The following is a 250,571-nucleotide window of genomic DNA, read 5'->3' as shown; positions in this document are numbered from 1 at the left end:
TCTGACACCTTCCCCTCGGACCAATATGGTTGTTCAACACCAACAAGAACAACAACATTTTGCTGACAGCCTACAGCGGCAACAAGTTCTAGACCTGAGTACACATAGCCATGATATCAGGCTAGTTGAGAATCAACAAGTACCACCTGTGCCAAATTTTCAACAAATAGACCAACAGGTTATCAACAGACCTCAACCAGTCAACAACAACCATCAACAAGATATATTAACTGTGACGACTGATGAAATGCCAAGTGACCATGTTCTCCACTTTCCACCAAGTGTTCAACATGACAACATCTACCGTCAACAAGATCAACAGGTAGGCAGCAACCTTCAACAGGCTTCACCTGCATATCTCACGTCGTCAACTAGTGAAAATCCTGTAAAACAACATAGGGATATATACCAACCTGACACGCCAACAGTTGAACGTGTTCAACCATTCCCACCGCCTATTCAACATGATGACTACCACCGTCAACCAGAATTCAACCAGCATGTACATCAGACATCTGGTATTCACAGCCCTCCACCAATATCCAACAAATTGGTGGAACATCAACAGCCAATTCACCATGTAGGTCAACAACACGACTTCAACAAGTATCAACCAGAAAGGTTTCCTTCTGATCATGTTCACTTCTCACCGAATGTTCAGCATACAGAATCAAGAATACAAGGTTACAACCGTCAAGAACAGGATATTACATCCCATCATTTTCAACCAAGTACACAGGGAAAATGTTCAACAGCCATACCTTCAACTAATCAATACCAACTTAGTATTAACAACATGCAAAGCGGTGTCAACAGGGTTCAACAACAAACGGTACAATCTCAGACTTATGTACCGAGTCATCAACAGGTACCCCAATATCAGGTTGGTTCCACCAACCAACAACCAAGTGTCAACAAGGTTCAACAACCAATGTTGCCAGCTCAAAAAAGGTGTGCAATTGCAACAACAGGTACAAGGCCTACACCAACTACTAGCCCAGCTTCAAATTGGGGTCAACAACTATGCACAACCTATACAACAACAAAATCCTACTGCAGCACCGGTTTCCTTACCTCAACAGCAGCCAAATCAACAAAAAACCGTTTATCAACAACCAGGGTACCAACCACCAAGTTTTGTACCAAGGACCCAACCACCTATAATGATTTGTCACCCAACTTCTATGTTTCAACCTCCTATGGGTGGACCACCAGCACAAGGACCAACACAGTCCTTTCACCAACAAAACATGTCTAGTGTAACGTACCCAGTCGTGGGCCAGTCTACCTTTTCAAGGCCTCCAGACACAAGTAACTATCAGCCACAGTCACACACATTACCTGTGCAACAGCAGCAACCTCATCATCAGGAGCACCACAGACACATTACAACCAACCTTCAGCCAGGCCGAAGGAATATCCTTATAATAGTGATTATTATGAGAGACAACGCAGAAGTGATCCAGGTCATAATTATACAGGTGATTCTGACACGTCAGATGCTTCACCATACCGCCAGACCAGGAATAAGAGAAGGTCAGAACCTGCTTACTATAGAACTCGTGATAATTCACGCCAAGACTTCTCGCCAGTAAGAAGTGCAAGGACCTCTCCAGCACATAGTAGACATAGTTCTAGGAGAAGCCTTACTGCTAGAGAGTCGCAATCAGAATCTGAGACAGACAGTCGACATTCGAGGAGTCAGTCAAAGAAAACCAAAAAGATTGAGAAGAGACAACTTCTGTCCTCAATTCCTAAAACGCTCCGTTATAGTGGGAAAGGCAACTGGAAAGCCTTTTATACTAAATTTTCTGGTTATGCTAAAATTGCCGAGTCGACTGATGAACAAAAAAGGGAACATCTCTGTTGGTGTCTAGATGATGCAGCCAGTGAGTATTACACCTTAATGCTGGAAAACAACAAAACAGCGAGTTTTACTGATATCATATCCAATATGAACAAGAGATTTGGTCATCAAGAACTGCGAGAAACCTCACAGGTCCAGTTCCAGACAAGTGCCCAAGGCGAAAAAGAAACATTGGAGGAGTAGGCGGAACGAGTATTATCTCTTGCCACTAGAGCCTACAGCAGATACAGTGAACAACTAATGACTGAACAGGCAATTATGAGATTTTGCCAGGGTTGCAATGATACCGTTGCAGGAACAGAAGCCTGTATCTCAAAACTTAAGTCTATGGATGCAGCCTTGGACATGATAAGATGGTGTCAGCACACTAGAAAGGCAGTCAGTGCCATTCAGAAAACTGGCAAGAAGGCAGTTGAATCTAGTTCAGAGAAGCCAGGTAACTCACCAGTAGTTCTTGGTGTAGGTAGCAACAAGTCCAGTATGGACAACCGTCTCTCCCGCATAGTGGAATATATAGAGAAAATGATGTCAACAGTAACCAGTTTGGTTCAAGAACAATCAGCCACACAGGGAACCAGTACCATCTCTAGGTCACCTAACCAAGACAACAGATCTTCCAATTATCGCCTAGACGTAATTATGGCCGAGGTCGTGGGCGGAGGAATAATTCGGGTGACAGGAGATATACCAGACGTGGTTATTATAATAATGAATGCTTTAATTGTCATAAGCAAGGTCATTATATCAAAGACTGTCCAGACCTATATGTACAAGACACAGACAGTCGTCAGTCAGTACAGAAAGAGCCAACATCCCAACAAGTATCTTTTAATGAGATTAACAAAGATGATTTTTATGATTCTGAAGGAGTAGTACCAGGAATCAGTACAGTGAGATCACTAGGAGTAGCCAAACTCTTCAGAGTTGAAGTAGATATTGCAGGAAAGAAAGTACTTGCTCTAGTTGACTCTGGTTCTGAAGTTACTATTCTAAAGGACACAATTTTTGACACTTTGGAGCCTAATCCCTATGTTATCAGGGAGACCACCATGTATGGTGCTGGTACCAACATGACAATGCCATGCAGGCTTACTAGTCCTATCAAGTTCAAAATTGGACATATGCAGTTCAATCAACAACTGTATGTAGCTCCAGTTTCATGTGATATGATACTGGGATGTGACTTTATCATACATAACAAAGTTGTCTTGAATATTGGAGAATTAATTATCACTGTACAGAACAGGAACATGCCTTTAATCCTAGGGAATGATAATACTGCTCATGAACCAATTGTCAACATAGTTCATGGTTCAGATTCATCATCTGATGAGAAACCCAGAACAGAAGGGTCAACACAAAGGTGCACAGCCACACAACTCAGCAGATAAAGTGCTGATTTTCATTATGAAACAGTCATTCCTCAAGTAGAGTCTAACCTAGGCATGATGGCCTCGACATCTACCCAGGAATCTGATGAGAGAGAAACACAAGAAAAGCCTTGTCAATGTAGAGACAGTAAGGATCAGTGCTGTACTATCAAGGTAGAATCAAGAGAAAACCTTTGGTTTTATACTTGTCCTAAAAGTGGGAAAAGGGAGAAGACTTGTGTTCAAAGTCTTACAGACCGTAAATGTCCTGTAAAGAACTGCCCAGTAGTGGTAGATAGAAGAGACGTAAAACGACATTGTTTTGAAGAACATCTTTCTGAAATCTTTCAGACCTATCATTCCAAAAGACTCCTGAACGACAGGGGATTTCACCAACATAGAGCTTATGTGCTTATGCTCATAGGAAAATGGTTAACCAGGCAGGAAACAATGACTGCCAAAGATTTGGTGAACTTCCTTAATGAGAAGTCTTTTATGCCTCGTTCTATACATGTTACAGGGATACATATGCAAATTCATCGTACAGTGTGTAAAGAGATGGGGTGGACAAATTATTTCAGGTATAGCTTGAGACCGATAGACAGCCCTGCTTGTTTACTCAACTGGAGAGTCCTAACTTCAGTTCTACACTTTTTAACCACTGAACAACAAGATATGGTAGCCGAAGGATTTAACTACAATCCTAGAAATCCTCCAGATCCTGAGGAACTTGCCAGTTTCTGGCCAATGTTTGTTAATAAAACTCAAGTTGAGTCAGCAATCCTTCAAAAAGAAGGGGAGGAAGACAATGTTCAGTCTGAACAAAAAGAACGTACCATAGTAATGGACAAAATAGAAGAAATTCACTATGAGAGTGAAAGTTCGAACACTGACACATCTAGCAAAAAGAGGAAATTGCAGTCCAATATTGCTGACAATGACACAGATGCACAACATACTCCGGAGAATGAAACCGCAATTCTCCTGGGACGCCAAGTTTCACAACTAGTTAAATCCCAGGTAGAGCCTTCTTCTTCGCAGCTCAAGCCAATCCAGAGCCCTCAAGTTCCAATACTTGTAGTTATACAGTATGAAGGTTTGCAGTGTATGTCAAGGGTTAGTTCTATGGCAGAACTGTACAATGTGGTTACAGAACGGTTCCCTGAAAGTGGGAATGTTTCACAGATCTGTGAAGGAACAGTCTTAGATGATAGTGAATGCTTTGACCTGTTAGGTCACCGTCCTCACATTGAGGTGAGGCGCCTTCAGTAGTAAAATTGTCAGAACAGAACAGTTTTCCCAGATTGGGATTTAACGCGTTTGAAATTGTGTTGAGTATGAACCATTATTGTATTTTATGTGATTTTTAATAATTTTTTGTTTCACACACTCACATGTAAAGTGTACAAATATGTTAAATAGTTGCAACCATTATTAAGAGCGGTGTCATGATCCTGATATTATGTAAATAGTATAAGTACTAACTATTACAGTAGTAAAATAGTTAAATGTATCCTTATATAGATGCACTATATAGGTGGGATTTTTGACAAGAGTCAAATTATTTATGGTCATGTACATCCTTCCCAGTCATGGGATTACAGACATATATTATTTTGTCGGTTGTAAATTAGGTATAAGGGTATACATATAAGTTATTTCATTTGGAAATTCAGGGCGGTATTAATGAACTTGTCGTTAGGACTTTAAGATTGTTTTATATTGTACATTTATATTGTGAAGTATCATGTTTCCGTCAGTTCAGGTCTGAACAGTTGATACATGTACATGCATGTGAACATAACACAGAGTCAGGGATTTTAGACGTGTTGAGCACGCAGATTATTGTCTTGTAGTGAGACCTGTGTCCAGGACTTGATATGTTGGAATAGCATATGGCTATGGTCAACATGGAGTTAGACTGTTATTTGTCCTGAAGAACCTGTTTAGGTTAGCACCCTGTGGCAACTCTGGTGTTTAAATTGTTGGGAGTTTGGATACTCTATAGCTAGATAGCTGTTCAGTCCTGAATTTTCAAGGGTAATATTTTTTTTTTCTTAGGGAAAGATTAAGTTTGTTCAATTTCCCCCTTATCTAGGATTTAGGGGGGTATTTTAGATACCTTGTGTCATGGTTGAGTTAGTAAAAAACGCTGCCAGTCTTCCCCTGGGGAGTTTTTGTAAGATTTTACAGTCGTTTTTGTCGGAACTGTAGTTCCTCCTTTTTAAGATGGAGGAGGGTGTAGTGTAATTGCCCTGTAGTTCTAGGGGGTTTCCCCAGCCTGTCACGAGGGTACTAGTACAGCACCGAGGGATCCGAAGGGACACATGACACAAGGGTAACAGTTGGGTACTTCCAGCCTCTACTTCGAGTGCATGTCTCTCTGGCCGCGGAACGAGAAAGGCAAGGCGCCTGATATCTGGGACCTGACGAGGTTAGCTGGGACTGACACCTAGTAGGACGGTAAGGGCACTCTAACACTTAGCATAGCTTGCATTAGCCCCTGGGGTAACCGTAGAGCTCAGCGAGACAGGCAAAATAACACTTTACCACTGTCAATGGCAATATTATTTAACACCACCGCCCAAAACCTAAGCACCGTAACCCACAACCTTAGCACCGTCACCGGTACCGACAACCGTATTTAGCACCGTCGCGGTCACCCACAACCGTATTTAGCACCGTCACCGGCACCCACAACCGTATTTAGCACCGTCACCGGCACCCAAAACCGTATTTAGCACCGTCACCGGCACCGACAATCTTAAATTAAAACAAAGTTAACTTTCAACGCCTGTCTGTATTTCTCAGACATATTCCAGCTTCTATTAAAGTTTGTCACTTCCCGTTCTTTGTCAAACCAACACTCTCCCGGTTCTGTTGTTGCTTTTGCTTTATACTGTCGACAAATGACAGAGCTTGTACCAATCGGCAACCATGGATCACATAAGGGAAATTCCCGTAATGTTGATATTGTTGGTAAACATGGATTGATCTTCAAATTGACTTTAAATTTATTAGTAGATCATTAGAAGAGTTTTATTTGAGTATATAGTCTAACAAGGTAATTACCGCGAAAATATGGAATCAGTACGTGAAATAAAACTTCCTAACATACACAAATCTGTCGTATCCTTGAAACAACAGCCAAAATAACAAATTATAGGTATTATATTATTTTCATCATTGGACATCTCACTAACATCTATCGTTTATCCTCAATAATTTCCAGAAACTATACAGACATAGATTTACTATAAAAAGGGGGGAAGGCCGGCGTTACAATATATTTATTAAGTTTCGAGTTATGTCCTTCACCGGAAAAGTTCGTCAATTATGCGCGCCTTTATGACGTCATTAACCAGGTTGAGGAGATCGCCTGTATCCCTGCACTATTAAATTTCATCAGGCGTTATCTTCACTTTGCAGAAATAACTAGAAATAATGCTTGTTCCGTAGGTACTTACATGTAATTATGCACAGTCCCCCAATGAAAGATGTGCTGATTATCAATAACAAGAATTTGATTTGCCGCATTATTCATGCAATATAGCATTATATTACATATGGTGTAGCATTCTACTATTTTCATTGGTTATTACGATCACATGTTTCAAAGGTTATTGTACGTAACCGTAGCCTTAATTGTTTCTATTTTTAGGTAAATTGACGCTATGTTTCTATTTATATGTATATTGGCGGTCAATATAAGAAAAATCTTGCCAAATTTAGATTTATGACGTCATGACGTCACACGTAACAACCATAGAGGAAGCGCCGCAGCAGACAAGAAGAAAATTTGCAAGTTTATCAGGATATTTCAAGAATTTTATGTTAAATGTAGACGCTAAGAATACAAGAAAGTTATAATGTAACAAACTATGAAGTTGTTAAAAATATTGATAGTTTCAATAACATGTTAAAATTCTTGCAAAATACAATTTGAAAATACACTGAAAGAACATTGAACGCCATTTTCCTAATACATTATTTACAACTTCGTCCTCGGTCAATATAATCTGAACAGGTCCATATATAACGTATTGACCTCGTCAAAAGTCCATAATTGATAAATATTTTTACAACCGCTCGATTAATTAACATGGCAAGGAAGTGACGATGCCCCGAACAAAGGTAATTAAGGACAGGATCCTGTTATGAGCCCCATATATTATCATCCCCCTTATTATCATAAATCTTAGATTTTTCAATATATATCACTTATTTGCACCATATATATACTAACATACCATATTTTTACTCTAAATATTCATGTTTACTATCAACGTGAATCTCGACTATAGAGCGAAGTAAACATAATAAAATATGGTATATTAGTATATATATATGGTACATATAAGTGATATATATTGAAATATCTAAGATTTATGATAATAAGGGGAGGGACTATGGGGGCTCATAACAGGATCCCTTCGGGGAGTTCCTCAAGCACCTATGGCCCCGAACCTGAACGCACGAATTATGTTCACTCAAACCAAAGTTATTAACGGAAATGTAACGAACTCGATAGTTGTCAGTTGCATTGTATACTTTACATACATTCACCTCATGGAAATCGGTCTTAACTAATGCAGTCAGACTATTTTATGGTAAATTGAGCGCATGCACTTATACAACTGATTAGGAATAAAAAAAAAAACAATGCTACGCACGTGGCATTTTCGTCAATCAAACAGCAGCAACCCAGCGGTAGAGTCTACCAAAAAATTTTAAAACATTTTTGTCATCATTTACAACATTTAAGACATTACCTTGCAGATATCTTTCTCACCAAGAAAGGCTTAAGTATTCGAGTCACTATATAACTTAAATAAAAACAATGATAAGAACATGAAATAGGAAATCTAATATCTAATTTTAGAATTTTAAATCTATTTTTAAAACACAAACTTTACATTGAATAAACATAGTTTTTGATGAAATTCGTTGCATTTTTGAAGTTAAATTTATGATTATTAAATCGAAAAGGACATTCTGTACAAAGTGAAACTAACGAAATTGAGTATCAATAAACAACATTGAAAGTGATGATCGAGTCCTTGCCTTTTTTGGCTTAATACAGTATGGGTTTTGCATGGTATAATTATAACCATGTATACGGTGACATATAGCTGCTTAAATCTACGTCGTTATTTGGTGTTTGGTGAATATTTGTCTTATTTGCAATCATACCACATCTTCTTAATATTATTTGATTTTTTTTAATGAGGAAAGGAAATGATTTTCATCCGCTAAAAAATTAATGGTTATATTCGATCGAATCGGGTTATTTACAAATGTTCAAGGGTTACAAAATTTTTTTTTTTCTAAAATAGTTACAACCCCAATCATTCGCTTATTCACAAATGATATTATACGAATTGTATCTATAAGTAACTATTTAGTCTTTTGGTCTTACGTCACCAACGTTCAGAATCACTCGGAATCCTAACAAGGGTACATTTTAACTACCAATGGATTCAATTTTACCGGTTGTGTTTTTTTAAGTAATGTTTTCTACTGTTTATGTATTTCATGTGTCAGTGATTTTTTTATTTCAGGATATCTAGAGTGAATTTTGCTAAAGAAAACAAAACGTTATATAAAAATGCTATTAAAAGGAGGTAATGCTATGTTGTTCTTAAATTTCAAAATAATAAAATGTGTGTTGTTTGTTGGGGTTAACTTGGTGATCCACACCTTTTTGTAAGATCCAGAATATTGAAAATGATAAAACATCTTAACATATATTTGAGGAAATACGGTAATCTAAAAAATCAAAATTTATTATAACTCATGTTACTTTGAAGAAACCATTTATCAGCATAATAACAAGTTTAATTTATCCTTCAAGACCAAAATGTAAGCAGCACAATTTGTACAACTACGTTCGAGCTGTGTGAAATGTATACACACTCTTTTCTCCAATCTTTACAACTATTTTGTATTTGCTCTGGCATATTACTGGTGGTCTAAAATTATTTAAAAAATAAAAATGACGTTTAAACTGTTAAAAACTGATTGTTAAAAGATAAACATGAGGATTGATCCATGGACATGAATAATTTTAGAGAGATAAGACTATGAGATATTAAGGGTTCAAACTTGGTAGAGCGATTAAGACAAAAATTATGGAGAGACAGGACCATGAGGTAGTAGGGTGGGTAGAGTGATTTTTAAGGTCTAAATGATAATTCTAGAGTGAATGGAATATATGGTTTTAAGATGGGTAGAGTGAATTATGGTCCTAAGGATAATTTCAGACAGATAAGACCATGAGGTATGCAGGGTTGGTAGAGACTTTCATAGTCTAAGGGACAGACCACGGTGTATTAGGGATGGGTACAGTGGTTCATGGTTTTAGATATAACACCAGTAAGATAAGGGGTGAGGTATTATGAATTGGAATAGCGATACATGGTCTTCAGGATAAATACAGTGTGATAAGAGGATGAGGTATTAAGAGTGATTTATGGTCGTAAGTATAATTCTTAAGATATAATTAATTCGTGAGGTATTAGGGGTGGGTGGGTGGTAGAGAGATTCATGATATAAATGATAATTTAAGAGAGATAAGAACATTCGGTATAAAGGGTTATTCATGATATTAAAGATGATTCCTTTAGAACTGACTAATGTTGATTTGTGAATCTGAAGTGTCAAATTTCAAATGAGCGATGTCAACAACGGTCTTTCATAGTATGCATCTATATCTTTTTGAAAGACGCATTTATGTAACGGTTTATTTCTTCCTCTGTGATATTTTATCCTGGGGATAATTTGTCACAGAAATTTTTTTCCAGACATGGTATTTCACAGGTAGATTTTATCCATAGGAGTGAAATTCTATCTGTCTTATGCGGATAGTATTTACCAGTATATATTTTCCGTTCCATATTTCACAGAACCTTGTGAAATAGAGTCCCACTGTCTACAATGTAAGGTACTCGCAATCAAAATATACCTGACCATAATTATAAATGTTTCACCAAGGTAGAACATATTTGCATAATTTATCAATCAAAGGGAGGCAATTATGAGCCATTTATATTTTACAGATATTATATTCCAGAGACCAGAATCTATTTCATATTGAAATTTTTCCTTTATTCTTAATTTTTTATATTAATTTATATAAAAAGATGACTTAACACATGATTAAAAAAAAACATATTTCTACCTTAATGCTTTACTTTTTTATTTGTACTGAGATCTGAAAACAACTCACTTTTACCTGTATTTCACTTACCTTATTTTATTTATTAAATTGATCATGATATTATTTCACAATTAAGATCTGTGAAATTACTTCTGGTTTTGTTTCATATGTTTCATGATATTTGTCTTTTAAAAGAATGATATTTACTTTAATATTTCAGGATATTATTTTCAATTATAATCTGTGAAATTATTTCCCATTATAATACATTTATTTGGTTTTTATTTACTAATTTAGCTTATATTCAATTACACTTTTATTAGTACATAGTATTTGCAAAGATTAAGTTTTTTTTATTAACTATTCAATATTTTAACTTCCCAGATAGAATTTCACGGCAATGGATAATATATCACAGTGAAATATTTTCCTCCGGATAAAAAAATAACAACAACTTCTGTAACATTTTTTCCCCCAGATGATATTTCATCCGGATAGAATTTTGCTTTACATTTGGACCTTTTCTTGTTTTTTTTTTGTTATATAGATATGAGAAGATGTGGTATAAGTGCCAATGAGACAACTCTCCATCCAAGTCACAATTTATAAATGTAAACCATTATACGTCAAAGTATACATTTATATATCGTTGAGTTGATATCAAATTGTTAAAATCATAAAATAATGTTATCTGAATTCGTAAGCTATCGTACAAGGAAGCAGGAAAACGTTTTTGGGCAGTCGACGTATTCGAAAATGATGAGATTAAAACCATCGGAAATTTTCTATTCACAGGACTCTATTTCAAACAGGTGGGATCTACGCACACCTTACAGTGATACATTGATAAGGGAAACATTGGATGAATTGTTAACCTGATCAGTTTCACTTGATGATATTGCAATTATTACCGCTGTAATTATAAATGGAAAGTTATACACAACTGATAATCGAAGACTGTGGGTCTTTCGAAAAGCCGAAGAATTTGGATATTTACATGAAAAATAGAAGTGTTTCAAGGTACACAACAAAATTTCAGAACTAAACGAGGGACCAAATTTACAACGAATAATGATGGAATTTCGATAAAGATTCGAAGAGACCTAGGAGGTAGACATTGGAGAACATGGAAACCAAACACATCCATTACATGTCAGGCGAGGAATGTTATTGAAGATTCTATCTGTAACAAAACAGTTATCGCGGCTTAATCCCAAGTATAAACAAATCATCATATAGAAATTACAATTGTTCAAAGCCTCGTTCTGTCTGTGAAAATAATGTTTCAAGGCCTTTTTTGAGGGAAGATAATTATTTTTCGAACAACCGTGAATCTCCATTATCCGAAACAGAAATTCAGTTGTCTAGTATTACCAGATCAAACACTGAAAAAGAGGCAACAATATGTTATAATTCATCTTTCGAGTCAACCTCTAGATATCGTTCTTTACGAGTTCATGAACCTTCTGTAAATCAAAGCAGGACACAAACTAGTCGATGTGATAATGCATTTTCGAGCAACTGTGAATCTACAGTTTCCGACAGAAAACTTCAATTTGTGAATCAAAGTAGGAGGAATGCTATTGAAGAATCCTTTGGTATCAAAACATTTACTGAGAATCAACATCAAAGTTCATACAAATCATCATATGATAAAGCCAAATATACAAGACCTAGTTATGTCTGTGATAATGCTTTTTTAAGTCCTAGTTTTCGAGAATATAATTATTTTTCGAGCAGCCGTGAATTTGCTGTTACCGACAAAGACATTCTGTTTACAACTTGTATAAGATCAGCAGCTAAAAAAGAGGCATCACTAAGAAGTAAATCTTCTTATGAGCCAACCTTAAGGAAAGGTTTGTTACATGTTTATGGCCATCCTGTGAATAAAATAAGGACGAATGCTATTCAAAATTCTTTCGGCAATAAAACAGTAATTGAGGCTCAACACCCAAATACATACAAAGCATCATATAGAAATCACAGCAGCTGTGAATCTACAGTATCAAATAAAGAAATTGAATTTCCAACTTTTGTAAGATCCAAAACTGAAAAAGAGCCAACACTAAGAAATAAATCTTCTTTCGAGCCAACCTCAAGAAAACACTCGTTTCGTGGCTATGAACCTCTTGTTAATCAAAGAAGGAATAATGCTATTCAAGATGCTTTCTGCAATAACACATTTACCGCAGATCAACATCAAAGTACATACAAATCATCATATGGTAATGCCACTTATTCAAGGCCTAGTTATGTCTGTAAGAATGCCTTTTTAAGTCATTATTTTCGGGGAGATAACTATTTTTCGAGCAACAAAGAATCTACACTTTTTGACAAAGAATTTCAATATACAACTTTAATAAGACCTAACGCTTAAAAAGAGGCAACACTAAGAAGTAAATCTTCTTTCGAACCAACTCTTAGAAAAACTTCGTTACGCATCTTTGAACCTCCTGTGAAACATAGAAGAACGAATGCTATTCAAGATGCTTTCTACAATAACACATTTACCGTGGATCAACACCAAAGTACATACAAATCATCATATGGTAATGCCAATTATTCAAGGTCTAGTTATGTCTGTGAGAATGCCTTTTCAATTCCTAGTTTTCGGGGAGATAATCATTTTTCGAGCAACACAGAATCTTCACTTTACGACAAAGAAATTCAATATACAAATTCAAAAGCTGAAAAAGAGGCAATACTGAGAAGTAAATCTTCTTTCGAGGCAACCTTTAGAAAAACTTCGTTTCGTGGCTATGAACCTCTTGTTAATCAAAGAAGGAATAATGCTATTCAAGATGCTTTCTGCAATAACACATTTACCGCAGATCAACATCAAAGTACATACAAATCATCATATGGTAATGCCACTTATTCAAGGCCTAGTTATGTCTGTAAGAATGCCTTTTCAAGTCATAGTTTTCGGGGAAATAACTATTTTTCGAGCAACAAAGAATCTAACTTTCTGACAAAGAATTTCAATATACAACTTTTATAAGACCAAACGCTTAAAAAGAGGCTACACTAAGAAGTAAATCTTCTTTCGAATCAACTCTTAGAAAAACTTCGTTACGCATCTTTGAACCTCCTGTAAAACATAGAAGAACGAATGCTATTCAAGATGCTTTCTGCAATAACACATTTACCGCAGATCAACATCAAAGTACATACAAATCATCATATGGTAATGCCAATTATTCAAGGCCTAGTTATGTCTGTGAGAATGCTTTTTCGATTCCTAGTTTTCGGGGAGATAATCATTTTTCGAGCAACACAGAATCTTCACTTTACGACAAAGAAATTCAATATACAACTTCAAAAGCTGAAAAAGAGGCAATACTGAGAAGTAAATCTTCTTTCGAGCCAACCTTTAGAAAAACTTCGTTACGTCTGTATGACCCTCCTGTGAAAGAAAGAAGAACGAATGCTATTCAATATTCTTTCGGTAATAAAACAGATACAGTGGTTCACCATAAAAAAACATATAAGGCAGCATATGGTAATGACAATTATTCAAGGTCTAGTTGTGTCGGTGAGAATGCTTTTTCAAGTCCTCGTTTTCGGGGAGATAATTATTTTTTGAACAACCGTACATCTCTAGTATCCGACAAAGAATTTCAGTTTTCAAGAATAAAAAGATTAAACGCTGTAGAAGAGAGAAAGCTTAGACGTAAATCGTCTTTCCAGTCAACTTTAAAAAGAAAATCTGCGATACCTGACCAAGATCCAGTTATGTGCCCTTGAGTATGGAGGTTTGAAAATTTTCAGAGCAGCAAAAAACGAGAGAAAATCTATATTATGAAGTATTTCTTGTCAAAGTATGAATGGATTGAATTGAACATTTATTATATGAGATATCTGTATGCTGAATTCAGTCATCAACAAACTGTGGAAGTGTGTATTTTGAAGAAATTGAATATCAATCAAAGTGAGTTGAATTAATAATGAGCAACATGGCCGACCTAGTAAACAAAGATAAACAATCTAAGTTAGATAATTTTATCAACACAACATCTAAGTCTAGTGCTAAACGTGATCAACCAGCTATTAGTCCAGACTTATCTTCTCCTTCTTCGCAACAGGTCGAAAAACAAGCTAAGCTAAAAGAATTTGAAACATCCCAAAGTCATGATAATAATGATAATGATAATGATAATCATATTCCACATGCTGAGCACATTCTTGCAAAATCCATTGAATATGGAACAGTATTCAGAAGTGGTATGTGCTACATTAAACGACCAAGCATTCATCAATACCATTATTCCTATGATAACAGAAAAGATCATGGATCAAGTGAAGCCCAAAATAATAGAAATGGTTGATGACCGAATCCAACCATATATTGACACGATTACTCAAAACAAAGATGCTCTGATATTGCAAGAGGCAGAATTGAAAAAAAAACAAAGCGACGAAATAAAATCCCTAAAATCCAAGCTAGGCAAGGTAGAATCTAGAATAGAGGAACAAGAGCAATATTCAAGGAGAACAAGTTTAAGGTTCCATAATGTTCCTGTGCCTACTGATGATAACGGTGCAATCATAACACCAATTGATACAGATGATCTAGTCTTACGCATTTGTAACAAAAAAACTCAAAGACAAATTGAGTATTTTCGACATAGGTCGATCCCATCCCATTGGTGAAATGAGAGACGGAAAATCTCCATTATCGTAAGATTCCTTTCTTATCGTCAGCGTAACATGGTCTTCAGCAATAAAAAGAAACTTAAAACAACCCCGACAAGATTTTTATAGCTGAGAACCTGACGAAACACAGATATGATCTGATAAACAGACTTAGTACTCTGCGTACCAAAGAAAAAATACATTCATTCTGGACACATGCGGCACAATACTTGTGAAAAAAACTGATGTATCCAGCCCGAAAAAGGTAAACTCCAGACAAGATATATATAAACTCTGTGGGGAAGTCCTTGAGGGTGATAACCAAGATGAGGATTAGACACCAAGTTTCATATTTTTGTACTAACAAATTCTGTATAAAATTGGGTTGTATTTAGTAAATTCAGACGATTGTGTCTATAAAGTTTTCTTGTGTTTTTGAACTGTATTATCCTGTGTTTTGTTATTGTTTATTATATGACATAGCACGTGGTTCTGTTTACAGACACTTGAGTTTGTAAATACTGTAATAAATGTATGAGTACAGATCTCAGTTTCAAAACTAAGATATAAATTCTTTTGTGTTGTTATTTCACATTCAGGTGTCATGGTTACTCTAGCGTGATGGATCGTAGTAAATAACGTATGACCTTAAAATCAAACAAAGTAGACTCCGCCTCTAATTCCTTTTATCGTTAATAGTAATTGAAAATACCATAATTTCTGTTTTTTTTGCATCTGATCATCAATAACTTTTATTTATCTCTTCCATAGAAATGCTATTTCTTAGATTATCATGAACTTCTCTCGTTTAATTTCGCGACCACCCCCTTTTTCAATGTGTTCAACTTTTACGTTGTTATACCTCAATTTGTACATCATTTTTACAGCATGTAATGCCGTTGAAAAACTCAATTGTGATCATTCGAAGTGTTATTGTTTGTATTCTTTAAATGTCATACAACGGTCCTATTTTTTAAATATTAGAATGCTTTGTTTTCGACAATGGGTAGTGATATTGTTGCACACAGAATATCAATAGGACTGTTTAATTGCAAAATTAGCTCTGGGTGTGTAAAAACAGTTATTAAACATACTGGTAGTTTTAATGATGTACTTTTTGAAATATGTGTAAATTTGGAGAAATATAAGTTATGGATACTAAATAAATACAAATCATACTCTGATATTGTATCATTTTATATATTGTTATATAGCTTATTGTTAATATGTGGTGATATAGAGTGCATTTCTTTCTAACACAAACGATGCAAACGGCTAAGCGCGCACATGTTTTGATCATTTCTTTCTAACATACGTTTGCAAAGTTTATATAAACTTTGACAAACTATGCACTCGCTAAATATGCGTCTACAGTTTGTCGTTCATCGTTTGTTAGTACAAACGCTACATTTGTTTCTAACTTCAACCTTGAATTTTAGAGTGCATTTCTTTCTAGCACAAACGACGCACATGTTTTGATCATTTGTTTCAAACATACGTTTATATAAACTTTGACAAACTATGCACTCGCCAAAAATGCGTATGCAGTTTGTCGTTTGTTAGTACAAACGCTACATTTGTTTCTAACTTCAACCTTTAATATATTAAAATCAATCGGGTCCAGGACCAATCCAGTATATCTTATTATAATCCTTCGTAATTCATCCATTTTCTATGTGCATACATTTTGAGTAATTTTAGAGCTGGTATAACTCTGTGAATGATACATATTGTTTCTTTCATAATTCATACTTGCATGCTTGTAGTATGAAACTTATGTGTGTATTTTAAGAATAGAAATTCATATCTGGTATGTGTTTTTATTACCAGTATTACAAAGAGGTGTTTCGGTTATGGTCATGTAGACCTAGGCCTATCCTCATCAAGTATCCCCTATATTTTACCTTTCTTGTAATATTTTAGAATGGTTCGAATTTGATTTCACTTATGGGGATACATCTGTTTATTACATTGGTTGCAATGAATTACATTGATTTCCCAGTGAAATAAAAACCGATAATTTCACATGTGAAATAAACGTGGTTATTTCACTCCTCTGACGTCATACAACAATAGGCGTTGTCAAGACGTCGATAACGTCGGATCAAAACAAATTGTGAATGCGTAGAAAAAGATATAGTTCCTTACATTTTCTACTTTAATTTCATAAAAAAAAAGCCATTTGCCAATGTAATAAAAAGAATAACTAATCAAAGAATTCAAATATCGAAAAATATTCAACTCGTGACCGAACAACACTGATAATTAACTCATGCGCTACGCGCATTCGTGAATTAATGTGTTGTTCGGTCACTCGGTCACTCTATTTGAATTCTTCGATTAGTTATTCTATAATTACCAACAACACGTGCATGCATTATTGAAAGTTCAAAACAGGGTCAGAAAGCACGGATTAAACGATGCATTTGTTTCTTCTTTTGTAGCGTTTAGCAAACGATAACAAACGCCACACAACGTTTACAAAATTTTGGTTAGAAAGAAATGCACTCTAAGTAAAATTATAAGAAAACATTGGAACAATCTGCAAAAAGACAAACAATGCAGTGAAATCTTCACCCTTAGTAGTGCCTATAATAGCGTATAAACGCAACAAAAATATAAAAGAATAACTTGCTAAATCAAGGCAATAGTTGGGAGACTTTTGAAAAGGGACCCATGATTTAACAGTATAAGCAAAAACTCCCGAAACACTGCATGTTAGTAATAATCTTAATTATAGGCAACAAACATTCATACATATGAAATAGAAAAATAACGGTGTAAAGTCTTGAGATTTATTAGGTATGTTGGTTGAAGGAACCGCATTTAATTATAACCGTGTAATAAGCATGATAAGTCTGTTTAGTATTTACCAACAACATGTGCATGCATTATTGAAAGTTCAAATAGGGTCAGAAAACAATAATTAAACGATGTATTTGTTTCTACTTTTGTAGCGTTTAGAAAACGACAACAAACGCCACACAACGTTTACAAAATTTAGGTTAGAAAGAAATGCACCCATAGAAAGTAATCCTGGTCCTAGAGGCACATCAGACACACCCGAAAAAACATTGTCAATTTTCCACGGTAATATTAGAAGCCTAAGAAACAAACTGAATTGACATAATTGAAGATTTTGATATTGTATTTTTTACCGAATCACATTAAGATATTAACGTTACTGATTTGGATATATCCTTATTGGGTTTTGAGACACCAGTTCGAAAAGACCGGAATGCCAACTGCGGTGGCATAATTATGTATTATAAAAGTTTTATTAATATTATTCGTCGGGTTGATTTAGAACTTGGTCAAGTTGAAAGTATGTGGTTCGAATTAAGGACGAAACTTCGGTCAATACTGATAAATATTAATTATAGATGAGAACGACAGTCTTCAGTTTATTTCTGGGAAAATTTTGATATGATGTTGAAAAGGGCTTTAGATGAAAATAGTAGTATAATTTGTTTCGGCGATCTGAACAAAAATGTCATGTCAGTTATACCGTCAAATATAAAAGATATTATTTTCATTAACGGCCTTATTAATATTATAGATAAGCCGACGCACTTTGATACACGTACAGGTAACACTTCGTTGCTTGATCCTATTTTAGTTAAGATTCAGTACCTGTTGTCGATAAAGACACAATACCTATTGATAGAGGGATCAGTGATCACGATGGAACATATGTCACAATTGATTGCGGATTTACAAGTAGTCGTACTTATAAGCGGAAGATTATAAAAATGGGGATTTTGACGTCATGAATCAAAAGGTGTTAGGGACCGATTTGGAGCATTTGATTTCTGACGCAGATAATATAAATGTTGCTTGCACTAATTTCACTAAATCACTCCTTGACATAGCATCATAATGTATACCTACATGAGAAGTTGTAGTACGATGTGATGACAAAATTTAGTATAATTCTAACTTGCGTCGTGAAATGCGCAAGCGCGACAGATTTCGTAAATTATTTCGACGTTTGAAATCAGCTTCGGCTGAACTTAAGTTTAAACAACAGCGAAAAAAAGTAAATAACTTGAAAAAGCAGGCTAAAAAACATATATACGCTAGTTTAAATGAAAGTTTAGATGAAATCAAACAAGCGAATCCGAAACAGTATTGGAAGATTATTAATATGTACATTAAAACGACATGACTGTTCATGACGTACCGCATTTGAAGGATCCTAATCAAAATTATAATTTGGCATACGAGAGTACTGAAAAGTCAGAAATTTTGAATAAATATTTTTGTTCTATAGCTAATTTAGAGAATCCAGATAAGGATTTACAAGTCTTTAACAATCGCTGTGTTGATTTCCTGTCATTGATTATAGTTAGTGAACAAAACGTGCACGATATAATTTCCACACTTGATGTTAATAAAGCGGTGGGGCCTGATATTATATGCAACAGAATGTTACTTGCTGTCAGAAATCAAATTACAAAACCATTTTGTTTATTATTCAATAGGTCATTACGGGATAAAATATTCCCAAACCAGTGGAAAATTGCACATGTTATTTCATTATTTAAAAGTGGTGATAAATCTTTGCCCTCAAATTATAGACCTGTCTCTTTATTGTCTTGTGTTAGCAAACTTCTTGAAAAAATAGTTTTCAAAAATATTTTTAATCATTTGCATTCACATAATCTATTGTACAAGTTTCAATCGGGATTTATTCTCGGATATTCTACTACCCACCAGTTGATCGAGTTGTATAATAATATTATAATGGCATTAAACGACAAGCAAGTTACTAGTATAAAATTTGTGGATATAAATAAAGCTTTTGATAGAGTTTGGATCAAAGGTCTTTTATATAAACTTGAAAAATATGGCATTAATAGCGATTTATTATGTTGGTTGAACAGTTACTTATCGGGACGGTCAGAAAGAGTGGTTATGACAGATTCACTGTCCACATTGGGCTGCTTAAGAGCTGGTGTGCCCAAGGGGTCGGTACTGGGTCCATTATTGTTCTTGGTTTATAAAAATGACATTGCAGATGATCTAAGAGGGTTCAGTAGACTTTTTGCTGATGACACATCTATTGGCCATACTGCACTTGATGTTACACGTCTGAAGACTTAGATAGATATTGATCTAGATAATTTGCAAAATTGGTCTGAAAAGTGGATGCTAAAATTTAATCCTAATAAAACAGATATCATGATTTTTAATACTAGGAATATGCAGAACGTCCTTACTTTTGATTTTGGTGGAGTCTCAATAGCTCCTGTAGATACACATAAGCATTTAGGTAATATTTTTAGTAGTGACTGTAAATGGAATAAGCATGTTGATAAACTGATAGAGAAGACGTCAAAACAAGTAAACGTACTGAGGAAACTAAAATTTAAACTAAAAAGGGAATATCTTGAAAAGATTTATATGATTTTTATTCGTCCTATTTTGGAATATTCATTTGAAGTTTGGGACAACTGTGGGCAAATTAATTCCGAACGGTTAGAAAAGATTCAGATTGAAGCAGCACATATAGTTACCGGTTTACCATGTTATGCTAGTATTAATTCTATTTATAGAGAGACGATATGGGAGAAATTAAGTGTAAGAAGGGAAGTTAAAAAAATGACCATGTATTATAAAACTGTAAATAACCAAACACCGGATTATTTACAAGCATTGGTTCCTCCGTATGTATCATATACTACTAATTATAACCTGCGAAATAGACATAACATTAATATACCATCAGAACCGTCTATCAGTTTATCACCAGTCTTATTTTCCATTATCTATTACATTGTGGCATAAATTAGATTTGCATATTCGTCAAATTCTTACTTTCTTTTCCTTCAAGTTGCAATTGCAACAATTGTATTTTCATAACGTAAAGCCTCCTAAGTACTATTTTTATGGAGATAGACTATTATCTATATTATATGCAAGGCTTCGCAATAAGTGCAGTGCACTTAGGGCGGATTTATACAAGGCCAATTTAGTACAGGATGCATATTGTGCATGTGGTTACATTAGTGAAAGTGTCCAACACTATTTATTATATTGTAATAACTTTGCACGGCAAAGAAATGTTATGCTTACTGAACTGACCCACTTAGACATTCCCGTTACAATTGATTTGTTATTGTTTGGTAATGATAACTTAGATACAAATGACAATCTTGTAATATTTTCTTCAGTACATAAATATATAAAAGAAACACAACGTTTCTCACTTTGATAACAACCTTGCTGGTTATTGTTTTCTTTACTACAGTACAGTATCGTTGCATTGTTCGAATGATCGATTTGCTGTTCATAACGGTTAAAGATTATGTACCCTTGTGTTGTTTCAATGCTAAACATATGGAAATTTTATAGAACATCCACAGCCTTTCCCCTTGTACTCTCATATTTGGCAATTCGGTACTTGATAGATTTATGATTATTGCATGCAGTGCTAGCAATGATTTCCTTGAAACAAGTTTATAAATTTAGATATTGGTTAAAATAAATAAAAATATGGACCAATTAAAGTACACCTTCTAGGGTGCGCTCGACTTTAGTGACTCAGCACGAGGTATTTTGAAATTTAAAGGTTGTTTAGGACTTTTTGTAAACAATAAACGCTAGCTGATCAAAGAAAAACAAGTGAGTAATCTATGTTTCAAATTTTATAACAAAAATCTCTGTATTAAAGTCTGTGGATTTTCTACAAAATTTTTGATTTCATTTTCACCAAATTCCCCTTTTCTATTAAATACAATGAAACTATACATAATTATGCTTTGAACGAAGTTTCCCCTCGGTATATGTAAAAATGATCGATCTTTATTATTCATTATATTTGCTGTTTTGACGCTATTGCAATTTGAAAAGTTCATAATTCACAGGCCACAGAAGGGGTCATAAACCTTAACATAATGTTTCGTCTCAATGGATTTCGATTATTAAGTTAATACAAAAAGGATACTTACATTAAATCTATGTTCTTGTCATCTCTTTATCCGTATTTTTAACGTCAGAATTTAATATCCGTATCACAATAATATATATTGCACGTTACTATTTACAAATTATTTAGGTAAATAGAAAGTCCTTGAAAAACACACGCATATCAGTAGGTGTTTTCTATTTGAACCGATCGTTTGGTATTTACCTCGGGTGTGTTTGATTATTCAAAATTAAAACGTTTGATATCCATTGAGCCGCTTCCATTATTTTCTTGTTTATAAATATTATAATAACAATTATTGTTATTGTTATTTATTTAATTATTTTTCGTGCCTTCATGCTTATTAGAAAATTACAAATTTATGTAATGTGCAATATAAATATAACGTATATTCATGTATATTATGGAGAAGACGGAACTAAGTTGAACAACTTGTGTCTAATCCATTTGTTTTGTACAATAAAATATAAGAACCTTTTGTTAATTAACCACAGTAGAACGAACGATAATCAAGATTCCTTCTAAAACAAAACCGTTACTGATCACGAGGCTCAACATCGAAGCATGTACAAATCATCATATAGTAATTTCTATTCGGCAACACCATAAATCACTGGTATTCCAAAAAGAAATTCAGTTTTTAAGAAAAGAAATTTCAAAGCGTAAGAAACGTTTACTTTATGTGAAACCTAGCTTGTTACATGTTCTTCCACCTCTTAAAAATAATAGGAGGACATATATTATTCAAGATTCTTTCTGTAACACAGCAGTTAGCCTAGCTGAACATTCAAGTACATTTGAATCATCATTTATTAATTATAATGCACGGAAGGCTAGTTGTCGGCGTTCAAGTGATATTGCTTTTTCGAGCAACTGTAAATCTCTAGTATAGGACAAAGAAAGTCAGTTTTCAACTATAATAAAATCAAAAGCTAAAGAAGAAACATTATTATGTAGTCAATATACTTTCGTATCAACCTTAATATAAATTTCGTTACGTGTCCTAAGACGTCATGCGCATAACAGTGGGACAGAGGTTATCAAAACTTTTCCTGTGACAAAAAAGTTCATCAGACTGGAAGAATGAAACCAACATTCGAGTAAAGACAAACTGCCAAATGGAAATTACTTTTATTAATGGTATAGTCTGTGATATTGCTTTATCGCGCACTTTGGAATCTCAATTACTCGAGAAAGTACTTCAATTTTTCAAAAAGAACATAGCAGCAATATAGAGTAAATCTACTTCCGATTCAACCTTAAAATGTCTTTGACTGTCAAAAGGCCTTCTAAAATGAAAACAATATACTAGTATGCAGGGTATTAAAAATTCTCTAATGAAAAAGACAGCTCGACAAAACTGTTCACCCAACAAAAAATAAAGAGAAATAAATTCATGAACGTTTGTTGTCTTCTCCGAAACACCACTTGTATGAACTAGGCGAAACAATTCTTCCGTGGCAAATTCACAAGAAAGAAAATATCAAATTCCGGCCGTACTATTAGGAGAGAAGTTTTTTCAATAGTTTTGAGAATGGAGAATAAACTGACATGATGGCGTTTGTCAAACAAGAATTTTAAAGCATTTGGCTAGGGCATTTTTATTGGTGTTTGCTGTACGGGAAACATTACTTTACACTCTGGAAATGTTGATTTTTACGAGAAAGATCTAACGTCATACAGAATGATCAAGATAATTCCATAGTTGAGTGCTTTCCCTTGCAAAAAATGACAGCTAATGACAGCTAGAAGTGCCACATGTGGCACCCGTCATGAGCAACACGACGGGTGCCACATGTGGAGCAGGATCTGCTTAACCTTCCGGAGCACATGAGATCAACCCCAGCTTTTTGTGGGATTCGTGTTGCTTAGTTTTTAGTTTTCTATGTTGTGTATTGTGGTCTGTTATTTGCCTGTTTGTCTTTTTCTTTTTTAGCCATGGCGTTTTCAGTTATTTTCGATCTATGAGTTTGACTGTCCCTCTGGTATCTTTCGCCCCTCTTTTTTAATATTTTCTACAGTGTTCAACATACAATGTAAAAGAGAGATAAGTGATATAACGATGACAGGGTACAGTTTTCATGTATTTTATGTTATATTAAACCAACAAACTAATTCTTATAGATATTTAAAACATCCTTTTGGTCTTTGCCTCATAGCTGTTTCATTTGAATCTTACCACATCGCATTAGTTATTTTATTTTAAACATAATTGGCTCTTCTAGAATACAATTCACAGGAGAACGAAGTTTAAGTGACCAACAGTCTACTATCATACGTGAACAGCTAATATAATACATGTTGTAGTCAATATAATTAGTATTAATAAAAACAGCTTATCATTACGTGTTTACAACAAATCTGTTGGAGGTATACTGATTACATTTTGTTCTGAATTTCCTGGTTAATTTTCTATTGAAAAGTATATTTTTTTATTATCTTTGAGGAACTGCAAGTACCCTTTAAACATGATTGATGTGTAAGTTGTAATTACAACTAGTATACAGTAATTGTGAGTACTCTTATATCCGTGCCTTGTGTCTGTTGATTATATGTTATTTGTTTTTTGACCATTAGGATAAACAATTTGTAACTGATTCTTACAGTCAGTTCGTATCATATGCTGTTGCATTTCTGTCCCGGGTTAGAGAGGATAGTGCGCTCACCATGTAAAAGCCCATCGCATTTTTATGCGCCTGTCCTAATTTAGGAACCATTACTGTAGTGGATGTTTTCGGTTCATGTCAGTCATACAAAAATGTTTTTCGTTAATTGTGCACATTGCTATGAATTATGATAATAGTTTTCTCGTTTACATTGATTCACATTTTTCATATCGGGACCATTTATATCTGACTATAGGGTATAGGTTTTTTTCCTTAGTTGCGGAATGGTAGAACGTGGAATCTTATATTAATTATAAAAATAAAAAAAATATTAGTATACGTCCAATGAAAATAATTGTCCCAAACGAATGACATTTGAATTAGAAACACGTATACACTGATGGAATTTTGTTAACTCAGGATGGACGATTTAGACGAAATGGTATCCTATGTCATGAGGAGAAGAGGTAAATGGAAAAGTAAAATTTCACAAATTAGGTTTTGCGAATGATTAAAGCTTGTAATTCTGTGTAGACATTCATCGTTTGTTGAAAGTGATCGTTGACCCCATTTTTTTTAAGGCATTAAAGGGCCAGCGGCTCAAGATTTTGTCATGCAACAATTAATGAATTTTTCTCCGTATGCTTTTAAAATTTTCATTTAATTTTATTGATTGCAAAACAGAGGTCAGGTACAATATTGACAATTTTTGCATTTTCCGTTCAGCAGTTATATGGTCCTTATTTAATGGCACTTTTTGTTGATCCATGAAAAAGCTTACAAACCGTTAAAATCGTGCCTCTCAAATCTCAATATATTGTTACTGATGGTAAACATTGATTTTATGTTGTTTATTGGCGACTTTTTGTTTTGGTTTTGTTGTTAAGAAGTTATGGAACTCGATTGATTATAATTAGATACTTTATGTTATTGTCTTGCTCTAACATGTCTAAGTTGAGAACCGTTTAATCAGCCAAATGCAAAATTTAGAAGGAAATATAGTTGCAGTTAATAAACGGTTAGGAGATGTTGAAAAAAGTTCAGTTTTTGTGAGCGGTAAACTTAACGATATTACGAAAGAAAACAAAAACAATATGGCAGTCTCAAAAAACCAAAATAAAATGTTGCACGAGAGAATAGCTTCAGTCGAAAAGAAAAACACTGTTTTTAAAGCGGAAATTTCGAAAATTGCAAATGAAAAAAAATCTAAATCTGACAATGTTAGTTTAGATTGCTTAAATGTTATAAAAGCAGAAAACGAGCGCTTGAGATAGTCTGTACTAGACCTGCAGTGTCAAAAGCTGAACGAAAACTTAGTTTTTAATGGTATTGACGAACAAACGGATGAAGTAACTGATGACTTAGTTAAAGCCTTTGTTAGAACTGAGCTCGAGATCGTTCATGAAATTCCTATTGTTAAATCTTACAGAATAGGAAAAAATTGTGATGGGAAAATGAGACCAATTGTTGTAAAATTTGAAAACAGGAATGATCGACAAGACATTCATTTTGCAGCCCCTAAACACCTAAAGAGGAAACCTTTCGGAGTAAATGAACATTTTCCTCATGAAGTTAGGAAAATCCGTAAAGAGCTACTACCAATACACAAAGAAGCACGCAAGCAAAACTCAAATCAGTACTTAAACGTGATAAATTGTATATTGATGGTGAACTTTTTGACAAAACCAAACACAGTCACTTAATAAAACAGCCCAAGGCTATGGATGAAGGGGGCGCTCAAGGTGGTGATAACGGGAACTAGGACAGACGTGAAGTTTTCTTACCAGATAGCAATATTAAATTTCTAGCATGGAATGTCAACGGTGGTTTGCAAAATAAACTGGATGACGAAGCTTTTGTTAGTTATTTACAAACTTATGATATTGTTATACTTTCGGAATGTTGGATAAGTAATGATTTTACTTTCGACATAGAAGGGTTTATGTGTAACGCAATTCCGAGAAATAAATCAAAATGTACGCAAGGGGGTGGATTATGTGTGATGATAAATACCATATACAGTCCATATATTTCCTTTATTGAATCTATTGCTGATACATTCGAGTGGTTAGAAAATTGACAAATTGCTATTTGATTTTGATCAGGATTTATATGTATGTGGTGCCTACATACCTCCAATTAATTCAAAGTACCATTCACTATATGAGTGTGATATTTTTCGATTAATGGAAGACAACATAATTTCATATTCATCTAAAGGAAAAATCAGTCTTGTTAGTGATTTGAATTGCAGAACGTCAAATGTCTCTGACTTCATTGAAGATGATACAGTCCATATAACATTACAAAATCAACTACCAAATCTATTCAATTATAGCAATGACTCTTCGTAATCTACACGCATAAATCCAGATACTATATTTAATTATTATGGTTCGAAACTAATAAAATTATGTAAATCGACAGGATTGAGGATATTAAATGGTCGTCATAAAGATGGATTATCAAATGACTACACATATTGCGGCCCAAAGTCATTTTCAGTTATTGATTATTTCTTAACAACTGTTGATTTATTCAGCATTATTGACACATTTATTGTATCAAGTTTTACGCAATTTTCTGATCACGCAAGTTTGCACCTTGAAATAAAAATTAGGAATGTGAATTTTACGGATAAATTAATTACTGATTGTGAACTTGATAATGGAGTTGAAAGGAAAACTTTTAAATGGAGGGATGAATACAAATCTCAATGTAAAGAAGCACTGTCTAATAATATTGACAATCTGAACTCTTTGTGTGAAAATTTAAATTTGGAATCACAGGATGGCATAGATAAAACCGTTTTCGACTTCAGTGAATTTTTAAATGGAATTATATCGCCATACTTTAAAGTTAAGCCACAAGGGAGTACGTCTCGGAAGAAACATGACAGAATTATTCCTACGATTGAAGACAAACCATGGTTTAACGATGAATGTAAACGTCTGTATAATCAATATAAAAAATGTCTTAATGTGTTTAATCATAGCAAGTGTAGTACACATCATCTGAACTTAGTAACAGCAAAACGAAATTATAAATTACTTGAAGCAAAACTGAAACGGAATTATAAAAAGCATGCGGAAATATGTTAGAAAGCTTAAAGCGACAAAATCCTAAATTATTCTATTTAAAATTTTCATCTAAGCGTAAAGTTAAACCTAAAGCTACAGGAAAGGAATTTTTTTATCATTTTAAAAGAAAAGCGTCCGAAATTAATTCAGAAATGGAAATTCAAGAAATGATAAAATACCGGTTTATGAGGAATAAGATTGTGTTATCACCAATACAGAAATTGTATGTGCTATATCTAGTTTAAAGAGAAGTAAGAGCCATGGTATTGATGGATTGTTGAATGAATATTTCATCGAATCCAAGGATATGTTGATACCAGTGTTCAATAAACTTTATAATGGTATATTAGTTTCTGAACTTTTTCTAGAATCATGGTCTATTGCAGTTATGGTACCAGTCTTCAAACGCGGCGACCAAAGTGAACCGAATAACTTTCGAGGCATAAGCCTAGTCAGTTGCTTAGCCAAACTTTTCACAAACATTATAAACAATAGACTAATTGCATGGGCAAACACGTATGATACAATAACTGATGCTCAATTCGGATTTAGAAAACGGACTTTCTACTGTTGATGCAATTTTTTTTCTAAAATGTATTATTTCAAAAACACTGTCAGAAAAGAAGAAACTTTATTGCTGTTTTGTTGATTATACAAAAGCTTTTGACACTATTGATCGAATGAATTTATGATTTAAATTGTCTAAAATTGGTATACAAGGAAAATGACTGTCAGTTATTAAGTCTATGTATTTAAATGTCAAATCATGTGTTACAATAAATGGGTTTTACACAGACTTTTTTCAAAAATAATGTTGGTTTAATACAAGGGAGGTATTGTCGCCTTTTGTTTGCTTTATATGTTAATGACTTTGAGATGGAGTTTATAAACAATAATTGTAAAGCTGTAGAGTTGAAAGAATCAAGTTTATTTTTATTAATGTATGCAGATGACATGATCATTTTTTCGGAAACCAAAGATGGTTTGCAAGAGATGTTCAATGCAATGTATATTTATACTAAGAAATGGAAATTAACGGTTAATATTGATAAAACCAAATTGTAATTTTTAGAAATGGTGGATTAGTAAAGGAAGAAGATAAATGGTTTTATGATGATGTACAAATAGATATTGTTAACAAATTTACTTATCTAAATTTTAATGGAAAATTTGCTGTTGCACAAAAAAAAGTTGCAGAACAAGGTAGAAAAGCTATGTTTTGTTTATTTAGTAATATTAGACAATTTCATTTAATTTTGCCACGTTATTGTCATTATTTGATACATATGTGAGTAGTATTCTATGTTATGGTTCTGAAATATGGGGCTTCCATAAAACTCAAGACATAGAAGAAATACATATTGATTTTTGTAAAAGAATTTTGAATGTTAAAACAAGTACACCGAATGTCATGGTTTATTATGAACTTGGCAGATTTCCAATGTAAGTAACCAGGAAATTGCGTATATTTAAATATTGGATTAAGGTATTGAATGATAACAATTGTATATTACTTGGTTGTTACAATTATTTATATGATATGTGTTTGAAGAATCCAAAGGACAAAAATAACTTGGTTTGTAATATACGAAAGGAATTGTTCCACCTTGGTTTAAATGATTTGTGGTATTCACAAAATTCTTTATGTAAAGATCATATCATGGTTATTAAACAGAGACTATGCGATATTGTCAAACAAGAGTTTGATGCTACTTTAGATAGTTCATCAACATGTTTTTTGTATAGATATATGATATCCAATTTTTCTTTGCAGTCATATTTATGTAAACCAATACCCGAAATTTACAAAAAGTGTATTGTTATATTTAGATTGTCATCACATAATCTAGCTATAGAGAAGGGAAGGTATTCTAATGTAAAAAGAAACCTTAGAACCTGTTCATTGTGTATTAATGATATTGAGGATGAAATGCATTTTATTTTATCATGTCCTTTATATTCAAATTTGCGTGAATGTTTGATAAAACCATATTATTGGCGTAAGCCATCTGTTCATAAACTTTTACAATTATTAAGCACTACTAATGTAAAAGACTTGTGCAACTTAGGAAAATATATATTTAGAGCACTGAAGCTCAGAAATGACTGTTTTCAGTAAGTTGATTTGTAATTCATTTGTTACATATATTTGCTTTTTGGAATTGTATTTATATGTATTTATGTTTTGTGTATTTAATACTTCTGTCTGTTTTGTCATGATCGTATATTTTTGTAATCTATATTTAGTATATATTGATTATACATGTACCTATATGTTGTAAAACATTTGGTTAATAAAGAATTGAATTGAATTGAATTGAATCAACTCTATTCAAATAACGACGGTTTACTGTATCTAGTAATTCATTTAAAATAGAAATTGAAATTGAGGGAGATCAAACGTTATAATGCATGGAAAATTGGTCCTGATTTTGTTTACAAACATATGTGTTGTTTAATCAAAGATAAGGTAAACCGCATTGTCTTATATTTAAAGGTATCTTATTCCATAGGTAATGATGATACACGGAAGACATATTTAGAATATATTCAAGTTCCTGTACTAAATTTTAAGATATCTGAACTTCGATTTGTATTTTTGTTATTTCTAATATATTTGTTTAAGAAGATAACCAGGTCGTAAATATTTAGTGTCGAGTATCAATCTATGTTACGATTCAAATATTACCTTAAGTAAGTTATATTTAGACCAATTTTCTGAAAACATTGCAATAATAATTTCATTGAGTAAGTTATCAATAGGTGAATTACTGGAAAACGATGAATAATGTTCACAAACAAGTCTTACTACAAGGATAAATAAAAAAAACACAAATTATCTTTGTACTATTTCATGACCCCTTCTTGAAAGACTTACAAAATCACTTCGTATCATCAACGTATCTATTATACATTGAAACGTTACGTTTATTGGGTGTATAACAGTACCCAGAGCAGATGAAGGAGAGTATCTGTTGGAATACTAGTAAAAAGTAAAATCACAAAAATACTGAACGCCGAGGAAAATACAAAAGGAAGTCCCTAATTAAATGGCAAAATCAAAAGCTCAAACACATCAAACGAATGGCTAACAATAGTAATATATATTGACCTTTCTATTATTGAATGCCACAAATTGACCTCTATTTGTTTTTTATCATCTTCTTTTTGTATCGTTGGGTTGATATTTAATGGACTTATTTATATTATATTCTATTATATTCTATTATATTTAATTTATATATAATATACTATGCTATGAAATCGAGATGTTATTTGATATGATAGATAAAATAATACTATCTGATTTTGAAATTCAAGGTATCAACGAGAATCTAATTCAATAGAAACATGTCATTCGCAGGGAAACTAAAAGTACCTCTTCGTTTACAAACAAATCACAAATGTAAGGGAAGCAATTCTTCACGTGAAGTCATATTGAAAGTAGAATATTTTCAGGATATAGTTTTAATCTCAATTATATGACAAGTTTTTATGATAACATTGGTAATTTGTATGGGATATTCGATATTTGATTATTCGAAAATTCAAATCTTTAAGTTTTCAGAAACGTTTTATTATAACTCAAAATATCCCTTGAATGTGCAACTAAATTTAGCTGTTGTGATAGGAAAATGAAAGGATTTTTGTGAAAGGATGTAAGAAGGATGTTTTATGAAGTCGTCGTATTCGGGAATAATGAAGTTAAGACCATCGGAAATATTCTTTTCACAGGACTCTATTTCAAACAAATGATGCGAACAATCATCCTGCAGATCAAAATTGATGGGGGAAACGTTAGATGAATTGCTAACTGAACATATTTTACTGAAGGACATTCCAAATATTACGGTTGTAATTAAAAATAAAAAGTTTTACACAGCTGACAATCGGCGACTTTTGATATTTCAAAAAGCCGAAGAATTGGGATTTGTACATACAATCGAAGTTAATCATGTTACACGATAAAATTTACAACGAATAATGGCGGAATTTTGATGAAGATTCGAGGATCTGGAGACCCCGGAGGTATAACATGGAAAACATGGAAACATGGAAACCAAACAAATCAGGATAAAAAAGAAAATACAGAAAAATTTGCATTACGTTCACATGTAATTCATGCTAATGAAAGTAGGACGAATGTTATTAAAAATTCTTTCTGTAACGGGGCTCACTATCCAAGTACATTTAAATCATCATATAACAATTACAATTCTGCAACGCCTGATGTCTGGTGTGATAATTCTTTTTCGGTCAACAGCGAAACTCCAGTATTGAGAAAAAATTCAGCTTCCAAGTATAAAAACAACAAAAGTTGATGAAAAGTCATCAAAACATACGAAATCTTCTTTCGATTCAAAATATATAGAATCTTTGTTACGTGTCCAAGGACCTACTGTATATCAAAATAAGACAAATGTTACTCAAGATTTCTACAGTCCAAATATACACACATCATCGAGCAGTAGGGATTCTCCAGTATCCGACCAAGTAATGTCGCATTCAAGTATAAAAAGATCAACAGCTAAAGAAGATCCAACAAGAGGAAGTACATCTTCTTTTGAGTCAAGAAATATATAAACTTCTTTACTGGTCCAAGGACCTTTTATTAATCAAAATAGACCGAATTTTAATCAAAATTCCTGCTGTAACAACACTTTTACCAAGGCTCAACTTACAAGTACATACAAATCTTCATATAGTGGTTGTATTTCTGCTATGCCTGATGTTCTATGTGAAAATGATTTTGGGCATCTGTAGAGCATCTTCTTCTTCTTTCTGTAACTTCCTCTTGTGGCTAAGAGCACATAAATTGCTTGATTTTTTCATTGGGCTGATATTACACCGACGAAAAAGTATAAAAAGATCATCATTTGAAGAGGAGCCATCAATAAGAAGTAAATCTTCTTTCGAGTCGAGCAAAAATAAACACTTTGTTACGTGTACAAGGTCCCATTATTAAACAAGATAGAACGAGTGTTAATCGATCTTCCTTCTGTAACAAACCAGTCACCGAGGCTCAACATCCAAGTACATACAAACTAGTATACAGTAAAAATAATTCTGACAAGCCTGACTTGTTGTGTGATAATGCTATTTGGAGCAACAGTGAATCTATAATACCCAACATAGAAATAAAATTCTACATTCAAGCCTAAAAAGATCAATAGATGAAGAGGAGTCATCACTAAGAAGTAAATCTTCTTTCGAGGCCAGCAATAAAAACACTTTGTTATGTCCAAGGACCTGTTATTAAACAAAAAACGTCGAAAGTTAATTATTATTCCGTCTGTAACAACACAGGTACCGTGTTTCAATATACAAGTACAAACAAATCATCATATAGTGATGAAATTTCTGCTAAGACTGATGTTCGATGTGACAATGATTGTTTGGACATCTGTGAATCTTCTTCTGCTTCTTTTTGTAACTTCCTTTTGTGGTTAGGAGCACGGCAATTTCTGGATTTTTTCAGTGGGCTTATATTACAGGGACAAAAATAGCTAAACTAACTATTGAATTATTACAGTTTAAGACGCACTTTCTAATAATATAATGGGCTTGTATTACATGGAAGATATCAAAAGAAATACACTATATTACTAAGTTGTACGCTTCTAAAAGTTTCTAAAGGTCTGAAATCTGAAAACATTACTAATAAACTTTATGGCGATAGTCAACCGTGGTATGACGCACCATATATGGAGGACTCTTTCAATTACGTACATCAGCTTAGTGCTGTCTATATATCAACTGCCTGTATAATAATTCAACTTCACTATACCAAAATACAACTATTTCTTTCGTGTACACATCTAACTGTATTTTATATGCACAACTTGTTTGTACTCTGAAAAGTATTGATTAACATTCAAATCCATATGCAATGAATGATAATATTTGTAATGTTCGAGCGTTTAGCTGAGTTAACCCCTGATGATATAATTTATAACAGCTCCTAGAAACCGATTGAAGAGTATTCAGGAAACTATCTTTTTTGGCAGTATAGAGCCAAGTAGTTTTCTGAATTTAACAATAAATTGGCCCAAGGAGTAACTATTCTGAAAATTTGTTTTCAATTGTTCAATTCCAATTTAATTAAATAAAGCCTGTATTAATAGGGAAAGGTCATTCAAACCCCTTCCAGAGTTGGGCATCTATTTCGAAAATGTTGGAGTTTTTCTTCCTCGAGTTTGCATAACGGGCGAAGTGGATCTGTACTGCCTATGTTAAATATATGTATTGCTTTATTTGCTTGTAAGAAGTATGTTCTGGTAAGTATCCTAGTTTTGTTATACTAGTAGATTTCATTATTTCCCCTTGATTTTCTGTTGCAGTTTTCCAAACTGGATATATTTCTCAATCACTGATATTGCCAATACATAGCTGATTTAGGGTTGATTTCTCTGTACTAAGTGACCTAAATGTATTGATCTAAAACTTATAGCAGATCTAACAATCTGTTTCCATTTTACTTTTGTTGGGAGACTAGACTATATTGACGAAGGATATTTCAGTTCTGTGGAGCAACGTTCCATTGCTTATTTGTATTTGGTACTGGCGCACTTATAGTTTGATTTTTTAAAGCACGAATTGAGTGTAGAAGGCGTTATTGTTTATCATGAAACTCTGCTACTACATGTATAGGGATGTCGCTAATTAGGGAGTATACTGCTATTGACGCTGTTCTTGTTGAAATAACTTAAATAGCATTGGGTCCTCAATGCTCTTTAATTTTGTACTTGTTTGTCTCTCTAACTATTTTGATCTGAGCGTCACCGATGAGTCTTATGTAGACGAAACGCGCGTTCTGGCATATTAAATTATTAGCCTCGTACCTTTGATAACTATTAAAACGGATAAGTGGAATTTACACAAAGCATTGATTAGGCCAGTTGTAAGAGGTAAAACCTCAAGGCTGAAAAGTAAGTGAGGTGAAATGTAGTTTCTATAGATATTATAAGAAAATGTTTGAATTCAAACATTCATTCCAATATGCTGTCGTCTTTGCTATTTTTAAAGACTGGTGTTTTTATACCAGACTTGAATTGTTCGCTGGTTTTTCTTTCTAAATACATTTGAACGATAAGTGATAATTTCAAATGTTCGGCTTATATCCCATATTCGTCTCCTGCTTTTCCCAAATTCAGATTTTGAATAGATTTAAAAAAAAAATTTCGTAGTAATTTCCCGACAGGTCGTTAGATATATCGCAACAAAGCTGGCACATGTGAATATTATCCTCATTACACTAATTTTGGTTTTTGGGGTTGGCTAGGTTTTTTTTAATGATCTGCAAGAACTCCTCTTTATTTGTCTGAACATGTGACGTCTCAATCTTCGTGATATAAACCAGAGTTACTAAATGTGTGTTACAGGCAAATTTTCATTTTATATGTTAAAACAAGTCTTTTTATGGAGGTTTCTGTTCGAGTTGATTGTCGAAATTTTCCTCTTTATGGTTTCTCTTTCGTTCCAAAATATATTAACCTTAAGTTGTTTGGAAGAGTTATCTGAACCTTTTTTGTCAAACTATGTCCCAAATCGTATGTGTTTGTTGCCTAATGCTTAGTAGATTTTTTCGGATTCCGCCGAAACATTGAGCTTGGCACTGTTCAGCGTAATTGTTCTGGTATAGCACAAATGTTTGCTTATTTTAGGACAATCCATTTAATTTCCAACCAGTTCAATAAACGTTAAATCTGATTAGTGTTTTTTTTAAGAAAAGCTTTTAATTTTGTTAAATATTCATTGTGTCAGTATGTAATCTATTCGAGATAATTATAGCTCGTTGTGGTGAGAGAAAGTGTCGTTTACCAAATGATTGTCTTTATTAATCTATTTATTTTGAGTTTGGAAGGTTATTGGGAGTATATCATAGGGTTTTACTATTCGGTTATATGTCCGTTTAACATGTTTAAGTCACCACAGAGAATATCAGTGTTATCAATATTTCTGTGTGACACTATGTCTATATCTATTTCTCTACAACTGTTTTGTGAATTTTGGCCACGTTGGCGTGTGGGTGTTTATGTAAAATACTGTATGGTTTTCTATTTTTACTTGTATAGTAATATTTTGTGAATTCCCATCTATAAGTTTGGCCATATGTTGGCCATACTTGCCTGACCTCGGTGTGCTTCACAATTTGGTACGGATGTGTTATTGTGATAAAGTGTAAAAAATATGTAATGGAAAATGTTTAAAAAGAATTTGTTTTGTATTCAAATAACCATTACTCTTGCAAGCATATAATAAAATTAGGGTCTGCCAATGTCTCTCAGATATTTGGAATTGATTTGTTCACCACCATATTTAATGGTATTTTCTTTAAATTTAGTCCTGGGTGCCTGTCAATGGTCCTGACTAATATTGGTGCTTATTTTTTTGGAGTTAGGTAAAACAATGATGTATATATGATTAGTTTTATGACATCGTTGTGGGTAGGGGTGGAGATCTTACTTTGGAACAGAAGACTTATGTGGTTTGTTGCACTGATCTATTGATTTTACTGGTATTTTGAGTTTTGTGGATGGTTCGATTCGATAGGTAAAGGTATCAGTTTGTTTTGCTTATTCTTCCTATGCTGACTTAACAGATTCCTGTCGATTCGTTTTATATATCTTTAAATCTCTAGTATAAAGAAATTCAGCGTTCAAGTATAAAAAAAAATCAATCGCTAAAGAAAAGTCAACACGAAGAAAAATCTTTTCTAGAATGATCCTTAAGAAGAACATCGTTACTTGTCCAAGGAAATCTTGCTAATCAAAGTAGGATGAATATTAATCAAGAATTCTATAGAAACAAATACGTTACATGTACCGAGGCTCAACATCAGGGTAAAACCATTGGACAACTTATGCATAGTGTTTACATTTCTGCAATGCCTGATACATTTGTATCCAATGTACTTTTTCGGGCAAAAAAGTAATATAACAAAATTACTGAACTCCAAGGAAAATTCAAATTGGAAAATCCATTATCAAATGGCAATATCAAAAGCTTAAACACATAAGCCGAATTAAAAACAACTGTCATATTCCTGACTTAGTACAAGCAACTGCAAATCTCCAGTATCCGACAAACAAATTCACCGTTCAAGTATAAAACGATCAGCTGCCGAATACGAGACAATACTAAGATATAAATCTTCTTCCGACTCAACCTTAAGAAAAAACTTCGTTACGTGTCCAAGGAACTTTGTTGATCAAAGTAAGACGATTATTTATCAAAATTCCTCTAAGTACATACATGTACATATGTACAAACCATCATATACTACTTGTGACTAAATGTTTACAAAGTTTGATCTTTTCTGTGAAAATCCTTATTCGAATAAATCTGAATCTTGAGTGCCCGAAATTCTGTAGTTAATATTATGCAATCAGTCTTTTTGCGTGTCATCACTTAGCTAAACCATGTTTTTTGTCAAAAAACCTTATGTTTATAAAAGTAGGACGGAGGTTATTCATGTTATTCAAGATTGGTCTAATAACAAAAAAATTACTGCGACTTAACTACCATGTAATGACAATTCGCCATATAGAAACAAATATTCTTCTAGACAAAGTAAAGTAGTTTTTAGAGGAACTTGAAATCTCAAGTACCTGTTAAAGGTACCTTGAAAATTCAGCTTTCAAGAAAAATCAAGTCTGACGTAAGAGCACTTATAAACAGTCAACTTTCTCTTGAGTCAACGTCAAGCAAAACTGCTGTATGTGTTCATGGACCTCAATCTAATAAAAGCAAGACAGAGAATATTCAAAATTCTACCTGTAATTAAACCATTACTGAGACGGAACGTCCAAGTATATACAAATCACCAAATAGAAATTACTTTTGTACAAGGACTAGTTTTGTTTTTGATACTGTAAATTCAGAAAGAAAAAAAAAACAAACATTGCGTGCATTTATTATTGAAGGATGGACCGAAATGCGAGTTTAAGCATTGCGATTTCAAAATACCCTCATACAGCTGTATATATATATTAGATATCAGAAAGCGAGCTCTGACTATTATTGTGATCGTCACTCAGTCGCAGTATTCACAATAATAAAAACCTTACAATAATTTCTATCCTTTTTATGGCAACGTACATATAGAATCGCAAATACCAGATGAAGATCAAAAGAGTCAACACTATTCAGTTAATATACTTTTGAGTCAACCGTAAGAAAAATTCCGTTTCGTTTCCAAAGACCTCCTGAAAAACTCAAGCCACACTTGTTTGAACCAAGATAAAACAATTTTCTCAATATTTGACCAAATTCAACAAGAAAAAAATACAAGTACATGTAGCCAACAGTAATGCAAGAACATACAAATCCTATGAAGATTTGTTAAGATATTTAATGACATGCTAATAATTGTAAAGTCGACGTGTAATGCAAACCAGAAAACAGTTTTTTTTTTAATTTTTCGCTGCTTTACACGACACTACACTCCACATATTCTGGAAAAAAATCAATCGAAGAAAAATCTCCACTCTTAAATTCTTTCTCTTGAGGAAATGGCAGCGTATATGCTCTAAAGTGTTTTCCAGTATACCTTTTGTAAGACTCAGTTCATTATTAGAAATGTATAAGTTAAGAAAGTTCTCCACAGTTCGAAAATTGTTAACAGTGAAAAGAAAGTCAAAGCAATATATAATCCGCAGTGAAATGAAGTTACAATAATATCAGTATGCTAAAATGCATGGAAAACTAATACATCGTGTAGTCAATATCATAAACAAAAACTTCCGTCTATTGTTAAATACTTGTGTAATAGAATATCCTTTCTTATAGACTTGAGCTTGTTGAGTGTCCAACATTTATACAAAAAGATAAAGATAAAACATCAACGAAAACAACTAATCTGATTCAGGTGTACTTTTAGTCTGAAAGACATGGTAAACATGTATTTTTTACGTGTAATTTTGTTTTGAATTAGCGTCCTGAAACTGCCGGTACACTTAGAATGGTCTATATGTGTTAGTTTTTGTTGTTTTGCTAACTTAAAGTACTAGCATGATGTTCAATGTCCTTTCTTATCGCAATTTACAGTTAATACCAGTATAGCCTAACCATGCCAGTCACCTTCAATCCAGTTTTTATTTTAAATTTTCGTTCATTGTTGTTTCATAAAAAAAGAAGATATTAAAGATACAATCCAAAATTATAGGTCGACGATCAACGTAATACGTTGTAGTTTACAAAAAATAGAAAAAAAAATGCAACACAAAACCCATTTAAACGAGTGTGATCTAAGACGATCTGGAAGGGTAAGCAAACACCATTCTTCATGTGTTGTTGATTAAAAGTGACACTCGTTGATAGCACCATCGAGATGAATAGGAAAACAAGTTGACGTCTTCAGATTTAAACAATAGATTAAATTTTACCGATGATTAAATCAAAAAGTAAGTAAGCGACAAAATACGGTTGCAAACAAAAACGGATAGAATCGAAAAAAAAAAAACGATACTAGGTGCGTTGACAGGCTCTTCTACCATCCTTGCATTAACCACAATGTGGTTTCACACTAGTTCAAAATGTCACAATTAGTAACTGGACACAATCGGTAAGATTATTGATCAGATGACTATAGTTGTATATAAGATATATATTGCTAGTGAGTTGAGACTTCGACATATTCATCTAAATTAATTGTTGTGTCAATTTCAGTAATTCTACATCATAACTCTAATGAAGCGTTTTTTTTGTGAGGAACACACCCCTGGAAATGAAATCCATATAGTTCGAACATGCACGAACAAAACGTGTCAACTATGTTATGTTAAAACAAAACGATAGCGCAGAGTGTATGTTACTGCTTGGAACTTGTAAAATTTACAATTGGAAAGTATGGATCATCGCATTTGTCACAGTTTCCAAGTTTAAAAATATATCACTTTTTGTCACACATGAGCCTTGTATTGCTTACTATACGGTGTACGTTTTGTTCATTCTTAGAGTAATTCGGTGACTAGTAATTGTTCATATCATTGTCTAGTAGGCATGCTTATAACTTGTAACCACACACTCCCAGGTTAGTGGAGGGTTGGCGCATTCAAACGCCGCCACATGTTGTTTTGGTCTGTCCCTAGTGAGGAGGCTGTAATGCAGTGGTTGTTGTTTGTTGCTGTGTAACACTGTTGTTTTTCGTTTATTATTTTGTACATGAATTTGGCCGTAAAACTGTAACGTTTGATGTTTTACTGTTTAAATTATAAAAATGTCTAATAAAATTGAAAATGAAAATTGGCAATATGTCAAAGAGACAACATCCGAACGTGGCCCTCAGCTAATGTTTATTATCAAATTTCACACTTGCGTGTATTTCATCGAAATATGCAAGTCATTTTCATTTTCACAGCAAATACGACCGTTTAACGCGTTATTTACTCGCATTCATGGTAAGTTCATACGTCTTCTGACAATTTTCAAATGATTTTTACTCATAATTCATTGATTTAACGGATTTTCAGGAATTATTTGAGAGGAAATCACAGCAAAAGATATGGGGCCTGTTTATCGAAGCAGTCCTAGGATTTGTCCTAAAATCTCTCTTAAGAATAAAATAGGATAATGTTAGAATCGACTTGCAACATGCATCAGAATGCACACCGAAGCTATTTTAAGACTGTCGTAGATAGGATGTCCTAACCACTGTTCTAAGTGTTAGCGTAAACAAATTGGAATTTTTAAATTTTAAGAATGCAAGGAATTCATCAGTAGTAAAACATTTAAAGTATTATAAGAATGATCATAAAGAAAATAAATGATATTCATCTAAATATAGTATATTCCAACTTTATGAAACAAAACCAAAAACATAAAAAATGTAACAACGCTTTACATGATAATTGAAAAACATTTGTAAACAGCAGTAACAGTGAAAACTAGTGAAAGACAATTGAAAACAATCATTTTTAATTTTAGTTTCCTGTGTATAATTTGGAGTTTAGTATGACGTCCATTATCACCGAACTAATATACATATTTGTTTAGGGGCCAGCTGAAGGACGCCTTCGGGTGCGGGAGTTTCTCGCTGCATTGAAGACCCATTGGTGGCCTTCGGCTGTTGTATGCTCTATGGTCGGGTTGTTGTCTCTTTGACACATTCCCCATTTCCATTCTCAATTTTATTATATTTTTTTTGAGTGAGTTTTATTCTATGTGTCACGGTTTTATACTTTATACAGTTCAAATACAAGTCTCGTGTATCCTACATAAAAATAAGGAATACATTAAGTATGTCTTAACGGATGATATGCGCTTGGATAATGGACCCATCTTTATCTGGACTTTTTTTCAAAGTAAACAGTTTTTATTAATTTAACCTATGTACTTTTATTTAATTGGCTTTATATATATATATATATACGATGCCCCTCTCTTATTATTTTACACGTAGAAAATATGAATAGAGTCGTCTCATACATATACAACTGTGTTATGTAATATCTTTTGAATAAGAACAGGAACACATTAAATGAATGAAAATAAAAAAATATTTAGAAATAGGGGATCCATATTAAGAAGGCAATCATATATATTTACAAATTAACCATCATAAAATATATACTAAAGTTAGGAGCATCCTAAGACTATCTTAATACACATATTTAAGTGTCCTAAAGTTAGAACGATTCCTACGACCTGTCCAAAGTTGCGACATGTTTGATAAACCAACTTAGGACTAAGATATGTCCTAAGATGATCTTTGGACATGTCCTACATGTAGTTCTAAGATTGTTTCGATAAACAGGCCCCAGTATTATAATTGCAATTCATCCAAAATAAAAAAAAAGGTGATACAAATATTTGCGTGCGTACAGAAAATGTATTATTATGCAATTTTCATTTGATGGTTTTGAATTGAAGTGACGAGAATGTTCTAATTTTTGTGGGACTATTAATCAAAAGAACCATGATGAGAACCAATAACAACAACATCTATCATGTTTATTAAGCACACTTTCTTTTAAAGCATCTTAAGAAAAGCATAATTTCTCGTCATTGTTCTGGGTTTATCAACTGTAACGGATTTGCAAAGGGAAGGTGTAAGTCATGATCAAGTAGATTCTTTAACCCAAATGCTCAATCTTACTTGAAATCGTTTATTATTGCAGATCGGAATATATATATTATCCTAATTCAGGTAAATTATAATTTGCACATATCAGGTGTGCATACTTAGATTACGAACATACAGAAGAAAAAACCTATGAATGTGTGTTATTTAATACCAGGAACATACGAATTTCTGTATAATATATTTTGTATATGTTTTATGTCCATTTAATATGGTTGTACTTTCCAAGTCAATAAATATCTTCGACAATTCAAAGTGGTAGAGGCTCATCTTTACCATTCAAGTAAAGATAATGCAGTTCACATGAGGTAGTGTAAAATTCAGAGGGAAATTGTTCTGAAAGTCTTGAAAAGAGGGTGGTAAAAATTGAAAATTTAGGATTTACGCATGACTACGACTTTAATTACTTCCATGCATTGGAAATTCAGTACAATGATCACCAAAAAAAAAACAAAATACATATAAACGAAAATGGAAACATTTGAGTACTCATGACCAATGTTGAACAATACCTTTAAAGTAAGAAACTGACTTTAGTTATACATTAAATTTGTTTTGTCAATTTCAAAATTGTAGAATAATCTTTGGAAGCGTGAGCGGATTTTTTTTTTCTAAACTCAAGGGGACTTTTAAAAATACCCAAAATCATTTATTTAATTTTATTGCAGGATTCCTTAGCTGCTATATACATAAATCGTGGGAGACGTCATTGCATTGGTAGCATTAAACTGGTTCACGTTTCTCGCTAGAATAGCCTACTGGGAGGGTAATAACAAATCATCCTGACACCCGTTATATTTCTAGTTCGAGGTTGCAGTCGGGAGAAACAATGGGAACTTTGAACTAACGGCTGTTAGTAACTGCGAGTACTCTCAGATCTGTACTTAGTGTTCTTTTTTGTTGGGCCGTACGTATACAAGTACTGGGCCAGGTCCACTCTATGTTTTTGTTAGATGTATTTCTATATGTATCCAACTCATGAGTTGAGCCTTTTTCAACTAGTTTTTATAGTTTGTTCTTATGGTGTAGTGTTACACCACTGTCCCATGTTAAGGGAAGGGTTCGGCTCCAATTAAAATGTTTAACCCCGCCACATTCTATATGTACCTGTCCCAAGTCAGGAGCTCGTAATTTAGTGGTTGTCGTTTGTTGTTGCGTTACTTATTTGTATTTAGTTCATATTTTGGTACATAAATTGGGCCGCTAGTTTTTTGGTTTCAATTGTTTTTTATATTTGTCATTTCGGGGCCTTTAATAGCTGACAGTGCGGTACGGGCTTTGCTCATTGGTGAAGACCGTACTGTGACCTATTGTTTTTAATTTCTGCGTCATGTGGTCTCTTGTAAAGAGTTGTCACATTGGCATTCATACCACATCTTCTTTTTTATATTGTATTGTTCCATTCGATTGCATTTCTTGGAAACTAGAGTCGTGTTTGTATATTTGTAAATGTTTTAATTTTCAACGACCTTCAACAAGTAAAGTGAACAAAATTTTAAAAGCATGGTTGTATAACGCACACTCTTAAAGTAGAACAACATAATTTCCCCTAAAATCTAAATATTTATTTAGCGTTTTTATATCAATCAATATCTAAAAATACCACATTTCCAATATTAAATCAACAAACCGATGCACAAATATTTACAGCGAAGCAGTCCACAGCTTTTTAAAAAGCTCAAACTAGTAATATTCTTAATTTTCAAAGTGTAAATCATTGATGCGTTTTGTTTTAATCTGTGTCAAAAAAGCGTTTACCAGAACGTAATAGGTGTTTGCACATAACGTAATAGGTGTTTGCACATAACATAATAGGTTTTTGCACATAACGTTATAGATGTTTGAACATAATGTAATAGGCATTTGCACATAACGTAATAGGTGTTTGCACATAATGAAATAGGTGTTGTACATAACGTAATAGGTGTTTGCACATAACGTTATAGTTGTTTGCACAACATATAATAGGCATTTGCACATAACGTAATAGGTGTTTGCACATAAAGTAAACGATGTTTGCACAAAACGTATAAGCTGTTTGCACATAAAGTAAACGATGTTTGCACAAAATGTATAAGCTGTTTGCACATAACGTAATAAGTGTTTCACATAATGTATTAGGTGTCTGAACATAATGTAAAAGGCATTGCACATAACGTAATGAATGCTTACAGAGAGTATCAATTGTTCGGCAAAACGCATATGAACTATACCATGATGTATTATGTTTTTCACTGGATATACATATGTAAAAACACCACATAAAGCCGTTAGACTATAATATCATGAGGTTTTCATAGAACAAAGATGTATCAAAACAAAACGTTTAGAACATTCAGCATGACAATCACATTTGAGACAGGACGCAATTATTAACTGACTTACGTAAAGGAAGAATAGACACAACAGAGAGAAAATATGAAAGAATGTATAGGTGGTTGATCATAAAGTTTGGAGGTATTCACAGAATATATAGAAGTTACAGCAAAATGAAATGCCTATTGCACACAACAAAGTTTAGCAATGACATATCATACAATTGTTTGACCAAACACATAATAAATTTGGCATAAAACAGAGATGCAGTGTCAGTAAATAAAGGCACCTGCACATAACATAAAGAAGAAATGACAGGACGTAAAGGCAAAGCGACAAAACACATTAAATATTTACACTATAAGACAGTTCCGGCGTTCCATAATCAAGATCCAGAAAAGGGCAGAGATCTTGTTAGTATTAGCTTTATTTAAAGTCAGATCGGCAGGATACATCTCTTCAGTAAACACACTGATTGAGAAAATAGCAAAAATAGAGTCCACAAAAAAAAACAATACGCGAGAATCAGCTGGAGTACAATAAATTCATTTACTTGTACATCCCGTGATTGTGTTATTGTGCTATGGTAAATTTCTGTCTTTTTGTTATATGATTATAACACAATGTTGACTGTTGTACATTTTTAATTATTATGTCTGTTTGTTTTGTTGTTGTCGTTGTCAACATTTTCAATTATTATGTCTGTTTGTTTTGTTGTTGTCGTTGTCAATATAATGTAAACTCTGCGACTGTCATACAAGTGAGAGGTTTAGCTAGCTATAAAACCAGGTTCAATCCACCGTTATCTACAAAACGAAATATCTGAACCAAGTCAGGAATATGACAATCCCCTTTCCTTTTCACGAATGTGACCTACCGAATAAGACTATTTTCCGGCTTTGTAATAAAATGAGCAACACGACGGGTGCCATATGTTAGCAGGATCTGCTTACCATTCCGGAGCACCTAAGATCTCCCCTAGATTTTGATGGGGTTCGTGTTGCTTTTTCTTTAGTTTTCTATGTTGCGTCTTGTGTAATATTATTTATCTGTTTGTTTTTTTCTTTTTTAGCCATGGCGTTGACAGTTTATTTTCGATCTGTGAGTGTGAGTTTGACTGTCCCTTTAGTATTTTTACCCCTCTTTTGTTATCCATTCATTTGCAGTGTTTGAGATTTTGATTTTGGCCTTTGATAAAGGACTTTCCATTTGGAATTTTCCTCGGAGTTAGGTATTTTTGTGATTTTATTTTTTTCATAACAACAAAGATACCATGATTTGTAATTGTAGCTAAAAATAATCTTAGGGCGAGTGAGATCAACACCAAAGGTCGGTTTTTATATCAGAAGACGGACGAGTATAAATCTTTTGCAAAATGAGATACCTAAAAGCAGCAACAAAAAAAAAAAAAAAACAATCTTACAACGAGCATCAGTCTAACTAAAATAAAGAACTCTTGATTTTGTTATACTCTTGAAGGAAATCAGAGTTCTATATTTTAATTAGAATGAACGATCATTATCAACCGAACTCATTAATTTGGAGATTATAGAGACAACCAAAAACATGACAAAAATAGCTGTGAAATATGTTTTGGCAGTGTTAAAATCAATTTGAATCTTTACCCAAGAAATGTTTTGATGAATCACAAAGTTAATATATTGGAGGATGACTTTAATAATATGTGTTTGTGTAATTGTCATTTGCTTCTGTCGTTGTATTTTTTATTTCATATGAAACAAAAAGGATTGTGCGAATTGAATGATTTTTTTCAGTTCTTGAACTATCTTGTAAAAGTCAACTATGCTACCTTCAGCTGTCCAACATTTGTAAGAAAGAGTAGGGTTACTTTTAGACAGTTAAAGCTAACATACTAGTGTCTTACAGGTAAATGATAGCCTATTAACTGAATTAAAAACGGGTGCAACAATAGAATGACGTGACACAAATGTTTTAGAGAAATTAGAACCACCATTTTGTTTACGAACAAATAACAAATACCAATGAAACAATTCATCACATGAATACGTTTTGAAAGAAGATATTTGATGACCTAGTATATAAAACCAAAATATATACAAAAAGCCGTCAATATGAAATTGATATTTTGTATAGGGTATTTAATAATCGATTTTCCGAATATTCAAATCAATTATGCGAAACGTTTTGAAATAACTTACAATATCCGTTCAAAAATATCGATATTGAATGTAAAATTATAATGAGCAGTTGTAAAAGGGAGTAGAAAGCATGAGTTGTGTAGTCGACGTTTCCGGAATGATGAAGTTAAGACCAACCGAAATATTCTTTTCACAGGATTCTATTGCAAACAATTGGGGTAAACACACAGCTTTCAATGCTAAATTTATAGGAGACACGTTAGATGAATTGTTGACTGAATCTATTTCACTGAAGGACATTCCAAATATTACCTCTGTACTAATAAATGGAAAGTTTTACACTGTTGACAATCGGAGACTGTGGGTTTTTCGAAAAGCAGAAGAATTGGGATTTTTAGATGACATTGAATTTGATCAAGTTACACAGCGACATGTCAATCTAACAAAATTTACAACGACTAATGGTGGAATTTCGATTAGGATTCGAGGATCTGGAGACCCCGGAGGGCAAATATGGAGAACGTGGAAACCAAACACATTTCGGAAAGTACATGAAAACACAGTGAGCAGTTCTGCCTATCGTTCCCGTAAGATTTATGCTATTGAAAATAGGACTAATGTAAATCAAGGTTTTTTCTGTACAAAAATAGTTTCCGAGTATCAAGATCCAAGTACATACAAATCATCACATTGTAAAAACTATTACTCCAGGCCTAGTTATCGGTCTGATGATTCTCATTCCAGCAACGTCGAATCTCCAGTAGCTGACAAAGAAATTCAGCTTTCCACCATAATAAGACCAAAAGCAGAAAAAGAAACAAGAAAATGCAGTCAATCGACTCTAGAATCAACCGTAGGGAACAATTTATTACATGTCCGAGGACCTCCCGTAAATCAAAGTAGGTCAAGTGTTAATCCAGATTCGTTCTCTAACAAATATGCAAGCGAGGCTAAACATCTAAGAACATTTAAATCATATAGTGATTACATTTCTGTAAAGCCTGATGTTCGGAGTTATAATGAGTTTTCGGGCAAGTGGGACTCTCCAGCATCGGACAACAAAATTCACAGTCCCATTATAAAACCATCACCGACTGAAGAAAAACAAACACGTAGTAAATCTTCTCTCGAGTCAATCTCAAGTGAAACTACGTTACGCGCCCAAGGCCATCAAAGTTGGACGAATGTTAATCTAGATTCATTCGGCAACAAAAAAGTTACTGAGGCTCAACATGCAAGTACATATAAATACTCGTATATTGATAAAATTTCTGCCAAGACTGATTGTCTTTATGATTATGATTTCTCAAGCAACAGCGAATCTAGAGTATCAACAAAAAAACCTTATCGTTCAAGTATACAAAAACCAACAGCTGAGGAAGAGCCTACACGAAGAACTAAATCTTTTTTCGAATTATCCGCAAGAAAATCTGCGTTAAGTGTCCACGGACCTCTTGTTAATCAAAGTAGGACGAATGTAAATCAAGATCCCCTCCGTTCCAAAACAGTTGCCGAGTCTCAACATCCAAGTACATACAAATCATCATACTGTTATAACTATTATTCCAGGCCTAGTTATCGGTCTAATGCTGCTCATTCAAGGAATCTTGAACCTCCAGTATTTGACAAAGAAATTCAGCTCTCAATTATAAAAAGATCACAAGCTGAAAAAGAAGCAACACAATGCAGTAAATCATATCTTGAGTCAAGCTTAAGGAAAACTTCTTTACATGTCCATGCACCTCATGAAAATCAAAGTAGGTCGAGTGATAATCAATGTTCCGTCTTTAAAAAACACGAGGTTCAACATCCAAGTACATTCCAATCATATAATGAATTAATTTTTGCAAAGCCTGATGTTAGGAGTTGTAAGGAGTTTTCGAGCAACTATGACTCTCCAGTATCAGACAAAGAAATTCACAGTTCGATTATAAAACCATCACCAGCTCTAGAAGAACCAACACGAAGAAGTAAATCTTCTCTCGATTCAATTTTGGACAAAACTTCGTTAAGTGTCGAAGGACATCCGAGTAGGACGAAAGTTGATCAACATTCCATCGGCAACAAAACAGTTACCGATGCTCAACATCCAAGTGCATACAAACCATCATATAATGATTACATTTCTGCAAAGCCTGATGTTCGATGGGATAATGATTTGGTACGCAACTGTGAATACCCAGAATCAGACAAAGTAATTTACCGTTCAAGTATAAAAAGATCAACAGCTGAAAAAGAGCCAACACTTAATAGTAAATCTTCTCTCGAGTCAACCATAAAAAAAACTTCGCCACCTGTACAAGAACCTCTGGTTAATCAAAGAAGAGCACCTATAAATCAAGAGTCCTTCGGCAACAACACAATTACCAAGTCTAAACATTCAAATACATATACATCATCATATAGTAAATACATTTCAGGAAAGCCTGATGTAAGTTCTGATAATGATTTTTTTGGCAACTGTGAATATCCAGTATCCGACAGAACATTTCATCTCTCGAGTATAAAAAAATCAACAGGTGAAAAAGAGCCAAAACGTAGTAAATCTCCTTTCACGTCAACCATTAGAACAACTTCTTTGCGTGTTCAAGGACCTATTGTTTATCAAACTAGCATGGATGAGAGTCAAGATTCCTTCTGTTACGAAACAATTACCGAGGCTCAACATCCAAGTACAAACAAATCATCATATACGGATAACATTACTGGAAAACCTCATGTTCGATATGCTAATGATTTTTTGGGTAACTGTAAATATCCATCATCCGACAACATAATTCAACGTGTAAGTATAAAAGGATCAACAGTTCAAAAAGATCCAAAACTTAAAAGTAAATCTTCTCTCAGGTCAACCGTAAGAAAAACTTCGCTACGAGTCAAAGAAACTGTTGTTAATCAAAGTAGCATGAATGTAAGTCAAGATTCCTTCTGTTACGAAACAGTTACCGGGGCTCAACATCCAAATACATACAAATCATCATATAAAGATAACATTACTGGAAAGCCTCATTTTTGGTGTGATAATGATGTTTTGGGTAACTGTAGATATTACGTATCCGACAAAAAAAATCATCGTTCAAATATGAAGAGATCAACAACTTAAAAGGAGTCAACACTTAATATTAAATCTTCTCTCAGGTCAACCGTAAGAAAAACTTCGTTACATGACCACAGACCTCATGCTTATCATAAAGTAGGACGGATGTTAGTCAAGACTCTTTCTGTAACGAAACAGTTACCGAAACTCAGAATTCAAGTACATATAATTTATCATATAGTTATTACCTTTCTAAAAAGTCTGCTGTTGGTTTGGATAATGTGTTTTGGCATTGTGAAACCTCAGTTTCCAAGGAAGAAATTCATCGTTTAAGTTAAAAATTTCAACAGCTGAAAAAAGAGCCAACACAAAGATTAAGATTTTTCTCTCGAGTCAATCTTAAGCAAAACATCGTTACCTGTCCAAGGACCTCTTGTTAATCAGAGTATTATGAATGTTAATCAGGATTCCTTTTGAACCACAAACAGTTATCGATGCTCACAATTGAAGTACATACCAATTATTACAGTTATTAATTATACAGTAATAAAAAAATAGAGTAGCAGAGAATGTCCAGCTGAAGTATTAGACAAAGAAATTCACTGTTCAAGTATAAAATGATCAACAGCTGATGAACAACCAACGCTATAGCTAGGATGTAAATCTTCTGTCGACTCCACAATAAGACACAACTACATAATTTGTCCATGGGAAAATGCTTTATTGAATACTTGTTAAAAAGATCCCGAAAATAAAAGTATAAAGATTCTCTTCAAAACAAAACAACCGTTTGTCTAATATGTAGAAATCATCATTTAAATATGACATTCGTCGCAGCCAAGTTTTTCGAACAATTCAAAATTCGCAATAGCCGGTAAAGAAATTCAGTTAAAAGTATGCTAATTTCAAAACGTGAGGAAGAATTAAAATATAAACCTGTTCATGCAGTTCTAGATATTTCAAGTAAAAAAGAAAAATTTAATGTTTGAGGTATACTTCCAAGTCACACTCATGGACCAAGCGGGAAACAATTCTGAAAAAGAATTTGAACAAATTGAACACGACAGAAAATAACAATAGACATAAGTTCTGTTAGGTGAGACAACAAACATCCTAATAAGATTGCTAGATATTTACAAGTACATGTATTGTGAATGATTGAAAAGTCGATGCGTAAGTCCAACATAAATTTGCCTAGACTTTTTTTAATTGATTGCTGCTTTACAAAAAAAAGAAAAAAACACTAAACACATCTGGAAATATTCCTTTCGATGAGAAAAAGCAAAGATCATACAGAAAGATCCAGAGGTATCCCATCGTTAATTTCTATCCCTTATCGAAATTTTGGATTTTATCTTCTACAGTGTTTTACATTACACGTGACATGATGTATAATCAACAGTGAAATGAAGTATACTCGATAGAAGATTTGGTGTGATTGCCAATGAGATACTAGTTACTCTTCACAAGTGCTCAAATGATACAGAAATTAACAATTATGGGTCACCGTACGGCCTTCAACAATGAATAAAACCCATACCGCATAGTCAGCTATAAAAGGCTCCAAAATCTCATATGTAAAAAATTATAACGAGTAAACTAAAGGTCTGATTTATGTGCTAAATGATAAACGCAAAACATAATGATATACAGCAACAAACCACAACTACTGAACTACAAGGTTTTGACTTTGGATAGGCACATATAGAATCTGGCGGGGTTAAACAAGTTTGAAAGCACAAACCATTCCCTAATATTGGACAGTGGTGTCACAGTCCAACATGAGAACCACTATACAATCAATGGTTTGATATATAATTGGGTGTTCAAACAATAGTGAGATAAAACATCGTGTTTGCTATATTAATTTGTAATTGCATAGTTCAAGTGGTTGCGACATCTAAATTACAAATTACTAATCTTCATAAATGAACAAAATGTGATGCAAGATAAACAAATGATTTGAATATTAAAGGTTTTGATTTGCCAATTTAAGTACTTACATTTGTAGATATCACTGATAATATACAAGACTTGACGAAATCGTAATTTTACTTTTCAATCAACCTTTGAACTTTGAAAGGCATATTTCTTAAAACGTATCTTTTGTAATGTTGTATACACTGTTTCAATATGTTATGATACCTGGCTTCCTGAAATTTTCTCTGGTACCTGTGGGTACTATAATCAATGCACTTTGGTGTTGAAACAAATTTATATCAAAAGTAAACAATGTCTTGTTCATGTACCTTGCCGTTCTAGTTGCAATATTGGTAATGGTCAGCTGTCTGTTCGTTTATTGTGTGTCAAAAACTCGTCGAACGTTGATATGTGATAGCTCTTACATTTAGTAAGATGTTTGGGTATGACATGCATAGTTAAATACTGTCTTTATCTGTGCTAAAATTTTAACTTACATGCATTTTCTCTCAAATTATTACCACTTATGGTTCTTGATTCTTTCAATACTTATAGATTGACTAAGCTTCTGAAATAAAAACATACTAAACCACTCATATTGTTAGGTACATGTTCCAAGCTAGGAACCTTCATCCAACATGTTCAATGTGTTTTGTTTTGTTTTTATTTGTTTATTGTAGCGTAAAACATAGATGAAAGACATCAAAGGGACAATAAAAAATCATATGTCTACAATAACGACAGTACTATGACAAAACAAAAACCCAACCTTAAACGTCGAAAAGGCAAACAACAGTCGTCAAACTACGACATACAAAAAAAAAAAAAAAAAGAAAACCGGGAATACAAACCACACCACAAAATAAGGGTTGATCTCAAGACAGACAAGGTGATCCCGCTCTAAATGTGTCCTCCGTCGTGTTGTTGATGGAAAGTGCAATTTGGTGATAAGTAATCAAATAATTTTGTTAATACCACAATCAAGGAAAAGAAGGAAAGTCATGATGGTGTCCATTAAATTCTTCCATTTTCTATATGAATTTGGTTTTAATGTCAGGGCATTTTATAGCTGATTATAGGGATTTTGCTTATTGATGAAGTGCATGCGGTGACTAGTAATTGTTCACATCGTTATGAAAAACAAGTCTACAATAACGACAGTACTATGACAAAACAAAAACCCAACATTAAACGTCGAAAAGGCAAACAACAGTCGTCAAACTACGACATACAAAAAAAAAACGGCAATACAAACCACACCACATAATTAGGGTTGATCTCAAGACAGGCAAGGTGATCCCGCTCTAAATGTGTCCTCCGTCGTGTTGTTGATGGAAAGTGCAATTTGGTGATAAGTAATCAAATAATTTTGTTAATATCGCAATCAAGGAAAAGAAGGAAAGTCATGATGGTGTCCATTAAATTCTTCCATTTTCTATATGAATTTGGTTTTTAATGTCAAGGCATTTTATAGCTGATTATAGGGATTTTACTTATTGATGAAGTGCATGCGGTGACTAGTAATTGTTCACATCTTTATGAAAAATAAGGGACAACTATCATTCAGAGCTAATACGACGTAGTTATTAGAAGATGTGTACCGGTATGAGTGCCAATGAGACAACTCTCCATTAATTTCACAATTTGTAAAGTAAACCATTATAAGTCACAGTACGGCCTTCAACACGGAGCCTTGGTTCATACCGAACAGCAAGCTATAAAGGACCCCAACAACAATAGTGTTAAACATTCAAACAGGAAAACTAGCGGTCTAATCTATATAAAACAAGACGACGAGATGAACCACATCAACAAACGACAACCACCCAACAACAGAATCCTTAAGACAGGTGCAAACAAATGCAGCGGGTATAAACGTATGTACATTAAAAACAAAAGATCGCAATTCAGCTTTCAACGATGAAAAAAACTCCATGACAAAAGTGAAACAAATCAAAGGAGAAAAGTTATGGTTTTTCCTATAACAACGCAATGTATAAAACACAAGCATGACAGCAGTTCACCATCGACTACCACTGAATTACAGGCTCTTGTCTTGTCATAGGCACATACACACATACACGCAGAGGGGTTAAACACTGAATATTTGTCTCAATGGCAATAATACCACAGCATCTTTTCTTGTATTGATTATGTTTCCTGTCATTGCCTTAGAAGTTACGATCTCTTTATTTATATATAAAAACAATATTTAAAGGAAACTTCGCAAAAAAAAAAAAAAAAATTGAAAATTGATATTTAAAGTTTAAAAAGCACAAATTCATATATAATTATTAAGGTTTTATTCTTCTAGATAAGATGTCACCATCGATTTTAAATAGAGAATATTTTACTCTTATACAACCATCTTGGTGGCTTTCCGAGAAATAACCACGTGATATCTATAAACCACAAAGTACAAAAAACAAGCAGGTACTAACATTGTCGTTATTCAGTGTCACAATCCCTTGTTAATCGTACACTTGTTTTATCGGAAAAGAAAATAACAAACGCATACACAGTTTTACGTCCCTTAAAAAATAATTAAACCAGCCATGGTTGTACTACCAATCGACAAACTATTTTTGATCACTAATAAATTGATACGGAACAATGATTAAAAAGGGTTAATGAGTCGAAAAAATTAATTGAACAACTATGGTCTGTCTTCTTAAAACTGTTTTCTACTTTATGAAACAAGTTAATAATTCAATGCTAAAGATTCAAGGTTCAACCCACCATTTGTCTTAAAATGTCATGTACCTAGTCAGCAATATTGCAGTTGTTATCCAATAGTTCGTTTCTATGTGTGTTGGCGTTTGTTTTTATTGCACGTCGGTGTTCCTGTTGTTCATTTGTTTCCCTCGGTTTTGGTTGGTTACCCGGATTTGTTTTCCCTCAATCGATTTATGACTTTCGAACACCGGTATACTTCTGTTGCCTTTAATATAATGGAATTAGTTAAGAGCAACTTCTGTTATGGATTCTTTTCTAATTTATAGATATTTGGTTCACATAATAATATGACCAAACGAAAATAAAATAAAAACATAAGGTAAATTGAATTTCTTCCCTTTTTTATTAACAAATAGTGATTTATATTTCATAACACAGAATGTGGGTAAAATACAAATTCTAATCATTTTAACAAAAGCATTGTGAATATGTTCAGCGTCTGGCTTTTCGGTAATGAATTTGAAATGTACAAGAAGATAACACAAGAATAAATACTTTCTTGTTAATCATGCTAATCCTGTTAATAAAGGCAACAGTAATATACCGCTGTTCGAAAGTCAAAAATTGATTGAGAGAAAACAAATCCGGGTTACAAACTAAAACCGAGGGAAACACATTAACTCAAAGAAGAAATCAACGAAACAACAGAAACACTGAAGTGCAACAAAAAACCAAACGACAATGTAACACACACAGAAACGAACTATAAGATAGTAACTACCATTTTCCTGACTTGGTACAGGACATTCTAAGAAAAAATGATGGGTTGAAACTGGCTTTGTGGCTAGCCAAACATCGCGCTTTTATGGATATATATTTTTATATGGATCTAATTTTAATGACATATACACACGATTAGATGTATAATTTAAACTGACTACTAAGCTTTAGCCTTTAAAGGGACATTAGCTGTCAATTTCATGGTAACCGATTTGACTCAAATTCTCATATCTGATTTATAACATACTAAAACGTATATCCAAATTATAAAAAAGTATACGGATGTACTGAAGTCGAATTATAAAATACACCATCGATGGTGCACGGACATGATCATATGTATCAACAATTCGTGAATATTCTAGTATAGACGCCATCTAATTTACCATTGATGTCTGTTTGAATTCATATTATAGGTTTAAAACATATGTTTATTATTTCTTTTTGACAAGAATCAATTTTTGTAGATCGAATCAGTCACTCAAAAGGTTAGTCCTTGTTTCACTTTTAATCTTGATATTCTTTTCGTTTTGATAGCGGTAACCGATCTCTAGCAACTAAGGTATTCTATTGAAGTCTACATGAATACGGATTTAATGAAGTCGAAATATTCACTTACAAGTGAATAATTCATTAGCAATGCATCTTTGATTATTTTGACAAAACTAAATCAAATTAAACTGGCTGTTAAAAACGAATGATTAGAGCACTTTCTCACTTTCATTAATGATTGAACAAAACAATCATGTTTTTTCTTTATCTCGTAGCTAATGCCCATTTAATGTGTATGTAGCTATATCAGGTATATCATCTATGTATCTTCCCATAATCTTACAGTTCGTCTAATTGTTCCTGTATTTACTTCATTGTAAAAGCAGATGACTCTCATATCTGCACCTCCTTTGATTGGGTACACTACGTGTGTCTACTGATTAGATACACTACGTCCTCTAATACTTAATACGCTAAGTATCCGACTACATTATAGATACTGCACAAGGACTCATTTCAGCAGTTTAAGTACTAATAAAATAACAAACCTGTTATATTGTCATATGTACGTAATGATCGTATATAAGGTATGCTTCCAACTTTTCAAGACAGAATTAGACTGTTTTTGTGGTATTTGATTTTGTAAATACTTTTATTGATCTTTGACAATTATGTATTCATATATCAGATCGGTGGGTTTGAAAGAATATATCCTTTTTATTTAAATACCCCTTCACATATGTCATGAATTGAAATAGTGTGTAAGGAAGTAGGAAAACGTTTTGCTTAGTTGTATATAAAATATTCTACAGCTAAAAACATACTCACAAGACACTATCTCAAACAGATTTGATGTACAACCACCTTGCAGTGAAAAACTAATAAAGAAATCAAAAGACGAATTGCATATTATATATCCAAATAATACTATTGTTATGACAAATGGAAAGTTTTACACAGCAGACAATCAACGATTGTGGGTATTTCTAAAAGCCGAAGAAGCTAGATTTATACATAACATATATGCTCATCAAGTAACTAATGTAAATTTTAAGAACTAAAACTGGCACTAAATTTACAACGTCTAATGATGGTACTTCAATACAGATAAGGGACCCTGGAGGTGTAATCTGGAGAACATTAACATTGGAACCAAACGTATGTCGCGGACATAATGAGAATGAATTAGGTAGCTTTTCCTTACGTGTCCAAGAATCTCCTATTATAAGAATGACAGAGGTGATGGAAGATGCAAACTCAGATTATGATGATCGCCTTCCAAGTACTAGTATATACAAATCATCATACAGCAATAGCATATCTCCACAGATGAAGTATAAGCGTGATGATAATTTCGTTTCGAGTAACATGGAACCGCTAGTATGCAGAATGTAAAAGAATGTGAAGAGGAATACGAAGAAAATAATAAAGCTCGCGATCGGCCAACAATAGCATACTGCAACAGGGATAGTTTATTGTTGGAAGAAAATCAACGATTCAAACTGCTACTATTTGCATTTCAACTACAAATAACGGAAGTAAGTCGCGTGTATATCAGATCAAACCAACAAAATATGCAAGATTTTATTCGGAAACTACTGACTAGTTTCGATAATATTCACGACTTAACAATATATCATAAAATGTGATTTGACGAAAGCTTAGATTGCAACAAAACAAGTTAATTCTGTTATTTATTTGTTAGAGGAATCCGATCAATACGGAATATTCTAAATAATAAAAACAATCGATCATATTTTCTGTTTATTTGTGTTAGCAATATGTTTCACAAAAAAATCGAAAAACACTTTTTTGCAATCAAAAATGTTCATTAATAAGCTTTTAAAGACAATGCAGTTTGATAGATGCTTAGATATTTAATAAAATAAGAAATACACACCAAATAGCAAGAGCAATCATATACTTAGATATAAACCGATGTAATTATGTGTCCTAAAGATGTGTATTTAAATGGCATTTGTATCCTATCTAGTATTAGGAGTAGATGTAAAAGATAAAAGGGAAACTGCATCAATCGGGTTTGGCGAATTAGACATTGACATACATTAAGTGTGTAGACACTTTTTCTTTTGTTAAAAAGTACCAGTTGACTCAAAGATATCTTTTGGGTGTTAGTGCCACTGCTTTTAGGGGTTAAACAGCCGGCGGCTCCAGCTTTTGTCATGCGATAACTATAATGAAGTTTCCTACGTATGCTTTTAAATTTTTCATTCAATTTTACTGATGACAAAATGGAGGTCCAGTTCATAATTGACAATTTCTTACATTTTCCGATCAGCAGATATAGTCGTTAATTGATGGCACTTCATGTAGTTTACAAACTGTTAAAACAAGGTTTTTAACTTTTCAGTATGTTGTTACTGATGAAAAAAAGTGAAGTTATATGTTTTATATTGACGAGTTTTTATTTTTGTCGTTAAAAAGGTATGGGAAATGATTGATTAGAATCTGACACCATATTGTTTCCGCGCAGTTATTTAAGAACCGTAAAATCAATACTTTTCAAATTACGACTGTTAACTTAATCTACTAATTTATGTACAAAATAAATGGAAATTGAATCCAATGGAATTCAATCGTTGTTGTGAATAGAAAGATTGTCCTACATAGTTTCCAACATACTAATATAAGGAATCCTTCTCCTTTTGTTTACATATATGTGTTCTGTTTGATTAAAGAGAGTGGAAACTCCATTGTCTCATATATAAATGTATCGTATTCCACAAGTTCAATGTGGCAGGGAATACATATTCAGAATATAATCACGTTCTTGTATTTTTAAGATATATCAACACTGTCTTGTATTGTGGTTTTTTCTAAAGCTATTTCCTACTAACATTTTCATATTTGTTCAAATCCAGGCCATAAATATTTGGTGATAATATCAATCTAGGATATTGTTCTAATATTCGACCTAGATTATATATAGATCAAGTTTTCTGAATACATTAAAACAATACTTTTATTGAGTAAGTTATAGATAGAAGGATTGTTCGAAAAAAAATAATGAGGTTTACAAACATATCACTACAAAGATAAAATTAAACATAAATTATCTTTGTACTTTAACAAAACATGTATATAAAAAACAATGGTTAAGTGTACATTTGAAAAAAAACTATTTCAATAATGCTATATGAAATAAAATTTATTTACCAATTTTACGCAATAGAACTTGTTCTAAATTCTAATTTTGTTGGGTCTTTGTTTCCAAGTGTTTTTTTTTTAGTTTTATGTGTTATATTTTGTAGACTGTTGTTTTTCTGCTCAGTTTTGTTGAATGGAACGAAGGGAGAAGGAAGCTTTGGGGGCGGGGGTGGTAGGCGTTAAATATGTTATTCGACTTTTTGGTTTTGATTGCACCCGTAATATTTTATAACCCCTTTCTGTAAACTATTATGGATTTTTCTCAAATCAATATTTCGTTTAATTAACATATATAATATGCATTGAATTAATACGTTTGTGGGTGTAGAAAGTGTTCAAAGCAGATATAGGATAGTATATGATGGAATTCTGGTAATGTAAATGACCTATACCTTATTGAATGTCGCATATTGATCTCTATTTTTCTTTTATTATTTTATATCGTTGGGTTGATGTGTATCTAAACCTGTATCTCGTATTATTTGTATATATATATTTTCTTTTTCAATAAACCTGTTCTTCATATTAAACTTTTAAATATAGATCTCCTTATGAGGTATGTTTGGCAGTTTTAAACATTAATTAAATGCCATGACTCGGTAATACAACAACAAAATATGTTAGAAAAACTTTAGAATATAGTGTATGCTATACAATCGTGATTTTTATAACACTTTGGCAGCAATTTAAATTGTATCTGTTGTTTAATTGTTAAATGAATCCAGTCCATTAGGAAAGTGATTATAGAGGACACTTGTTTTTATTTGTTCAAGCAAAATGCTTTACACAGCTTTCGTAAAACCCTTTTTGCGCAGTCCGTCATTTTAATCTAAAAGTTATCACAAGATTGGCAATGCAGTAGGATAGATGCCTACGAGACACATTGAATAAAATTAAAAAAAACCCACACCAAACAGAAAAACAATCACCAAAGTAGACTCGACATCTTATCAAACTCGATATGAAATTCTCACATACTGATGTCAAGTAATGTCCTATCGTACATAACATTTCAAAAATACCTTTAATTCATTTCTTGCAGCATTTAGATCAGGCTTTGGCTGTCAGTCTACTTCACTATAGTTATATAATTATCTCCAATTCTACGCATAGCAGAGCTAGGTAAAAGGATATGTGCGACCGTAAAATCATCAAGTTTTACGAAGGTCAAGCTTAAAATACATTACAGTCATCTCTATTCGAATGCCACATATCAAAATACATTCCATTAGAGTAAATAAGATGGCTTTAAAATTCCAGAAATGAAAAAGTCCTTATTTCGCAATAGGTTTTTTGTTTATGTGTAATAGTTTATAAACTGCTGTGTGTCTGCTTAATTTTGCTGGTTGTAATGATTGGGGTGTCGTGGGGTGGGTTAATTCTGTTTCGTCTTTTCCTGAGCAACTTTATTTTGATTGCACCTATACTATATGACCCCTTTTATGTTTTGGTTTTGTCAAATCATTCATTCACATAATTAACGTATCAAATACGCATTGAATTCTTTGAACCGTTTGTTCGGTGTATAAAACTACTCAGATAAGTTATGGGATAGTACCTGTTGAATATATAACAATGCATATTCACCTATCTCTTATATTGAATGTCGCATATTGACCTCAATTTGTTTTTTTTTTTATCATTTTGTATATTTGGGTTGTTATTTAACTAACCCAGTTTATAAACCTGTTCCTTTTATCAAATTTTCAATTATAAATCTTTTTCCTATCGAAGGTCGGTGATTTTCTCCGGGCACTCCGGCTTCCTCCACCAATAAAAACTGACCGCCACGAAATAGCCCAAAAGCGGTGCTTAAAAGTGGCGTTAAAACACAAAAATCAAATCAAAAATCAATTATAAATCTTGGTGTGAAGTTTGTTTGGCACTTTTTCAACTTTTATATTATTATTACGTTTTATGCTATGGCTATGTATTTCAACACCACATGATGATAGACAAACTCTAAAAACATATTATATGGTAAGGAATCGTGGATGTTAAATGATAAATAAAATAGCACTATCTGGTCTGGTTTGGAAATTCGATGTACCAACGAGAATAGGATGATGATTATTCCATAGAAACATGTCATGTGCAGAGAAATTGGAACATCCATTTTATTTGTGTCAAATTAGAATTGATATTTTGTATGGGGTATTTAGTAATCGATGTTTCGAATATGCAAATCGTTGGTTTTCCGAAACGTTTTGAAAAAACTCAAAATATCCCTTTTCTAAAAATATCGATATCGAAAGTACAACTAAAATTAGCAGTAGTGTAATAGATAACATGTGTTGTGTAGTCGACGTATTCGGGAATGATGAAGTTAAGACCATCAGAAATTTTCTATTGCAAACACTTGGGGTAAATACACACAATTCAATGATAAATTTATAGGGGACACTTTAGATGAATTGTTAACTAAATCAATTTCACCGAAGGACATTCCAAATATTTCCGTTGTAATAAAAAATGGGAGGTTTTACACAGCTGATAATTCGAAGTTGATGAAATTCCACAGCGACTTTTCAGACGGAAAAAATTTACTACGACCAATGACGGTATTTCGATAAAGATTCAAGGATCTAGAGACCCCGGAGGCCATACATGGAGAACATGGAAACCAAACACATTTCTGGAATTGAATGGAAATACCGTAAGTGAATCTGCTTTTCATGCCCATGAACGTGAGACGAATATCTTTAAAGATTCATTATATAACAAAACAGTTGCTGAGGTTTACCGTTCAAGCAAAAACAAATCATCTTATAGTATTAAATATTTTTTAAAACCCACTTTCCGCTTTGATAATAATTATGTAAGAAACAGTGACTCCCCAGTATCCGATAAAGAAATTCATTTATCAAGTACAACAACATCTAAATAAGAGGCAACACAATGTAGTAAATATTCTATAGAGCCAAACGTAAACAAAACTTTGTTAGGTGTACAAGAACCGCAGGCTAAACCCCTGAAGACAGATGATATTCCAGATACTTACTGTTACAACACAGTCACTCTGTCCGAACGTCATTTTATATACAAATCACCATACAGAGAATTCCATTATTCAAGGTCAAATATTGGCACTGGTAATACTTTTTCTAACAATAACTTGGACTATCATGTACCAGATCAAAACATTAAACTTTCAAGAGTTGGATCAATATCTAGAGAAAAAGCAAAGACATATAGTGAACCTTCTTTTGAGTCAGCATTAAGCCAAACATCATTACCTGGAAAGGTACCTCATGCTTATAAAAGTAGGACAGATATTAATCAAGATGATTTCAGAACAGTTTCGAATGTTGACCGAGCAAATATATTAAGATCACCACATGGAAAGGACCATTCTACAAGGCCTACCTTTGCAACTGATAAAACTTTTTACAAACAATTTGGGATATCAAGTACTCGATACAGGATTTCAGCTTTCAACTATAAAAACAAAGTTCAAAGGAGGGTCAACGATGTACAGTAAATCTTCTTTTGAGTCAACCTCAAACAAAACGTCGTCACCTGTACATCGACCTCATCCTGATACAAGTAGGACAGAAGTTAATAAAGATTCTTCTTGTAACAAAACATTAACTGAGGATAAACGTCAAAGTAAAGACAAATCATCATATAGAAAGTTTGTTTTTGATAATGCCTTAACGAGCAACTTGAAATCTGAAATTCCTGATCAAGACATTGAACGCTCAAGTATAAAAACAAAATCGAGGGAAGAGGAAACGACAAACAGTAATTACTCTAATGGATTACCTTAAGTAAATTTTCGTTACGTGTCCAAGAACCTCCTGCATATAACAGTAGGACAGGGGTTATCCAAAATTCTTACTATAATAGACCAGTTGCTGAGGAGGGTGAACGTCTGAGTATATTGAAATCACCACACGGAAATAAGTATTCTTCAGGGCATAGTTTTCTCACTGATAATGATTTTACGACCAACATAAAATCTCAAGAACCCGATGAAGAATTTCAGCTTTCCAGAACAAAATCAAAATCTGAAGAAGAGACAACAGTATGCAGTCAATCCTTTTGTGAGTCAACCGTAAGCAAAACATCGTTATCATTGCAACGAAGAACAGAGGATATTAAATATTCTTCTTGTAACAAACCATATATTGAGGCTGACGGACAAAGTAAATCACCATATAGAAAGTCAATTTCGGCAAGACCTTGTGTTGTCTCTGATAATACTTTTGTGAACAACTTGAAATCTCAAGAACCCGATCAAGAAATGAAATTTTCAAGCAATAGTAAGAAAAGAAAACCAAAAGAAGAGCCAACGACATTCATTTCATCATCCTTTGGGGTACACTTAGACAAAACGTCATTACCTGCTCAAAAAGCTCGTGGTTTGACAAGTAGCACAGATAAAAGTGACGATTCTACTTGTAACCAAACAATTACTGAGGCTGAACTTCAAAGTAAAGACAAATAATTATATAGAAAGTATTTTCCCGCAAGACCTAATTTTGTCTGTTAATACTTTTAAGAGCAACTTAGATTCACCAGTACCTGATCAACAAATTGTCATTTCAAATGAAACCAAAAAGTCAAACGAAGAGGCACCAAAAGCTATTATTCTCTTGAGTCAGCCAAAAGCAAAATTTCGTTACGTGTCCCAGGACCTAATGCTTATAAAAGTAGGATATCGGGTTTTCAAGATTCAAACTCTAACAGACCGTTTACCGCAGCTGAACGTCCAAGTATATTGAAATCATCACATAGAAAGACACTTTCTTCAACATGTTCAAGGCCTAGTTTTGTCACTGATAGTGCCTATACGACCAATTGGGATCCTCTAGTACACGATAAAGGAATACAGCGTTCAAAAATTAAATCTAAATACGAAGCGGAGGTAACAACATGCAGGGAAAATTTTATTGATTCAGCCTGAAGCAAAACGTCGTTACGTGACCAGAGACCTCATTCTAATACAAAAAGGATTGATGCTATTGAAGATTCTTTTAGGAACAAATCATTAACTGCGGCTAAATGTCAAAATAAAGACAAATCATCAAAGAGAGAGAATTTTTCTACAAGACCTAATCTTGTGTACGATAATACTTTTGCGAGAAACTTTTCTACAAGACCTAATCTTGTGTACGATAATACTATTGCGAGCAACTTGGATTCACAAGAAGAACCCAATCAACACAAATAGGACAGATGTTAATAAAGATTATTCTTGTAACAAAACATTTACTGAAGCTGAACGTAAAAGTAAAGACACAACATCATATAGAAAGTATTGTTCTGCAAAACCAATATCAAAAGAGATGGCAACGACATGGAGTGAATCTACCGTTGAGTCATCCTTAATAAAACCGTCGTTACCTGTACATAGGCCGTATGCTAATAATAGCAGGTTAAGGGTTGTTCAGGATCCTTACTGCAACAGTCCAGTTATTGAGGCAGAACGTCCGAGTACTTTAAAAGCGCCATATGGAAAGAACCATTCTTCATAGTCTAGTTTTATCAGTGTTGATGCTTTTATGACCAACTTTAAAATCTCAAGTACCTGATAAAGAATGTCGGCTTTCAAGAATAAAATCAAAATTTGAGGAGGAGGCAACGATATGTAGTGTAACTTCGTTTGAATCGAAAAAAAAAACAGCTTAGATCACACTTCTATGAACAAAGCGAGAAAAAAAATGCAAATAATTTGACTAAAATCAAAACGAAGAAAATAACAATAGCCGACAATACTGTTAGAAAAGATACCAAACATTTTACCAAGATATATGAATATAAAGAGAGTTGCAGTACTAGCATTGAACGGTCGACACGTAGTTCAATGGTTCAAACAAGAAAATATTTCACGTTGGGAGCTTAATTGACACAATTTGGATGTTAAAGTTTAATTGTTTTTATTTCTGTTTATTAACTACCAGTTATTTAAATCATAGTCCTCTGGTTATTTTCTGTTTGATACCTGAATTGGAATTTATACAACAAACCTTATTTTATAACATTATGTATAGTGTAGAAGGAAATAAATAATCTAGCCCTACTAGAAATGTGTAAGTTGAAAAAGTTCTTTTTCAAAGTTCGAATTATTTATAGTTAACAGTACTAGTGAAAGTGAAAGTGAAAGCTTAAAAATTCTCAGTAAAATGAATTTTACATAATCCATATTCTGATATTAAATTCGACGTTTCCACATCAGCGTTGTGAAATTAATTGATTGATTGATTAGTGTTCAACGAAACTTTCGGCATGTATGTGCAATTTTGTGGCGGGACAGTTGCTATTGGCGGAAGACGCCAGAGTGGCAGGAGAGAACCACCGACCTTCGGAAGGAAAACTGACAACCCTAGTTAATTAAGATTGGAGTCAAGCACACCTAGGATTCAAGCCGAAAACCTCAGTGTTGACAAAATTTGTGAAATGATCTAGCAAAACATTCACTCACTTTTAATGTGCACAATGTTTTGAATATTTTTAATATTTTAGAATGTGTTTTTATGTAATGAATGATCATTTTTAGCTCACCGTTCCGAAGGCCTTTAAAAAAATAAAAAAGAAGATGTGGTATGATTGCCAATGAGACAACTATACACAAGAGACCAAATGACACAGAAATTAACAACTATAGGTCACCGTACGGCCTTCAACAATGAGCAAAGGCCCATACCGCATAGTCAGCTACAAAAGGCCCCGAAATGACAAATATAAAACAATTCAAACGAGAAAACTAACAGCTTAATTAATGTACAAAAAAATGAACAAAAAACAAATATGTAACACATCAACAAACGACAACCACTGAATTACAGGCTCCTGACTTGGGACAGGCACATACATACAGAATGTGGCTGGGTTAAACACGTTAGCGGGATCCCAACCCTCTCCCCTAACCTGGGACAGTGGTGTAACAGTACAACATAAGAACGAACTATAAAAATCAGTTGAAAAAGGCTTAACTCATCAGATGGATACAAATTTTATAGAAATACATCTAACAACAAGAGGCTGTCATAGAGACAGCAAACCGGATTTTCCTGCAGAGGTCGAACCCTGAACAGTTGAGCAAGTATGGACACTACATTTAAACTTAAAACAGCTCTGAATTTGGATTGTGATTGAATATTTGACAAATCATAGGTTTGTGACACAAAATGAATGTAGTCAAAGAACTGATATATTTGAAATTGGACATTTAAATACCTATTATGGTCCAATATCCAAAATCTAAGTACATATTAGAATCAGCATATCAAAGAACCCCAAGAATTCAATTTTTGATGAAATCAGACAAAAGTTTAATCTAGGACCCTTTGGACCTCAATGTGGACCAATTTGATAAAGGAGCCCACAATACAAAATCTCTCAATACATGGTTAGATTCAGCATTTCAAAGAACCCCATAAATTCAATTTTTGTTGAATCAAACAAAGTTTAATTTTGGACCCTGATTTGGACCAACTTGAAAACTGGGCCTAAAAATCTAATATTTAAATAGAGTTTAGATTCAGCATTTGAAAGAACTTTATATATATATTTGATTTATGTTGAAATGAAACACAGGTTAATTTTATCCATAATATTTTCTGCGCAAGCAAATGGAAATAACTCAAACTGGATAAATAGTTCTCTAAAATAAGATATGATGCAATGTTTCAAATAATAATCAATAATATAATAACAACAACCAGTGATGACTAAGTTCTCTAAAATTAGATATGATTTAACACTCAAATAGTGTTAGAATCAGCATACCAAAGAACCAAAGAATTCAATTTTTGATGAAATTAAACAAAAGTTTAATTTAGGACCCTTTGGACCTAAATGTGGTATTATCTTATTAATAATGAAAAGCTCGACCGTTTATCAGTTCTTAAACAGGAGGGGGGTGGGGTGACCCAAGGGGACTCACCTTATATTTCATTTGATTTGTTTTATTGTCCCATACAAGAATATATATGGTTTCGGGTTGGGGATCTTGACCATTTACAAGTTTTCAAAAAGAAGGGGGGTGGGGGTTACCCCAGGGGACTTTCCCTCAATTTCATTTGATTTGTTTTATTGTCCCATTCAAGAATATATATGGTTTAGGGATGGGGATCTCGACCGTTTACAAGTTCTCAAACAGGAGGGGTGGGGTGACCCCAGGGGACTTGCCTTTTATTTCATTTGATTTCTTTTATTGTCCCATACAAGAATATATATGGTTTCGGGGTGGGGATCTTGACTGTTAACAAGTTTTCAAAACTAGAGGCTCTCAAGAGCCTGTGTTGCTCACCTGATTCTACTTTGGTTTTGGAAATCATGTAAAGATAGATTAAAATCATAACAGATACCCTAATAATGAGTGAGGCCAAATTTGGTTTAATATTGGTCCTGTAATTTAATAAAAAATCCTGGTGGCCATCTTGAACAGTAAATCAGCAACAAAGTAGCAACACTTAATCAGCACCTCATAAGAAACATTTATGCCATGTTTTGGTTTCATTCCATTCAGTGCACCTCTAGAAGAAGCATTTGTATGTATTTCCCATAGGGTCTTATGTTAAAGGAAGTCCCCCCATTGGCGGCCATCATGGATGAAGGATCAGCTTCAAAGTAACAAAAATTAGTCAGCACCTCATAAGGAACATTCATGCCATGTTTGGTTCAATCCATTCAGTATGTGGTTCTCTAAAAGAAGACATTTGTATGTATTGTCCATAGGGTCCTTTGTTAAACATTGTCCCCATCTGGCAGCCATCATAGATGAAGGATCAGCTTCAAAGTAACAACACTTGGTCAGCACCTCGAAAGGAACATGCATGCCATGTTTGGTTTCATTCCATTCAATGGTTCTCTAAAAGAAAACATTTGTACGTATTTCTCATAGGGTCCTATGTTAAACTAAGTCCTCCGCTGGCGGCCATCTTAGATTATGGATCGGCTTCATAGTAACAACACTTGGTCAGCACCTCATAAGGAACATTCATGTCATGTTTGGTTTCATTGCATTCAGTGGTTCTCTAAAAGAAAACATTTGTATGTATTTCCCATAGGATCCTATGTTAAACTAAGTCCCCCGCTGGCTGCCATCTTGGATGATGGATCGGCTTCAAAGTAACAACACTTGGTCAGCACCTCATAAGGAACCTTCTTGCCATGTTTGGTTTCATTCCATTCAGTGGTTCTCTAAAAGAAGACGTTTGTATGTATTTCCCATAGGGTCCTATGTTAAACTAAGTCCCCCGCTGGCGGCCATCTTGGATTATGGATCGGCTTCAAAGTAACAACACTCGGTCAGCACCTCATAAGGAACATTCATGCCATGTTTGGTTTCATTGCATTCAGTGGTTCTCTAAAAGAAAACATTTGTATATATTTCCCATAGGATCCTATGTTAAACTAAGTCCCCCGCTGGTTGCCATCTTGGATGATGGATCGGCTTCAAAGTAACAACACTTGGTCAGCACCTCATAAGGAACATTCTTGCCATGTTTGGTTTCATTCCATTCAGTGGTTCTCTAAAAGAAGACATTTGTATGTATTTCTCATAGGGTCCTATGTTAAACTAAGTCCCTCACTGGCAGCCATTTTGGATGATGGAACGGCTACAAAGTAACAACACTTGGTCAGCACCTTGTAAGGAACATTCATGCTATGTTTTGTTTCATTCCATTCAGTGGTTCTCTAAAAGAAGTCATTTGTATGCATTTCCCATAGGGTCCTATGTTAAACTAAGTCCCCCGCTGGCGGCCATCTTGGATGATGGATCGGCTACAAAGTAACAACACTTGGTCAGCACCTCCTAATGAACATTCATGCTATGTTTTGTTTCATTCCATTCAGTGGTTCTCTAAAAGAAGTCATTTGTATGCATTTCCCATAGGGTCCTATGTTAAACTAAGTCCCTCGCTGGCGGCCATTTTGGATGATGGAATGGCTACAAAGTAACAACACTTGGTCAACACCTTGTAAGGAACATTCATGCTATGTTTTGTTTCATTCCATTCAGTGGTTCTCTAAAAGAAGTCATTTGTATGCATTTCCCATAGGGTCCTATGTTAAACTAAGTCCCCCGCTGGCGGCCATCTTGGATGATGGATCAACTACAAAGTAACAACACTTGGTCAGCACCTCCTAATGAACATTCATGCTATGTTTTGTTTCATTCCATTCAGTGGTTCTCTAAAAGAAGACATTTGTATGCATTTCCTATAGGGTCCTATGTTAAACTAAGTCCCCCGCTGGCAGCCATCTTGGATTATGGATCGGCTTCAAAGTAACAACACTCGGTCAGCACCTCATAAGAAACATTCATGCCATGTTTGGTTTCATTCCATTCAGTGGTTCTCTAAAAGAAGTCATTTGTATGCATTTCCCATAGGGTCCTATGTTAAACTAAGTCCCCCGCTGGCGGCCATCTTGGATGATGGATCGGCTACAAAGTAACAACACTTGGTCAGCACCTCATAAGGAACATTCATGCCATGTTTGGTTTCATTCCATTCAGTGGTTCTCTAGAAGAAGTTCAAAATGTAAAAAGTTTACGCCGACGACGGACGACGCCGGACGACGACGGACGACGGACGACGGACGCCAAGTGATGAGAAAAGCTCACTTGGCCCTTCGGGCCAGGTGAGCTAAAAAGGGGGGTGGGGGTGACCCCCCTGGATTTCCCCTATATTTCATTTGATTTGTTTTATTGTCCCATACAAGAATATATATGGTTTAGGGGTAAGGATCTCAACCGTTTACACAATATCAAAAAGAACGGGGGTGGGGGTTACCCCCATGGACTTCTTCTATATTTCATTTGATTTGATTTATTGTCCCATACAAGAATATATATGGATTAGAGGTGGGGATCTCGACCGTTTACAAGTTCTCAAACAGGAGGGGGGTGGGGGTGACCCAAGGAGACTCACCTTATATTTCATCTGATTTGTTTTATTGTCCCATACAAGAATATATGGTTTCGGGTTGGGGATCTTGACCATTTACAAGTTTTCAAAAAGAAGGGGGGTGGGGGTTACCCCAGGGGACTTTCCCTCAATTTCATTTGATTTGTTTTATTGTCCCATTCAAGAATATATATGGTTATTGATTTTGTAGCCTTACACAAATGATTAGATCTGAGGAAATCCCTTTGATAATATTATTATTTTGTAAGACATGACGAAAGCGTAATATTATAAAAGGAAATTATCAAGAAAGAAGACAATTTCCTGCTCACGTACCTTGCAATAATATCTAGTTACGATAATGGTAATGATCTGTGTTTGTTTATCGTGTGAAAGAAAATCTTTGGACGTTGATGAGTGATAGCTCTTACATTTAGTAAGATTTTGGGAATGACATGTTGTGTTCATTTTTTTTTTATGGTACTAGATTTGACTTTATGTTTGACAGTTAAGCACACAACTTACATGCATTTCCTATCAAAGTATTACCATTCATGATCCTACATCCAGTCAATATTTTTATTTTTACTTATGTGTTAGTGTTGTTTTTATTCGTTCGTTGTTGTAATATAAAAGTAAACAAACGACATCATTGGGACAACAAAAATCATAAGTTGACGTTGACAAACACGAAAATATCATTCCAAAAAAAAAGAAAAATAAAACAGACGAATAGTTAAATAAAAGTCTAAAGACCCAACAATACAAACCACATCAATCCATTGGGAATGATCTCAGATGGTTCGCAAGGGTAAGCTAATCCCGATCTAAATTTGTCATACGTGGTGTTGTTCATGGAAAGTAAAATTGGTACTAGTAATTAAATTCGTTAGGTAATTCCACAATCAAGGAAAAGAAGACAAGTCTTGATGGTGTCCATGGAGCTTTCTCATTGACATATTTTCATATGTGACCTTCCTTAGCTGACTATACAGTATTTTTTGCTCTTTGTTGAAGTGCGGACAGTGACTTGTACTTGTTAAGTAAGCAGATGTGGTTTGAGACAACTATAAGTCAACGTTTAGATGACGTGTATATGTGAAATTATAGATTGTCACAGCCATTTTACACTTTTAAAAAAAGATATCGTATAATGAGTATTAAAAGGTCGTTCTATCATAAAAAATGTGACACAAATCAAACTAGAAAAACTAAAGGTATGATTTAAAACAATACACTGTACGAAAAGGACGTGAATCGACGACATCTACAGGATTAGAGACAGGCACACACAAACTTCGGAGTTAAAAATTGGATAGTTCGTTTCTATGTACTAGTATGTTGTCTTTTTTTTGTTTGCAGTTCAGCCGTATACTACTGTTGCCTTGAGGCATCATCGGCAATCATATCACATCGCCTATTTTATATTGAATATGTTAGATGTCGTTTGTTTTTAAAAGAAGGTATGATCTCTTCAAAAGTTTTCTTTCTATGTAAACTATAAACCATGTTCTTTGAAACCTCGCTGGTGTTTCAAATCGGTCCGTTTTTTTTTGTATCTTTATTTAAGACGTGTAGTTGATGATGTAATTACGTCAAAGATACTTACATAACAAAAGTCTGAAACCAATAATTACAAGTAAACATGAATATAACTTGCAGCCATAAAGGTGTTTGTTTCAACAATTTGACAGTCTAACTGATCCTAGTGAGTACACTATTCATCAGCAATTGTTTGAGATGTTATGGTGGAGTTCGTGTTGCTTAGTTTTTAGTTTTCTGTGTTGTGTTTTGAGTTTTTTTTTGGCTGATTGTCTCGTCCACAAAACACCTATTAGTGACGCTCGAATGAAAACAGTTAAAAAGACCAAACAAAGTACGAAGTAGAAGAGCATTGAGGACCAAAAACCCTTAAAAGTTTTGCCAAACACAGCCAAGGTAATATATTCCTGAAGTAGATAAGCCTTAGTATTTCAAAAATTCAACGTTTGAATGTCTCTCTGGTATTTTTCGCCCTTCTTTTATAGAAATGTCACCCTTGATTTTTTAAAGTAACAGTGATAAAAAAGATAATTGTTTAATGTTTTTATATCAAATTTAATTGATAATTATGTTGATTTCATCCAAAAAGACATGTCATATTTGTTTAAAAACAAAATATACATTCGAAGATGTCAATTTTTGAGTAGTCAATACCAATGTTTAACCCTACCTTCAATGTAAAAAAAGGATTGTCATGTTGATGATCAAGAATTGTATGGTGACTATGTGCATGACATTCAAGAAGGCAGCGACGCCAATAAAGATGACTCGTTTGTTGAAGACAATAACACAAAGGAAGTTAATGTTGAATTAAATAAAACAACTGAAAGTGTGTTTGAAAATACAAAAAGCTGAAATACCGTCTCCTCAAACAGTAATACTTTGTGCATCCAATTGCTGTCGCCTTAGCATAATAAAATCATCATAGATACCAGGATTAAATTTTGTATTTACGCCAGACGCGCGTTTTGTCTACAAAAGACTCATCAGTGACGCTCGAATCCAAAAAAGATAAAAAGCATTGGGGATTCAAGTATAAATATTCTAGCGGTATCAGGCACCACTGTTGACCAAATTAACTAACGTATGTGTCAATCTGAATATATAGTAAATTATGAATTTGTTATTAATGTGGTTTATTCATTAGGGACAAATGACATCCATCAGCAGAGACATGACACCGAGCAAATAACGGCAAATCTTATGACATACATAGATACATTTAAAGCCAAATATACAAAAGCACGCATTGGATTCTGCAGTGTTCTACCAAGAGGAGGTAAGGGCACCTCTATACAAGCATTAAATACAGCTGCATGCTAGCTCTGTAAATAGCGTTACACAAAAACGCAAAAAGGCAAGTGCTGGTAAACATTAACTAATGGAATGAATGTGCTCCTAACAAGACACCGTATCGAGCACCGTTTGACTTAAATGACCGGAATGGATTCATATTAGCAGAACCGATGTATAATTTGTAGAAAATGTCTTCAATGATTTTATAAATTCAGAGTATGAAAGTTAATATCAAACTCTGAGTACAAAACGCAATCGAAGTTCAAGTTCCACTCATGGCTCAAGCGTGAAGCAAGTAATCAAGATGCCAAAACAATATTAACTGACAATCTCCATTATATAATGCATGGATTTTTATTGAAGCCCGTATCACTATTGTTAAATTGCATTTTTTTAAACATTTTTGTCAACCATGTTCAAAATCAATTCTTCTTCTAACAGCATGCAAAACCAATGTTGTCGCATTGTGTGGTAGACGCATTTCCTGCACTGTGCCTATTTCCCCCTTAGATTACTCTTAAATATGACAACAGATGTATCATTACTTGTGAACCGTCTATTCCTTTTTTATTTTAGACGTTTTAATACTGCAACACGTTATGTTGCTATCATAAGATGACAACAAATAAAGAGATTTAACTTTAAAACATAAGCTATTCTTAAAGAAAAACGTATACTCAGTGTACTTGTGTTATGTAAATGCTTTAGTACACATTTTTCTGCCCTTTTGTTTCGACCCTATACAGATAAAAAAAGCACAATGCTTACCTGTTGCTTTACAAACGATTCAAGAAAGTTATGGAATGATAGAGAAAGAATATTGGCTCATTTAATAGGTACAGACATGTATTTGACTCATATTCCTTTCAGCATGTTACTCAGCTGTCAAAGTGTGGTAAATTTTACTAAAAAATTTCGTCTGCAGTCAATTAATTTCTGTAAACAAGGTGTTTAGACAATGCAGAATGTTGTTGATATTGACAGGTTATAACAACAACTGGTATGTCTAAACAGACGGTCGACCATAATTGGCTGAAAGCGAATTGACTGAACAGTACTGAATTTACAGCATTTGAAAATTATAAGACTTATCGACAGACAATGACTTCATATTTAAGTTAAGTCTTTTAAACATATTGGCGTGTAAGTTATAAAAAATACAATCATTAATCGAAAAGTCAATTACTTAAAGTTGTTTGCTTCAACCATTCAACAGACATGTGTATTGATTTACCTCATTTAGGTAAAAATATCAACTACATGAATTAATTCTGCATAGTTATGCAGCTTACGAATATACAAACGAGTAAATAATTAGGTGTTTTAACAAATGGTTAAACAGAGTTTTCAATACAATGCCTCAGTCAGCAGCCAACAGAATAAATACATGCATACATTTGTATAAAATAGGAATGATCTATGTATTGAGCTGGTAAACACTGCTAGATATGTAATGGTTAATTTGCATTTATCTTCATCTTACATTTCAAAATCTTAATTTTTGCGGCTCATGTTTGGAAAATTAGGTTATTTGTCAGTGAAGATGATGTATGTCTGGAAAAATACTTTCTGATTAAAAAGAAATATAATGCTTTAAAAGATAACAACAGTTAACTTGTTCCCGAAGCGTTTATCCCTCTTACGAATGTTCAATATAGTTTAATAATCAAATACAAAAAAGGACGTACATTTTGAGGTCTAACGAATAAATGTAACCCTACCTTAAACATGGCCCCTGCCGGAACTTCGTCAGGAATTTTTCTTCAGTGAAACATGAATGTAAAATTGCCTTTAAATACATTTTGTATTGATAGCATATCTGTGGAAAAGTTATTGGATTTAAATCACATCTCTACTAAACTGAGGACTATTTGAGCTTCTAATATATTATATACATTGGTTAGTTATTTTAATTATATCAAACTTCAAAACTTCAGACTGTTTGAGTTGGTAGGTTGATGGTTTCATGAATGTTTACCATAAACCTTCTAATTTATAGAGATACATACTTGAATATTTATCAGAAATAATTATAAGATAAAAAGAAGTCAATACAATCATGTTGACGAGAAACAGAATAATACCAAGACTAACGAAAAATGACGAAACGGGGTGACACTCAGATGCTCTCCAGTCTATAATCTTTCGCTAATCAACAAGAAGTATATGATGTGATGATCATGTGATACGAAAAGCTTGTGATAATTCGCATTTGGTTATGTCACAGTTGTATTAAAAGAGGACTAGTAAATGAATTTAAGTGTAACACGGTGATTTCGATAGTATCTTGATCTGGAAAGTTTAACCAATATATTAGTAAGTCATGTTCAGTCAATCAGTTGTGATTAAGATTCTTTTAGTACGTCCTGTCATTTTTGTTTGTTATATTCTCGTATGTATGTGGCGTGGCTCTGTGCTTATACATTCAGCTATTGTGCTATTGTAAAATTTGTTTGTTGCTTGTCTCTCATTTTTTGCTTTGTGCTTTGTCTATATGCCTTTTTATGTTTCTTCGTTACATATATGACGTGGCTCTGTACTTATACATCGTCATTGATTTTAATTTTTAGTCAAGTTTCAGACTTATTCAGTTTGGTAAATTTATTACTCCTAAAATATTTCGTCTGCAGTCAATTAATTTCTGTAAACAAGGTGTTTAGACAATGCAGTATGTTGTTGATATTGACAGGTTATAACAACAACTGGTATGTCTAAACAGACGGTCGACCATAATTGGCTGAAAGCGAATTAACTGAACAGTACTGAATTTACAGCATTTGAAAATTTTAAGACTTAACGACAGACAATGACTTCATATTTAAGTTAAGTCTTTTTAAACGCTGTTCAGAAATAATTAACCGTGTAAGAACCAAATTAGTCTACTTGTGAAGGATGTAATTATGAAAGGGACAGATGATCATATCTTTTGTCAGCTGTGACATATCTATTGAATAACTGAAATGAAATCCTGCTTACGTCTGCAAGCCTTTATCCGAATTGTATTAAATTTACTTGACATAAAAGCGTCATTTTAATCGACACCCCTTATCATGGACGTTATGACAGGAAACATTTCAAATAGGCAATATTTACAATACACAGTCAAACTTTGAATTATTTAGTGAGGAAATGTCATTTTTATAGCGTTTAAAAATGGTGCTACTCCAATTCTTTATTAATGAACACATGCAATTTATGAAAAAGAGGCAGAAGCCACGTCGGTGACATTCAAATATCACAAATCGAACAGAAACGGACAAAGATAACTGTATGATTGATACATGAACCGATTTTCAACATTTTACGCTTCTCGATCTTAAAAGCATCTTGGAGTTCTGTTCAAGTGTTTGCAAATATGAGATAGCAGGAAATCTAAAAAGAGATACAAATCAATATAACAAACAAAAACTGAGGAAATCGCAATACAAGTTCGTTGAAAGGGTAGGTATTTCCTGTCCTTTGTTCTACAGCAGGCCTCATGAAAAGTCTCCCAGAATATCCACATGGATTCTGTATCATTTATTTTTCAAAAACCAGGTGATCAGAATAGTGATTTGGTAATGTCGTTACTTACTAACATTATGTCTGTGGTCTTGTTATTGTCTGACACTAAGAAATGAACTTGGTATGCCATCTAAGCATAAAATGTATGCTTTTAAATGAGACACATCAGAACCAGAATTCAAATAATTCAGAGGTAAGTAGCAACTGTAGGTCACTTTTCAGTTAATTTCTTGCTGCAGTTGCGCACCCGTTTTGCTATGCGAAATGAGCTGGACTTATACCTTTGTGCCCACGTCAGGTCGGAATTAGAATTTTAAATCAGTAGCTCATGTAGAAAGAGTATCTTTTTGCAAGGGACAATTTGGACTAGTATTGTGAAAATATTTGTGAATTTTGAGATCTCTTTCAATATAAATGTATGTATACATCACCAAAATTCATCACTGATTGTGGTGTCCTGTGCTGTCGTCAATGTAAGATGTTCGTTGTTGTTCAGCGGGTTATGGTATGAGTGCCAATGTGTCTGTTTGTTTTGTTCACACATCGTTGTCAATATAATGGAATTTGATGCGACTGTCATACAAGTGAGAGGTTTAGCTATCTTTAGCAAGGTTTAATCCACCATTTTCTACAGAAAATGCCTGTACCAAGTCAGGAATATGACAGTTGTTATCCATTCGTTTGATGTGTTTGAGCTTTTGTTTTTGCCATTTGGTTAGGAACTTTGACGTGTTTCTCTCGGTTTTGGTTTGTAATTCAGATTATTTTTGTCTCAATTGATTAATGACTTTTTAACAACGGTAGACAACTGATTCTTTTATTTTTCTGCCTTTTCAAACGAAACTGCATTTTTAAGCGGCAGTCAGTCATTTTGGTTGGCATTGAATGTAGTACTTGCATAATATATTGATTGTTAGATTATTATCATTCTGAATGCTCATGTATGGACTATGGACATTAAGCATAATTAATTATGTTATATTTAGTGAAAAAAACTCCCCGTCATATATTGCCGAAGGAATATAGAAAATTCAAGAGGATTCAACATATTTTGTTATTCTATAATTCAAGCTTTATTACTTTGCAATAGTTTCTGATAACCCTTTTGAAGCCTGCATTAGGTCTCATAGAAAGGTGTATAAAGCAAGGAATACATGTCCGTAAGAAGCGAATGGTAAGATCATAAAACAAAATGAAACAACGGAATTTTATAAGTAATTTTTACAGATTGATTGATTATTATTACTAAAAGAGGGACGAAAGATACCAGAGGGACAGTCAAACTCATACATTCAGGACAAAAAATGTTTACCTCTCAGTTATGTATAAGGAAGTTCACTTTATAATTAAATTTCTGTCAGATTGCAATGCAAATGGAAATACAATCTGTGGTCTCTTCCATGTTGTAAAGTCTCAGATAGATATTTGTGTGACGGAAATTCAGTAAATCTTTTTTAGTCGATAGCGTTTATTTGTGTGTTACACGCCGCTATGCAGGAATCGAACGAACATCGCTATATTTGGATAACTAATTAATCTTACTCGATAGAACGCAAAGACTTCTCTGTGATATTTATGTGATATATAAAAGAGCTAACAATGAGAACGTAATACCATTTAACGTTTTATTGCTGTAGATGCGCATTTAGACAATAAATGTCTCTTCAGTGATGCTCGAAGCCAACAAAAATGAATATAAACAAACGTTGGAAATAATTAACCAAAAGACCACACTTAAAGGTAAGACATGATAATTAAATAGAAAACATGCTCCGCGACATACGAAACGGAAAAGGAGTATATGAATACGAGGACTGCCAAAGTTCATCTTTAAAGTAATACATTAGATATTTGTATTCAAATGTAACTTTTGTGTACACGTATACACGTATAAAATTTGAATATAAATATCATGCCTCAATTACAAGACAGTATTCAAAAAAGTGATTACATTATTTCAATGACTTTAGATTTATCAAACAATGTATCAACAACAAGAGTGAATCCTTCGGGCCAGGTGAGCTATTTTTATTACTTAGCGTCAGTTGCCCTTCGTCCGTCGTCGTCGTTAACTTATTACATTTTAAACTTCTTCTAGAGAACCACTGAATGGAATGTAACCAAACATAACATGAATGATCCCTATGAGATGCTTACCAAGTGTTGCTACTTTGAAGCCGATTCATTATCCAAGAAGGCTGTCAGCGGGGGACTTCATTTAACACAGGACCCTATGGACAATACATTCAAATGTCTTCTTTTTATAGAACCACTGAATGGAATGGAACCAAAACTGCCATGCATGTTCCTTATGAAGTGCTGACCACAAGTGTTGTTACTTTGAAGTCGCTCCATCATCCAAGATGGCTGCCAGCAGGACACTTATTTTAACATTGAACCCAAAGGGAGAAACATACAAATGTCGTCTTTTAGAGAACAACTGAATTGAATGAAACCAAACATGGCATAAATGTTCCTTGTGAGATGCTGATTAAGTGTTGCTACTTTATTGCCGATTTACTGTTCAAGATGGCTACCAGGAAATTTTTTTAAATTACGGGTCCAATATAAAACCAAATTTGGCCGCAATCATTATTTGGGTATGCGTTATGATTTTTATCTATTTGTTTCATGATTTCCGAAACCAAAGTAGAGTCAGGTGAGCGACACAGGCTCTTGAGAGCCTCTAGTCCTTTTTTCCGCCTGCAACTAAGCGATAAAGCGACCAATCATCTTTGATTTTTACTTCGTCTGAGTGAACATGTAAATTCAGTCAGTTGGTATGTTTGTTTTAGACATCAATAAATAATGACGGAGTTTTTTTTGTAGTTAAAGACAGTTTGAAGTTAATTGTTTTCAGACTTCAATGACTTTGTAAAACCGCCACGGAATTTTCTGATAGCAGATATTTCATGGTCAAGAAATAGCATCTGATGAAACTTATTGAATATATTTGTCCGTCTTTTGCATTTTTAAATGTTTCTACTGTTTCTACTAGTTCTAGTTTTTAGTATAACATAACATTTTTATACTGCCAATAGCGAACAAAAACGCACATATCGTTACGTGGAACCTCTTTATAACATTTTTCTTTTGATATCATATAAAATACGCATAAAAGATAATATGAGTTACACATCGTTAAGGTAACTATTTTTAACGAAATATTTCGCTAGACAAACTAGCTTAACCAGGCGTGCATCTATCCTTGTAACACCAAGGTGAAATCAGACACGTTTGCAAGTCATAAGAAAAGAAATCTGTGCATTTTCCTGAGCTATGTTTAAGCACTCAGAGGAAACATTTGAATTCGAAGTGAATAAATATTCAATGCTATTTCCTTTATTTTTGTTTTTGTTATTAAAACAAAATATGTTTGATTGATCTTAGAGTTAAGTGATGTGCTTTTCAATCATCTTTGAATTATGAAAAAGAAATAACACCTAATGAATGGAAAACTGCCACACATATTGTTTCAAGTTTGCTTGTTAAAGTTAAAACGCAAATCCATCTGTCAGTGCGAACAGACTTCAAGTACGTACATTTAACAACGTTTAATAAGTAATCAGCATCTGTTTATCTTTGTGTTATATGCACTCAAAATTATATTGACTGAATATTTTATGCATTTTTGTCTCAAGTTTCTCGTCTTGCAGAAATGATCTCCTATGCATGTACTAAGACGGTTTATACATGTATTGTATAAAAGTTATTTTTGATTGAGCAGAGTATCATCTCTATTGTACTCATAATTTAATTCATGCAATGACATATTCTGAGACGTCGGTCATATGTTCGTAATAGTAATAGAAATAAATTATTTTTATGAAGCAATTTCACGTATACAGTAATATCACTGTTACCGGTAGATTATTTCATAATATATTACAGAATATACTTGGGAACACTGACAGACAAATATGGTAAGTCCTGTTTCCGGTGTACTCAAATTATCCATCATACTGACTTACAGAAATATCATAACAATAATTTGAAGAAAAAAAACGTTCATAGTTATTTTTGAGGAAACAACTAGTAACTAAAAGAACAGTTTGTAAGAGACGCAAAATACACAGTGTATGGCCTACGTTTAATACGTTTAATATAATAAAAGAAGACATGGTATTATTGTCAATAGGACAACTCTCCACATTAGAATGATTAATTTGAAATTATCTTCCTTTACCATGTTGACATATTTGATATATTGAACAATCAAAACTTTTTACATTGCACCCCCTAAATTTACCCAAGGGAAATTACTTATTAAAAATCGTATACAGACATCAACTATTATCCTTATGTAGTTATTTTGGATAACTCGGATACACACGAGAACCTCCTCAAACAATTTACGAAAACACAGACGAATTTTGTGTCATTGCTTAAGTTTCAATTTTTGAACGGTGATATTCCTTTGGCCTCATTGTACTGGGTGTATATTTCACAGTTTGCTCGCTATGTACGTGTCTGAAGTTTCTACCTAAATTTCAGTAAACATAATAATCTATGCATTACTGGTAAAATATCAAATATAAATATAAAAAAGAAGATGTGATATAATTGCCAATGAGACAACTCTCCACAAGAGACCAAATGACACATAAATTAACAACTATAGGTCGCCGTACGGCCTTCAACAATATCAATGTCTTGACCACAAGTTGAATAAAACTTTAACCTATTTATATCATTGATACAGATATTTGCAATATCTTAAAACGGAATATCCTATTCGAATCTTACGGTAATGTTCTTTAAAGGCTCGTAAACTTAAAAAAAACAATACATGTTAACACACAGATCATTTGAATGATCTTATTCTCAAATGTTATCAGTCTAAACGATTTTTACGAATTATTTTATGGGTACTTATATTGATTTAGTTTTTTAAAAATTCAACCAGAACTTAATGACCACAATAAATCAAAAGAGTCTATTTGCGATGATATTGTTAGTCTGTTGTCAACTTACTAGTTTGTATATCCTTATTGTGTGTACTGCCTCTCTTTCATTAAAAAATGTTGTACACTCTGCAACTTTTCCTTGTTTCAATAGTTGATATCATATGGATTTTTATATTCCTCCATTAAACTGCATTTGTACCTAGTCTTTTAATATAAGACTTCGGGGGTTCATATCATTTACGTTTAACGTTTTTTATCAGATTATTTTTTTAATTTAAAAAAAAATCCTATAAAAAGCGATGAATGTAAATGATATGAACCTCCAAAGTCTTTATAGGACTGCAGTTGTACCATTATGCAAGAATAAAACTATAGTGTTTTCTGCACATTAATATTGTGATACAAAATAACTATCATAAATACACATGTGAATCAAACACACTCTGTTAGGAATATACTTTGTGATGAGCGGTTGATATTAGACCATACCAATAACAGAAAACCCGATGATATGTTAATTGTACATTTATTTTTATATCTCCTTCCCTCAGATCACCAATGAACATTTGAGCGAAGTTGCCTGGTTATTTGACCGATAAAAAAGGACTTTGAGCTCCAAGTTATTGGACATTTGAGCGAAACAAAATTAAGAATGATGCTGGAGTACTCTTCCGTTCGTCAGATAAAATCTGTTACTCCTTATCATTAATGGGAGATGGAAGTAGGATTTCGAACATGATATTGTTCATAAAAATGTGGAGTTTATAGCGCACAAAGTTCAAAACATCTTTTAACTGTAAAACATAAAATTTTATACTCAGCAAAGACATTATTGACAAGCCAGTTCGGACTGTAAATTCATTTTCAAGTTCTATATCAATATTTAAATAACACAGAAAATTTTGCTCTATTTAAAAATACAGTTAAGCTTAATTTTTTCGGCGCTAAAATGTCATATGATGTCAGCGCTTAAATGACCTTATATCGCTTTTTATTTTCGCTCAAATGACCCCCCCCCCCCCCCTTGATATGATTATGCCTTAGTTTTTTTCTAACGAGTATCCTGTACTTATGGTGATATTTCATATAAGGTTTGGGTTAGGATAGGGTTAGGTGAATTTCATTTTTGACTATGGTTAATATTAACAGGTTAATAATAGTGTAAGGTTTGGGACCGGTACCAGTACGTTTTATCGTTAGGATTTATTAAGTATAGCGCAAATATGGACCGATACATTAATGCAAATGAAGGTTATTTTACAGTTTGGTGTTTTAAATGAAGGTGAACTCTATGTGTAAAGCTCCTCCCCACGTATTACGTCGGTAACAAGTTTTGCTCACGTCTAGAAACCGTGATGAATACGCAGCAAATAAACAGGGCAATATAAGGGCCGTGAAGTACGTTAGCTATACTTTATGCAGCACCATAATTTTATAATTTGAACGAAATCATCCCCCCCCCCCCCCCCAAATCCCCTCAAAGAGTTGTATATCGGAAATCAACGTTTAAATGAACTAGACCTGTAGATATTGCTTTATACTTGTTTTCATAAAATAACATTTAACGTGGTCATAAATACTATACATTTAGCTTAAACATATGTATTCGTGATAAGTACATATATATCATATATATACATAAATTATAAAAATTTGAATCGAAAACATGCTACACATAGCTTATATTAATCCGTTTACTTGAAATACAAAAAACATGCAGTACCGATGTTATTGATAAATCATGCATTAGTGTAATGTTATGAAACAGGAATAAATAAACAATTTGATAAAAGAAATGTCTTTCACATTGCTGTCAATATAATGGAATTTAATGTGTCTGTTATGCAAGTGAGAGGTTTAGCTAGCTATAAAACCAGGTTTAATCCATCATTTTCTACATGAAACAAAACCTGTACCAAATTAGTAATATGACAGTTGTTATTCATTCGTTTGATGTGTTTGAATATTTGATTTTGACATTTGCTTATGGACTTTATGTTTTATATTTTCCTACCTACGAATTCACCTTATTGCCTAATTAAGTTCAAATGAACTGGAACTGGAACTTGTACTAGGAGCCGTCTTAAATTGGCTGTGGATGCGATTCTCTCTTTTTTTTATTTCACTTCATGTATATGGTACTTTAAACAACTTTCATACAACTGGAAGGTTTAGCTCTCTTTAAAATCCAAAACGTTCTCTGCAAAGCTTCGACGTCGGGAATATGACGTTTGTTTTCCGCGCGTTTCGTTGGTTGATAATGTCTCGCGTTTTATTTAGTCAGATTTTATGTACTTCATGTCATGTCATAGAAGAGGGACGAAAGATACCAGAGGGACATTCAAACTCATTAATCGAAAACAAACTGACAACGCCATGGCCAAAAACAAAAAAAATTTAAAGGGGATAAAATGCTTCTTCCGCTTTACACTGTCATTTTTCTTTCGTTTGATGAGTGACTTCCAAAAAATATCATTTTTTTGTACATTTTGTTTATTTATCTACCTTTACCTGGAACATTCAAAGGACGTTAAATTCTCGAAACAGCTGAATGATTTATGTTGACTGCTGTACCCCTTTTTTGGACATTTTAACCTACTAGAATTATGTCTGTTTGTTTTGTTCACTCATTGTTGTCAATAAAATAGATTTATTCTACTGTCATACAAGTGAGAGGTTTAGCTAGCTATAAAACCAGGTTTAATCCACCATTTTCTATGTAGAAAAATGCCTGTATCAAGTTAGAAATATGACAGTTGTTATCCATTCGTTTGATGTGTATGAGCTTTTGTTTTTGCCATTAGTTTTTGGACTTTCCGTGTTGAATTTTCCTCGGAGTTCGGTAATTTTGTTATTTTTACTTTTAATGATGTTATAGTTATCAAAGGTACCAGGCTTATACTATGATACGTCAGATGCACGTTTCGTCTACATAAGACTCATCATTGACGCTCAGGTCAAATAAGTTAAAAAGCCAAACAAGTAGAAAGTTGAAGAGCATTGAGGACCCCAAATCCCCAAAAAGTTGTAACAAATACGGATAAGGTAATCTATGCCTGGGATAAGAACATCCTTAGTATTTTGAATAACTCATACTTTTGCAAACAGTAAATTCATAAATCTAATTGATATTTATGTGAATAGCAAAATCCATCTATGGTCAACTTTGCTGATGGAACCTTAGTTTCTTACTAATTTCTAAATTTAGTTTGACAAACATGTAAGTACAGAAGCACTTAGTACTAAGATAATGATACCCTCATTTTTAACATAAACGGATCTATATATAACCGATAGTTCAAAAATTTAAGTATCAAATGAATATAAAAGTCATCAAATTGGATTATAAAAGTCATTAGCGATACAAGAATTGAAGTCCACATCAGCCTCATCAGTGACGATTCAATACAAGTAATTGTAAGGCTGAATCAAATACATAATTTAAGAGCATTTCGAACCGCAAATAAAAAAATTGTGCACATAAGACGATCAAATACCTCCGCATTTCAAATAATTGAACATTGTATAAACGATTGATTTACAGACAAATGATAATATAAGTTATATTTCATGTCAGACAAAAATATTGACTTGTGATATCCTCGGTGACGAACCTTCCAATAGTAGTACATGTAGCATCAACCGAAGTAGCTGTTCAAAATTCCATGAGAAATACCAAGCATTTTCATTTTGTAAGCCAGACGCGCGTTTCGTCTACATCAGAGTCATTCGTGACGCTCGAATGAGCAGTTAAAAGGCCAAATGAAATACGAAGTTTATTGTTATTCATACAAAATAAACAATGCTACTTTAATCAAGAAACAATCAGCATGAAAGACAACAAGTAAAGAAAAGGTCCTCGACAGTTATAACCTTCATGTACGTTCAAATGCCGTTATAGCAATTTGAAAACACAAAATATATGTGATCAACTAATGATACAAACATAAAAAAATGTAATCCTAAAATACCATTTACAAATTAAGGGTTGACGTCCGCATCTCAGTGAAACGGTAAAGAATGATAAACTAATTTGTCGGTGTATTCTTATTTTCAAAAATATATTTCCATCTATAAAACCAGATTTAATCCACCATGTTCTACATATGAATATGCATGTACCAAGTCAGGAATATGACAGTGAGTATCCATTCGTTTGATGTGTTTGAGCTTTTGGTTTTTCCATTTGACTACGGACTTTTGAATATTCATCGGAGTTCGGTATTTTTGTAGTTTTACTTTTTTCTAAAGATTATGTAAAAAGGTGATTTTATGCATCAAAAAAGTTTACTTTAAATCAATAGGAACATACGTATGTTGTACCATGTGTAAGGGCGTACAGAGCATTGTTGTATTTTTTTAATATTTCTTTCCGAGCTGAAATAAAATACTAATTGTGAATTTCAATATTTTATTCGTACAATTCAAAAGAAATATTTTCTATGATTCTTAAATATAACATATTTACGTTTGCGTCGAACAATCCCAATCGGCGGAATAAGTCGACCCAAGAATTTACTAAATACTGAAAAATGTTTTAAAAAGCTTGACACATCGAAACAAAATACTGATGCGTTCAAGATTTAGATACGATGGCTGGATGATATATCCAGTTTCAACTGACGTAATAAACGATCTTTTCGCCTTATATATCTAATACAATGCATACCCACCTAAATTGTACATACCTATTTTCTCAAAATGAAGTGTAACTTTCTTGACAGTCGTTTTAATACAAAGACAAACGCTTCCAAAATGAAGGTACTTTAGAAATGAAAACGTACATCAAACCTACTGAAACTTTTCAATACTTCATAGAAAAAGCTCATATAAAATAAATGTATTTAAAGGATTTATGCAAGGCACGGTAAAGTCTTTCAAAAAACGTCTCGTAAAAAGACGAAATAGACAAAGCATTTGAAAATACAAGACATGCAACTTTTTTATTTGTTGCTATTGGCTTTGAACTAGCTGTCAGTAACTGAGAGTACTCTCACATCTGTACTTTGTGTCTTTTTGTTGTTGTTTCCCTGCAACGTCCAGTCTGTGTTTTTGTTAACTGTTTTTCTTCTTTGTATCGATCTGATCAGTAAAGCCCTTTTCAACTGATTTTTATAGTTTTTTCTTACACTATGTTGTGATGTAACACCAGTGTTCCAGGTTAAGGGAGGGTTGAGCGCTCAAACACGTTTAATCCCGCCGCATTCTTTATGTATCTGTCCCAAGTCAGGAGCCTGTAGTTCAGTAATTGTCGTTGGTTCATGTCTGTCATATTTGTTTTTTGTAAATTATTTTGTTTAAATTAGGCTGTAAGCTTTCTAAATTGAATTGTTTCATATTTTTCATGTCGGGGCCTTTTAAAGCAGACTATACGGTATGGGTTTTTTTCATTGTTGAAGGCCGTAAGGTTGCCTATAATTTCTGACATCCACTTCATTTGAATTTTGGTGGATAGTTGTCTCATTGGCAATCATACCACATCTCCTTATTTTTATACTAAACAGAACTAACTAACTTACTAAATTCGCAACATAAACAACGGGGGGAAAAACTAAAAACAAGATTACCAAAACACTGGGGCTTAATTTCACAAAAACCTCGCTGCACAAATCTGTTTCAGAGGAAACCAATAATTGCTTATAAAAGAAGCGGGAACTTACAAGAATTGTTGACTATAAACCTTAAAATAATTCATATGTGAAACACAAACACACAAAACTTCTTATGACTGATGAAGCCGAACTCTGAGCTATTCTTTCCTTAAACACAACCAAAACACCAGACCTAATGTTAAGGCTCATGGGTGAGCTCGGATGCTTTTATTGATACACAGGGAGCAATCATCCATATTTTTCTTTTTTTCTGATATCAAAAAATCATCTTTTGATATCAGGAATTCGAATGTTTGATATCAAAAAATCATTTTTTGATATCAAAAAATCGTCATATTTACTTGATATCAAAAAATCTATTTTTTGATATCATAAAATGGATTTCTTGATATCAAAAAATTATTTTTTGATATAAAAAAATCGAATTTCTGATAACAAGAAATAAAGATTATTTTCTGATATCAAGAAATCGAATTCTTGATATCAAAAAGGGAATTTTTTAAAATAAAAAAATTGAATTTCTGATATCAAGAAATATTTTCTGATATCAAAAAATCAATTTCTGATATCAAGAATTCAATTTTTTTGATATCAGAAAATAAGGAACAAATAGTCACCCTTCAAGTGTCATGACTGTTACAGTTAGTTCTGAGTTATAATATAAAAAGATTTTGTATATATGTGATAGACATTTAAAAAAACAAGAAATAAAAGAATTGAAAGCAATTTGATTTGGTCACAAAAATAATTTGTTTGGACATGGAAGTCCATAAAGGGATATGAAGAGGGTGGGCCCACACAGAAGGATTTGGCAATGAGATTTAAACCTAAAAGCTGTTGTCATATGGTATTTTGAACCCCATGAAAATTAAATACTGTGTCAAAATACCATATGGAAAATTGTACATTGGATTAAGTATTATTACTATAAAAAGTAGTTTTAAAAGCTATGATAATTTGAAAATCAGAGGTCTATAGGGGATTCAATTTTCCATAGTAGGGGTTCAAAATACCATGTCTAAGTAAAAATGTTTAAACATCTTTTGGAACATGTGTTACCCCTCTTACTTTAAATACTTATTAAAGCATTATTACTACTAGTATATAATTACATTACATGAATTGTATGTTTCATTATAATACGTTATTTTGATTGGTTAACAGCAATCTCGCGTCATTCTGAAATTAACCTTCATTTCAAAATGAAATGTAACATTCATGATGACACGAGCAGCCTCAGAAGCTGATGAACAAGGGATTACTATTGAACATCTAATATATGAAGGTCAACCTGTTGTTAAAGATAAACAAAGTCGTTTGCAAAAAGGATTCACAGAAGGGGAATGTCCTTCCGTAGCTGCATTAATCTTGACTGAAGTAAAAGCTGAAGCTTAGAAGTTGAAAAAACAGTTAATCATAACTTTGAGTGATGCACAAAAAGCATTTGATATTGTGTGGCACTCTGGGCTTATGAGAGAGATGTACAAAGGAGGAATGACAGGTGATAACTGGTTGCTTTTCAATGAGTGGTATAAGAACTTAACGTTCTCATTAATGTGGCAAAGTATCAAGTCAAAACCAGTTAACGAATTCCAGGGTGTTCGCCAGGGTGATGTAAACTCCTAAAGCAAATTCAGCATCTGCAAGAACGCACTGCTACCTCTGCTGTTTACTTACTTCTCGGTCAAATTCCAGTGGAGGCTGAACTGCAGAAGCGTATGCTATATTTTTTTCGGAAATATCATCAGAAACCACGGTTCCGTCGAGCGTGAGGTTGCTACCAGACAGTTGGCTGTTTTGCCCCGTGATTCAAATGTTTGGTTTGTGAAAATTGTTGACTTAACAGAACAGTATAGTTTACCATCACCACATGATCTTATTAATGTGCCACCTGGAAAAATTGTATGGAAAAATATTGTAAGAAAAACTATCTCTTCATACCGGATCGATCTACTTAAAACAGAAGTAAAATCTAAAACATCTCTTAAATTTTTAAATGTTAATAGTATTACTCAAGGAAAAACCCACAATGTCTGGGATAGCTGTGGAACAGAGCCTTTTACTTCAACTAAGGCCTGTATAAAAACAAAAATCATGTGTGGAACATACACCTTACAACATGACAGAGCTAAGTTCGACAGATCTGGTGGAACTAATTCAGCATGTAAATTATGCTGCAAAGGAAGCGTGGATATTAAACATTTCCTTTTATATTGTGAAAAATTGAGAGACATAAAAGAGCATTTCCTAAATATTACACTAGTGAAGTTATATAACAGTGTTGATGTGAAAGTGTATAATGAAATATTATCATCTGATGATTTGCAACTCAAAATTATTATTGACTGCTCATCCTTGGAATTCCTAGATGAATCCACCATCTCTATAATTGAATGCATATCTAGAGGTTATTGCTATAGACTGCATCATAGAAGAGCATTGCTACTACAAATAACCTAGTTATCATCATTAAACAATTGACATTAATCTTGAAACCGTTAATTTGTGAGCAACCCCATTTTTATAACTTTTTTGAACTTTACAAGCAGAAGCGTGCTAGCTAGTAGAGGAGTCATGTACATACACGTTTTAGGTAAATATAATTTTCCTTTTTGGTCAGTAATTGTATATAATAAAAATTATATATAGTTAACGTTAAATTCCCGGAATAATAATAATGTAGTTAAGGTGTGATTGAGCCCCTGTATATAGGGAATCCCAAATTACACCGTTTGGTGGTGCGCCTGACAGAGGCGGAACTTACAGATTAGTTAACAGGTAACAGGTATGGACAAACAACAAATTAAAAGCCCTTCAGGTAAGTTTGTGAGTAGTTTTGACAAAAGAGATGATTTCAGCTTCCCAATTGTGAACTTTCCATTTCTATGTAGCAACATTCCAGCAGCGCCTGCATACGGAGTATATATCTCCCAATTGATACGATATTCCCGGGCTTGTGTTTCCTATCATGATTTCCGTGATAGAGGATTGCTGCTCACAAGGAAGCTATTAAACCAAGAGTTCCAAATGGTGAAGTTGAAGTCATCCCTTCGTAAATTTTACGGACGCCATCACGAGTTGGTTGACCGTTATGGAATAACCGTTTCACAGATGATATCGGATATGTTCCTTATGTCGTAACTACAATACCCTTCCCTTTTCACGAATGTGACTTACCGAATTAGACTATTTACCGGATTTGTAATAACATAAGCAACTCGACGGGTGCCACATGTGGAGCAGGATCTGCTTACTCTTCCGGAGCACCTGAGATCACCCCCAGTTTTTGGTGGGGTTCGTGTTGCTTAGTCTTTAGTTTTCTATGTTGTGTCATCTGTACTATTATTTGTCTGTTTGTCTTTTTATTTTTGGCCATGACGTTGTCAGTTTGTTTTCGATCTATGAGTTTGACTGTCCCTCTGGTATCTTTCGTCCCTCTTTTTTAAGGTTTTTTTACTTTCTTTCTTTCAAATTCACTTTATGGAACTGTCAAGCAGAAAGCGGTTGCTTTCTGGACCTGTACGTGTACGTACCAAAAAAATTGGGAGTCCGAGTTTTAATGGACCAACATGACCAAAGAAATCAAATCAAATATGTTTATTTTCCTAATCTAAGGGCCATACAAGCATATTAATTACAAAGTATTATGCATCTTAAACATTATCAATCATTGGCAACCAAAACAACATGTGTGAGAGGAGAACTAGCTATTTGATAAAGCATTCAATGGTATTCAAATTATAAAATTGTTTTTCTTTTTCAGTTTCAAATCTAGCCAACAGATTTCCACAGGCCATAGGGCATGGGAATATCACAGAACTGGTGAATCAGTTCTCAGAGTACTAGCTGTCTTCTCCTGATGAACTACCCAGCTTTGACCAGGAAATAGCAACATTCTGTGGAGCAATGGCAGACATAGATGACATTTTTAATGACAAAAAAACGTTATGACATTCTTTCAAAGCTTGCTAAAGCTATTTTAGTTCTGGCAAATAGCAATTCTGACTGTGAGAGAGTATTTTTAATTATAAAGAAGATTTACACTGAATTCCAATCAGAACTCAACAATGATACATTGTGTGCATTGTTGGCATGTAAATTTAACCAAACTTGCAGTGGTTTTGAATATGTGCCTAGTTGTGTTGTTTTGAAAGCAGCAAAGCAGGCCACTGTTGAATACAATAAAAGTTTACAGTAGAATATTGTTTTTCATATTAACAAATTTGTATAATTTTCATATTAAAAAGTCCGCATCTTCGTCACGCGTTTTCACACCCTTTTTGACATGTCATGACATGATTTGTCATTGTCAGAGGTTGGTAACTATGCGGCTCAGCTTCCACAATAAAGTGCATAGGTAAATAAAAGAAAAACTTGATAGAAATCATGTTTTCATGATCCTAGCAAAAAAAATATGATTATAAGTATTGAATGCTTCTTTTAGTAATTTAATAGGGTTCTAAAAGCGTTGACCGTGCGCACATTTTTAGAATGAAGCGCTTCCGCATTTCATACAAAATGTACTTTGGTCAACGCTTTTACACCCCAAAAAAATTTACAAAAAGAAGCATTCAATTCTTAAATAAAGAAGTTTGAATAGCCATGACAATTTTAAAATCTGAAGTCTATTAGGTGAGCTAGGGGATTCAATTTTCCATTGTATGGGGTTCAAAATACCATGGCATAGTAAAAATGTTTAATCATCATTTCTAACATAATTTATCACCATCAAATACTTATTAAAGCATTATTACTATATAAAGTAGTTTGATAGCTATATCAATTTGATAATCTTTGGTTTATAGGGGGGTTTAATTTTCCATGGTAAGGGGTTCAAATTAGCATGGCTAAGAAAAATTGTTAATTTATAAAACAGCTTTATCAATTTTTTCATTCATTGCATGTACTTATAGGAGCATCATTATTATATCTTATAAATACATAACATGAGTTGTTTGAAAATCTGAGTTTTATAGGGGGTAAATTCTCCGTGTTTAGAGTTATCGAAATATCATGGCTAAGCTAAATTGTAACAACATCTTTTTCACCATGTTTAATTCATACTTAAAATACTTATTGGAGCATGATAACCAGGTAAAACTTGTTGAATAGCTACATTTTTTTTATTCTGACGTCTTATAAGAGGGGTTCAATTTTCCATGGTAGGGGGGTCAAAATACCATGGCTAAGTAAAAGTCTTAAAGTTAAAGTTTTTTTTTTAACATGTTTTAATCATACAAAATGCTTATTGAGGCATGATTCCCAATCCTATATAACAAAGTTTGAATAGTCATGACATTTTACAAATCTGAGGTATTATAGTTGGCGAAGTTTCAATTTTCCATGTAAGGGGTCAAAATACAAATTGGCTAGGTTAAAATCTTAAAACATTCTTTACATTTTTTCCAACATGTTTTATTCCTACCAAATACTTATTATAGCATTCTTACTACATGTACTCTGTCAGGGGAATTACTTAAATGCGTGATCTTAAATCACTGATTCAAGTACATGTATAAACATTTTGTCCAGAAATGTTGCAAGTAAGAGTTGTCTTTCTTTAATAATCACCTATCTAGGTAGTACAAATAAATCACTAGACTAAGTGATTTAATTTTATTGTAGCTTTGAATATATGGGGGTGGGTGGGGAGAAGTGGTGAAACTAACTTTTTGTTAAGAAAAAAAATCACAAATTTTGAGAAATGTCTTCTTTTAATAGGATTTCATCAAAAATTGATATTATAATATTAACCAGTTTAGTGCATTATGTATGAAACTGCCCTCTATTAAAAAAAGCAAAAACAGGTACATTGTAACAGACAAACAGGGCATTAATACAGGGTCATTATGAATAAACAGGGCTATTATGAATAAACGGGGCGAATATGAAAAAAACAGGGCCATTAAGATAAAACAGGGCCATTATGAAAATCTGAGGGCTATTACAGATTTTCAGTTGTTATCAATTCAAATACATTTCTGGGGAAAAGAAACATCAAGAAATTGAAAATTCCCAAGAATAATGACTTATCTTATTCATTATTTGACCCAGTTGTCAAGTTAATAACTACATAGTACATTCCATAAGTTTCTTTTTAATATTGCATTTGGTATAATTATATATTATTATATACAATTTCTCCCCCCCAAAAAAACTGATTTGGCTTGTTTAAATATTACACATTGACGGTTTGGTTAATAAAATAATAAAAGTTTTAAGAAATGGGTGTTTTCAAATTGACCCTGCATCCTCAACCATTATAAAAGACCTTGGACATATCATAACAGGGCCATTATGAAAACACCCATTAATTAGTACTATATTATGATAGATGTATTAATTTATTTCAAAATTATTGAAGGGCCAAAGATTTTAACATTGCACAAGGTCATGTTATTCTCTGACTGTTAATGACGTCTTTACACTAAATCCATTGGATGTTGGATGTGTACTGATTGATATTTTAGTCTTAAATTCATGATTTTTTTAATTAGTTGTTATTGGCTTTGAACTAGCAGTCAGTAACTGCAAGTACTCTCAGATCTGTACTTAGTGTCTTTTTTTGGGATGAATAAGTACCCGTCCACGTCCACTCTGTGTTTTTGTTAGATGCATTTCTATTTGTATCCATCTGATGAGTTAAGCATTTTTCAACTGATTCTTATAGTTTTTTTTATGTTGTACTGACGGGTCACTACTGTTACACCACTGTCCCAGGTTAGGGGAGGGTTGAGCGCTCAAAAACATGTTCAACCCCGCCACATTTTTTATGTGCCTGTCCCAAGTCAGGAGCCTGTAGTTCATTGGTGGTGGTTGGTTCATGTCTGTCATATTTGTTTTTCGTAAACTGTTTTGTTATTAATTAGGCTGTTAGTTTTCGCAATTGAATTGATTCATATTTTTATGTCGGGGCCTTTCATAGCCGACCATACGGTATGGGTTTTTCTCATTGCTGAAGGCCGTACGGTTGCCTATAATTGCTTACATCCACTTCATTTGAACTTTGGTGGATAGTTGTCTCATTGGCAATCATACCACATCTCCTTATTTTTAAATAGGTACATGTATATAAACAGAAACATATATATATATATGTCTCTGATATAAACTTACCTTTTGTTAGAAAATAAAATTTTGCATAACTTGATATATCATAATATGGCATTCCACAATTCATTTTTTTTTCATTTCAGAAATGGGGTACAATGTATAGTAGTTTTTGTGAACAAAAATCACAAATTTAAAAAAAAAAATCTTTTATTGTTAGGATTTCAACAAAAAAAATGATATATAATTTATGATCCCTCACAAATAAGTTTAGCCCCCCCCCCCCTCATTCTTTACGTTCCTGTTTCAACTCCGCATCATGTCAGGAACCTGTAATTCAGTGGTTGTCATTGATTCATGCATGTCTGTCATAATTGTTTTTTGTAAATTGTATTGTATAAATTAGGCCATTAGTTTTCTCGTTTTTTCCTGTCTTGGCCTTTCATAGCTGTTTATACAGTATGGGTTTTCCTCATTGTTGAAGGCAGTACGGTGACCTATAATTGTTTTTATCTTTGTCATTTATACTTTGGTGGATAAGTTGTCTCATTGGCAAACATATATATCACATCTTAGCTTTTGTTAAAAAAATGTATGTCTCTGATATGATATAAACTTACCTTTTGTTAGAAAATAAAAATTTTGAGAAACCATTGAAGGATGATCTCTAATGATTTTCAGGTCAATACCGAAAGGTTCAAGGTCATACTCACTGAAAATAGACCACAGTTTGTGCATAATATTGTTTTACGGATCACGTGGGGGGGGGGGGGGGTTACTTTGATATTTTTTTGGTAGGGGTGTGTCATTTTTGCCTAAATCACGTACCCATTTTAATATACCATCCAAATTCAGTACCTATAGTTATATAAATATTTAAGAAAGAATGACCTATACTGATATACAAATCAGGAGACAGATTTCCGGGGTTCATTTGTGAACTTATTTAAAAGGTGAACTTTCAAATGAATTGATTAAATTTGATATAATAATTGACCATTAATAATGTAAGATTCTCAATAGCATATTTATATATGATATGTAAGTCATACACACTCAAATCAATATACGAGTATCAAACCTAAATGCATTTTAATATAGGATGTTACAAAAAGGAGGGTCATTTTTATGTAAAATCTTGCAAAATTATAACCCATATTTTTGGCACATCCCCGTACACCCAATAATAGGAAGTGAACGTGTTACGGATGTTAAATCATATACTACATATAGGATTTGCACCTTACTTGGATATATGGTAACATATATTGAGAGTGAGATCCCAATTGATTTTGAGGTTATTATATCTAAGTTTAAGGTCAAAGTTACTAAAATAGATTTGTGTCAGACCAGAATATTGTTGCAAATCTTAACAGAAAAGAATCCTACTTTTAAGTAAACAGAAAAAAAAATGTTATCATATTTATATCGGGGCATATTGGTATTTCAGTGGCGGATCCAGAACTTTTTATAAGGGGGTCCCTACTGACTGCCATAAGAGGGGGCCCGCTACAGTCATGCTTCAGTGATTCCCAATATAATCAACCAAATTTTCCGACGAAAAAGGGGGGGGGGGAAAGGGGGGGGGGGGGGGGGGTAGCAGGCCAAGTTGAAAAATCTTCCCCTTATGTAGCTGTTATGTCTAAAGTGTAGATAAGATAAGATAAGATAAGATAAGATATTTTATTTCCAATTATGGGCCCCAAAGGGCATAAACATTACAACATCAATAATTTTTTCATAATACAATACAAACAATGAGATAAAAAAAAAAAAAAAGTTAAACGAGAACTATTTAAGTTCTTAAAGAATACGTAGATAAAGAATCTATAGTATGTTGATTTTTTTAATACTAATGCATTTTATTGCAAGTGTGGTTGATATAGATAACAAACAAGCAGCCCAAAAAGAAAAAAAGAAAAATAGATATCCACATATGTATAGTACACAAAAAGTTGGATCAATTAAATATATAATAATTAGCCAAAAAGAAAGTAGAAATTAAACATGTCCATGACTCATCCTGTGTCAGCAGCAAATAGGAAAGCATTATGGTTTCCTAAAGGCAGCTGACACCAGGGGGCGATACCTTATGGGCCATAGGCATGTAAAATGTGTGTAAATGTCTCTTTCCTACCTGTATCAAAAGCAAACAAGGAAGCATCATAGGTAACTTGAATGCAGTTGATACCAGGGGACGATGCCTCAAGGATATAAGAGAACATTTGAATAAATAATATATCTTAACAATTATTTTTTTTTTTAATCGGCTAGTATGTTTGTGATATTCAGATGAATATAATTTTCTATGTCCAATCAAATGTATATACACACATAGATTTCCTTTAACTAATCTTCACTAAGGAAGATGTTTGTATATAAAATTACATATTATTTTAAGTAACTCAACATTTTCTACACTAAATAACCAGATAATTTTGCTTTGACTGTTCATATGATTAAAATAAGAATTATATTGTGCAATACTAGCTAACATACAATTTCTATCATCCTCAAATTTGTTACAATCAAATAGAAAATGAGCCTCATCTTCGACAGTATTGGAAGAACATTTATTACATATTCTGTTAATTCGGGGAATACCCTGATATCTACCTAATTCTATTTGTAATCTATGAGAAGATACACGTAATTTAGTAAAACTTCTTCTAAGTTCAAAATTCTTGATCAATGTTAGATATTTTTCAAAACCAAAATTTGTTTTATATAAAAGGTAGGTTTTCAGTTTACTGTCTGAAAATTTATCTATTTGTTTTTTCCAACAGCTAATAAACAATATTGATAGCTTGGTTTGTATATATTTCTTAAATTTGTATAAGGATTCACAAAATGGAGCATTTATGGCATTTGTATAGTCAATACCAAGTATTTTAAAAACAACATTTATTGAACCATACCATGATGTTATATTCATGTGATGTAGTGTCTTTGATTGTGTATATGCCTCTTTTAATAGAGGAAAATTATTACCTAAATTCTCTAATCTATACCAGTACAATAACATTCCTTTTATAATATTAAAATATATTGGAAATCTTCCAAGTTCAGATAACACTGCAGCATTTGTTGTTTTCTTGTGTACCCCAAGTATAAATTTACAAAATTTTATATGAAGTTTCTCACAGGGTAAACCTGAATATAATTTTTCAAAAGATATATCTTCCTTCTTACATTTAGAGGAAAGAGAATTAAACATCCCCCATATTTCGCTACCATATAATAAAATAGGTTTTACAGTGTGGTCAAAAACATGAATACTTGTTTTTACATCAGGATTAAGTGATAAAAGATCTTTCCTTAAAGTGTAGATAATACAGTTCATGCGTTGGTTGACTGTTATGGAATATATGTTTCACAGTTGACAAGTATGTTCCAATTGTCGTAACTACAATCCCGTCCTCTTTTCCTCGAATGTGACCTACCGAATTAGACTTATCACCGGGTTTTTACTTACATGAGCAACACGACGGGTGATGTGGAACAAGACATGCTTACCCTTCCGGAACACCTGATATTACCAGTCTTTAGTTTTCTATGTTGTGTTTTGTACACTGTTTGTCTTATGATCGGTTTTTTTGTCGAGCCTGCAACATTTATGTCGCGAAAGCGAGACATAGCGATCCTAGATTCCGTCATCGGCGTCGGCGTCATTTTCATGGAATTTTAGGAAGTTTGGACAGAAGCTTGTTTATGATCAAAAGACATTATTCTGAGCAAAATTTTGAAAATATATAATGAGCTTGTTATGGACTATTATAAGCCTCTAGGTTGTAATTTATTTTCATTTTCCGTATTTTACTGATAGAATAAATGGACTTGGTATTTTACAGTTAACAAGTAGATACAGTCTGAGGTTAAAATGTTTCAGTCATTAATAGCCTGTCAAACCTTCAAGGAATTTTCTGAAATTTGGACTGAAGCTATTTTATGACCAACATACAGTATTTAGAGCAAAATTTTGGAAATATTTATTTTCATTTTTCCTTATTTAACTGATAAATAGAATTTTATGAGGCAGATGCTTTTTTGTGATTAAGAGATAATGTCTCAAGCAAACTTCTGAAAATATATATTTTTTTCATTATCAGTATTTTTCCAGACATTCTGGGATTAAGCTTTTTTGACATGATCAATTTGTAAACTTTTATGGATTGTTATGAAACGTGGACAGAAGCTAATTTTCAAGACCATGAACTAGCATCTAAAGAAAAAGTTTTTTTTTTTTTAAATCTGTATTTTACGGATACATGGACTCATTGTTTAGCTCACCTGGCCGAAAGGCCAATTGAGCTTTTCTCGTCACTTGGCGTCCGTCGTCGTCGTCCGTTAATTTTTATAAAAACTTCTGCTCTGAAACTACTGGGTCAAATTTAAGCAAACTTGGCCACAATCATTATAAGGGTATCTAGTTTAGAAATGATACCAAGATAGCCGACATGGCTTGAAATAGAACATATGGGTATAATGCAAGTTTTACCTATAATTTCAAAAACTGCTATAAATAGAGAAAATCTGACAGGCCAAAACTGTTCAGAATGTTGAGCTCTACCTATTGTCTATTTGATTCAAAGCTGTCAGACGACTTCTTATAGGAGTTATTTCCTTTAAATGACGACTTTTATACATTTAAAAAAATGTTTCCCTGTTATCTCAAAAATTTTAATAGATAAATATAAACTTTAAAAAGCAATATGATCAGCAAGACAAGATCTACAAATAAGTCAAATGACTGAAATCGTCAGAAGACTCCTTATTAGAGTTAATGCCCTTTAATGACGATTTGTACAAATTTTTGACATTATTGCCCAATATCTTAAAAATTATAATAGATAGAGAGAATCTTTAAACAAGAAAAAAATGATCAGCATGACAGGATCTACAAAAAAGTAAACATAGCTGAAATCTTTAGTTGACTGTTTATTAGAGTTATTGCCCTTTTATGATGATTTTTACCATTTTGTTTTCGTATGTGCTTAATATCTTAAAAACTATAATAGATAGCTAGAAACTTCAAAAAGCAAAAAAGATCAGTAAGACAAGATCTACAAATAAGGCAACATAACCGAAATCGTTAGTCGACTTCTTATTGTAGACAATAACTTGAGTATAAGTGTATGGATCTCTATGAAATTGTAGCACAAGGTTTCATACTACAATAAGAAGGTTGAAATTGATTTTGGGCATTATTGTCCTAGCTGTTTATGGGCCAAAAAGAGGCCAAAAACAAGCATTTTTCTTGTTTCACGACAATAACATGTGTATAAGTGTATGAATCTCTATGAAATTTTACTACCAGGTTCCATACCCCAAAAGTAAGGTAGGGATTGATTTTAGGGGTCATGGCCCAAACCGTTTAGGAACTAGGGGGTGGAAAAGGGACAAAAAAACTAGGATTTTCTGGTTTCTGGACAATAACTAAAGTATAAGTGTATGAATCTCTATGAAAGTTTACCACAAGGTTCCGTACTTCAAAAGGAAGGTTGGGATTGATTTTGGGGGGTCATGGCCAAAACCGTATAGGAATTAGGAGCCAAAAAGGGGCAACAAACTAGGATTTTCTTGTTTTTGGAAAATTACTTCAGTATAAGTCTATGGATCACCATGAAATTCTACCACAAGGTTCCATTCTTAAAAAAGAAGGTTGATATTGATTTTGGGGGTTATGGCCCTTGATCTTTAGGAAAAAGGGGTAAACACAATACTTTTCTAATACTTCGTATAAATTGCTGATTTCTTGATCAATTTCAATGTAGTTTGATTTCTTCGGAATTTTTAATTTGCTAAATATAACCGTGTATTAAGATTTTTAATTTTGGGCCCATTACTTAATTGGTCCACATTGAGGTCCAAAGGGTCCAAAATTAAACTTTGTTCGATTTCAATAAAAATTGAATTCTAGAGGTTCTTTGATATGCTGAATCTAACCGTGTACATGTATTTAAGTTTTATAGATTTTATAAATACATTGTACTAATTATAATTGATATTTTGCAAATTTATTCTGTCCTTTTTTTGTAAATTTTGTGTAGAACTTTGTGGTAGGTTTGTTTTTATTCTGTATAAAATTAATTTTTATGAAGAAAATCCATTAAAAAACATAGCTAATTTTGTCCATCAATAAATAAATCAATTAAATTATTGATGTACTTGGATATGCTGAATCTAACCGTGTATTTATATTTTGATAGTGGACCATAATAGGTAATGATTTATGATATATCTATATATACATGTAACATGTATAACTTATACTACAAACATGAGCTAACCTGACGACATAGCTTTATGTCTTAGTTTGCGCAAATGAAATCTTGAATCATAATCCATAAGTTTTCTGCTCTTTGGTCGGGTTGTTGTCTCTTTGACACATTCCCCATTTCCATTCTCAATTTTAAAAGTCCAATTTCAATTTTTTCAGTTCTTTGACAACACACATTCTGTGTCAGAAACCTCTGCTGTGTCAAATATTTAATCACAATCCAAATTCAGATCTGTATCAAGCTTGAGTGTTGTGTTTATACTTGCTTGATTTCTCTCATTGAAGTTTACCTGATATTTTGTTTTATTAATACATACAACGTGTCGTTTGTTTTCTGTCTAAAAGGAAGTATACCCGTGATATTGTTTTATTGATATAAACAACTTGTCGTTTGATTTCTGTCTCATTGAAGTATACCCGAGATCTTGTTTTATTGATACAAACAAACTTGTCGTTTGATTTCTGTCTCGTTGAAGTATACCCGAGATCTTGTTTTATTGATACAAACAACTTGTCGTTTGATTTCTCTCATTGAAGTATACCTGAGATCTTGTTTTATTGATACATACAACCTGTCGTTTGTTTTCTGTCTAAAAGGAAGTATACCTGAGATCTTGTTTTATTGATACAAACAACTTGTCGTTTGATTTCTGTCTAAAAGGAAGTATACCTGAGATCTTGTTTTATTGATACAAACAACATGTCGTTTGATTTCTCTCATTGAAGTATACCTGAGATCTTGTTTTATTGATACAGACAACTTGTCGTTTGATTTCTGTCTCATTGAAGTATACCCGAGATCTTGTTTTATTGATACAAACAACTTGTCTTTGATTTCTGTCTCATTGAAGTATACCCGAGATCTTGTTTTATTGATACAAACAACTTGTCGTTTGATTTCTCTCATTGAAGTATACCCGAGATCTTCTTTTATTGATACAAACAACTTGTCGTTTGATTTCTCTCATTGAAGTATACCTGAGATCTTGTTTTATTGATACAAACAACTTGTTGTTTGATTTCTGTCTAAAAGGAAGTATACCTGAGATCTTGTTTTATTGATACAAACAACTTGTCGTTTGATTTCTGTCTAAAAGTAAGTATACCTGAGATCTTGTTTTATTGATACATACAACTTGTCGTTTGATTTCTGTCTAAAAGGAAGTATACCCGTGATATTGTTTTATTGATACAAACAACTTGTCGTTTGATTTCTCTCATTGAAGTATACCTGAGATCTTGTTTTATTGATACAAACAACTTGTCGTTTGATTTCTGTCTCATTGAAGTATACCCGAGATATTGTTTTATTGATACAAACAACTTGTCTTTGATTTCTCTCATCGAAGTATACATGAGATCTTGTTTTATTGATACAAACAACTTGTCTTTGATTTCTTTCTCATTGAATTATACCTGAGATCTTGTTTTATTGATACAAACAACTTGTCGTTTGATTTCTGTCTCATTGAAGTATACCCGAGATATTGTTTTATTGATACAAACAATTTGTCTTTGATTTCTCTCATTGAAGTATACCTGAGATCTTGTTTTATTGATACATACAACGTGTCGTTTGTTTTCTGTCTAAAAGGAAGTATACCTGAGATCTTGTTTTATTGATACAAACAACTTGTCGTTTGATTTTTGTCTAAAAGGAAGTATACCTGAGATCTTGTTTTATTGATACATACAACTTGTCGTTTGATTTCTGTCTAAAAGGATGTACACCCGAGATCTTGTTTTAATGATACAAACAACTTGTCGTTTGATTTCTGTCTCATTGAAGTATACCCGAGATATTGTTTTATTGATACAAACAACTTGTCTTTGATTTCTCTCATTGAAGTTTACCTGAGATCTTGTTTTATTGATACAAACAACTAGTCTTTGATTTCTTTCTCATTGAAGTATACCTGAGATCTTGTTTTATTGATACAAACAACTTGTCGTTTGATTTTTGTCTCATTGAAGTATACCCGAGATATTGTTTTATTGATACAAACAATTTGTCTTTGATTTCTCTCATTGAAGTATACCTGAGATCTTGTTTTATTGATACATACAACGTGTCGTTTGTTTTCTGTCTAAAAGTAAGTATACCTGAGATCTTGTTTTATTGATACAAACAACTTGTCGTTTGATTTTTGTCTAAAAGGAAGTATACCTGAGATCTTGTTTTATTGATACATACAACTTGTCGTTTGATTTCTGTCTAAAAGGAAGTATACCCGAGATATTGTTTTATTGATACAAACAACTTGTCGTTTGATTTCTCTCATTGAAGTATACCTGAGATCTTGTTTTATTGATACAAACAACTTGTCGTTTGATTTCTGTCTCATTGAAGTATACCCGAGATCTTGTTTTATTGATACAAACAACTTGTCGTTTGATTTCTGTCTAAAAGGAAGTACACCTGAGATCTTGTTTTATTGATACAAACAACTTGTCGTTTGATTTCTGTCTAAAAGGAAGTATACCTGAGATCTTGTTTTATTGATACAAACAACTTGTCGTTTGATTTCTCTCATTGAAGTATACCTGAGATCTTGTTTTATTGATACAAACAACTTGTCGTTTGATTTCTGTCTCATTGAAGTATACCCGAGATCTTGTTTTATTGATACAAACAACTTGTCGTTTGATTTCTCTCATTGAAGTATACCCGAGATCTTGTTTTATTGATACAAACAACTTGTCGTTTGATTTCTCTCATTGAAGTATACCTGAGATCTTGTTTTATTGATACAAACAACTTGTTGTTTGATTTCTGTCTAAAAGAAAGTATACCTGAGATCTTGTTTTATTGATACAAACAACTTGTCGTTTGATTTCTGTCTAAAAGTAAGTATACCTGAGATCTTGTTTTATTGATACATACAACTTGTCGTTTGATTTCTGTCTAAAAGTAAGTATACCTGAGATCTTGTTTTATTGATACAAACAACTTGTCGTTTGATTTCTGTCTAAAAGTAAGTATACCTGAGATCTTGTTTTATTGATACATACAACTTGTCGTTTGATTTCTGTCTAGAAGGAAGTATACCCGAGATATTGTTTTATTGATACAAACAACTTGTCGTTTGATTTCTCTCATTGAAGTATACCTGAGATCTTGTTTTATCGATACAAACAACTTGTCGTTTGATTTCTGTCTCATTGAAGTATACCCGAGATATTGTTTTATTGATGCAAACAACTTGTCGTTTGATTTCTGTCTCATTGAAGTATACCCGAGATATTGTTTTATTGATACAAACAACTTGTCTTTGATTTCTCTCATTGAAGTTTACCTGAGATCTTGTTGTATTGATACAAACAACTAGTCTTTGATTTCTTTCTCATTGAAGTATACCTGAGATCTTGTTTTATTGATACAAACAACTTGTCGTTTGATTTTTGTCTCATTGAAGTATACCCGAGATATTGTTTTATTGATACAAACAATTTGTCTTTGATTTCTCTCATTGAAGTATACCTGAGATCTTGTTTTATTGACACATACAACGTGTCGTTTGTTTTCTGTCTAAAAGGAAGTATACCTGAGATCTTGTTTTATTGATACAAACAACTTGTCGTTTGATTTTTGTCTAAAAGGAAGTATACCTGAGATCTTGTTTTATTGATACATACAACTTGTCGTTTGATTTCTGTCTAAAGGGAAGTATACCCGAGATATTGTTTTATTGATACAAACATATTGTCGTTTGATTTCTGTCTCATTGAAGTATACCCGAGATCTTGTTTTATTTATTTAAACAACTTGTCGTTTGATTTCTGTCTCATTGAAGTATACCCGAGATCTTGTTTTATTGATACAAACAACTTGTCGTTTGATTTTTCTCATTGAAGTATACCTGAGATCTTAATTTATTGATACAAACAACTTGTCGTTTGATTTCTCTCATTGAAGTATACATGAGATCTTGTTTTATTGATACAAACAACGTGTCGTTTGATTTCTCTCATTGAAGTATACCGGAGAACTTGTTTTATTGATACAAACAACGTGTCGTTTGATTTCTCTCATTGAAGTATACCCAAGATATTGTTTTATTGATACAAACAACTTGTCGTTTGATTTCTCTCATTGAAGTATACCGGAGATCTTGTTGTATTGATACATACAACGTGTCGTTTGTTTTCTCTCTTAAAGGAAGTATACCTGAGATCTTGTTTTATTGATACAAACAACTTGTCGTTTGATTTCTGTCTAAAAGGAAGTATACCTGAGATCTTGTTTTATTGATGCATACAACGTGTCGTTTGATTTCTGTCTCATTGAAGTATACCTGAGATGTTGTTTTATTGATACAAACAACTTGTCGTTTGATTTCTCTCATTGAAGTATACCCGAGATCTTGTTTTATTGATACAAACAACTTGTCGTTTGATTTCTGTCTCATTGAAGTATACCTGAGATCTTGTTTTATTGATACAAACAACTTGTCGTTTGATTTCTGTCTAAAAGGAAGTATACCTGAGATCTTGTTTTATTGATACATACAACGTGTCGTTTGATTTCTGTCTCATTGAAGTATACCTGAGATGTTGTTTTATTGATACAAACAACTTGTCGTTTGATTTCTCTCATTGAAGTATACCCGAGATCTTGTTTTATTGATACAAACAACTTGTCGTTTGATTTCTGTCTAAAAGGAAGTATACCTGAGATCTTGTTTTATTGATACAAACAACTTGTCGTTTGATTTCTGTCTCATTGAAGTATACTCGAGATCTTGTTTTATTGATACAAACAACTTGTCGTTTGATTTCTGTCTAAAAGGAAGTATACCTGAGATCTTGTTTTATTGATACAAACAACTTGTCGTTTGATTTCTGTCTCATTGAAGTATACCCGAGATCTTGTTTTATTGATACAAACAACTTGTCGTTTGATTTCTGTCTCATTGAAGTATACCCGAGATATTGTTTTATTGATACAAACAACTTGTCGTTTGATTTCTCTCATTGAAGTATACCCGAGGTCTTGTTTTATTGGTTCAAACAACGTGTCGTTTGATTTCTCTCAATCTGTTTTTTAAGGTTGCTGTAATGATTTGCGCATGATTCACGCATGACTTTCGCACGTATTGGCCTTATAACATGAAATAAGAAATCCCATATCTAAATTTAGAATTTATTAATCTTTTTTCTAAACACAAACCTTATACTATATAAATATAGTTTTTGATGCAATTCATTGCATTTTTGAAGTTAAGTATATGAATGTTATGAAAAGAAAAGGGCATTCTTTACAGATTGAAACTGAAACTAAAAAAAGTTGTGCATCCATAAATTACATTGAAAATAAGGATCGAGTTCTTGCCTTTTTAGCTCACCGAGGTCCACACTTATGCCATCACTTTGCGTCCGTCGGCGTCCGTCGTCGTCCGTCGTCTGTTGTCGTCATCGTCGTCGTCTGTCGTCGTTCGTCGTCGTCGTAAACTATTTCAAGAAATTTCTCTGAAACTACTGGGCCAAATACCTTCAAACTTTAACTGAATGTTCCTTAGGGTATCTAATTTATAAATGTATCCGCAGTTTTGATCCATCAACAAACATGGCCGCCATGGCTAAAAATAGAACATAGGTGTCTAATGCAGTTTTTGGCTTATATCTCAAAAACTAAGGCATTTAGAGCAAATCTGACATGGGGTAAATATGTTCAATCGGTCAAGATCTATCAGCCCTGAAATTTTCAGACGAACCGAACAACCTATTGTTGGGTTGCTGCCATTAAATTGGTAATTTTAAGGAAATGTTGCAGCTTTTGGTTATTATCCTAATATCATTATAGATAGAGATAAACTGAAACATCAATAATGTTCAACAAAGTAAGATCTACAAAAAAGTTAAAATGACCAAAATTGTCAATTGATCCCTTGAGGAGTTATTGCCCTTTAAAGACAATTTTACACAATTTGTTCTTTATATGTTTGCTAACATTTAAAAATCTTCTCCTCTGAAACTACTGGGCCTAATACTTCTAAACTTTAACTGAATGTTCCTTAGGGTATCTAGTTTATAAATTGTATCTGAAGTTTTGATCTATCAACAAACATGGCCACCATGGCTAAAAGTAGAACATAGGTGTCAAATGCAGTTTTTGGCTTATATCTCAAAAACTAAGGCATTTAGAGCAAATCTGACAGGGGGTAAATATGTTCAATCGGTCAAGATCTATCAGCCCTGAAATTTTCAGACGAACCGAACAACCTATTGTTGGGTTGCTGCCATTAAATTGGTAATTTTAAGGAAATTTGGCAGTTTTTTTGGTTATTATCTTGAATATTATTGAAGATAAAGATAAACTGTAAACAGCAAAAAAGTTCAACAAAGTAAGATCTACAAAAAAGTTTATATGACCAAAATTGTCAATTGACCCCTTAAGGAGTTATTGCCCTTTAATGACAATTTTACACAATTTGTTCATCATATTTGCTAACATTTGAGAATCTTCTCTCTGAAACTACTGGGCCTTAATACTTCTAAACTTTAACTGAATGTCCCTTAGGGTAACTGTTTTATAAACTATATCCGAAGTTTTGATCCATTAACAAACATGGCCGCCATGGCTAAAAATATAACATAGGTGTCAAATGCAGTTTTTGGCTTTTATCTCAAAAACTATAGCAGTTAGAGCAAAAGTGACATGGAGTTAAAGTGATGCATAAGTCAAAATCTATCTGCTATGAAATTTTCAGACAAATTCTGAATTGGACCATCCATTGTAGGGTTACTGTCCAAAATAGTTTATGTTTATGAAATTTTACTGTTTTTGGTTATTATCTTTAATATTATAATAGATATAATAAAGGGTTGATGAAAGATTTAATCAAAGAATTACAGGTGAGCGATTCAAGCTCTTGAGAGCCTCTTGTTTGGCTTACTATATATACAGTATGGGTTTTGCATGGTATTCTATATCATGTATACGGTGACATACATAGTTGCTTAAATCTACGTCGTTGTTTGGTGTTTGGTGGATAATTGTCTTATTTGCAATCATACCACATCTTCTTACTTTTATATGCTGTTTTTTTCAGTTAGGAAGGAAAATGATATTTATCCGCTGAAAAATTATCAAAAATTGGTGTTTTATATTTGTTCCAATCAGGTTATTGACAAATGTTCAGGGGTTAAAAAATTCACCTAATATTTTATAAAGTTTTGTGTGTCTATATTGAAGTATTTATAAGTCACTATTTGGTCTTTAAGACCATGCATGGTCTTACGTCACCATCATTTCGAAGCACTCGGAATCTGATGCACCCAGAAAGGACAACATGGCTGAAAATGTTGATGAAATCTTGTCCAAAAGGATAAAATAACACAAGAAGCAAGCTTTAGGTCATCTAAAAAAAAGAATCATCAAGCCAGGAGAATTCTTTTACGACCTTAGTCAAAGAAAAAGGTTGAAACGTGCTTATTGTACGTAAAATCCTGTAACAGTATGATTTATTGCAGGGTACAATTATTATTGTTTTTTCTCTCTACTACCTTTGTGGGCGCATTTTCAAAGAGATTAAAGTTAGAATTAATGTATTTGCTATATGATTGATTGATCGGATGTTGTGAGTTAACACTGTTTAATCATCTAAGGTAATTTCAAGCATAAACATAAAACATTCAATCTCCTTTGAGTTATTTATTAGACCATGCATCATTCTAGCCCTCTATAATACACATTGGTCTTACCTGTCTTAAATATCGTTTAGACCATGAATCATTCCAGCCCTCTATGATACACATTGGTCTTATCTGTCTATAATATCGTTTAGGCTATGAATCATTCTAGCCCTCTATATTACATCATGGTCTTATCTCTCAATAGTTATTTATAAGACCATGAATCATTCTAGCCCTCTATAATACACCATGGTCTTATCTCTTAATAGTTATCTATAAGACCATGATTCATTCTAGCTTTCATTAATAAACCATGGTCTTATCTCTCAATAGTTATCTATGAGACCATGAATCATTCTAGGCCTCTATAATACACCATGGTCTTATCTGTCAATAGTTATCTATAAGACCATGAATCATTCCAGCTGTCATTAATACACATTGGTCTTGTCTGTCTATCATATGGTTTAGAACATGAATCATTCTAACCCTCCATATAACATCATGGTCTTATCTCTTAATAGTTATCTATAAGACCATGAATCATTCTAGCCCTCTATAATACACCATGGTCTTATCTCTCAATAGTTATCTATAAGACCATGAATCATTTCAGCTTTCATAATAAACCATGGTCTTATCTCTCAATAGTTATCTATGAGACCATAAAATTGAGAATGGAAATGGGGAATGTGTCAAAGAGGCAACAACCCGACCATAGAACAGACAACAGCAGAAGGTCACCAACAGGTCTTCAATGCAGCGAGAAATTCCCGCACCCGGAGGCGTCCTTCAGCTGGCCCCTAAACAAATATATATACTAGTTCAGTGATAATGAACGCCATACTAAACTCCAAATTGTACACAAGAAACTAAAATTAAAAATAATACAAGACTAACAAAGGCTACAGGCTCCTGACTTGGAACAGGCGCAAAAGAAAAGTAAACGCATAACAATACGCACATTAAAATTCAGTTCAAGAGAAGTCCGAGTCTGATGTCAGAAGATGTAACCAAAGAAAATAAACAAAATGACAATAATACATAAATAACAACAGACTACTAGCAGTTAGCTGACATGCCAGCTCCAGACTTCAATTAAACTGATTGAAAGATTATGTCTTCATCATATGAATATCAGGCACAATCCTTCCCGTTAGGGGTTTAGTATCATACCATCATAACATATATGAGAAGAACATAACCCGTGTCATGCCAACAACTGGTTTCTAAATAAATGTGTTTAGTGCCGATGCAAAGACCCTATAAGTGAATCAATATTAACGCCAAAATATGCAATCTTTAATGACCTGACAACAGTATCGTAACTATATCCCTTCTTAATAAGTCTATTTAAAGGTTTTGTTAGCTTCAGAGGTGAATACTGACATTTTTGTGCTTTATAAAGAATATTTCCATAAAAAATTGGATGTGAAATACCTGAACGTATAAGAAGTCTGCATGTTGAGCTATATTTACGAATGATGTCCTTATACCGATGATAAAATTTAGTAAATGTTTTGACTAGTTTGTGATATCGAAAACCCTGGTGTAATAATTTCTCAGTAATACATAAATTTCTCTCGTTAAATCATGAATCATTCTAGCCCTCTATAATACACCATGGTCTTATCTCTCAATAGTTATCTATAAAAAAGACCATGAATCATTCCAGCTTTCACTAATAAACCATGATCTTATCTCTCAATAGTTATTTATGATACAATGGATCATTCTAGCCCTCTATAATAGACCATTGTCCTATCTCTCAATAGTAATCTATCAGACCATGAATTATCCCAGCTTTCATTTATAAACCATGGTCTTATCTTTCAATAATTATCTATGAGACCATGAATCACGCTAGCCTTCTATACTACACCATGGTCTTATTTGTCAATAGTTATCTTTAAGACCATAGATCATTCTAGTCCTCTATTATACACCAAGGTCTTATCTCTCAATAATTATCTATAAGACCTTGACTCATTCCAGCTTTCATTAATAGACCATGGTCTTATCTTTCAATAATTATCTATGAGACCATGAATCATTCTAGCCTTCTATACTACACAATGGTCTTATCTCTCAATAGTTATCTATAAGACCATGAATCATTCTTGCCCTCTACAATACATCATGGTCTTATCTCTGTAAAATATCTATAGGCCATGAATCATTTTAGCACTTTATATATTACACCAAGGACTTTTATCTCTATAATATCTTACAGACCATGAATCATGCTAGCCTTCTATGATATATCATTGTCTTATCTCTCTATAATGTCTTTAAGACCATGAATCATTCTAGCCCTCTATATTACTGCATGGTCTTATCACTCTATAATATCTATAAGACAATGAATCATTCTAGCTCTCTATAATATCTATTAGATCATGAATCATTCTGACCCTCTGTATTACACCATGGTCTTATCATTATAATATCTTTAAGACCATGAATCATTCTAGCACTTTATATTACACCATGGTCTTAAATCTCTGTAATATCTATAAGACCATGAACCATTCTAGCCCTCTATGATACTCCATGGTCTTATCTGTCAATAGTTATCTATAAGACCATGAATGATTCCAGCTTTCATTGATAAACCATGGTCTTATCTTTCAATAATTATCTATGAGATCATGAATCATTCTAGCCTTCTATACTACACCATGGTCTTATATCTCAATAGTTATCTATAAGACCATGAATCATTCTAGCCCTCTATAATACACCATGGTCTTATCGCTCTATAATATCTATAAGACCATGAATCAATCCAGCACTTTATATTACACCATGGTCTTAAATCTCTATAATACCTTTAAGACCATGAATCATTCTAGCCCTCCATAATACACCATGGTCTTATTGCTTTTTAATATCTATAAGACCATGAATCATTCTAGCACTTTATATTACACCATGGTCTTAAATCTATATAATATTTCTAAGACCATGAATTATTATAGCCCTCTATGATACACCATTGTCTTATCTCTCTATAATATCTATAAGACCATGAATCATTCTAGCCCTCTATTATATACCATGGTCTTATTTCTCTATAAATATCTATAATAGCATGAATCATTCTAGCTCTTTATAATATACCATAGTCTTATCTCTCTATACTTATTTATTAGACCTTGAATCATTAAAGCCCTCTATAATACACCATGTTTTTATCTCTCTATACTTATTTATTAAACCAGTTTTATCCCTCCATAATACTTCATGGTCTTATCATCTCTCAATATTTATCTATAAGACCATGCATGATTCTAGCCTAGTAAAATACGCCATGTTCTTATCTCTTAAAAGTCAATGAAAATTATCTATAAGACCATGAATCATTTTAGCCCTCATAATACACCATAGTCTTATCTCTCTGTACTTACTTATTAAATCAATTGTAGCCCACTATAATACATCATGTTCTAATCTCTCACATTTATCTATAAGACCACGCAACATTCTAGCCCTTAATAGCATACCTATGAGAACGAACTGAACGCTTCTCCTTGCCGACCTCTTCTTATTTTCATATGAGTCGGAGTTCCTTCAGACATTTGTCAAAAATAAGAAGATCAAAGAAGCCAGATAATTTTATTTCACATTCAGATATATTGATGATGTTCTTTCCATTAACAATTCAAACTCTTCTGATTAAGTTCCATGAATATATCCTCCAGAACTAGAAATTAAAGAAACAACAGGCACGATTTCCTATGCCTAATTTTTAGACTTATACCTCGAATTTGACAAAAGCGGTCATCTCAGTACCAGAATCTATGACAAACGAGACGATTTTAATTTTGAAATTATCACTTTCCCCCAACTAAGTAGCAATATACCAACTACACCTGCATACATCTGGGATATATATTTTCCAACTCATTCGGTATTCAAGAGCTTGCAGCTGCTACTCAAACTTTGTAAAACGTCACCAGTGTCTGAGCAGAAAGTGGATGAACCAGGGTTATGTCAAAGAACGATTCGTCCTTTTTCCAAAATAAATCATCGGAAGATACCAAGACCTTGTTGATAAATATTCCGTATCAACTTCACAAATAATACACGATGGTCTTGAATTATATATTCTAGGTACTGACGTTGTTTATCATTTTAATTACGTGTTATAGTGTTCTTTTATTTGTCTTTGTAAATTATTACTTTTACTGTTTTGTCTATTTTGGTAATACTCATTTGACGTGACTCGGTACTTATACATCCCGTTTTTGTGCAATGGTAAATTTTTGTATTCTTGTCATTCGTTTTTGCTAATGTGCTTTGTCTATATGCCATTTTTGTTTTTCTTTGTTGACATATTTGTTTGCTTTTATAGTGATTAAGATTATAAAACAATGTTGACTGCTGTACCCTTATTTCTGACATTTGTACCTATTATGTCTGTTTGTTTTGTTCACACATTGTTGTCAATATTATGGAATTTTATGCGACTGTCATACAAATGAGAGGTTTAGCTGGCTAAAAAACCAGGTTTAATCCACATTTTTTACATAAGAAAATACCAGTACCAAGTCAGGAATACGACAGTTGTTATCCATCCGTTTGATGTGTTTGAGCTTTTGATTTTGCAATTTGGTTAGGGACTTTCCGTTTTGAATTTTCCGCGGAGTTCGGTATTTTTGTTATTTTGCTTTTTATACCATGGTTTTATTTTTCAATATTTATCTATAAGACCACGTAACATTCTAGCCAAGTATAATACACAATGGTCTTATCTTTCAATATTTATCTATAAGACCACGCAACATTCTAGCCCTCTATAATATACCATGGTATTATTTTTCAATATCTATCTATAAGACCACGCAAAATTCTAGCCAAGTATAATACACCATGGTCTTATATTTCAATATTTATTTATAAGACCACGCAACATTCTAGCCCTCTATAATATACCATGGTCTTATTTTTCAATATCTATCTTTTAGACCACGCAACATTCTAACCAAGTAAAATACACCATAGTCTTATCTTTCAATACTTATATATACGACCACGCAACGTTCTAGCCAAGTATAATACACCATGGTCTTATCGCTCAATAGTTATCTATATGACCATGAATCATTCTAGCCACTTATAATACATCATGGTCTTATCACTGTATAAATTTCAATAAACACATAATCATTCTATAGCTATCTCATGTAATTGTTTAATCCAATATTACAATAGAATTTTTATTGTTGCAGCAGACAAGAAGACAACAGAGGAAACTGCAACACAAATGGAACAACATTAGCAGAACCAACAACATCACAGTCAATCATCTTGCCTCCACTGATTTCTGAAAATTTGACAAACAATAGCAATCTTGTCAATTTACATATTCCTGATAAAAACTATTTGGTTTCTTATGTATACATGTACAGCATGGAAGACCAAACGACCATTACGGAATACAAAATCATCGATGACGATAAGAAAGTATTAACACAAACTTGCGATACTGACTTTCCTTATTTAGCATGTTGGTTTAGATTCATCGCTGTTTTACCAATGTTTAGGCTTGAAGTATTGTGAAGAAGCCATATAAGAATATATGAAGAAAGAGCAGGTAAAAGGTATGGTCAACCATACACCTCCCGTTTATAGAAACAATAAGCTTGGTTATGATTAATGATTATCTTAATTTGAACTGCCTATTTGACATGACATGATGTCTCTAGAAATGTCCCTTAGAGCTTTATTATCTTTCACTTAATCTAGATCTTGTTTCGTCTCAAGCGTACAATTGAACTATATGGAATTTTACCTTTTGTGTTTTTTTTTTTAAATCTAGATTTTTTTCCTCACAAGCGTACATTTAAACTATCAGTGGTTGCAATTTTACATGTTGTTGTTTTTTTTAAAGTGATGTTTTCTACCTTTTATGTGACTGTGTTTTTCTTATTTCAGGATATCTAGTGTAAATCTTTTTAAATGAAGACCAACTCTATCTAAATATGCTATGCAAAAGGAGGTAATGATATTTTTTTTCTTAATTTGTCAAAATAGTAAAACTTGTATTATTTGTCGAGCTCAACTGGGTGATCCACACCTTCTTGCAAGATCCAGAATATTGAAAATGATAAAGCACCTTAACATATGACTGAGGAAATACGGGAATTTCAAAATTCAGAATTTATATAACTGATGTTGAAAAGTGTACTTGGAAGAAAAAAATTATCAGCATTAATGAATAAACATGTTAACAAGTTTAATTGCGCTTTCAGGAAAAAAATGTGAGTTACAACATTTGTACAACTATTTTAGAACTGGGTGAAATGTAAACATACTCTTTTCTCCAATCTGTTCCAACTCTTTTGTATTTGCTCTGGCATATTTCTGATGGCCTAAAATTATTTAAGAAATAAAAATAAAGTTACATGTATTAGAAAATTGATTGTAAAAAAAAAATATGAGGATTGATTCATGGACATGGATATTTCTGGAGAGATAAGACCATGAGGTATTAAGTGTGGGTAGAGTGATTCATGGCTGGAAGAAAAAATATGCAGAGATAAGACCATGAGGTATTAGGGGTGGTTTGAGTGATTCATGGTCTTAATGATAATTCTAGAGACATAGGCACATAAGGTTTTAAGGTTGGGTATAGTGACTCATGGTCTTAAGGATAATTTTAGAGAGATAAGACCATAAGGTATTAAAGGTTGGTAGAGACATTCATGGTCTTAAGGATAATTCGAGACAGATAAGACCATGGTGTATCAGGTATGGGTACAGTGATTCATGATCTAATATATAATACCAGCAAGATAAGAGGTTGAGGTATTAGGGGTGAGTGTACTGATTCATGGTTTTAAGGATAATTCCAGTGTGATAAGAAGATGAGGTATTAAGGGTGGGTAGAGTGATTCATGGTCATGAGGATGATTCTAAAGAGATAAAACCATGATGTATTTAGAGAGGGTAGAGAGATTCATGGTCTTAAGGATAATTCTAGAGAGAAAAGACCATGAGGTATTAAGGGTGGGTAGAGTGATTCATGGTCTTAAGGATAATTCTAGAGAGATAAGACCATGAGGTATGAAGGGTTGGTAAAGTGACTCATGGTCTTAAAGATTATTCCAGCAATATGAGACCATGAGGTATTATGGGTGGGTAAGGTGATTCATGGTCTTTAGAATAATTATAGAGAGATAAGACCGAGAGGTATTAAGGGTAGGTAGAGTATTTAATTGTCTTACGGATAATTCTAGAGCGATAAGATCATGATGTATTAGGGGTGGGTACAGTGATTCATGGTTTTCTGAAGGATAATTCTAGAAAGATAAGAATGTGAGGTATCAGGTATGGGTACAGTTATTCATGGTCTTTAGGATAATTCTAGAAAGATAAGACAGTGAGGTGTTAGGGGTAGGTATCGTGATTCAGGGTCTTAAGGATAATTCTAGAGATATCAGACAATGAGGTGTTAGCGGTAGGTATAGTGATTCTATAAAATTAAAGACAGATAATTAGATGGTGAGGTGTTAGAGTGGTTCATGGTCTTAAGGATAATTCTAGAAAGATAAGACCGTAAGGTATCAAGGATGGGTTCTGTGATTCGTGTCCTAAGGATTATTCAAGAAAGATAAGACAGTGAGGTGTTAGGGGTATGTAGAGTGATACATGGTCTTAAGGATAACTCCAGCAAGATGAGATCATGAGGTATTAGGGGTAGGTACAGTTTTTCATGGTCTTAAGGATAATTCTAGAACGATAAAACTATGAGGTATCGGGAAAGGATATAGTGATTCATGGTCTTAAGGATAATTATAGAAAGATAAGACAGTGAGGTGTTAGGGATGGGTATAGTGATTCATGGTCTTATGGATAATTCTAGAAAGATATGACCGTGAGGTATCAAGGATGGGTACAGTGATTCATGGTCTTAATGATTATTCTAGAAAGATAAGACAGCTGAGGTGTTAGTGTTGGGTAGAGTGATACATTGTTTTAAGGATATTTCTAGAGAGTCAAGACCATGAAGTTTTAGGGGAGGGAAGAGTGGTTCATGGTCTTACGGATAATTCTAGCAAGATAAGACCATGATGTATTAGGGGTGGGTACAGTGATTCATGGTCTTTTGAAGGATAATTCTAGAAGATAAGAATGTGAGGTATCAGGGATGGGTACAGTTATTCATGGTCTTTAGGATAATTCCAGAAAGATAAGACAGTGAGGTGTTAGGGGTAAGTATCGTGATTCATGGTCTTAAGGATAATTCTAGAGAGATCAGATAATGAGATGTTAGGGATAGGTATAGTGATTCATAGTCTTAAGGATAATTCCTGTGTTATAAGAGGATGAGGTATTAAAGGTCGAAAGAATGATTCATGGTTTTAAGGAAAATTTTAGAAATATAAGACCACGATGTAATAGGGGTGGGTAGAATGATTCGTGGACTTAAAGAAAACTATATACAGATAAAACCATTAGGTGAGTAAAGTGATTAATGGTCTTTAAATTCGAGAGCGATAAGACCATGCTATATTATATAATTAAGGTTGGGTATATTGACTCCTGGTCTTACTGATAAATCTACAAAGAAAAGACCATGAGGAATAAGGCATGGGTAGAGTGATTCATGGACTTGAGGATAATTCTTGCAAGATAAGACGAGGTATGAGAGGGGGTTACAGTGATGCATTGTCTTTTGAAATAATTTAGAGAGATACATGTAAGACCATGTGGTATTATGGGTGGGTATTGCGATACACTGTGAATTGACCTGCCAAATGTGAGACTTTTTTACGTGTTTTTGGACCTGTTGTAAATAATAGGAGGATATTTTTTAATCAAAATTCTTTCTGTAACAAAGCAGTTAGACTGGCTGAACATCCAAGTACATGCAAATATTCATATAATTAGTACAATGCACCGAGGGCTAGTTCTTAGTGTCACGGTGATATTGCATTTTTTATAGCAACTATGAATCTCCAGTATCGGACAAAAAATTTCCGTTTCAATTACTAGTATAATAAAATCAAAAGCAGAGGCATTATTGTGAAGTCTATATCCTTTCGGGTCAACCTTAAGATAAACATCGTTACGCGTCCAATGACTGCATGCTCATAAAAGTGCGACAGAGGTTATCAAGATTCTTCCTGTAACAAAAAAGGTCATTAGACTGGAAATATAATAAAAAAAAAAAAAAAAAAAACCACGTTCAAATAAAGACAAATTGCCAGATAGAAATTACTATTCTTTACAGCCTAATGTTGTCTGTGATAATGCTTTATCGGGCACTTTGGAATCTCAATTACCCGATAAAGTACTTCAGCTTGTAGAACATTAACTGGCAAAGAAGAGACAGCCATATATAGTAAATCTACTTCCGAGTCAACCTTAAGAAAAATGTCGTTACGTGGCAAAAGACCTCCTAAAAATGAAAACAATATGAAGGGTATTCTCTTCATAAAAAAACAGCTAGACAAGTGTGGTTCACCGTTTAAATATACGAAAACCATCATATAGTGATAACTATTTTTAAACAAAATCTAGTTTTTGGTATGATAATATTTTTTGAGCATCTCGGAATTCTCAGTACTCGATAACGAGATTTATCTTACAAGTATAATAAGACCAAAAGTTGAAGAAGATGCAAACATTATTAATAAATCTTCTTTCAAATTAAAGATCAGTAATATATATCCCCTCCCCAAAATAAAAACAAAAACTTAAATCATAAACGTTTGTGGTCTACTTCCAAGCCACACTAGCATGAACCTAGCGGACACAATTCTTACAAAGCAAATCAACAAGGAAGAAAATAACAAAATCCGACAGTACTGTTAGGAGAGAAATAAAAATCGTAGCAAGTTTTATTAATACTTAAAAGAATTGCGAATAAACTGAAATATCGACGCATATGTCAAACCAGAAGGCATTTGACTTGGACATTTAATTGGTCACTTCCGCACGATAAACATTATTTTACACTCTGGAAATATTGATTTCAAGAGAAAAATCTAACATCATACAGAAGGACCAGAAGGTATCCCATACATGTAGTTAAATGTTTACTCTTGGGAGGGTACATATTTTTGTATTTATGTATTTTCATGTACAAAAAAAAAACGAAACATACTAGTCATGTAGTTATTTAAATCATCCTTTTGGTCTTTGTTTGATAGCTGTCTCATTGGAAATCTTTCCACATCGCCTTAGTTATTTTATTTTCAACATAATTTTTTATTGTAGACGAGATATAAGTGAATTGGCTCTACTAGAATACAATCCACAGTAAAAGGAAATTTAAGTGACCATCAGTCTGATTACATTCGTGGAAAACTAATACATTGTGGAGTCAATATCATTAGTATTAATAAAAACAACTTATTGTTATGTCTTTACAACAAATCCATTGGAGGTGTACTGATTTACATATTTTGTTCTGAACTTTATGGTTAATTTTCTATTGAAAATTAGGTTATTTAATTAGCTTTCAGGAACTGCGAGTACCCTTAAATCTGTATTTTTTTTCCTTTTCTGTCTTTTCTTTATTTTGGTGCATGCTAAGTACCATTCTAATACGTCAGGCTCTTCAGTAACGAATTTTACAGTTTATACAAATACAGCCCAACCACTTTTAGTTGTTTTTTCAAATTTTCGTACATTGTTATAATCATAAAAAAGAGGCAAACGAAATGAAAGGTACAACCAAAGTCATAAGTCGATGATCAATGTCAATACCTCGACAGAAAAACTCTGAAAACAATGAAAAGGAAAAAAAAAATAGTCAGAAAACGAAAACCTTTGCGACACAAACAATACCAAATACGGGTGATTCGGAAGGGTAAGCAAACACCGCTCTACATGTGGCACCCGTCGTGTTGTTGATGGATTCATTCGGTTATATCACATTACAGGAAAAGAAGACAGACCACGATGGTGTCTTTAAATTAAGGAGACAGTAGTTTACCGATGATTAAATCTAGTAAGTCGATTAGTAAAAGACAAAGGCAACAAACAAAAACTGAGGGAATCGTTTGCACCCAAAAAAGGAGTGATACCAGGTCCCTTGACAGTTTAAACGTCTCCTGCTATACTTACATCACCCGCCATGCGAATTCACAGTCAGTCGAAATGACACAATCGGGAACTGGACACAATCGGCAAAATTACAGATCAGACGACTAAAGCAGTATCTAAAGAATTAAGACATTGAAAACATGTAGCTAGTGAGCTGGGACACCTCATATCTGTTAACCGATTAGTGAAAGTGACGGTCACCGTAAAAAGTATGTATTGTCGATTTCTATGGTTCTTTCTCATAGCTCTGGTGGAGCATTTTTGTGTTAAGAGCACTTCCATGTTGATAAAGTTCGTATAATGTGAACATACACGTGCAAAACGTATTAACTAAGATATGTAAACACAATACGACGGAGCAGAGGGTATGTTACTGCTGAAAAATTGGAAACTTGATATCATCATGTTTGTCATAGGTTAATCATTTATGTTCGATCGTTTTCTCTCTTGAAATATTTCACAGTTAGTCACACAGGAGCCTTTTTATGGATAACTATACGGTATATTTTTGCTCATTGTTAAAGTCCGTTCGGTGACTAGTAATTGTGTACATTCTGTTCTTATGGATACTATATCGCCTTATGTTTATCTTGAATATGTTATATGTCATTGTTTAAGAAGTTAATGACCTTTTTAACAGTTTATTTGTTTATATAAACTTTATATCGTGTACTGATGTTTCAAATCTGTATTTATTCTTCGTTTCCCTAATTATGACATATAGGTTATGATGTTATTACGTCATTTTTTGCAACGACGTTTACACAAATTATATGATAATTTACTAGTAGGCATGATTATAACTTGTAGACAAAACTTCTTTACCGTAACGGTCTTTGATTTGATATTTTGGAAGGAAAATCGATCCAAGTAAGTGAATCTTCAATCCGACATGGCTTTAGACGTTATAACACTGTATCGTTTGATAGTTTTCTGCTAAAATGATAAAAAGATAATTGTCTAATGTTTATATTTTACACTTGTGTGCATTTCATCAAAATATGCAATATTTTTGTTTGAACATTTTTGCAGCAGATTCAACCCTTAAACGCGTTATTTGCTCTCATTCATAGTAAAGTCATAACGTCTCCTGACAATTTTCATATGGTTTTATTGATTTACCGGTTTTTCGGGAATATGTGCGTAAGTGAAAATGTATTTTGGCGCAATTTCTTTCGATGCTTTTGAATTGAAAAATTTTTGGGACTATTAAACCAGAGAACAATTATGAGAACTAATAATGCAGACGTTTATTAAGCACACTTTCTTTGATAGCAATAGTTCTTTTGTCATGTTGCTATCAAATGTAAAGGATTTACTTAGGGAAGGTATAAGTCATGAACAAGTAGATTCTTTGATCCAAACGATCGATCATACTTGAAGTTGTATACTGTTACAGATCTGTATATTGATTAACCTAATTCCGGTAAATTTATCATTTGCAGAGATTAGTTGTGCATACGCAGATTTCAAACATACAGACTAGAACCATAATACGTTTAACAAAATGATTATTTATAGTTTTTAAAAGAATGCTTCAGTACCCAGAACAACAGAATAAACCTATGAATAACTTTGTATTACTAAATACCAGGAACGTACGAATATCTGTATAATAGATCTGGTTAACAATAGTTATTCATGTTTATTATACTTCATGCCAAAATGCCAAATATTGATTGGTTAATACGAGGGAGATAATTTAGTCTATCCCAAGGCAAATACTCTATTACCCTCCAAGGATACGCTTGATCAAGTGTGCGCTTTATTAAATACGGATGGTTGGTATGTACAAGACGTCATAGTTTATTACTTTGAATTTGAAATTTAATATACAGTAACAACAGAACATTCAGTATAATAGATTAAATAACACATAGCTGCGAGGGTGATAGAGCAGGTTGTTTCCCCTCGAAAGACATTGTCAACCTTGGGTTCGCCTCAGTTGACAATGTTCTCTCGGGGTAAAAATCCGCTCTATCACCCTCTCAGCTATGTGTTATTTATACAATGTTTCTGTCCATATATTCTGGCTGTACTTTCCAAATCACAAAATATTCGGCCATTCGTAGTGGTAGAGGTACACGTTTACCATGCAAGTGAAGAGAAAGCATTTCACCGGAAATAGTGTAGAATTCAGAGGGAAAATTGTTCTGAAAGTCTTGAAAAAGAGGAAACAGAAATAGGAATTCAGGATTAACTCGTGACTACGACTTTAATCACTTTCATGCATTGGAAATTTAGTACAATGACCACCAATAAAAACAACATACATACAAACGAAGATGTAAACATTTAATTACCCAAAACCAATGTTAAACCATAACTTTTAAAGTCAGAAACTGTCTTCAGTTATATATTAAAGTTGTTTTTTCAATTACAAAATTTGGTATTGATTAATGATCTTTGGAAGCGAGATTTTATTCTCAAGTGGACTAAAATAAAAAAAATGCAATTAAACACACGTTGAAGCCCTTCCCCCCTAAAAAGCAATACAAACAATTACAAACCACCATGAACAAACAAGTAACGATAGCAAAAGTCCACAAAATACTGCATAGAAAACCAAAGATCGAGCTATACGGGGATAAACTCACCATTTTTCATTTATCTGCAGTTTAAAGCCCAAAACAAAATCAATTAGATTTGGACGAGCGTACCTCAATCCTACGATTTCAGAAAGCCCGTATCCCCTGCTTAGGTAATAAATCAATGCAAGAGTGAATTGGAATATTTCACTCCAGTTTGATATATATTTATATTAATTAGGAGTAATATGTATTTTACCTCTTTTGTAGATAGATTTTGGGTGTGTATATACTTTATATGGCTGTATTGGTAATGCATGACTGAGTTTAGTTAAGTGATATTAGTTTGAAGAATCTTTATTGTTGTAATAAATATATTAAAGGGTGCTAAACCTTCAGGCTAGCTTATCATATTCATGTTTTGTTTAATTTAGTAAGTAACGTATATTCGTTTATAAAATAAACAGTTGATATTACTACATATTTTCAGAGAGGACGCATTTGAAAGTTAAAAAAATCACAGAAAATCGATTCATTGTTCCAAAGAAAAAGAAGCAAAGACAACAAACAACGACAAAAAAAAAAAAAAAAAAAAACCAAACCCCAATATGTGCATAACTTATCAAAGTTTGAAATATCTTAACATTAAACGTATAATAGCGTAAACAAAATATAGTTGTCTCCGCGCATCAAAATGAAAATCGTCATTTGTTGATCATATGGTTAAATGCAGTCCAAATCATATACCTGAAGTTTTATTGCGACTCCTTTTCTTTTCAGAAGTTAATTCATCTATCAAGTTTTGAAGTGTGCACAAGCTTGGTTTACACGTTGTATGAATATATTTTTGGATGGGGCAGAGTTACGTTTTGTAATCACAAAATAGCATTATTCTGATTTTGGATCATAAACACGTAATCTTACATCAGTAGATAAATTTTTATGTGTAAATTTCAAATATAAAAGAATATGACTGTAACTAGTAACAAAAATATGTAAATGAAAGATGTTTTTCAGGCTATATTCCAATTAGTTACTTTATAAACTTGGTAGACCTGAGAGCAAGTATGGTAAGTTTTTTTACAGTAAATTTTCTTCACGTATTACATTTTTTACAGTAAAAAATCATTAATCTTTTCATAATGTTAAAGTAGCTACTTTTTATAATCAAGCAGAAATCTACATTCTTTATACTAAATCCGTTTACTGATTGATACTGTAGTCTGGACGAACTTGATTAATGCAGTAGTTGTAATTGACTTTTAACTAGTTTACAGTGACTATGAGTACTATTATATCAGTGCTTTGTATCTATTATTTTTATGTTACTGTTTTATGGCCATTAAGACAAGCAATTTGCCACTGATTAATACAGTGTTTTCTTATTATGTGCTGATACACTTCTGTCCCTAATTAGAGAGGGTAGAGCGTACAATCTGTTTAAGACCATCACATTTGTATGTGCCTGTCCCAAGTCAGGAACAAGAAATTAAGGGGTTTTCTTTAATTCGTGTCATGTAAAATTTTGTTTTTATGATAATTATATTGTTATAAATTAGGACATTAGTTATCTCGTTTGAATTGATTCACATTTTACATGTCGGGATCATTTTTATCTGACTGTGCGGTATGGGTCTTTTAAAAGTAGTATATAGATATACTACTTCGACAATTAATGTCTCTTAAAACTTAGGTCCTGGTTTGGAAACTAATTTCACAGTCACGTACAGGAATAGCGCCTACTGTAAATTTTGTCTGAGCTTATGCAGGTATTACAAGCAAAGCTGACCTTATATAAATTTAGATCTAATTTGGTCATATAGCGTATTACTGATACATCCCTGAATGGCTTTCAAATGTTTAATGTTTAGCGTTCTTAATGGAAGTAAAACAAGAAAAGCGCTTCAGATGCACGAATTCTTTAAACCGTTATTTTCATTTAAACATTAGCAAAAACAATTGCAAAGTTTTCAAACCCTACTGCAATTAAACTAAAGATAACATCTAAAAATTATTTTAAAAATAATCGAGGGCAAAACTCTAGAATGTTAGCTTGAACAATATTGATCATCAACATGTTGTTTGTATATTATGGTAAACCTGCTATAAAGTAAACATTAGTTAATTCGCGGAAATATTTTTAAATATCTATTGGAAATAAAGAACTTAGGAATGAAAATTGCAGAAATTGGGGAAATTGATTTTGGCCCGCAATTTCTGAAATTTTAGTAATGTTGTAAATTAATTGATCCTGGATAAAATGAAGTTGAAAATTGGGAAAATAATGAAAAAATTGATTAAATCATTGGGAAAAAAGAATTTAAACTTTTTAAAAGAGGAAATATTTGTAGTCGTTACTAGGTATATTTCATTGATTTAAAGCCAAAAACACATACATTAAACAGTAGAAATACATTGTTGGATGGCAATATTGTTTTCATTGATGGGGAACATAGCCATCATTGTGGTAGATTAATCAACGCCTTTTCAAACACAAGAGTAAATGAAACAGTACTTGCTAAATTGATAAAGGAATTGCAAAATATTCTCAGATAAAATTTTCTAATGTGTTATTAATTTGTCATAGTCTTGTTACCCAGTTTTGTTGATATGCAGGACAAAGTCTCTATGAAATTGGAAGAATCAAAACACAATGTTGACTGCTGTACCCCAATATTTGACATTTTTACTTATTATGTCTGTCACTTTTGTGTCAATACAATGGGAGTATAAGCGACTGTCATACAAGTGAGAGGTTGACAGATATAACCATCTTTTTACACTTTCTTGCCTCTTTTGGGGATTACGGCATATTATTCTTAGAACCTTTTAGTACACACACGAAGTGTGTGTGTGTGATTTTTAGTAAAACTCATAACGAATATTTGCCCTACCTCTTCAGTGTAAAAATGTAAACGCTTACATCTATATCAAAATAATCTAATACTTAGCAACAGAGGACAACATTGTGACTTTAACATGTATACGGTGTGTTTCAGAATTCAAAACCTTAGGCAGTATTTTCAACCGATCTCATTGTCCATTTATAGATGTAAGTCAATATATGAGGCAGACTGAACTGTAGATTTTAGATAAATTACGAGTTTTGATGGTCATTTTGATTCGGTTGACAGGTTTGACTTTTCCACCCTTTACCCTACCCTTCCACACAATCTTATCAAACAAAAGTTTTCCTATTTAATTAAATGGTTGTTCGATTAATCTGAGAGCAAATTTATTTGCTGCAACTCATATAAAGCCTTATCTCAATCGAGAGAGGTAAATATGCCAGATATACTTACTGGAGGTATGATAAGATGATTAAAGCCATAAAGTTTCTCCTTGACAACGTTTATGTACGTTTCGACAATAAAGTTTATCGACAGATTGTGGATATTCATAAAGGCACCAATTGTGCCGCTTTAACGACACACTTGTTCCTGTACTGTTATGAATCACAGTTTATGGTCAAACTCAGTAAAGACCCGTCTATATTCCATTTAATTGTTAAATTCAACAACACTTACCGTAATCTTGATGATATTTTTTTTTTCGTTTGATAAGAATAATAATCACGAATTCTCTAAATATACTGCCAAAATTTACCCACAGAATCTTACCTTAAATAAATCAAATATTAACAGCAATAAGTATTCTTTCCTAGATTTGGCATTTCAGTTTTACACAAGAACTCTACACAAAAATTTACGACAAAAGGCATAAATTTTTTCCCTATTGTTAATTTTCCTTTTTTGGCGGTGATGTTCCTCTGGCACCGTCTTACGGTGTTATATATTCCAAATCGTTCTCTATGCCCGTGACTAGTGACGTTTTGGATTTCAAAGAACGTAATCTATGTATTTATGGTAACTTATTAATTCAGGGATTTCGTTACAACAAATTACTTAAAAGCTTTACTAAATTCTTCCAAAGATACTAAGATTTGGTTTGCTAGTTTGGCTATAACTTATTTCAGACGGAATAGCACATCGTTAATTTAACGGTGAAGTTGTTTAGCGATCCCGGAAATTTATATACGATCCCGGTAAACTTATCAATCCTTGAAAAAAAAACTTTACTCTAAACGGTTACCAATTCAACACTGTAATTAGATCTCTGAATATTGTTTTTATTGGTATACATATTGATTTTGTTATCAGTAAATTGAAATCATACTAAATAGTAATGTTATACACATATGCAATTTAACGGTACTAAAATCTGTCGAAATCTTTACTTTGGATTTGCACATGGTCATGTTTTTCTCTGACTGTTAATGACGTCTTTACACTAAATCCATTGGATGTTGGATGTTTTTTTATTAGTTGTAATTGGCTTTGTGAACTAGCTGTCAGTAACAGCGAGTACTCTCAGATCTGGGTCAACATTCCTAATGCGCCTCAACTTGAGGAACACAAAAGTTGTGCGTAAACAAAAAATCTCTGTGTAGTGATATAGGACATGTTTCTATTTTTAACAAGTGACTGAACTTAACAATTTGTGTTAATTTGAAAAGTAGAGGACCATAGAATAAATTTGTACGGAGTTATTACATGTATGCTTAGTATTAAATTTTCAAAGAACTTATTGTGTGAAAAAAGGGATTGTTTACCCCCAGGAGCGCATCGCGAAAGAATTTTCGGGGTGTGCTCATCTACTGAAAAATGAATCACACTCTGTACCCCGAAAATTTAACCACATATGTGAAAATGTCTCAGCTTCGAAATGAGCCATCATGCATATCCAAGTTTACGATATGGACTGTGCTACAGAGGAAAACGTTACCATTACCGGCTATTGAAAATCTATTATGCATATTGCCCCATCTGTACTAAGTGTCTTTTTTGTTGTAAGGGATGGTTAAATACCATGTAACGTCCGACCATTGTTTTTGTATGATGTTTTTTCGGTTTTGTATCGATCGGATGAGTTAAGCCTTTTTCAACTTATTTTTATAGTTTGTTCTTATGTTGTACCGTTACACCACTGTCACATGTTAGGGGGAGGACTGAGCAGGTCAAATTTTCCGCCTTTCAATCCGTCGTCCTATTTGTAAAACTCTACTCATTTTAGGAAAAGATATAAGGATAAGCAAGAAAACATCTGCTTACAGAATGAATGGTCTTAATCGAACGTGATCTCCCTTTAGGGATTATTTTTTATCATTTTTTTTTGTAGATATTTTATTAAATAAAGCACATCTGTTATGTCAATAAATATCAACAGGACAAGATTTACAAATAAACGAACATGGACAAAATCGTCAATTGACACTCATAGGAGTTATAGACCTTGAACAACACATTTTAACTATTAAGTGGAAAGTGAAGTTATAGAATATTGTGTTTTTGAAGAAAGAGATTTAACAGAACCTACTTATAACAATATGACATGTACATGTGTAGTAGAAAATCTACTTTCAAGGCAACGCGTCGTCAATTGTCAAGTAACCCCTTTTAAAAATTATCAGAGGCTTTTTAACCATTTTGTGCCTTTTTGCGTAAATTAAAGCAGGGCAGGATCTATAAATCAGTAGTATGTCTGAGATGGTCAGTCATCTCCTGTTTGGTATTATTGCCCTTCAAGGAATATATTACATTTTGGCCGTGTTTGTTGAAAGCTATTCTCATTGAATTGTATCAATTTAATGCAAAATTGACAGGTGAGCGAAAAAGGCTCATTGGAGCCTCTATTTTAATTCCACAAGAATTTTATATTAGTTTTGTAACTTTATTCCGGAAACATTTGTCATGCGCACAAAAATTATGTAAAATGTAATCAACATTTGTTTTACAAATATTTACAAATAATAGACATGTTTCCAAAATTAATATCAAACAAATAGATATTGCAAAATTTCAAGACAAAATTATTATGTTTTTGTTGTATTTAATTATGGAAAATGCATTTATCGATCTTTGAAAACTACATATTCAAATCAGTGATTTTGAAGGAACTAAACATATTCTCTTTCTATAAATATTCCTTCATATGTCATAAAGTTAAATATTGTGAAAGGAAGTACGAACACTTTTTGCGTATTCGTTGTCGTTTTTTTCAAAAATGAAGCAGCTAAAACCATCCGAAATTTTCTATTCATTGGACACTATCTCAAACAGATTTGGTCTACAACCTTCTTGTAGTAAAAACCTGATAGGGAAAACATCAAATGCATTATTATTTAGATCCATTATCAAATCACATATTCCAAATATGACTGTTATAATCAAAAGATGGAAAGTTTTACACAGCCGACAAAAGCCGAAGAAGCTAAATTTGTACATAAAATCTATGTTTATCAAGTAACTAATGTAAAATTCAGAACTAAATCTGGCACCAAATTTACAACGCCTAATGATGGTATTTCAATACGGATTAGAGGGGACCCTGGAGGTGTTATCTGGAGAACATTAACAATGAAACCAAACGTATGTCGGGGAGATAATGAAAACAAATTCCGTAACACTTCATTACGTGTCCAAGAACCTTTTTTAATTAGAATGACGGAGATTATTGGCGATAACAAATCAGCTACTGATGTTCGCAGTCTACGTTTATACAAACCATCATATAGTAATTACTTATATCGTGTGATACTTCCTTTTCGAGGAACATTGAACCGCCAGTATGCGGAAGGGAAATTCAACTTTCAAATATGATTAAAACAAAATCTGTTGAAGAGGCAAAATATGCAGTGAACATTTTGAAGAGGTAAAATATATCACTGATCCACCAGCACTAAATTTTCAAACTGAAACAGATAAACGAGATCATTCAATATAAAAATAAGGAGATGTGGTATGATTTCTCAATGAGACAAAGTTCAAGTGAAGTGGATGTATGCAATCATAGGCAACCGTATAGCCTTCAACAATGAGAAAAACGCATACCATATAGTCGGATATAAAAGGCAACGACATGAAAAATACAAAATATTTCAATTGAGAAAACTAACGGCCTAATTTATAACAAAACAATTAACGAAAACCAAATATGACAGACATGAACCAACGACAATCACTGAAACCACAGGCTCCTGACTCTGGACATGCACATAAAGAATGTGGCGGGGTTAAACATGTTTGTGAGCACTCAACCCTCCCCAATACCCGAAACAGTGGTGTAACAGCACAGCATAAGGAACAAACTATAAAGTTTGTTGTCTACTGCTGAGACGACCTGCTTATATGAACATGTAGAACGAAAATCGCACAAGGAATGTGCAAAGGAACACGAAGAAAATAAAAATGCTCGCGATCGGCCAACGATAGCCCACTGAAAAAGGAATACATTATTGACGGAAGTAAGACAACAGTTCAACTTCCTACTATTGGAATTTCAAGAAAGACTAATGAAGGTAAATCTCGTGAATATCTGGTTAAACCCACGAACATTGCAAGATGAGACTCGGGAACTACTAACTTGTATGGATAAAATTGTTGACTTAACTATTTTTTTTTTATAAAATGTGATTTCATAAAAGCTTATATTACAGCAAAAATAGTCTTATCTGTTGTTTTATTGTTATACGAGTCCGGCCAATAAGGAACCTTCGAAGAAATAAATACTATAGAACATTTATCTTTATTCAAGCAATATGTTACACAAAATATTCGCAAATCAGAAATGGCATTTACATCTAACAGGTATCTTAAGATAGGCAATGCAGTTGGCTAGATGCTGACGAGACACATTGAATATAATAAGAAATAAACACCAAAAAAGAAAAAAAAAAGACTCAACAACTCATTCGATATGAAAATTCTCACATACTGATGTCAAATGATCGTAAATTTTTTCAGTTCTTAAATATATATGCCTGAATATACCAAAAACGTTCCACTGTATTTACAGAAAGAACAATCATATACTTAGATACGCCTCGATGGAATTATAGGCAATAAACGTGGACGATTTAGATAAAATCTGTGCCTTATCTATTTAGGAGTAAAAGGAAAAGGATAAAAGGGAAAATTTCATCAATTAGGTTTAGCAAATTAATTGTTAAAAGTGCCCATTGATCTCAAGATGTCTTTACGTTGTTTGTTTTATTGTTTTAGTGGTTAAAGGGCCGGCTGCTCTAGCTTTTGTCATGCTATAACTAATGATTTTTTCTACGTATGCTTTCAAAAATTTCATATAATGTTACTGATGAAAAAATAGAGGTCAAGTTCGATATTGACAACTTTTACATTTTACGTTTAGCAGCTACGGTCCTTGATAGATGGCACTTCATGTCTTTTCTAAGCAAATATCTTACAGACCGTCAAAGCAATGCTTTTTACATCTCAATATGTTGTTACTGATGACAAAATTGATGTTATGTTGGATATTGATGAGTTTTTCCAACTTACTTATATGTGGGATCCATCTTATTTTGTTATCAAACTTATGTTTTGTTTAATTAAAGAGAGGGAGAACCGAATTGTCTCATATTTAAATGTATCTCATTCCAGAAGTAATGATGATGCAGGGAAGACATATTCAGGATATAATCAATTTCCTGTAATAATTTCTAAGGTATTCTAGCTTTGCCTTGTTATATGGTTATGTCTAAAGCTACTTCCTACTAAACATTAATCTATTTGTTTAAGAAGATAACCAGGTCGTAAATATTTGGTGACGAGTATCAATCTATCATATTGTTCTAAATTATATACCTAAGTTATATATAGATCAATTTTCTGAAAATATTTTAACAATACTTTTATTCAATAAGATATAAATACATTGATTATTGGAAAAAATGGATTATGTTCATAAACAAGTATCACTACAATATGAAATAAAACAAAAATATCTTATGACCCCTTTTTAAAAGATATTATGGATTTTTCTCAAAACATTACTTCGTATAATTAACGTATTTATTATGCATTGAATTCTTACGTTTATTGGGTGTATTTCATAGAAAGAAACATGTCATGCGCAGGGAAATTAGAATCACCACTTCGTTTACGAACAAATTACAAGTACAAGGGAAGCAATTCTTCACATGAATTCGTTTTGAAAGTAGAACTTTGAGGATCTAGTATTAAACCAAAATGTATGACAAGTCTCCAAGATAAAATTGGTATTTTGTATGGGATATTTAATATTTGATTTTCCGAATATTCAAAGCATTGGTTTTTCCGCAACGTTTTGCAATAGCTCAAAATATCCCTTTTCTAAAAATAACGCCATTGCATGTGTAGCTAAAATTAGTTGTGAAAGGAAATAGATAGGGTGTTTTGTGTAGTCAATGTATTGGGATATAATGAAGCTAAGACCATCGGAAATATTCTTTTCACAGGACTCTGTTTCAAACAAATGGGGTGATCAAACACCTAGCAGATTAAAATTTATAGGGGACACGTTAGATGAACTGTTAACTGAATCAATTTCGTTAAAGGACATTCCAACTATTTCCACTGTAATTAAATATGGAAAGCTTTACACAGCTGACAATCGGAGACTGTGGGTATTTCGAAAAGCTGAGGAATTGGGATTTTTATATGAAATCGAAGTTAATCAAGGTACACAGCGTAATTTTAAAGCTAACAAAAAGACGAAATTTACAACGAAGAATGATGGAATTTCGATAAGGATTCGAGGATCTGGAGACCCCGGAGGTAAGACATGGAGAACATGGAAACCAAACACATTTCAGAAAGTAAATGAAAATACAGTAAGCAAATCTGCATCACATGCCAGTGGAATTTATGCTAATGAAAGAAGGACGAATGTTATTCAAGATTCTTTCTTTAACAAAACAATTACCGAGGCTCAACATCCAAGTACATACAAATCATCATATAGTAATTACTATTATTCCAGGCCTAGTTATCGTTGTGATAATGCTCATTCTAGCAACTGTGAATCTCCAGTATCCGATAAAACAATTCAGCTTTCAAATATAATAAGATCAAAAGCTGAAGAAGAGGCAACACGATGTAGCAAATATTCTCTTGAGTCAACCACAGAGAAAACTTCATTACATGTCGACGAATCGCCTGTAAATCAAAGTAGGACGAATGTTAGTCCATGTTCCGTCTTTAACAAAAGAGTATCCGAGGCTCAACATCCAAGTAGACACAAATCATCATACAGAGATAATCCTGATGTTTTGTGTTATAATGAGTTTTCAGGAAATTGTGGCTCTCCAGTATCCGACAAAGAAATTCACTATTCAAGAATAAAGAGACCAACAGCTGAAGAAGAGCTTACACAAGGAAGTAAATCTTCCCTCGAGTCAACATTAAGTAAAACTTCGTTACATGCACAAGGACCTTTAGGTAATCAAAGTAGGACAAATGTTAATAAAGATTCCTTCTGTAACATAACAGTTACAGAAGCTCAACAACCAAGTACATACAAAATATCATACAGTAAATACAACTCTGCCAAGCCTGAGCTTTGGAGTGATAAAGGTTTTGCTAGCAACAGTGAATCTCCTATATCCGACAAAGAAATTCACAGTTCAAATATAAAAAGATCAACATATGAAAAAGAACCAGCACTTAGAAGTAAATCATCTTTGTGGTCAAGCAATAGAAAAACTTCGTTACGTGTCCAAGTAGCTCTGATAAATCAAAGTAGGACGAATGTTAATCAAGATTCCTTCGACAACCAAACAATCACCGAGGCTCAACATCCAAGTACATACAAATCTTCATATAGTGATAATATTACTACAAAGCTTGATGGTCGGTGTTATAATGATTTATTGGGCAACTGTGAATCTCAAGTATCCGACAAAGAAATCCACCGTTCAAGTATGAAAAGATCAACAGCTGAAAAAGAGCTAACACTTAAAAGTAAATCTTCTCTCGAGTCAACATTGAGAAAAACTTCGTTGGATGTCCAAGGACCTCTTGGTTATCCAAGAAGGACGGATGTAAATCAAGATTCCTTCGGAAACAAAACAGTTATCGGAGCTCAAAATGCTAGTACATACAACTCATCATATAGTGATGATATTTCTACAAAGCCTCATGTTCGGTGTTATAATGATTATTTGGGCAACTTTGAATCTCCAGTATCCCCTACAGAAATCCACCGTTTATGTATAAAAAGATCAGCAGCTGAAAAAGAGCCAACACTTACAAGTAAATCTTCTGTCGTGTCAACATTAAGAAAAACTTCGCTGCGTGTCCAAGGACCTCTTGGTTATCGAAGTAGGACGGATATAAATCAAGATTCCATCTGTAACGAACCAGTAACCGAGACTCAAATTCCAATTAAAAACAAATCATCACATAGTGATAATATTTTGACAAAACCTGATATTCAGTGTTATAATGATTTTTTGGGCAACTGTGAATATCAAGTATCCGACAAAGAAATCCACCGTTCAAGTATGAAAAGATCAACAGCTGAAAAAGAGCCAACACTTAAAAGTAAATCTTCTCTCGGGTCAACACTAAGGCAAACTTCGCTGGATGTTCAAGGACCTCAGGGTTATCGAAGTAGGACGGACTTAAATCAAGATTCCATCTGTAACGAACCAGTTGCCGAGACTCAAATTCTAATTAGAAACAAATCATCATATAGTGATAATATTTCTACAAAACCTGATGTTCAGTGTTATAATGATTTTGTGGGCAACTGTGAATCTCAAGTATCCCCAAAAGAAATCCACCGTTCAAGTATGAAAAGATCAACAGCTGAAAAAGATCCAACACTTAAAAGTAAATCTTCACTCGGGTCAACATTAAGAAAAACTTCGCTGGATGTCCAAGGGCCTCTTGGTTATCGAAGTAGGACGGACATAAATCAAGATTCCATCTGTAGCGAACCAGTTGCCGAGACTCAAATTCCAATTAGAAACAAATCATCATATAGTGATAATATTTCTACAAAGCCTCATGTTCAGTGTGATAATGATTATTTAGGTAACTATGAATCTCAAGTATCCCCTAAATAAATCCACCGTTCAAGTATAAAAAGATCAACAGCTGAAAAAGGGCCAACACTTAAAAGTAAATTTTCTCTCGGGTCAACATTAAGAAAAACTTCGTTACGTGTCGACGAATCGCCTGTAAATCAAAGTAGGACGAATGTTAGTCCATCTTCCGTCTTTAACAAAAACGTATCCGAGGCTCAACATCCAAGTAGACACAAATCATCATACAGAGATAATCCTGATGTTTTGTGTTATAATGAGTTTTCAGGAAATTGTGGCTCTCCAGTATCCGACAAAGAAATTCACTATTCAAGTATAAAGAGACCAACAGCTGAAGAAGAGCTTACACAAGGAAGTAAATCTTCCCTCGAGTCAACATTAAGTAAAACCTCGTTACATGCACATGGACCTTTTGGTAATCAAAGTAGGACAAATGTTAATAAAGATTCCTTCTGTAACAAAACAGTAACAGAAGCTCAACAACCAAGTACATACAAAATATCATACAGTAAATACAACTCTGCCAAGCCTGAGCTTTGGAGTGATAAAGGTTTTGCTAGCAACAGTGAATCTCCTATATCCGACAAAGAAATTCACAGTTCAAATATAAAAAGATCAACATATGAAGAAGAACCAGCACTTAGAAGTAAATCATCTTTGTGGTCAAGCAATAGAAAAACTTCGTTACGTGTCCAAGGAGCTCTGATAAATCAAAGTAGGACGAATGTTAATCAAGATTCCTTCGACAACCAAACAATCACCGAGGCTCAACATCCACGTACATACAAATTATCATATAGTGATAATATTACTACAAAGCGTCATGTTTGGTGTGATGATGATGATTGTTTCGGCAACTGTGAATTTACAGTATCCCCTAAAGAAATTCAGCGTTCAAGTATAAAAAGATCAACAGCTGAAAAAGAACCAACATTTAAAAGTAAATCTTCTCTCGAGTCAACATTAAGAACAACTTCGCTGGATGTCCAAGGACCTCTTGGTTATCGAAGTAGGACGAATGTTAATCAAGATTCCTTCGGCATCAAAACAGTTGCCGAGGCTCAAAATACTAGTACATACAAATCATCATATAGTGATAATATTACTACAGAGCCTGATGTTTGGTGTTATAATGATTTTTCGGGCAACTGTGAATCTCAAATATCCGACAAAGAAATCCACCGTTCAAGTATAAAAAGATCAAGAGCTGAAAAAGAGCCAACACTTTAAAGTAAATCTTCTTTCGAGTCAGCCTTTGGCAAAACTTCTTTACGTGTTCCAAGTCCTCTTGTTAATCAAAGTAGTACGTATGTTAATCAGGATTCCTTCTGTAAAGAAACAGTAACCGTGGCGCATCCAAGTATATACAAACTATCATACAGACATTACGATTCTCAAAAGCATGATGTTTGTTGTGATAATGATTTTTCGAGCAACATCAAATCTTCAGTATCCGACAAAGAAATTCACCGTTCAAATTTAAAAACAGCTGAAGAAACTCCAACACTAAGAAGTAAATCTTATTTTGATTCAACCTTACAATAAACGTTGTTACGTGTCAAAAGACCTCTTGTTAATCAAAGTAGGACAAATGTTAATCAAGATTCATTCGACAACAAAACAGTTACCGAGGCTCAACATCCAAGTACATACAAATCAGCATATAGTGATTATATAACTACAAAGCCTCATACTCGATGTAATAATGTTTTTTCTGGCAACTGAGAATTTCCAGTATCCGCCTAAAAAATCCACCGTTCAAGTATAAAAGGATCAACTGCTGAAAAGAGCCAACACTAGGAAGTAAATCTTCTTTCGACTCTCCATTAAGAAGAAACTTCCTTATGTGTTCAAAGACCTCTTGTAAATCAAAGTGCAACAAATGTTAATAAAGATTCCTTTTGTAACAAAACAGGTACCGAGGCTCAACATCCAAGTACATACAAATCATCATGTATTGATTACATTTCTGCAAAACCTGATGTTCAGTGTGAAAATGCTTTTTCGAATACGTGTTTAAAAACCTCCTGAAAATAATAGAAGTATACAGGTTATTAAAGATTCTCTTCATAACAAAATAGCCGGTGTGGCTTACCGTTCAAATGTATAACAATTCGCTAAAGCCAAGTTTTTCGAACAACTCAAAATTCGCAGTAGCCAATAAAGAAATTAGGCTAACAATAGAAAAACAAAGGATATGGGGTATCCATCCATTACATAAAATCAGTACATGTACAGCACATGATTAGATCAAAAATTGAGGAAGAGGCAAACATTGTTAGTAGATATTCACTCGAATAAAATATAAAACTGATCATGCATTACTAGCTATTTCAAGTAAAAATGAAAACTTAAATCATAAAAGTTTATGGTAAACTTCCAAGCCATACTTGTATGAACCAAGCGAACAAAATTCTTACAAAGAATTTGACCAAGTTCAACACAAAAGAAAATAGCAACAGGCGACAGTACTGGTAGGAGAGACAGCAAACATTCGAACGAGATAGTTAGATATTTACTTTTAACAAAGGACGGGATAATACCAAGGGAGCAATAAAACAAACGTTGAAGAAAAAAAAAATGACTAAAAGAACAAGTGTCCACAAAGTACTACATAGAAAACTAAAGATTGAGCAAGACGGGGATTAACTCACCATTTCTAATTTCATCTGTAAGTTATTTGAGAAATCCCAAAATAAAATGAATTTGAGATGGACGACCGTACCTTCATCATGCGTCTGCAAAAATGAAAATGTATATTTTTTAGTGTTTATATGTTTTGGCACCATATTTCTATAGAACTTATAAACACACGAAGAATCAGTGCATTAAATGTATTTCAAGATATCTACAAGTCATCATTAAGCCATAACTATTTTTGAAAGTCCTACTATTTGTGGGTTGATGACTTTTTGAGCAATATGGATTTTCCAGTATGCAAAAAATGAAGATTCATATATGATTAAATCAAAATCTAAAAACGCTGCAAATGTGAAAAGCTGCAAATAGTGCAACAAATCTTCTGTATAGGTGAACACGGACCAATCAAGAATTGATTTACAAAATGAAAACAATAACCAAAACCGTTCAAGTTTTTGTATCGTCTCCTAAGTCTTCCCACTTTTATTCACATAAAAAAACGAAAATCGTACAATGGATGTACCAGGAAACAAGGAGGAATTAGAACTGTTTGACCAACGATAGCCCACTGCACTATGGATACTTTATTGACGGATGTAACAATATAAGGAAGAATGTAACTACTTTTATAAATATTCAGCAGAATTAGAAGAGGAATTGAAACAGTCAGTATTCGAATTTCAACTAGGACTATTGGAATAATTCACCCAGCATGAACTTGAAGATGTGTCTCAGATACTGCAAACTACATTGTACAATGGAACAACTTTATAAACTTAGAATATAGGTGTTTTGTTTAGTTATGGTGTAATTAAGGTAAAACGTATAGAGCAGCAAAAATAACAATTTCGTTATATAATCGTGATTACTATTTGATCATGTGAATATCGTAAGAGTAAATTCTATAGAAAAACAAATATCTTTTGTTTATTCAAGCAACAGGTTGTGCAGCGTATTTGTAAACTCAACAAGGCTACCAGGCTGATAGTATGATAAGCTTTTTTTTTTAATTTTGTAAAAACTGTTTCATTACTCCTAACAAAAAAATTATCATATCTCAATTTACCTGTGTACGTTATTTTATTTAACGCTATTTTGTCCCAGGTTAGAGTTGTCTTTTTGACACTGTTGCTACATCTTTTTTTTTATTAATATTGTATTTATATTGTGTCATAGATCAAACTTATTTGTTCAGTGTATGTTTACTTGTTTTTGTTTATATGTCTTTTTGATCGAGTTAAGCTATTTCAATTGATATTTTATAGTGTGTCTTTTTATGTTGTAATGTTAAACTACTAATCTCAGGTTAGGGTGAAGGTTGGCGCCTGTTATAACGTTTAAACCCGCTGCATATGTATTCACCTGTCCTAAGTCAGGAGTCTGTTGTTCAGTGGTTGTCGTTTGTTGGTGTGGTTCATAAGTGTTTCTCGTTTTTTCTATATATATATTAGACTTTTGGTTTTCCTGATTGAATTGTTTTACACTAGTCATGTTGGGGCCCTTTAAAGCTTGCTGTTCGGTGTGAGCCAAGACTCCCTGTTGAAGGCCTTACTTTGACCTATAATTGTTTACTTTTTATACATTTTTGTAAATATAACGTTTTTTATTATCAAGCTTGAATACGCAGCCTTACACAAATAGTATGATATGTAGAGATTACTTTTGTGTACAAAAGACTTGATGGAAGCTTATTATTGCGTGTGGGTTCGTGATCGTGGGTTAAGATCGATGGCTACAGTGCTGAAGGTCCCGGTTCGATTCTGACTCTGGACGCTTAAAATTTCAGTACATCACAAGGGTGATTTCATCCTCTCACAAACTTCTCTGGTACCCAGACCGGAGTTTAAACTAGAATAGGTACTTTGGGGGCCTCGGTTGGTCAAAGTTGTCCCCTTCTTTGACCTGGAGATGAAGCTTCTGATATCTCTCCGGTTTGTCTGTTTTCGTCGAGTGGCCCGGTGGTTCTCTCCGATTACCTCGGCTTACCCCACCATAATAACAGACTTCCTAGTGTTCTAGCACTCCCTTTGTGTTGGGGTGGGGATTGTCCTTGTAAAAATTGTCGTAAATACGTTAGTGACACATCTCCATTAATCTCGATAGGTAGTGTTCATGGATTCCACTGTACCCTCGCAGATCTCGAGGGGTTCTTCGGATAACGGAAGAATTTACCAATACATACATACATACATCCATTCAACGGTGAAGATTTCGAGCGAAAATTTCAATTTATAATTAAGATAAAATTGCGAATGGAAATGGGGAATGTGTCAAAGAGACAACAATAAAATTGAGAATGGAAATGGGGAATATGCCAAAGAGACAACAACCCGATCAAAGAGCAGACAATAGCCGAAGACCACCAATGGGTCTTCAACGCAGCGAGAATATACCGCACCCGGAGGTGGTCCTTAGCCGGCCCCTAAATAAAATTGTGTACTAGTTCAGTGAAAATGATCGTCACACTAAACTCCAAAACATATAAATGAACTAAAATTAAAAAACATACTAGACTAGCAAAGGCCAGAGACTCCTTACTTGGGACAGGCTTAAACATGTTTTGTGAGATCTCAACCCTCCCCCTATACCTCTAGGCAATGTAGAAAAAACAAGCACACAGCAATACGCACAGTAAAACTCAGTTTAACAGAATTCCGAATCCGATGTCAAAATAGGTAACAGAAGAAACTAATCAAAATGACAATGATACATACATTAACAAAGGACTACTAGCAGTTACAGACATGCCAGCTCCAGACCTCAATTAAATTGATTGAAAGATTATGTCTTCATCATATGAAGGAGTAAACATGTAGGAGAAGGAGATATTTATTTGTGTTTTAGTGTGCCTGTGATTCCCTTAAGGACACCGAGAAAATGATGATGATATTACAAAAGCTGCACAAAGGTAATATATGATTATGATGGTGTGAAAATCTAAATAAAGTAGTAGGACGTTAAGAAAAATTAAGGCTACAAAACTAGTACCCGTCAAATAAAGCACTACAAAGGTCAATGCTTACATAAAGGGAATACCAAATTCGTTATAAAAATATTAGGTGTTTAATAGCTGTATATGTTAAATATTATGACAGAGATTGACTAATCTATGATATGGGTTTAAGAGGTGAAGCGGATTCGAATTTAAACTATAGAAGTTTGATATAATAAGTCCATGTCTATGTCATCCCAAAGTAAACAAAAGTCTATCTGATGATGAAATGGAAAAGAATGTGCAAAAGTACATCAGTAGGGTAATATTCAGTAGAAGTTTTACAAAATTCCGCCAACGGTTCAGTAGCAATTGTAGATACAACAGGGGACAGAAGAACGAACGAAAAAAGAACAGATGGACTGCTCAATCAATTTATACTACCTTCCTTAGGAAGCTGGGAAGGTTCATAAAACATTTATTGGTACATTTACTCTTATTTTACACGTATGCGTCCATGGCCATGTACTTGCAGGTTTGCTCAACCTTTCTAATGTTATAATAACGGATGTCAATTTACAACCAAAGATTATATTATGTTGTTTGAATGCTGTATTGTTCATATAGTTTTAAAACGACAGTGTCTGTTGTTTCAGATAAAGTTAGTATCAAAAATTGTATATGACTTTTCAACCGAAAGAGGGTAAATAAGATTTGTGCACAATCCAGCTTATATCTCCTTTTGAATTACACAGGAATATCATTTTTAAGTCCCACCATTAGCTCGATTGTCTACTACGAAATTCAGGTCAATCAGATATGCAAAGCCAATGTTATCACAATTTGTGATAGACGCATTTCCTGCACTGAACTAATTTTCTCTCTCGGTTACTCTCACATACGACAACAGTTTTATCCTCACGTGTGAACCGCCTAGTCCTTTGTTGTGTAAGTCGTTATAATACTGTAACACGTTATATGGCTACCTACAGATAACAAAAATAAAGTGTTTTAACATTGCAATTTAAATTATTCCAAAAGACAAACGTATACTCAATGTACTTGTATTATGTAAATGCCTTAGTACACATGTATTTTAAAGCAAAAATATGAAATATATTGTTGTATTAGCCATAAACAAATACACCCATTCATCCAAAAGACCAATACTCAAAGTTGTTTACTTCAACAGACATGTAAAATTGGTTTAACTCATTCATGTAAGAACAACAACTACATGCATTAATTTTGCATATTTTAAGCAGATTACGAACATACAAACGAACAAATAATTATGTGTTTTAACAAATGATTAAACATCGTTATTAGTAAAATGCTTCAGTAACAAACCAACAGAGTAAATGTATGCATAACTGTGTATGAAATTCGGAATATCTATGTATTAGAGCTGATAAAAACTGTTTGCTATGTAATGTTTAATGTGCATCTATCTTCGCTCTACATTTTAAAATTGCAAAATAACTTTTGCCATTCTTATTTGTAGCGGCTTTTGTTTAAAAAAGGAGACTCCTTGTCAGTGAAGATGAGGTTTTGTTTCTGGAAAAACAAATTCTGATTAGAAAGAAAAATTATGCTTAAAAAAAAACAACATTTAACTTGTTGCTGAAGCTTTTATCACTCGTTCGAATATTCAGTATAGTTCAATGATCAAATACAAAAAAGACATGCATTTTTAGTTCATAAGAATAAGTGTAACCCTACATTTTACGTGACCCCAGCCAGAACCTCGTCAGGAACTGTCTTAAGTGAAACACGAATGTACAGTTGTCTTCAAAGACATTTTGTATTGATAGCATATTTGTGGAATTTAATTTCAACTTTACTAAACTTAAGAGTATTTGAGCTTCTCATATATAATAGACACTGTGCTAGTTATTGAAATTAAATTAAATTGTTTGATTTGGTAGGCTGATGTTTCATGAATGTATACCCTAAACCTTCTGATTTGTAGAGATACGCACTTGTTTTCCAGAAAGGGTTATAAGACAAAAGGAAAACAATACAACCATAAACCGACGAGAAAAACAGAATAATACCAAATGCAAATGAAATAGTGACCAGTGTACACTTAAATGCTCCAGTGCGTAAACTTTCGCTGATCAACAAGTAGCACCTGCCGTGATAATTATGAGATCAGAAAATATCGTGATAATTCGCATTTGGTAATGTCACAGTTATAGCCAAGAGCACTAGTAAATGCATTTAAGTTTTAAACGGCCATTTTGATCTTAACATCATCTGAAAACTAAGAAGTCATCTTCAGTCAATTTGTCAATTTTTAGACTTATCCATTGCGGTAAAATCAGGTGTGACATATTTATTCCATAACTGAAATCAAATAATGCTGGCGTCTGCAAAGATAGAAGGGTTTTAACTATACAATTTAGAACCAATGGCCCAAAATGAAGAAGAGACAAAGAGGATATTCAAAAATCATTAACCGAGCAGAAGCTGACAAATATAACTGTATATTTGTTACATAAACCGAGTTTTCAACGTTTTTTTAACTGGATCTAGAGATATACATCAAGATAATAAATAGAAACTGAGGGAATCGCGTAATAACCTATAGTAGCCAGACAAGCTTAAGGTTTGTTGAAAGGGTAGCTATCCCTTGTTGCTTTAAACTCTCTGTACTTTGTTTTACAGCAAGCCTCATGAAGTGTATCCCGGAATATCCGTTGGGAATCCGTTTCATATTTTTTTTCCAAACCAGGTGATCGGAACAGTGCTTTGGTACTGTCGTAACTTACTAACATTATGTCTGTGGGCATTGATGTCAAGGGTCTGCCACTAAGAAAAAACCTGCAAGCAAAAGATAAGACGATTTTGTTTACTTTTTATGCATTCTAAACATAAATTGCACGACTTTGCCCTCAGCAGAGCTATAGAAAACAGTACATTAACGGATGTTGCACGGACATTTTGTATGAATAAAGTTCATAGGCACTTTATCGTACACCTTGTGACCTAATTACCTGGTTTTATAAATATAATTATATTTATGAAAAAGCTAACTATGTCCCAAAATGCTGAAATTAAATAAAGTGTCTACGAAGTTACTGACTGCAAGAGTAATGCAACCATAAAATGTTTCCATATAAAACCTTTCATGTGTTTGATTAGCGCTAAAGTTAAGCTGATATATTTCGAATTGTCTTAATCAAACTAGTATACGAAGGATTTCCCCTTTTCTCTTCATGATAGCTATTAAAATTTGAAATTACTACGAAAGAGGACATAAACTAATTTCTAGACTATTAAACTATTATAATAGCAAATATAGATTAAAGGTAATTTATTTGCTTATCACTTTAAGAAGTCCCCCTCCCATCCTACTTTACTATGAATCAAAGAAATAAGCAATGATTGTACTCGAACATAGCTTATAAAATTGAGAAGCGCTAGTGTTAACTCAACATGTCTGATTTATCAAAGAACATCGTAGTACATAAACCGGTATGTACATTTAATTTGTGTTCAATCTTTTAAATTATGCAATCGTCATTTAAAGGCACAATGTATTACTTTCCAATCAAAAATGTAGTAAAAGTCAGAAGTAACAGAAGAAACGGGATAGTAACAACCAGCCGTATAGTTTTTCTGCACTTGTAGTCAGATATTCACTTAAAATTGAAAATTTAAATTTCTGTCAGTTTGCAATACAAAAGGAAATACAATCAATGGAGTCTTCCATGTTGTAAAGTCACAGATAGGTATTTGGGTGACAGAAATTTTTACTCAATAGTGTTTATTTTTGTGTTGCACTCTGCTATGCAGAATAAGAAAGAACATCGCAATGTTCGGATTAAAAATTAATAATAACCTTACTCGATAGAACGCAGAGACTTGTTCACGATATTCATGTGATATATCAAAGAGTTACCAATACGAACGTTATAACATTAACCGTACCAATTTTATTGAACTAGATGCGCACATCGACAATTACTGTCTCTTCAGTAATGCTCCAGGCCAAAATATTTGAATATAAGAAAAACTAATACAAACTTTAGAGCTTAATAAACCAACAGACTAAAATTAAAGGTAAGCCCACAGAAGGAATAGAGCTATGCATGAGGTTAGTACATCCCTTAATTTAAATTTATTTCGAAATTTTATAACACAAAATTTTAATAGCACGAAATCCGTATGTTCATTCTGGGCTGGAAAAACGAAAAAGTGGTATATGAATACAAGGATTAGACATAGCTCATCTTTACAAGGAATACATTAGATATTGGTAAGTATTCAGATCTCTTTTGTGTGTACACGTATACACGTATAACATTTGAATATCAATGTCATGCCTCAGTTACAGGTATACTAAAAAGTGATTACATTATTTCAATGACTTAAGATTTATCGAACTACCCTCATTTATGTATCAACGACCAGAGTGAACCAGTTTATATTTTTTCATTTTATCCGCCTGAGACAAAGCGAAAAAAAGCGATCAATCATCTTTTTTTCCATGTCGTCGGCGTCAACTTTTAAATTCAGTCTGCGGGTATAGTTAACAACATGAACAATAATGGACGAAATTTTGATGCAGTTTAAGATACAGTTTGATGTTAAAGTTTTAGACATCAGTAACTTTGTAAACACGTCACGGAATTATCTCGAATTTTGATAGAAGATTTTTCATGGTCAAGAAATAGCACTTGAAGAAACTTGTTGCGTATTTTATACGTTCCCGTCTTTCGCGTGTTTGAAATGTGTCTAACTGATAAATAGACTTTACCTTTCGGTGGACAACATAAAACTTTTATACTGACAATAACCATTGCAATTGAGACACATGGTTACGTGAAAGCTCTTTACGATATTTGTTTTGTTTGATATCATCTAAAACACGCGTAAGCGATAATTTGAATTACAAATCAATAGGACAACTATTTAAGAACAGACATCTAATCATGAGTATTTTGAAAACTCGTTTCTAAGCTTTTTGTTAATCAATGGATAATACCGTGATAGACAAAATTACAAAATACTGATAATGAGGGTTTTTGCATATTGATACTGCAATATATGGAGCATTTCGTCGAGTTCAAAAATACCTGTATTCCTATTAAGCATCTTCACCGTAAGCCAAAACTGAAAATGAAACCAAAACCGATACCAAAACCAAAATAAAGAACAGTTAGGTAGGTTGAAATCATTCTCTATTAATATGAGTGTGAACTGAATCAGTCTATTTATTTATATTGTTCTAGATCTCAAAGTATAATATGAATGACTACTTGACACATCAATTCACATAATTTATTTGAATAGTGAAGATTAATTCAACCTCTACTGAATACACTAGTACAAGTGATATACAATTTGTCGATATGACTTTTAATATTATATACATTTATCATTACATTAAGCATGTTTCGTCGAAGGGACTGTGCTGCATATAGTTAACTTTTGTATTCGTCTAATTGAATGTTTTACATACAGGGCCAGCTGAAGGACGCCTCCGGGTGCGGGAGTTTCTCGCTGCATTGAAGACCCATTGGTGGCCTTCGGCTGTTGTCGGCTCTATGGTCGGGTCGTTGTCTCTTTGACACATTCCCCATTTCCATTCTCAATTTTATACATACATACGCTGAGTTTGAATCAACATATGTCATGATAACATTGAGAATGGAAATGGGGAGTATGTCAAAGAGACAACAATCCGACCAAAGAGCAGACAACAGTCGAAGGCCACCAATGGGTCTTCAATGCAGCGAGAAAATTCCGCACCCGGAGGTGGTCTTCAGCTGGCCTCTAAATAAAATTGTGTGCTAGTTCAGTGAAAATGGACGTCACACTAAACTCCAAAACATACAAATGAACTAAAATTAAAAACATGCTAGACTAACAAAGGCCAGAAGCTCCTGACTTGGGACAGGCGCAAAAATGTGGAGGGGTTAAACATGTTTGTGAGATCTCAAACCTCCCCACAAACCTCTAGCCAATGTAGAATAAAGAAACACATAGCAATACGCACAGTAAAACTCAGTTTAAAAGAAGTCCGAGTCCGATGTCAGAATAGGTAACAAAAGAAACTATGCAAAATGACAATGATACATAAATGCACAAAGGACTACTAGCAGTTACTGACATGCCAGCTCCAGACCTCAATTAAACTGATTGAAAGATTATGTCTTCATCATATGAAAATCAAGTACAATCCCTCCCGTTAGGGGTTTAGTATCATACCAACATAAAATATATGAGAAGAACATAACCCTATCATGCCAACAACCGGTTTTAGAATAACTGTGTTTATTTCCGATGCAAAGACCCTATGAGTGAATCAATATTAATACCAAAATATGCAATCCTTAATGACTTCACAACAGTATCGTAACTATATCCTTTCCGAATAAGTCTGTTTAAAGGTTTGGTTAGCTTTTGAGGTGAATGCCGACATTTTCGTGCTTTCTAAAGAATATTACCATAAAATATTGGATGTGAAATACCTTAACGTATAAGATGTCTGCATGTTGATTTATATTTACAAATGATGTCCTTGTACCGATGATAAAATTTAGTAAATGTTTTGACTAGTTTGTGATATCGAAAACCCTGGTGTAATAATTTTTCAGTAATACATAGATTTCTTTCGTTGAAATCAAATACGTTGTTACATACACGAGCGAATCGAACAAGTTGGGATATATATACACCATAAGATGACGACAAGGGAACGTTACCATCTAAAAATGGATATTTAACAATAGGAAATGAAAAATCATCTCTTTTATCATAAATTTTGGTATTAAGCTTCCCGTTTAAGATAAAGATATCAAGATCTAGGCCTCATTTGAACAATTTATTACCAGGTTTTTGATTGTACCAAGTGTACTAGTAAGTAGAATAGACAGTTTAGTTGTGGAACAATGGCTTGAAGACGAAATAAATCTATAGTTGTATGGAGTTTTATGCAGCTTCGGAAGCCAGTACATAGTTGGAACTTTCATTGTATTTGGTTCTGCTTGTAAAGAGGTAGCTAAAAGTTTATGTTTGTTACAGATGTCATTTTCCGAAAATGGAGTCAGTTGGAATGTTGGTGAATTCGTGATTTCCTTTTGTAGAACATCAATGTAAAATTTACGTCAAACAATAATGATATTGTTAGCAGCCTTATCAGCCGGCACAAAAATATATTTCATGGCGAGTTCTTTTAGCTTATGTTTGATACGGGAAATTGGGCTATTATGGTTGTTGTTAGGAGTGAAATGATCTTTAAAATGTTGAATACGTATATCAACTATGTTCATTACCGAATAAAAAAAAAGAATCTAATGATTTCTTGTCAGCTTTTTCTCGTGTTATCCATTTAGAGCAGTAAGTACGGAGTGAGTCGTGGATGATATTTTGACACTCATTCCAATTAATAATTGACGGGGGAAGATATTTAGGTCCTTTACTGAGGAATGATTTCTACTCTCGGTCACGAATGATGTTAAGGTCTCCTGTTATAACATGGGAGCTGGGGCCATAAATGTATTCGGATTTACTGCAATTTCATGAGGTAGGTTTATTGTCACTGATATTAACATCTTTACACACTTCGCTGTAATTAAACACATATTTCCGGGTAGATTTTTTGTAAACATAACAAAAAAAGAGGGAGTTCAGTATTATCAAAATAGCCTGGAATTTGTTCTTTAACAGAATGATCATTAAAAATACCGGCAATATTTACAAAATCAAAACCTTTATTGACATATTTAATTTTAATAAAATATTTTTTGTGATCTTAAGGGCGATCAATTTTGGGAAACAATTTAGAATAACAATATGCAATTATGATTTGGACGATTTCATACTTAGGACTGCAATATGGAATTGTGTTGCATTCCTCCGAAATTTGATGTAATTCATTAACAGGCAAAGAACAGAGCTTGGTTGATAAATAGTGCCTACCGTTGTTTTTTGAAAAAGAAATTAGGTCCGAAATATTTGTATTGTTATTACGAAATTTTCTTTGATTGTGATTTATTCTACGCCTATGAGAACGGTTTTTACGTACTGTTTTAGAAACTATATCCAAAATGTTAACAGAACCTGTTCTAAATATATTACCAATTCCCATGATATTGTCGTTAAGACCGAGAAGATAGACTGTCTGTAATTCTTTAATCCAATTTAATTCAATTATTTTTCGTGATCGTACAAATTTTGAATGAGATTCCCCAGGCTGCTTATTAACTACTTCTAAAGGTTGAACTGTTAAATATTTAAAAGGATGATTGTGCTTCTTAAGGTGTTGATAAATGATACTTTTGAATTTATGGGGTCATTTAAAACGATAAAGGTGTTCTTGCGTGCGTTTTGATAAATATCGTTCAGTTTCACCTACGTACTGAATACCGCATCCCGGTTTGTTTCATGTGAGTAAATATATAATACTGTTAGTTTTTCAAGTGATATCAGTTTCAAAATTTAGGGAAAATGTGCGACCATTAAACGTGGACCTTACTGTATTGTTAGTGGAAAAACGGGGACATGTAAGTCATTGTTTGGCATGACACTTATAGATAGAGGGGAAAACACGATTTTTGTTATTAAAAATGTTAGCGATTGTAGTATTTTTAGATAATCGATTTTGAAGATTGAGACGTGTAGATACCCTTTGAACGAGTTTAGTATTAAGTATTTTTCCATTTCGAAGTTTCATGATTTGTTTTTTGTTATATGTTTTACCAATTGAAAGGAGCAAACAATGGCGTCCAGAATATGAGCCAGCAAACAGGAATATAAAAAAGTAAAAATGATAAAACTCTTATGTCCACATAAAATAGTTTAGCTACTACAAAGGTTAAGCAAAAAAGACGAAAATTGGAAGGCACTGACTAATGTTTTATTTAGGCAATATATATTCTTTCATATGATCTAGTCAGACCATTTAAACCGATTACTACCTAATCAAGGAAAAATAACAGCACTTTATAAATTTATTGCGTTTATAGCGCTTATCTTGATGTACCTGCATTAGGAACGCTCATACTAAAATAGTGAAAGCCAAGGATTATAAGTACCTAAATGCATGCGGTAACACAGGTGATGGGCTTTATCACCAATTTGGACCCACAATAATACAACCAAATCTAAAAAGAGAATGATGTTTCCGATGAGTTTAAGGCAAACAAATTTAACAAATACCAGCAAAGTAATTGATAGCTTTAATAAAATATAATGCATCCTCATGAGAGCGCTAAAGAGGACAAGTCTAATGCATAAAGCAGCAGACAGAGTAATCTTCGGATATCCTTAACATTGTTAAGATGTTACTTTACGATTCAACAAATGCCTTTGTTGTCTGATGTTAACCAACCTTTAGTGTATAGAAAAGTATTAACAAAAATACCGAACTCCAAGGTAAAGTAAAAAAGGGGGAAGTTCATAAAACCTGACAAAATCAAACGCTCGACGATATCAACCAACGAAATGAATGGAAAAGAATTGTCCTTTTCCCGATTATAAAGCTATCCACCTATTAAAATATTCATCAGGTTTTTTTAATCGGTAATTACATTGCCCTCTGCTGAAGAACGATACAATATAAAAAGAGGATTGTCAAGAGTTTGAATGAACAGTTAGATCCTTTTGATTTCTCCCTTAATAGAAAATACAGAAAACCTGGCTTTTTGTTATATTGGAAATTATTACATACATTACATTTATTCTGGTCATGAGATACCTTAATGAAAATCAGTCATCTGAAATCTGGCTTTCTATGTGACAATAATGACGCGATGACTTCTAAGATTGATGCAGGCCTAATATCTAGAAGAGACATTACCATTTACTCTTTATTGTCACATTGTCACATTTTCACATGAGAATTTAAGCTCACTCAACTATCCATGGTTTCGGTTTCGGTGTCAATCTTAGTTTCGGTTACGGTTTCGGTTTCGGCTTATGGTGAATATCTGATATTCGATTTATCCGAGCGAATACTGTGTACGTTTTGCTTTGAAAAAAATGTTTTCTTAGTTTCAATTGAAAACTGCAAGAGATCTTGATGTGTTTGATTCAATTTATTAACGTCGTTTCAAACAATATGACGTCGAAAGTAAGTCTGTGTAAAAGTTCCGACGCAACCAATGGAAATAAATACACCATATTTAACTGTCGAAAAATGTGCATAGATGCAACAATAGAAAATCGTTTATGTGATTGTGGTGTTAATAAAGAAACTTAATCCGAAGTAACTCGGCACCGCAGTGACATAGTTAGGGAAAACAAAAACAGGTGAAACAATGCGAAGAAATGCATGTAAAAATTGTTGCGGTGATGTTTCTTCAAATTAGGAATTGTGAAATATCCGTGAGGGAAATCAGGAATTTGACACTAATATTAATGTGAATTTGAAGTAAATAAACATTTATTAGGTCTTTCCACTTTCCTGTGGAAAGACCTATTGTATTTGTTCTGATTATTATCAATATTTTTTTCTTCCGCCAAATTTTGTTCTCACGTAAAATGTTTGTTTCGCTAAGATATTTCTTATATAGTATCATACAGTTTATGCGATTTTTATTTTCACACATTCTAAGCCGAACAATTTTCTTTGTAAAAGTTATCTCACTATTCACTGTTTATCAAGTGTGTGCATCTCCTTCGTAACAAAAAAAAAGATATCGACAAAATTCTTTTTCTAAATTGTTTGTTACATCCTCAGGAAGCGATTCGATGAAATTTTATAGGAGTTATCTACCTTTACCAAATAAATTTGTCGGTACGTTTTTTTAACTCATAAACCGTTAACCGTATAACCATGGAATCTTTTTATTTGAGGTCCCTAGGTCCTAACTTAGAAAATGAGGTCAAGGTCAAAGGTCAAGGTCAAGTTCTCAATTTTGACTTTTCCTTGTTTTTGAATTTTCTCCAACACTTTTAAAGATATATATGGATAAACAAGTGCAAAATGTTTGCTTTATTGTAATGAAGATATGTTACATTTGGTTTGAAACAATCTTATGGCATCTTATAGGAGTTAGTGCCCCTGAAATGTCTAATTATAAGGTTAATTGATTATTACTTCAACTTGGCTCATTATAAAGCCATATGACTATTTACAAAAGGTTGGGTGACATATGACCTTGAAAAATTACAACTTGGAGTGACCCTCAGACAACCGGAAATATCCATTTTTGCACTTTCTTCATGGAAAAGTACTCGGAATCCATATATTTTGTAATTTTTATACATTAACTTATCACTAAAGACTAGAATTGACTTTCGATAAACCGGAAGTGGCCAATTATCTCCTGGTTTACAGGCAAAAGTATATAGAAACTATATTTTTGGAATCAGTATGAAAGAAACTATCATATGAGACCGGAAGTGACATTTACTTTACCGGAAGTAGCTTATTATCTCCCTTTTGTCACTCAGAAGTATATAAGTCTTATTTATCGCATCAGTATGAAGAAACGGATTAGATGCCAATTTTAACTTTGAGTAAACAAGAACTAGCTTCTTTCAATACATTTTAAATTTGCTGTTGAAAGACCTTCAATTGATCTCTGAACAATTGGTTTTTAATTTCTTTTTTTTTTCTTTTTTTTAAACCAAATTCATGTCTGATTTATCATAGGTTTCAGTGATATTCCTTTTCAATCATCTTTAATTTATGAAAAAGAAATCATGCCTAATGAAAAGAGAACCGCTACACAAATTATCTGAGATTTGCTTTCAAAAGACAAAAGGAAAATCAACCTGTCAACGTGACAAAAGTCTACAAATATATACATTTAACTAAGTTTAAAACGTAGCCAGCATCTGTTGATCTTTGTGTTATATTAACTCAAATTTATTTTGACTGAATTTTCATAAACTTTTGTGTAAATTTTCTTGTTTTGCAGAAATGATCTCCTAAGCATATACTTAGACGGTTTATACATGTATAGTATTAAGTTATTTTTGATTGAGCAGATTAACATCTGCATTGTACTATAATTTAATTCATTCAATAACATAAATTCTAGTGTCGGTCATATGTTCTTAATAGTAATAGAAATAAATTAATTTTTGTGAAGCAATTTCATATATAAAGCAATATCATTACATCATAATATATTACAGAATATACTTGGAAACACTGACAGACAAATATGGTAAGTCCGGTTTCGGTATATTCCATTTGATTCAAATTACACAACATACTAACTTACAGAAATATCACAACAATTATTTTAATAAACATTCATAGTTATTTTTGAGGAAAAACATTAGTGCCAGAACACTGCTGAACAGACGCAAAATTACACAGTGTATGGCGAAACTCAGCAAAGATCCGTTGAAGTAAATTAATATGATCAATTTGAAAACATTTACCGTTACCTTGATGATATATTTACCTTGAACAATCAAAACTTTTTAAAGGAGTAGGTCCGGTAAGGGTCGATTTTGGCCTCAAAATTCAAGTTCATCTGATGAAAGATTTTGGACACTTTTTAAACACTTAAGTGTCTACTTCAGTCGATTCAATCAGTTGATGTGCAAGAATTGAACTGATTTAGTCATTAAAGAATTTACCCAAGGGAACTTATTTTTAAAAATCGAATCCAGACTGCAATTATTGTATTTTTCTAGATTTTGATAATTCAGATACACACGGGAACCTCTACACAAAAATTTACGTAAAACGACGTTTTTTGTTTCATTGGTTAAGTTGGCATTTTTTGGATGGTGATAATCTTTTGGCCTCATTTTATATTTAACAGTTTGTTCGCTATGCCGGTCTCGGAAGTTGCTACTAAAATTTCAATGAACGTTCTCTATGCACAACTGGTAAATTATGAAGTCAAGGATTTCTTTATCACAAGTAAAATAAACTTTTAAAAATTAATTATTTCATTGATGCAAAGATTTCGTTTGAATATCTGCTGTACCTCTATATTTCTTATGAAAAAAAGGGATATCACATTCTCATCTTACGGTGATGTTGTTTAAAGGACCCGTCAATTTAAAAACGATCCATGTTAACTCATTGAGTCTTTGAATAATCTTATTCTCAATGGTAATCAGTATAACAACGTAGTAAGATCTTAACGTATTGTTCTTATCGGTACTTACATTGATTTTGTTTTTGAAAAATTCAACCATAACTAAATATATATTGCTATATATGTACAGTTATCATGGTTATGAGTACTCGTGATCGTACATCCTGTCGATAATGTTTACTTATATTTTATATTGCACAAGGACATGCGTTTCCCGGGCCGTTTACGACGTCTTTACACTGAATATGTTGGATTTGGATGCGTACTGATTGCTACTTTATCTAGGAGAACATGATTTATGTATTAGTAGCCATTTTCTTTAAGCTACCTTTCAGTAACTGTTAGTACTCTTATATCGCTAATTTGTTTCTTTTTCTTATGTTATAAAAAAATGAGATGTGGTATGATTGCCAAAGAGATAACTATCCACCTAAGTTCAAATGAAGTGCATGTAAGTAGTTATAGGCAGACGAACAGCCTTCAACAATGAGAAAAATCATACCGTATAGTCGACTATAAAAGGCCCCAACATGAAAATATGAAATAATTCAAGCGAGAAAACTAACGGCCTAATTTATAACAAAACAATTTACGAAAAACAAATATGGCATTCATGAACCAACGACAACCACTGAACTATAGGACTTTGAACTGGCACAAAAAGAATATGACAGGGTTAAACATGTTTGTGAGCGATCAAACCCGCCGCCTAACCCAACAATGGTGTTACAGCACAACATAAGAACAAACTATAAAAATCAGTTGAAAAGGGCTAAACTCATCAGATCGATATAATAAAGCAGAAAAACATTTAACAAAAACACAAACCGGATGTGGTAGGGTATTTGTACATCCCAAACAACAAAAAATACACAAAGTTCAGATCTGAAAGTGCTCGCAGTTACTGACAGCTAGTTCAAAACCAATAACAACTTATAAGAAAAATCATGTATTTAGGACTAAAATATCAATCAGTTCACATGCAACATCCAATGGATTTAGTGTAAAGACAACATAAACAGTCAGAGAAAAACATGACTTTGTGCAATGCCAAAATATAGGTATCGACAGATTGTAGTACCGTTAAAATACATATGTGTATAGCAATAATATTTAGTATGGTTTTAATTTATTGATAACATAATCAATATGTATACCAATAAAAACAATATTTAAAGATCTAATTACAGTGATGAATTGGTAACCTATTAGATTAATTGTATTTAAAGGATTGATAATTTTACCCGGATAGTATCTAAATATCCGGGCAAAGTATACAACATCACCGTAAAATTAGGGATGTGCTAATCCGTTTGAAATAAGGTTTCCATAGGTACAGCCAAACTTGCAAACCAAATTTTTGTATCTATGGAAGAATTTAGTAAGAGTTGTAAGTAATTTGTGGTCACGAAATCCCTGACTTAATAATTTACCAGTTATTTATATTACGTTCACTTAAATCCAAAATGTCACTACAAACACGGGCATAGTGAACGAGTTGGGACATATAAACACCGTAAGACGGTGCTAAAGGAACATCACCGTCCAAAAGAGGAAAATTAACAATAGGTATAGGAAAATCATTCCTTTTGTCGGAAATGTTTGTGTAGAGTTTCTGGTGTAAAACTGAAATATCTTAATCTACGAAAAGACAGTTATTGCTTTTAATATATGATTTACTTTAAGTAAGTTCCTTCTGGTAAATTTCGGCTTTATATTTAGAGAATGCTTGATTATTTAACGAGAAATTTTTATTAAGATAAGGTAAGTGTTGTTGAATCTATCAATTAAATGGAATTCAGACGGGTCTTCACTGAGTTTGGACATAAACTGTGTTGCATGGAAGTGTAGTATAAAGAGTCGAAAAGTCAAAACTGTCAACCAAATCAAAAGAAACTTCAAAAGCACGTAATTTATCTAAAACACTCCAAAAATGGTTAAATCAACTATGTCCATATGTTTTATTACAAAAAATAATGATAAGTTCTTTGATAGTAGTTAAGGAACTCGTTGATAGCACAGAAAGATTAGTAGTAGAACACTTTCTCGAGGCCGTGATGAAACGATATTTTACAGGTTTTTTGTGCAGCTTAGGTAACAAATACATAGTAGGGACCTTCAAATGTATAGAGGAGGCCTTAATCTGAGCTGTGGTAGTGACATGATTATTTACTATATGACCCTCTGTGGATTGTACGACCTTGAATGTAGTTGAATGTATACTTTCATTCTTAAGGACTCCCGTGTAGTATTTACGTCATACCACCACCACATTGTTGGCTGCTTTGTCGAGCGGTACCAACACAAAACGTATTGTGAGTACTTGAATTGTGTTTTTTTTTTAGAAAATACTCTTTATGATCTTCATGTTTGTCAATTTGAGGACACAGTCTATGGTGACAACTGATGCATTCAATTTGTTCTTAAACTGTGATGTTACACCATTGTCCTAGATTAGGAAAAATTTGATCCCTCACAATTATGTATAACCCTGCCAAGTTGTTTTATGTGCTGTATCATGTCAAGAGCCTGTCATTCACTGGTTGTCGTAGGTTCATGTTTGAAACATACGATTTTCGTTAGCTATTTTTATGGATAAGTAAGTTTGTTTTCACGTTTGAATTGTTTAAAATTTTTATATTGGGACCTCTTATAACTGACTTGATGGGTTTTTGCATTTTGGAACTCCATACGATGACAGTACGGTTACCTATAGTTGTAAATTTCTATGCCATTTGGCCTCTGTTGGAGAGCTGTTTTTATTGGTAATCATACCACCATTTTTATTGTTATATAAATAGCATCTATTCACGTCGTTTTAATCCTGGTGGATAGTTGTTTTATTGGCAATTATACAATATCTCCTAATTTTTGAAAAATATATGATTACACAAAGTTGATTTTTGTTGGAATTTGCCTTACTTTATAGGTGCCCCCCTTTTTATATCATATAAGTCCTTATGTATTTAAATATTTTTAAATTCTTTAATTTTTAGATGTAAGTATATTGTTTGTTATAGTAACATGTGTATAATTGTATAGCAATGAAGGTAATTTAGAGCAATTAATATAAGAATACCCAGTCCATTGGACCTATATGCTACCTTAATGTTTGGATGTGAATGTTTCTGATTAAGGATAATCCAAATGAGCGCTTTGAGCACACCAAATTTAAAACTATTGTTCTTATTGTCTAACACATGGTCGATACCGCTGCTTGTGGACAGCTAGTCCCCATGGGTTTCATCAGCTCAGTAGTGAGTACTCCATTACTGGTATGATTTATAACATACCTCTAACTTAAGTTTTGAAGCAAAGTTGACATCTATTCTTTTTATGTCTCACAGTAACCCGTGCTTTGTTTCCGACATACCTTTCTTATATACTACATTTAACTGAACTTTTCAAATTTTTATGTTCAAGTGGTGGGTTTAAATCAGGACAAGCATTGTTAACGCAACACGTTTATACAATGTTATTTTGATTAACTTAGGGATGTACACCTCTGAGAAGCCAAAAATTTCTAAAATTTAACTTTTTTTTTTAACCAGATTTTGGGGTTTATATGACTATAAAAAAAAAATTGGCGAAGAAAAAATCATATGGTGGTGTACTACTTTTTTTTTGCTACAGCCATTTGAAAGTACCCAATTTTGATGGGTTTCTTATTTTTCATCAAATTTTACCCATTTTTGGACTATTATCATGAAAAAAATCACAGTTTCACGATTAAACTTTTTCATACTTTCACTTAAGATGAAGTGGACCAATCTGAATAGATTTAAATTAATATGTTAATATAAAAAGGTTTTATAAAATTTTGTTGCTTTTTCGTGTCAAATTTACAATGTTGTCAAATTTGTAAATTTGGGATTTTTCTCTTTTTTGAAAACTAAATGCATATTATTTCAACTTCTCTCTTATAAATGATTGAAAAGGTACATATCTAAGAAATTTGAAAAGAAAAAAATTGATATGGGATGTACATGTATCTAGTAAAATCATTTCTTGTACCCTCACCCATTTTCTCAACATTTTGGCTAATGAAACTGACTTGATTGGTTATAAAATTTGAAAATTTTATTTCTCAAAAACTACTTATTGTAAATACACAATTTTTAACAGAGTTAAGATTGATTATAATATTTTTCAAATTCATTGATATTTTCCACTTGTATCACATGTTTTGGTAATAATTCCAGAACGAGATTTCAACGAGACTGAAACGTCAGAAGAATACAGCCTTAATATAGACAGACATAATAATACTTCAAGTTGTAATATATTCGACGATGAAGTTATTTTAAAAACAGACGGGTAATACCAAGGGGACCTTCAAAATGCATACTATTTCGATGAACAATTGACAACGCAATGGCAAAAATAAAACGAATGACGACGATAAGACAAAGAATTCAATAAACACTACTGGTACATTAAAAACTAAAATTGAGCAACACGAACCAGACCAAAAGCTGGGTTGATCTGAGGTTTTCCGAAAGGGTAAGCAAATCCTACTCCACTGATCATACCGATAATAATTTACTCTGTATTAACATCTTTTCGACCTTTTAAGTAAAAAATGTCATGGCATTGTTAATCTGTTTTAGACTTACGAATTGGAATATCCCTTTTGTATCTTTCGCCTGTCTTTCATTACAAAATTGAAACTTTTTCTTGTTTTGATATTTGATATCATGTGGGAGTATAAATTGCTCTATTAATCTGCAACTGTACCCTTTTATCAGTGCGTATGCAAGAATAAAACTATCGGGTTTTCTGCCCATTGATATTTTATCACCATAATTAAACATGTGATTCCAACATACTTTTAGGATTTACTTTGTGTTGAGTGGCTGATATTTGACCATATCAATACACAGAAAACCAGATAATATGTTAATTGTACATTTTTTGTTATATTTCCCTTCCTCATATACGGTTAGGCCTTAGTTTTGCTAAAGGGTATCCTGTATTCAGGGTTAGGTTTCAGTTAAGGTTAATTTAAGATTTGGGTTGGGATAGGGTTAGGTGAGTGTTCATTTTTGGTTATGGTAAAATTTAAAGGAGTAAAAATATTGTAACTTTAGGGACGGATACGGGTTAATTTTATGGTTAGGATTAATTGAGTATAGCTCTATATGGGCTGGTCCCCTAAAATAAATAAATGTTATTTCACGGTTGGTGTTTTAAAAAAAAGTAACCTTATAAGTTCTTCTGTGTAAAACTCCTCCCCAAGAAGCACCTCCCTAATAAGTCCTGTTCACGTCTAGAAACCGCAATAAGATAATTACGCAGCAAATGAGTAGGGCAATATAGGGACTGGGAAGTACGATAACTATAAGCATCACCATGATTAGTTTTTTTATTTGGAAAATTCTCTAGATCTCATTGCAGGGTATATTTTGCAATCTTCCTGTTTTGACGGTAAACATTATAATATAAACATACTACTACGGCAATACCAATTAATTCAAATAAATCTCTCTTTAATTCTATATGACATTGTTCCGCGCAGGATTTAAAAAAAAAATTTGAATGAAATTCCCCCTCAAAGAGTTGTCAATATCTGAAAACAAGGCTGAAATAAACTGGTCTTGTGGATATTGCTTTATACTTGTTTCCGGTCTCGCTTCCGGTCTCGCTTCTTTTTGAGTTGATGCGATTCTCTTACATGTAGTTGTTTAAGTGACCTTCATGTATGTGGTACTTTAAACAACTGTCATACAACTGGGAAGTTTAGCTCGCAATTGAATCAGGTTTAACTCACAATTTTCATCGGACAATGCCTTCCAAGTCACGAATATGACATTTGTTTTCCATTCGTTTCGTTGGTTGATAAAGTCTCACGTTTAATTTTGTCAGTTTTTATGGACTTTCCCTTTTTGAATTAACTTTGGAGTTCAGTATTTTTGTTAATACTTTTATTTTCTTATCGCTTTACGAGATTTGAACACCGGTGAATTACTGTCGACTAAATTTAAAGTACACTGATTCCAAAAATATAGTTTCTATATTTCTTTGGTTAGAAATAATGGACATTTTTCTACATCCGGTTTGAAAACGTCACTTCCGGTGTCATATGATAGCTTACATTACACAGATCCCAAAAGTTAATGATTTACATTTTTTTTTGCTTGGATTAAAGGAGATAGTTTGCTACTTCCGATTTACACTGTGATTTTTTCTTTCGTTTGATTGGTAACTTAATGGTGATTCCCAAAATATATTATATCTTTGTACTTTGGATAAAATTGACAACTGCCGGAATACGTCACTTCCGAATAACCTTTTTAAGATAAATCACAAATGAAAAAAACACTGAAAGGTTATATATAATTAATTCGTCCGAAGCGTTTTTTCTGGATTTACCTTCAACAAGAACATTTAAAGTAAACATATTGAAAGACAAGGACGTTTGATTCCCGAAACAGCTGAAAGGTTTTATGACCAAAAGGGACAAACAATTATAACCAAATCCATCTAAGGTCAACATTGCCTGTACCGAATCAATGACTACTAAGCAGATGATACATTGCCTTAACATATACGGATTTATATATTTCCGATAGTTCACAAATTTACGTATCAAAAGACGAATATAAAAGTCATCAGATTGGTTTAATAAAATCATTCAAAATACCAGGACTGAAGTCTACATCAGACTCATTCGTGCCGCTGGAATATAAACAGTTGTAAGGCCGAATCAAATACGAAATTGAAGATCTTTGATAATAGACGATCCAAATAATTGAACATTGTATACAATAATAAATTTACAGACAAATGCACATTATGATTATATTTCATGTCAAAACAAAAATGCTGACTACTGGGCTTGTCAAAACCTCGGGAAAAACGTCCACTAGTAGTGGCATCGACCGAAAGAACTGTAAAACTCATGAGAGATACCTTGCATTTTTATTTTGTACGCAAGACTTGCGTTTTGTCTACACCAGAGTCATCAGTGACGCTCGAATGAAAACAGCTATAAGGTCAAATCAAATACGAAGTTAAAGAGCATTTAAATCCAGTTACAAAAAAAAAAACAAGAGATAACTAAAAAGTCAATTGTTCATGAACAATTAAAAGGTCTTTCTTTTTTTCTTTTATTGATAGCCTTCTTAGTTCAAAAATATATGGTTGCCAAGGACATTTATGTTCATAACAAGTGGTTGTTAAGGACAAAAATCATTCCTAAGGATAAAAATCATTCCTAAGGATAAAAATATTACTTCCAGTATTAAAAATATCATATACTATTCAAGTTTAAAAAATAAGTGATTGCGAAGGACTTTTATGTCGTTGCTAGGGACAAAAATGTCATTTCCAGTATTAAAAATTTCATATCTATATCATTCATAGCCTTCTAAGTTCAAAAATATATGGTTGCTAAGGTGTTTTATGTCGTTGCTAGGGACCTTGACCTCTGGTTTTGACCTGCTTTTATAGATCTTATTATTCTGAACATTTTTGCATTTTCAAAGTTTCTTTCTATCTCTAACCTCTATTGAGTTATATGCAAAAAATCATCTTTTCGGACCCGAAAAACAGTTTTGGTGCCCTAGGTCCATAATAGTTGGTCCAATAATTTTGAACCCACATAACAAATGTAGGTCTTGCCATGGCACACGTTATCTCCGTTACATTTTATCAGCCATCTTTTACGTTTATTGAGTAAATCCGATAACAAGCTAAGGTCAAAATCTACGTCATGACCTTGACCTTTGACCTTAGGTCAATTTTCATTGTCAAGTGAATTGATGATCATTGGTGAAAATCCTAGGTGGCTACAACTTACGGTTTCTGAGTTTTAGTGGCCAACCGACATTGGTTAATTTTCAAAGGGGCATAACCCTACTAATGAATCGTTGAATCTTTACGATTCAAATGTAACAAAGAACCAGGGTCTGCTCCTGAACAAATTCCATCCTTTGTTTTTTTTTCTACCTATTATTGTTATGGAGTTAGACTGAAAACAAGGGTTTCGGTGTAAGGGGAGATAACCGCTATAAAGAAATGTTACGCGGTCGTGCCCTCACCACAAGATAGCTTTTGGTCAACAGATACTAGATACCTAATATCATTTTAACATGTTAAAGTTTGGCGGAAAGAATAATAATAATAATTAGAATGTCAATTGTTCTTGAACAATTGAGAGGTCTTTCCTTTTCGTAATGTAAAATACATTAGGCGTAGAATGCATTGAAAAGCTCTTAAACACACATACAACTGTAAATATATGACAGAAAACAACAAATTCGCCATTTAGGACATAACCTTGACTTTTGACCATGTGACCTTTGTAAAGGTCATTGGTCCACAATATCAATTTAAAAGACCCCATTGGTCTAGGACCTTTCGTTAAAGAGTTAAAGACAATTTTATTTTTTCAGAAACCGTTAACGGAGGTTATACCTCTTAAGAAAATGACAAATCTCTTCGGTCAAATATAAAAAAGTTGTGCCTCAGTCACCTTAACATTTTTCACTATTTACTATTTCTGTAAGATTAACCGTTTTTGATATATCCAATAAAAAGTTGTAAGGTCAAAAGTCAAGGTCAACCTTAAAAACCTTTAAAACACACTAAAAATCCTTTAAAAAGGTCAAAAACATATTTCGTTATTTGGGACATGACCTTGACCTTTGACCTTGTGACTTTTGTCAAGGTCATTGGTCCCAAATGTCATTGCTGAAGACCCCATGGGTCTAGGACCTTTGGTTATATAGTAAAGGCTAATTTTGTCTTTTCAGAAACCTAAAACAGGGGTTTTGCCCCTTACAGAAAGGTCAAATCTCTTCGGTCAAAATGTAACAAAGTTGCGCTTAAATGACCCAATCATTTTCAACTATTCAAAACTTCTGTAAATATAATGGTTTCTGAGATCATCTCATAACAAGGTGTAAGGTCAAAGGTCAAGGTCAACATACAAATTTGACCTTGATGCATTTTCAAAGTCATATAAATTAATGATCATTGGTGAAGATCCTAGGTGGCTACGACTTACGGTTTCTGAGTTTTATTGGCCAATCGGTTAATTTTCATAGGGCATAACTCTACCAAGAAGTCGTTGAATCTTTTTGATCCAAATGTAACGAAGAACCGGGTCTGGTCCTGAACAAATTTCACCCTTCACTCTTTTCTACCTATAACGGTTACGGTGTTTGAATGATAACAAGGTTTTTAGGTTTCGGAGGGATTACTCCGAACCGACAAAAATTTTTGACTCACAGGGTGAGTTCCGGATAGATAGTTATGACACAGATACAAAGTGTGAACCTGAAAGCGACACGTCTTACCGTTAAGGCTGCTAACTTCGTCAAAGTTTGGCGGAAAAAGAATAATAATAATAATTAAAATGTCAATTGTTCTTGAACAATTGAGAGGTCTTTCCTTTTCATTATGTAAAATATATGTTTAAATAAGCGTATAATGCATTGAAAAGCTCTAAAACACACAAAACCCTTAAAATATTGTCAAAAACACATAATTCGGAATTTGGGACATGACCTTGACTTTTGACCTTATGACCTTTGTCAAGGTCATTGGTCCACAATGTCATAACAAAAGACCCCATAAGTCTAGGACCTTTGGTTCATGAGTTAAAGGTTATTTTGTCTTTTCTAAAACAGTTAACAGGGGTTATGCCCCTTACGGATAGGTCAAATCTCTTTGGTAAAAATGTAAAAAAGTTGTGCCTTTATGTCCCAATTATTTTTCACTATTTACTATTTCTGTAAGTATTATCGTTTTGAAGATACCGAATAAATAAGTTTTAGGGTCAAATGTCAAGGTCAACCACAAAAAGCTTTAAAACACACTAAAAATCCTTTAAATAAGGTCGAAAACACATAATTCGTTAACTGGGACATGACCTTGACCTTTGACCTTTTGACCTTTGTCAAGGTCATAAGTTTCCAATGTCATTGTTGAAGACACCATGGGTCTAGGACCTTTGGTTTAACAGTAAAACCTGATTTTGTCTTTTTAGAAACCTAAACTAGGGGTTATGCCCCTTATAGAAAGGTTAAATCTTTTCGGTCAAAATGAAACGAATTTGCGCCTTAATGACCCAAACATTTCCCACTATTAAAAACTTCTGTAAATATAATGGTTTATGAGATTATCCCAGAACAAGGTGTTAGGTCAAAGGTCAAGGTCAACATACAAATTTGACCTTGAGATATTTTTCAGAGTCACATCAATGGATGATGATTGTTGAAGATCTTAGGTGTCTACGACTTACGGTTTCTGAGTTTTGGGGGCCAACCGACTGCGGTTAATTTTCATAGGGGCATAACCATACCAATGAGTCGTTGAATCTTTTCAATCCAAATGTAACGAAGAACCGGGGTCTGGTCCTGAACAAATTTCATTCTTTCCGAACCGACAAAATTTTTCGACTCACAGGGTGAGTTCCGGATAGGTATTCATGACACCGATACAAGGTGTGAACCTGAAAGTGACACTTCTTACGGTTAAGGCTGCTAACTTCGTCAAAGTTTGGCGGAAAAAGAATAATAATCAACAGAAGAAATACAGTAAGGTCTTTCCCTTTTGAAAAAGGAAAGACCTTAATAATAATAATAATCAGAAGAAATACAGTGAGGTCTTTCCCTTTTGGAAAAGGAAAGACCTTAATAATAAACAGAATAAATACAGTAAGGTCTTTCCTTATAGAAAAAGGAAAGACCTTAATAATAATAATAATCAGAAGAAATACTGTAAGGTCTTTCCTTATAGAAAACGGAAAGACCTTAATTAAAATGTCAATTGTTCTTGAACAATTGAGAGGTCTTTCCTTTTCTTAATGTAAAATACATGTTCCAAATGGCGTAGAATGCATTGAAAAGATCTTAAACACACATACAACTGTAAAAATATGACAAAAAACAACAAATTTGCTATTTCTGTAAGATTAACCGTTTTTGAGATATCCAATAAAAAATGTAAGGTCAAAGGTAAAGGTCAACATTAAAAACCTTTAAAACACACTAAAAATCCTTTAAATAAGGTCTAAACACATAATTCGCTATCCTGGACATAACTTTGACCTTTGTCAAGGGCATTAGTCCCCAATGTCATTGCTGAAGACCACATGGGTCTAGGACTTTTGGTTATATAGTAAAAGCTGACTTTGACTTGTCAGAAACTTAAAACAGGGTTATGCCCCTTACAGGAAGGTCAAATCTCTTCGGTCAAAATGTAACAAAGTTGCGCATTAATGACCCAAACCCTTTCCACTATTCAACACTTCTGTAAGTATTAAGGTTTCTGGGATTATCCCATTACAAGGTGTTAGGTCAAAGGTCAAGGTCAACATACCAATTTGACCTTGAGGAATTTTTAGAATCTTTAGATTATAACATTTTAAAGAATTTTATTTTATTTTGTAATGGTTTTTTTTTTATTTTCCCCGTGGTGTACCCAATAATCCAAAGTCAAAATTTACGATCAAGCTGACCATCTACTCACTAAACGAAGCATTTATGAACAGTAGAATAATAACTATAAAAAGATCTTGAATTAAGTTCATACAGATTTATGTTTTAAGTCATTTGGATGCGCACGTCTTTCTTGTGGTGCTATTGACAGGATATTTATTTGTGTCTTTAAGTGGTATTTCGGGAGAGAGAGACAAAACTAATATTCATGCGTATTATTATGTTAATGGATTATGTGTGTTTTTCGTTTGATAAATCTTGGATGTAGAATCATCTGAGAAAAATGACATGGTACAACTAGAATAAATTTCCAGGTATGTAACACTCTAGTCTATGTTTTCTAACTAATAAGGGTGTGCTCGTTTTGAAGTTATATCTGAAACAAAATATGATTCTATATTTCAAACCATTCTATTAGATCAAATAAAATTAAACAAGAAAAAAGTGTTTCCTGTTTCATGCATAATCCAACATTTTTTGTTCGCTCCCTTTGCTCATAACAACAAAACAAATGTTATGCATGTTTTAGAGTCTTAAATATCAATACAAGCAAACTGAAAATATTTTTTCATTCTTCCCTATTATCAGAAAGGAGACAAACAATTTTTAGAAAGAAAAAAAAAACGCGTGATTAAAAACATTTCTAGATTGCGTTTTGTATGTCTTTAACTTAAGTGGAAAACTACTTTTTGATTTCATTTAAACATTCAACGATTAACGCCGTCATTTGCACTGCCGATGTAACTGTCATATTTGCCACTGGACATATAACAACAGTGAAGGAATTCGATTGTGTTACGCGTTTCTGTTGAAAATTGAATAAAAATCCCGCCCAATATTTAACACAAGCATTATTCAAATGTTATCCATACCCCTCAAATTATAACTACGAAAAATCAAGTAATATACCGAATATGCCATTTTGACCATTTCAGTTTCTTGAACTATTTATTCTATTTAACCACAATATTAATGTAGAAACTATCTGAGCAATATTTCGTTTTTTTCAATATACATATTAAAATGGAACGAACGATTTTTGCTGTATAAAAAAATACAACACTTTAAGTTTCAAGCAAATGATATCTTAAACGGTAAAATTAAAAGCAAATCTATATTTAAGTGAAATATATGTTTCTCAAATTTTCCTTATTGTATAATGTTAATGTGTTAAATATTACAAAAGAATCTAACTGAGTTAACACATGTCATATGTTGTAGATGCACAGAAGAGGAATGGCACTCAATGGAAAATATTCGTTTTTACCCACTTGGAAACTATCCGTGGCAGAAATTTGGCCAAGATTTGCATCGAAAAAGAAATTGTAGATAATGTTGTGGAATTTTATGGAAAACGATACTATATATTATACGACAAGATTACGACTCGTAACTAAAAGCAATTTATTTATAATGAGATATTTTGTATTCATTGTATTACTACGATGTCATCCCAATTAAAAAAATCCATTTAATATCAGCCGTTTATGTAAGTTTTTATCTTCATTTAATATCGCGTTACGTCCTATAGAACTATTTCCATGGGTGAACACTTTTTAAAAAAGTGCCCATGGAAATACCCAAAGGGCAAAATTTCTAGATGAATTAAGATAAACAATAATAAATAACTCTCCATTCCTGAAAAATAATGGAGAGTTTGAACAAAAGATTTACGTCACAGGTGTATTCTAACAAGTATTGTCTGACAAATTTAGAACATATTTACACATTCGAGTGACATTACAAGTTTGTCCTTTGTCATTGTTATTAATCAAATCTTAATATGAGTTCACTTTGAAGTGTAACGATGGTAAATGATAGGGTTTTTATCAATATACAATTACCATTTCAACAGAAGGAATGAAATATCACTGAGATTTGTGAGGACAAAAAGGATAAATTGTTAAAAATGGAGATTTTTTGGTCTGCTTCAGGTGAAATTGTACCTATATATTTCAAATTCCTTCATTTCAAAAAAACAAAATGATAAATCAGCTTTTTAAAAAATTTAATAATGATAAAACTAAATCAATGAATACTAAAATTATGATCGTTAAAACATCAGATGCTTACCTTTTCTATCAATAAATGTATTGAATTTTTTTCTCATAAATGTCCTTTGCTTTATATATCAACACTTACTGTGTCTTAAAAATAAAATGACATTGATTCTAGGGTCTGATGTAATATTAAGATTAAATATTAATTTACCTACACCTTTTTCCCTTTTCAATTTATTGTTTTCCTTTCATTTATGTACCATTATATAACATATGCAATATTCAAAACTAAACATTAAATGTTTTTTATAATTCTATTCTCTTGTCATTTATAATGATTAGACTAACAACAGTACTCCTTTTTTCCTTTGCTCTTTTCTAAGTACACTTTGCCTATATTTGCCTCAAGGGATTATACTCTTCTTTAATCTGTTATTTAGAGTTCACTATCATACTGAATCTACAATGGAAAGTAGTTCGTGTATAGCATTTTATATTGCATGGAAAGCAAAAAATATAAGGGGAAAATCTGTTTTCCATTGGACGAGAAGGGATGAGTATGTTCTAAATAATTAAGCATTGTTCAGTGTTAAGCAGTATTTAAGCCAATAGTAAAATTTTAAAATTACTTACATGTTATGTATAAATGTTGCGAAGTTTAAATGTACTTCTCCAAAGATAGTTTTAGGTCACATTGGAAACTTCTTTTGCCATATTTGAGACAATTCAAGGTGCACAACTCCCGAACAGTAACCACGAGTCAACTGTAAACCCAAACATTTGATCTGCAGTTCATTGTAGGCAGATGTAAAAGAGAGGCGAACATACCAAAAGGGATATTCAAACTCATAAGTCGAAACAAACTGACCAAAAAGTAACTAAATATGTATTCATATACACAAATAAAAACGTATGGTAGTATATCATGTCGATATTATGTACTGATTTTGTGGCTTGCACAAGGTCACGCTTTTCTCAAACTGTTTATGACGTTTTTACAATACAGTTAGATCTGTTGAATGTATACAGATTGATACTTTAGTCTGAGAGAACATGGTTTATGTATTAGTTGTTATTTGCTTTGAACTTGCTTTGAACTTGCTTTAAGTACCTGCTAGTACTGTTAGATCGGTACTTTGTGTCTTTTGTCATTACGTTATTTATGTTGGTGCTTCATGCCAATCTAACGAGTCAAGCCATTTCCAGATGATTTTTATAGTTTATTCTAATATGAAGTCCTTCTTTCGATTTGGAAACAAACAGAAAGTCCATGTTCTAATTACAATAAAACATGGGCTGCACGTGATTGACGTCACAATTGAAATTGCAACGTCAGATGTATTTTGAACAACGCCGGAGGTCGGAATGGATAGTTTTGTCGGTGTTGCTCGCTAGCAAATTAAATAAAATCATTCTAAAAGTAAGTTTATGTTTATATATTAATTTTTTGATCGTTCAACTGTTGATTTTTTTATAACGTTTTTGGTTCATCAAATCAAAATGGCTGCCTTTTGGATGTGTATTAAAGGTCCTCTTCGAAGTACAAAAGTTAACATTGGTAGGCATTATATTTGTCAATATTTTACACCTTGCTAACGCCCGGTATAAAGATATTGACAAATTAAATGCCTACCAATGTTAAAATGAGCATAAAGCATGGCATGAAAGAATTATTTCTTAAATAATATTTTGTCATATAAAATCACTGTCCCAGGTTAGGAAGAGGGTCCCAAGTAAGGAGCTTTTTAATCAGTGATTGTATTTGTTCCACATTTTGTCACGTCGGGTATTTAATAGCTGACTATACGTTATCGGTTTTGCAATTGTTGTAGGCTGTGCGATGCTAAAAATGGTCTGAAATCAATTTCACATTTTGTCCGCTTACCCTTAAACATGAGATTATCCCCGGTTTTCGATTTTTGCCATGGTGTTGGCAGTATGATTTCAACTGATCAGTTTAATTATCCCTTTAGTATCGTTTGCCTCTCTTTCATTTGGACTCTTGTTAATATTCTCTCATTAACAATCATGCATGTACTACATCTAATGTTATATTAAGATATCCAACTATTTTGGCAAGAAATTGTAGCAATAGTAGACATTAATTTGGCTTGCTCTTCATCATTATGATAATATGTGATTTCCAAAGGTATACAATTTCATTCCAAAGCGAAGTTGAGTTAACATATGGAAATCGTTTCGTTCTTATTTAGACTCATCCCGTCAATGGAGACAACATAATGTTACTTATCACCATCGAAAACCAATTTCAAAATGCGTAACTCATGCCACGTTTACATTATCAGAGAAGTAACAGTCTGTTATTTAGTGAATTTTATACTTAATTTATTTAAAAAAACTGACTTATCTTGGTAGTCTTTGTGTAGATTAAGAGCTACTGTGTCACATGTTACCTCCCACCAAAAGGAGAAGGAAAAATAGATTATATCGAGATATCTTGAAAAACAAATAAAATTTAATTACAGCTCCATTTTGTTTCTATTTTAGGGGCAGCACATCACATTACGTTTAGTGATTTTTGTTATCTACGTGCAATCAGTTACTCCTGGTGGCCCTTCTCCTACTACTCCTCCTCCTGCTCCTACCTCTGTTGTTTATACAGATTCAACTACTAATCCCCCTCCTGCTCCTACTCTTGTTCCTACTACTACTCGAACGCCTACTCCTAACCGAGTTTGCACCCGACCAAAACAAATTCACGTACAAAAATTGGTTGAAGCAAGAAATGCTGGCAAATATCCAAGGTAAGTACATTTAGAATTGTAAAAACTAAACACTTCACCAAAACTAATGTTATGAATTTATAGATAACATTTATCTAGTGAAAGTCTGAAGCACTAACCCTGACAAATCTTGCAATTAATTAAGGATTAATAATCAAATCAAGGTGACATAGTGTTGCCAACTGTAAAACTAGTCACATCTATTTTTCCATATCTTTTAGTTCTTACGACATCAAAATTTAGAACGATTATTCTCAGACTTGTTATCATCAAGCATATCTATTTCATGTTAACACGTGCAATGTATTCCAATTTCCTGTTATCACTAGCAGGGTTTAGAGTGGGGTTAGTCTTGGGGTAGATGAGGATTACAATTTATAATGTTGCCGAATTTCAGCTTTTTGTCAAGTAACAGTTAAATAAAAGCATATTTTTATATTGGAATGGGGTTGCAGTAATCAGGGATGTTGTCGCAACATTTGTATTCTTTCTAACTTGTTTTCAACACATAGGGATCACACGTTTGAGTTTCCTAATTGTTCGTTTAATTATTTGTTTGCGGACTTTCATAGTAATGTTGAGACCTCATTCACTTTCATGAATTGGATGAATCATAATCTCTGTCGAAGAAAAAGGTAAACTCTACGTAAAGTAAAAAAAAAAAGACAACCAACAATTAACAAAAACACTTCGCAGAAACTAACGATTGAACAGCATCAACCTTCCCAAGAAAACATGATTAGATTCAGGTGCTTCCGGAAGGGTGAATAGTTCCTGCGCCTCAAGTGACACTCGGCGTGTTGATAATGGCATGTACAACTATAATTTGCATTTGCTTATATTATCACGTAGAAAGCAGGACGAAATTGTCACTCAAACAAATGGAATATATCCGTGGTCATCTGTAACACATATATTTCTTAACAATCAATTAATAAATGATGAAGTGTTAGACATGTTAGAATAGATTACTTTAACTGTACCTGCAAGTACCTAATATTCTGGTAAGAAGGGCAGGTTCTCGAATACCTTATAAACTCCATAAGGCGTTATCCAATCAACCACAAATAGATAGTAAACAGTTTAAACAATTTAGCAATCTGAATAAATGGCTTGAAATCATTTTCTTACTGCAAAAACAGATACTGAAATTTGTGTTAAACTGTAGGAAAAGAAAAGAAAAAATAACTATCTTTATTCATACATTTTAACTAAACTATAATTCCTAAACAACTTTACATCACATGCATGTATTTCCAGGGCAGCTATAAGAAAAGCCATGGTTAAGTCCAGCAGAACGAGCAAACACCTCCTCCGTATTGGAAGAGTTCATGGACACGGTTCTTGTCAGACATACAGACACAGGTAAGTGTTATAAATTCTGTAGCAAATATGTTTTGGAATAAAAGGCAATACCAGTTAGAGCAATTATGCATTACAAAGAAACGCGTGCCGTTTTGTAGATTAAATTAATTGGTGTTAACCATACAGAGTTTTTCAATTTTTGCAATTATCACTTTAAAAACTAATTTGATCAATAATTCAAATATGACAGGGAAAAAACTTATAAGCAGAGGTCAATACGAATAACTTACATAAGGAAAATCAATACAAATTGAAACCAGTGCGTGAAAATTTCAATTTAATTTGAGGATTGAGTATAAGGTTTTGCACATTCGTATGTCCATATCAACCTTCATCCAATTAGGAAGAAACCTACTTTATGAAAAGCGTCTGCTATGAATGTTAAAGTACTCAGAATCTAAAACTGACCATACGTTTTCAACAAGTTTTTTAATGGGTTTTACAAAGGAAAACTGGTATTCTAATGGATATAAGTTCTTGTCATTGTCGTTTGTTCAGTATGTTCGTGTGTTTTTTGTGTTGATTCTAGTGAGCACTGCTTGAGAAAAAAAATCATTGAATTCTTTGTTTTGTCTTCCCCGTGCGGCTGAGATGCCCTTAGTTCCAAGCACTGCCTACTCCGCCCTATAAACCAACTGACAGATATATTTCAAAGATATTTCTAAGATTAAAGTCCCTGAAATTTACATTTACTATGTGCATTTTGTTCTTATTTGATTGACGATTTTCCGAGTGTTTGCATGGAGTTAAAATACAATACTGAAAACATTCAACCCTTCAACAAGAGTTGAATAAAAAGAACCATGATTTGACTCCTGAAATGTCGAGTTCTTCAATGTGCGTCAACATTTCAATTTAATTTGAGGATGGAGTATAAGGTTTTGCACATTCGTATGTCCATATCAACATTCATCTAATTAGGAAGAAACATAATTTATGAAAAGCATCTGCTCTGAATGTTATTAAAGTACTCAGAATCTTAAATTGACCATACGATTTTTAACCAGTTCTTAATGGGTTTTACAAAGGGAAACAACTGTTATTCTAATGGATATAAGTTCAAGTCATTGTCGTGTGTTCATTTTCTTTTGTGTTGACTCTAGTGAGCGCTGCTTGAGAAAAAAATACAATTTTTATTAAATTCTTTGTTTTGTCTTTCTCAAGCTGTAAATTCCAAAGTTGATACTATTAGTTTTCAATGTCACTGTTCAGTTATTACTTTTTAATATACAAATATAAATCTTTTCAGAACTGATGCTGCAAGATCTTTTGACACACCTGTTTCATCTAGAAGTATTCCTTTCTGGCAATATACGTGCCCAAAATACACAAAGTACTTTTACTTTCCGAGATCCATCGTATACAATAGACAAAAATGCTGGATGGTTGCTCCATGGTATTTTTTACGATGTCCCTACGCTGCCTGCCTGTAAGTACTATTTATGTTTGTTGTGTACATGTGTTTGTTGTTAAAAAAATAAGTTATCATTTCTACAAAATAAACCACACACGAAACAACTTTATATGTCCTGTCTGAACGCATGGCATAAAGTTAATTACGAGTAATTGATTTTGAGAAAAGATTTCAAATTCTTGGTTAATGTTCAGGATTCTATGTATTCAATAATAACTAATAAATGTATATGTTTCCACTGACAGAAAAACACAAATAATGAATAAGTTATGATTTATAGTTAAAATTCACCAAAGCAGTATGTTCATATATAAATTTCATGGTTGATTTATATTTTTGTTTTTATTTGTAATTGATTTCGAAACAACTTTTATTTTACATTTGATCAAGTATCAGGCATATGAGTCGTTTTTTTTTTCTTTTTTGCAAAAGCGAACATTTAACATGAAACATATATTTTATAGATCTAGTGGTTGTCGAGGAGTACAGGCCTCCAATCAAGGAATCTCGGCATGCAGACAGACTGAATGGAGGTCAATCTATTATACAATTTGGTGCTCAAAGTTTGGTTTGGTACAAAGATATATCAAATTGCCGCAATGGTGTGCATGTATGCGACTGACATGTCCATAGTTTCAAGCACTGCCTACTCCGCCATGAAAACCAACTGACAGATATCTTTCAAAGATATTTCTGGGATTAAAGATTAAATTTATATAAACTATGTGCATTTCGTTCTTATTTAGTTTCCGATTTCCTAGTGTCTGCATAGAGTTAAAATACGACACTTACCAAACGAAAACATTCAACCATGCAACAAGAGTTGAATAACAAGAGCCATAATTTGACTCCTGAAATGTCAACTTAAGCTATAACTCCCTTGCAGTATTCCTGTAAAGGATAATTCGCAATGGCTTAGTTGTCACAGAGAACTAAATGAATTGTAATTTCAAACATAATTTTCACTAAAAACTTTTATTTATGTCTTCACTCTAACAACGTCTGACACTTATATTAAACGAGTATCTTTTTTAGTAGATGTAATAATCAATCGTGTAAAATTTCTATCCACTTGGACTTGAGCTTGAGTAGAATTTCTTTTAACTTAAGAACATAAGAATGCCTCTGACGGTATTAAGCTTACCTTTTAACTTTTTTTTAATTCTTTTTTTTCTCGAAATATAAGATACCATAAATTATCATAGCATTTCCCGCAAACGTGTATTTATAGGTTGTACTTCTGTAAATATAGACAATGCAATTTCCCATAGGAAATCCAATTACGGCTAAAACTGTGCCACTTTTACTATGACGTTTCGTAAATTTTTTTTTGTGTCTTTTGTGTTTTTTTATTTTTTTTTGTTATAGGTTTTTGTCAGGTAAATTAGTGGTTGTTGTTTGTTGCTGTATATTATATTTGTTTTTCTTTTATTGTTTTGTACTTAAATCACGCTGTTATTATTCTCGTTTGAATTGTTTTCGTTATGGTGCCTATATTGCTTTCTATGCGGAATGGATTTTGCTCATTGTTGAAGGCCGTACGGTTACCTATAATTGATGTTTTATGTCATGTGTTCTCTGGTGGCAATCCTACCACATCTTCTTTTTTTCATATTTCAGAAATAAAAAAGAAAATTGGGATACATCTTGAAAGGTATCATCGCTGTCGCTTGAGGTATACTATTAAGCAAATAGGGCGAACCCGTAGTAAAATCAATAAGTATTCTGGCCTTCATGATTTAGTTCTTAACTATTTTGATAATTCATGTCAACACAGACTACTACTCGTTATATACATTTCTGTGAATTAAGTGTCCATTTGAAAATCTCAGGCACATTCTGGAAAAAAGATAATGAAAATCTGGTAAGAACCTTCATGTCTCCATCCAATCTGCATAAAAGGAGCTCTCCAATTGCCTTTAAAAAAGTGTAACAAATATACGAACTCCAATGTCAATTAAGAAAGGGAAAGTCATTAAAAGGACAAAAACTCTTATCTCACCTATTTCTTTGCGCGTCAAAAGCTCTTTTCTGGATTTTCCTTATTTAGGAACGCTTAAGGTAGATGGGGTGTCTAAATTATAATCCATAGAATTTTTTAATAATTTGCCAAAATGTAGTTTATATCATGCTTTTAAAAAAAGTATAATAAAAAGAATGGGTCACGGGGCGTATTTTCACGCTACAGGTTGTGCAAAATTGACAGATTTTGTATAGATTATGCATGGAAAACCCAATTTTCTGCCATAAAACGAAAACTACACCATAGAATTTTGAGATAAAATATGAGACGATAGCTCTAATAGTATGCTTTCAGATAAGAAAACGAAAAAATGGGGTCACGGGACCCGTTTTCTTGCTACATAATAAAAAAGGTAAATTCCTTACACATCTAGTGTAAAAGTAACTTTATCTGAATTATCTGCCCTTACATTTGAGTTGCCTCCCCTTATGTGGAAAAGTTGGAAAAAATAGAATCAAACAAAAGTATTCTGTTTTTTTGTAAAATACAACCATAAATATGATAAAATATGTCATTGTCTATATATAAATGAAAATTCTTACACATGAATTACCTACTACTCTCAAAATTTGCACCTTTTATTAAAGATCTAGACCGATTGTTTTCTGGTATTTCAAAATCCAAGATGGAGGAAGACACCCTATCTACCTTAAACCCCAAAAAGTGAAAGCCAGGGATGCATAAGTATTTGAAAACAGAAAAGCTAGACAACAGAAAAGGGACATACAGAGAAAAGCCAAATTCATATAAGGTCCATTTTGCCTGTGGGAGTCTAGAAATTCTAAATCTAAGAAAAGTTATAAATCATGTCAGTGCGAATTTACTGATCTCTGGGCTGACTATTACTTCGTGGACTAGTAGTACACCAGCAATGGCTTATACTAAGTGCCTAAAAAAGAAAATAAAACTGCATTAATATGGTGCGTCCGAAGCTCCTTTTACGATTTACCTCCATCAAGATTGCTCAGCAATATATTGCTTCAAAAGAAGGAAGATTTTAATCTGACAAATCAAATTATCGTTGTTGTTGTTAGACAGCAAAACCCATTAGAAATTTCATAAATGTAAGTACATATTTCTTAAAAAATGTTTTATTCAAAGCAGTTGTTGGAACGTTTAGAGAAAAGATAAGACAGTAAGTAACAATTCATGTCATAAAATTATTACACGTACAAACATATAACCAATAGCAAAGCGCTTTCCTGCTGTTTTGGTCGTTCGAAGTCTCAGTGATGTCTTCTAACTCGGCTATTTTCTACTTGTTCCGTTGATTGATAGCGGTTGCTTTTGTCAGTTAATAATGAACTTCCTCTTTTTGAAGTTGCCTTGAAGTTCAATATTTTTGCTATTCTGTTTTTAATATGAAATAAATGCTCTGACCTTACGTGCACGTTTAAGACGAACCCTCGCACTGGTTTCAGTGTAATGCTTTGCTAGATGTCAATCACGATACATCCGTGCATCTCATAGATTTAGTGAAATACAAATTAATTACTGACTATATATATATTGGACAAAGCGCTCTTTTCAATTTCTTTCTATGCGACACGGTTAAGTTTATTCTTACTTTTGCAGATTTATTCCAGCAAAATTCTGTTATTTAAATTACGCATAATCAACAGTAACATAAACTTTAATAAATAGTGGTCTCATTGGCAATTAACATCATAAAGCTTATTATCAACCTGCAAACTTTTGCAAAAAAGAAACTTTTTGGATGTTGTTTGTACTCGACAACACTTGTAAAATTAAAGGTATAAATTTAAACAGTGGTCTGGTGTGCTTTTTTTCCTCTAGAAATACTGCCATTTCTCTTTCGTTTTGTCTTACGTTGTATAATGAACTAAAGAGCTTTCATGATTTTTTATTGTATGAGTCTTTTTATTTTTCATATTGTGTAAAGCAAAATAATAGAATATATACATGTATCAGCATGATATTTCCTTGTGTAGGAATGCTTGAAGGTTGACCGTTTTCATTGAATATGCTGAATATTAAAGCATCAAATATCTTGATAAAAGAAATTTAAAGATTTAGATTATTGAAAGATTTGATATAGCTAACAATAATGATAATGACAACAAAAGATTGCAGTAAGGAGTAAATATAAAGATAACATGTCTACTGAAAACCAAGTATATGTAAGCATTTGTTTTAGATCTGAGAATACACATTAGCAATCTTAGTTGATAGATTAATGTACAGTTAAAATTGGGAGGGTTCTATGCCTGTAAATGGTTCTGGTGGAGAAACAAACAGCTTTGAAACGTCATTTTGGACACCGTGGTTCCCTATGAATCCCCTGTTCTACAAGATATAGAATATTCTTAGCGTGGATTCAACAGATGTTTCGTGGTTATTTAACAAATCTTGTTCTCAGACTTTTTTCACGATAATGTAGTTTTGTATGATTTCGCAGGATTTCAACATTAAGAAATCTTACATTAAATTCTTTGTTCATAAAAAAAAGTGTTTAAGTTCCATGTTCTTTCAATGCTCACAAACGAATTTATTAAACATTAAGTAGCTGATTTACTTCCATTTTGTTCGTTACTATTCAGTTAAGGGAACATTACACATGCCAAGTTTGTGGTAAATGAGTATCACGGTGTTTTATATCATCTGCAGGTCATTTGAACATCTATGGCTTTTTCATGCATTAAAGACTTAATCCTGTACCAGATTATTTTATCTAAAAGCCCGGAGCACTGGATGTGCAACAAAACAAAATGAAAATGTGTATGATAAAATGTTGACTCAAAATTATTCTGATAATTCGTGTACATTCATGTATCATTTCATCTAGTTGTTTTTATGTGTATGGTATAAAGAGTAAAATAACAAAACTACCAAACTCCAAGGAAAATTCAAAACGGAAAGACCTTTATAAAATGGCAAAATCAAAGGCTCAAACACATCAAACAAATGGAAATCAACTGTCATATACCTGACTTAGTACAGGCATTTCCTAATGTAGAAAACGGTGAATTAAACATGGTTTTATAATAAGCTAAACCTCTCACTTGTATGACAGTCACATAGAATTCCATAATATTGACAACAATGTGTGAGCAAAAAGTAAAAAAATATCCAAAATTGGGGTACAGCAGTCAATTTTGTGTTATAATCTTTATCACTTTAAAAACAAATAACTATTTCAACAAAGAAAAACAAAATTGCAAATAGACACTCTATAGACAAAATACATAAGCAAAAATAAAAGTCAGGAATACAACATTAACCATAGCACAATAACAAAATAGCGAGATGTATAAATACCGAGCCACGCCAAAAGTATATTAGCAAAAATGGACTAAGCAGTAAAGGTTAAAAATGTACAAGGACAAATAAAAAGAACACAGTGACTGTACTATAACATGTAATTAAGATGATAAATAACATCAGTACCTAGAGTAAATACTTGTGAAGTTGATACGATTATTTATTAACAAGGTTTTGGTATCTTCCAATGAACTCTTTTGGAAAAAGGACGAGGCGTTCTTTAACATAACCCTAGTTCATCAACTTTCTGCTCAGCCACTGGTGACGTTTAATAAAGTCTGAGTAGCAGCTGCAAGCTCTTGAATACCGAATGAGTTGGAAAATGTATATCCCATATGCAGATGAAGCTGGTATATTGCTGCTAAGGTTAGGGAAATTTATAATTTCAAAATTAAAAACGTCTCGTTTGTCATCATTCTGGTACTGAGATGACCGTTTATTTCAAATTCGAGGTATAAGTCTAAAAATAAGGCGGAGGAAGCCGTGTCTGTTTTTTCTTTAATTTCTAGTTCAGGAGGATATACTAATGGAACCCAATCAGAAAAGTTTGGTTTGTTAATGGAAAGAACATCATCAATATATTTTAATGTGAAATTAAATGGTCTGGCTTCTTTGATCGTCTTGTTTTTGACAAGTGTCTGAAGGAACTCCGACTCATATAAAATATAAAAAAGAGGTCGGCAAAACCATAATTTTTATGGACGTTACCAGTTTAATCAAGGATGATTATCTGTAAAAAAAATGTCAGATTCAGATCTTCTCTTAATAATTAAGACATGAACAACAAACTTACTTAACCATATTGTATTTACAACAAAGTGTTGATTTCATTTAAATTTCTGTTTTGGCAATTTTGTTGCTTATATTTGATTTAGCCAAACTTTATGTTTAAAATGATAATGTTTGAATGCATGATTGATGTCTGATACCACTAATTAGATTTCTGCAATTATTCCTAGCTTCGATTACAATTGATTAACCACTGACGCTAGAATTAAAAGAAGACACAAAAAAAAGTTAAAGTATGAAGTTAAAAAGCATTCATTAACATATATTTGGTCATTTTAGTTGCGTTGGTCTTTAAAAGGTTCACGTTTCATCAGTTCAACAGACCGAAATTGCATGGAATACCTTGATAGTTCAATTTTAAATATATTTACTTCATTTCGGGAAACTGGTAATTTTTTATAACATATAGGGAATATTTTTCTTTCTCCTCTCTGGATTCTTAAATCATAACAGAAATGGTCTGGCAACAGTAAAATTAATATTGAAGTAAGTTAACGGCTTGACAGAGCAGATGTACACCTATTGTTATTCGTTCATTCTTTTAATCCATTAATAGTAACACATTTTCCATAAATGAATTCCAAAGAGACCAAACAGGGAAATTTCAAAGCAAAATAAATCTACAAAGGAAAAGCAGGGGTCAGATTTTTGTAAATGGGCAAATGAAGGGAAACAGAAGGACCAAGATGTATTTGGCATATTTAATAACCACTACAACTATATTCATAACTACATTGATATAGCAGCAGAGACTGAGGTTACTGATCCCCTTAATGGGAAATCAGAGTCCTAGGTTGTAGGTAGAGGAATAGTTGAACTAGATCTGATTGCATTAGAAATGTACTGTTGTATTTGCAAACTCCTATCCAATACAGTAGGGGGATGCTTAGCGGTCTTAAATGAAATGACTTCGTGCGGTCTTAACGAATCCAACTATACCTGTGCTGTCTTAAAACTTCTATGAAATTATCAGAATGACTCCAATCAGAAATCTGAGTATTCTATTGTTATAGTAAGTCTGACTCTATTACCACGTTTTTGTTTTAGATACGCAGAGAGGGTACACAATACGACTCGTGTTTATATCAACAGAAAGTAAAAACGCCTAACAATAAAATTATAAGCAAAAAAAAATAAATAATAAAAATAAATAAAACCAAGGACAATTCTGCTTCTATTCGTACAAAATTGATTAAAATCAAACCAGAATTGACCCCACGATACAAGACTTGTATTCATAATCATATAAAAAGTAAGAAGATACCAATGGGATAATCGACCACTAGTGGATCATTTACAAGACGAGGAACAAAGACAACAACAACAAAAAACCCATCACATTCAGTCCACAAAATATTACTGAAATGAATATTGAAATGAAATGTTAAAGTCCGGTCAAATATATTTAGTTCCTTGTTTTCAAAAATTGTTTAATAGTATCTTAAACTCAGGAAATGTTCCCAAAATTTGGGCAAAAGGATATATAGTTCCTTTATCTAAAAATGGTTCAAAAGACGACCCTTAAAATTATAGAGGAATTACCATTGGAAGTTGTTTAGGCAAGTTATTTGTAAAAAATTTAAATATTCGTTTAGAGAAGTTTTTGGCAAGTAGAAATATCATTAAACCGGAACAAATTGGTTTCTGTGAAGGCAAGCGCACCAGTGATCATCATTTAGTTTTGAGAACTCTTATAGAAAAGTATACTCAACAAGGCGATAAAAAATTCTTTACATGCTTTGTTGACCTAAAAAGAGCCTTTGACAGTGTTAGTCATGATGAACTTTTTTATAAACTGAGAAATATTGGAGTCAGTGGATTTATTTTATAACACTCTAAAAGATATGTATAATAATATTGAACTTTGTGTAAAGGTAGACAAATATTCTATGACTGAAAACTTTACATCTAACATAGGAGTCAAACAATGGGATAATTTAAGTCCCACTTTATTTAAAATTTTTATAAATGATATTCTTGACTCATTTGATGAGACCTGTAAACCTGCTATTTGAAATTCCTTACAGCTTAATTGCTTATTGTATGCAGATGACTTAGTATTGATGTCAGAAACAGCTGATGGTTTACAGAAGTGTATTGATAAACTATATAACTACTGTGATAAATGGGGGCTCCAAATAAATATAAAGAAAACTAAATGAGTAGTATTTAATAAAACAGGAAAACTGTATGAAAAAATATGTAATTTTAATAATGTACCTATTGAAAGGGCTAGGGGTTATAAATATTTAGGAATTTATGTAAGTGCAAGTGGAAGATTTATATAAAAGGGGATTGAAAGCTTTATTTAAATATAAAAAAAGTTTTAACTTATATAAACCTAAAATTAACACACTTTCACATATATTTGATTATACTGTGAAACCTGTGTTGTTATATGGGAGTGAAATATGGGGAGCTTCAGTAATACATAAACTAAATAAAGATGAACATAATCTATTTAAACTATGTAAGGACATGAAACAGGAAAGTATACATGTCAAATTCTGTAAATTTTCTATAGGTTTAGGTAAGAAATCTACACATATACATGTAGCTGTATTGGGTGAAATGGAAATATATCCCTTATTTCTTGAAGTAATTTTAAATATGTTTAGATATTACAAATATGTATTAAAGTCTGATGATATCCTACTCTCTGAAGCTCTGAATGTCTCTAGATCACTAAATAGTTTAAACAAAAATAGTTTGTATAGTTGTATTGTTATTCTTGTGAAATATCTTGATATAGATCTTAAACTTGTTAAAATTCAAAGATGGATTTAGAATCTCTAATTTACCGGAAATTAAAACAGAAATATTCTTGTATTTGGAAATCTGAACTTTACAATGATAGACAAAATAAACAGCATGGAAATAACTAAGAACTTACAGATTATTTAAAGAAAATATTTGTTTGGAAAAATATTTATAAATGTTGAATGAGGATGATAGGCGACTGCTCACTAAGTTCAGGGTCAGTGCACATAAATTAGAAATTGAAAGAGGCAGATGTGTGGGGCTTCGAGTGGAGGATAGAATATGTAAATTATGCAACAGTGAAGTTGAAGATGAAATGCATTTTCTTTTTCAGTGTCCTGTTTTAGAAAATAAAAGATCTGAATATATAAATGACTTAAATAAGGTTAACAAAAACTTTAAAAGCCTCCCACATAAATCAAAATTAATATGGTTAATGTCATCTGAGGATAATGTTATAATTAAAAAAGTAAGTTTATTATTGTGTACTTTATTCAAAGACAGAAATTTAATTCCAGATACAGTTTAGTCACCGGCAGTTTTTCCATCTATAATATATTGTAAAACTATACATATTATTCCTGTAGAAATTATTCTGCTGAGAAAGACTTGATTTTGTTTAATTGTTAAATAATCAATGTAATCAATATGTAATCATTTGTATGAAATTGAACTTAATTGTACTGCTCAAATTATTGGGCGTCATAATTGACAATACAAAACTTTGTATTTGTATTGTATTTGTATTTGTTACGTTTGGAGGACGTGTTTTTCAACAGACTGTCGGAATTCCAATTGGAAACAATTGTGCCCCTCTTCTTGCCGACTTGCTTCTTTACTATTATGAAGCTGACTTCATACAGGAACTTCTTAGGAAGAAAGATAAGAAGTTAGCAATATCCTTTAACTTTACGTTCCGCTATACAGATGATGGTCTCTCACTATATAATACAAAATTTGATAACTATGTTGAACGAATCTATCCCATCGAACTAGAGATAAAGGATACTACAGATACAGATAAATCTGCCTCATATCTTGACTTGCATCTAGAAATCGACAATGAGGGTCGGTTGAAAACTTTACGACAAAAAAGATGATTTCAGCTTCCCAATTGTGAACTTTCCATTTATATGTAGCAACATTCCAGCAGCGCCTGCATACGGAGTATATATCTCCCAATTGATACGATATTCCCGGGCTTGTATTTCCTATCATGATTTCCTTGATAGAGGATTGCTGCTCACAAGGAAGCTATCAAACCAAGACCTCCAAATGGTGAAGTTGAAGTCATCCCTTCGTAAATATTATGGACGCCATCACGAGTTGGTTGACCGTTATGAAATAACCGTTTCACAGATGATATCGGATATGTTCCTTATGTCGTAACAACAATACCCTTCCCTTTTCACGAATGTGACCTACCGAATTAGACTATTTACCGGATTTGTAATAACATAAGCAACACGAAGGGTGCCACATGTGGAGCAGGATCTGCTTACCCTTCCGGAGCACCTGATGTTACCCCCAGTTTTTGGTGGGGTTCGTGTTGCTTAGTCTTTAGTTTTCTATGTTGTGTCTTTTTTACTATTATTTGTCTGTTTGTCTTTTTAATTTTAGCCATGGTGTTGTCAGTTTGTTTTCAATCTATGAGTTTGACTGTCCCTCTGGTATCTTTCGTCCCTCTTTTTCAATTTCATTTCATTATTATCATCTTCGTGAAACAGAAACATTGCTGTTGGTTTCTTTTTACATGTAAATGTATACACTCCAAGTTAACCCTATATGTTATTTCTTTTATATAAAAGGTGTAAAAGATATTTCTGGTCTCCGTGTTCTCCTTACAACAAAATTATTTTTATTTACGTGTGTACGTTATTTTATTTAACGGCATTTTGTCCAAGGTCATAGTTGTCTTTCTGATTTTGTTATTGTTTTACATCTCACCCCTCCCCTTTATTTATCAATTTTTTATTTACATTGTGTCATATATCAAATTTATTCGTTCAGTGTATGTTTACTTGTTTTTGTTAATATGTCTTTTGATTGAGTTAAGCCGTTTCAATTGATATTTTATAGTGTGTCCTACTATGTTGTGATGTAACACTATTATTTCAAGTTAGGGTGATGGTTGGCGCCTGTTAAAACGTTTAAACCCGCTGCATTTGTTTGCATCTGTCCTAATAGTTATCAAAGGTACCAGGATTATAATTTAATACGCCAGACGCGCGTTTCGTCTACATAAGACTCATCAGTGACGCTCAGATCAAAATAGTTATAAAGCCTAACAAGTATAAATTTGAAGAGCAGGACCCAAAATTCCAAAAAGTTGTGCCAAATACGGCTATGGTAATCTATTCCCGGGATAAGAAAATCCTTAGTTTTTCGAAAATTCAAAGTTTTGTAACAGGTAATTTATAAAAATTACCATATAATTGATATTCATGTCAACATCGAAGTGTTGACTACTGGGCTGGTGATACCCTCGGGGACGAAACGTCCACCAGCAGTGGCATCGACCCAGCGGTGTTAATAGTTATCAAAGGTACCAGGATTATAATTTAATACGCCAGAAGCGCGTTTCGTCTACATAAGACTCATCAGTGACGCTCAGATCAAAATAGTTATAAAGCCAAACAAGTATAAATTTAAAGAGCATTAAGGAACCAAAATTCCAAAACGTTGTGCCAAATACGGCTTGGGTAATCTATTCTTGGGATACGAAAATCTTTAGTTTTTCCAAAAATTCAAAGTTTTGTAACAGGAAATTTATAAAAATGACCATATAATTGATATTCATGTCAACACCTAAGTGCTGACTACTGGGCTGGTGATACCCTCGGGGACGAAACGTCCACCAGCAGTGGCATCGACCCAGTGGTGTAAATAGGTATCAAAAGTACCATGATTATAATTTAATACGCCAGACTAAGTCAGGAACCTGTTGTTCAGTCGATGTCGTTTGTTGATGTTTTTCTCGTTTCTCGTTTTTTATATAGATTAGACAGTTGGTTTTGCTGTTTCAATGGTTTTACACTAGTTTATTTTGGGGCCCTTTATACCTTGCTGTTCTGTGTGAGCTAAGGGTCTGTGTTGAAGGCCGTACTTTGACCTATAATGGTTTACAAATTATGACTTGGATGGGCAGTTGTCTCATTGGCACTCATACCACATCTTCTTACATCTATTATATATATAGATATTTAAGCCAAAGGAATTCTAAAGATGAAAGTCTATTATGCTGACATAGTTTCATAATGCTTCGAATAATATGCAAACTGAACATAAATAATAACTGTCATATGTCATATTCCGAATTCCTTAATTCAGCAGGTCATTTATGGATTAGAAGAAAAGAGAACAATCGGTATCTGAGTGAATCTGTGTCTTGATCAAGCTGCATTAATTGATCACAGAATATTAAAGATTTACGACTTTTCTTGAATTAAAAGATGTGGGCTATAATTGCAAATGAGACAAACTATGCAACAAAGACCAGATTTGCCCAATTAGTTATCGCATGGCATATTATAACATGCACACATTAACCTGTCTTTGAAAGAGATATGACAACGAGACATTGATGCTACAGAATCCGTAAAATCCTTCGGTTTGCATAACAATTTTAAAACTTTGTGAATTTGTATTTCATATTATAATGAACATATTTAAATAAGTAAAAAATCACGAAGTTTTCTTTTAAGTGTAGATAAAAAAACCTCTTTTAATAATGTTATGAAATCAAATTTCTTAAGGAATTGTACGCAATATATATTGCTCTTAATTTTAATCTTATGGTGTCCTTGTTTCCCAATACGTTTTCGGTTTATGTATAATATTTTGTATTTTTTTCCGTTAATACCTTCACATGCGTTTGATATCTCAAAATTGATAAAGACAATGAAAGTATATTCTCAATGCAAAAAAAACGAAGAAAGTGATGTCGTAATTGGTGATTGTGTTGTTTCAAACTTTGGATAAAATGGAATGTGTATGCAGATATATTCGATTTCAGTGCGGACAACGAAGATAATATAGTTTTATCAGCTTATAATGGCAAGTCATAAATATATTTTAAAATGTAGTCCTCTACTATTACTTCCTTTTTTTCTTCTGGTGTTTTATTTCTTTTTAGGGGAATGAGAAAAGAAGAAAAACATGTGAACTTGAAGACAGGTTTACGTTGAAGAAAAAGGTTCAACCATATCGTTTGCACCGCAGTCGATTTTATAAATATAACACTATAAAATATAATGAATGAGCACAAATTTAAATATAACAAGTGTACAATCAATTTAAATTCTTTCGATTTTTATCGGAGTTTTCCCATCTTAAGATTATTGCAATGAATTTGAAGAGAATTATGATCCACATATTGTATATTGTATACATTTGAAAAAAAGAATTAATATAGTTATAATATCCAAATTCATCGCCTTGAACAGATGAAATGTCCGGAGATCAATAAAATGATCAGACCTATCCACCTACTATGCATGAAAATATATATATTCACAATTTTCCCGTATCAGAGTATGACGCAGTCCCCTTTTCCTTCCTCGTTCACCAAAATTCATCTCGACTCGGGGATTGTTTTGCAAGAGATGGTTATTGTATACTCAAACGGTAGCTCCTGAATCCCCCCTTTTTCTGTTTTGTTTTCTCTGCAAGGTCGTGTCGCTCTTTTTTCCCGTTTATTTGCGTAATGATGGCCCTTGTGGTTTTTTTTAATGTTACCGAAACATAATTTTGTCTCTCGATTTCCGTTTGCAAATAACTCTTTCTATTTTTTTCTTGGAAAACAAAGCATTGTAGGTGTACACTTTTTTTTGTTTCTTTGCTTAATGTATAATTATTGCATTCAATCAATTTTATCTCTTAGATATAAACTAAGGTGAAGTGTCTGAAACTGTTTGGAAAGTGCATTGGTAAGAAAGAAATGTAATTCGTATATTTTTGTATAGTAAAAATACTTTTATTAATCCCCCTTTTCAATCAGTTCAATGCAGGAAAGGGTTTTATGTTCAAATTTATATAACACAATCACAAACTGTCTAAAAGTTATTCAACAAACATATGATTAAAGCTACACCTACGTTTATTTAATTTCAAGAGAGTAAAAAAAAAACTAATCACTACGTACAAAGTGCGAATCGGACACATGATTGATTTGTGTAACGGTAACGTGTTCTTTTATTCTGCTTTCCATATTCATCGTCGTTGACAAGCGAAGTTTTGCATTATATTTCTATACAGGTAATTATATCAGATTTATAAAAAAAAAAAACTTTTACACTCACGCCGACACCTGAAATTTATAAAGTCTTTTATAGTCCCCTAGTTCATGAAGTAAGTTCTCGATTCACATTCTGTACACAGGGTGAGGTTTAGGTTGTTAATCAAATTTTGAAATAGCTATTTTGTTCAAGGACCAATATGTGGCTTGCACACCAACCAACACTTGGTAAAATACTTTCTTCCGATGAACGATTTTCTCTTGATTATGTTAATACAATTATTTTACTTGTGGTCCTTGTATTGCGGCATGATCTATCAAGCGTTAGAAGCATTATTTTATTGTTTTTCATTTTAATTGTAGGTGTAAATGATGTTAGGAAGAGTGAGAGCAACACCAGAGGTCGATTTTTATATCCAAAGACGGACGAGGATAAATCTTTTGCAAAATGAGATACCTAAAAGCAGCAAAAAAAAAACCAAAAAACAATTTACAACGATCATTACCAACCAAATTTGTGCTAAAGGAGACAACCCAAAACATGAGAAAAATGGCTGTGAAATAAGTATTAACAGTGTTAAAGTCAATTTGAATCTATATTTTCTCAAGAAACTATTTTGATGAGTGACAAAATTATTGTATTGGAAGATGACTTCAATAGAATATTTCTTGTGTAATTGTCGTTTGTTTTTTCGTTGTATTTTTTATTTAACACGAAAAAAAAAACGATTGTGGGAATTGATTGAATTTTTTCAGTTCTTGAACAGTCATTTACCTCCTGTAAGAATCAATTATGCTACCTTCAGCTGTCCAATATTTTCAAGAAAGAGCAGGGTTATTCTTAAAAGTATTAGACAGTTAAAGGTAACATAATGGTGTCTTACAGGTAAATGATAGGCCAATCACTGAAATAAAGAACGGGTACAACAATAGAATGACGTCACAACAATGTTTTGAATTATAAATAAAATAAATGACACTATCTGATGATGGTTATTCAATAGAAACATGTCATGCGCACAGAAGTAGAACCACCACTTTGTTTACGAAACAAAATACGAAAAAATAAGAAAGCAATTCTTCACATGAATATTTTTTAAAAGTAGATATTTGATGATCTAGTATTAAACCAAAATATATGACAAGTTTTCTAGATAAAATTTGTATTTTGTATAAGATATTTAATACTCGATTTTCTTAATATTCAAATCATTGGAAGTAGAAAGCATTAACTGTAAAGTCGCCGTTTCCAGGAATAATAAAGTTAAAACAATCAGACATTTTCTTTTCACAGGACTCTATTTCAAACAAATGGGGTGAACACACACCTCTTAATAATAAATTGATAGGGGAAACGGTAGACAAATTGTTAACTAAATCAATTTCACTGTAGGTCATTCCAAATATTACCTCTGTAAAATTAAATGGAAAGTTTTACACAGCTGACAATCGGAGACTGTGGGTTTTTTGAAACGCAGAAGAATTGGGATTTTTAGATGACATTGAATTTGATAAAGTTACACAGCTTCATTCTAATTGGACAAAATTTACAACGAATAATGGCGGCATTTCGATAGGGATTCGAGGATCTGGAGACCCCGGAGGTATAACATGGAGGACATGGAAACCAAACACATATCAGGGGGTAAATGAAAATACAATAGGCAAATCTGCTTTACGTGCCCGTGAAGTTTGTGCTAATGAAAGTAGGACGAATGTTAGTCAAGATTCCTCCCGTAACAAAACAGCTACCGGGGCTCAGCATCCAAGTACAAACAATTAATCATTTATTAATAACTATTATTCCAGGCATAGTTATCGGTGTGATGAATCTCATTCTAGCAACTGTGACTCTGTAGTATCTGACAAAAAAATTCAGCTTTCAAGTATAAGATCAAAAGCTGAAGAAGCAACATAATGTAATTAACCTTCTCTTGAGTCAACCTTTAGGAAAAGTGTATTGCATGTCCACGGACCTCCTGTTAATCAATATTCCTTCTTGAACAAACATGTTAGCATACTCAACATCCAACTACATTCAAATCATATAGTGATAAATTTCTGCAAGGCCTGATGTTCGGTGTTATAATGAGTTTTCCGGCAACCGTGACTCTCCAGTATCTGCAAAAAGGAAATCAGCGTCCAAGTATAAACAGATCAACAGCAGAAAAAGAACCAACACTAAGAAATAAATCTCCTCTGGAGACAACCTTAAGAAAAACTTCGTTAAGTGTCCATGGACCTCTTTTTCATCAAAGTAGAACGGATGTAAATCAAGTTTCCTTCTGTAACGAAACATTTACCGAAGAACAACATCGACGTACAAACAAATCATCGTATAGTAAATACATTTCTAGCAAGCCCGATGTTCGGTGTGATAATGAATTTCGGTCAATTTTGAATTGGAGTGATAAAGCTTTTACGAGCAACAGTAAATCTTCAATATCCGAAACAGAAATTCTATGTTCAAGTTTGAAAAGATCAACAGCTGAAGAATATCCAACACGAAGAAGTAAATCTCTTCTGGAGTCAAACTTAAAGAAAATCTTTGTTACGTTTCCAAGGACCTTCTTTTAATGAAAGTAGGACGCACGTAAAACAATATTCCGTCGGCAAAAAAATAGTTACCGAGTCTCAATATCCAAGTACATTAAAACCATCATATAATGATAACATTTCTGAAAAGCCTAATGTATACCCAGAATCAGACAAAGAAATTCACCGTTCAAGTATAAAAAAAGACCAATAGACCAAGAGCCAACACGAAGAAGTAATCTTATCTCGAGTTTCTTTTTAATAAAAACTTCGTTACGTGTCCAACGACCTCTTTTAAATCAAAGTAGTACGAATGTTAAGCAATATTCCTTCAGGAACAAACCAATTACCGAGCCTCAGCATTCAAGTACATATGAATCATCTTAAAGTGATTACATTTCTGCAAAGCCTGATGTTCGCTGTGATAATGATTTTGCGAGCAAGAGTGGCTCATCTGTATCCGACAGAGAAATTCACCATTCAAATATAAAGAAATCAACATCTGAAGAAAAGCCAACGATAAGAAGTAAATGTTCTCTCGAGTCAACCTTCAGAACAACTCCATTACATGTCAAAAGAACTCTTGTTAATCAAAATACGACAAATGTTGATCAATATTCCGTCAGTAACAAAACACTTACCGAGGATCAACATCCAAGCACATGCCAACCATCATATATTAATTACATTTGTGAAAAGCCGGATGTTCGGTGTGATAATGATTTGTTGGGCAACTGTGAATATCCATTATCAGACAAAGAAATTCAGCATTCAAGTATAAAAAAGATCAACAGCAGAAAATGAGCCAAAACATAAAAGTAAATCTCCTCTCGGGTCAACCGGTAGAAAAACTTCTTTACGAGTCCAAAGACCTGCTGTTATTCAAAGAAGCACACACGAAAATCAAGATTCCTTCTGTAACAAAACAGTTACCGAGTCTAAACGTATCAGTACAAAAAATCCTCATATAAGTACAAACAAATCCTCATATAAGGATCATAGTTCTATAAAGCCTGATGTTGGTTGTGATAATGATTTTGTGGGCAACTGTAAATATCCAGTATCCGACAAAGAAAAACTAGTACAAGAAACAGTTGTTAATCATAGAAGCACGAATGTTAGTCAATATTCCTTCTTTTACGAAACAGTTACAGAGGCTCAACATCCAAGTACATACAAATAATCATATAAGGATAACATTACTGAAAAGCCTCATTTTCGTTGTGATTAAGATTTTTTGTAAATATTAAGTATAAAAAGATCAACAGCTGAGGAAGAGCCAAAACTTGGTTACGTGTATAAGGCCCTCTTGTTAATCAAAGTATTACGAATCAGAATTCCTTCTGTACCAAAACAGTTACCGATTCTCAACATCGAAGTACATACTAACTATTATACAGTAATAAGAATTCTGCAAAGCCTGGTGCTCGTCGTGAAAATGATTTTTCGAGCAACATTGAATGTCCAGCTGAAGTATCCGACAAAGAAATTCACCGTTAAGGTATAAAAAGATCAACAGCTGAAGAACAACCAACACTAGAAAGTAAATCTTCTTTCGACTCCATTGTAAGACAAAACTTCCTAATGTGTCATTATACCTCTTGTTAATAAAAGTAAAACGAAAGTTAATATAGATTCCTTCTGTAACAAAACGGTTACCGCAAATCAACATCCAAGTACATACAAATCATCATTTAGTGATTACATTTCTGTAAAGCCGGATGTTCTGTGTGAAAATGCTTTATCAAATACGTGTCTAAATCCTCCCGAAAATAAAGTATAAAAGCTACTTAAAATTCTCTTCATAACAAAACTGCCATATTGGCTTATTTTCTAATATGTTAAAATCATCATTTAGTTATAACAATTGTCGAAGCCAATTTTTTCGAACAACTCAAAATTCGCAGTAGCCGATAAAGAAATTCAGCTAACAAGTACGATAAGTTCAAAACGTGAGGAAGAATTAAAATATAATACCATTCATGCAGTACTAGATATTTCAAGTCAGAAAGAAAACGTTAATGTTTTAAGTATACTATCAAGCCACACTCATGAACCAAGCGAAAAACAATTCTGACAAAGAGTTTGTCCAAATTGAACATAGACTTAAGTATTGTTAGGTGAGACAACAAACATTCTAACGAAATTGTTAGATATTTACAAGTATTGTAAATAATTGAAAGGTCAATGCGGAAGTCCAAAATATATTTGCTTAGACATTTTAATTGATTGCTGCTTTACAAAAAAAAAACAACACTCAACACATCTGGAAATATTCATTCGATCAGAAAAATCTAAGACCATACAGAAAGATCCAGAGGTATCCCATCGTTAAATTCTATCCCTTAACGAAATTGTGGATTATATCTTTTACAGTGTTTTACATTATACATATTGCAAAAGGGGAAGGATAAGTGCACAATAATAGGATTGGAGGTAAGGATTTTTGTAATTTATATATTTTTATATATAAAAAAAAACACACTTGTAGTTATTAAATCCCCCTTTGTTCTATGGTTGATAACTGTCTCATTGGAAATCTTACCATTTCTAATGAATTAACTCATTCACAAATTAACGAATTTGTCCACAGTTCAAATTTTGTATCGTCAACAGTGGAATGAAATTGAAAACTATGTAAAATCAACAGTGAAATGAAGTTTGAATAATCCATAGAAGATGTGGTGTAATTGCCAATGAGACACCTCTTTACTAGAGATCAAATTACACAAAAATTAACAATTATAGGTCACCGTACGGCCTTCAACAATGAATAAAACCCATACCGCATAGTCAGCTATAAAAGGCCCCGAAACCACAAATGTAAAACAATTCAAACGAGAAAATTAAATTAACGGCCCGATTTATGTGCAAAACAAAAAACGAAAAAACAAATAAGATATACAGCAACAGACGACAACTACTGAATTACAAGCTCCTTACTTTGGATAGGCACATATAGAATGTGGCTGGGTTAAACTAGTTTAAATGCGCAAACCATCCCCTAATCTGGGGCATTGGTGTCACAGTTCGACATGAGAACAAACTATAAAAACTATCGTTTGATATAGAAAGTGATGTTCAAACAATAGTGAGATAAAACACTGTGTTTCCAATATTAATTTGTAATTGCATTGTTCAAGTGGTTTCGACATCTAAATTACTAATTATAAATCTTCATAAGTGAACAGAATGTGATGTAAGATAAAAAAAAAAAATGAAAAAAAAATGTTTTAAATATCAAAGTTTTTGATTTGCCAATCTAAGTACTTATATTTGTAGATATCACTGATACTATACAAGACTTGACGAAAGCGTAATTTTACTTTTCAATCAACCTTTGAATATTGAAAGGCATATTTCTTAAAACGTATCTTTTGTATTTTTTTACACAATTTTTGATACTATGATACTTGGCCTACTGAAATTTTATCTGGTATCTGTGGTGTCTATAATCAATGAACTTTTGTGTTAAAACAAATTGATATCAAAAGTACACAATGTTCATGTGCCTTGCCGTTCTAGTTGTAATAATGGTAATGGTCTGTCTGTTCGTTTATTGTGTGTCGAAAACTCGTCGGATGTTGATATGTGATAGCTCTTACATTTAGTAAGATGTTTGGGTACGATATGTACAGTTGAATACTGTCTTTATATGTGCTAAAATTGATTTTATAATTGATAGTTATGTTTATAACTAACATGCATTTTCTTTCAAAGTATTACCACTTATGGTTCTTGATTCTTTCGATACTTATAGTTTGACACAGCTTCTGGAATAACAAACATACTAAACCACTTATATTGTTAGGTGCATGTTCCCAGCTAGGAACCTTTCATCCAGTGTGTTTTGTTCTGTTTTTATTTGTTTATTGTTGTAGCGTAAAACATACACAAACAACATCAAAGTGACAATAAAAAATCTTAAGTTGAAAAAAACGACAGTACTGTCCCAAGTAAGGAGCCTGTAATTCAATGGTTGTCGTTTGTTGCTGTGTTACATATTTGTTTTTCGTCAATTTTTTTTTTGTACATAAATTAGACCGTGAGTTTTCTCGTTTGAGTTGTTTTACATTTATCATTTATGGGTCTTTTATAGTTGACTATGCGGTATGGGCTTTGCTCATTGTTGAAGGCCGTACGGTGACCTATAGTTGTTAATTTCTGTGTCAATTGATCTCTTACGAAGAGTTGTCTTATTGGCAATCACACCACAACTTCTTTTTTATAAGTACTTTGACAAATAAAACAGAACCTTATACGTCGAAAAGGCAAACAACGGACAATACAAACTTCACCACAAAATCAGGGTTGATTTCAAGACGGGAAAGGTGATCACGCTCTAAATTTGTCATTTATCGTGTTGTTGATTGAAAGTGCAATTTAGTGATAAGTGATCAAATAATTTTGTTAATATCACAATCAAGGAAAAGAGGGAAAGTCATGATGGTGTCCATGAAATTTAAACCATTTCTATATGAATTTGTTTTTTTTTTCATATCGGAGCCTTTTTAACGCTGACTATATGGGTTTTGCTCATTGTTGAAGTGCATACGGTGACTAGTAATTGTTCACATCTTTATCAAAAATTAGGAGATGTGGTATGCTTGCCAATGGGACAACAATCATTCAGAGTTAAAATGATGTGTACATAAACAACAAAAGATCGCTATTCAGCCTTGAACGATGATACAAATGCTTACCGTATAGCCGGCTTTAAAAGGTCCCGACATGACAAATGTGAGACCAATCAAAGGAGAGAAACCGACGGTCTTACCTATAACAATACAATGTACGAAACACAAGTATAACAGCCGTTCATCATCGACAACCAATGAATTACAGGCTACTGACTAGGGACAGGCGCATATACAATGAGGGGTTAAACACTGGATATTTGTCTCAATGTCAATATACCACAGCTCCTCTCTTTGTATTGATAATGTTACATGTGATTGTTGTAGAAATTATGATCCGGTTTTAGGAATGTCATTTCCGGTCTCAAATGATAGGTTTATGTATGCCCATTTGAAAAATATATGGTTTTTAGTTAATTTGCAATAAAATAAGAGCAAACATGACTACTGCCGGTTAATTCAAGGTCACTTCCGGTTGATATTTTTCAAGGTCACATGTCACATAACATTTTGTAAAAGACCTTACAGCCTTATCATGTACCAATCTGAAGTAATAATCAATTTACATTATAATAAACCATTTCAGGGGCAATAACTCCTATAAGATGTCACTGGATTATTTTATACCAATGTATCATATCTTCATCACAATATAACAAACATTTTGCACTAGTTATTTTATATATAACGTTAAAAATATCAGAGAACATGCAAAAACAAGCAAAAAACCAAATTCAGAACATGACTAGGTCTAGTTTTATACGGCTTACGGTTTATGAGTTACAAAAACATAACGACAAATTTATTTGATAAAGGCAGATAACTCCTATAAAATTTCACCGGATCGCTTCGATCCAAATCAGCCAAATATTTCTGAGGATGTAACAAACAAATATGAAAAAGAATGTTGCAGTTATCTTTTTTTTGGTTATGGAGGAGATACACTCACAACAAAAAGAGTGTTTGGGGAGATAACTCTCACAATTAAAAAGTCTTCGCCTTAACAAGATAACTTTTAAAAGCGCAATAACTGTTCGATATAATATTCAAAATATCTAAGCGACATCTTGCGCAAGAGAAAGGGTTTGGCGGAAGAAAAAAAAAAATAATAATAATAATCAGAACAAATACAATACAGATGGGTGCAGTCCTAACCTGTACAGCAAGTTAACTTGATAACCAGTCATTTGGACTGGTCAAAGTTAACCTGTGACAGGATTTAGGTCTGCTCTGACCATTTCTAGGACCACAATCTAGTTAACTTGGTCCTAGGACTGTTTTTATGTCTGCCGAAAAAGTTAACTAGGAAACAGGTCCGCTATTGATATAAGTTAACTTCGAAACCAGTTCTGTCACAAGTTAACACAAGCTAACTTTGATTTTGACAACTCCGATCGAACCAGACCTGATCTCAAGTTAACTTTTGGCCTGGTCTGCTCGACACTTAGTTAGCTTGTAAGCAGGACCGCTCTACATCGATTTTTTTAAATATTTTTTTAATGTCTTTGTTTCTTGGTATACACATAAAAAGATAAAGTCAATTTAATACTTCCGTGATATAAACATTATTAAATACATGTAGCTCCGTGTTGAAGACCGTACTTTGACCTATAATGGTTTACTTATATAAATTTTGACTTGGAAGGAGAGTTGTCTCATTGGCACTCAAACCACATCTTCTTATATCTATTTGTAAGTAAAGTACGCATAAAACTTTGCTTGTTTATATACAAATTTATCCGTGATCTGCCTTTCTATATATTAAAAAAACGATAATGGTTACAATGCTAACGAGCTGAATATATATTCCAATACAAATTCTTTTAATCGTATTAACCATATTTGCACTTTATAATGTAAATCTATATAGCCGCAAAGTAAATCAGAAATATGTTTATGTCGGGATAGAATGTATAATACAAATGACAGCAATATTGGAACACAATCACCACAAAATTTTACCCGCATAAATTAAGAGTGCCAGCATGTCTTCCTTTTGTTCAATATATTGATACGTAACAAAATTTCAGTAGTTTTGATACCCCAGGCTGACTCGTATAGCAAAATTATTTGACCGTATCAACCAAAACTTACCATATTTGCACTTGATCATGTAAATCTATATAGCCGCATAATAATTCAGTATTTTTTCATGTCAGCATGTATTGTATAATACAAATGACAGCAATATTGGAACATAATGTGAATACAAACTTTTGTCCGTATAAATCTAGATTGCCAGCATGTCCTCTTTTTAATCAAAATATTGTCTCACAACAAAATTTCAGTAGTTTTGATACCTCAAGCTGACTCCTATAACAAAATTATTTGACCGCATTAACCAAAACTGACCATATTTGCACTTTATTTTGTAAATCTATATAGCCGCAAACTAAATCAGCAACTATTTTTATGTCAGAATTTTATGTATAATACAAATGACAGCAATATTGGAACACAACAACTACAAATTTTTGTCCGCAAAATTTAGAGTGCCAGCATGTCCTCCTTTTGTTCAATATATTAATACGTAACAAAATTTCAGTAGTTTTGATAACTCATGCTGACTCCTATAACAAAATTAGTTGACCGCATCTACCAAATCTGACTATATTTGCACATTGTTTTGTAAATCTATATAGCCGCATAGTAAATCAGCAACTATTTTTATGTCAGTATGTATTGTATAATACAAGTGACAGCAATATTGGAACACAACAACTACAAATTTTTGTCTGCATAAATATAGAGTGTCAGCATGTCCTCCTTTTGTTCAATATACATGATATATTGATACGTAACTAAATTTCAGTAGTTTTGATACCTCAGGTTGACTCGTATAGCAAAAATATTTGACCACATCAACCTAAACTGACCATATTTGCACTTTATTTTGTAAATCTATAAAGCCGCATAGTAAATCAGCAACTATTTTTATGTCAGGATTTAATGTATAATACAAATGACAGTAATATTGGAACACAACAACTTCCAGTTTTTGTCCGCAAAAATTTAGAGTGCCAGCATGTCCTCCTTTTGGTCAATATACATGAAATATTGATACGTAACTAAATTTCAGTAGTTTTGATACCCCAGGCTAATTTATATAGCAAAATTATTTGACCGTATCAACCAAAACTTACCATATTTGCACTTTATCATGTAAATCTATATAGCCGCATAATAATTCAGTAATATTCTATGTCAGGATGTACTGTATAATACAAATGACAGCAATATTGAAACATAATGTGAATACAAAATTTTGTCAGTATCAATCTAGATTGCCAGTATGTCCTCTTTTCGATCAAAATATTGTCTCGCAACAAAATTTCAGTATTTTTGATACCTCAGGCAAACTCTTATAACAAAATTATTTGACCGCATCAACCAAAACTGACCATATTTGCACATTATTTTGTAAATCTATATAGCCGCATAGTAAATCAGCAACTATTTTTGTGTCAGTATTTCATGTATAATACAAATGACAGCAATATTGGAACACAACAACTACAAATTTTTGTCCGCATAAATTTAGAGTGCCATCAAGTCCTCCTTTTGTTCAATATACATGATATATTGATACGTAACTAAATTTCAGTAGTTTTGATACCCCAGGCTGATTCGTATAGCAAAAATATTTGACCGCATCAACCTAAACTAACTATATTTGCACTTTATTTTGTAAATCTATATAGCTGCATAGTAAATCAGCAACTATTTTTATGTCAGGATTTAATGAATAATGCGAATGACAGCAATATTGGAACACAACAACTACAAATTTTTGTCCGCATAAATTTAGAGTGCCAGCATGTCTTCCTTTTTGTCAATATACATGATATATTGATACGTAACTAAATTTCAGTAGTTTTGATACCCCATGCTGGCTTGTATAGCAAAATGATTAGACCGTATCAACCAAAACTGACCATATTTGCACTTTATTATGTAAGTCTTTATAGCCGCATAATAATTCAGTAGTATTTTTATGTCAGGATTTAATGTATAATACAAATGACAGTAATATTGGAACACGATGCATAAATTTAGAGTGCCATCATGTCCTCCTGTTGTTCAATATATTGATATGTAATAAAATTTCAGTACTTTTGATACCTCAGGCTGACTGGTATAGCAAAATATTTTTGACCGTATCAAGTAAAACAGACCATATTTGCACTTTAGTATGTAAATCTATATGACTGCATTATATTTAATCAGAAGTTTTTTTTTTATGTCAGGATGTATTGTATTATAATACAAATGAAAGCAACATTGGAAAACAATGGATGCAATATCTTTTCCGCATCAATTTAGATTGTCAGCATTTTATCTCTGTATTCATAATATTAGACCGTCACTAAAGTTAGTAGTTCAGGATGGTGTGTATAACAAAACTATTTGACAGCATCATCCAACACTTACATGTCTAATTTCATTTTTACTTTATAATGAAAAGTATAAGAAGTTCTCTTCTGGGAATAGTATACTGTTAGTACATTATGTCGGTTGATTGATTTTGTTTGTAGCTAAACCTCAAGTGGCAACTATTTCATTCATGTGCACAGCGAGTATATTTTTTGGAAGTCCCATATCATCATTTTTAATCGGTAAAGACAAATCTGACGAAATTGACGAGATTGTTCATAATTATTCAACACCTTATGTATCCGGACACTGTACAATTTTCGTTAGAATATTTTGTCGAAAACAGAATCGTAAATCAAAGGTAAACAAGGTGAATTACGATGGAATATCCATGTAATGCATAAAGTTAAATTTAGGAAGAGACTGTAAAAAATGGGGAACGAAGCAACGCCGACAATGATGTTGATATCCCATGACATAAAAATATTGTTCTGCTGCGTTGGATAACCTTTCTATCCGCCTTCTAATTAAATAAAAACTTTCCTTTCTTTAATGATAGCTGTATGTGTTCACAAGTGTGTAATTTAAGAGCCATTGTTTAATGTATATAAGAATATGAAATGAAAAAAAAAGATTTGTTTTTAATGTGTATAATATCGATAGAGTCTAACGAGAAAAGAAATTTGCTATACACTGGGAAAAAAGAACAATGCGATTATTGTTTACATATTAAAAGCTCAGGTCTGATATCAAAAGTCATAAACACGGTAATCTGTCATAAGCAGACCTGTCCAAAGGTCTGGTCAGGAGCAGACCTGTCCACAGGTCTGGTCTGGGGCAGACCTGTCCTCAGGACTGGTCAAAAGCAAACTTGTTCACAGGTTTAGTCTGGATCAGACCTGTCAGTAGGGCTGCAGCAGTCCTAAAAAAGCAGACCGTAGGTATGGTCTACCAACGACAAAGTTAACTTGCTTATCTGCTTAAAATTTCCCAAGTTAACTTGAAAAGCAGTCAACAAGTCTGCTCAAAGTTAACTTTTGTACAGGTTAGGACCGCACCCATCTGTAGGTCTTTCCACAGAAAAGTGGAAAGACCTAATAATAATATTAATCAAAACAAATACAATAGGTCTTTCCACAGAAAAGTGGAAAGACCTAATTAATATACCAGACATGGTTGTACTACCTATCAGCAAACTTGTTTTTAATTACTAGTAACTTGATAATGAACCATGATTAGAAAGAGTTTAAGAGTCGGAAAAGTCTGCCAATTGGATATCTTAATTTAATTACTATGGTCTGTCGATTTTAAACAACTGTTTCTGTTAACTTGGTTTATAAAACAAGTTGATATAGGGGAATAAGGTAAGAGCAACTAATTTTATGGCTTAGGGAGGGAAAAATCCTACTTTGTAAAAAAGTCACTCTTATTCAAACAAAATATGCTCTGAAACTGACATTATCAAGATGCTTGATTTCTTGATTGACAACATATTTGTTACGTTTGGAGGACGTGTTTTTCAACAAACTATCAGCATTCATTCCCATGGGAACCAACTGTGCCCTCTTCTTGCCGACTTGGTTCTTTATTCCTATGAAGCTAACTTCATACAGGAACTTCTTAGGAAGACAGAAAATAAGCAAGCAGTATCCTTTAACTTTACTTTCCGCTATACGGGTGATGTTCTCTCACTAAATAATTCAAAATTTGGTGACTATGTTGAACGCATCTATCCCATCGAATTTGAGATAAAGGATACAACATATTCAGTTACCAATTGTGAACTTTCCATTTCTATTTAGCAACATTCCAGCAGCGCCTGCATACGGACTATATAACTCCCAATTGATACGATATTCTCGGGCTTGTATTTCCTATCATGATTTCCTTGATAGAGGGTTGCTACTCACAAGGAAGCTATTCAACCAAGAGTTCCAAATGGTGAAGTTATCCCTTCGTAAATTTCACGGACGCCATCACGAGTTGGTTGACCGTTATGGAACATACGTTTCACAGATGATAGCGGATATGTTCCTAATGTCGTTACTACAATCCCGTATCCTTTTCACGAATGTGATCTACCGAATTAGACTTGTTACCGGTTTGTACTCACATGAGCAAAATGACGGGAGCCTCGTGTGGAACAGGATCTGCTTACCCTTCTTTAGCACCTGAGATCACCCCAAGTTGTTGGTGGGGTTCGTGTTGCTAAGTCTTTAGTCTCTAAGCTGTGTTTTGTGTACTATTATTTGTCTGTTTGTTTTTTCTTTTTTAGCCATGGCGTTGTCAGTTTATTTTCGATTTATGAGTCTGAGTGTACCTTTGGTATATTTCGCTCCTCTTTTATGGATTCTCTTCTTGTTTAAGGAAATTTTTCAACAAATAGTGATTTAAAATTCATAACAAAGAATGTGGGTAAAATGCAAATTCTACTCTTTTTAACAAAAGCATTGTGAATATGTTCAAAGTCTTGCTTTTGGGTAATAAATTTGAAATATGCAAGCAGATAACACAAGAATAAAAAACTTCTAATTAATCCTGTAAAGTATTTGTAGATGGATCTTGTTTAAGGAGAAATACACACAATTGGATGTATGATTTACATTGACTGCTAATTTTTAGCTTTTAAAGGAGCATGTTCATCGATTTGATTCAAATTCTCATATTTGATATATAACATACTACAACGTATATCCAAATTATAACAAGTCTAAAATAAACAATTGACGATGCACGGCCTCGATCATATGTATCGAGAATTCGTGTGAATTTTAGTCTCGACGCAATCTAATTGACCATCGATGTGACCTCCAAAGCCTGCAGACGGTAATATGACCTGATAAAAACATAAACATCGATATAAATAGAAACATGTAGCAAACTCGTGCAATTAGATTTTTCCAGATCCAAAACATATGTTAATAATTTTTCTAATAAGAATGAATTTTTGTAGATCAAATCAGTCAACCAAATGGTTAGTCCTTGTTTCACTTTCAATGTTGATTTCCTTTTCTTTTTAATAGCTGAACACGCCTAGTTCATGCGTAACCCATCTCGTTTATGTCTTCAAATGAATTCTACATGAATACGGATTTAATAAACTTGACCTATTCACTTGCAAGTGAATAATTCATTAGCGATGTTTCTTTCCTTAGTTGACAAAACTGAACCAAACTGGTTGTTAAAAGGAAATTATCATATCACTTTTCACTTTCATTAATGATTTAAAAAAAACCAACAATCATGTTTTATTATTATTATTATGATATATGAAAAGTTTTACACAGCCGACAATATAAGATTGTGGATATTTTAAAAGCCGAAGAAGCAAGAATTGTACTTGAAATCGATGTAAAGCGAGGTAATAATAAAAATTTCAGAACTAAATCTGGTACAAAATTTACAACGGCTAATGGTGGTATTTCAATAACGATCAGAGGGGACTCTGGAGGTGTTAACTGGAGAACATTAATATCGAAACATAACGGATTTCTAGAAGATAATGAAAAAAAAATTGGGCAACACTTCATTACGTGTACAAGGATTTTCTGTAATGAGAAAGACGGATATAATTGAAGATAAAAAATCAGCTACTGGTATTCGCCGTTCAAGTATATGCAAATCATCATACAGTAATTACTTTTCTCTTAAGCTGGGGTATGCGTGTGACGATATCTTTTCGAGGAATATGGAGTCGCGAGTATGCGGAAGGGAAGCTCAACTTTCATATATGACTTTAACAATATATGAGACAAAAGTTTGTAGAGGTCAAATATAACACTGATCCATCATTACTAAATTTTCAAAGTGCAAAGGATAAACGAGATCATTAAAGGTTGTTGTTGACTCCAAACAAAGAATTTGCAAAGTAATACGAAGAACGAATAAAAGCTCGCGATAGGCCAACGATTGCCCGTTGCAATAGGATTACTTCATTCACGAAAGTAGTAACTAATAAAAAAGATTCTATGAAGTCCCATTTAACAGTCAAACGAAACTGGCATACTATAATTGAAATTGCTACTTTTGGAAGTTCTAGTGAAAGTAAGGTTCTTGAATCTGTGGTCGAACCAACGAGCAGTGAAAGGTGTGGCTCTTGAAATGCAAATTGGTATGCATAAATTTATCAATATGAGACAATTATGATTTAATTAAAGCTTACATTGCAGCAACAATAGTTACATCTGTTGTTTAATTGTTAAACGATCCCGTCAATGAGGAATCTTCTAAATAATAATTACTTTAGAGAACACTTGATGTTATCTGTTCAAGCAAAATATTTTACAAAACTTTCGTAAAACATTTTTACGCAATCACATATTTGAAGCTAAAAGTTATCATATGGTGAACAATGCATTTGGATATATGCTTGCGGGACACAATGAATAAATTAAGAAAAAAACAACAAAAAGATAGAAAAAACGCAACAAACATGACTCGACATCTTTAGCTTACTCATTCGATATGAAATATCTAACATACTGATGTCAAGTGATGTCTTATCGGAAATTTCTTCAATTCTACGCGTAGCAGAGCTAGGTAAACGGATATTTGCGACACTAAAATCAAGTTTTACGAAGAGCAATATTAAACTACAATACAGTTATCTCCATTCGAATACCACATACTGAAATACATTCCATTTTAGTAAATAATTTTAAGTCCGCGAAACTGTAATCGTCTTTGACATCTAAACAATTTGACGTCATAGGTAAACTTCTGTAGTCAACCATTAACAGTAGATTTATTTATACTTTCAGTAGGCTTCTTGATGGTATAAATATTGCCAGAAATGAAGACAATGAGGCACAAAATGTGTCTTTTTTTGTTAATTTTTTGAGAATTAAATACCAAAAAAAAAAAAAAAAGAAAAATCAGAATTCAAAATGGTGGCTTTCCTTAGTTACGGACTGGTAGAACGCGGAATCTTACCCTTCAAAACACATTGATATACGTCTAATGAAAATAATTGTTCCAAGTGTTTTCATTTGAATTAGATATGAACCTAGGGAATTATGTTTACTAAAGTTGGACGATTTATACGAAATTTGTATCCTATCTAATTAAGAGTAGAGGTTAAAGGAAAAAAAGAAATTTTCACCAATTAGGTTGGGCGAACTAGAGCTTGACATTCTGTGTAGACACTTTTTCGTTTGTTGAAAAGTGCCCGTTGACCAAAAGATGTATATTAGTTGTTAGTTTCATTTTTTTATGGATTAAACGATCGGCGATTCCAGCTTTTGTCATGCAATAACTAATGAATTTCTTTATGTATGCTTTTAAAATTTTCATTCAATTGTATTGCTGACAAAATGGAGGTAAAGTTCAATATTGACAATTTTTAAATTTTCCGTTCCGCAGTTATGGTCCTTTACTGATGGCACTTGATGTCGTTCGGTGTAAAAACTTACAAACCGTTAAAACAATGCCTTTTACATCTCAGTATGTTGTTTCTGATGAAAAAAGTGATGTAATGTTGAATATTGACGAGTTTTTGTTTTGGCTGTTAAGAAATTATGGAAGTTGATTGATTAGAATTATACACTTTATTTTTGTTTCCGTGCAGTAACTTGAGATCCGTTCAAAAATACTTTTCAAATTTAGACAGTTTACTGAATCTACTAATTGATGTAAAGAAAATAAATGGAAACTGAAATCAATGGAATTCAATCGTTATCGTGGACGGAAAATTTGTCCTAAACGGTTTCAAACATACTAATTTATGGGATCCTTCTTCTTTTGTTTACACATATGTGTTTGTTTAATTAAAGGGAGAGGTGAACTCCATTGTCTCATGTATAAAGGTATCTTATTCCACAAGTTCAACGTGGCAGGGAATACATTTTCAGAATATAATCAAGTTCTTGTACTAATTTCTAAGATATATTAGCTTTGCCTTGTATTATGATTATTTCTAAAGTTACTTCCTACTAAACATTTCCATATTTGCACAAGACGATAACCAGGGCATAAATATTTGGTGACGAGTATTAATCTAGGACATTGTTCTATCATACCTAGATTATATTTGGATCAATCTTCTAAACACATTTTAACAATACGTTTGAGTGAGTTATTAATTGATGGATTATTGGAAAATATGGAATATGTTCATAAACAAGTATCAATACAAACATCAAATGAAACATCAATTATCTTTTTACCTTAACAACGGAAGTATATCAGAAACATTGTTTTAAGGGATACTCCGCAAAAAAATGAAAATTGATATTATGTTCATGAATTATAAAACAGCATAAATTCATAAATATTATTTTTTTTCCTAGATAAGTTATCACAATCGATTTACAATTGAAAATATCAACTCTCTACATACAGCCATCTTGACGGCTTTCCGGGTAAAAAATCCCACATGATATCTATAAACCCCAAAGTACCAAAACAAGAAGAGACGTAATCGTTATTCAGTGTCACAATCTGTTGTCAATCGTACAGTTGTTTACCCGACAAGATAATGACAAACGCATACATATTAATATTGATTGACTCATAGGGTCTTTGCATCTGAAATAAACACATTTATTTTTCTAAAACCAGTTGTTGGCATGATACGGTTATGTTGTTCTCAAATATGTTGTGATGGTATGATACTAAACCCCTAACAGGAGGGATTGTGCTTGATTTTCATATGATGAAGACATAATCTTTAATCAGTTTAATTGAGTTCTGGAGCTTGCATGTCAGTAACTGCTAGTAGTGCCTTGTTGATTTATGTATCATTGTCATTTTGCTTAGTTTCTTTTGTTATCTATTCTGTCATTGAACTCGGACTTCTTTTGAACTGAGTTTTACTGTGCGTATTGCTGTGTGTTTGTTTATTCTATATTTGCTAGAGGTAAAGGGGAGGGTTGAGATTTCACAAAACATGTTTAACCCCGCCGCATTTTTGCGCCTGTCCCAAGTCAGGAGCCTCTTGTATGTGTTTTGTTTAAATTGTAGTTCATTTATATGTTTTGGAGTTTAGTGTGACGTCCATTTTCACTGGACTAGTACACATTTTGTTTAAGGGCCAGCTGAAGCCTGCCTCCGGGTGCGGGATTTTCTAACTGTGCTGAAGACCCATTGGTGGCCTTCGGCTGTTTTCTGCCCTTTGGTCGGGTTGTAGTCTCTTTAACACATTCCTCATTTCTATTCTCAATTTTATAGTTTCACGGCTCCTAAAAAAAATTATACCAGACATGGTTGTACTACTGAATCGGCAAACCTTTCTTTGAATAACTTGATACAGAAAATGATTAAAATGGGTTTAAGAGTCGGAGAAGTCTGCCGATTGGATATCTATTTTTTTTTAATTAACTATGGTCTGTAGTTTTTAAACGGTTTATGTTTACATAGTTTATGAAACAAGTTAATATAGGGGAATTGAATTAGATACACTCCAAGTTAATCCTATGTTATTTCTTTTATATAAAAGCCAGAGGAATCCTAAAGATGAAAGTCAATTACGCTGACATAGTTCCATAATGCTTCGAATAAATGCAAACTGAACATAACACATAACTGTCATATTTCAAATTCCTGACTTCAGCAGTTCATTTATGGATTAGAAGAAAAGAGAACAATCGGTTTCTGAGTGAATCTACGTTTCGATCAAGCTGCATTAATTGATCACAGAATATTCAAAATTTACGACTTTTCTTGAATAAAAAGATGGGGCTATAATTGCAAACTATGCAACAGAGACCAGATTATCCCAATTAATTAACGCATGGCATATTATAACATGCAGACATTAACCTATCTTGACAAGAGATATGACAACGAAACATTGATACTACAGAATCCCTAAAATCCTTCGGTTTGCATAAAACAGGTATCATTTTTCGATTAACAATTTCAATTTACACCCACCAAACCGAATAAAACCGAATGGCTAAGTATACCATTCAGTCATATAAACACGAACACGCTCTTTTTATAAGAAAACAAATATGTGAATAAAAGTTTAGTTGGTGAGGAAAAATAGTCTCCTTTGATCTCGAATTAACTTGTGAAAACAAATCCTCAAATGAAAAAAAAAATTAATGAGCTCTAATTTCTCATGAATGTTAATCATATAATGTCAAAACTGATTATTGGCATTCTATTTAAAAAAATTATGCTCCCGAGAAATTATTTCCAGGTGATTGCTATTTGATTTTTGTACGTTGACATCCACAGATTTAGATACAAGCTAAAGACCTCCGGTAAACTAAATTATACACATATGCAATGGTATTTCTCTATTAATTTTGGAAAAATATAGCATTAAAAGTATTTTTCTTTTCTTTTTCCTATTTTAATAATTGCGTTAATTGCATACATGTGGTTAAAAGGAAGTAAATAAAGATGACCGGCGCCACCTAGATTTCACATCCAAGATAATAGGTAGAAGTAAATTTATTTTCTGCTGCCCTGGTAATTAAAAATCAAAATTGAAATAGTGAGAAATGAGTGTTGGCCATTGGTGCAGAAATAGCGAGAAATTTAGAGGAAACTCTCTGTGACGAGCAACATTTTCTGTGCCAAATTTAGCAAAGAGTGTTCTTCATTTATACTATTTCGAAAATTCCGGAACCGTTGAGTACCCTTAAAAAATTGCATTTTTCTATCAAAAAAGCTGCGGCACCATATGTGTTTTGCAGTTTCAATTACACCCAAAGGTGTTGATAATTCAGAATTCGACATTTTTTTCAATGGATCTTTGATAGTGAAAACACAGGACCAAAAAAGGCTACCATTGTCGCAAATATTTTAATTTTATTTTCAATGAATTAATACAATCATTTTTTTCTGTGTCATCAGATATTTAATCTTGGTGCATAAAACTCGCCATTCTCTTTATTTTATATAATAAATACATTCAAAATTACAACATTCACATCTGTAACAGTATACGCTTGATGCTAAACTGCTCTCAGGTAAAGTTCAAAGGAATGTTACAACTTGCTCATCTATTCGAGAAATAAACAATGCCTTTCCGAAAGAATAGAAAATTCTATTCACACAGACTTTGCGTTGAAATGAATGTCAAAATTATTATAAATTAAAAACGAACATATGTTCAGTTCAATATCAGTAAATAATTTGTGTTCAATGAATATTTCAGTAAAAACATCGAAACGATTAATAAATAAAATTTGATCGAAAATATATACCGAAACTATAGGATTTTTTATTTAATCAATGTAAAACGTAACACGTGTGTTAGTTTTCTTTCATTCTGATCTTGTGGTTATAAGCTTCGACAAACGGTCATCTGCGCGCGTTTAATTACCGAAAAATTGGAGAGGAGAATAAGACTTCAACTGATTTCAATTTCCTATCCGGATCGGAATCGGACTAAAACGTCGTAACCCGATGACGTATGTCAAACAAAAAAGTTAGAAATATTCGATTTGCTCTGTTAATCAAGGGAATACAATTTTAAAACTTTGTTAATTTGTTTATATATATATATATATATATACATATATATATATATGAGTCTAAAAGATTGTGTAACAATACCGATAAATAGATGGAAAACAAAACACTAAAAAGTGTTGAATATCATCGCACAAAGATGGAAAAACTGAACAGATGATATAAATTATACAATAATTGCAAATATTTCGGCTCAACAAATGGCCTTCCTCAGTGTTAAAAGTTTTAACAATACTGATATATAATGTATAAGGTGTAAACATAGATCAATAATAATACAGGTAAGTTTTGGTCGATTGATTTTAATCCAAAATCCTGAATATCATAATATAAACATTAGACTGTAAATTTAATTATTTCTTTCTATTGATTCCATCTGGATGGAGGACACCCAGTGTTTTTATCCAAAACTTCTCCCGATTCTCTCTTTGCCTATTTTGCCATGTACAATCCTGTTTGATCACAAGGATCTTCATGTGATCAAAATCTTTCAGATTGTGATCTGGTAACCTGAAGTGTTGGCTGACAGGAATATACGGTTTTTTTGTGAGGTCACTCCTGTGGCCATTAAGGCGTTTGTGAAATGGCTGCATATATTCACCAACATATTGGAGACCACATATAGGACACTCAAGAACGTAAATCACGTTTGAGCTTTTGCAGTTGACATTGCAGAAGATCTTGTATGTCTTTTCTGTGGTCTTACTGTGAAATGTTGATGAATGCTGCAATTGGTTGCAACATTTGCAGCGCTTATCCCCACAAGGCTGGCAATTACCTACAGTATGGTTAGGTTTGGAAAGGTCAGCACGGACAATTATATTTCTCAGGCTGTTAGGTTGTTTGAAGGCAATCATGGGCGGCTCAGGAAAGATTTTGGATAACTTAGAATGTTTCTCGATTGCTGTCCAATGATCACGAATGGTCTTGAAACTATTTCTCAGGCGTGGATGGCAGGTGAGCACACATGGGATTCTTTTACTTTTCTGTTTTTCTTTGTAAGTTAGCAGACTGCTTCTGGGGATGGATTCCGTTTTTCGAAATATATATATATATATATATAAACAAGTCTAAATTGAAAACAACGTTCAAACCTATGATTGCGTTGGATAAAAACCGCAATTTTTATACGTGTGCATGCAAAACAAATTTTTTGTTAGAGGGGTCTAAATACAGCACAAACAACATTTTCCAAAAGACCAAAAAAGTGAAAAGGTATATTTTAACAAAACGCATTTGACTAACAGGTCGAACAACAAATGTTCTTAAACCCTGCTGACTGCCATTGGCGATTGCCAAATAAAAGGATCACTGATGTAATAAATGGATCTTAATTATAAATTTAATACTAAATAGAAAACAATAAACTTGCGGAAAAGATGATATACCGCAAACATAGGGTGCAAAAATTTGTACACCATATCCGGATTTCGACAATTAATGTCTCTTCAGTGATATTAGGAATCGAAACGGTATTTATGATAATGAACATATGAAGATGATAAGTAAAAAATCAAGAATTTTTCCTTTAAGTGTAGATTTAAAAAAACGATTTTAATGAAATCAAATGTCTTTACGAAATTAACGCAATATATACTGTTTTAAGTTTTAGTTTTGTGGTGTCCTTGTTACCCAATACATTTTAAGTGTGTAATATTTATTTGTAATATTTTTAGACTTCTTTTTGTCTGCTCAATATTGTTGGATGAAATGAAGGGTGGGGTTGGCATTAACATATCTCTGATTGAATGCCGCATATTGACATCTATTTGTCTTTTATTATTTTGTATCGTTAGGTTGATATTTAACTCACCCCGTATCTCTAATTATTTTCTATAATTCTTTTTCATAAACCTGTTCTTTTTATCAAACTTTAAAATATAGATCTTGCTATGAAGTTCGTTTAGCAGTTTTTCAACTGTTATACTTTAATCCTGTTGCTATGTATTTCAACACCAAAAGATATTATGCAAACTCTAAAACTGCATTACATGTTATGAGAACGTGGATGTTGTATGTAGATAAAATAACACTATCTGATTTTGACATGCAATATACTAACGAGAACCTAATGATGGTTATTCCATAGAAATATGTCATCCACATATAATTAGAACGACCACTTTGTGTGTGTCAAGATAAAATTGATATATTGTATGGGACATTGAATAATCGATTTTTCGAATATTCATATCATTGGTTTCTCCGAAGCGTTTTGAAATAACTTAAAAAATCCCTGTTCTAGACATATCGATACTAAATGTGCAACTAAAATTAGCAGTAGTGAAAGGAAGTATAACGCATGTGTGGTGTGGTCGACGTGTTCGGGAATAATGAAGTTCAGACCATCGGAAATTTTCTTTTCACAGGATTCTATTGCAAATTATTGGGGTAAACACACACCTTTCAATGATAAATTGATAGGGGAAACGTTAGATGAATTGTTAACTGAATCTATTTCACTGAAGGACATTCCAATTATTACCGCTGTAAAAATAAATGGAAAGTTTTACACAAGTGACAATCGGAGACTGTGGGTCTTTCGAAAAGCAGAAGAATTGGGATTTTTAGATGGCATTGAAATTAATCAAATTACACAGCCAGATTTCAATTGGAAAAAATTTACAACGAAAAATGACGGCATTTCGATAAGGATTCGAAGAGACCCCGGAGGTAAAACATGGAGATCATGGAAACCAAACACGTTTCAGGGAGTGAACGAAAATACAGTAAGTGAATTTGCATTAAATGCTCTTGAAAATAATGCGAATATTTTTCAAGATTCATTATCTAACAGAACAGTTGCTGATATTTACCGTCAAAGTAAATACAAATCATCCTATAGTAATAACTATTCTTCGAAGCCCAGTTTTCGCTGTGATAATGATTTTTTGAAAACCTGTGAATCCCCAGTATACGACAATAACAATCATTTATCAAGTACATCAAAATCTAATAAAGAGCCAACACTATGTAGCAATTTTGTTTTAGAGTCAACCTTAAGCAAAACTTCGTTACGTGTACAAGAACCGCATGCTAATACCATGAAGACAGAAGATATGTCTGATACTTTCCGTTTCAAAACTGGTACTCTGTCCGAAAGTTCAAGTATGTACAAATCACGATATAGAGACTACAATTCTTCAAGGCCAAGTTATGGCTCTGAAAATATCTTTTCTAACCACCCATTTGACTCTCATGTACCAAATCGAAACATTGAACTTTCACGAATGGGGCCAATATCAGAAGAAGAGACAACGACATGCAGTGAATCTTCTTTTGAGTCAGCCTTAAACAAAACCTCGTTACTTGTCCAAGGACCTCATGCTTTTAAAAAAAGGATAGAGATTAATCAAGATGCTTTCTGTAACAGAACAGTTTCTGATGTTTACCTACCAAATATATTAAAATCACCACATGTAAAGAACCATTCTTCCAGACCTTCTTTTGCCACTGATAAAACTTTTAAGAAACATTTGGAATCTCAAGTACTCAAAACAGGAATTCAGCTTTCAACTATAAAATCACAATCCAAAGAAGAGTCAACGATACACAATAAATCTTCTTTTGAGTCAACCTTAAGCAAACCGTTGTTACCTGTCCACCGACCTCATCCTGATACAAGAAGAACAGAGGTTATTAACGATTCTTCTTGTAACAAAACATTTACTGAGGATGAACGTCAAAGTAAAGACAAATCATCATATAGAAAGTTTGTTTTTGGAAGACCTGATTTTATCTGTGATAATGCTTTTACGAGCAACTTGGAATCTGAAGTGCCCGATCAAGAAATGAAACGTTCAAGTATAAAAACAAAATCAAAGGAAGAGGCAACGGCATGCAATGATTCTTCCCATGAGATAACCGTAAGCAAATATTCGTTAAGTGTTCAAAGACCTCATGATTATAAAAGTAGGAATGGGGTTATTTACGGTTCTCACTATGATAGACCAGTTACTGAGGGTGAATGTCAAAGTATGTTACCTGAAAAGAACCATCCTTTAAGTCATACTTTTGTCACTAATAATGATTTTACGACCAACTTAAAATCTCAAGTACCCGATGAAGGATTTCAGTTTTCAAAAACAAAATCAAAATTTGAAGAAGAGACAACGATATGCAATAAACCTTTTTCAGAGTCAACCTTAAGCAAAACGTCGTTACTTTTCCAACGACCTCATAATAATGCAAGTAGGACAGAGTTTATTACAGATTCTTCTCGTAACAAAACATTTACTGAGGATGACCGTCTAAGTAAAACCAAATCACCATATAGAAAGTTTCTTTCGGCAAGACCTAATGTCGTCAGTGATAATACTCTTGCGAACAACTTGGAATCTCAAGAACCCCATCAAGAGATTGAATTTTCAAGAATAGAAAGAAAACCAAAAGGAGAAGCAACGCCACGCAGTGCATCTTCTTTTGGGTTAAACTTAGGCAAAACGTCGTTAGCTGTTCAAAGACCTCATGTTTATACAAGTAATACAGGGAATATTAAAGATTCTACCTATAACCAAATAAATACTGAGGCTGAACGCCAAAGTAAAGACAAATCATCATACAGAAAGTCTTTTTCTGCAAGACCTAATTTTCTTCTGTAGTCATACTTTTACGAGCCACTTGGAATCACAAGTACCCAATCAACAAATAGACATTTCAAGTGTAAAAACAAAATCCAACGAAGAGGCAACGATGTGCAATGATTCTTTTAATGGGTTAACCTTAAGAAAAACTTCGTTATGTGTCAAAGGACATCAAGTTTATGAAAGTAAAACAGGGGTTTTTCAAGACTCATACTGTAACAGACCATTTACTGAAGCTGAACGTCCAAGAATATTAAAATCACTACGTGGAAAGAACAATTATTCAGAGCTTAGTTGTGTCACTGATAGTGTTTGACCAACAAAACATTTGCTGAAGCTGAACGTCAAAGTAAAGACAAATCATCATATATCATGTATTGTTCTGCAAACCCAAAATTAAAAGAAGTGATAACGACAAGCAGAAAATCTTCTTTTGAGTCATCATTAAGCAACACTTCGTTACGAGAACCGCATGCTTATACAAGTAGGATAGGGTTATTCAAGATCCTTACTGTAACAGTCCATGGCCAGTTACTGAGGCTGAACACCCGAACATCTTTAAAATCGCCATATGATAAATCTAGTGTTGTCAATGATGATGCTATTATGAAGAACTTTAAATCACAATTACCCGATTAAGGATTTCAGCTTCCAAGAATAAAATCGAAATTTGAAGAGGCAACGATATGCAGTGCATCTCCGTTTGAGTCAAAATTATGCAAAACTTTCGTGACCAAAGACCTCCAGATAACAAAAGTAGAACAAAGGCTATTCAGGATTCTATTTAAAACAAAACAGATAATGTGACTTACCGTGCAAATATATACAAATCATTATGTAGTAATAACAACTGTCCAAAGCCTAGCATACCAAGCAAACAAAATTCATACAAATGATTTGACCAAAATCAAAAAGAACAAAATAACAATAGCCGACAGCACTGTAAGGAAAGACACTAAACATTCGAACAAGATGCATGAATAATTTTAAGAATCGCGAAGGTCGACGCGTAGGTCAAACCAGAAAACATTTGACGTTGGGAGCTCATTGACACAAGTGGGAGGTTAAAAGTTTTTTGTTTTAATTCTTTTTATAAATCAAATAACAAACCAACTTGTATTTTTTTTAAATCAAATTCCTTTAATTTGGTCTTTTCTGTTTGATAGCTGTCTCATTGGAATTCATACCACAATGCCTAATATTACAGCATTATGTATAGTGTAGACGGATATTAATTATCTGGCCCTACTAGGAATGTAAAAGCGTTAAAAGTGAAAGTGAAAGTGAAAGCTTTAAAATATAATTCTCTGTAAAGTGAAGTTTATATAATCCATAGTCTGAAAAAATACAAGGAAAACCAATAGATCAAGGAGATAATATCAGTAGTATTGATAGAAAATACGGTCTATTTTGTTTAATATTCATGTCATATAATAATGATTGTTAGAGACTTGACAATACTTTATTCTATAAAAGCAATCAAAAATACAAAACTGCCATGCAAAAAAAAAAATTACTTGTTTGATTCGCTCGTGTATGTAACAACGTATTTGATTTTAACGAAAGCGATCTCTGTATTACTGAAAAATTATTACAACAGTGTTTTTGACTAGTCTAAACATTTACTATATTTTATCATCGGTACAAGGATAACATTCGTAAATATAAATCAACGTGCAGACATCTTATACGTTCGGGTATTTCACATCCAATCTTTTATGGTAATATTCTTTACAAAACACAAATATGTCGGCATTCACCTCAAAAGCTAACCTAACCTTTAAACAGATTTATTAAGAAGGGATATAATTACGATACTGTTGTCAGGTCATTAAAGATGGCACATTTTTGTATTAATATTGATTCACTCATAGGGTCTTTGCATCGGAAATAAATACATTTATTCTAAAACCAGTTGTCGGCATGATACAGGTTATGTTCTTCTCATATATGTAATGATGATATGACACTTAACCCCTAACGGAATGGAATGTGCTTGATTTTCATATGATGAAGACATAATCATTCAATCAGTTTAATTGAGATCTGAAGCTGGCATGTCAGTAACTGCTAGTAGTCCTTTGTTAATTTAAGTATCATTGTCATTTTGCTTAGTTTATTTTGTTACGTATTCTGACATCTGACATCGGACTCGGACTTCTTTTAAACTGAGTTTTACTGTGCGTATTGCTGCGTATTTGTTTAATCTACATTGGCCAGAGGTATAAGGGAGGGCTGATATCTCACTAAACATGTTTAACCCCACCGCATTTTTGCGCCTGTCCCAAGTCAGGAGCCTCTGGCCTTTGTTACTCTTGTTTGTTTTTTTAATTTTAGTTCATTTATATGTTTAGGAGGGTTAGTATGACGTCCATTTTCACGGAACTAGTACACATTTTTGTATAGGGACCAATTGAAGTCCGCCTCCGGGTGCGGGATGTTCTCGCTGTGTTGACGACCCATTGGTGGCCTTCAGCTGTGTTTTTTACTTTTTGGTCGGGTTGTTGTCTCTTTGACACATTCCCCAATTCCTTTCTCTATTTTGAATAACACAAAGTAAAATAACAAAAATACAGAACTCCGAGTAAAATTCTAAACGGAAAGTTCCTTAGCAAAAGGCAAAATCAATAGCTCAAACACATCAACCGAATGGATTACAACTGTCATATTCCTGACTTGGTACAAGCATTTTCTTATGGAGAAAATGGTGGAATAAACCTGGTTTTATAGCTAGCTAAACCTCTCACTTGTATGACAGTCGCACAAAATTGCATTATGTCGACAACGTTGTGTGAACAAAACAAACAGACACAGACAAAATAGGTAAAAATGTCAAAAATAGGGGTACAGCAGTCAACATTGTGTTATAAACTTAATCACTATAAAAACAAACAAAAATGTCAACAAAGAAAGACAAAAAGGTATATAGACAAAGCACATTATCAAAAACGAAAGACAAGAATACAAAAAATTATCATAGCACAATAACACAATGACTATTGATGAGGTGAGTTGACATTGACTGTCCAACGCATCGACCGGATGGAGATATAACTCTCATAAAAACTGCGAATTTTAGGAAAGCAGGGTTTTAACTTTGATCATATTAAATTTGATGTAGGTTTGACGTATTCATTTGTAATGGAATATATCGTGCAAGTTCGACATCTCCATTCTTAAATACACTACAAACTGCTCAGAGTCTGAAAAGACCATAGTTTATGGAAATCCAAATTTATTTGTAAAAAGTTATAGAATTTTTAAAGATGGCTATCTGAATTTAGTCCAAAATGAAAGGTCGTCTTTTTTAGTAAAGTATTAAATCCTTAAATTTGACAGCAATGAACCAAACTACTAAATATAAACACACTCTATGAAAATCCAAATTGATTTAAAAGTTATAGAAATTTATAAAAGATGACTATCTGAATTTAGTCCGAAATGAAAATTCTACCATTTCTTTTAGCTATTTACTAAACCATTATATTTGACAGCAATGAACCAAACTACTAAATAACCTGCAATTTTGTAAGATCAATATATAGTTGAGATAGATGGGCTGATACGGACCAGTCGATAATAAATTTAAAGGTGAAGACTGAGTCAAGACAGGTCGAGACTAGCAGAGACAGATCGAAACTGGTCGATACATGTTTAGATTGATTGGGACCGGTTTAGAATGGTCGAGACTGAGTAAAGACTGGTCGAGACTAGTCGGGACTAGTCAAGCATTTGTTGAGACCATATGCAGACCATATTCAGACTAGAATTTATTTTATATTATACCAAGATTATGAAGTACTCAATCAGACTTATTAAGTGAAGTCGAGACCAAATTCAAGTACAGTTAAGTACAGTAAAGTACTGTTGAGATTATGCCGAGTCCTTGCAATTTAATTCTGTGCAGCTTGTAGTGTTACACATCTTTGGTTGTGAAAACATGTGATTTAAGATAAAATATTCTAATATCATTTATGTAAGGCACTAGCAGACCAGAGTCTCTTTAATGTAAACATTGTTTTGAATATTGATTTTTTCATTAGCCTTACACAATCGCATTCAACCTTCGAATATTGAATATTGAAAGGCATATTCCATAAAAAGTATCTTCTGTGACTTTAAACATACTTTTCAATAGGTTATGATTCTTGGCTTACTGAATTTTTATCTGTTGTCTGTGGTTGCTATTATCAATAAACTTTTGCGGAAAATACAAATTGATCTCAAGAGTACACAATTTCATGTCCATGTACCTTGTCGTATCTAGTAACGATAATGGTAATGGTCTGTATGTTTGTTTATTGCGTGAAAGAAACCATTCGGACGTTTTTGCGTGATAGCTATTATATTTATTAAGATGTTTGGGGATGACATGTATTGTTATGGTACTAAATTTGACTTTATGTTTGATAGTTTAGCACATAACTAACATATATTTTCTATCTAAGTTTTACCATTTATGGTCCTACATACTGTCGATACTTATATTTTGACTTATATGTGCCTATATATACCCAGATAGGAACCTTTAATCCAATGTTTTTTGTTTTGTTTTTATTCGTTTGTAGTTGTAATATAAAAGGAGGCAAACGACATCAAAGAGATAATACAAATTATAAGTTGACGATCTCAGGTAATCTGCAAGGTTTAGCTGATCCAGATCTAAATGTGTCATCCGTGGTGTTGTTGATGGAAAATTAAACTGGTACTAGTAATAATAATAATAATACGAAGAAAAGAGGACACATCTTGATGGTGTCCACGAAACGTTCCATCTTTTTCTATTTGACATATTCTTACATGTCGTGACCTTCTATAGCTTACTATACAGAATTGTTATTTTTTGCCCTTTTTTGAAGTGCAAACGGTGACTAGTAATTGCTCACATCTTTATAAAAGTAAGTAGATGTGGTTTGCTTGCCAATGAGACAACTATCAACCAACATTCAAATGACATTGATATGAGCAATTACAGATTGTTATACGCCCTTTAACACTTTTACAGATCCATACCGTATGGTCAGCGATACAAGGTCCTGATATAAAAAATGTGACACAAATCAAACGAGAAAAACTAAAAGTATGACTCATAATAACACACTATATGAAACAAAAGTATAACAGACGTGAATCAACGACAACCACAGGATTAAAGACAAGCACACACAGAGTCAACACGGAGTTAAACATTGGATTGTTGTATCATCGTCAAACATACCACATCTCGTTTTTTGTTTTGATTGTTTAAGAAGTTATGATCTCTTCAAAAGTTTTCTTTTCTATATAAGCTGTATACCGTGTGCTTTGCAACCTGTAGCGGCTCATGTTTAAGAGGAAGATAATGCAGTAAAAGATAGAAACAGTTAACTTGTTACTGACGCCCTTATCACTCTTACGAATATTCAATATAGTTAAATGATCATTTACAAAAAAAACAAAAAAATGACCGTGTCATATCAAAATTGGTTTACTAGTGAAGTTGTAATTATGAAGAGGACAGATTAACATATCCGTTGTCATCTGTGACATATTTATTTAATAACTGAAATCACATCCTGCTGGCGTCTCCAAACCTTCAAAAGAATTGAATTTAATTTACTATTTAAAACCATTGGTCTAAACGCGTCCTTTTAATCATCCCCCCTATATCATGAAAATTATGACAGGAAACGCAAAAATATGTAATATTTATATTATAAAGTAATCATCAAACTTTGAATTATTAGCGAGAAAATGTCATCTTTATAGCGTTAAAAAATTGTGCTAGTCTAACTCATTATTTCTAAAAACATGTAATTTATGAAAAAATAGACGGATGCAACGAAGGGGACATAAAAAAAAAAACACAAATCGAACAGAAACGGACAAAGATAACTATATGATTGATACATAAACCGATTTTTCAACGTTTTACGCTAACATGATCTAAAACGCATTTGGGTGTTCTGTTGAAGAGTTTGCAAATTTGAGGCAGAATGCAATCTATTAAGAGATACAAATCAAGATAACAAACAAAAACTGAGAAATTCGCATGATCACCAATAGTAGCAAGACAAGGTTCGGTGAAAGGGTACTAAGTATCTCCTGTTTCTATAAACACTCTGTACTTTGTTCCTCATGAATATCCGTATGGAATCTGTATCATTTATTTTCCCAAAACCCTGTGATCAGAACAGTCCGTTGGTAATGTCGTTACTTGCTTACATTCTGTCTGTGGTCGTGAAATAATCTGACATTAAGAAAAAAAAAACGCGGGCAAAAGGTAAGACGATTTTTTACTTTTTTTTGCCATCTAAGCATACAATGTATGATTTTAAATGAGACACACTATGTACATATGCACCAGAATTTAAAGAACGTGGAGGTAATTAACAACTGTGGGTCACCTCACAGTAAATTCCTTGCTACAATTGCGCCTCCGTTTTTCTATGCGAAATGTGCTGGATACTTTTGTGCCCACGTGAGGTCGGATTTTGGAACGTTAAATCAGTAACTCGTGTAGAAAAAGTGTCTTTTTGCAATGAACAATTTCTGTCCTTTGCAAACGAAACTGCATTTTAACGCGGCAGTCAGTCATTGTGGTTGGCATGAATTGCAGAACCTGCATAATATATTGATTGTTAGATTATTATCGTTCTGAATGTTCATGCAGTATGGACTATGGAAATTAAGCAAAATTAATTGATCAATTAATATATGTTATTTCTAGTTAATAAAAACTCCATTCGCAAATGTCTGAATCACAATATTTGGGTGTTATAAAAAAATATTATCCGTTATTATATTGCCGAAGGAATACAGAAAATTCAAGGTGATTCAACATATTTTGTCATTCTACAATTAAAGCTTTATTAGTTTGCAATAGTTATTTCTGGTAACCTTTTTGATACTTGCATTAAGTCTACTAGAAAGGTGTATAAAGAAAGGAATACGTAAGAATCGAATAATAAGATCATCAACCAAAATAAAACAACCAGATCTTTATATTTCATTTTTACAGATTGATTGATTATTATTGCTAAGCGTCCTGTTGCAAATAGTTCATGCACATTCAGGACAAAAGAAATGTTTACCTCTCAGTCAAGTATATGAAAGATATAAAGTTCTCTTAATATTTAAATTTCCGTCAGCTTGCAATGCAAATGGAAATACAATCCATGGTCTCTTCCATGTTGTAAAGTTCCAGAAAGGGATTTGGATGACAGAAATTCAGCAAAGATTTTTTACTCAATAGTGTTTATTTTTGTGTTACCCGCCGCTATGCGGGCTTCGAAAGAACATCAAAATGTTCGGATAAATAATTCACCTTACTCGATAGAACGCAGAGATTTGTTTACGATACTTATGTGATATATCAAAGAGTTACCAATTAGAGATGACCAGGATATTAACGAACGAACTTACGAAAGCGTAACTTGACGAATCGTACGAAACGGGAGCTACTGTTTATACATAGAAATTTATAAATCTAACATAAATACACGTTGACGTACCCTCATCTAAATATATATTTGTTTAGGGGCCAGCTGAAGGACGCCTCCAGGTGCGGGAATTTCTCGATGCATTGAAGACCTGTTGGTGACCTTCTGCTGTTGTCTGTTCTATGGTCGGGTTGTTGTCTCTTTGACACATTCCCCATTTCCATTCTCAATTTTAATTTTACATGTCAAAGTAAAGTAATTCGCATCGTCTGCATGTAATTTAAAGAAGATATTACCTATCTCATTAATAATTCAATGTTTTCCAATAGCAAAATATGCACTCAATATACAAGACTCAGCTCTGAAAATTAAGGGTCCTAAAGGGGTTTTGATGAGTTTTGTGGGTAAACAAGGGAGATGGCATATATATTGAAGTTTACCAAATTGATATGATTGATAATCAATTTCTAATCTGTTTTCTTTTCAGCAATGATAGTTAGCTTATGTCCTCAGACCAGCCGGATAAGGCTGAGTACAGGGAACCCTTGCCCAAGTTTTGTGACATGTTTCCAACTACTATGGCTTGTTCTGTACTCATGTGGAAATTGACAATTTTGGGACAAATCGTAAGATTTTGATAGGTACAAAATAACTTATTTTCCAGTGATTTCATGTTTACTATTTGTGTACACTATATCAATAAGTATATAACTAAACGAAATAGTTTCCACATTTCAAAATGTAAAAATAATGAATTATAGGGCAAAAAGGTTTTATGTTGGGAAAGACAGAAATACCGAACGGCAATCTATCAAAGTTCTGAAATAAACGAAGGTTGACGTACACTCATCTAAATAATATTTCTTATCAATTATATCATTTGCTTTCTGAGTATTTTGTGAAATCAACGAAACTTGAAATACTCAGATCGGTGAAACGTACTTAACAATCTACACAATTGCATTTGTATTACTGTGGATTCATTTATTTTCGTGGGTACCAATTTTCGTGGATGAAGGAAAACTTGCGTGTTCGTGGATATTTAATTTCGTGGTTTTGACGATGTCTTCATACAAGCCTTTAGAAAATTTGTCATTCGTTGATCTTTTAATTTCGTGGTTCACCGATACCCACGAAATCCACGAAAATTGGTATCCAACGAATAATAATGAATCCACAGTAATCAAACCATGCCAGAGGAGATTCAATGATTAAGTGCATACTGGATAGGGTTACAATTTATAAAGTGTATAATCCCGAATTTTTGGAAAAAATTATGAACCGCAACATACTTCCTACATGCACGTATGAACATGAAGATGTAATAACCTACCAACTTTCATGTGCATCTGAAAACTATTTAGGAGGATTTGCAATGACTAAGTTTATATTGGAAAGAGTCGGAGGAGTTGCAATGACTAAGTTTATATTGGAAAGAGTCAAATATGAATAGTAAAATAAGGGGTTGTAACAGAGTTGGTAAATTTACTCGAAACTGGGTGAGACATACGCAGTAGTGATAGATAAGTAGCATAGAAAATGAAATATTTCCAGCAATAATGATTAATAAAAATTAAACACAAAAAAAAATTAAAAAGGGGGGGGGGGGTCCTACCCTAGAAGCGCCTGTGGTCATTTTGATATACATATTTATCTTCTTCTAAATAGTTGTAAGGCTTTAAAGTTATCTTTAATGACTTATGGTGCGTGATTAATGGACCAAGTATGCCTTGTGTCTAGTTAAATCCCCTTCAAAAAACTTTATATACTCCTATGACAAGTATTTTATACTATAAATATTTTTCCATTTACAGAGATTGACAGGTATGATAAAACTTTCTTTATCACATAAATCATTTTTTTTTTTCAAAGGTTTTCTTTTTCTTTTTATTATAAACTAATAGATTTGTTTGTCTGAAACTGGAATACTCAATTAAAAACACACAGCAAACATACGATTCGACAACAATAATCTTATAAATTGTTTCAAATCATCAAAATCCTGAATTCATATATGTTTGAGCATTGCATAAGTAGTCGGTGCACTCGAATAATCCTATGTGTGATGTACATTTCATCATGCTTTCAACAATAATAAACAACCACATTGTATCGTAAGATATGTAACACTTTCGGAAACTTTTAAACGTCTTCCATTTGTATTATGAAAACCTTTTTAAAATCGGTATATTTTATGCATTTCTATCTTTTATATGATTGCATTCAAATACAGTGTAAACATGATAACATCTTTAAAGTTTTAATGCTTGTAAACATAAAATAACCGCTCCTATTACGTTCGTTCGTTGGGATAGGTTCGTTCGTCAATATCCTGGTCATCTTTATTAGAGGTTTCTCAACATCTTACGAACGGACGAAACTCTACGAACGTATCGTTAAGGAGCAGTAATTTTGTTATAATAAAATCCACGATAGGTGTCTACCGATATTGCAGTGTGTTTAAAGACAACAGTTAGCAATTGCATAGTCTTTTTGCAACCTTGCATTTTATTTTTGTGGTTGAACATCAGTGTTCCAATTTATTTTCTGTTGTTGAATGTTACGTATTCTTACGTTGAGTTTCGTTTGTTAACATGTCGAATATATGCGTTCGATTTATCTCCCTTATCCATTAAAAAAGAACATTGTCAGTTTGTAATGTTGTGAAAAACAATCGGCGCGTCTGGTTTGCATTCGATTTGATTGATTGTTGGATGTTTAACGTTCTGTGGCAAGTATTCCATGCTTTTCACGACGAGATTAGCGTTTGTAAAAGGAATTGAAAAGTGATTGAGATGACACAAGTTTAGTATTTTTCATTTATTATATCCACACCTATATAAATATGGAACGAATAAAGAAGGGTCAGTTTGGGTAAATTCTGCCTCCTTGAATAAAGCACCCAACAGGAAAGTCTCAATGTGCGCTAGATCCAATTGATCCGATTTGCTGTTAAATTATTGTTGGGAATAAGTTACAGAAATATAGAGGTGCTCTCGATCAATCGTAAAGTTATAGAGTTTTGTGTATTCTTGTTGAAAGTATGAGTGCTACAGCACCATCAAACTGATAGTTACATAGTTTTTAAAAGGTACATTTTCTTTAAATTCCATTCCCAAAGTAAAAAGAAAAAATGAGAAAAATAAAAACCGAAGAAAACATATACATATAAAAAAGAAGATGTGGTATGATTGCCAAAGAGACAACTCTCCACAAGAGACCAAATAACACAGAAATTAACAACTATAGGTCACCGTACGGACTTCAACAATGAGCAAAGCCCATAACGTATAGTCAGTTATAAAAGGCCCCGACATGACAATGTAAAACAATTCAAACGAGAAAACTAACAGCCTTATTTATGTATGCCATAAAAACTCAACGAAAAAAAAAAATAATAATTATATATATACTAAAATGTGTACGATTATAAAACAAACACAAAGAGAATAAGAACTGCCATGAAAACAAAACAAATAAAAAAAAACCTAAATACATTACAGAACATCTTTTTAAAGTGTTAACTGTTTTTTTTTCTTCAAATATTTATTTCAATGATTCCCTTTAGTTATCTTCTTGAGTTTATCAGTTTAGTTAGAATATGAATCAGTTATAATCATTTAAGTTCAAGAAGTGATCATTTGGATTTTAGAGTTGGGGCAATGAAGTTACCCCGAGGATGTTTTTTTTCAAATTAAAAACTAGAGGCGTTCACGCCTAGATTAGTATTATCTCATGTTTGCGAAAGACCTTCTTCCATTGATCTGATCCTTGATAAGATTTAAAAAGATTTCTATCCCCTTCCATTCCAAAGTTCTATATTTACCCTTTTTCAGCTATGTACTAAAAAATTCGAAATGATGTTGTCATGTTTATCAAAATCTCTTGTACGATTGCTGTCCTGGGTCTAAATATTTTATATTCTTCGCCATAATTTATTGATCAAATAGATTTTCAACTGTTTTGATTAAACCGTAAATTGTATTTCATATATTATATATGATATCATATATCATCCTTTCGTAAATTTTACGGACGCAATCACGAGTTGGTTGACCGTTATGGAATAACCGTTTCACAGATGATATCGGATATGTTCCTTATGTCGTAACTACAACACCCTTCCCTTTTCACGAATGTGACCTACTACCGAATTGGACTATTTACCGGATTTGTAATAACATAAGCAACACGACGGGTGCCACATGTGGAGCAGGATCTGCCTACCCTTCCGGAGAACCTGAGATCACCCCCAGTTTTTGGTGGGGTTCGTGTTGCTTAGTCTTTAGTTTTCTATGTTGTGTGTTGTGTATTATTATTTGTCTGTGTGTCTCTTTATTTTTTAGCCATGGCGTTACACAATATCACACACCTATACCCCCCTCCAAAAAAAAAAAATTTGACCCCCAAAAAATTACCCTCATTTCAAGTAAAAGAGCCCTAAATTTTCATAAAAAAAAAAGCAAAAAAAAACGCAAAAACACCAAAATTTTCTTACTCCCAAAAAATTTTTTTTTTTACTTTGGAAAAAAACGTTATTAAAAACACCCAAAAAACAACAAAAAAATTCCAAAAAAAAAATAAATAAAAAAACCGGGAGGACAGGCGAAGAAAGAATTCTGTGGGATTTAAGAGAAAAAAAAAAAAATCAATTTTTATTTTAAAAATGGAATCGAACGAGCGGAGCGAGATACACTCCGAATTACCAAAATATCCACATTGTGCTATTATATGTGGACAAACTGGGTGTGGGAAAACGGAGTTTGTTCTTGATTTATTAGAAAAAGAATATAGTGGGGTTTTTAAACATATAGTCATACTTTGTCCAACAATTCAATGGAACAAAGCATACAAAAATCGTGAATGGATTGGTGATGTTAGAAAACCAAAAACAAAAAATCTAATAATTGTTAATCCTATTGTCAAAGAAGAAGAGAAGCTACAAGAACTACTAAGAATGTTCTTTAAAAAATATGCTGGTCATCCAACATTATATATCATTGATGACTGCAGTGCAACAAAAGAACTAACAAAGAAAAAAGATATGCTGTCCGAGCTTGCATTTTCAGGAAGACATGCGGAACAATCAGTGTGGGTCATTTCACAGAGATACAACTCTGTTTTAAAAGATTTAAGAGAACAAACAAAATGGTTATGCATGTTCTACACAAAAGATAGAGATAGTTTTGATAATTGCCTAAGAGAAAATGATGTTATTCCTACTTTGGAAGAAAGACAAAGAATAAAGGAAGAACTTAAAAAAAAGAAACATCGTAAATTAATATTAAAGACAGATCAACCTACTGATTATTGGTTACTTGATTAATTTTTTTAGCAATTCTCAAGTAATGCTTAAGTAATGCTTAAGTAATGCTTAAGTAATTCTTAAGTAATTTAACCAAAATTTTTAACCAAAATAAGCAAAATAATGCTTAAGTAATGCTTAAGTAATTCTTAAGTAATTTAACCAAAATAAGTAATTCTTAAGTAATTTAACCAAAATAAGCAATAAAAAAAAGCAATGCTGTTGGAAATACTAACAATTGCAACAAACACTGCAGTCTTATCATTGGTTGGATATGTTGTATTTAATTTTTTTAAAGTTAAAAATAAATTATATCCGTTTTTTGAAACGTATAAAATGAATGCTGAAGAATTATTAAGCGAGCAAATTGTGGAAAACATAAATATTGATGATGAAGCGAGCGAAGTGAACGGTTCCCTTCAAGAAAAAAAACGCGAAAGATTATCATCCGTTGTTGCTGGTGGGAGTAGTAAACAATATCTGGGTAAAGAATTACAACTGTCAGATATTGATAAAATGACAACAGAGCAAATAAACAAACTATACTGTAAATATGAAGCAAGATTGGGAGCTAGTATGACCAAGACATTAGGAAACTCTTTTATAAATTTATATGTCATAGGTGTATCAAAGTTTTTCAAAGTTGTTAATCCACCAATTTTAATACAAGACTTAGAGGAAGATCCTTTTATCAATAATGCTTTAACTAATACATGTTGTGAACTGTACTATAGATATGGAATGTATCTTGCTCCTTTTACTGCAATATTAACAACAGCAAGACATATTGAACCATTCGCTTCGCTCGATTTCCGAAAAAAAGATGAAAATAATGACATAAAAAATGATGAATGAAAATCCTGAACAAAAAGAAGTATTTAAAAAACCCAAACCAAAAGACCCAAAAAGAGTAGCTGCTGGTAAGAAAGGTGCAGAAGTAAGAATAAGAAATGCAGAATTGAGAAAAAAAGAAGTGGAAAAATTAAAAAAAGAAAATTCAAAAATCAAACAAATAACAAAAGATTCTGATACAGAAACAGATTATGAATCAAACGAACATATCCCTTCTGTCAAAAAACACTCCAGTTCCCTAGTTGATTACAAATTTGTACTTTTTCCTATAAGTATTGTTGGATTGGGATTGTTTTTTTACAACCAAAGTAAGAAACCAGAAAGAATGATTAAAGAAATAACAAAACCAGAAAAACAAAAGAAAGAAATTGATCCTTTTGAATTTAATTAAATTTAGTACATTAAAATGACAACTCAAAAAGACGGAAAACAAATAGCAAATATGTTATATCATGCTGGAGTGGAAACATTGTTAACAGTTGGATATGCAGAAATAGGTAAAAAGGTATTAAGGAGGCCAGCACCAAAAGTGGATTTTAATATGAATGATGTTGTAATGTTATCCATTGATATATTACTTGCGATAGCAACAAAAGATATGTTGATTAAGCAAGGTATTATACCTGCTGATATTATGAAGTAATTTTTGTTTTTATAAAATGGCAAGTGCTTTAACAATGATGCTTGGTGGGGCAATAACAAATGCTTTTGCATTTTCAGGGAGTAATTATTTATTTTCACATATGGGTAGTAATGCAAATGAAGAGAAAATAAGACATGATAAAGCTATAGAAAAATTAGAAAAAGCACAATCAGAATGGAATAAAAAAAGAATACAAAGATTAGATTTTATAAATGAACAATTACAAAAGGAACATCATGCGGTTCAGACTTTTGATGATGTTGACCAGGCAATGAAACTATACTATCGTGTCACGAATAAAAAAATTAACTTCATTATCACCTAAACCTACATTAAGTGATTTTTATACTCCATCAGAAGACCAGAAAAATAGAGAGATTGCATTTGTTGTTGGTGGTATGACATTAACTGGTTTTATTGTTTGGAAATTAAAATAAAAAATAAATACAATTTACGTTTGTATGAAAAATTGGAAAAATAAGAAAAAAATGATAAAAATTAGAGTCCCTAATTTCTGTACTTTTCCTGGTAAAAACAGCAAAATTGCAGAAAAAAGTATGTACTATTCCTGTACTTTTTCTGTTTTTAGGGGTATAGAGAAATAAAATAAAATAAAAAATTAAATTTCAGGACATGGTTTTTCAAAAACATATTCATAAACTTTATCTGGTCTAATAAAAGCATCCCAACCAGGAGGAAACTTAGATAACTTTTTACCATCAAACTTTTCCATTACTTCCATTTGTTTTGGAGTCAAAGGACATTCTCCATCATCTCTTAAACAACATATCTGATAATCTGATAACATTATTCTTCCTAATATAACTTTAGCGTCAGGATCATCTTTCTCAGTATAAGCTTCAATCATTTTTTAGTCTTTTATTTTTTAAAATAAAAATTTAAATTATATATTTTTTAATATCCATAAGGAAAACTTCTAATTAGATTTTCATTTTCATAACATACCATTCTTTTATCAAACATATAATCATAAGCTTTAACTTGTTTAACTGTTTTAAGTTGATGATCTTTTTCTATTTTTATGTTGTCATATTGAACAGTTTCATATTTTTCATTTTCATCAGTAACTATTTTTATTTTTTTATCTAATGTAATCTTTTCTTCAACTTCAGCATTTAATCTAACACCTTTACAACAGCTAACTAGTTTTTCTGTATCTAGTTTCATAGAATAATCTTTTGGACCAGCAGATATAAATTGTTTTATATGATTAGCGTTATGTTTTGAAACAATTTCATCTGTTAAATCTCCTAATTTATTTCCCATCATACTTTCTATTTTTTTACAAGCTTCAGAACCATCATCATTATAAATACAAGAATCTGTATCCATGTATAAAACTCTTTCTTGAAGAATATCCAATAGTTCGTATAATTTTAATCTAGCATGTGCTGTTGTAAACAAAGCTATATAAACATTTACACTTGGATTAGGTTTAGAGTATTCTTCTTTATTTTTATATTCTGTTAAAACAATATCTTCATCTAATATCATAGTACTTATATCTTTATATTTTTCATTAAATACTATTTTAGTTATATGTTCTAAAGTAAAACAATATTCTTTTTGTGTAAAATTATCTCTCATACCAAAATGTCCCCATAAATTATTTAAACATATTTTAGCTATAAATCTTAATCCTGAATTGTACTTAACTTTGTCAATATCTAGATCATAAGCAGTATTATCTATAATGTATTGTATTTTTGTTTTACATTCTTTATCGTTTTTACAATCATTTTTACAATATTTAGGATCACATTTACATCCTGAAGCTTCTTGTTTATATTTCATAAACGTATCTACATAAAGTTTAAATATATCTGTAGATGTTTTTTCAAAATGTTCTAGTTCATATATTTTTTGTAATTCATAACCTTTTTCTATTGCTTTATCTATTTCTATTGTAGACCATGTACCTACTATAACTCTTTCCTCATCAGAATGTATACATTTTTCATTTTTAATATTTTTACATTCTTTACATCTTTTTATTTCATGTATTTTATCATGTTTATTTAAAGTAGGATCATCTATGTGTTTACATTTAAAAGATATTTTATTCATACATGTTCTACATAATCCAAAAAGTAATTTATGTGTATTATCACTAGTTAATTGTTTATAAGGTAAAACAGGGTGATACAATCCTTTAGGTGGTAATATTTTACATTTCATTATTCCGAAATAATTATTTTTTATATAATCATCTACAGATATTTCTGTAGATGTAATAGGATGTCCTATAGGATATTTACAATATTTATTTACTGATGGATACAGAGAACAAAAATCTACATATCTACCTTTTAAATCAGAAAGATTATTGTATAATTGAATAGTTTCTGTTCTTCCTCCATAAAATGCATCTCTTTTATCAATAGGTTTTAAATGTGGATCAACTTCAGGATATTTTTGTTGATCAAACTCACATTCCCATATTGTATGAATTTTTACATTTGGTTTTAGATAATCTTCAATAGTTTTAAGTCTTTCTTTAGTTTGGTTATATAACTCTTTCATAGTTTTTTTATTTCTATCTTTTTTACATATTTCTTCAGGACTATAACATTTTGTACATCCATGCCAATAACATCCAAAAAATTCATAAACATTCCGCATTTTATTTTCTCTATCATAATAATAACCATCGACTTTATAACATTTATTATTAATGAATAATTTCTTTTCACCTCCCCTTTTAGCATGTTGAATCATTATATTATATTCTAAAGAAATATACTCTAACCATTGTATTGATTTTTGTGAATGTACTTCTTTAATTGTCATCTTTTTGTGAATTCCAATTGTTTCATTTGTCAACATTAATGTTTTAAATATTTTTGTACAACATTGAGCAATTGTAATATATTGAAATGGATCGATACAATTATTGGTTATATTTAAAAATAATTTTCTATATAAGGTACAACCTTTGGCAAGAATTAAAACATCCAATAGACAATAATAAAATATTTCTTTATAGAATTTAAATTCTTTTTCTTTAACTTTATTATACCATTCATCAAATAATTCTTTATTTTTAATTGTCATAGTATTATAACCAAAATATTCTTTATTAGGATAAATTCCCTCATATTTTTGATTCTCTGTTGTATTAAAATAATGTGGAAAATAACCTTTGTTACCCACAAATCCAAATGTTTTTGGGAAAGCAGCTAATCCACATAATGTAAAATTTATAGAATCTATGAATCTTAAATTTATTCCTTTAATAAATATAGCTGTTAATTTTAGTCCAGAAGAAATTATGTTATGTTCAATTTTATTTTTTACAATGTATCCTAAAATCGGTTGCATATCATAACCTTTTCCATAATGTGAAATAAAAGTGTAGTCTTTAAATTTATCTCTTATGAAATATTTACAAAAGTTGTCTATTACAGAATTTGTTTCATATTTAATTTTTTCTACATCACTAAAACAATCATCTATGTCTAATTCTAACAAGTTTAAATTATCAATATTGAAATCACATTTAAATACTTTTACATAGTTATTTTTAAAACAATAAATATTTTTTAAATCGTAAGCTATACAAAAATTCATTATATGTATTCCTGTTTCTTGATTTGCTTCAAAATCAAAATATATATATTAATTATTTTTTACTTGTTTTGGTACTGATGGTTTCATATAACATAAGTGTTCTTCATTACTTTCCGTGTATTTTTCATAACATATTAAACATATTTTTTCACCACATTTGTGATTTTTACCTGTATATGTTTTGTTACATTTATCACAAATATGTTGTTTTCTGATAGTTGTTACTGTATTATCTTTGCATGTATGTTGTTCAGTATAACCAATTAAACATACTTTACAAAACCTACGTTTAGCTAAAAATCCTGTTATATTTGTTATAGTGTCAAAGTGTTCATCATGATAATATAAATATATTTGTTCATTATATTCTTCATTACCACCATATACAATATATTCTGTACTATTTGATGCAAAAACAATTATCCTAATATTAAAATAATTTTCAAAAGCTTTTAAATCGTCTAAATCATTTCCTTCTTCTTTTATTTCTACTTCTGATTGTTCATGTAAATTTTCAGCAACTCTTTTTTGTAATGGTCTACCCTCTTTAATGTGTTTTAATTGAGAATCTGTAAAATCTTTTAATAACTTATTTGAAGCTAAAGAAGTTACAATTGCCCTTGATAAACATATTGTATCATCATTTTTTATTTTGATAATACTTCTTTTATTTATGACATCTAATATTTTTAAAGCTTTACCTTTTCCTCTTTTATTGGGTATAATAGTAACTTCAAAAATAACTTCTTCTAAATTTAATTCTTCAGCACTATTTAATAATCTTTCCATTTGATCCATGAATAACTTTTTAACTGTATTATATGTTCTTATAGGCCAGCTTTTATGTTTAGTAATTATGATTTCATGAATAGGTACTATTTTAATTCTTCCATTAGGGTAATCTTTTATGGAATAGTCTACCATGTGGTCAAAAGCATTTGTAAATGTTTCTTGTTTTTCATCCTTTAGACTAATTTTATAATTAAATACATAAATACTTGCTTTATGTTTATATTCTTTTGTCAAAACAAGTTTATATGAATCTTCTCGCTTGGATAAAATTTTATCCTTTTTTGCCTCCATTTTTTAAGAAAACATTTTAGTTACTTAAAAATGTCTAAAACAAATCTAACAAATAAATTAGCAGATGAATTACATCATAGAGTTATAAAATCTTTTCCTAAAAGACGTGTTTATGTTAATTCAATAGATCAAACATGGGCAGTTGATTTGATAGATATACAACAATATTCAAAACAAAATAAACACTATAAATATTTATTAGCAGTTATAGATGTTTTTAGTAAATATGGTTGGTTGATTCCATTGAAAAATAAAACAGGAGTAGCAGTGAGTGAAGCATTTAAAACATTATTTAAAGAAAGAAAACCAATGTATATTTGGTCGGATAAAGGATCTGAATTTTATAATCGACAAGTAAAAGAATTGTTAAAAGATAATAACATAAAGTTATATTCAACTGAGAATGAGGAAAAGAGCAGCGTGGTGGAACGCTGGATAGGTACAATGAAACAACATATGTTTAAATACTTTACTGCTAATGAAACTTTAAAATATTATGATATATTAGATAAATTAGTTAAAAATTATAATAATACAGTACATTCTTCAATTAAAATGACACCTGTTCAAGCAAGTAAATTAAAAAATGAATTAACAGTGTATAAAAATTTATATCCAGAAAAGGAAGAGAAAATTAAAAAACCTAAATTCAAAGTAGGTGTTAGAGTAAGAATAACAAAAAAGAAAGGTAAATTTGAAAAGGGTTATACTACTCGTTGGACCAAAGAAATATTTGTAATTGAAAAAGTTTTAAATACAAACCCTGTTACTTATAGAATAATTGATTTAAAAGGCGAAGATATTAAAGGTGGATTTTATGAACAAGAATTACAGATGACTAAGTTTTAAATCTCTAGGTACCTGTAAATATTTACAATGATCGATTTAGTTTATTTAAAAGTCATATCCTATTGAATTAAACACTTACTTTAGAAACACTTTTATAAAACCTATATAACAAAAGAAATTTAAATGCCTCAATTGCTTAATATGTTATCAAGGCTATAAAATATCAAGTTTCTTTCAATTTTAATGAGTTATCCATTTTAAATAATAATGATCCCAAGGATCAAATGATACAGCAATGATTATTTCAATAAAATACAACACTTCACATCAATACTTTAATATTTACTAACTTATTATCACAAAGAATAACAATACACCCCATTGAGCATTTTATCACATTAATAAGAGAAGATGAGAACTAGTATTGAATTAAATGATAATTGATAATTCTCTCCATTTTATTATCTTTACTCAAATAATCAATACTATGACTGAATTTTTAAATTGTAAGTGATACAATGATAGATGGAATGTAAAAATATCAACAGTTCTGTAATTGGATTATTGATTAACTCCTTAGTTGCAGTAAACACTTACTTAGTTACACTTTTACAAAAGTAAACAACTCCTTAGTTGCAGTAAACACTTACTTAGTTTCAATAAATACTTACTTAGATACAGTAAACAACTCCTTAGTTGCAGTAAACATTTACTTAGTTGCAGTAAACACTTACTTAGTTTCAATAAACAACTCCTTAGTTGCAGTAAACACTTACTTAGTTGCAGTAAACACTATCTTAACTACCTAATTGTGACATGTTCATATTCAAAATGGAATCTGAATTGAGAAGATGTAATTTAGTTAAAGTGTCGGATGAATTAGAAAAATTAGAAACGTTGTTAGCAAAACATAATAATACGATAAATTTACAAGATACAGAAATAAACAGTACAAAAAAGGAAATTGAATTGTTGACCGATAGAATAAACAAAGCTAAAGAAGATTTTGGTGATAAAAACAAAAGACGGATTTGGTTGAGATTAACAAGACAAAAAGTTAGTGCAAAGACTAAACTCAAAAAATTGACAACGAAAAGAACATACGAGAATGAAGAAAAAACTACATTGGAAATAAAAATAAGTGAATTGATTACCGAAAGGAATAAGATTGCAGAACTTGTTCGTCAAGACAGCAATTACTAGTAATTAACTTCTTTAAATCTTCCATCTTCAAAATTAATTTGTGCATCTTGTATAACAAACAGATAAACATTTATTAATTTATTTGCTCCTGCTGTTTTAGTTATTTGGATAGTAATACCTTCAGAAGCATTTTCAATTCTTCTACCTGAACCGTGTAATGAGTTGTCATCTGTTGAACGTAAATCTAACCATAATGCATAATTAGTTGTAAGATATTTTTCTAATGTTGTATAGGATAAATTTAAATCCTTTAAAACTTCTTCTGTTGTTTTATTTCTTTTTGAATTTAAAGCAAAGAATTTATTTATTTCATCCCATTGTTGATATGCTTTCATTCCTTGACTGTATAGTTGATTTGGAACACCTTCTATTGTCATTTCTACTTTTGTTATGTTAGGATTATAATAAGTTTCGGTACTTGTTCTTTCAGGATCTTCGAACAACATTAGAATTCCTTTCATACTTCTAGCTGGAACATTTAAATTTATATTCCACAATGTATCAGATTTGTTTTTGGTTATTTTTCTATGTCTTAGTATTCTATCGTACAAAATAACCATCTTACCATTAACTTGTTGTCTTATCTGTCTTGCTAATTCTGCATCAGTAACCATATCAAATTCTAAACAAATGTTTTTGATTGTATAACTTGCAGATGTATCTGTTGATTTAATAACATTGCTATAATTATTAAATGTAAGTTCATATTCAAGTCTATCACCAAGACCTGCTTGATAAAAAGGCATATGAGTTTCTAATAGTTCAAAATCAAGTGGGATACAAAATCTTGCACCATATGCAGTTGCAATTGCTTCATCACCTATGTCTGATGCTTTATTATCTGCACCAACTCTGTGTTTTAACATGTTTGTTTCACCAATTCCTTGGTATGCCATATTTAAACGTTCAGATGTAGATTTCCATAAATCAACATAAAAATGATAAATATCACTATCATCAATTGACATAATTTCATTTCCACTTATACGAATTGTTGTTTTTTTAACTATTGTTCTTCCTATGTTTTGATATATAGTTGCATTGTCGTCTGTAGATGTGAGTTCTATTTCAAATGCCAATCTGGTTGTTCCAGGAACAATAACATCATTATTGCTTAGATTGGGGAATCTCACTAATAGCTGTTGATTTTGATCAATAGTTGAAGGATTATTTGTTATTGATACACTTTGACGAATACCTTTCACACCACGGGGTTCTCTTATTTTTCTGTAAGGATTTAATTTGTTTCCGTATGCCGACATTTTTAAGGATTAAATTTGTTATAAAAATAATTCAATTATCACTGATACTAGAGTATTGATACATGTATAATTATTAGTCATACTAATAAAACTTATTAAATCTCCAGCCTTAACTTCAAAAGGTGTATAAAAGTTATTAAAACCGTGTGTGACACCATTACCCAAACTCATTTTGTAACTAGTTGACTTATCATTAACAATCATCTTAATGGCTATAATATCTGTGTTTGTTCTTAAACTTACTAAACTAATACCCAATATTTGTCCTGGAAAGTTCATTACATAATAACCACCACCAACACCAAAATTAAACTTTTTATTTCCATGTATTGGACCATCAATTCCAGCATATATACTTATTATTTTTCTGTCTGGTTTATTTTTAATATTACCAACTATATTTTCAACATTTAAAACTCTGATGCTTAGGGCAGCGACACTCCGATGTAAATTTTTATCCTTAGTATCCATTGTTTGAAGCTCACTCTTCATATTTAATATTTCTTTTTCTACGTTTTTTTTTTGACACCAAGTATGCTCATTTTATTAAATAAATTATATAACTTCTAAAACACAATTAATTGGTAAATGATTAATTATCTTGTTATTATTTTCATCTCTTATTTCTAATTTCAATTCTGTTATAACATCATTTACTAAACACTTATATTCCGGATGCTCAAATCTCGCTGTTATAACTTCACCAAACTCTTTATTTTCAACTGGAATAACAGCTAATAATTTACTTGGCTTACCATCAAGATAATTATGAGAAGTGCTAACTTGTTCCAAATGGATATATAATGATTTATGGATAGCAAAATCCACAAATTTGTTTCCATAATGTAATTCATTAGGTTCGAATTTACGTTTATTATTAAACCCTAACATATTTCCCAAACCCTTACTTATCCTTAACTCAGTAGTAGTGTTTAATGAAGCGATACCATTTGCTTCATTTACGGATAATACAATATTTTCTTTTTGAAATTCATCCACCATTTGTTGAAAACTATAATAACCATTCATAATCCTTTGCTGTTCCTCTCCGGTTTTTGTTATAAACCCATGATAAACATTATACCAACCTATGCTGTATCTTATAAATTTCAAACCAATACGTTTATTTCCATTTCTGTTATTTATGTATTGTTCTAAGTTTATTGTATTATCAATATTTGAAATAGTATAAAACATTTTTAATATAAAAAAATGATAACAAAAGAATTTAAATATAATCCTAATGTTTCATATAATCCAGGTATTAAATATTCTGAAAAAGATCATCAATTAAAAACAAATCTTGTAAATCAAACGATATTTGTAAATCAAAAAGAGAACTTTAAAACAGCTTTTCCTGATTTATTTCAAAACTATCAAAACCCATCAATACACACTAACGAACCATGGAATGCCTGGATTCATTCTTCATTTGATTGGTGGCAATGTCAGTTAAATTTTGCAGTTTGGTGTGCAAGTACAGGATGTGGTGTTTCTTATAATGATCATATACAAAATACTTCAAATCTTACAAAGTCTTTTTATATGTTTCATTTATATTATTGTATTGCCAGAATTTTAAAAGAACTTAAATCACCTTTACCAACAGATTCTTCTTTCTGTTATTACAAGAACCCATATGACAAAGCTGCATATCAGAAATTATGTGATGAATTTAATATTTCTCCAAATACAAATTGGAGACAAAAACTAGAATCATCATGTCAAGGATTAGGAAGTTTTGAGCAATATTATAAACCAAGTGGAGAATATAGACAAAGAAATAAAATTAAAGGACCTTTCTTTAGTACTCATGATACTATTAAGCATGAAAAAGATATAAGTATGGCTTGGACAACATTTATTTTAGATAACTCTAATGGGTTTACACAAGCAGGTATTGAACGCATTAATGAAAGTATTAAAATTTATGTATGGGCTTTGTTAGGTGCACAATCTCAAACAAAAACAAAAATTTTAAAAGTAGGAACAGGATTTGATGCACAAAAACAATTCTTAGCAAATGTACAAGATGTAATAAATAGTCCTATCGATTTACCCACCCAGATATCGAATTATGAAAATGTTTTAAAATATGCAAGAAGTAAAGTTGATTATGCTTATGGACTTGGTTTATATATGTCTCCCAGTGATATGGTTTTACAAATTGGAAGTATTGTTGGTTATAATAATAAAATTATAATTGCAACAGAAAATCAAACACTTGGGTTAAATGATGATTTAAATAATAAAAATTTTGATCATGTTGATTTTAAACCAAAAGAACCTGTAAAACCACAAGAACCTATAAAACCTGAAAAGCCTAAAGAACCAAAAATAGATCCAATAAAAAAAATTGAACATGAAGATCATGAAGATAATAAACAAGCAATAATATTTGTAAGTATTGTAATAGGATTTACAGCACTTTATTTTTTCAAATAATCTCTAGCAGCAGTAAACAATAAACTAACAACTAAAATAAGCAATGCCCATAAGTTGTTTGCAAACCAATTTACTACGTCTTTTGTTGCAGACAATAACCAAGAAACAATAGAACCTATAATACCTGGTAATGCAGCTGCTAATTTTCCTGCAAGAAAAGATAATAATTTTCCAAGATTTTTTAATTGTTTTTTTATCCAGTCTTGTACACCACCACCTTTTGATGGAGGAGAAGGAGAAGGAGAAGGAGAAGTAGTTCCACCAGTAAATGCTTCAACAATAACACCAATAATCATTCCAAAAGCAGTTAAAACACTAACTATTGTTATTCCTTGTTCTCTGAATAATGTTCTTATTCTTTCACCTAATGTTTTGTCTTCGTTTAACATTTTATGTATTGTTTGTTTAAATCTGTTTACTTGACTACGTAGTTTTTCTTTATTAATATTAATTACTTCTAGTCTTGCACTTCTCTCAGATTCCAACTCTCTTATTCGACTACTTATTCTATCTATTTGAAATTTATTATTGTCTTCTTTAGCTTGTTCTAATTTGGCATTTTCTTTTGCTAAGTCTTTATTTGTTTCATTCAGTTTTGCTAAATTATTTGCAATCTCATCTTCCGCTGTTGTAAATGCTTTTATTATACCATCCATCTCTCTTTTTGTCATTTTTGTTTGTGTTTCTTCATTTATTAAAGATGTTCCTTGTTCAATAAATGAAGTTTCTATTTCTTTCACATATGTTTCTGCATTACTTGCTGTTTCTAATAATTCTTGTCCTTCTTCTTGTGTAGATATTTCTTGTAATGGAATTTCTATATTATCGAGTTCATTTAACATTCTCTGAAACCCTGCTCTACCTTCTCTTAAATTATCAGATATTTTATAATCATCTACACCTAAAACATCCCTGACAAAATTAACACCGTATTCTCTTTGAAGAGTGCTAAATTTATAAAACTTTAATACTCCTTTTTGGTAATATGTTAATGCAATATCATTACCTTTTTCATCTTTTACATATAAGATTTGTCTTCCCTTATGATTTTCCCCAACAAAAAAAACCTCTTCATTACGTATAGTTTCACCATTTTTTTTATAAAATTGTTTAATCATTTTTTTTGTAGTTTCTTTTTTACGAATTTTAACATCATTTTCTGATAAATCTCTTGATATTTCAAATTCCTTATTTATATTATTTTGAAACTCTTCATCATCTTGAAAAGACGTTTCTTCTTCTTCATAATCATCATCATAATCATTATTTTTAAACTCAGGATTATCAAACTCATAACCTCCTTCAGCCATTTTATTCATCTAAAATATTAGATAATAAACAATAAAAAGAACCTGTTAAAAACAACTTAAGATAAAAATAATTAAATTTTTTATTTAACATTATTTTTACATTTTTTACTAATTTTTCTTTTGTTTCTTCATCCATTTATTTAATTAAAAATTGATTCATAGTTTGGTGGATTTCCGTTATCAACTAAAATTATTTTATTAAAGAAAATCAAAGATTTTCCATTTTTTTTTTTAATTCGTTTTTTACTCTATTTTCTGTTTCCTCAATTAGTTTTTTTCTTTCATCATCTGGTAAACTTTTTAAAATTACTTTTTTTTAATTTTTTTTCATCTCATTAAATTTTTCTAATTCATCTAAAATAAGTTTAAATTCATCTACACTTATCTGTCCGTCAGTTAAAGATTTTGATATTAAATCTTTTATGCTGTTTAACTTGCATTCTGCCATTGTTTTAATTTCATAATGTTTTTTTGATTTTGTTGTCAACTTTCTTCTAATTAATTTAACTAGACTTCCTAAACTTCCACATACAACAGCTGCAATTTGTATGGGAAGTAAGATAGGAAAAGCTATTCCTATACCAGCTAAAACAACAGATGTCGAAATTAAACTTGTATCAACACCATCAGTAACATTAACTCCGCGTTTATATTTTTTGTATAGTGATTTACGTTTATCTCTCTCATTTATTAATGTTTTTTCTATTTCTGTTATTTTTTGTAGTCTATAATTTTGTCCATCTTCTATAGGTAATTCTGGATATAAATCAGGAGCTGTAGGTTGTTTCATTTTTTAAAGTAAAAATTGATTTTTTTTTTTTTTCTCTTAAATCCCACAGAATTCTTTCTTCGCCTGTTCTCCCGGTTTTTTTATTTATTTTTTTTTTTGGAATTTTTTTGTTGTTTTTTGGGTGTTTTTAATAACGTTTTTTTCCAAAGTAAAAAAAAAATTTTTTTGGGAGTAAGAAAATTTTGGTGTTTTTGCGTTTTTTTTTGCTTTTTTTTTTATGAAAATTTAGGGCTCTTTTACTTGAAATGAGGGTAATTTTTTGGGGGTCAAATTTTTTTTTTTTGGAGGGGGGTATAGGTGTGTGATATTGTGTGGCGTTGTCGGTTTGTTTTCAATCTATGAGTTTGATTGTCCCTCTGGTATCTCTCGCCCCTCTTTTGTATATATATCAAGTCAATGTAATTTGTCTACGACTCAAAATGGTCTTACAAAATCCAGAATGTATATATTTGTTTTTATGTAAAAGACATTTCAAAGGGAAGAAGATCACAGCCGATAGTCCAAAATAATGGAATAAATGAATGCTCCCTCTTTTCTTGTTACGGCAAGTTACGTCAAGTTAGGTCAATTTTCGTTCGTTCGTAAGATGTTGAGAAACCTCTATTAGGACGTAATACCATTAACCGTACCAATTGTATGACTGTGGATGCACATTTCGACAAAACATGTCTCTTCAGTGATCCTCGAAGCCAACAATTGAATATAAACAAACATTGGAGCTAATTAACCAAAAGACCAAAATAAAAGGTAAGCCATAAAATTTAAATAGAGATGACCAGGATATTGACGAACGAATGTATCTCGACGAACGAACGTAATAGGAGCGGTAATTGTATGCTTAGAAAACGTACTTTAAACTTAACGATGTTATTACTGGGATGGCATGTAATCATGATAATAGACAGAAACGCATAAAATATACCAATATAAAAAAGGTTTCCATAAAATATATGAAAGACGTTTTAAACTCTCCGCAAGTGTAACATATCTACTACGATACAATATGATTGTTATTGTTGAAAGCATGATGAAATGTACATCACACATAGTACTATTTGAGTGCACCGACGACTTTCGCAATGCTCAAACAAATATTTCTGCATGCAGGATTTGGATGATTTGAAACAATTGATAAAATTATAAGATTACTAAATTTCTTTTGTCGGATCATATGTTTGTTCAATGTTTTTATTGGGTATTCAAGTTTTAACCCCCTCCCCCCCCTAACTCCACCAAGGGTAACTGAGAAATAATAGAAATATAGTCATTACAGGTCTTCTTCCGATCCGCAGTAAAACCTTTTCCAAAGTGGGGCGTTCGTTTGGCAATGCCTCATGTAGAGAGATTGTAAAACGGCTGCAACAATTCTATGAGGGGTCCGTATACATAGTTGGCCATTTGCAAGGATACATTTCTTTTCCAATATACCCTCGTTTTGCAATGGCAATTTAAACTTACCCGACCCATTTTTTCTCGTCCTAAACATGCATGTACTATTTTTCACTAAACATTTAGCAACAAACAATAGATCAATCAATTAATCAAATTTCAAACAAAGACATTCATCAGTTTACAAAAAAAACATAAGTATTTTGAAACAGTAAAAAATAATGATTTCAGGTTTTTTTTTATTTATATATTTGTCAACCTCTGAGGATGGCAAAACTTATCACTTGTAAAAAAAAACACTATTCATAAGAGTAAATAACTTTTTTTATAAATTGACACAAGGTTCCATTAATAGCGCACACGAAGACAACTTTGAAGCTTACAACTATATAAATTCTAATCCTATCTAGTATGCGCATACTGATGGCATCCTCTGACACGTTTTTTTTTTTGCGATTGTTGAAATACTTTTCATTTTTTTAAGTATTTCAAGTTTTATTGGGTGTCTTCTGGCTATTCCCACATTTTGAATTTTCATTTTCTGCCAATTCCTATATGAAAAGAACAATAGATGTCTAATTAAATAACAGGTAAATTTACCTGTAGAAAGTAAAGGATAAATAATAATTTATATAAAAATCATGGTGAATTATATTGACTACAATTTGATTTTTTAGGGTAAATCGATTTAAATATATGTAATTTTAATGGTTAAATAATAAATAAAAAAATGAATGGGTTGAAACAATTACCATACAACCCATCCTTCTAGCATTGAAAACAAGACTTCAAAATGAACACCTCACGCAAATTCAATAAGCTAATGCTGCTTTTCACCTCTTGCACATTGACTAAGAATTTGTGAATTCTCTATATGTTTATCAATTTAGTGCTACTGAAATATATATACTGTGTCATAATAAAAATTTTGTCCTACTATGTGTTCAATTTGATATATACTGTTCAAATACTACGTACTTTTTACAAAACGTGATATACAATTAATTATTTGATAAAATATTGTAATATAAAAAAAAAATCCATTCTCTTTCTTTTCCACAATTTTTACCTGTATTTACCTTGAATAATTAATCAAGTGTTGTTACAACATAATCCGACGTAACCCAACTTCATCTCTTTGTTTACAAAATAATTCTCGGAACTCCTACATGAATTTCTTAATATTTGACCTATAAAATTCAAAATGTAGGAATAGCCAAAATAAACCGTTTTATTGACTCACGAAATACCCAGAAGGCAAATGATATGATCGATAATAAATATTATTTAGCGGCGTTTTGCATTTGCGCCGATCTGCATTTCACTTGCGCCGACTTTGTCTTTCATTTGCGCCAACTGTGTACAAGTAAATTACAGGTAACTGTTATTTTCTATTTATCAAGAGCTTTTTACAGAACATAAAAATAATAAATCAGAAAACATAATACATTAGACGGAATGATTAATCTACTGTAACAGACTTTTTCGTTGCTCATAACCGTCATACCATCAGAATCCGTGGTGGCTCTGGCTTTACACGACTTGATGGTACATCGGTAAGCTATGCTATTATATTTCAGGACTATGACCTGCCGATATATACGGCAATCGATGATCAAAGAATTGACTCCTCGGCTCGTTTCAGTGTGCAATATATCCATCGTGTCACAACGAAGTATATGGACCAAAAGTAACTTTTAAAAAAGTGACTGAACACCGTTTATATCCAGATATTACCAATATTACGTCTAGGTATAGTACGTGTACATATATATTAACTCACCCGTGTTAAAATGCAAATGTAAATAGGAGCAAATGTAGAATCCGTGCTGGTGATAAAACAAATAATAAAATAGGCGCTAATGAAAGAATAAAATCGGCGCAATTGAAAGATATTTTTTTTAATCGGCGCAAATGTCATACGCCAATTATTAAGATGATGGTATGCAAACCTTTTTTTTTATCTCGGAATGTTGATATATTGCCTGTCCGTTTTGCTAACCTCAAATATTAAACCTATTATAGGTCTTTTTTATTAACTTTTAAAATGAAGAACGATTTCGGCTAGTTATATATCTATTGATATAGTGTAGAAAATAGTTAACATGAAATCGCTGGCAAAAAAAGTAATTTTGTACCTATCAAACTCTTAAGCTTTGTCCCAAAATTTCCACATGAGTAAAGAACAAGCCATAGTTGTTGGAAACATGTCACAAAAATAAGTTGCGTAAGAATGTTTAAATCAAAATTTCAAAATGATATTCAGTCTCCTTATATTATCAGATTTTACCATAATGTGATACTCAGCAAGGTGAAACGTACTTTAGATCGACGTGTACTCGTGAGAAGGAATATCTGGTCCAACTTTCCTAGAGTTATATATTAGGGTACTCTCCTAAATGACAGAATTTGTACTCGTTGGAACTCCGGAGATATGGAGGATGAATATATCATTTTCTATTCCAATGTGTTAAATTTAATGATGACCGCATTCATCTATTTCAACAATAACTAAAAGTTGTTCCAATTTTTTAACTCTTAACTCAAAAGATAAACTGATATGGCTTATTAACACAGCAGATAAGTCAATTCTCACTGCTGCTGGTACATTTATTTCTAAAAATTGTTAATTATGTGGCTTTCTTGTCTGCTTCAGTCACGAGGAGGACTGTGTAAATAACACAGATCCTTAGCACCTCCCCTTGTTGTCTGTTGCCGTAGGGAAACCTACAATATTCTCAATTGCAGTATATTTTATTTGCTTATGTTTATGTTTTTTTCTCTGCATCAGATTACTGCCGGATTACGTCACTTCCAAATGACCTTTATAAAGATCATAGATCATATATCTCTTAAGATCAATCACAAATAAAAAAAAAACTGTAGGTTTAATCGTCCAAAGCTTTTTTTTGTTTTTGTTTTTTGGATTTACCTTCACAAGAAACATTTAAAGTAAACGTATTGAAAGACAAGAAAGTTTTATTACCGAAAGAGCTGAAGGGTTTTATGATCAAAAAGGAACACACAATAATAGCCAAAGCCATCTAAGGTCAACTTTGCCTGATGGAACCTTAGTTTCTTACTAATCCCTAAATTCAGTTTGTCAACAAACATGTCAGTACCGAAGCACTGACTACTAAGCTGATGATACCCTTGTCTTTAACATAAACGGATCTATAAATAACCAATAGTTTATAAATTTAAGTATCAAACGACTCATATGAAAGTCATCAGGTTCGTTATAATAAATCAGTCAAGATACCAGGATTAAAGACTCATCAGTGCCGCTCGAATATAAGCAATTGTAAGGCCAAATCAAATACGAAATTGAAAAGCATTTAGAATCGCAAATCCAAAAATAGTTGACAATAGACGATCAGATACCTTAGTGTTTCAAATAATTCTACATTTTATAAACAATACATTTAGAAACAAATGAACATATCAATTATATTTCATGTTAATAAAAAAAGTAATGACTGCTGGGCTTGTGATACCCTCGGGGACGAAACGTTCACTAGTAGTAGCATCGACCGAAGTAGCTGTTAAAAAACTCCAAGAGAAATACCATGCATTTTTATTCTGTACATCAGACGCGCGTTTTGTCTACACCGGAGTCATCAGTGACGCTCGAATGAAAACAGTTAAAAGGCAAAATTAAATATAAATTTTAATAGCATTAAACTCCAAAAATTACAAAAACATATGACAATAAGGTTTTGGGAATGTAAATCTGGAATAGAAAAACATTACTGTTTCAAAAATTCAACTTTTATGAATTGTTAATTAATAGACAAATGAACATAAAAATGATAATTCATGTCAACAAAACAAAATTCTTCAGAGCACTTCGACCCAATGCATTGGTGATGCATCAAATTTTAACTTGTAATTGAAATAGCCTAATGCCGAAAACTTTTTCGGTTTCCAATGAGTTGCGGTATCAAGCAAAGTACAGATTTTGAAACATGTCCTTGATCTTTGACCTTGAACTATATACTTCCTCTGTATGGACCAAGGACCTCGTATTAATAGACTCTAGGTCTCTATAAATAAGGGTTTATAATTTACACTGACATACCATTTATGTCGAACACAAAAGGGAAATAACTATATTACATGTTACCGGACGACTTCGTTCTAAATTGAACAGAGAACAGATCCTCCTGAGTTAGTAAGGAGCATTATAGTGCAAAATTTGTTAAGTTTCTGAGAGATGCAACATCAAGGAAAATTCCACATGGCAAAGTATTCGGTTTAAATTGACCGATATATTGGGAAACAAAAGCGATATTTCAGAAACAAAAAAAAACAAGATTCATCTAACAAAACGTCAAAAACTCATGTTGTTAGTGGTTGTAACGTTTGCAGTCGAGTTAAATTAAGTCTGCACTACATATTTATCCATTTATAACCCTTATTTTGTTGTTCGTTATTTCTACTCATAGTTTTGCTATTAAAAATGGACAATAAAGGGCAATAACTAATGAAAACAATTTTGGCAATGTTAAAAATGTAGATCTGGTTTTACAGATCATAATTGCAGATTAAAGTTTTCTCTTTCAAAAATTGACAAAAATGTTTTATAATGTCGAACTCCGATGAAGATTAAACTAAAAAGGTTACAATGGAATGTGTATTTGTTAGCGTAAATGCAGAGTTTTCTTTCATTAAACCTGGAACAATTCACACATTTTATTTTGGATATTAAGATGTGAATATTTGATTGTATCGGTGAGTATCATTACTGCGACAATGAAGGAACGGTGTGTTCTGTCATTCCAAACAGTTTTTTATTATATGAAAGGACAGTTAAAAGTTTTTGTATTGGAATGTAAAGCTGGAGTTAGTATGATGACGTTAAAAAGCATGAACACAAATAGTTAAGTTAAGCAAAGCAAGCTGAATTTGCAATGAAATACATTTATTGATAAATAAAGACTTGCACAAATTACGAATAAACACATTTCGAAAACAGAGTGAAATTTGTTTCGATGAACCCAGAAAAAAAACTAAATTATTGACTAAACTATTGTTCACAAAATATGAATAAAAATGTCAAATCAAAGCCATCATATAACATATGTTAATACCTTATAACTATACATGTGTGTTTGTTTTTTCAACATTGGCTAGAGGTACAGGGGGAGGGTTGGGATCTCACAGAACATGTTTAACCGCATTTTTGCGCCTGTCCCAAGTCAGCAGCCTCTGGCTTTTGTTAATCTTGTATGATTTTCTATTTTAGATCATTTATATGTTTTGGAGTTTAGTATGACGTCCCTTATAACTGAACTAGTACACATTTTTGTTTAGGGGCCAGCTGCAGCACGCCTCCGAGTGCGGGATTTTCTCGCAGTGTTGAATACCCATTGGTGGCTTTTGGCTGTTTTCTGCTCTTTGGTCGGGTTGTTGTCTCTTTGACACATTCCCCATTTCCATTCTCAAATTTATGTACAATGATAAAAGTAAACAAAATGTATTCCATGACATTAACAGAACGTTTTACATTTAAATCTATCAAGAAGCATATTCGTAAATAGCAAAAATTCTAATTTTGTCCCATTGATTTTTTTGTTTGAAATTTGATACAGGAACATATACAAATTTGTAAAGGTGTAATTGAAGAGGTGCACATTCAATTTGTTATCGATATTTTAAACCCTTTTACTTTTCCAACTTGTACTTTAAAATAATTTTTTTTAAACTAAAACTTACCCATCAATGGGTTTTTTTTTCGAACAAAGAAATGTAATATTTACAGAAGAAAAAGCTACTGTTTAGAATATTGTACTTTTCACAACAGCAATACCCGATATGTGCTATTGCCATATCTATAAAGTTTTCATACATCTCCTGTCTTTACTAGTATAATTATTTAGGTCTTAAATGGTCATTGTGGTTTTAACAGCATCTGCACAGGCGATATATGAAGAACTTTCAGAAGGTAGGCAAATTATTTTTATTTCATAATAAAATATAATGATAATGTATACATTTTGTCAAGATGGCAGATTGCTCTCTACAGCATTATTTTGCCACTTATTCCTTATTAAATGTTTTTATTCATGTTGAATGTTTGTTATACGAGTACTGATTAAATGTTTTAGTCTTCATGTACTTACACTACTACATATGGATATTATTCTTCTAATGGCATTTAAAGTAAGCTCTCATTTCACTTTTCCATAGTTTACAAGGTACATATATACAATCTCATACCATTTCTCATCGACTAGTACTGTAACTATTGCTAGTTAGATTTTATAAAATTTTAATAACTACAAATGAGACAACCCTTATTCAAAAACTAAAGGAAAAGGCTATAAAACACTACAAGTCCCCATAATATCTTTCATAATGAGCAAACCCTATACTTTATAGTGATAAGCTATAAAAATACCCATGGATATCAAAGTGCATAGTAACATCCAAGTCTTTTTACAAAATGAAAATTGAGCTACAGTGCTGTCTAAATTATTGTCATTATTGCAAATTAGACAACTATTCTTCAAACACCAAATGACTAGGCTGTAAATAATAACAGGATTTCAAAATGCTTTTAATAATGTGCAAACTTCAAACTATATACTAATAAATTATACTACTTAAAAAGAGATTAGCAACACCTGCTATTCAACAGCATGCTACAAGTTTCTAAAATTACATATGAAAAGGGGACAACATTTGGTTAGATTCATGAAAAATACTTATTCTGCTATTGATGTCAACAGTTCTTCAAACCTCAATATTTCAGGAGAGTCGGCAGGAGGTGACGTAATTTTTGGTCCTAATCCATAGTAAATGTCTAGATAAAAAGTCCCACAAAAATCGACTTAAAACAATTACAAATTTATCTTTAGGGTTTGTAATCTTCACAATGCCTAATTAACCTGTGCGATGCGTTTAATCATTTCATTTTTTTTCACCTTACATGATATTTGTGGTGTTTTATTGCTATGGGTGGAAGAAGTTCACTTACATGTAGCAATAATGAACAAACAGTATGGCATGCTTCAGGCCGGACTGTCAAGAAAACATGCTGAAGGTACGTTTACATTTGCCCTAAGCACTATTCCAGGAATTTGCATACGTTTTAATTCTGTTCGTGAGAAAGCTAGGTCTAATGGTTAACAACCAACATTACATGATGATAACGCAAGACCTCATCGTACATGAGGGGCATGATGATAACGCAAGACCTCGTCGTGCAAAGTGGATTATTAATAAAAGATTTTATTAAAGAAAACAGTATCAATAAAATTGACGGTCATTTAACCAGATATTAACCCTATTAAACATTTCTTGGACGAATACGGCGGTAGAACATACAGCAAAAACCCAGATTGGCAAAACAGTCCACAGGAAGTTATGCGCTGATGTATTGACATTATGAAAAATAAAAATTAGACGTGTATCAATGCTAGGGCCTGAGATGAAGAATATTATTCGCAACCAATTTTTAATAGATTTTGAAAAACTTCTATTTGACTAGGGCTCTGTTCTACATAACACAGCGAAACGATTGCCAAAAGGAAAATTTAAATCACATAAAATCATTTTACTCATAATTTTGAAGTTGTATTTAATTTTTAAAATGGTATCAGTTTTATAGTCAATTTTTTAAAGATTTACTGATATACTTGTCTCAGTAGTATTTAAAAAGGTTTATTGATATCAATATGGAAAAAGCTACAATGCAGCATAAGTATTTTAATCTACAATGTTGCTTTATATTTCATGGTATCACACACTTTAAAGAAATTAATACATCATTTTTTTTAACATTGTAATAAGCCGCGGAAATCTGTGCATCTTCTTTCTTAAGACCATAGAATGTTCAGCTTGGAATTCTTAGTCTGTCAGACAACAATAATTTAGATTTAACATTTAAAATATGATAAATATTAATTAAGAAGGTAGCAGCTCCTTGAATTAAAAGGATATAACGTTATAATGACCTATGCACATCTTTTTTGACCAGTTGTATCATTGTATGTCTCAAACATAATGACAAAGGTGGTTATCATTTTAGGAGTAATTGTCGCCCAATTTAGGACATCTTGGGATTTATTTTCCAATTAATTTAATTTAGCTAGTTATAAAACCAGGTTCAATCCACCATTTTCTACATAAGAAAATGCCTGTACCAAGTCAGGAATATGACAGTTGTTATCCATTCGTTTGATGTGTTTGGTTTTTCTTTATTTTGCTATTTGATTGGGGACTTTCCTTTTTGAATTTTTCCTCGGAGTTCAGTATTTTTGTGATTTTACTTTTTAGACAAAATCTTAAAAAAATTTATAAACAAACATGAAAGTCATAACAAAACTGCAGCATCTGTTTGACTAAAAATGTCTTCTGTGTAATTGTACTTAAACATTAACATCTCTGGTCTTTGGTTTGGTTAAATGGTTTATATTGCTTAAAACATGAATCATTTGCTTTTTTCAAAAATATTACTTTCAACAGATTATTTATCCATAGGAGCACGTTGTTAATTAATTTTTCAGTCTAATCAATGTTGTACATGACCTTAACATGACCCTCCAAATGAAAAAGAAACATGAAATATGTATCATTTTCAGAAATGGACATCTGTTCGAGATAAATTGTATATACAAACATTTGAAAAAAGTCTGAACTAATAAAAATGCATTTGCACCCTCTACATGTACCATGTGAATCCCAGGCCATTACAGGAGGGGATCAAGTAAGAACACGATAGGTGTAGGTCAGGTTTACATGAAAAAAAAACATGAAACCAAACACAATCTCGTGCCTATGATATAAAATATAAAATAAACTTAATTCTTGTCCACATGCCAGTTCCAACTTCTCAATAAAGCCAGGCATCAAACATCCTTAACAATTTATTTTTCCACGGGTTGGAGGGATTGTGAGTAAGGAAATACACACAACCCAAAGACACAAAACCTTAAACAATTGAAAAGATATTGCATGAAGTTTAATGATCTCTGAAAGTGTGTATAAGAGCCAAAGGAAAGCAGCATAAGTATTCTACATACCTTGACTTGAGAAAAAGGAAGCTGATTTGCTGCTTCCGGTTTACAAAATATCACTTCCGATGGAAAAATTATTGGTTACGTTACACTGAAACAAAAATATATGGTTTCTAGGTACTTATACCTGAAGCTAGTTTAAAAAGCTACTTCTGGTTAGAAAAAGTGACTTTCCATGGTTTTATCGTATATCAGTATGAAATTATTAAAGGTCAAAATCTAGAATATAAAATATACCATTGACCTTGACCTCAAATTCAAGATCATAGGTCGTGGATCTCAAAATATTAGAACTTAGGTCGATACAATATACTGTTAAAGAGGATTTCAACTTTTTAAAGGGGAAAACTGTAGAAGAAGTCACCAAAGCAACTCAACCCAGGAAAATAACTCTCATATGGGTTATCAAATTGCTCCGTTAACAATTGAACAGAACGTCATGAGGAATTTAAAAAGAAAATACACACTCATTAAACACAGATAATTAGCAATATGATCACCTAGGTTTTCTCGCGTTCGGCAGTTAAACTGAAACGAATGAGATGGGACTGTCATGATCTCTGCAACTTCTATATATTCTGTGCAACAACTCTTTGATAGGCCGTAGGTTGTATGTTACAAAGCAAAATGTCTGCCTATTCGACATACTTTCTTTATTTTTCTAAAGAATGTGTAAAATAAAAAGAACTTAATATTTAACTCATTAACAATCATGCATATACTATATCACATAATGGTATACTAAGATATTTAACTATTTCGGCAAGAAATTGTAGCCATAGTAGACATTAATTTTGACCTTGCTTTTCATCAATATGATAATATGTGCTTTCCAAAGATATACGATTTCATTCCAAAGAGAAGTTAAGTGAACACACATAAATCTTTTCATTCTAATTTAAACTCATCCCGTCAGTGGAGACAACATAATGTTACTTATAACCATTTCATCGAAAATTAATTTCAAAATGCATAACTCATGTCAAGTATAAATTAACAGTGAAGTAACAGTCTGTTTTAGAAACTTGTCGTTATTTAAGTTAGTTCTATGCTAGTTTGGATTGAATAACTGACGTTTCGAGGTAGTCTTTGTAAAGATTAAGAGCTACTGTGTTACCTTCGCCAAAAGAAGGAAAAAAAATTATATGACGTTATAAAAAAATGAATAATGATTATTTACAGCTCCATTTTGTTTCTATTTTAGAGGCTGCACATCACATTACGTTTAGTGATTTTTGTTATCTACGTGCAATCAGTTACTCCTGGTGTCCCTCCTCCGACTTCTGCCCCTACCTCTATTTATGCAGATTCAACTACTAATCCTCCTCCTACTCCTACTCCTGTTCCTAATTCTGCTTCAACGCCTAGTCCTAACCGAGTTTGCACCCGACCAAAACAAATTCACATACAAGAATTGGTTGAAGCAAGAACTTCTGGCAGATATCCAACGTAAGTACATTTCGCATTGTAAAAATTAAACACTTCACCAAAACAAATGTTGTGAATTGATAAATACCATTTATGTAGTGAACGTCTGAAGCACTTACCCAGACAAACTTTATCAAATTATCAAATACAGGTGGCACAGTGTTACAAACTGTTAAACTAGTCACATCTGTCTATGTTTCCATATTTTTTTTTTTAAATCTTACGACATCAAGATTTAGATCGATTATCTAAGACTTATTATTATCAAGCATATTTATTTCCTGTTACCATGTGCAACGTATTCCAATTTTCTGTTTTCATAAGCAACGTTTTGAGTGGGGTAAGTGTTGGGGTACATGGTTTAGATATTTGCTGCAATGATTTTTACTAAATGAGCAGTAAAATCTATCAGGTTGCCGACATTTCAGGTTTTTTTTTCAAGTAGGCAAAATTTAAATAAAGAAGTATTTTTAAGGAAATGGAGTTGTAGTGTTCTAGGATATGGTCCCAACACTTGTATTCTTTCTAACTTATTTTCAACACATATTGAACACACGTTTGAGTTTCACAGTTATCGGTGAGACCACATTCACTTTCATGATAAGGATGAATCATAATCTCTGTCGAAGAAAAAAAGGTAAACTCCATGGATTCAGTAAAAACAAAAAAACAAAAAAAACAGACAACCAACAATTACCAAAACATATTTCGCAGAAACTGAAAATTGAACAGCACCAACCGTACCAAAAAGCATTAGTAGATTCAGGTGCTTCCGGAAGGGTGACCAGTACCTGCGCCGCAAGTTACACTCGGCGTGTTGGTCATTGAATGTACAACTATAAGTTGTAATCGATCATGTTATATACTGCAGCTGTTCTACTTGTGCAGTCAAATTTGCACTGAGCGTATATTCATTTGTGATATACAGTCACAAATATTATTTGTACTCGGCTCAAAACAGGTAGAAATGCTCGGCAAGGCCTCGCTTTATACCTGTTTTTAAGCCTTGTACAAATTAGATTTATATTTCGAGACAATGTATGGTTATTTTTTATATAACATTGAAAGCAGAGCGGAAATGTGAATCAAACAAATGGAACATATCCGTGGTCATCTGTAACACATATAATGCTTTTAAACAATCGATTAAGAAATTATGAAGTGTTAGACATGTTAGAATAAATTACTTTATCCGTATCTGCAAGGACCTACTATTCTGGTAAGAAGAGCAGGTTGTTCAAATACCTTATAAACTTCAAATGGCGTTATCCAATACACCACAAAAAGATAGTGATAAACTGTTCAAACTATTTACCAATCTGAGTAAATGACTTGAAATATTTTTTTTACTGCAAAAACAGATAACGAAATTTGTGTTAAACTGTAGCAAAAGGAAAGAAAGTTGTATCACATTGCATTTGACAAAAACTATTCATATTCATAAATTTTAACTAAACTATAATTCCCTAACAACTCTACATCACATCCATGTATTTCCAGAGCAGCTATAAGAAAGACTATGTTTAAGTCCCTCAGAAAGAACAGACAAAACCTCCATTTTGCAAGAGCTCAAGGACACGGTTTTTGTGTGACATATAGACACAAGTAAGTGTTTAAAAATTCTATAGCAAATATGTTGTGGAAGAAAGGCAATACCAGTTAGGGGAATTATGAATTACTAGGAAACGCGTGTCGTTTTGTAGATTAAAATCTTACGTGTTGACAATAAAGAATATTTAAATTTTTTCAACCCTTACTTTCAGAAACTAGTTTGATCAATACTTGAAATATGACAGGGAAAAAAGATAAGCAGAGATCAAAACGAATAAATGAAATTAGGAAATTCATTATGAATTGAAACTAGTGCGTGCAAATTTCAATTTAATTTGAGGCTTGAATTTAAGGGTTTGCATATTCGTATGTCCATACCAACCTTCAACTAATTAAGAAGAAACCTACTTTATGAAAAGCGTCTGGTATGAATGTTTAAAAGGTACTCAGAATTTAAAATTGTCGGCCCGTTTTTGACAAGTTTTTTAAAGGGTTTTACAAAGGGAAACTGGTATTCTAATGATACAAGTTCTAGTCATTGTCGTGTGTTCAGTTTGTTCATGTTTTGTGTTGACTCAAGTGAGCACTGCTTGAAAAACAAAATGTCTTTAATTTAATTCTTTGTTTTGTCTTCTCCAGGCTGTAAATCTACAATTATTTCGTAAAGCTTTTACTGTTGCATAATGTACCGGTATGTCTTAGTAATTGTAACGTTAAGTATATAAACTATAATAACTAAATAAAATGATACTTTCAGCTTTCAATGTCAATGTTTAGTTTTTAATACACTTGCATCTTTTCAGAACTGATGATGCAAAACCTGCTGACACATCTGTTTTACCTAGACGTTTTCCTTTCTTTCTTGATACAAAAACA

The 250,571-nt window shown here is 32.6% G+C and overlaps 4 protein-coding genes and 1 pseudogene across 5 annotated transcripts; all 5 read left to right on the top strand.

Annotated features, from left to right (window-relative positions):
* The first annotated feature begins 46,209 nt into the window (after positions 1 to 46,209).
* LOC127706369 (uncharacterized) lies at positions 46,210 to 50,430 on the top strand. The gene has a single exon (XM_052210946.1). It carries the CDS (start codon positions 46,298 to 46,300, stop codon positions 49,268 to 49,270), a length of 2,973 nt encoding a protein of 990 aa, XP_052066906.1. The 5' UTR covers positions 46,210 to 46,297; the 3' UTR covers positions 49,271 to 50,430.
* Positions 50,431 to 79,347: 28,917 nt separating this feature from the next.
* On the top strand, positions 79,348 to 170,689 carry LOC127706372 (uncharacterized). Of its 2 annotated transcripts, none has more exons than XM_052210950.1 (5): positions 79,348 to 79,367; positions 166,951 to 167,207; positions 168,447 to 168,551; positions 169,801 to 169,980; positions 170,430 to 170,689. In XM_052210950.1, exons 1-5 carry the CDS (start codon positions 79,365 to 79,367, stop codon positions 170,596 to 170,598), a joined length of 714 nt encoding a protein of 237 aa, XP_052066910.1. In that variant the 5' UTR covers positions 79,348 to 79,364; the 3' UTR covers positions 170,599 to 170,689. The 2 variants fall into 2 exon arrangements, with proteins under 2 accessions (XP_052066910.1, XP_052066909.1); XM_052210949.1 differs by lacking the exon at positions 79,348 to 79,367 and adding an exon at positions 149,986 to 150,104.
* LOC127706370 (uncharacterized) lies at positions 129,736 to 136,238 on the top strand. Its single transcript, XM_052210947.1, has one exon. The coding sequence runs from the start codon at positions 129,759 to 129,761 to the stop codon at positions 132,420 to 132,422; it is 2,664 nt and encodes an 887-aa protein (XP_052066907.1). The 5' UTR covers positions 129,736 to 129,758; the 3' UTR covers positions 132,423 to 136,238.
* Positions 170,690 to 207,274: 36,585 nt separating the features above from the next.
* Positions 207,275 to 210,723, top strand: LOC127705444 (uncharacterized). Its single transcript, XM_052209763.1, has one exon. The coding sequence runs from the start codon at positions 207,361 to 207,363 to the stop codon at positions 209,626 to 209,628; it is 2,268 nt and encodes a 755-aa protein (XP_052065723.1). The 5' UTR covers positions 207,275 to 207,360; the 3' UTR covers positions 209,629 to 210,723.
* Positions 210,724 to 244,732: 34,009 nt separating this feature from the next.
* Positions 244,733 to 250,571, top strand: part of LOC127706631 (uncharacterized) — a 6,513-nt pseudogene continuing 674 nt past the window's right edge.

Source organism: Mytilus californianus, unplaced genomic scaffold (genome assembly GCF_021869535.1).
Source record: "Mytilus californianus isolate M0D057914Y unplaced genomic scaffold, xbMytCali1.0.p SCAF_6, whole genome shotgun sequence".
NCBI lineage: Eukaryota > Metazoa > Mollusca > Bivalvia > Mytilida > Mytilidae > Mytilus > Mytilus californianus.
Note: the sequence above shows the minus strand (reverse complement) of the source record. Positions and strands in the feature narration are given on the sequence as shown.

Excerpts from the sequence above, each read along its gene's own strand:
- LOC127706372 (XM_052210950.1), top strand. Across the intron at positions 167,208-168,446 it reads AATGCTGGCAAATATCCAAG|GGCAGCTATAAGAAAAGCCA; the intron begins GTAAGTACATTT and ends ATGTATTTCCAG. Across the intron at positions 168,552-169,800 it reads TGTCAGACATACAGACACAG|AACTGATGCTGCAAGATCTT; the intron begins GTAAGTGTTATA and ends AAATCTTTTCAG.
- LOC127706369 (XM_052210946.1), top strand. The coding sequence starts at position 46,298 with ATGAGTTGTGTAGTCGACGTTTCCGGAATGATGAAGTTAAGACCAACC.
- LOC127706370 (XM_052210947.1), top strand. The coding sequence starts at position 129,759 with ATGTATTGGGATATAATGAAGCTAAGACCATCGGAAATATTCTTTTCA.
- LOC127705444 (XM_052209763.1), top strand. The coding sequence starts at position 207,361 with ATGAAGTTCAGACCATCGGAAATTTTCTTTTCACAGGATTCTATTGCA.